This window comes from Notothenia rossii (genome assembly GCF_949606895.1).
Source record: "Notothenia rossii genome assembly, chromosome: 8".
NCBI lineage: Eukaryota > Metazoa > Chordata > Actinopteri > Perciformes > Nototheniidae > Notothenia > Notothenia rossii.
This window is the reverse complement of record NC_136906.1, coordinates 69049224-69300968: the sequence shown is the minus strand read 5'-3', so window position 1 is coordinate 69300968 and position 251745 is coordinate 69049224. Positions and strand designations below refer to the sequence as shown.

General features: G+C 41.3%; 20 protein-coding genes across 41 annotated transcripts; 7 read left to right on the top strand and 13 right to left on the bottom strand.

The window, feature by feature from the left end:
- Positions 1-206: 206 nt before the first annotated feature.
- cep57l1 (centrosomal protein 57, like 1) lies at positions 207-5284 on the top strand. The gene is made up of 11 exons (XM_079642814.1): positions 207-523; positions 928-1099; positions 1194-1376; positions 1469-1590; positions 1894-2007; positions 2098-2175; positions 2369-2458; positions 2560-2634; positions 2733-2995; positions 3072-3216; positions 4737-5284. The coding sequence occupies exons 1-11, from the start codon at positions 503-505 to the stop codon at positions 4935-4937; spliced, it is 1464 nt and encodes a 487-aa protein (XP_079498940.1). The 5' UTR covers positions 207-502; the 3' UTR covers positions 4938-5284.
- Positions 5285-8213: 2929 nt separating this feature from the next.
- cd164 (CD164 molecule, sialomucin) lies at positions 8214-20636 on the bottom strand. 2 transcript variants are annotated; one of them, XM_079642820.1, is made up of 6 exons: positions 20399-20636; positions 19397-19474; positions 13565-13633; positions 13098-13196; positions 12076-12150; positions 8214-11986 (listed from the first exon to the last, which is right to left on the bottom strand). In XM_079642820.1, the coding sequence occupies exons 1-6, from the start codon at positions 20457-20459 to the stop codon at positions 11814-11816; spliced, it is 555 nt and encodes a 184-aa protein (XP_079498946.1). In that variant the 5' UTR covers positions 20460-20636; the 3' UTR covers positions 8214-11813. The 2 variants fall into 2 exon arrangements, with proteins under 2 accessions (XP_079498946.1, XP_079498947.1); XM_079642821.1 differs by lacking the exon at positions 13098-13196.
- Positions 20637-21827: 1191 nt separating this feature from the next.
- ppil6 (peptidylprolyl isomerase (cyclophilin)-like 6) lies at positions 21828-24491 on the bottom strand. The gene is made up of 8 exons (XM_079642816.1): positions 24362-24491; positions 24182-24277; positions 23665-23853; positions 23366-23428; positions 23047-23194; positions 22327-22386; positions 22091-22226; positions 21828-22003 (listed from the first exon to the last, which is right to left on the bottom strand). The coding sequence occupies exons 1-8, from the start codon at positions 24437-24439 to the stop codon at positions 21892-21894; spliced, it is 882 nt and encodes a 293-aa protein (XP_079498942.1). The 5' UTR covers positions 24440-24491; the 3' UTR covers positions 21828-21891.
- Positions 24492-24748: 257 nt separating this feature from the next.
- gen1 (GEN1 Holliday junction 5' flap endonuclease) lies at positions 24749-32738 on the top strand. The gene is made up of 13 exons (XM_079642801.1): positions 24749-25046; positions 25650-25848; positions 25946-26122; positions 26463-26573; positions 26661-26734; positions 27038-27123; positions 27396-27546; positions 27972-28008; positions 28085-28165; positions 28242-28372; positions 28496-28557; positions 29494-29643; positions 30609-32738. Exons 1-13 carry the CDS (start codon positions 24886-24888, stop codon positions 31952-31954), a joined length of 2766 nt encoding a protein of 921 aa, XP_079498927.1. The 5' UTR covers positions 24749-24885; the 3' UTR covers positions 31955-32738.
- A 214-nt stretch (positions 32739-32952) lies between these two features.
- msgn1 (mesogenin 1) lies at positions 32953-34380 on the top strand. Its single transcript, XM_079642823.1, has one exon. It carries the CDS (start codon positions 33662-33664, stop codon positions 34091-34093), a length of 432 nt encoding a protein of 143 aa, XP_079498949.1. The 5' UTR covers positions 32953-33661; the 3' UTR covers positions 34094-34380.
- Positions 34381-35249: 869 nt separating this feature from the next.
- On the top strand, positions 35250-41796 carry LOC307014711 (uncharacterized protein). 2 transcript variants are annotated; one of them, XM_079642818.1, is made up of 5 exons: positions 35250-37167; positions 37366-37515; positions 37679-37807; positions 38079-38204; positions 40938-41796. In XM_079642818.1, exons 1-5 carry the CDS (start codon positions 37079-37081, stop codon positions 41035-41037), a joined length of 594 nt encoding a protein of 197 aa, XP_079498944.1. In that variant the 5' UTR covers positions 35250-37078; the 3' UTR covers positions 41038-41796. The 2 variants fall into 2 exon arrangements, with proteins under 2 accessions (XP_079498944.1, XP_079498945.1); XM_079642819.1 differs by lacking the exon at positions 40938-41796 and adding an exon at positions 38754-39823.
- On the bottom strand, positions 41613-43890 carry mrps10 (mitochondrial ribosomal protein S10). The gene is made up of 7 exons (XM_079642817.1): positions 43733-43890; positions 43503-43555; positions 42912-42981; positions 42655-42794; positions 42461-42569; positions 42044-42133; positions 41613-41957 (listed from the first exon to the last, which is right to left on the bottom strand). The coding sequence occupies exons 1-7, from the start codon at positions 43802-43804 to the stop codon at positions 41877-41879; spliced, it is 615 nt and encodes a 204-aa protein (XP_079498943.1). The 5' UTR covers positions 43805-43890; the 3' UTR covers positions 41613-41876.
- A 139-nt stretch (positions 43891-44029) lies between these two features.
- Positions 44030-74692, top strand: tulp4a (TUB like protein 4a). 3 transcript variants are annotated; one of them, XM_079642800.1, is made up of 14 exons: positions 44030-44638; positions 45896-46866; positions 57114-57242; positions 57950-58111; positions 58570-58750; positions 63710-63817; positions 63933-64096; positions 64328-64552; positions 64681-64915; positions 66803-66947; positions 67547-67691; positions 67867-67960; positions 68058-71548; positions 71665-74692. In XM_079642800.1, exons 2-14 carry the CDS (start codon positions 46615-46617, stop codon positions 71779-71781), a joined length of 5448 nt encoding a protein of 1815 aa, XP_079498926.1. In that variant the 5' UTR covers positions 44030-44638; positions 45896-46614; the 3' UTR covers positions 71782-74692. The 3 variants fall into 3 exon arrangements, with proteins under 3 accessions (XP_079498926.1, XP_079498924.1, XP_079498925.1); XM_079642798.1 differs by having other exon boundaries at positions 67520-67691; XM_079642799.1 differs by lacking the exon at positions 44030-44638 and adding an exon at positions 44655-45003 and having other exon boundaries at positions 67520-67691.
- A 2254-nt stretch (positions 74693-76946) lies between these two features.
- On the top strand, positions 76947-85493 carry tmem181 (transmembrane protein 181). 2 transcript variants are annotated; one of them, XM_079643736.1, is made up of 17 exons: positions 76947-77231; positions 78997-79100; positions 79335-79402; positions 79648-79738; positions 79874-79992; positions 80209-80325; positions 80487-80567; positions 80722-80821; positions 81046-81176; positions 81258-81349; positions 82616-82673; positions 83338-83440; positions 83528-83579; positions 83672-83754; positions 83858-83947; positions 84032-84098; positions 84209-85493. In XM_079643736.1, the coding sequence occupies exons 1-17, from the start codon at positions 77098-77100 to the stop codon at positions 84291-84293; spliced, it is 1575 nt and encodes a 524-aa protein (XP_079499862.1). In that variant the 5' UTR covers positions 76947-77097; the 3' UTR covers positions 84294-85493. The 2 variants fall into 2 exon arrangements, with proteins under 2 accessions (XP_079499862.1, XP_079499863.1); XM_079643737.1 differs by lacking the exon at positions 76947-77231 and adding an exon at positions 78613-78772.
- Positions 85489-86977, bottom strand: dynlt1b (dynein light chain Tctex-type 1b). The gene is made up of 5 exons (XM_079643738.1): positions 86882-86977; positions 86644-86685; positions 86012-86135; positions 85841-85918; positions 85489-85712 (listed from the first exon to the last, which is right to left on the bottom strand). Exons 1-5 carry the CDS (start codon positions 86906-86908, stop codon positions 85642-85644), a joined length of 342 nt encoding a protein of 113 aa, XP_079499864.1. The 5' UTR covers positions 86909-86977; the 3' UTR covers positions 85489-85641.
- A 668-nt stretch (positions 86978-87645) lies between these two features.
- LOC307014503 (uncharacterized protein) lies at positions 87646-235093 on the top strand. Of its 13 annotated transcripts, none has more exons than XM_079642457.1 (17): positions 195689-199023; positions 199139-199477; positions 200527-200819; positions 201137-201370; positions 202065-202134; positions 202214-202328; positions 202512-202607; positions 203122-203233; positions 203396-203563; positions 203700-203845; positions 223762-223860; positions 228719-229032; positions 229173-229542; positions 229689-229764; positions 229853-230279; positions 230392-230772; positions 230928-231343. In XM_079642457.1, exons 12-16 carry the CDS (start codon positions 228731-228733, stop codon positions 230399-230401), a joined length of 1185 nt encoding a protein of 394 aa, XP_079498583.1. In that variant the 5' UTR covers positions 195689-199023; positions 199139-199477; positions 200527-200819; positions 201137-201370; positions 202065-202134; positions 202214-202328; positions 202512-202607; positions 203122-203233; positions 203396-203563; positions 203700-203845; positions 223762-223860; positions 228719-228730; the 3' UTR covers positions 230402-230772; positions 230928-231343. The 13 variants fall into 13 exon arrangements, with proteins under 13 accessions (XP_079498586.1, XP_079498587.1, XP_079498588.1 ...); XM_079642455.1 differs by having other exon boundaries at positions 199123-199477; XM_079642458.1 differs by having other exon boundaries at positions 195689-199477; positions 200527-200811.
- Positions 107693-111814, bottom strand: LOC307017184 (zinc finger protein 862-like). 2 transcript variants are annotated; one of them, XM_079646732.1, is made up of 9 exons: positions 111485-111814; positions 111151-111230; positions 109586-109755; positions 109237-109475; positions 108894-109151; positions 108601-108810; positions 108294-108524; positions 108025-108177; positions 107693-107957 (listed from the first exon to the last, which is right to left on the bottom strand). In XM_079646732.1, exons 2-9 carry the CDS (start codon positions 111186-111188, stop codon positions 107781-107783), a joined length of 1476 nt encoding a protein of 491 aa, XP_079502858.1. In that variant the 5' UTR covers positions 111189-111230; positions 111485-111814; the 3' UTR covers positions 107693-107780. The 2 variants fall into 2 exon arrangements, with proteins under 2 accessions (XP_079502858.1, XP_079502859.1); XM_079646733.1 differs by lacking the exons at positions 111151-111230; positions 111485-111814 and adding exons at positions 109861-110036; positions 110114-110384 and having other exon boundaries at positions 107695-107957.
- Positions 117995-128110, bottom strand: LOC307014502 (zinc finger BED domain-containing protein 5-like). Its single transcript, XM_079642449.1, has 2 exons — positions 125104-128110; positions 117995-125010 (listed from the first exon to the last, which is right to left on the bottom strand). Exon 2 carries the CDS (start codon positions 122883-122885, stop codon positions 121014-121016), a length of 1872 nt encoding a protein of 623 aa, XP_079498575.1. The 5' UTR covers positions 122886-125010; positions 125104-128110; the 3' UTR covers positions 117995-121013.
- Positions 135668-141368, bottom strand: LOC307016967 (uncharacterized protein). Its single transcript, XM_079646357.1, has 5 exons — positions 139803-141368; positions 139633-139716; positions 138571-138708; positions 137840-137950; positions 135668-136615 (listed from the first exon to the last, which is right to left on the bottom strand). The coding sequence occupies exons 1-5, from the start codon at positions 141217-141219 to the stop codon at positions 136392-136394; spliced, it is 1974 nt and encodes a 657-aa protein (XP_079502483.1). The 5' UTR covers positions 141220-141368; the 3' UTR covers positions 135668-136391.
- LOC307016255 (uncharacterized protein) lies at positions 141448-146532 on the bottom strand (the record flags this gene model as incomplete). Its single annotated transcript, XM_079645294.1, has 5 exons — positions 146215-146532; positions 145082-145178; positions 144804-144887; positions 144152-144262; positions 141448-141759 (listed from the first exon to the last, which is right to left on the bottom strand). The coding sequence occupies exons 1-5, from the start codon at positions 146223-146225 to the stop codon at positions 141448-141450; spliced, it is 615 nt and encodes a 204-aa protein (XP_079501420.1). The 5' UTR covers positions 146226-146532.
- LOC307015595 (uncharacterized protein) lies at positions 157656-177422 on the bottom strand. Of its 3 annotated transcripts, XM_079644293.1 has the most exons (10): positions 176493-177422; positions 174708-175300; positions 174539-174607; positions 174276-174341; positions 173096-173158; positions 172936-172998; positions 170062-170127; positions 169025-169162; positions 168807-168878; positions 157656-168481 (listed from the first exon to the last, which is right to left on the bottom strand). In XM_079644293.1, the coding sequence occupies exons 2-10, from the start codon at positions 175219-175221 to the stop codon at positions 168267-168269; spliced, it is 1266 nt and encodes a 421-aa protein (XP_079500419.1). In that variant the 5' UTR covers positions 175222-175300; positions 176493-177422; the 3' UTR covers positions 157656-168266. The 3 variants fall into 3 exon arrangements, with proteins under 3 accessions (XP_079500419.1, XP_079500417.1, XP_079500418.1); XM_079644291.1 differs by lacking the exons at positions 172936-172998; positions 173096-173158; positions 174276-174341; ... (1 more) ...; positions 174708-175300; positions 176493-177422 and adding an exon at positions 170220-172561; XM_079644292.1 differs by lacking the exons at positions 172936-172998; positions 173096-173158; positions 174276-174341; ... (1 more) ...; positions 174708-175300; positions 176493-177422 and adding an exon at positions 170220-172561 and having other exon boundaries at positions 168339-168878.
- LOC307016922 (zinc finger protein 862-like) lies at positions 180379-191418 on the bottom strand. Its single transcript, XM_079646306.1, has 16 exons — positions 188684-191418; positions 187778-187853; positions 186786-186865; positions 183982-186250; positions 183667-183744; positions 183405-183492; positions 183152-183322; positions 182875-183050; positions 182520-182695; positions 182240-182409; positions 181914-182152; positions 181582-181839; positions 181266-181469; positions 180940-181173; positions 180711-180863; positions 180379-180620 (listed from the first exon to the last, which is right to left on the bottom strand). The coding sequence occupies exons 4-16, from the start codon at positions 184036-184038 to the stop codon at positions 180447-180449; spliced, it is 2178 nt and encodes a 725-aa protein (XP_079502432.1). The 5' UTR covers positions 184039-186250; positions 186786-186865; positions 187778-187853; positions 188684-191418; the 3' UTR covers positions 180379-180446.
- LOC307014506 (uncharacterized protein) lies at positions 207118-213422 on the bottom strand (the record flags this gene model as incomplete). 2 transcript variants are annotated; one of them, XR_013801239.1, is made up of 8 exons in its annotated part: positions 207118-207454; positions 207592-207856; positions 208192-208761; positions 210145-210273; positions 210384-210517; positions 211261-212411; positions 212548-212917; positions 213121-213422. XR_013801239.1 is itself a non-coding variant. In XM_079642468.1 (3 exons), the coding sequence occupies 3 exons, from the start codon at positions 213420-213422 to the stop codon at positions 212328-212330; spliced, it is 756 nt and encodes a 251-aa protein (XP_079498594.1). In that variant the 3' UTR covers positions 210983-212327. The 2 variants fall into 2 exon arrangements, 1 of the variants encoding a protein (XP_079498594.1); XM_079642468.1 differs by lacking the exons at positions 207118-207454; positions 207592-207856; positions 208192-208761; positions 210145-210273; positions 210384-210517 and having other exon boundaries at positions 210983-212411.
- Positions 235094-241686: 6593 nt separating the features above from the next.
- gtf2h5 (general transcription factor IIH, polypeptide 5) lies at positions 241687-242854 on the bottom strand. Its single transcript, XM_079643241.1, has 3 exons — positions 242717-242854; positions 242254-242340; positions 241687-242086 (listed from the first exon to the last, which is right to left on the bottom strand). Exons 2-3 carry the CDS (start codon positions 242286-242288, stop codon positions 241906-241908), a joined length of 216 nt encoding a protein of 71 aa, XP_079499367.1. The 5' UTR covers positions 242289-242340; positions 242717-242854; the 3' UTR covers positions 241687-241905.
- Positions 242855-243117: 263 nt separating this feature from the next.
- Positions 243118-251370, bottom strand: serac1 (serine active site containing 1). Its single transcript, XM_079643233.1, has 17 exons — positions 251282-251370; positions 250710-250810; positions 250503-250539; positions 250259-250401; positions 249736-249825; positions 249020-249151; positions 248815-248936; positions 248341-248469; positions 248068-248181; positions 246801-246963; positions 246427-246577; positions 246183-246318; positions 245862-245962; positions 245577-245674; positions 244920-245102; positions 244684-244827; positions 243118-243954 (listed from the first exon to the last, which is right to left on the bottom strand). Exons 2-17 carry the CDS (start codon positions 250801-250803, stop codon positions 243818-243820), a joined length of 1974 nt encoding a protein of 657 aa, XP_079499359.1. The 5' UTR covers positions 250804-250810; positions 251282-251370; the 3' UTR covers positions 243118-243817.
- Between the last annotated feature and the right edge of the window lie 375 nt (positions 251371-251745).

The window sequence follows — 251745 nt, the reverse complement described above, 5'->3', positions numbered from 1 at the left end:
GCAAGGTTTTCGATTTAGGTTTGGGTAAGGGTATTATTATAAACACAAAGGGATTTCACGACATTTAATCTCAAACATATATTTTCTGCAAGCATCTTTAGGAGAGTTGCCAGTTTGAATCAGTGCCAAATGCCTGAAGGCCAAGAATTGTTTGTTTATGGTGGAAGGTGACTACTTTCGGATGTATTATAATAACGTATCATGGTGTCTTTATCAGATATCTTTAAAATACAGTCTGTGGTAATCTTGTATAAAAAGAATGAGACACTGGAACGGTACGTCGTTAAGGAAGCAAACAGGGAAGGCGGAACCAATGTTATGAAGGCGGCAAAGAGGAGGGAAATTTAAAAAGTGCGGACTGCATGTCGGTGACAGCAGAACAACTGAGTGGCTTGAATAAATCAGTCAGCTTGCAACATAAAAACCAAGCAGTCGAAGAATATGATTACTATATATAGACATATTATTCTTCTGTAGGGACTAGACACCTCAATGTCACCAAATGGAGACTTATCACAACCAGGTAACGAATCGTCCGTTAGCTGCGGTTGTTGCTAACAAATTAGCTCTAACATTGTTTACTTTCGCCAAACCGGCGTTAGCTGCTAATTTTAGGTTATCGGAAAAAGCTTTTCTACTGATTTTGTTAGGTATGTTTATCGAGCTTCGCTTACAAGAGGGTGGTTGCAAAGGGCTTTACTGATTTTTGATAAGATAACTTATTATCGAAGTGTTATTTGTAAACAGAACGGTTGGTTTTAGCTTCCGTAATGTTAACGTTTGCAGAAAGCTTGGATTACGTTAGTTATACATGTTCTTAGACCTCATCTTGGGCTGTGGGAACTTTTAATAGGCACTCATTAATAGCTTGTTTTGTATTGACCTAACAGTTATTCGTTGATTAACCTTCTACCTTTTTGTCTGTAGATATTGGACTCACCCTCCAAAAACAGTTACATTGGGAGCTATTACCAGCCTCCAGACCGGATGCGACCACTAGCAAGACAGCTGGAGTTTCAGGTTCCCTCATCAATCTGCATGGAACCACAGATAACCAGCCCTCGAGGGTCTCATACCAAAGCTAATATTGACAGCACAGGTATGGGAAATACATTTTTCTGTAGCTACCTTGTACAATGAGTTATATTTATATCCACCTTCCACAATTTTAAGTCCACCTTTATTTCTTTCAGCTGTTTTTGATGCACTGAAGACCCTCCAGGAGAAAATCAGGCGATTGGAGCTGGAGAGGAAGCAAGCAGAAAAGAGCTATAGTCAATATTCCCATGATGTTCAGAAGCATCAACAGGTCACGGCATCAGTACCCAGTCAAACGGCAGCAAGCGTGCCTGAGACAGAAAACTCTGGCAGGAAAGGTAAGTGATGAAGGAGTCAGTGAGAATGGCCACGGCAAATGCAACGTTTTTTTCTGTGTTTGTAATAGTTGTATCTGTTTTCATGATAACAGAGTTGGACTCAAAGCTGCAGTCTGCAGAGGCTCGGTGTAAGGTTCTTGAGAAGCAGCTGGACTACATGAGGAAGATGGTTGAAAACGCTAAGAAGGAGAGGTATGCCCTAAAGGAGAATCAGGTAAGGTTTTTTTTTAAAATAGCTTTCATACAGGCATGAAGCGCAATTTGCAGAGCCAAGCTAAAACAGCACAGACCAAAATAACCACTAAGGCTCTTAAGTAAAAAAACAGGCTTAATATTATATAGAGAAATATAGTGTGGAAAACAGAGTCAATATCTTTCAAACAAGATTTGAATAACTCTTTTAGGTGAGGTAGAGGTACCAAACATTTGTAAAGTCATAATCTGTGTTTTATGAATTCCTATCATTTCTGGATGTATATTACTACGTCTATATAATCTCTGTTTACTCCCGCTCAAGGCTTCACTGCAGAAACAGCGGCCAAGCAGCTCAATCTCCCAATCTCAGCGTGAGAAGCTGGAGAAACTAGAATCAGAGTGTATCAAATTGAGTCGGACCCAAACTCTGGCAGAGGTAATTCACAGTTTTACCATTTTGTCTAAACACTGATCATTAGAAGCTGAATGATAAGATTATTATTTGAATGCAATTTCTCTCTTTCAGGCAAAGCTTGCCATTCTGGAGCAAAAACTCCTGCATGAAGAGCATGAGCGTAAACTTGTGCAAGTGAAAGCAGACGAGGTTAGTCCACACACTCTTCACTTTTTCAATCAGCTAAACAAATTTCTTTGCAAAAAAGGCAGAACAAGTTAGCAATAGTTTAAAAAAATGCAATCATAAAATACTGTATGTCTAGTGTCTATTAATGGTTAAATGCCAACACAAACTTAAAAAGACTGACTTTAATGTGTTGCCACTATTGCCACCTCCTCAGCTGCAGAAGGAATTGAACACCAACTTGCGATTATCTCTGCCAACAACTGAAGAAATAAAGCCAAAGAAGAAAACAAAAAAGACCATCAAGGTAGCTTTTTTACAGATAAACTCAATAACTGCCTGTATTCATCTTATGAGAAAAAAAGTTGTTTACACATAGTAATGATAACAGCTGTCTTATATCTCCAGAATATCTCCACAGAGAAAGAGCTGGCATCACCAAGCGGCCCAAGGCACAAAATAATGCCCTTTGTTGCAGGAACGGTAAGTCAGTTCTGATGCTCTGCAATAACAAACCACATATTATAATGTTCTTCCTTTTTTTGTATTGAATTGAATTTGATTTTCTATTCCTGTTGCAGTCGACCAGCCCGAGCCATTCAGTCCACGCCAACATACAGAGTATCCTTCACATGATGAAGCACCATCAGCCCCAGCTGTGTGAACGAGTGAGCGCTCTGCAAAGGTCTGGTTGTGCGGCCAAGAAAAGCCTCCAAAAGGACTTCTCTCCATCTTCCACCACCTGTAACAAGCCGGACAGGGACCCCCAACGAGCGCATGAGTCACTTGGCTCGCTGTCTGACCTGCTGCTCGCTCTGCAGGACGAGCTAGGACAAATGAGCTTGTAAGTAAGCTTTTTTTGTAATGCTGTTTAACATTTTCTTTTACACATTTGGTAATCTGTGTACTTTTGTTGTCAGTGAGCATCAGGAGCTGGTGCATGAGATAGATGCAATGCAACATGGCGAGCAGATGCAGGATCTGCAGAGAGAACTGGAGAGGCTGGTCGCCAGGATGGAGGAGAAGGGAACTCAGATCACTAAACTCCGCAAACACCAGCAGACGGTAAACCATAACTCACCACAACACAGAGGCAGGCTTGGTAGATATGTGAAAGTCTTGTATGCCAACAGAAATGTAAATATGTCCAGTATTGGTTTTAATGCCAATTTCTTTTAAAAGTCTGATCTGCCGATTCAGATTTTCTTTCTTTCCATGAAATTCAATTTGTGTTAAAAAAAAAATATTGACTAGAGACCATATCACTGTAAACATGAACAATGAGCAAATTCGCAAAAGAAAATGTCTTATTTCACGGACTGATTAGCTGTTCACGGTCATGACCAATTAGCTGTCAATCGACCTTGTAGTTCCAGTAATCCAAAATTCGATTCACAGGTATAGCAAATAAGTTTGACTCGGACAAGATAAGTCTCAGGATAGTTTGTTTGACTCTTTACTTAAACAAAACGGTATCAAATACAAACACATATTTTCTCAGGTCAAAAAACTATGTTGCTCTGTGTTCTTTCTCCTTCTCACACACGCCAATCACCAGCAGCTGCCGTCGGCTATAACGTCTCGTAATCACGAACAGCTAAATCTCTCCGGTCAAAGCGTCCGGTCAAAATATATTTCCCTTAGCGCAATACCGCATCAGTTGCGCAACTTGTGCCACTTATGTGACAGACAAAAGAGTATGTGACAGACAAGAATAGTCAATTCTAATGTGTAACACTTAATGTGGAGAAAGAGATGTCCTGTATGGGTTGATTGTGCGTTGATCTTTTGGTAATGCCTCGGGGTTCCGGTGGGCATGTAAACAAATGCATAATGCTGCGCTATACTTTATGGCCTCACCCGGTTGCATAGCGACGCTTATTGTTTAGGTGTCTTTTAATAAGCAGGTAGTCATATCAATAGCTAGATCTGATCGATATGGACATAAACGCGAGTAAAGTCTAATCTGACGGGAGAGAGAGATCAGCTGCTGCTGACGAGTCGACACGCAGCTCTGCATAATCACATGCAGCGGTGAGCGAACAAAACACACACTTCAGGTTAGAATATCACACGTAGCTATTTTAATTACCTCTCAAACTACCTAAACTAGTAATAGATATGTTTTAGTTTTACTGTCGAGTCACTCATTACTGATCCGCGAGCTGCATGATACTGACAGGCTGTCAGGAGAAGGAGAGAACGCTCCGTTTATTATTCCCGTGTTATTGTAAATTATTGTACACTTTTGAATAGTTCATCTAATATTATTAGTTTGTTTAATATCGAATCATATCAATTTGTTTTAAAGCTCAATAAATAACAAAGAAGACCTTTGACCGGCACTTTTCAAATTGTGTCCGGAAGATTTAAACTTTTAAAGGACATGTTGACCGGCGAAAAAATACGGGAACTCTGATAATAGCACTAACAACAAAGGATTATAATATTAAAATATATCAAACTATACATTTTAACATATGGCTCCTACAGACCTGTTGGTGCATATGTATTTGTAGTGTCAGCTGACCTCCATCCCTAACTCTGTAGGTATCTAATGTTTCGTGTCTTTGGCTCCTGCACAGGTCCACAAATTGACCCATCCTGGGGCTGAGGATCCTACAACCACTAAGCCAAGTAGCATCAGGCCTCCTGTTCCCTCTCCTGTGAAGGCTCAGAAGAAAAGAAAGAAAAGCAGGCCCACTAACAACAACCTGCAGCTTCTTAGAGAAACCCAGAAGTTCAGAAACAAACTAAAACAGGACGACCTCTGCTGGGAAACATGAGGCTCTCTGAGAGACCTTTCTGTGTGCAGGCTTTGATGCTGCAGCTGGTTGGACCACAACACTCCCATGGTTCCTTGTGGTCTGTTTTCCCTTCTCTTCAAATGGCCTCCTGGATATTTTTTTAGTAACCACTGAAACGAGGGAATAAAGTGTTTTTGTGTTTCCCACAGGACTTGATAATGTTTTTCTCCTTAAACCTGTTAATCAATGGGTGATGGACTTAAATGAAGTAATGCACATACATGGGTAGATAGTGTATCGTTTATAATTAATGAGCATGATATCTCCAATGAAGCTGGAGTAATCTATTTGAATTTAAATCATTTTAATAAAGCCTTTGCTGTCAATATAGTAAGTCAAATCTTTTCTCATGTTGCTTCTGCCAACACAAATGTTTTTCTATAACTGCTTCATTGCTTTAACCTCACACTAGGGGGCAGTGCTCAGCCATATGTCAATGTTACAAATGTGAGGGATTACACCACACTGTACAGTTTCATGCATAATAAAATAACTTAAGGATTTATGGGCGCAGCAGCAAGATCCTAGTGTCCTTAACAGTGTGTAATAGAGATGGAGCAACTTTGTTTACTCTGTTATAGCAACTGGTTGGACAGCTGAGTAAATATAGCCCTGGCCACTTGACAAACGGATGTGGTTTCTGATCGAGGTGCACGAGTGGAAGGAACAGCTTCTTGCCACAGGATTGTGCAAATTCACACTGCCAGAACAGTCACATTTCTGTTTATATTCAAATGATGGCTATTACTCTTTTTCTTCAGATTGGTCACAAGTTCCTGGTTGGCCTTGCTATTTTGCTTTTTTGAGTCAGCCATCTTTTTATGCAATGAATATGTGAAGCTGCATCATAACATTCTTGCATTATCTCCTTGTTATCAGGCCTGTCAACATTTTTATTAGGTCACAATTTTGAATTATGAACTTCAAAGCTTGTAAAGTCACTCCTAATCCAAACCACAGATTCCAGTGTTTTTTTGTTGAGAAATTGTTGTGATAAAAAAACTTTATTTAAAACAGTGCAACACCCATAACTTCCCTGTCCAAGGTTCTGGGTCATGGGAGTACAAAACAGCTGATTGTTTTTGCCCTCAGCATTTCAGTGCGTTATCTAGCTAAAATGGATTGGTCCTGGTATTCTTGGCATGACTGAGTTCATGGCATGGCCTAATGGACTGAGCTGAGAGAGACTAAACCTATTGCATTGTTTTCCTGTGCTCCAATATTAGATTGCAGAGCATGACTGGACACAGAAATCAGGTTAGCCGAGGCAAGTCCAGAGCCCTCATTGCCCACAAACAGCATTTCTCCTGACCCTGCAGCCATGATAACCGTGACTGGACGACCCTCTTTTTAATAGCAGTGTATGTAGGAGGGTTGGGTAGAGTCTGTGTAAGGCATTTTGTATGGGTATGTCAAAGAATTTCCTATAAATGACCAACATCTCATGAAGGTAAGTCTACATTGTACATTTTAATGCTGCAACTACTTGCTTTTATTATCAATAAACACTATTTACTTTCTTGAATAATTGTACATAAAGACAAATGTCTATGTTTCTAGCATGATGTCTAAATGTCCTGTTTTGACAGTCCAAAATCCAGTGATAATCAGTTTAATATGATTTAAAAGAGAAAAGCAGGAGTTATCCATATTTGCTGCCTGAAAAAAGCATTTGACATTTTTTTATGAAAAATGTAACAATTAATCCGTTGTGCACATAACATTGGGATTACTTTTTATGCTGATCAACTCATTGATAAATTGCAAGATTAAATTGATCACAGCGTGTTTTAGTGTTACTAGTTTCCGTGTGCGAAAAGCTCATAAAAGCAGTTCGAGATAGAGCTGCAGTAGCATTGCTGTCCATTACCAGCAGATACTGTGCAGGGTTGTTTTTTATGGACACACGAGAGAGGAGTTATGTGGTTGTCCGAACAATTTTTTTTCCTGAAACTCTGGTTCTGGGAAACAGTGGTGACTCGGTGCCACTGGAAGATCTGCTCAGCACAAGCACTAATTCTACACACACACACACACACACACACACACACACACACACACACACACACACACACACACACACACACACACACACACACACACACACACACACACACACACACACACACACACACACACACACACACACACACACACACACACACACACACACTTTGTTTAAGAATGTATACAGACTGTGAACACAGACATTTCCTTTAAAGCCACAGTTTTTGCTACATAAGCAGAAACGTGCTGTGACCTGGGAAACGGCCTGTGTCCTGTCTCTGTTTTTCCAATCGTGTTGTTCTGAACAAATTGGTGGGTTCCTCTGGGTTTGAATTGCTACATGGCAGCAAGTAAAGTTATTTGGCTGAAACGAATTATGTTTCTGTTTAGAGCTTAATGATATACAGTAGGCTACATTTGAAGCTAACACTGGCTAGCTTGGCAGAATGTCTGTAAACAACTACATATATTTTTCACACATAAAGCTGCAGTGACTGTTTTGTTAATCTTTAAGTCTTTTCTATGCATATAGCAGGCTGTTTTCAATTATTGATATATCCTGATTTTCTCTGTAGCCTATATCAAATCAATGCTTTACGTTTTTGGAAGACATTTAGATACTGCTATCATGGACATTCAATAGACCAGATATTTAATCTATAAAATATTAACCAGATGAATTGATACTGAAAACATGTATTATAGTTGTAGCCCTACACAAACATATCTATCTCCAAATACAGTTTTCAAAGTCAAACAATGCTGAATTTGTAATTGTTTAAAGACTGTAAATATTTGATGAGAGGGTTTGTTCAGGCCTGCTTTGCTATTATTCGCTCATGTAAGACGAGAGCTTGTTGACCTAGCATCACTCACACACACACACACACACACACACACACACACACACACACACACACACACACACACACACACACACACACACACACACACACACACACACACACACACACACACACACACACACACACACACACACACACACACACACACACACACACACACACACACACACACACACACACACACACACACACACACACACACACACACACACACACCCCCTAACTGATACTGGTTGTCTGGGCAACCAGCAGCTCAATTGTAACCATGGCGATGTATCCTGTGACCTGGCTCATCGTCCCACTTTTGCTTTGTCATTGAAATCACCAGCTCCAAGACAGTTGCCAGTGCCACTGCTGCAAAATGAGAAGGTGAACACAGGGATTTGTTTTAACAATATTCAAACTTTATTGGCTTTACATCGTGAAACTAAAGGCAACACTCGAAAACAAGGCACAAAATAAAAAACAAAAGGTTTGTGAGAGATGGGAAAAAGTAGCTAAAAATAAGCAAAACAACATTTCAAGAGGCTTTGTGGCACCTGGAAGTGTCTACATATGGCTGTCAAAGAGGGGTGGGAGGAACACAATATCGTACCTTCAAGACGGCCTCTAACACAAAAACGTATGGCACTACAGTGTGTGCAGAAAGAAATAAAGCAACAAAAGCAAATGAGGGAATCAAAAAGCTTTTAACTCGTTGCTCATTGACACTGCCAGGCTGAAAACTGAGGAGAGCCCTGCATGACCAAGCTAATTTAAAATCCTACTGAACAGAAAACAAGTAATTCAATAAAACAATTGAAAATTACAACCAAAGTGGACTTCAAGTCATCATGTTTGGATTATGGAGAACATGTTGCAGCTATTTAGTTACAATGGGCTGGTGAGAAGTTGTCCAGGCTAAAACCAGGCTTCTTTTATTTGAAAACTATATCATCCATTAGCTGTTTTTAGCCATTTTAGCTGCATTTAAACATTTATAATTCTATTGTGTGATTGGTTGATTTGTAGACACTTAAATGCCAGCCTTTAAAGTACAAAATACATCCAACAAACAGACTTTTCAAATATAAGCAGCCTGGTTTGTGCCTGCACATCTCATCAATAGTAAATGCTCTGTGGGTGTGATCTAGAAGTTAAGGCTGAGCATGAGAAAACAAATGTTTAGGCTGAATACATCACAGAAAACCACTTCACAGGGGTCTGAAAGTGCTGAGTCCCATTCATTTAATAGGTGTGGCATATAATATATATTTTTTTACAAACTACAACTTTATATGGGTATTAACTGAATAAGGCACTTTTCTTTAAGAGGTGCACGGACTGACTAAGTAGGAGAAGCTTCGGAGAGTCAACACAATGGACATCTATTGTGTTTTGAGGTCAACATGTGATGCTGTGTTCTTAAGGAATGCAGCTACCATGTCGAAAGCAGAGGCTGGATTCACACAGCAGGCAACAGCTGTGAATAAAACTCAAATATTCCTCTAAATTTAGGCGAAGGCTCTCCAAAAGCAGCAAATGGACAAATGGGTGCAGCTAAGGCAAAACTCCGGAACCTTCTCGCTGCAGTTGGGTCTTTGGGCTGCAGCCTAATGCCACCAGGTGACTGCGTTAAAAAGGCGTATTAATGGTGAGCAGCAGGAAACATGTGAACCTAAATTATAAAAGCCAAAAGAAAATAAACATGGATTTATTACAGTTTGTGATGACAAAACAATGTGATTATTCATCCATTATCTAGTTAATATTCAAGACCGAGTATTTATACAAGCATCAGATTTTTTTGTTATTGGCTGAACCATGAAAACATTTACAAAGAGAAACTTACAAAACAAAGCTCATCAGTGCAATGCTCAATTTCCATGCCAAAACTGAGGACTTTGGCTCAATGCACACGTTTTCAAGGCATTCTTTCAACTAGCATATGGACTAATCACAAATAATCAAGTGGTTTTTAAGTGTCTAAATCCCTAAGAGCATATCCAATGGGAGGAAAAATCACAACTCCTAGCATTCAGCATGCAATAAAGGGAAAAAAAAGAACATTCTTGACACCAACAAGCTGCTACGAGCAAAGATGTACTGATAAACACTCCATTTAGCCTTTCCTTAAGTTGAAGATGAACAAAAACAGGACATGGCTATGTACAGGAGGGACAAAAAGGGAACAAATTAAATCACACAGTTAGCAGCAAGCTAGTAAGAGAACATGAGCTCTAGCATGGAGCTCTGTTGCTGCAGTTCTGCACTTCATTCACAATCCTCTCATTTACACGGCACAGTCAGAAATCAGAGGTGCGATGCTCATTTGGCCAAACAAGCACTCAAACAGTCCAACATTTGTACCTCAATGCACTCTCCGCAATACTCAAGTTTATTAAACTAAGCCCAATATTCTTGCCTTTTGTTTAAAGAACATTCCCTGATTTATATCACCAAACAGCGGTCCCAGATCTCCTGCCAGGTCACTGTTCATGCTTCGAAATTCAACACAATTGAGGAATAAATAGTGAGAAGGGAGGACATTTGGGAGCAGTGTTGGGCACTACTAAAGGGAGAGAGCCTTTACATTATCCATTTACACAAAGTCACCAGTGAGAGGACGATATATTCTTGTACTGAATATAGTCTTCTACTTATAGGGAAAAAACTTCAAGCTGGACTGATCAAGGCCCTCAAATGGCAACTATCTATTGTATACTTCACAATAAAGGCTCTTCAGTCCAGCTGGGATACTACAGTTCTCACCAATATCAGCACAGCGATACCGTTTCTTTCTTTAAAGAAACTAATGATAACACTTGGGCCTCAAACAAGAAGAAAAGACTCACACTCTTCAACCGCTATCTTTAAGTCTCCCAGGACATTAAAGGCACTTCACTGCTATCACTGTCCACATCAAGAAGGTGCATGCCATTTTCCTTATCTCCCTGTTCTCTATATTACACATTATCTAAAACAAAATATTTATTTCTATTTCTGAAATATTCTACAATCTTTCATTAGGACCCACAGGCCCTCTTTGACTTCCCCAAAGAAGCAGGGGGCAAAATGCCAGCTGACGTTAAGAGTGGGTACGTTTTGATGTCGGTGAAGTTCAGAAATAACAGTTGGGAGATTAAAGGATGGGAAATTAACTTAATACAGGATTTATTGCATTGAGCTGCTCTAGTGGCAGTTGATTTTTGTAGTTTTTTACAACTATTATAGGGAACGTTTTCCCTTAGGGACCTCAACAGCAGAAGACGCACAGCACTCCTAAAAGCCAAGGGAGACACCCAGAATAAGACTTTTGACCAGAGGGATCACCATTCGTTTTTTTGGTCTGACATCAGATAATTTAGTATTGCTTTTATTCCCTCGTGCGTAACCCCCACCACTTTGACATCATCTACAAACACGTAATACAGCTTGGGGGAAGAGGGAACCTGCCTACGATTCAACAGGCTAAAAGCAATACTGAATCATCACAGTCGTCACGTTTAAAGAATAGCTGTGAACTCAAACAGTGTTTCCAAATCCAAAAAAAAGGATAATACTAGCAGTTTGCAGCGGTCTTACTCCCAACAGGAAAGCTACACTGTGTACATGACTAATTCTCTCTTGTTTACTTGAGAGAATAACATGAACCGCCTCACTCTGTTGGGAAATGGCGTGCACAGAATGACTAATGGCATGATGGAGGTGGGAGTAACCACCCGATGATTGAGGCTCCAAAAGCCATATTTCTTCAGCGTTGTATAGTTAAAATAATACATACAGGCCTTGGTGTGTGTGGCTTGATACATACTATAACAGCAGAGCTAATGCAGGCCTATATCAAAAGTGGCACAAACATCAAAGATCTAGAAAAAACCTGCTAGAAAACACTGTTTGAGTTCCCCGTGATGAGTGCGTGCCGAGTGGGGAGTCCTCTCTGGAAGGTTCTGGTTAGTGATGGGGTTTGGTCATGTGACGTGGATCAAAACGAGCGGCTGCTTCAAAGGGTGTGGTAGTTGCGGTCCTTGGACTTGCAGAACTTGTAGAGGAAGAAGATGACGGCCTGCAGACCCAGGACCAGCACTATTCCACCGATGAAGCTCGCAGCGTCGAAGGTGTTATGGTGAGGCGCAGGAGAAGGGGCGACCTTAGTGGTGGCTGGGGCGGTGCCAGCTGTTATAAAAGACGAGAAATGGAGAGTTAATGCATCTTTCAGGACCGATTTAGGAAATAGTCTCGCTCTGTCACAATGTCAGACTTACTTGTATTAGAGGGGGAAGCCGTGGTGATGTTTACACTATGAGTCGTGATGACAGGGGGAACACTGGTGGTATTGGCTGGTGTAAGGTTACAGTGAGAACACATCCATTAGTCTTTACACGATTTCCTTTAAAAGCTATATGATTTATTTGAAGTTGTAATCCCTAAGAATTTGGTCTGGGTTCATTTGCACTCACGGTATCAGTAAGTACGGTTCAATACCAACGATTTCTTGAGTCTTTGTCAGGAGTGCAAACGAGTAAAAGTGTGTCTAAAGTGCAGCCAAACAAACGTGGTTCGGATAAAGGGATAAGTCAATAATAAATTCAACCACTATTTGATTTCAAGCTGCACACAGCTGAGTGTTTCTTTCTCAGCAGGGCACAGTAAAGCTTGTTGCCTCGCTGAGTAGTTGGAGATGTAACGCTAAAATAACTCTTCATTTAACAGCTAACGGTGACTAGTTCTGGTTTTTTCCAAAATAAAAAATTATCCAACGATAAAAAGTGCTGATGATTACAAGTGCTTGTTTTGCAGGCAGATTTATGGAACTGACTTTGACAAAAACATTGTTTCTTTTGACTGCTGCACAATAAATGCCACACTGTGTTATACCAATTGAAGTCTTTAAATGTGACGCTGCAGTAGTAGGATACGTTGGGTTTGTTAATCTGAACAATAAACAGCCTGATATCGCTTAACTGAAGCTGAATTACACTCTGCATCACTTCCGGTCAATCCTTCGTCAATTGGCAATTTGAGTGGGGATGGTGGACTTCACCTCTAACAATGATATCTACTAACTAAACTATATAAAGACGCAATTACAGATACATTACAAACACATTGCATGGCTAACCAATGTAGACAGTATATAATGTCAAAAACAGGGTCTGATTTCATTTAATTCTTCAATATTACAACTTTGGTACATCTAAATAAAACTACTAAAAAGACCAAATCGTATATGCTGCACAACAGAGAGTAAAGCTGACAGTAGCAGAGGGTTTTTAGGACTGGTTACCTGTGATTGGCTCAGGGGTGCTGCCGTTAGAGGAGGCGGTGGTGACAACAGGGGGAGTGGGGGCTGAAGAGGAAGGAAGGGCTGGAGTGGGGGTAGGGGCTGGACAAGGAACCAACACCAAGACAGGGTGAAAGGGGGAAAGCAATAGACACCGCACAAAAAAACAATGGCCAGAAATACACAGTGCTGCCTCATCGTTTCTCCTGGACGGGTGAAATTATTTGTTTCACTTTGCCAAGTTTTGCCAACAAACATGACATAGACAAAGTGCTTAGACTGGCCATTAACACCTCAGAGCTAAACCCAAAGAGAATCTGCTGATTATTAGTATTGTTATTATTTAAATACAAATATGCCGTCTGCAGATTCTCTGAGGACCGAAAAGAAGATGTTAGTATAAAATGTCAATATAAAATGTTAATATCCCAATCTGATATTTGATAGAAACACTACCCTGTTGGACTTACCTGAGCATGTAGCATTAGAGCAGGTCTCGTTTTTTGTCAGAAGAGTCATGTTGCGACAGCCAACAATTGCTGAAAGACAAAAAGTATCATAAATGAAATGCTTTATGTGAATGAATGTGCCCAAAGTAGATGTCAGTTTCCTTTGTTGGCAAGAGTTATAGCACTTCAATCCTGAGCCTTTCATTTTCAGCTGATATAGAGTCATTATTGTTTTACAGCTCACAAAGAAGTGAAATGACAAGCATCAGTGCGTGTGTACAAAACACAAACACAGTCTCCATCTCAAGGTTTTTCCTCTCTAACCCTCTGTGTGTACACAGCATAGTCAAATACTCAAAGAAATTACATTTTAGATGTAAAAAGCTGTTTTTTCTATGGATTAGTTATTACTAAGTTGTTACCACACCAGCAGTGTATCTGGCAACACAACAGCATGACTCGGCAAAATAAAACGTGAAAATCTTTATACTTATATCTCATTGTCACTGGAGATAAAAAGAAAGTAACTTCAAACCAAAGGTGGGAAAGGGATTCAGATAATATACTTAAAAGTGGCAATGCTATAATGGAAAAAAAAAAGCTTCTTCAAAAGTACTGTACTGAAAATACATGTAGGTACAGAAGAAATATATAATATAATATAAGCATTCAACTACAAGGACTGGTTATGCAACAAGAAGAGGCCCTGTCAGAGTTTTACTATAGTATTAATGTATAAACATGTGAGAAGAGGCATTTTAATGTGACCTCATTTTAACACATTCATGTGCAGAACTTCATTAAATGTACTATTATTATTCCAGTACTATTAAAGAGTGAAAACATCATTTGTTTTATTTTTGTCTCAAAGTTTGAATATCTGGGTGTATTCTCTTTGTTCAAATCAGATTACTGATTAAGTATGAGAGAAGGGACTTTGACCCCGCTGGGAAGCCTTGCCTGTCCTCAATACTTTACAAAAACACAAGATCCAGACGAAACATCATAGTTACTTATTGTTTTACCTATGAAACACAATTGTACTTATTTACAGACATGATTAATGAATATTATAATCCATAATTGGAGAAAAAAACGACGAAAACATTCATTAGTTTTCATTTCTTTAACTTAATGGTTTAACTCAGCCCGTGTCACAGACAGGAAACCATGAGTCATGACGGACAGCACCTTGTGACTTTAGAGTCTTTTCCCACCCAGTGATGTTGTGAAACTTCCGTTGTGCTTAAGCGCAGGCAACAACACATAAGCTCTGATCAGAAATTGCGTTGTACAGAAAGTGAATGGATAAGTTGTTGTAAAAGTATTTTAAATATCCTTCTTGCCAAACTTCTCACAGGGTTTTTCAGACCATGTTTAAGAGAAAGCAGACATTTTTGAATTCTAATGAATATATTATGTATCAGAGCTTAAATTATTGTTTCAATTTATACATCAACAGAAGAAAAAATTGCCTTATGTATACAATTATGTTTCAAACAACAAGGCCAAAACTGTTAGTTCTTAAATGTAATGACTTGATGCTTTTATTTGTCAAACATGACGGTACATTGAATATCTTTGAGTTTGATTGAAATTGCTTATTTTTCTCACTTTGAGCTGTGTGAACTTGTAATGATTTGATTTTTAAATGTATACTAAACTATGCAATACCTCTGATGTGCAATAATGTGAATTCAACTGTCAGTCTGTCTACTTATCATATTTAGCTTTTTATGGTTTGCTTCTTTAATTTGCCAAATCACCATTTTGGTGAGACTAATCAATTATGATCTTATTTAGGATGATCTAGCTTACTGGAAATCGCTACAGTAATGAAAATACATTCACAGTATACAAACATCAAGCATGGCCACAATTTTCCATCACTTGTATCGGTCCTCTTTTTGGAACAAGGAACATAATAACTAAACGTTTCAAGTGATAGGGAAGTGGGAAACATATAAAGCTTTAATAACTGTTTATTACAGTGACAGGGGAGGCTGTTAAAGACCTTTGACCCCATCTTTGTGTAGATTGAAATGGGACTAATGGCTCTTGATTTGCTTATACGAGCACACAGGAACATCATAAAGGGAACTGTGTACTAAATGTGGGACACCTGCTGCTGTAAAACATGTTGCTCCACCTTCCTTGCTTGTAATACAACAATCCACAGCAACCATCCAACCCGACGACTCCCGCCAGATGGCTGACCATAAATTACAGTAAGGCTGCTGCCATTGTTCAAAGCATCTTTTGGCTTTGTCCAAATGGGGTGAAAAATAACTCGAAGCCTGCGTTACATTCTCCACAGCTCCCAGAGCTTCTTTCTGTATCAGGTTCATTACTGTGGGCACTAGCATTTGAAATAAGCTTCTATTAAAAGGCTTTCATGTCATAACTATTAGTTTGTCAATTTGTCTCTTGGTTCAATTATTGAGGATGGGTCTTTTTCGAGGCTATTCTTTCAGGTTCCTATCACTGTCACTGTGCCCTAACTTGCCTCCACTGTTTCTTTATGTACCTCCATCTTGTGTTTCCCGGAATGCTACCTAACATGATTAAGCACTTCTGTCCTGACTGACCAGGAAGTAAAGTAAGGTCAAAAAAAAGTCAGCTTCTTCATATATCTTAAACTCAAAACTAACCAAAGCTGGAAACGTAATGACTCACTTCCTTTCATAACTGTGATTAAAGTAACATCAAGATCAAGTCATTTCTAAAGTGTTGGCGGCATTATTTTATAGACACATCGATCTATGTAAGTCAGGACATGTGGGAGGAGGGTTTTCAACCTCCAGTGTGTTAGAGCGCTGTTATCTCGCAGGCAGCTGTGAAAGGTGAGACCGACTCTCACCCTTTTTCGATATAGTGACGTCTTCCTCACCACGAGGCCCAGTCACAACTAGACCAAGCTAGAGGTGTGAGTGAAAGCCTCAGAAAAAGCTTCCTTGTTAAGAACACCAGCTTTGTCACAAATGACAGCCTGTACTTAGAGACGCTACAGAGCATGTACACGTGTAACGCACTGGACTGCAGGGAAATGCACGTCCACAAATTCCCTAAAGCCAAAATAAATCTGGTAATGACAACGTGGAAGCTCGCTGCTGCAGTGTGGTCATGCTGCGCTTCAGCAGAGCCATCTTGACTGGACAAAGCTGACCTTTCCACATTTTGCTGAGTTCATATGAAAAAGGGCGATCCATTTTTGGGTTTGTGAAAGATTTGAGCTCTGGCTTACTTGTGTTGGGAGCAGTCAGTGTTGTTTAACAGTGTTGTTAAACAGTGTTGAGCCTGCTTTTGTAGTTGGCTGTTTGTTCTGGTGTGTGACAGAGCGCTGAAGAGAGAGACATTTTCTAACATGAACAAGAGAAAAGCAGCCAAACCTCTCTTTAAGTTTGAACAATGAGTCCTTTTCTGGTTTATATTACCATCAGATGATCAAGGGGGAAAAAACAATAATCAAATCTTCCGTACAAAATAAATTAAAACTTATGAAAATGACCTCAAATCTTACAAGACAAATATAGCTCTTGATACACTTGTTGTTTTGTTTTTATATCGGGGTATGATTGTTTGCTTTTTTTGCTTGTGTCCGTTGTGTGTCATTGTAAACTTGTACATGTTTCTCACTTGGGAAATACGACAGGCTTTACTACCCAGCCCCTGTTGGCTCTGAGAGGATATAAATAGTGCTGCCCTCACCTGTCCTGTTCAACCACATATTGCATTATTGGGTAAAGTGTCATTGAGGGACATATATACAACTCGAGACAAAACAAAAGAAGGGTGTGGGATCCTCTAACGCTCCTGGAAAGAATCAAAGCTACTCATTGGCAAAGTTGTCTAACAGGTCAACTCCCATGAGACGTAAAAAGACTTGTTCTTGCCTTACTAATGTCAACTGTTGCTGGAGAAAAGCTGGACCAACAAGTCATAAAGTTACAACAGACAGGGTATCTTATGGTTTGAGATTAATAACAACTGAAATGTGTGACAAGAACACAGCGCACTCCAGTCCTGAACTGCACCCGAGGCATAAATGATGAGAACAGCGAGGCACATGACACTAATCTCTATCCTATCTGCAAACTCTTTCCTCTAACTGAGGCCGTTATCCTCTCCTTCCTTCTGTCCCCCAGCGTGAGGATATTGCAGGCTTCCTGACACACATCCTCTCTCTTCCTCTCCTGTTCATCTTCTTCACAATAACCAGAGACCTGTGTGTGCCTGCTGACACACACTGAACTCAGGCCAATATTAGAGAACAGCCCTCAAGGCCGGTAAAGTCAATAACAAACAAAGAAAAAGTGTACGTGCAAGGTTCAGCTTTTGGTCAGAAGTCTACCCGTTTACTTATCGCAAAACTCAAGCAATAACCACAAAGGGTTTATCTCACAGTTTAATTAATATCTGCTGAATGAATCAGCGGGACAAACGTTCGATTTTAATATAGAAGATTGTTTGACTGATTTCTGCTTTACTTATAACACCCTTAACCTGATTTCCTAACACTGATAACAGAACGAATAAACAACCAGCTCATCTCCTCTCATAGTAAAAACTCAACCCATAAGAGAAGTACGCAGTTGCAGTGAGTGAAAAACCGTTGGTTGATTTAGGAAATGACTTGTCATGTGGTTTTGATATGGAAACTCTGTGTTAATGAATGATGCATATTACTAAATCACAAACAGCAGGCTTCCAAATGAGAAAAAATACCACTGCAGCATATTCCTCCACATCCTGAACTCTGCAGAAGTCAGAAAGATTTCTCATACTGTGGGCTCCCATGTTTAGACATTTTAATTAACATAATGACATTACTGCACCGGTGACACAGAGACGAAGGCGAAATAAGGTAAAAGCACAATCAAAGTGAGATGTAAAATGTCTAAAAGAAATATATCTAGCTTAGTAGTGTTGAAAGTCTCGAGGCACCACATGATTCAATGCTGATCCAAAGGGCTATGACGCGGTGAAAAAACGGTTATCCATACCTTTTGATCCATAAACATATTCTTTGCCCTATATCACAACTGGCTACTGAATTTACTTGCATTATCTGTATTTATTAAATGGTAGTAACAAGTGAAAGGTTACATATGCCAACATAATTCCTAGCGGTGCAATACACCAACAACAAGATAAACAAAAGTGTTCCTGTAGCAGAACCACTTTAGTAAATAAGGGAAGACTTCAGCATGATCTGAAGCACTTCATAGCATAAAAGCTTAAAGAAACTCAAGAAGCAGCCTTAGCTCAGAATGTAAATATGAGACACATGTTTATATCCTTTAAGTTTCACCATAGCATTAGTTCAGTTATAAGGAAAGTAGCAGTCTAGTCTCACATAATTGAAACATGAAGACGAGAATTGGGTTTCAAATTCCGATTATTGAACCTGCATCGAGACATAATCTTCCTAGAGAGTATTGTGATGCATGGATTCCTTTACCTATACATTTGTCTCCCCTTCCATTTAAATCATCTACTAGCTACTACCAACGTTATTGTTCTGATTAAAAGTGTGTCTATGCAAATCACTTACAGAATGTTGCCTTAACTAGATCCTCCCCCTTAAGAGCTGTCTGCCGGGAATCTACTTCTAAAACCAGCCCGTCCTGATCAGTGTGTTGTTGGTGTTCCCAGACGATTACGATACAGCCTGGGCTATAGGGAAATTGGCATCACATCATCTAAAAGTCAGCATCCACTGCTTATCATTCTCTCCATACCGTAGGAGTCATGTGTCGAATCAGTTCAGCTGTCTGGACCACTTAGGACACACAAAGACAAACCTGTGCCTCTTCCTCCACAAGCCCACACACATGTATGACAGATACTCACGTGTTGTTGTGCAGATGACCCACTGGCACTCACTGCTACTGCTTCCACACAGAGCACAGGACAGGGAGGGACAGTCATCTGAAAAGAAGAAGTCACAAATCAAACATAGTTGAGGTATAATTGAATAACTTCCTGCAGGTGATGAAAATGATACTGTTGCTATCCAGATGTCTCACTCACAATAACAACACACATTTTAGCACAGACACACAGCATGGTTTTACATTGTTATTAATCTGTCTGCATTGCACATATTTATTTATTATAACAATAAGAAGTATTTTATCCGTACAGTATTTCGACATTCTTAATCTTAGTCTATTTGACATATTTATATTTTACTTCCCACACATTTACCTGTATATTGGTCACTATTTGATTATATTTACATATATTTCTGTTCGGTTCTTTTTGCACTATTTTGTATTGTTTTATTGTTCATGGCTTATATATATATTTATGTTGCATTGGTGAAGGAGCCTGGGACTTGACATTTCCATTGCCATAACTACACCGTAGTTACTGTGCATATTAAAATAATACCTTTTAATCTTAAATGTAATTTTTGAATTCTAAAAAGTGACAGAATAGAGATTCAAAATGTTACATAACAAGCTGATCTGGCTCCTGATCAACCGGATCTGACAACAAGGGTTACACACGAATATCTGCTATGGCTCCTCTTGTCATGCACATCATGTGAGAAATATTACTGTAACATAATTTGACATTTAATTTCGGGTCTATAGCTTGCTAGCAGGCTAAAGCGTTAGCTGGACAACTTGAGCGTAGACATTATACTGTCAAGTTGCCAAAAGGATCATTTTGTACATTTCATTTTAGAAAGAAAATAAATAAAGGACGGGAGACAGCTGTCAAACTCAGAGCTGAAACATCTAATAGTGCACTGTAATAACCAGAAATGGAGGCATGAAGACAGATACAATCAGTTCTCTGGTGCATGTCTTCATCGAGCTGGTTAGCCTTTTAGCTCAAACTTACCTGCGGCTGCTGCGCCAATCAGAGCCACGACTACAGTGAAAAACACCACCTTCAGGTACATGACTGCGGCCGGTTTAATCCTCTTTATACTCCAAGAAGATACAAATGTGTGCTGAAAAACGTTGAGAATGAGACTCCAGCGATTTCACAGCTTCCTTGCCGTCTTCTTGCGTTTCTGGTCGCTACTGCTGTTGCTTGCTGCTCGCTGCCTCGCTACTTCCTACTTGACAGGTCATGTGGCACTTTTGGCTGGGAGGAGTGATAAAAAAAAAACGAGCGTATGTGAAGAAATACGTTAAAGGCAAGAAGGAGAGGAGTTTCTTGTCATTAAGCAAACAGCTGTCACTCTGTTTAGGCAGTGGTGGAAAAGTATTACGATTATTTACTTGAGTAAAAGTACTAAAACCACACTGTGTAGGCCTATATACCAATTTCAGGTAAAAGTACTGCATCAAGAATGGTACTTATGAACTATTTAAGTATGTTTAAGATAATATACTAAAAGTATTAGGAGTAAAAGTACTCATTGCAATATTTAAATATGTTTGAATATTTAAAAGCAGAAGTTATAATATAATAAACAAAGAAAAACCCCAATAAATCATACATCAGAAATCCCATCTCTGACATTCCTGGCTCCTACACATGCACACTACTGAGTTTTAGGTAGAAGCAAAACCTTTAATAGCAACACAATCTTTGACGCTAATACACATTTATATCTGACTCTTGAGGGCTCTGAAGTGAAGTGTACTTCTTGCGCCAAATCATCGATCAAAATCAATCAAAGTTTATTTACGCTTTACAGTTTCAACAGACAAAGAAATTAATAAATATATAAATGTAAGTAGAAATAAATGTATAAATACAATAAAGATATATAGTGTGTGTTTTTTTATTTATACATTTATTTATCAATATTTATTTATTTTTTCTTGTATTTTTTTATTCCTGTATTTATTTCTGTTTTTATTCCAGTATTTGTTCCTGTTTTTATTCCTGTATTTATTCCTGTTTTTGTTCCTGTTTTTATTCCAGTATTTATTCGTGTTTTTATTCCTGTATTTATTCTTGTTTTTATTCCTCAATTATGCTTTTTTTTATTTATTTTTTTACTTATGTCATGTTCTGTCCTCCATACCTGTGTGCTAGTTGTGTGCATAAAAGTACAAATCACACGACAGCAAGACCTATAGTTGGGGCATTTTAAAAACACATTGGTGGTCCAGGTCTATGCATTGGTTTTTCATGTAGGTGCTCGAGGTTCAACACCCAGGGGAGGGACATCTTTTGTCTTCTGCTATGCTGATGTTAAATCTGGAGAAATTGTCCCCACCACTTTTTCTGACAAAGTGACGCCTATGCCTGAATATAATGTTCGATAATTTCATCTATACTAAATAATCATATTTAAATCATAAGTCACATGTTACATGTATCTCAGGTTTATTTTATTCCATGAATAACATTGATAAAAAATGTAAGCACTTGACTTAAAACTTAAACACTCCACAGTCTGTAACTTTACATTCATATTTGGGTCTTTCATTGCAGGTCACAGCTTCTTCTAATCTCCTCAGGACGTCGACACCCTCAACCACGTGACTAGAATAGAAAACCAAGACATTAGGCTCCAACTAATCAGAATTGAGATTATGCAGGATTGAGAAATAAAATAGGTGTAATACAAACCCAAAGGCAACATAGGTCCTGTCCATCCAGGGCGTTGGCTGCAGGGTGATATAGAACTGGGATCCATTGCTGTGGGGACCCTTATTGGCCATTCCTAGAGTGCCACGTTTAGTATGGGACACAGCAAAGCTCTCATCTAAATGGAGAAGATGACACATGTTCAGCTGAGTTTTCATACAGTACAAGTAAATCCACTAACACACACACATTCATTGTAATACCGTAGGTGTTTTTACCTTCAAACGCTGGTCCATAGATTGACTCCCCTCCATCACCTTTTCTCACTGGATTAATATCTACGTGATATAAAGATACAGCTTGCTCTATTTGAATAGACCAAAGACATTTGTACAAAAGCCACTTCCTCAATTTCACATGATTTCCTAACAACTTCAGGTGCTGGTATTGTGTAATTAAGGGATGGGCTATGTAATGAGTATTGAAGGAAGTTACAGGAGTTCAAAGATAATTTCACTTCCCTTTAAATAGAGTCAGATAAGTTTAAAAATCATGTGAACCAAATATAATAAAGTCTTTTCAAGCAGAAAAAAATAATCATTATGAACATGAACACAATCCAGGAAGTTCAATTCCAGTTCAATTACTAATAATTTATTGATATATTTTCCATTTCAAGTGGCATGTATGTCAAATTAACTGCCCTGATATTGAAGTTGGATGGATTATTATGTATTTCTATTTTATTTGTTATTATACCCTCATATTTGTCTTGATATGTGAAAGGTGTAGCTTATAAATAGCTATTATAATGTTGTATTTTTAATTGTCTGGTTTTTAATATTTATTTAATTCAATATTTTTTAACTGCTTTTTTCCTTTGCTTTTTCACTCTAAAGCCACTGTAAGAACAGAATTTCCTGGTGTGACATCATACAGTCATTTCCAATCTTATCGTATCTTATTTAAAATTGTGACATTGATAATGTGGACCGTACCTCCACCTTGCACCCAGCCGTTTGGCACCACACGATGAAACAGGGAACCCTTGTAGCAAAGTGGGAGGCCACTTTCTGATCCGCCTCGCTCTCCTGTGCACAGAGCCTCGAAGTTCTTTGATGTCTTTGGACAAATATCTGAGAACAGCTGAGGAGAGGGAGGACAATGCACCTCGTAAAACATGCTGCCATTCTGTGATGTCATTTAGTTTTGTATACCAACCTTTTAAAGAATATTACAATATACAAAAGTCAGGGATTTAAGATGACACAGGCGTTTTGTATAAGCACTGTGAAACAACATACATCTTTGCCTCACCTCAAACAATAACCTCCCTACTGCCTCTCCTGCTATCTCAATTTCCATGAAGACAAACTGATGCTATAATCAAAGAAAGAGAGATTTATTATTTTCATTTAGATGATTTAAGGTTGAACAAATATAATGAATATGATTTGGACAGGGCACTCTTCTTTAATAAGAGCAGCTAATGACTAACTGAAGCCTAATAGTTTTCAAAGATGACTTAATGTACACATAACATCACTTTTCATAAATGTTCCTATAACCTATATAACATTTAAATATATGTTTTTGTGACTGTGTTTTTGACTTGCCCCAGTGTTTCGAAGGTGTTTGTTGTAGTAGTCCTCAGTGAGAGCCATATAGAAAGCCTGTGGCCGAGTGAAAGAAAAATTCCACTCATTCTTGGCCCAGCGCGTGAGGTCCTTCTCATTACCCAGGAGAAGGCCGTTCAGAAAGCACATCAGGCTGCTGGAGTACTGCCACACGTCACCACGCAGCTCCTTGAATCACAAGTGTTAAACAACAGATGTGTGGTTGTGAATCAGCTATTCAGAAAAGCCATGACGTCAAACTACAGCAGTTGTGTGTGTTTAGCTGTGGCATCACAACCCTCAGCAAGCTGCTGCAGCTCATCTACGACAATGGTGGAAGATAACATGTATATTTACCCAAGTGCTGTACAATAATCATGTACTTGTACTTTACCTAAGTATTTTTCCATTTCAATTTTAGGTTACATTACACTTTTACTATCATTGTAGAGCATTGTTCTACTTTTTCTGTTGATTTGATTAATTTGCATTTCAAACATATAATCAGAGGACTTACCCTTTTCTTTTGACACAGATATGTGTGCCAGTCTAATTCAAGGAGTGATTTAATTTTCGGATCCAGAAACTTCTCAGGAAACTTCTGTTTTAGTCCCTGTTGTTCATAGTCGAAGGATACAATTGTAAAATTGAGGGAAAATACATGTTACATAAAACTGTAAGAAATAAAAAGCTTTACCTCGACAATACTTTTGGCAACATGGAAACTGCGGTCTTTAATCAAGCCAACAATTTCTATGTGTAGTTTAGAGTCCATGGTTTAAAATAAAAACAGTCAAAAAAATCCTGAGCCTGGCCTGTAAACAAAAGCCCCGTATCCATAGCAACAAGCGCTTGAATATGACGTTCGTGTTGAACAAGTAAGGCGTTGTTCGACTTCGTGAGACTGTTCCTTTTCTTTCCACCTTGTTTTCTAAATAATCGAGTTTATTGAAACAATGAATGACATACGTATTACATAAAACGCTTGCCGATGACATGTATTTAATTTAACCGTTGAATGTACTTTTTTTCACGTAGTGACAATTCAAAAAGCAACAAGGCAGCGTGATATAAGGATGTTCAATGGTTTGGGACGCGGCCCAACGGCGCCACTGTTTGAAATCTCCGGGTCTTTGTGGTCGTGTGTTGTTTGGTTTAACATTTACGTTTTCTACCTTTACCCTGCTATTAAATTAGCTATAAACTAATGTGTTGGTAGTTATGGGTGTTCACGAATTATGGTCCATCGTCGAGCCGGTCCGTGAGTCTGTGCCTCTGTACAGTTTGAGCGGAAAAACGCTGGCTGTTGACCTGAGTTTATGGGTGTGCGAGGCCCAGCATGTCCAAGCGATGATGGGGAGAGTTACCAAACCCCACCTGAGGTAAGTGTCACATATGTGGATTACAGGGGCTCAAAGTGTCCCCACCCCCCCCTCTGGCTTTTGCCTACAAAATGTCACTCAACGTACCAACCAGGAAGAGACTCAAAATGACCACAAAAACTCAAAAAAACGACAACAAAGTGCAGGATATAGTGCCGCGCACATATATGATGGTTACTGATGTCGGTGCGGAGTGATATGCAGTTTGTGTTGATGCTGACCATGGATGTATAAGACGCCTTGAGGCATGCACTTATTATTACCATGGCTGGATGTGCATTAAGTCAATAGCAGTAGTTTCATCTGAAGTTAAAGCACAGAACGGATCCTTCATTACTCTCCAAGTCATCCGGTCAGTTACCTAACATATACGGCTATTACACAAAGAGGCACCAACAAAAACGCTACAAAGAGGTGCAAAACAGTGACATAAAACCACTGCAAGGAACACACAACAACATTAAAAACACAGCCAAGTATCTATCAAGGCTGTGTGACTGGCTAACACCAGCTAACCAGTTAGTTTTAGTTTAAATTCTTATAACGTTAGTTTTAATTCTTATATTTAAAAACATATTTTTTTGTCTCTTCTTCTGTGTCCAGGAATTTATTTTTCAGGGTGTCATCTCTCACGCTTATGGGGGTAAAGCTTGTCTTTGTGATGGAAGGAGAAGCCCCTAAAATCAAAGCAGAAACGATGAGCAAGAGGACAGAACAGAGATTTGGAGGATTGAAAAAGGCTTCTGCCCCTAAGACTAAATCTAACACCAGCAGAGGGCGCTTTAATGCTGTACTCAGAGAGGTTGGTTGTTCCTCCACTCACATGCATCTTAATGATAATCACTTTTGATAAATAAATGTAGTTTATATGTGATTTTATCATTCTCTAACACTTGCAGTGTGCAGCCATGTTGGACTATTTGGGTGTGCCCTGGGTGACGGCTGCAGGCGAGGCTGAGGCCATGTGTGCCTACCTGGACTCAGAGGGCCTGGTGGACGGCTGCATCACTAATGATGGAGACGCCTTCTTGTATGGAGCCCGGACTGTCTACAGGAACTTTAATTTGAACAGTAAAGTATGTTTGTTAAAGTTAATCTCCATCATCTGCAGTGTGTTACATCTGGAGGACCATAACCTCATACTTACTTACATTTTAATTGTACACAGCTACTTTGCAAAGGATATAGAAGCTGTTGTTCGAAGGTTAAATTGTTACATAATGTTGTGGTTACTTGTTGATTTCATTAAGCATTTCAATATTAATCAGTATTGAAAATGACTTTTGCTGCAGACCTACAACTTGTATTTTAACTAGCCAGTATTTTTGCGTTTTTGCTTCCCATGTATCAATACTGTATTTTACTCTAATGATGCAATTAAATATGCATAATACCGTTTCTCACTTTCCCTTCCAGGACCCTCAGGTGGACTGTTACAAGACCTCCAGAGTACACACAGACTTAAATATCTCCAGAGAGAATCTAGTTGGTCTGGCCGTCTTTCTTGGATGCGATTATATTCCTAAGGTAGGGAGAACATGTTACTGTACATTTCCACTATCAAAATCACTAATCTGAAGATATGTTCACTATACATTGTCATTATTCATAAAGGGCATACCAGGTGTTGGAAGAGAGCAATCACTGAAGCTTATCCAGATGCTGAAAGGACAAACTATTCTGCAGAGGTGGGAAACACAGATTATTAAAAGCTCATATTTTTATATCACAGTTATAGTGCCCAACTGTTCAAGATGCAGTCACAAATCTTACAGGTGTGATGTTGAGATCTAAATGAAAGCTTAGTTTAAAAATGAATGTGGACTGAGCAAGGGTGCAGGAAGAAGAGTGTAGGAAGTAAGAAATGGGCCCACCCTACTTTACTACCCTGGCTCAATTTGGCATGACAGCTGTTGTATCTAGTTTTCTGACTTTTGATTGCAGATAAGCATTCTTATCCTTACTGATAACCTTTCTCTGACCTCCCCCAGGTTCACCCAGTGGAAGGAGGACAATGCGGGTGTGTCTGAGGGAGTTTTAAAGAAGGTTCCCCACTGCCACCTCTGTCGACATCCTGGTGAGTGGTGCCCCGCTTTGAACTCTGACCCCAGTTTGCGATGCTGATAAGAGGCGGAAAGATCAGGGGGGGGTTGTCCCTGACAGGACATGTCTCACACATTAAAAGCCATTTAACCTGTCATGTTAAAACATACACGTATGTGAGAGATGGGTTGCTCTGAATATGCTTTTGACTTTACAGAAGTTGTAGTTAGATTTTCAAGTTGTTTTCGTCTTCTCATACTTTTGTATTTGATCAAGTTTTAATTCAGATGCGTCTCCCTTTTCCAGGCTCAGCGAAGGCACATGAACGTAAAGGCTGTGTGCTCTGTGATAGTAAACATTTCTGTCAGCCTCAGGACTTTGACTACCAGTGTCCCTGTGACTGGCACCGCTTCGAAGAGACCCGGCAGGCCGTGTCTCTTGAGGCAAACATCAGGAAGTATGTGACTTTTTTTTAAATAATTGCATGCAGGACAGTGCATCCCATTTACTAAAATGAAGGTCAAGACTAGCAGCTTTTTAGTCAATAGCCATCCTTAATCTTAGGATGTGGAATAGCTCTTAATGCTCCAAAAGCATTGATTAGTTATAATTTGTTTATCATCAGAAATATAATCGGCAAGCATTTAGCTATATTCCTATTCATCAAGAAGTCAAAATGGCAAAAGATATGGGTTTGCAGAAAATAAAAATAAAACAAATAATATTTTGTTATTATTTAATGAGAGTGAGCTTTATCTCTTGGGTTTTGGTTGGACAAAACAACACTCCGACTTTGGAAAGTTGTAATGGGTATTTTTTAAAGAATGATTTGCGTCCAAGTTATGTGTAATCTTTTCATTTTGTATTTTATTTCTTTTTTAGGAAAACACTGGCAAGCCAACTGTTCCCTTTTACAGAGGTACAGCCATTTTTCACAGTAGTATCATAATGAACAGTATATGTTTGGTTTTTAATACTTGAATAACATTTTGCAGATCATTAAAGAGTTCCTGATTTCCAAGGACAAGCCTGTGTCCCAGTTCAAGAGGAGACAGCCAAACCTGATGCTGATACAGGTTGGTTTTAATAACGCGTTAACATTTGTATCTCTTTTAAGTGAGTTGCATGTTTTAAGTGAGTTTTTTTCTCCAGAAATTTGCCTATGACAAGATGGAGTGGCCAAAGCACTACACCAGTGAAAAGGCGTTAGTCTTGATGACCTACTCAGAGTTGATGAACAGAAAGTATGGAAGAGAAATGTCTTCCCAAATCAAGCCCCTCAGGTAGACCTACATTCAATTTCAATTTTTGATTGAACAAAAACAAATATGTAGCTTAAGTGGCATTGTCATAATAAAAGGTTATTCAGCAGATGCATAATCCACAACTTCTTTTTTATACAACAGAATTTTGAAACCAAGGGTGAGGAATGCCGTCGCTTGCTTTGAGATCATCTGGAGAACACCAGGTGAGTTATATTCTTATTCCTTGCATGCTTTAATTTGTTGTATTACAAATGTGAGAAGAAAAGCGACATCTAGTTAAGAAAACATCCTCTGGGCTGAGTGACGGGACTGCTGCAGCGCGAGGTGGAGGTTGGGCAGCGAGGGGCTCGTCCCCGGGTCGTCTGTTAGTGCCTTGCTGTGAGGTTGGGTTCAGAGGTGGCAGATCACTCACAAGGCCACGAGGTGCTAAACGGGCTTCCTCCCCAGCTAGGAAATGTGTCATCAAAGTCCACTTCACTAACAAGACCAGCCTAAGACACTCGCAATAAATTCATTCCGAATGTGGTTTCCTCTGTCATTTAAAAGAAGTATTTCTCAGAAAACCGATAAGTACATCATGCGTATAAATACCATAAATCGCTGGATATTCTAAATTAGACCTATCTGAAATCATTGATTTTAAAAAGTGACTTACAGTTAAATGACTGTTGGTGTGAACTGCAGTCCGCTGGTTCAATATCCCCGCTTATCCTGTCATGTAGCTGAATTGGGGGGAAATGTTTATTTGTGATGCATGTACATTTAGAGAACACTTTATCTAAAAAGTAAAATAAATAATAATATCACTTCACTCATACACATAGTTCTAACACTTATATATTAAGTGTTTCTTATATGTTGCAAAATCCCTCAAGTAATATTGTTGCCATTTATATAAAAACATGTGGCTGTATTTGCTATACTGTATTATAAAACTCTTGTATACCAATTATCTTACCGTTACCTGAACTTTTATTAACCTTTTTCTCACATTCAAGTAAATGGAATATTAGTTAAAATGTTAGTTTTTGTTCTGCTGGTTTTGTTAGTTTTGTTGACATTTGAGGGTTTCACTTTTGACTAGCAAGACTAGTCTTATTGAAAGCTATTTGGACCGGACCTTGTTTTTTTTTCCGCAGAACATTACGTGTTTCCTGAGGATCGTCCTGCGGAGGATCAGCACGAGGTGAGGACGGTGGAGGAAGAGTCTCTCTTCCGTGTGGCCTTCCCAGAGGTGGTGGAGAGCTACCTGAGAGACAAAGCTCTGGCTGAAGAAAACAAGACCAAGAGTAAGGGAATCATTTCTAATATCCACCCACCATTTAAGAAAAATACGTTTTCCTGTGAATTCTTTCCTACAATAACCATACCTGACAGTTAGTGTAGTTAAACTTTTCATGAGAAAGTAGGAAGCCCCCCCACAGACTTGACAAGCTCCTGATCAAAGACACCTGGAGCTTCCACTTGTTTTGAAAGTCTATTGCAGCAGCTCTGACACCTGAAGAGTTTGGCAGCTCATCAGTTCACACCGGAGGCTTTGATGCAGCCAGAGGTGTCTGTCTCACAGGCTGCGCTGTCACTTTATGCTGGTTATACTGTTCCCCCCCCCCTCCTAGTCCTAACTGCTGCAGAGCTTCACTTCCTAATGTGTAGGAAAACTATCCGCTGATATTCAAAGAGCTTTCTGTCAATACATCCAGAGTGAATATGTTTACAGCAAGGTTATAAAAGTTCTGAATTTTCAACTAGTTTTATTTTATTTTGGAATAATTTGTGTTTTCAGAGTATGTTTGCTAGTTTTGTTTAACTTCTTGTATTTTGTTTTTGTAGGGCCTGGTATACTGTCTTATAAGTATAAAGCTTCATATACATACACAATAAATGGTTGAAGAACTGTGTAGACATAGCCATCATTTCTTTAATTTTTTTAATTTGGAAACCGAGTTATTTTACCACTAGTTATCACAGTTATTTTGACCACTGTCAGAAAAACTCACCCACAATTTCGTCCTGACATTGTTGGTTAACATCAGAACTGATTTTGAATAGCTTGGTTAAAAGTTACCTTATACATTACTTAAATCATGTTCTTGTTATTTCTACAAGTCTATAAACTTTTTTAGATTTATTTTCAGCTTACGTTTATAATAATAATAATAACCCTGGTTCACAGTAGACACTAACTAATTCTAAATGCAATTTAAAATCCTTCAGTCGTATAACACTGACATCTGGTCTCAATCTTCTTCTGCAGAGAAAAAAACAAGGAGTAAAAAGGAGAAGCCATCTGATGTTTCTGATGGTATTTCTGACCTCTTGGCTCAGATGACCATCCAGACTTCCTCCAACAACGAACCACAAAAGCTGCCCGCTTCAAACCCAGATGACCTAGAAGTGGTGGTTTTGGACACTCCAGTGAAGCATATACAGCGTCAGAAGTCAAAAGAGGAGCACAGCAGGTTGGGCCATTGCCCCAAAACTCCTCTGTCTCATGCAGGAAGTGAAGCTGCTGCTTCTCCATCCGTCTCTGATGCTATCGACGCGCTGCACCTGAGTGATATAGACTGGGAGGCTTTGTCTTTCACGTCTTCTCCAACTCCACAATCTACTATTAACCACACCACTGAGCCCCAACTGAGGGAAACCACAGACAGTGATGTTATTGATGAAAAAATTGAGCTGAAAATCTCTAATGACGTCGTAAGAGCAGACTCCAGATCTGAGGTGTGCTTCACAGACTGTCCTTTGAGGGACAGGCTGCTCATGAAGAACACAGTAAGAGCTATGACCCTGAAGGAGAAACACAATGATGAGATCTCAAAACAGCTTAACTATGAGTTGGCCTCTCTCAAAAAAATGTCTTCTCATAACTCACACTCAAAACCAAATGAACAGATCCCCGATAAAGGTAGCAGTGGCATTGCATTGTTAGGGAAAGAATCTGCTGTAAACAAAAAGGAACCACTCACTGAACAAAAGCAGAGTGCAACAAATAAGGCAGAAACTCACAGTTCACAACCGCGGTTGACGCCTATAGTACAAAGTAAGACAAAGGACAACGGCCCCCAAAAGCCTCCTCAGAAATATAAATTTGTCCGGAAAGCCATTTCATCATCCACACTCGCCCCACAGAGGTGCAACTCTGACCCCATTCAGAGTGACAGGAACGCATTGCACAGCACTAAGAAGAGTGTGTGCATGAGTGTGTGTTCATCCAGCGAGGAGAGTGATGCAGAGAACAAGCAGACAGGACCACAAAGAAAAGCTTACAGCAAGCACACGAACAAGATGAAGGGCAACTTCCTGTCTGCCATCCCACTGAAACCTAAAACAACCAAACCGACAGCTAAAGCAGCTCCTATCATTGTTCAGTCTTTACAGCCAAAAGCTCAGAGCTGCAATGCAGACATCGATTTCAAAAGCAGACCTGTAGCTACTCAAAGCAAATCTCAAGATGTCCCACCAGCTCACGTTGATGGTGGTGTGTTTCCTCAGACCCCGGGATCACCGGCCGTCGTGTTGGACAGTGATGACTCAATTATTTGTGTTGAGAGTCCACTGCCACTGGCAGAGAGACTGAGACTGAAATTCATGAAGTGAGCAGAACGAATACACGAGGATGGACATGTAAGATTTTAGGTTTCAAGTTTGAAAAATTAACCTTTGAATGGAGGTTGATTTACAACTCTTATGCCCACGTTCTAGCTTTTTACAGAAGAGATGCAAAAATCAGTCAATTGATGGAAAATAATTCAGCAACTCTTTTGATTATCGAAAAAATTGTTATTGATTTTTAAAGGCGAATAAATCAAACTTTTAGTGGATCCAAATTCTCAAACATGAGCTTTTCGTTGTCTTAAAATAATAATAAATTGAATATCTGTGTATTTCGGACTGTTGAACCGACAGGCCTTTTGATGAAAATTATGTAATTGTGAAGATTTTTTTATGTAATATATGTTGTGAGATTAAAAACGTTGACTGATTATGCCAATGAACAAAGACAATTGTTCACATAAATATTTGTTCCAATTAAGTTTTTGTTGCATCAAAGTTGTCCTTGCTCTTACCGGCCTGCTCCTCTGATCCTGAGAGTAACAGTAAATCAGAAGTAAAAAGGTTGTGGATTAGCACTGCTTTCAGAATGTAATGCCATGTAACGGCACCACATGTGCTTATTTTCTCCTGCTGCTGTTTGACAAGCTACATGTCACTACGCACAGCTAGAGAGGAGGCACAGAGGACGCTGAGCCATTGGTTTTACAACCTGCCAGTGTCGCTCCCCTTGATCATGAGTGAGGCCTTACACACCTTTTCAGACATGAAAGGTCTGGCAGGAGCTTGGTGACAGCTGCATCCTCTGCCCAAATAACAACTCAGAGCAAGTACCTGGTCTTAAATCCTGTTATTCCTGACAGTTTCTCAGGGAAATTCAGCTTGTGTTCCAATGCAGATCTCATTAGTAAAGTAAAAGTTTGTTCAGATGTGTAATTTGTTTGTGAATGATATTAACAATTGGCACTTTCTGACATTGAAACAATTGACCTTCTCCAGGTGGCAAGTAAATATATGTGCATTAAAAGAAGAAGACTTTATTAATCCCTCACACAGGGAACATTTCTTGAGAAAAAAGAAAACAGGATTGATCTCGAACAAAAAATAATAATAATGAAATGAAACATGAGAATTATGATACTGTATAAACTTAAGCTGTATTAAATTGATAAAGAAAAATATTATTGACTTACAAATTATATATATCAAATGATCTACCTAATCACATATCCGGGGTCTTGATTTATACAAATAACAAAGATGTATCTCCAAAAAAATTATCTGCAAGGCTGTCTTGGTAAGTTACAAAATAGTGTTGTTTTTTTTGTGACTGCTTCACTTCCAGACTGAAGACACACGCAGGCCTGACTTGCCGGAGATGTGTGAAGCTCTCAGGTGAAACAGCATCCTCTCAATCCTTCATTAAACAAATCACATCAAACTGATAATTGTCGTCGTGAAGACTTTAAAGAGTAATTTCACACACAAGGGAATCTAATTATTTTTCTTTCCATCACATTATCCGTCGATTTAGCCTTATTCACACCCCAGTGATAACGAACCTTCGGGAAGGTCGCATTTTGGCACTTGGGGTTTTCTTTGAACTTTTTTTCGCCTGAGCTGTGAACCCATAAAGCTCCGGAGATCTGCTTCTATATAAAAACAACTTGCAGAAAAATTTCCTTCACAGAACCTCTCATTCACCCCTGATGTCATCCTCGCTGCACGACTGTCGGGAAGGATATTTCTAACATGGACATGGATGTTGTCACAGCCAAAATCCTGTCTGAGTGGAAGAGCCATGAGGGTGCGTTTGGAGAAGATCATGACTCACTTCAGTCCACTTCCCCGGAGTCCTCCATAGACTCCATGTGCTCTTCCCCGGAGATGTGCTTCTCCAGCGGCAGTCAGGAGATGAAGGACTGCCCTTACGGTTTCCCGGAGCGCAGGGCCTCTTCCAAAGCGCAGAGGCAGGGCAAGCCCAAGATGTCCACCAAGAGACGCGTGAAGGCCAGCGAGAGGGAGAAGATGCGGATGAGGAGTCTTGCAGAGGCTCTGCACCACCTCCGAGACTACCTGCCGCCAGATTACAGTCAGACAGGCCAACCCCTGACCAAGATACAGACCCTCAAATACACTATTGAATACATCAACAAGCTTTCAGACATTCTGGGCCACGCGTAACGGACGCAAATTTACTTTTTACGCAAAAGGTTTACTCTGACCTGGACATTTAATGGAGTTAGTTTTATATATTCGATGAGTAACACAACATTTTTAAGTTAACTTTAACATTTGATTTCATTAAATTGCTCTCTTGTTCGCCCTTCTCGTGATGTAAATATTGTTTATTGGGCACTTGACCATTACTTTGTATATGAGGCTGCCTTTGTTGGAGTTGTGAATTAAATGTTTGGAAATATAGTTTGCTGATTGTTTCTATGTGTATATGTTTTCCCCTTGGTATGAAATGTAGCTTTACTGATGAAGGTGTTCTCCTATTAGGCCCACCTTGTTTGTGTATCGTGTGAGCAGAGAACTTAGTGAAACCTCATCATATTTGTTATGTTGTTGGTGTTTGTGTTAAAGTTTAAGTAGCTTCATAATAGCCTATATTAAAGTTGTGTCTGAAAGCTATATAATAACTAGTCCTGTTTTTTTTTAACTGACGAGTTAAAATGTCTATTATTTTCCTTACTATAGAATATATCAGGCCTGTTAATACACTGTTAAACACATCCATTAGATAAACAATGTGTCATTTCCAGGTTGCGTACCCAGACAGGTATTTACCCTTACCCATGTGCCAAGAGACTTAATGAAAAATGTGAAATAGCACAACATTGGTTCTGATTGATCTAAAATCTTGCATTTGTAATTAGGACCTGACCTTGGCATTTAAAATATTTAATTGATATTGATAATCAACTTGTTATTAGTTTATAGATACCACATACTTGATTGTTATCATGTAACCAACGACTTAACATAGTAGGACTATCTTAAGAAATACTAACTTTTCAGCAAAACGGTTTAACTTATTTAGAAAACGTTTTGAGATTTGTGAATTGGCAAATTATTTATTTATTTTTAAAAATAGTTTTCGGTCACAAATGGGTACAACTCGTACAACTACAATAAATAGCCTATGTTTTGAACTTGGCCCAGTTAATTCACTTCAGGATGAGTGGTACAATTAGAACATACGTCAGCCAATTCCTCCAATCAGAAGGCCGAAATATCCAAAACAAGCTGACTGAGAGCAACAAGTAGCCAATCAGACAACAGTATTCCTCCAAGTGGGCGTGACCATCCACATAATGTGTTCCTCACAAATATATCCAACCTGGGATGAAGTAAAGCCTGACGAAGTCGCCATTTCAAAACGCTAAGAGCAACAGAAGCTGCTGGAAATGTTGTAAATGTTTTTATTTTTCTAATATATATATATTTTTACTAGCTACTAGGGAAGGTGGTTTAGTTTTTTAATCTACCTCGCCTGCATCAGACACCAACTGAAGTAAGTCCCATCTCTGTGTGTTTCACCAAAGCGTTTGAAAACCACAGAAACGCCCCTTTTATTTAACGAATAACGTTTAGGTACAATCTTGTTATTCGGGCTTTTAGTTGTATTTTATATCTAAGAAAATAGCTGTTCAAATCTGAGATGCCTAGTCGAATATTATGTATAACAAATACACAGTTTTGGACACAGTATACTGTGTGCCAGCTGAGGTCGTCTCTGCGTTGTTTATTCCAGGAATTAGAAAGGGCCCTCCAAGCCCTTTGCGTTAAAATGTAACCACATGTGTTCGACATTAGCTCCTGTATGCTGCACAGTATTAAGGAGCATTATTAGAGACTTTAAGTGTATGTGTTGAACAGTGCCCCTCTGATTGTCCTAGCTTAAAATGAAACAGCTCTAACCGTCTCTAGGATCAGGATAACAATGTTTCCATGACGCTCGACGTGCCTGTAGCTCTGCACTTCAGGCTTATTTAATTACAAATAACACTGTGATAGAGTATGTGTGTGTGCCAGCCTGCATGACAGAGTTTAAGCCTCTAAAGTGTATATGAATTAAAGGCAGTTCATTTGAAGGAATAACTGCTCCACAAGTGTCTATAGATATATGTGTAAATAGATTTCCTCATAGATATAGTTGAGGATATAAGGGTATCAAGGGACTTCCAACCTCATTGAAATAAATGGGACGAACACAATTTAAGTACACCACAATTCAACAACACCATAAACAGCTTACAAAATGAAAAACTGAAAGATTGCATAAGCCAGAGTTTGTGAAAGAATAATAAATGATCAAAAATGTGAATGTTTTTAAACTTGCAAATACTTCTTTGCTCATGGTGACCTCCTCATACTTTTTTAGAGTTTATTTTAGAATAAGTGTATTTTTAGGGAGTATTGTGCACATATTAAGCTTTTGTTGTTTGCTGGATCTTCAACCAAAGTATCAAACACACAGGTAGAAAAACAAGTAACAGCTTTTCTGTTTTTTTTCTTCTGGGGCGGTTTCTCCTTCAGGGCATATTTTGAAAGTCACTCCTAAAATGTAAATTCCCCAGATATTGTAGAGGCAGTTTCCCTTCACAGCAACCTCACTTCTTACTGTACCTTTCCCCTATATTTTTCAAAAGTCTAACCCAACTGTCTAGCCTCACAGATTTTGTATTTTTTAGCGATCTGGGCTTTGTGACTATTAATACTTTTCCCGCTATCAGCTTTGACTATGTCCGTGTTTTACCTAAACACTTGTCACCTGCTTCAGTGTGAGGCATGCTGCGTGCACAGCGTGTCACACTCGATGATGGAGTAATGTAGGGAATGCAATACAGAGGTTTTATATTTCCAAGATCTGCTGAGTGAAGTTTTACAGCCTTGTGTCACAATGTAGAAACACATGCCTTAAAGTATTTTTCTTATCAAGAATTATCTCATACAACATTGCAAGAGAGCAAAAGGCAGTAAATGGCTATCGCTTTGTAACACAAGTGTAAAACGTGAATTTGCATTTTGAATGTAGAAATCATTTCCTTGTCTATGGAGGAGTTGGATATGTTTTTTTATATATAAGAACGTTTTTATTAAATAATAATCTTATAAGGGTGACAGTGTAATGTATATAAATATTGACTTGCATCATTTCAGATGAACGCAAACACAGAAGAAAATGTGACCGAAACTTCAAGGATTTCCAAGGATGAACCTCAGAAAACCTTAGTGGATAACACATTTAGGTAAGTCTCGCGTTTCCTCACAGCCTCATACTGTATTTATGGATACATAATGGTGAACTGTTGCATTACATGATTATGAGAAGCTTTCATTTACCTGAATACTTTCTGATTTTGCCCAATTTGCGGTGATCATAACAACACTTGCACACTTGTTGCAGAGTGGCAATTTTTTCCTCAAATTAGTTTTAATCTCCTCAGGGGTCGTGGGTTTAGAAGCCGTGGTCGAGCGGGTCGGATGAGTCGAGGCGGCATGCCTGGGGGGCGGGGCATGATAAAAGGGTTTGGTCCACCTGGATACGGGAGAGGTCGAGGGACAGAAGGAGCCATGAACGGATTTCCACCCATGAGGTACAAATATTGAAATATACTAGGTGGTATTCATTCAGAAAGTTGCTTTTTGAGTTGTGTGGTTATAAATGATATAAGGGAATCACCTTAATCACCCTAGAGATTTGTTGTATAAAAAATGCCATGTTATGGATAAGTTGCATTTCCTGTTCTTTCCTCTCAGAGGAATGAGGAGGATGCGTCCTTACCCAGACATGAGAGGTCATCGAGGTAGGGGTGGACCAATGGGCATGGGCCCTCCTCCTCCCCCCCCTCCCATGCACCTCAGAGGCCCTTTTCCACCCATGCACAGGTAACCGGCTCACGCACAATCACATTCACAGAGTTGCTTGTCTGAGATTAAAGAACGATCCTCCTGATTCTAAAAACTTGTGACCAAAATGTCTAGTTTTTATAGCTACCGTATATTAAGTTATATACATTTCAAACATACATTTTTTTGGAACAGTCTATCTTATCTTCTTTGGTTCCTATTGTTGTCACTCACTTTTGCTCGTGTGTATCCTTACATCAGGTTGCTTCTGATTGAAAACATACAACGTTTTTTGTTTTGCTGTCTGTAGGCACGGACCCCGTCCCCCCCCTCCTCCAGGTCACCCTGCTTTCAGAGGGCCTCCTCCACACCCTCGAGGCTGCGGCATGCCCCCCCCTGGACCTCCACGCCACTTTCACCCCCGAGGCCCAAGAGGGTAAGAGCTGTTTTAATTTTATAACCACGCTCAAGCTTTGTAAGTCCCAGTTCTCTGCACTTTCCTTGAACACTTTTAAGATTCCTCAAAATAACATCCGGTGAGATTTGAGACAAGCCTACACTAGTTATATTCCTTAATTTTGTGCTATGCACTAAACAGTGAGGGGTTGTATACAATGTACAGTCCTTTATGTCTCTTTCCTCTTATACCTCACTATAGCCTTCATTTTAGGGTTTACATTATTCTCTCATAATTACAATTCTGTTTGTTTATCAAAAAAATAGAATAGCCCACAAATCTGTCTTACTGCAACAATTTTTCAGACAACATTTTTTGCTTAGTTTGTTAATGATAATTACACCCACTGCAACTATTTGAAGCCTTAAATAGTGGACAAAGTACTGTAAATACATGACATTGAAAGGTACACAGTAACAGAGGGGATCACACCCCTGACTGGATTAGTTCAGATGGCTGCTCTTATCAGAGTGTGCCCTTATTGGCCAAAGCCAAGAATCCAATGTGTGATTTTATCCTTTTACACAGCTACCACAATGGACCAGTCTCTCCTCCTCCTCACCGCCCACCTGGCAGAGGCCAGAGGTGGCCAGGGCCCCCTGGTGGCCGACGCTTTTAACACAGCCTGCCCTAAAAACAATAACCAAACACTTGTTAATGCAGAAGGGGCCCACAGTGGTGCAGTAAACGCCCCATGATTATGTGTTACACTAAGTTTCTGAGTATCTTCATGACATACTCTGTGGCCAAATGTCTGCATAATGGTATTGTCTACTGGCAAATAATTTATGTGAAAATGACAACATAAAATGCCTCACAACTTTTACAATGTAAAGGCATTGTATTATATGTTACAGAAATACTGTGGGTACTGTAGGAAGTATTTGACATTGTCAAGAAAAAGCTAAACAAGTTTGAAACCCCTGTTCTGAAAGGGAAGAAAACATATTGTTCAAGTTCTTTAAATGTGCTGTGGTTCTTGCCTTAAGAAGCGTTCCTGATCCATAATAAAGAATAAAAAAACAGGGTGCAATGTATATTTGAATATGGGGAAAGTTGGGTGAAAAGTAATTAAAGAGTGCACAGCATCCCTCGAGCACCACTGTAAACTAGCTTAGTACAACTTGAACCTCTTAAACATTACCTATTGTTACATGGAAATAGTTAAGTATTATAACTTTACTAAGCAGTGGTGTGACTTTTGTTCAACACTTCCACAATTTTCAAGTGAACAGACACTTGTCAAGTATTCATGAGTATTTTATTTTATATTGTATATCATTAATGTGCAGCTGCTTTGAGTCACCAGTATTGCTTTTTAAACATTCATGTTTTTCTAGAGCAAACTATCTTGTAATGACAAAGTGGAAAAGACATTACAAATTAATAGTATATTGAAAATAGATTTCTAATAGATTTTATAAAGACAATACCGTTCATTTAAGGACAAGTTACTCTTGACTGTTTTTGAAGTGTTTATAAATACTCTCTTAACTGTAATTTACCTAACTTTTGTGAACCTGTGATTGTGTTTTAATGAAAACCGTCAAGACATGACGTAGTCGTGGAAAAACAAATAAAAATAAAAATAAACCCAACTTCTCTATTTTTTGTTTATTCACAAACAAGTCTGAGAGTTGTCATTATACTTTATCTGTATTATATGGAAATAATGAATTGCAATGTCAAATCTAGAACTGTACACAGTAATAGTATTTCATATTTGAAAGTGAACACTTTATCCATGTTAAGACCACTGCATAAATGCACACTATTATATACATTTAGGATAAGATTGGACGATCAAGAGCCTTTAACGGAACATTCAGCCTGCAGACAGCTGAAGCTTATTGCAGATATTAAAAGGCTAAAAAATGCATCTTTAAATTGCCCTTTTAGTAACTTGAAAGATGACCTTATGTTACCTTATGAATTTCACCAGAGGACTCAGAACCGCTCAACTTGAGTAATGCCACAGTTCCAATTCAGTGGTTGCATGTCTAAAAGGAGGACATCATCTGCAAAGGATAAACACTCTGATATGGACTCTAATATTTGTGTGCTGCTAGGATAATATCTTGACAATAATTGTAAATTGATTTAAAATGGATTTGTCTATTTCATTTAACACTCTTATAATGCATAATGTATCCTACACTCCTGTACATTTTAAATATTTTATTAATAAATATAGAAGTTATAGATGTTTATATTAGGTTATAGCAAAAAGAAGATGATCAAATTAATGATCTACTCTAGAATCAGTGATAAACAGACACCATGAATTGTTGACGACTAAACATTTGTTTTATTTTGTGAACGCATGTAGCTCCATATTGTACTGCTATTTTAGCTCTACTGAGTGTATACAGATAAAACAAACCCCAGCTGTGAAGCTGAAGCACAATCCTATGAAGACACATTTCTTATTAATACTGCATGTTGCATTTACTGCCAGTGCAACAAAGGACTTTCCATTTTTTCTGAATGAAAGTGTTTTATTTCCGAAGCACTCGGAATACCTCAAGAGGTATTCATCAAAGCCAGTCTCTTTCATAAATGTGTCAAAACAAGTGTTGCACTTTCCTCCTGCTCTTTCTTTCTTGTCTTCAGCACTTTTCCTACATGTTGCTGCCTCTCCAGTCTTTGCAGTCCACTCTTGTTTCTCCCTTTGGTTAATGATAGCAGCCTGACTGTTGTTGTCTCCTGAAGGGGGCACACAGTACAGTTTACCTCCCAGGCCACAGGATCCCAGACCCTCCCTCACATCCGTCCCCCCCGAGTCACCAGCGGCGAGAACTTGAAAAGGTGAGTCTCCTCTTGTATCTTTATCTCTAAACCCCTTGCTCTGATGCCTGGAGATTCTGTCTTTCAGGAGGGAAGTTGAAACCACTGTGCAACAGTAACAAACTTGGCGAGACCGTGAGGAATATTGAATAAAGGTTGTGGTATTTCGTTTTTTAATAAATGAATACAATAAATACATTTTGGATTTACCAACTTACATGTAAGTATATCTGTACTGTCAAATGTTAACAAGAACAGACAGTATACGCACACCTTCAGGTAATGTATGGAGACTACAAGTATAATAGCCATCTATCTCAGGATAAGTAAGCCATGTAGTATTTATTACTGTTAAGCAGAAGATACATATTAAATTGTCATTTACTTTTATTTGTGTTGCCCTGAAATATCTTTGTAAACCAATAATTCAATAAAAGCAAAAAAAGAAATGTATTGTGTGCTGGTCTTGTGTCCTACAGAATGTGTTCATCATACAGAATTAGAAACCACTGCATCATCTACAATTTGACAAAAACAATGTTATATTAAAGTAGAAGTTCTATTATAAACTATAATTCCTTTTAAATAACTGCACATAAGTCTGTTAAATAATGTATTTATTGAAAAAACACAGTAATTCCACACTGTTTTGCAACAGAACAGCAATGAAAACACAACTGACAGTAGATAATGACTTACATGTTGATGTAATGAATGCCAGTTCTGTTGTTGAACTCTATATTGAGGATATTGCTGAAAACATTACGCTGAGCAGTTTTAAGAATCCATGAAAACTACATGTTAATATTGCAGTTCTTAACATATTCAATTCTGAGAAAACATCCAGTAATTAGATCAACGTTTTCACTGGCTGGGCTTGTCATCAACGGGTTGTTCCTCCCACATGGGTTCTTTGATGTGATCTGGAACCTTCTCCATGGCTGTCTGATAACAACAGCAAAGGGAAAAAACACATTAATTCAGGCTGTTTGAATGCAGCATTAGATTGAGCAGGTGGGATAGTTGCTTACCTTAGTCACCTCCATGGCTACACCTTCAGGGAGGTTCCTCTGGATGTATTCAAGGTAAACCTGTGCTGTGCAGCCAGTTATGTGAGACAGCTAAAAAAACAAGAGAAGGGACTTAGATTCATAACCAAATCACCACTAACCGGTCAGGAATTTCATCATTTTAGGGGCAGGGGCACTTTGTGTTGTCAATTTTTTGAGTAGACACATGCCAAACTCCAGGGAGAAGAGCCTTTAGATAAAACACAAGTCCACAGAAATAATAAATTGAAGCAGTAATTGTTAAAAATAATTAACCCTAGTTAAGGCTTTGGCCATCACAACCCTCAGTGAAATGCCTTTTGAAACCATTTTGAAGTTTTAATAACCATCGACTAATTGAATAAAACAAACATAATTAGCCCTGTTCAGGATCATCACCTCGATGCACCGGTAGTGCGTCCTCATCTCATACTGGACTCTGTGATTTTTGAAGATGTGAATCGACTTCAGGAGCGTCAATCTGTCCATGTCCTTTGGAGGTTCGTAACTGTGGCAGAAGAACAAAAGTTCATCAAAAAAGGTCTTCAGTAAAGATTTTAGTAGCTTAAAAAAGGTATCAGGAGGCTACTCACACTTTGTTTTGGGTGATGCCCAGCTCATTGGCTGCCATGGTGGCAAATATCTCATAGCTGTCCAACACGGCTCTGTCATGACCTTTGACCAGCACCGACACCCTCTGAAACAGTGCGTCAGGCTCTTCTGTGACAGTGATCTGCAGGGAAACAAAGGAAAACACAATAAATGCATATGATCTGTCTTTTTTGTATTATTTCAACCTTGAGCAGTTAAAAAAACAGTCTAACATGATTGAATTTGACTGATAACTCACTGGTGAAGGTGTTGATCGAAGCACTGTTTCTGTGTGGAAGGAAGTGCTGGGTGCTAATGGTAGAAGAGACCTGCAACAACAAAACAGTAATTCACATGTAACACGTCTTACCACATTCAAGTAGATAATGCAGGTCTAGAACATAAGTAATAATGTTATTTAAAAAATTTGATAGTGATGTGGATCAAAACATTTGCACATATAAGGGAATTATTCAGTTATACAAAAGTGCTATCATCTATTCTAGATTATCATGGAAACAAATAATATTTTTAAGGTTTAAAGAGTAGACATAATTTGCTATGAAATTGTGAGACTCCAGTCCAGCACTAATGTATGGCCTATTTCACAATACAAAAAAATAGGTGGAAATCAATACTTATTTAAAACTTTTTTGTTGTTGAAAAAAGGTACAATAAATGTCACTGTCTGCAAACATAGCAATAAAACAGATAACAGGGCAGGGGGATCTTGTAATGCCTAGTTGATGTACTTTGCAGACAACAGCTCTAATGCAAGGTCCAGGTGTATTGCAGTTAATAATAAACTGCGTAGACAAAAAACGAGTGAAGAAGTGAACTTGCAGCTTACCTTATTTTATAGCATTTTATGTGAGGTGAACAGGCACCCAAAACTCTCGGTCCCTGTAAATACACTTACATTAGTAAACATGTAGAAATGACATTTACTGTACAACCGACCCACCATGCTACAACGGCTGTCAGGGACCAAACTGTGAGATGTAATAACTCCTTCTCAAACAGATACGTTAGTTCATTGTTCGTAGGTGTTGTACAAATACAAATCTATTCGTTTCTTACCAAATTTGAGACTCTGCTAAGAACCCTTCCAAGAGAAAATAATTCTCGTCTGAGAGCCATGGGAGCAGCCATGTTTTTGGAGAAGGTGGAAAAGAAGGGAAACTAGCTCTCCCCCGTGCTGCCCTCGTGTGTTCCGGAGTGGGATCTGTGACAATGTTCACATATAAATACCGTTTTTATAGTTTTACAAATTCCATTGCAGGGTGTTTAGAAAAATGTATATACTGATTTAAACATGTGCTAGCTTGGATATTGTACTTCCAAAAACCACAGCAGACTAATAAATTGAAATGTATCATATCACATTCCAAAAAAGAAGTCCAAAAGAAAAAAAGTCCATCATGTTCAATATTAAAACCTTAAATTATGTTTATGATTGAAAGTAAATTCTGTAAATAATGTGGCTATTAACTTGAAAGAAAATATGATGGAAATGTATAATGTACCATAAACAGGTAGCAAGGAAATGAAAACAATCAGATACACCAAAACATATCACCTTGCAATCACTTATTAAAACAAATGTTCTACATGAAATTACCCAACTTATTAAATGGGAAATTGCTTCATTTTAAGCATTATTGTCATTGTTTGCAACAATGCGTGATAATAAGCCATTGCTTCAGAAATAATACTTGTTAAACACATTTGTATACATGTTTTAACTGATCAATGCTACCTAAATTATTTATATAGCTTTACAACCATGTCCATTATTCTTTCATCCTGATATTTAAGATTACATTAATGTTAGACATTAATTAGACATTAGACAACTCCAGTTGTTGATGAGAACTGTGATGATCTAATTGGTCTTAATCACGTTCCTGTCACGTGACCCAGCTGTCGGGCCCTGCCAGTGTACAGTAGCGGCTGCAGGCAGAGGAAGAAGCAGCAGCAACAGAGGTAAGCACTCCACTGCTTATTGAGGTTCTCCGGCTTTGTTGACGGCAGCTCTGACATTACTTTTCCGTGGTGCCCACTGCGACACTGACATGCTTGTATCATTAACAACTACGTGCTAACATTGAAAACAACGTTGGCATAAACACTCGGCTAACGTGCTAGCCGTAGCCAGTTAGCGACGAGTTGCCAGCGGCGGATGGACAGAGCCAGTCTCCGCTGATGGTGGTTCAGGTTCAGCTAGCTAGCTGCTCGGTTAGCCTCTTAGCTATCACTGTCTGGCTGTTCTTTGTGGAGGAGACAACAACACAGGCTGCTGCATTCACGAGCATCTCGGCTGGCTAGATCAGCGTCACTGCACAAAGAAGGTACATTAAAACGGAGGAGATTAATTCTGCTGCTGACATGTTTTAATCCGTGAAAGCCCACACATCCCTCTGTTTGGATCCACCAACACCCAGGATCTAGCTATCTGTAGCTAGCAGGCAGCTCTCGGCGATGGGTGTTTGGCTTGTTTTGGCATCATTTAACGGGCTTCACCATTAACGTTGTTTTTAATGTCAGTTACTAACGATAGTATCTATGGATATGTCATCAACGCTAGGCTACACCTAACTGGCAACTGTATATATTTTGATGGAGGAAAATGTCTCTCTGTCACATCACCTGTCTATAATCCAGTGTTCGTCTTATATGTGTGTATGCTATTATTTCTAACTCTGAGAATTTACCTAATTCAAATATCGATTATAGTCTGGCTGGCACACCAGATGTCCATCGGGTTTCATTTGACTGTCAGATGACAGTCATGAGCATCGTGAATCTAGACGCCCATTCCTCTGTTGGATCTTGTTAGATTGCTATTAAAATCACTGTCTAATTTAGTTTTCTCCCCCTCTTTTATTACATTGTTTTCGTGTTTAATTGTGGCAGTCAGTAATCAGTGTAACTCGTCGAGTATAACAGCTAAAGCTAAAATTATACACGATTATCCTAAATTATTCACCAATCAGTTAAATATTCTTCCGCTACGGTGAATAGTCCTCTAACTAAATTGATAAGTAACGGTAAGTGAGAGGTAATTTTAGCCTAGCGCATTAATATTTAAATTAACGGCTGTGGGCGTCAGGTGAGTGCTTCCAGCGATTACACTGTTGCACCGTCGACTTGTACGCTTTATTTAAATAAAAAACAGCAATACAAAATATAACACCAATTTGGTAGCGACATTGTCTATGATAATAACATCCTTTTTTTTAGTTTCCAGCAGTCCTCCATGGGATCCCCGAGGCGGGTTGAAAAGGCAGATTGGCTGACGTGATGACGTTCCCGGGGGAAGCGGCTCTCCTGCGGGCTGACAGCTGATGGAGTCCCCGCTCCTCCTCTCGCACACGGCCGGGGTCGTATGAGGAGGACACGGAGCCCTGAAATGACACACTGAATTGGACAGAAACGTTAATAACATCAACTGGGTGAAGCGCTGGGACGTGTTGGAGGGTAATGGGTGCATCTCCTGCTGATGAGTTTACAAGACAACGATATTTTTTGGATGTTTGTTTTTGATTAGCTGACATTCAGTGGAATTTCAAATAAGTTTCCGGTACTGTCATCTTATGCCTTGTCATTGAAACATCATCAACAAGGTAGCTCACTGATCTGACACATCACAATGACTTGAATGAGTGCCTTTTGCAGCCCATGATATCTTTAACCCAGCATCGCTAAAGTCCACAGTTTTGTGACCTCATTTATACTTTTAGGGAAGTGTTCACTGGTCACCTCTTAATCAGTATTGCAAATCACCGAGATAGCCGAGAGAAAGCGCACGTATTATGCACCGTTGTCGCTGTCTCACATCCAACACCGAACCAGTAACCTCAGGGGAGGAGAGGCGCTCATAACGGTACCGACCCCACCCGAAAACCTCCCTCTGGGTATTCTTTTTTCAAATATCCACGGGGTAGAATACAGCTGCTAGCATGTTCGCCGCCGTAGAGCATGGCCCGGTCCTCTGCAGCGACTCCAACATCCTGTGCCTGTCCTGGAAGGGCCGGGTGCCGAAGAGCGAGAAGGAGAAGCCAGTGTGCAGGAAGCGTTACTACGAGGAGGGTTGGCTCGCTACCGGGAACGGTCGAGGAGTGGTCGGGGTCACGTTTACGTCCAGCCACTGCAGACGGGACCGGCCCACCCCGCAGAGAGTCAACTTCAACCTCAGAGGACACAACAGCGAGGTAAGAGATGACTCACCGTAAATGCATATTAGGTTATTCCTACTAAATTAAACTTACTGATATTTGCATTGAAAAGGTATAACAACAACGCATATTGTTTCAAGGATTGTAGAGTTACAAAGTGGCCCTCTGACAATAATTATTTCAATATATACCTCACCATCAAGTTCTTTCATCTCAATGATGCTCTTGAGTGTGATGATCTTATTGTGTTTACAGGAAAATATACACAGATCTAATAAAATATATTATAGCACATACTAAAAAATACCATTAAAAAATATCTTGTATACCATGATGGCGCACTTGAGTAATAAGTAACTTAACACATCCGCCCTTCTTCTAATTAAAAGTGTCCTCTACACTTTAAAGACAACTTCAGCATCTCCCTATTTATGCATTTGTGGTCACTGCTCCCTTTTCCCAGCTGCAGAGTCATGCGCAGAACAATGTCCTTAAAGTTACTGTTCTTTTGTGCTTATTGAGGCCATGTTTGGCAACAAGTGTACAGTATTATCTAGCACAAAGATGGTGCACTTTAGTTGAAGAGTGACTCACCCTGTCTGTGCCATGGCATGCTGAGAGTTTCAAGTCTTATCACAACAGATGATTTAACAGTTTACAACGATGGAGTAATCTGGGAAATTGTGTAGTGTTTGATTGGAAGTAAGACCTTCCTGCTCTCAGTGGCTCTTTGTTTGGCATCAGTTGATCTGCCCGCTGCTTTTAGTCATAACATTACCATGCTCAACCCTCTGGCATTGCTCTTATCTCTCATCATGGTAATACCCTTCCAAAGTTTCCTACCACTAGTGCACTCAGGCCATTTATTGTCATTGGAAAGATCAGTTGAGTAAAGTAGAGGTCTTTTGCCCGACATGTATTTGAATATTCCTGTCATTATATAGCAGTGCTGGCACAAGTAGAGACTGCACACAGGTTGCGTATTCTCGTTTAGTGGGTGGAGCAGTTGGTCAGATGGAGCAAGGTGCTGTGTCAGCATTCCATAAGGCAGCTGAAGGGAGAGTGGATGAATCCCCACAGAGAGTGACTGAAGCGCAGCAGAAATGTCATTTAACTCTGCCCACTTGAATGTGGTCCAAGTACTGACATTTTCCTTTTGTTATTTTGGTGCATGCAGTGTGGAGGACATGACACCTACATCATTCTAATTGACCCACTTTGTTGTTATGTGTATTTGACTTTATCCACCTATTGGGGCTGATTCAAATGAATGATGACACAATATGTTTTGTGTATTAAAGTTACAGATGACGCGTTGTTGACAAAATTATGGATATTGCTGTTTAAATGCAGCTATACTGCGATAATACTGAAAACAAGGACAAATTGGAGCTGCTTGTTCATTTAAAAAAAAAAAAAAAAAATTAAAAGTTATTTTAATAATTTCCTTCTTATTCATTTTACCAAGTCCTAGAAAAGCAAATATCAGAATGTTTTGTATTTTTTGCATCAATCAAGATGATTTTACAGTAGCATTAAACACAGATGCAACTGGGAGAGAAAAGCACATTCCAACACCTCCCTTTAACCTCATCCTCGCACCCGTACTGAAAGAAGTAATGCCCTTTCTACCTCCACTCTAGATTTGATGTAAAGCAATCAATAAATGCTTTAGCAATTGCGAAATCCATCACTTGTCCACCCTATGCATAATTTGGAGTTTCTGACAGTGGTGGAAATCACACTGCCTAATGAATTTTGTCGAGTTATGACAGATCGGTTCACTCACCCACATTATTTTCTATTCCAGTTCTGATGAGGAGAGGACAGATTGCTGTGTCCAATTAGCAGTCCAACAACAAGGACGTTAACCCCTAGAAATGAATACATTTATATTTTGTTCGTCCTGTCTAGGTATTAAAGATCAGTTTTTAGATTAAAGTGCTATGTCAATACATTTGAATAACCTTTCCCTGTATGTTGAAGTGGCCCACTCTTCAAACACGTCAAATGACATCCCTGTCCTTTTAAACGTCAGCCCTGTCATTGAACACTTGTTGTCGTTTTTGACGACGAGAGTCCTTTCACGTAAATTGGCTCAAACCATGTTATGAATGACTCCACCGACAAGAATGCAACATGAACTCATCCTTTAGGATTTTGGTCCTGCCAAGATCGATACTCACGCCAGCATCCTTAAGTTGGTCCATTATTCCTGTTGACGTATCAGACCTGTGATCATTCTAATGTAAGCGAGCTTCTGAACGGACGTGTCTTTTGGACATGGACCAAAACAGGCAGTGTGGTAAAGGACAGGGAAGATTTTGAGCTGTAACACATCTGTTAGGAGCCTTTGACTCTCACATGTCGTTTCACCATTGTTTGCCACACATCTGATTGGTTCTCTTGCTGGGGAAATGGCCTTTCCCAAGACCCACATAATACTTATTGGAATCACCCGATTAAGGTTAAGATGCAGGCTTTAGATTGATCAAACCAGTATGTTTCCATTCATTTAAAGTGGCCCCTTGTAGAGAGTTATTTGATTGGTCTTGTAGGTGTTTTGTTATTGGCCGATTGAAACATGCCCTCTGATTGATCCAACACCTTTCAAATACTAATTCATCTGCTCCAGTGTTAAGAAGAGGACAGACAGGGAGAGGACTGTAATACTGTAAGGTGTACTTCCTCTCCCTGGGGAAAAGGGTTTGATTTGCACTTCGGTCACCCTTTATCCTCAAGATAAACCACAGCTTGTGTTTTGGTCAATCTCAGCTGTTTTCCTGCTGTTTTACCTTTTCTGGAGGCTCTAATGATCTTCTTCAGATAATGAGAAGGCCTGTTGTAAATCTCTGATGTAGGTTTGTCCTCCTCTGTATTTAATACCCCTTCAGCCAGGTTGAGAGAGATAATTACAAGGTAACAGCTTCAAAGGGATGAAGGTGTGTGTGGTGCCAATGCTCCTTTTGTTGTGTCTCCCACGGCCATCTTTTCACAATGGGCGTCATGAGAAAGCTACTTTGTATCCAATGTTTTTTGTTTTTCATTGAGCTTGGTTGCTTAGCAGAAATCCTCAGGCACTCTTTACGCTTTCAACTCAGCATATTGTGTCATTCTATAATAAACGTACACACATTATTTTTTAGTGATGCCACAGTCAATAACATTTTCCACCGCTTAGTAAAAAATAATTGTTTAGACTTTTGAAATCTTCATCCCTATATCTTGGAGCCAAATGTAAGGTCTTCTAATAGCTATCGTTTTTGGACCAGCCATCCCAAACCCAGCAACATTCAGAGGACAATGATGTAAAACAGAGGAAATGTACGTTGGAATAACCAACATGTTAATATTTGTGATTTTGTTTGGAAATTTGACTGAAGCCATTTATCTAAAGCATCTTTGAGCTTTAGGAAAAGCGCTATAAAAATCCAATGTTTTATTATTATTATTGTTAATTTGAGTTATCAAACAAGTTGATTCGTTTTCTGTTGCTCAATAAATCAACTAATATGTTCCCTCTGTTTTTTCAACATTATGGCTGCTACCAAAGTATAACACTTAAAATAAACCAACAAGAGAAAGTATAAAAAGGTTATTAAAAGAGCATTTGGCCTTAAATGACCTGATGCTATTTTTATAAACCGATACTAACCTCAAGCAGCAGGCACATCAGTTGCATTACATTTAGAACAAAACATAAAAAATAGATGAAAGCAATACGTTTAGCATCTTTCTATGTGTCTATACTTCTGAAGCTGCACTGTAATCCCTCTGGGACACGCATCAGAATAGATCAACGCCTTTTGACAATCCAGCGCGTTTTATACGTTAGTATTGCACTCAGATGCTGAACAGACTGAGCAGATACTCACCGGGAGTCCAATCATTCCCCACGAGAGATAAACATCAGAGACAGGCTTGACAATGGCTGTCAGCATGTTGACAAGGAAATGTTGGGCGCAACTCAGAGTTTGGGAGAATTGTCCGTCAGAATCCTGTCAAGTGCTAGCTGTGCCGTTTGTCTAAAGTACAATCATACATGCTTTAAGTACTTTTATTTCCTGTGAAAATATCCACAATGCTGTCCATTGTAGATTCAGGTTGGTCTAGTCTGATGGTGTGTGTCTTATTTATTTAAAATCCTTCCCATTGCTGCAACATCATTGGCATTCAGGTGCATCTTTGTTAAAGTTGAAGTTCCTTTGCTGCATTAAACAGTAGGTGCTCCAAGTTAGAAAGTAAGTGCAATTTACATTTCTCGAGCATTTACGCTGAGAGAGAAAGTAGAACATTAAGGGAGAATCTCAAGGGAAGATGTTGTGACTTTCGTTGCTAAAAATATGCATCCTTTTAAAGTCCTCAGCACAATGTCATTCTGTTTATGATTTGTTGCGACTGAAACTGCTTTAAAAGTTATGTATGGAAAGATTTGTTTGACTACTGAAGTTCAAAACATGCATTCATACACACCTCGCTACCATTTCCATGAGTCCGATGGGTGGGTTGTTCCCCTGAGGCAGAAGTCCTTTGAGGCCTGATCCAGGCTCTTCGCTAAAGCAAGTGTCTAAGGACCTAATCCAAAAGAGAAGAGAGACCCAAGGGCACATACTCATGTTTACCACTTCACCATGTAGGTTCAACTCACACTGGGACTTATTTGATCTGTTGTGCAGTGTGACATTTTCACGCATTAAAATGGTCATAAATAAAAGAGTTTATATCTCTCGTACTGTAGATCGCGTGTGCAAAATTCCGCACTGATTTGGGAACTGTACTGTTCTTTTTAAATGGTGAAGATGATACCGGATGACTTATGTGGTGCAGAGCAACTAACTTGTCTGTTCAGACATAATGGGGACCATAATAATACATTGCTAGACAGGGACAATGCAGCATCCTTTTTCCTGCAATAAGGCCGAAAGTTTTGTAGCAGGACAGTTGTAAGAAAGTCATCACTTCTAATGGGGTTACTGCGGCCTCAGAGTTTTCCTCAGTGTCATTCACCTCTGCTTCCATCTCCGCCTGTTTCATTTTAGAATTAGTTCCACCGCAGCTCTCCGTCCTCCTATCATGTTCTTCTCTGCCTTTACACATCTACCTTAAAGCACTTCTCTTTCCTGACCTCTTGACTTTAGAAGCCCTGCTGTAATTGAAGAGCAGATGACCCATTCACTGCATTAAAATGATCTCACCAAAAGTACTTAGTGGAAATGGCATTAGTGTGCCGCTAATCCATTCTTGAAGAGGGCAGGTTTCACAACACTCAGGCTTCTCTGCTTCCTCTAATCCAGGTGTACTTGTCTGCTCGCCAGAAATGTTTCAAGAGAGAGACAGTGTGGTTTGTGCAGTGCAAGTTGTTTTTGCAATAAGTGATGTTTGTAGTCAGAAAAGACAAACTTATCTGCTCACTCGGGGTCACTTTGTTTTACTGTTGCTATTTGCAGAATAAAAGCTCCTCATTTCAGCCTAAGCAGCAAACATCTGTCAAAACAACAAATAGAAAATATAAGTACCAGATTGCCTTTCTTGTACATGTGTTTTCGTGTGCTACTTTATGTTTGCTGTTTATATTTTAGAGAGTTTCAGTATTTGCCTAACACGCTCCGACACAATTCTGTACTCGTCAGTTTGATTCAGCTCAAATGCATCGCTACATTACAGTCCAATATACACCCAAGGAAAACCTTAGAAATACATCATAGCAAACTGTAAAGCAGTTATGGTCTTGTGATGCTGCAGATTTATAACCATGTTATGATTCTTACACACATGTCCTGTTGCATTACAACTTGGGGGCAGTCTGGAATAATATATTGCAGCCTTTTATAGATTTGGAATAAAGAGCCAATTTAGTATCCATACAACCTTGCGGCATTATTGTAAGTGACCATGTGACATGTACAGGCACATCCAGTAAACAGCATGTATTTATCTAATTCATTTTTTTGACATATATGATGTAAAGTCAGTCTTAACAATATCAGCCCTGTACTCAATGTTCAAAGAACAGTACTGTCGGGGGGGGGGGGGGAATAGCCAAAGGATCTGCATACATCCTATGATAAACGATAAGATGTTTAAGCACTTAACTGCAAATCAGTGTGTCCACCTTGCCAACACCCACCGCTCACAGTCTTGCAGCTTTCTTCCTCGGCTTTGCATCATACCCAGTGATACCCAATGTAGAAGCTATTATCAGACATTGATTATAGTTTTAGCACATGCTTGCTCTACTCGTAAACATTTCAGATTCTACCTCCTGAAGGTCCCGTCCCGTTGCCCTTTCTGCACGCTGCAAATCTCTCTGACCCCACTTCCCCCATTCAGGCTTCCTTGCTTTTGTATCAGTGCAGCTTTTCTCTTTAATTGAGTTTTGCCTCTGATTTAATATCATGTCAGAGCCAGAATTACAGGAGAGGGCAGAGGGAGAAGGGAGAGGCTCCTTTTCGCTTGGTAGTTCTGTATCAGATTTTATTGTCGGTCAGGGGGTTTTGACTTTCCAATTATTCTTCATTAGACAAGAAGTTTCAGCAGCAGCTTCACATTCAAAAGAAAAGCATAGGAATGTATTTGAACATGGGTATTTTTAGAACTGCGATCATTTGTCCCTTTTCTAGATTTGTATCCAGATATAGATAATTGTTTCTTGGTGTCTCTCTCATTGCTGTGCTGCAGTCCATATTTCCCAAATTAGACATTAAAGACTTAACCTAAATGAATAAACTATTTTAATAGGTTTAACTATGACTTGTTTAGCAGAGTAACCTTGGCTTTAGTTAAAGAAAGTCCAATAAAGGATTTCAGTGTCATCTTGCAATTTGTGTAGTGTCATTTAGGTTTGTGCATGTTAAGATGTGAAAAAAAAACACAGCCTACTCCTCCATAAGTGTGTTTCAAAAGAAGCCCTAACCCTAAAAACAAAGCATTGCCATGGACGACTGCACCACTGTGACATTGCACCGTCTGTCACTGTGTCCTCTCACTTTTGCTGACTCCGATGCAACCCAAAGCTGTCCCTTGATTTGATTTGGTATTCTCAGTTAAGTTGCTAGGGTCAGCTCTGCTCCCAGTCTCCAAGTCTCAGCATGAGACCGGGCCGCAATGACAACAGCAAGACACTGCAGGAGCAACGACGGTGCCAACTTCCCAAGGAGAAGTTGTCAATGGCCGTGCCCGAGCCAAAGGGCAGAGTTAAAGGGATTGTAAACGTAGTAACCCACTTTCTAAATGTCAAATTGTGGTATCTAACATTCTAAGGTACTTTGATTGGGTCTTTGAGAGCATTGTCACCAATATGTCTGCATAGGTTTGCATTTGTGCAAGCATTCACCTTGTTCTTCTGCGATCCCTTTGACCCTTATTGTCCTGTGGCTTCTCACTCTGATCCTGCCTGTCTCCATGTGACGTCTGATCTCCCAGATCGCTGCGTCACAGCGAGGTGCTCAGCTGTCTCCCTCGCGGGATGCCTGACCAGCTCACACTAATCTCCACACTGAGCTATATTTACAGAGACACATAATACAGATTATTCTCACCTCTATGCGGCTGCAGTTAAGTGTGTGAACATGCAATACATACCATGTGTGAACCTTATACTTATTTATTGCTTTGTTATCTTTAGTTTTGTCCCTTTGCTAGTTTATAGTAGAGACATGATGTACGAATTAGACAACATAGACTCCTCCCTGATCTAAAGCCTCATGTCAACACCAGCTGGAGCTGTACTGGGTTCTGTAATACCATCCGGAAAATCCTTTTGGCTCACCAGGGGTTGCAGACAGTGCACAGGTGGAGTAACAAGAAGGATTTGTATTCCCCTAAGGAGATACTTGATCATAGAAATGTGTCTTTCCAACAAATCTTTGACAATACTAGTGCCCAAGCTTGTCAGCTTTGCGCCCGCTGAGCACTGCTGCCTCCAGTGACTGCTGTGGCTGTATGATACATGGTCGGCCCTTTTTAATGGTGCGTGAATTTGGTCAAGTCAGTCAGAATGACATACAGACCTTAGGTGCAGAGCTGCAACAGGCCAGCTCTCATTGTGTCCTCCTTCCTGCAGTTTGCCAGCTGAGGCACACCTATAGAGCAACATTAGGATTTATACCACTGGGAGTGGGAGGGAAAACACGGTAAATCTGGCTCACAGGACACCTTATTGCTGAGGGAGCAAGGCCAGCAGAGCGATGAATCCTTCTGGTCACTCATTGCACTAGAGGGCTGCACAGGGTGTATTCATATAAACATGTTTGTGTGAGTCAGAGCACTGAAAGTTCAGCCAGTAGAACTCAACGAAAATGTTACACTGCAGTGATTATTAGGGAATTATTGGAAAACCCTGCAGAATAAATGTGATTGGTTACTGTTACCTGAGCATTTATTGCATGGAAGCATCTACTGGATTTATATCATTTAGTTTCACACCCTATTATACTATATTTATCAACATTTCTCATCTACAGTTACTATATAATTTACCATCAAACCTAGATTAGATCTTTTTGCCGCCGCTTTTCCAAACATTGGGTCGTGCTGCTCAAGTTTTGACTATGAAGCACATCTTGCACTCACCTCTTTCGACTCCACTTCAAGAGATAGAATTACTAACAAAGAATTACTAACAAAGCACTTATATACTAACAAAGGGCTGGTTTATCTAAAGCCAGTTGAGTAGCACTTGGAATGTTTTGGCTCTATGAAACCTGATGTACTTATATGATTCTGTTTTCTTCAAGTTTGTATCTTCCTGGTCGAATGCACTTATTGTAAGTCGCTTTGGATAAAAGCGTCAGCTAAATGCAATGTAATGTAATGAAGCGAATGTATAATGATTTGATGAATCAATCACTTGCTAATCTGGGCGGATTATCAATGTAGTAGCAGAAGATGGTTTAAAACAATCACACGTAGCCATGATTTTGTGATTTCCCAATGTTTACTTTCCCTAAAGGTTAAGCAGCTCAATATGGACCTTGAAGATGTTTTGATGAAGGGAGAATTGTTTATTCAGGTTTTCCATGTCTTTTCAGTATCTTCAGAGGAATATAAAATAGTGTTTGCTGCTCGGAGCTGATGGTGTTGTTGGGAGAAAAAGAACAAGACTGGCTGGCTTATCCAACTCTCAGCCACTGATCTGTTGGTCTTTCATTCGGAGAGCGTAAGCCCCACTAAAACCTGCCCTGTTTTGTGTGTTTGAGCGTGTACAGCCCACGTGCTTCACTTAGGGCGAGCAGAGCTGCTCCCTGTTCAGGATTATTCCTCTGGGAACAGGCTGAGTCACGCCACATAAGAACAGAAAGAGAAACATACAGGGAGTAGAGGGGGCTGGATGGAGATTGTGCTTTTGAGATGGGTGATGCTGACAAAGAAAAACATTATAATCACTTTGATCGTTGATTTCTCCCAGTTATACATTTGCATCTCAGTTAATGGATGATCCATAGCTATATCTACTAAATACAGAAACCCATGCATCTGTGAGTCTCTTGTGTCAGAGGCGGTCTGATCTTTAATCCACAATACAGTATTTCTTGTAGGGATGTTCATGCATGCAGTGAACTGTTTTGTGTCTCTCACTTCTTTTGGATTAGATTCCCCTCTAATTCCAAAATTGACAATTAGACAAATACAATGCTTTTCATAGAATAAAAATTGAAACATAACCGGTGCCTTGAAACAAACACGAGATCAGCTATTCATTATTCACATTATGAAGTAACCAAACAAGGACGGACACTCAGAAATATCCATGTTTAAAGTGTGGTTTTGATTATATAGACAATAGTCTGCAGAGAGATTCAATAATTGAATCTCATAGTCTGTAATATTCGGGATATTTTCAGCTCCTTTGAGACTCTTTCAAAATGAGGTTAACCCACTTTGTGGTATATTTTCGTCTGGTTTGATGCTACATTTAGCTCATTGAAATGTTGGAGCATGGATTTAACTTTCTGGATTTTTGGCGTTTCAGCTGACGCCCCACTTTAGAGCGCCCTACAGCGAGTGTTCAGGCAAGAGTTCAGAGTTTAGATCAAGGGCACTCTGGCGAGGCATTGTGCTGTCTGCATTTCACATTATCTGTTGTAGTTAGAGAGGCAAAGCTCTGTGACAGGAAGGCCACTGCTGTGTATACATATTTGCATATCTCTCTGAAAATATTTATCTCACTAGATAACACTGACAGGGTCACAGACAATGGCAGTCAGAAGGACAGGGGATGTTCTCTTTAATCATTGTTTTTGTCCCTTTTCTCCCCTCTCATTGTATTTTCTGCATTTGTTTAGGTGGTCTTGGTGCGGTGGAATGAACCCTTCCAGAAACTGGCTACCTGTGACACAGATGGAGGAATCTTTGTCTGGATCCAGTATGAGGGCCGCTGGTCCGTGGAGCTGGTCAATGACCGTGGAGCCCAGGTAAAATACATTACACAGAAATGGGTCGTGAACAAAATGTGTCATTTAAAGTGCATTTTTCCTTTGCATTTACACAGAATATGGAATGCATGTTGAGAAATACAAATTGTATTCATCAACATGAGTGCATATATAAAGCAAGTAGATGCACAATAGAGAACAGTAATATGGGTAAAATACATATCAACAACAGCAAATTAACAGAAAAAGTTTAGATTTACAGATAACACTTTATTTGACACTTTCACTATACTGTCACTCAGTTCATGGGTATTATTTATACTGACATTAACAGGCAGTCAATATTAAAAAAAAAAAGATTCTGACAGTGCTGGTCACAAAACTGGAATGAAACTAGTTGTAAATGTCTTGCGAGCAGCACCTAGAGGCCGTTCTTCTCTTAACATCTGTTTGGAGATTTTCATGTTGCCACCATTAGAGCCCTGCTACTAAGCACACAAAAATGTGAGTGTTGTTAAATACGACCAGTTCCTAATTCTTGCTATTCATATATTGCATTTTTACAGTAAACATACGTGAGGGCTGTTTAACATTCAAAGAGGAACTGTTTCAGTGCTAAATAACAGAATGACACTTAAAATGGCATCAAAGGCTCTGTTTGATTTACACAACTGTTTTTTTAATCATAAAGCTAGCATCTCATTATCATCATTCCTTACTCAACTCCTGTGTCCGGGCCCCTATAGGTGAGTGACTTCACCTGGTCCCATGATGGCACCCAGGCTCTCATCTCCTACCGCGATGGCTTTGTCCTGGTGGGGTCAGTCAGCGGGCAGAGACACTGGTCCTCCGAGATCAACCTGGAAAGCCAGATTACCTGTGGGATCTGGACCCCCGATGACCAGCAGGTAACCTACCACTTTACAAGCCTTTGATTTGAATAGCTTTAGAAGTTTTAGGTTGTCATTTGCCACTTTAAGTATGTGGACTTGTCATTCAGAAGGCTGCGACCGGGCCAGAGGGAGATCGTCTCTGAGTGACAGCAACCCTGCTCTGTCTTGAAAGTGTTATTTTTTCGTTAGCCTATGTTTATGCTTCCATGCTGTTAAATTGTCAGCTCAGGTTGGACATCATCAAACTTCAGTCTGGATATGTGTCTCTGTCTTTTTTCACCCCTTCATCCCATTTATGTCTTTCCCCAAGTTGTTGTCCTTGTGATATGCACTTCTCTTAACTCTATCACTCATCTCTTGTCTATTTCTAAGTGTAGCTTCCTTTCCATCTTCTGCCTTTAAGTCCAAGTTAGAGTGTGTCATGTTTTCCTGTTCATTCCTCTCCCTTAAAACCCTTTACTATTCCTCTCTAGGTGTTGTTCGGTACTGCAGATGGACAGGTGATAGTGATGGACTGCCATGGGCGCATGCTGGCCCACATTCTGCTGCATGAGTCGGATGGCATCGTCAGCATGTCCTGGAACTATCCCAGTTTCCTGGTGGAGGACAGCAGTGAGAGCGACACAGATTCTGACGACTACTCTCCACTGCAAAGTAAGCTGCTCGGGGTTTGATTTCAATTGACTGCTCTTTGTGGCTTGCTCAGACACACACACAGCGAAAAATGCAATTTACATCATGTCTACAGTAGACAACTGAATAATATGATGTAGGATTAGTGACTAATAAAGGTTTACATAGTAAGGATGTACCAATACCAAACATCTAGTAGTCAATACCAATATTAGTTAATTCCACAATTATTGATAACCAATTTGTAACCACGTTAAATAAATGTATCGGCCTGAATAATTTAAAAGAGTCTTGCTGTTTAATACGGAAGTACTTCTGTGCAAAATACATAGGACCATAAGTTACTCTACCTGCCTCTTACCGCCATCTTTTACGACTCCATCAATTCTTCCTCAGGCTCTTAGTCCAAAGGGAAGGGGGAAAGATTTCCAATTGGGGGCACAAGGTTAGGACACAAGTTATGGCTGGTAGGGTTTCACTATACTGTGATTAGTAGCCTCCCCTCCCTAGTGTTCTCATGAATATTTAGGTCGCAGAAACAGGTGTACACGTGGACATAAACTGTGCCTTGTTTCTGTATCGATATTAGATAATATACCATATGAATGTGAAAATGATCATGAAAGTAGTGGATCGGATCAGCTACATGTTCAGAGTGCTTCTGAACACTTTTGATGGTCTTTGGCACAATTACATTTCCATCTTGAGATGCCTGCTTTACCCTGTTAGTATTACGCAGAGTAGTAAAATGTGTTCTTAAATAAGCTAAACACATTTTATAGTTTGGAGTATACTCTTGGGTTGTCGATGTATAGGGGGTAATAATTGAAGCTTATCGTTAGAAGGGTAGGTCATTTGTGATGCTGATCTCACCGGCGATCCGCATCATTTATTAAACTTCATAAGTGAGAAGATGACTCTTCCAATATTTCCCACTTCTCTGCCAGTTGTGAAGACGGTGAGGGAGAGACGCATTAAAACAGGAGAGTGTGACCAAATGGAAGACGGGTGGGGGGCTGCGGTTAAAGATGGAGGGCAGGAGGTGGAGGAGGAGCTCTCCTGACAATGGGCTGACGCTGCCACTGGACCTCCTGTTTGCTTTTAATGCTGCAGTAGCTGTTGTCATAACAGCAGCAGATGTCACAGTGTAAGGGGGTGCGTCACCAGGCTCTGTGTGCGACACACTTACATTATGGACAATCAATGGTTCTACCTGGAAAAGGAAGTGTGTTATCTACAAATAAAATATGAATTCTTTGTAGTGTCTAAACAACAAACGAATACATTTATGACTTTATTTTCAATTGTTTCTTCTTTAAACATAATCCACTCCATTGGAATATGTTCACCTTTTAATGTCCCGATCGAACCCTAGTACAAAATACTAAATGTTCTGTCTTAATCTATATGTGTTGGCGTAAGCCTCTAAAAAACAAAACAACAAGGGGCGTTGTAGCAACAATCTAACAACACCATAAACTACATTTATAGTGTATAACGACATTATAAAAAAGGCTGTTTTTTTGGTAAATATGAACGGCTTTCTTGGCTTCAGTCTAAAAAACGGAAGTGGAAGTTTTAGGTGTAAAAAAAAAAACATTCTGCACAGCCCTGGCTACAGTTGACTTTATGCTACTGTTGATATTAGAGGAGAAAAAAAAAGGTTTGAATAGTTGCCAAATAAACATTTACACCCCACCTGTAGATTCTCCTCCAACCAACCTCCTTTTCAGATTTTCATGAAGCATATAGTTAATTTAATCCTAAAATAACTCACCTTTTGTAGTGCCCTTTGCTGGCGACCCACAGACGTGTTCGATGGCAGTATTTAAAACAGTCAACGGTGAGCCTGAGCAAATCTGGTGGCCAACACCAATACTGTAGGTCAGTGGTCACCAACCTTTTTAAGCCCAAGATCACCGACCTCGGCCTAGGTGAAAGGGGAGACCTACCTATTGCAGAATTGAGTGAAAGTGACGGCCCAGACAATGCTTCCAATTTGAGGCCTTTTTATATCGGCTAATTGCATCTGAATTACTGTTATAATGAAGCCTCCATAATCAGCTCACGGCATATAGGCAGGGGTAAAGTCCTATTGGGTGGCGGACCTCACCTCCTATAGGGGGGTCCGGGTGGCTGCTCCCCTGGCAAGATTTTTTTTTAAATATTGAAGTTGAAAGCATCAATCTGGTGCACTTTGAGAGCAACATGAAGAGATCTATGGATACCTCTCTCAGCACCCATATGAAACAGATCTGTAAACAGATTTTCTTTTTCTTTATGGATATTTTACAAATCACTCCGCTTTTAAACTGTATTCTTGTTTTACTGCCATATAGTAGGCTATTTCCTACCTGTTTTTCATTTATTCTCTTATTGTTTGTATAACTATAATGATCATATGAAGGTGTGCCGCGGAAATAATCTTTTGAATAATTTGTGACAAAACCGTTCTAAACACTCGGAGTCCTTTAGCTCACCTGAGCCCCTCAGTCTGACAGGAGAGGACTCTCCTCCAGCTTGTTGTGGAGACAGCTCCGTATGTCCGTTAGTGCAGCTAGCTAACCAGATGCTAACATCACGGTCCCCGCTAGCACCGGTCCCTCTCTCTCCCTCACTCCCTCACTCCCTCTCTCCTTCTCTCTCTCTCTCTCTCCCTCTCACACTAAATGCGCTATTGCCACATACACACAGAGCCGAGCTTGAATGACACAACCACACGTGTATTTCCATGCAACTCTCTGATTGGTCTGGTGTCTTGCTTCTGTTGCGTTCACTGAACACGGGAAATTAAAGTCCTGCCGTCGTCCATTGTGTCATGATGAGGGTCACGTAAAGCACGGTAAATGTATTATATTATTGAGGTGTCTCAAATATACGTCAATCAAGTGGCACCTGCTAACGGGGTGGTGGATGATAGATTTACATCTAAAAACGTATTTTTCAAACATTATTATTTTAATTTTATTTTCCTTTCTGTTACTTTTTTTTTTAACGGTCCGCGATCTACTCGCAACACACTCGCGATCGACCACTGCTGTAGGTCGATTACTGCTACTTTACTGGGACGTGAGCAGTCACACAATAGTAGAGTTGCATGTGGTTAGCCCTCCCAACCTCCTGGCTGCTTCCACCGTGTACACCATCCCACTTAACAGCCTCATTTTTATTGGTTCCTATTTTCCTTTTTTGCCTCCTTTTTTCTCTTGAGCTTAATTAGTCCCAGTTGCTAAGGCTGTATTGGTGAGGGTCTGTCCTCCTCTTGCTGTGCTATTTTTTCCCTTCCTTTCACCGTGGGTTATGTGGTAAAGCTGAAAAGCGCTTGCCTGATTATGCTCTATCTCACTAATTAAACTAATTGAACCAGCCAATAGTAATTGATTGGCCTCGATAGAAATGATCTCTCAAGTCGAAAACATGACTAAGACACCAGGCCGCCTGTTCCTCTGCCTTTCCAAATCTCTGTATCATGATATATAATGATGACCCATTATCACTACACAACACCACACTCTGCCTTTACAAAAGAAGCATATGTCTCATTTAATGTTAAAACCATTCTGAATGGATTATTATTATTAAGAAGGAGTAACTAAGCCTTGGCTGAAATCAAAAGCAGCAGTGGATAATTCATTTGTGTTGGTATTTGGGTCATTGCAGGACTAGGAGAAAGGACAGACTCAAGGCTGTTTTAATGGAAAACGTATGGGTGGTTGTCTGAAGGTGTTCTATTTATAGCAGGTTACGGAAAATGCCACTTGTTTGCAGCTATAGGTGCAGCAGGGAGATGTGCTGGGCCTGTGTTTGTGAAATTGTGTATTCTCATTCTCATGTACATAGTGAAAACTCACTGACAAATATTTACAACTGCCAATTAACTGTCCTCGTCTGTCTCTTAATAGCCTCCAGCTACCTCTAGAGTAAATAAGAACACACAAACACACGGGCGGTATTTTTTAGCCAACTCTGGAAATGCAAGTAAATAACTTGTGGAAAATGCCCAATGTGATGCCATTATTTTTGCTTGTTTATTCTGGCCAACACTCCATAACCTAAATATGGTCAGTCTACTATCACAGTGTTTCCCATACATTGATTTATTTGTGGCGGGCCGCCACAATTAAATATCGTCCGCCACAAATGGATCTCAGAAAAAAAAATATATATGTTGTTCTTTTTTTTGGTGGTCTAATGGATAGTGAGGTGGGCTGATGATCGGAAGGTTGCAAGTTCAAATCCTGCCTGGAACACCTCTACTAGTGTGCCCTTGAGCAAGGCACTTAGCCCTCGGTTACTCCAGGGAGAATGTCCCTGTAATTGGTGATTGTAAGTCGCTTTGGAATAAGGCGTCTGCTAAAGGCCTAAATTGTAAATTATATTTTTGGGAGAATAAACCCCACAGATCCTCAACTCCGGTGTGTTTCACTCATTAACAACGAAACACAGAGCAACAAGAACGTTGGGGGGAGTGCCCCCACAAATAGAATCAAATTCTGTGGGAAACACTGTTTTCAAGACAATGAATATGAGCACATCCTCATATTTGAGAAGCTGCAACTGGGCAATGTTTTGCAGTTTCCCTTGAAAGAAGAATCAATGATTTAAAAAGGGTTCACACCATTGATTTTTTTCTTTCTTGACAAATCGATGTATTGACAAATCAATGAAGACCCTCCCTTGTTACATGTCAGGTTACATTGGGGTTGTAATACGTTATGTTCCTTACTCTATGTTCTGCCATATAAGGTTAAACCGCCAGATAAAGTTGACATAAAATAAATTGTTGCATTTTATTAAGTGCACAGATGTGTAATTGTAACCCTTCCCTTGATTTAGTTTATTTATCCACTATACTTAAATGTGGAAACTTGTTTTATTCCTTTGCTGTTGAAACCGTGTACTTTAAATTGTTACCAATTTGTTATGTTGTTTTCTCAGTTCCTGTTCAATATGTTTAAGTTGTCTTTTATCTCTTCATAGTGCACAGTCATAAACCACTGCTGACCGTCAGCTTCACATCTGGAGACATCAGCCTGATGAACAACTACGACGACCTCTCTCCCACCCTCATCCGCACCGGGCTGAAAGGTGTGCAATAATGTTTCATTCAATGATATCTCAAGGATTTTATTTATTTGGTAAAGGTTGTTTGCATGTGTTACTCTACATTACATGAATTGTTCTCCTGTGCCTCGTGTTACAGATGTGGTGGTGCAGTGGTGCTCGCAGGGTGACCTCCTTGCGGTGGCCGGGATGGAGAGGGCCCTCCTCCCCTCCGACCCCTCCTGTCCCCCCACCAGGAGCGCCCTTGTTAAGTTCTACAACGTTCAGGGTGAACACATCTACACACTGGACACACCAGCACAGGTGAACTTTACCAGGGCCAAACCTGAGTCACATTACTCAGAATTGTATGTGTTTGTTATTTCCCTTTGTCAACATTGGACTCTGTACTTATATGTCACAGCCATACCAATTAGACCCCTTAATATTTACATCTTTCCTGCTTTATTTTAATGATGTATTGCAGTATGTAGTGTTGTAAATGTGACAAAACAATCTTAGCCTTTCTCCCATGTGTCTCCTGTCACCCTGCAGCGCCCCATCACTACGCTGTGTTGGGGGCACCGGGACTCCCGTCTGTTCTTGGCATGCGGCCCGGCGCTCTACGTAGTGCGAGTGGAGCACCGCGTTGCCAATCTGCAGCTACTCTGCCAGCAGGGCATCGCCACAGCAGTGAAGGAGGAAAAAGATATTGCCAAGCTCACCATGCCTTCCCGCCTCTGTTTTTACGTCACTACTGCTTTTGTACCCACCATTAAGGTAACACCGAACAGGGGGTTGCTGGATCAATTGAAACCATAACATACATACTTAATGAATTGCATTCCGTCAGAGATCTCACTTTCTGAGATAAGCCTTCATAACAAATACACCCCTTTCCTTTTCAGCCCCCCATCCCTGATCCGAACAACATGCGTGATTTTGTGAGCTACCCGACAGCTGGAAATGAGCGTCTGCACTGTACAATGAAGCGAACAGAGGATAACCCTGAGGTGGGGGGGCCCTGCTACACTCTGTACCTGGAGTACCTCGGGGGTCTGGTGCCCATCCTAAAAGGCCGGCGAATAAGTAAACTGCGTCCAGAGTTTGTCATCATGGACCCTAAGACAGATGGGAAAACAGGTAAAATGGAGCTTTCTTCATATTTGCAACTTCACAGAGCAAAACCAACAACAGGTTCCTGATTAGAGTGGTTGGTCTAATCAGTCAGACACAAAAACAACATTTATTTGAGTATTAAAATATCTTTCAAATGTTTTCTGTCGATCGACTTATTGATTTGTTGGTAAATCTGTACCTGTTAGCATAAAACCTAGTGCTGTAGCCGACGCGTCGACTTCAAAATATCGTCGACGACATATTTCCTCGTCGACGCATCGCCACACACACGTGGGTCACCCAAAACAACAACAACAACAAGCAGTTCGCAATCGCACTTTAAACACTATGGAGATTGAAACGGCTACCACCTCCTCCTCACAGGATTGTGCACGAAGCCCTGCAAAAAGCCCCCAAACAAAAACATCTCGCCCTAGGTCTTTCAAATTGAATTGATTGAAATCTCCAATATCAACGTAAGAGCTTGTTCCGGGGGTGCTAACACTTAACCATAAACTTTATCGTTTACTTTCTCCGTCTTTATATGTAGATATTACTTTTCTCCATTAATCTCCGTCACGTTGTTTCCATAGCAACAACAACTTCCTGTCAACAGCGCTACCTCTCCTTCAAAATAAAAGCATATTCATAAATAGGGACAGCCCTAGTGTGTTGTCCAGCTTGAGTTCTGTGCACTTCGGTAGTGCTAACTATCTTATAGCTCTCCGTGCGGTTTGTTCGTGCTTGGTTGGTTAGTAGTTAATGTTAGCTACCTAGCTAGCGGCGCCAGCTGTGTGTTAGTTAACGTTTGTCAGCATTTCATGTTGGATGGAATGGTAGCTAGTTTACGTCTGCAGAACACCGCTATCTAGCCGCTACTAACCCGGAACGAACAAACTGCACAGAGAGCTAACTCATGTTGTGGTCGTTTACGAGTCAAACATAACATTAGACTAACGTTAGTCAGCTTATAGTATCAATGTATGTCAACTAACGGAGCCAAGCAATGTCCAGGCCAGGGCTGCACGTAAGCTGGTGCGCAGTTGTCATGATTTAAGTAATGTTTTTTGGTATTTATTTGAGATACATTATGTTTTTTATAAATCGAACAACAGAAAAATAATCGTTAGATTAGTCGACTAATCGATGAAATAATCGCCCGATTAATCGTTTTCAAAATCATCGTTTCCCCCCAGCACTAACTAAGAGTAAAACAAAACTGCTAAATGTTTTCTTCAGACACATCGGCCTGCTCCAGTACTTTTCCAGTTATTTGAGTTCCTTGACTTGGAACTCAGAGAGTGGCTATGTTTTAGTCACATAGGGCAGACTGCGCCCATGTTAATTAAAAGCTGCTTAATGGGGGCTCTGATGGCCCCTGGGTTCCTCATAAATCAACCCGCACCCTCTCAACGCAGTGATAAATGAAGCCAGCCATGAAATGGTTCCAGCCCATTCACACTTTAATGTCCATCAAATAAATTAACTTGACCTAAACTGGGACAGCAGTGGTTCACTGACTCCATAAGAATGAGGCAAAAGAGAAGAATTGGAACTACTGAAACAAAGATTTGGACCAAATGGGATTAAATATTTATCTTTAGAAATGTTGAACAATGCCGCGCCATATAGTTAGTTTTATACAAATCCATGAGGAACATGCCTTTATCCAGGTTGTTGGAGAGTAGTAGATGTCCTGCAATGTCATCTGTATTTTTAGAAAAGCCAAAGTAGTTAGATCATCTTTATTTGTATATTTGTTTTTCCTTCTTCTCTTCCGGATTTAGTTCTCAAGTTAACACACATTATAGCATCTCATTAAATATTTTTTGTTGAAATTAACACTTCTACAATCCATTTACTCAAAATCGACACCTCTTATTCGTCCCCCATCTTGTCTTTTCTCCTCAGACGAGATATACGGCAACAGTCTGATATCTGCCATGATTGACAGCTGTAACTGCTCTGACTCCAGTGACATTGAGCTGAGTGACGACTGGGTTGGCAAGAAATCTCCAAAGATATCCAGAGGGAGCAAATCCCCCAAACTGCCCAGGTAACCAGAAACCTGAGTGTACTGTAGCATGTCATCTTTATTTGATGTTTATTTTTTTTCGTATACAAAATTCATATTTGCTGTACAAGGGGCCATCTGCTCATCAGTATATATTAACATGAACACAAACACTGACTCAGTATTTTGCCCAGGGACACTTTGACATTTTGACCGAAGATACAGATTGGTGGAAGGTTGTTTAGTTCTCTCTACACAAAATGAAATGTATTAAGGGGGCTTGGCTTACATGTTACACAATTCTTTTTAAATAAACATTTAATTTCCCACATATTAGGCATTTATTCAGCGTCAGCTTAAATGCTTCTTCGACAGCAGAGAGCTTTCAGATATCTTGGCTTCCTCCAACAGCTTAAAAACACAAGAATGAACGTTTGGCTTTTAATAAATGTCTATATAAAATATATGTAATATCAGAAGTGATATTATTTGAGTTTCATCCCAGCAATTATTGATAACTTCCTTGATATATCATTATGTTTAACAAATCTGCACTGTTTTTGGTTCAATGCATGCCTAAACCTTTTATTTTTTATTTACTACCTTCTCTGTAGAGACTTAGTTTGTCCCTTTTCCAACAGGATCAACATTGATCCCAGAAAATCCCCCAAACTTTCCCGTGCTACACAAGAGATCTCCAGGTCACCACGGTTACCCATACGGAAACCCTCAATTGGGTCACCCAGTCTAACACGGAGGGAATTTCCTTTAGATGACATCACTCAGGTAACAGTAAAATCATTTGAGCTTAATTTGTTATTTTCCTCTGGATCAGTGCTGTGTATGAAGTCTATGCACAGGATGAGTGTGCATACACTTTTCAAGCACAACAAATACAATACAGGTTTAAGGAATGACATACATAATACATAAAATCATTCTCTTTGTGCCCATCTTGCAGCAAAATTACCTTGCTCAGGTCACATCCAATATTTGGGGAACAAAATTCAAGATTGTGGGGCTTGCCGCTTTCTTGCCAACTAATCTTGGTGCAGGTAACCAATCAAAAACGTTTCAACTAGCATTTAGCGATAAATTAATAAATACATTTAAATAAGTCAGATGTCTTTTTGTCTGGTCCTCTCCCCTTAGTCATCTATAAGACAAGCCTCCTCCATCTGCAGCCCCGACAGATGACCATCTACCTGCCAGAGGTGCGTAAGATCTCCATGGACTACATCAATCTACCCGTCTTCAGCCCCAACGTCTTCAGTGAGGATGAAGATGACCTGCCTGTGTCCGGCCCCGCTGGGAGCACCGATGACAACCCGCCCTGCACCGTCAACATCCCTATTGCCCCCATCCATAGTCCAGCCCAGGCCATGTCCCCTGCCCAAAGCATTGGTCTGGTCCAATCACTCCTAGCCAATCAAAATGTTCAGCTGGATGTCCTAACGAATCCCACAGCAACCCCTGCTGGGGCCACAGCTGGTGGGTCAGACCAAAGCCAGGACACCCTCCTGACAGCCCAGTACACCGTGCCCACCAGGTACTCCAGCCCCGGGCAGGTCATCTTTGGGGGACTAGAAATCGGACGCCTGATGGTGGGACCTCCACCTTCTCATCATCCTTCACAACCACAACAACAATCAAGCCACCATCCACAGCAGCAGCAGCAGCAGCAGCAGCACCAACAACAACAACAACAACAACAACAACAACAACACCAACAACAACACCAACAACAACACATTCAGCCCCACCACCAACAGCAGCAGCAGCACTCACTCCAACAGCAGCAGCAGCATCAGCTCCAACAACAGCAGCAACTCCAACAGCAGCAGCAGCAGATGCTTCAGCACCAACACTTACAGCAGCAGCAGCAGCTTCAGCAGCAGCACATTCAGCAGCAGCTCCAACACATTCAGCAGCAGCATCAACATCAGCTCCAGCAGCAAATACAACAACAGCAACACATTCAACAGCAGCATCAACACATTCAGCAGCAACTGCAGCAACAAATGCACCACCAACATCAAACGCAGCATCAGATGCAACAACATCAGCAGCAGCAGCAGCAGCAGCAGCAGCAGCAGCAGCAGCAGCATCATCCACTTCAGCAGCCTCTCCAAATTCAGATCCCTGTTACCTCCATGTCATCCGGACAGACTTCAGGTGCAGCAATGCTCCAGCAGGGGGCGCTGCAGATACAGATCCCTCATCCACCTGCTGATTTAGTGGTTGAGAGAGCATTGGGGGTTGAACACGAGCACCTCCTAAAAATCAAAAGCATGCGGCAAACTCAACAGCTGGCTGAAGGCGATACATTGGTGTTTAGTGCCCCTCTGGAGCTCAGTAAGATGAACCCCCCGCCCCCCTACCCCGGGACAGTGGCTGCCGCTGTAGCAGCTGCAGCAGCTGCTGCCGCCTCAGCATCCGCTGCAGCCTCCAGTCTTGCATCTGGATCAGGAGGGGGCCCCAGTGGGACTCCTCCCCCTGGAGAACTGTCACTAAAGAAGGGCGAGTTCTCACTTTATCCTTCAGGTCAGCAACAAGCTCAGTACCCCACACCCCTGGGATATGAGAGGATAACAACATTTGACAGCAGTGGCAATGTGGAGGAAGTATGTCGTCCTCGAACACGCCTTGTCTGCAATCAGAATGTGTACACACTCCAGGGACCTGGCAGCTCCGCCACTCTCAGGGTCACCTCCTCCTCCTCCTCAGCTGACAAGAAGAACCAGCTTCCCTACACCTCTGCCACACTCAACAGACTCACCGCACCTCGCTATTCCATACCCAGCGGAGACCCGCCCCCGTACCCTGACCCGGCTAATCAGAACAGTGCTGTTGGCAGGAACCCTGGACAGAGGCTTGACAGCAGTTTGATCCACGCCACTCTCAGGAGGAACAGCCGAGAGGCCGCTCTCAAAGTCTCTCAGATGCTGGAGGCGCCCAGGCCACTGCCTCCGAAGGCTAAGAACAGTAGTAGTAGTGCACTAGCAGCCTCCTTCCAGCAGAGGGTGCCAACAGCCTTATACACGTGCAGTCAGTGTAGTAGTGGATCTAGTGTCGGAAGCACTGCCCCAGGGAGCACTAATGGAATAGCTGGAGGAACTATAATCAGGCAGGATTTCCCTCCGGGCAATGGGGCACCACACAGCACAGTCATTGTTCACTCCAACAGCACCACTTCTCTGGCCTCGCAGTCCTCTTACAGCCTGCTGAGCGCTCTTGAAGGATCTGGGATCACAGGAGGAGGAAGTAACAGAGACAGGGCAGATTATGTGAATTCAGCATTTACTGAGGATGAAACACTGAACCAGTCATTGAGGAGTCTGGCGCTAGGAGGAAATGATGCATCAGGACTAGTTGTGAAACGCCCACCTCCCTATCAGTGGGACCCAGCAGCCACAGAGGAGGTGTGGGTTCCTCAGGAACGGACAGCCACCCTGAGTACTGCTGGACCCCCCGGACCCCACAAACCACCTCCACTTATTCTTAGCCCTGCTCAGCACTTAGATGTGTCCAGGCTGCCTTTTGTCCTCTCTCCAAAGTCCCCCACCAGTCCAAGTGCTGCTTCATTTCAAGCTGCTGCGGCAGCCGCAGGATACCAAATCTCTCTCCAGTACCCTCCATCCTCTGCCTATCCTGGGGCCCAGCTACAGCCCATCCAAGGGTCCTCACGCCCCTGCTCCTCCCCAAAGGAGCTTGTTGCACCAGTACCCTTCTCACAGCAGGATGCAACCCTTGTCTTACCGCCTGGTTACCATGCAAACCTGGCAAACCTCACCTGCTGCCCTCTTCCACCCCTGTATCCAGGAGGAAGTTCTTGTGCCGGCCTCCCTATTCCCTCCATTGCCCTCCACACTCCTTGGGGTACATATAACTCTTGCCCTCCTATGTCCAGTCCTGCAGTGCCACTACCACCCAAAGCCTCCCACATGGCAGTAGACAAAAATGTCCTTTCGCCTCCTCCTCCACCCCCACCCCCTCCACCTCCACCTCCACCTGTAGAGCTGCAGGAGGCCATGGCAGACGCCGGGGAAGGCTTCCAGGAGGTGCTCTCCTTGACCGAGAGCCCTGTCCCACAGCGGTCTGATAAGTTTGTAAAGAAAAACCGCAAGCGAGTGGATGGGCGGGCCGAGGAGGTTAACGTGCCGCCTTTGCCTGAAGGGAGCAAGTCGAAAAAGGAGAGCAGAGCTTTGGGTGATTTCAACTCCCTTATCTCTAGTCCAAGGCTGGGAGGGAGGGACAAGAAGAAGCTGAAGGGACAGAAAGAGCAGCAGCTGAAGGCCAAGAAGCTGAGTAAGGGCACTGCCAACAGTGAGTTCCAAGACAGTTCAGAGAGTGAGCCAGAGCTCTTCATCAGCGGAGATGAGCTGCTCAATCAGTGCCAGAGTGGTAAGAAGGGCTGGAAGAGTAAGAGGAACCTGAGGGCTGCCAATGAGCTGGACGAGATAAAGTGTCGGAAGGCCAACGAGAAGGAGGACCGAGGGCTGGGCAGCCAGGGCTTCGTGTACGTCATGGCGAACAAGCAGCCACTGTGGAATGAAGCCACACAGGTGTACCAGCTGGACTTTGGTGGGCGCGTCACACAGGAGTCTGCCAAGAACTTTCAAATTGAACTGGAGGGCAGACAGGTAAGAGAGCTCTTAGTTAAAAAAACATCCCTCTGTCCACGATATTCATATGTATAGTTATTTGAAACACTGGGATATCTGTATTCATTGTTTTCTTTGTTTGTTTCTCTACTCAGGTGATGCAGTTCGGCAGGATAGATGGCAATGCCTATATCCTGGACTTTCAGTATCCCTTCTCTGCTGTGCAGGCCTTTGCAGTGGCTTTAGCCAATGTTACTCAACGCCTCAAATGAGATGTCCCCTCCCTACTTACCCTGAGTTATATCTGGGATTTAAATGCAATCTGTTGGAGGGGCACAGTTGTTTCATTTGAGATTAATAATCTTTGATTTAGAGAGGAGACTTAAATCAGCCCGGGTTCATAGAAAGAGATACAATCATTCTGCACTACACAATGCTGCCACTAGAGTTGGTGCAATAAGCATTGCTTGCATTTGCCAAGGTCGCCCTCAGTCAGTGGCTCCTTGCAATGCATGTAGGGCCAAAGAGCTGAGCTTTGGTAATCATCATGCAAATAAATGCTGCTTTAGCTAGTAGAAGCTTATAGACATGATAACCTGTAAACAGAGAGGAATTGTCGAGGTGCAGTTTTCAAAAGAAGCAGCAGTAATACTTGAAAACCACACTCTGGAGATCACAGTTGTTTATTTCCCAGAGCGCACAGGTACTACTGGGCACTGAAATCCATTGCTGTACAAACTTCAGTGAAACAGTTACCACTTTATTATACTGCTTTTGCTTTTAGGATTTTATTAAATGGCAGAGAGTAGGAGGGTCTTTTTGTTTTTACTCTCTGACATTCCTTTTGTTACTATCTCAATACTATCTTGGCTGGAATTGAGGCTTAGATATATGCATCATTTAGGAGCACTACTAAGAGGTCACACTTTTCACTGTAGTAAAAGGTGTGTCACTGTTAAACACTTGGGAAGGTCGAGGAGTAAATATAGATGAGTTGAACTGCAGTCGTTTCCACATAGTTTCCTGGGACTTTGAAGGAAGAAGAAATGTTACTCCGCTACATGGATTAATTTAAATGTAATGTACATTTTGTTCTTTATCTATTCAGATATGAATTTTAACGTTATTGTCATTGTTTGTGATATCCAATCTTCATACCCTGTCAACATTGTTTTCAACTTACCTGTTTTATTTGGGAGAACTAGGGGCTGAATTTGAATATTACTCTGTAGTCCAGAGTAATTCAGGAGGGAGGGGTGTACTGAATAGCTTTGACTGACATTTCCTGTACTTAGGGAAATACCTACATACGCTGACATTGTTGTAAAAGAAGTCGCCAGGCCTGGATTGAACAACTTAACCTCTGGCATGATGTGATTTGTCACCTGCTGCCACTTCTGTGAAGTGAGTGTGTAGTTTGCTCCTGCTCTTCAAATAACACACTAAACATACAAGCAAGGTACAGGAATTATTTTTGTATATTTCACCTATGCCATTTCATACTCTTTTCAGAAGTCATGTAAATACATATCAGTCATGATGTAAATGTTGTAAAGAGACTTGGGTGACTTTGACAGATGTCTGTTTACGCCTGTCTCCACTGTGTTTTAAGTGTCATTTCAGGTGTGGAGCGTCGCTGTAGTACTGTTCAGCTCAACAGCTACAACCACAAACAAAAACAAGTTTGGACTTAAGCTGAAATCATTGTCACTGAATCTTTGAAGTCAGAACTCCAATGAAGGATGAAGCTATTGAAATCTGTTCATTTAGAAAGCTGACACTAATATCTGAAAAGCTGTTTTTTTCTTTCTTCTTTAAAGCAGTCACGCTTGTCTTTGTGTTGAACTAAGAACACAGAGCAGGATAGGAGCATGGGCAGTCAATTATTAGCCACATTGCCAAAATAAATAAATAGATTTTTATCAATTTAAAGGAATACTTCATCATGTTGACCTTGAAACCTTGAAGAAACAACAACAAATTGTAAATCGTAATGAGTAATTGATGTACAAATGATCATTACGGGGTTGAAATATTCCTTAAAGCTGGTAGCCAAACAAAAAAGGGCAGTAATATTGGGTAGGTGAGATTATATTCACTTTTAACCTTTGTGCCAAAATATCCATTTGCTAAGATTTATAGTAAAAAAATGGGCCTAGAAGAAAGTGTAACTTGATATAAAGAAATGTATAACTTTGGACCAGCTATGTTTTGGTCTTTGAATTGATGAGATTATTAAATTCTTTAGTGTGAGCTTTATTTATCACAACCAGATGCATGTCTGTCAGAGGGGGTGGGGGCTGTAGGGATGGGGGATACAATACATAATTAAAAAAGTCTCTTCTGATCCAAAAAAAAGAACATGAGCATGTCATGAAGAAAATATCCATTTTCTGTGTTAGTTGTGCAATATTTTCTTGGGAGGGGAGGTTCCTTTGTTATCACTTTTGACCACAGTTTGATACCATTCTTTTAGTTCAGCATCTCAGTTGCATTTTATTTATGAGATTATTTCCTGAAGGAGATATAGTATCTATACATACTGTATATTGTGGAGTTTTCTGAACATTTCTTTGTGTTGATAAAACAGGTGGTTACAAGTGTAGCTCAGACGATGAGATGGGGTTTGGTCGGGGGCGGGGTTTGGGTTCGGGCAAGTTTTCTGTGTTTTGTGAAGTTTGCTTTGGATGGAAAGATGTGAATGAGTAAGTGCCCAGTTTAGTGTAGTTGGTAGACTAGTTATGTAGAGTGTAACTGTTAAGTCAAGGTGTGTCTGTATTCAACTGTGCAGTCTACCAATCCCATCAGTGTTAAATCTATTATCTTTAAACGTGTGTGTTCATGGCTTCTTACACATACACACACATCATTCACTCACAAGTGTAAACCACTGAGTTCATGTTCAGAATTGCCTCTATGGACTTAGGTTAAGGATTCACTTTAAACGGATTTTACGAGATGACCTGTTGTAGATATTGTAGGATTTGGCTTTTCTTTAGAAAAGGTATGTGCTTTGTATTTGTAGTTGTAGACTTAAATGACAAAAACACTTGAAAAGAATCTGAGTCTGATTTGGTGACTGAACGTTTATAGTGAATGGATAGTAAGGCATGCCATGTAAATTATTTTATAATTGTATATGTCACGCATCTTTTGAATAAAACGTCATTGTTTCCGAAATAAGATGTGTCCTGTCTCTTAAATATATTCAGTATTATGTTGAATTTATAGATGGGATTATTATTACCCTGCCAGCTGGACTAGAGTTTACACAAGGTGGCTCTATTGTGTCAAACAGCAAACATGATATTTCATAACAGGAGAAGCACAGGTGGAGGACAAAGTCAACTAAGCTCAATTTCCCAAATATATTCTGGCCATGTCAGACAAACCTGACAACGTGGACTCGGGTAAATTTACTTTTTCACAATTATGTTTTATAGTTTTAAGTCATAGTCATACTTGTGAAAAGGTGTCTAATGTCTCACAATTTAGCTTTCTATAGCTACTATTTATAAAAGAAACTCATTATTACAAAAAAATGTGTAAGAATTGTATGTTTTTGCTATGATTAACCATAATTTACTGGGTTTCTACTTCTGCCCATGTACTGCTATGTTCTGCATACGTTTCTGTGTTTTACTTTGACTGTAATTGATATGCATTACATCATTATTATTTTTTTTTAAAACAGCTACCTTGCTTAATCTGGCCTATTTATGCACTGTCTTCAAGAATGAACCTGAATAAATACACACAAAAAAACTAAATGAGGGATCTCCACATCCCGACTAGACACTACTTTGGGTTTAGATATATAAAAATATACTCTATATGCTTTTATATTCGGAGTATGTAAAGGTAGTAACTAATGGTTGGTTATAGACAGGGGCAGTCTGGGACTACAAATCAGCCCGGGACTCTCGACCGGCCAACTTCGGTACCTCAAGTAAATACCGCTCGTCAATTGTCGACGGACGGACGGACGGACGGTCGGACGGGGGGGGTGCTAGTGACTTAACGCAGAGGTAGACATTAAGGGTAAAATGCATGCATTGTATTATCACTGGCCAAAAAAATCGACTACTAATGAAGAAAATTAACACATTTGTTGCAATAGTAATTTATGCACTACTACTTGTACTACAACATTTAAATCATCAGTTCTTCCTCATTTTCCTCAATTGTTCATATTTGGTTTATTAAAATAATGATAGTGTGGTCATTGTTAAAAAATGTCTGCTATTAATATGAGTGTTATTATTTGTATAAAGCACTTTCTGCCTTCCTGTCATTAGGAGTTAGAAATGTAATGGCTATGTAATAGATTAGATTAGAACCTTCATTATCCTAAACTGCTGGGACATTTCGCCAATACCTTTATATTGTCTACTCTTCACTTACTTGTCAGCATAGGTCAGCATTGATGTACAGAGCCGACAGAAGACCTTGTTTATATTGGCATCATATTGAGGGGTGCAGTGACGCGTCCTAAAACCAGGAAGTAAGCTGCTGGTTCCCTCGACAGAAAGCAATGGGATTTCTCCACAGGGTTTTGGAAAATAGCTGGAAATAAGGTCAGTGGAAAACAAACCTGTTTGATAAATGCACGTTTTGTTCAGCCGGATAATCTCCACATGTCTACCCTACTTTTATCATTTTCAAATCCTAAATCTAATCGATAGATTATAAAAGGTTTTTAGGACGCGTCACTGCACCACTAGAAGCCAACTCCATCGATCAAGCTGGCTGAAACTTTATCTCCCTCTTCTTTTCATGCTCCCTATCACTGTCCTTAACTCCTCCGGTGACTTTCTTTTATTTGAGGATTGTTTTTTGCCCGGCGCTTGGCCGGTTACCGCTGGTATTAAGAACACTTTGGCAAATGGTTAGGTGACGCGATAGTCTGTAGTGAAGGAGCGCGCTCACGGGAGCCTGCTCGCGCTGCGCTCCGCTGTTTGCTTTTCACCCAACAACGACAACCGACTCACGGGACGCTATGTTGTAGCGTTCATAAACGAAACAATTTAACTAAATTGCTAGTCAAAATAACAATACCACAGGACAATTCTTTTTTTTAGAGCAATATTTTTAGTGGCCTGAGCGGGCAAGTGGAAAGTACGTTATGCTGGCCCGGGGTGTCTAAATAGTACTTCGGGGCCAGCGGGCCATTTATAATGTCGAGCCCTGCCGGTTACGGGCCGGCCCACATCGTCCGACCGGCCCACTTCAGTACCGGCCCATCGGGATTCGTCCCGAACGTCCCGATGGCCAGTCCGCCCCTGGTTATAGACAAAAGGCAGCTTGTGAGTGGAGGACTAATATATTTGGATAAACCCATGATAAAGATGTGTGTGTGGTGTCTCTGTCCGCGGTGCTGAACTCTGATCACGTGATCCTCCTCCCGTGTGTTCCGCCCCCTCTTATCCTTTTTTTTCTTCCTTTGAACCGACACAAACAAAAAAGCTTCGGCTGCATTTTCAATTAAACGGCGTTAACAAAACAGCCATCATTGTGCTGCTGTCCACAGGCCTCGGTTTGTTTTCCCCTACGCCATTTTCATCCGCTAGACGGCTCGGTGTCTCATAATGGACGCAGACTACTCGTCCAGCCTGGAGAACCCCCTGTACAGCGAGCTGAAGTACTTCTGCAGGAAGATCCAGGAGGCCTACCACGAGCTGAAGGAGGACCTGACACCTTTCCGGGATGATCGCTTTTACAGGTGGCTCTCCTGTTTATCTACTCACACAATGGAGGATCAATTTCCCCCTGCATTACAGAAGCAAATATTTTTGGCTTTGTATGCTGTGACATAGGATTTAACAACCTGCACCTTCCAACAATAAGCGGAGCCTATATATTGTCAGCCTCTCTGGTGATTATGGTTGATGCTAACGAGATGTGTTCATTACTTATTATGTGGATTTATATACATTTCATAATCTCGTTAGTTTATATTTTAGATGGTGCAGACTAAAGGGAAATAGCAGTCCTCAAATGTATTCATTAAAAAAAGGTAAATAGGTGAATACTTTGCATTTGACACATTCTCAGTATCAGTATTAATATTTGACAATCTCACATTTATAAGGGGTAAAGAGGCCTTTGGATTCCTATCAATGGCAACAAGTGAAGGGATTGTATCTGCATTAGCTGGTGGTGAATAATAATAGGCCTTTTAAAAAAATGTCATGTTGTCGTTAAAATGTAAAGATTAATTAAAATAATTAAAGTAACTAGCTCATTAATTCTTTTTTGTTTTTTGCTTGACGTTAACGTATGACGTGGTCGTATATTACGTATGCTGCCCGTGACTCTCTCACGTAGGGGACGTTCATCTCATGTTGTCAAAAGATATTTAAAAATAAATGTTCCTGTGCCTCAACTTTTCTGACATTATCAGCAGTAGGGAAAAATTAAAGGACATTTCCAAATGTAAAATTAACCTTTGATATGGTTGGATGATTTAAGCCATGACAGAACATTTGAGCAACATACATCATACATCTGTATATGTTTACAAGCCAAATACCCCTTACTGATTTGTCACATAGACTTTGTAAACATACGTTTTCAAAAATAATATACCAATAAAAAAAGCTATAGCATGTGTAAGGGTAATGTATTGCCTGTAAAGTATAATAATAATAATAATAATACATTGGATTTTTATAGCGCTTTTCCTATTGCTCAAACGCTTTACATAAAATCAGAACCGAAACAGTAGAGAAGAGTTTGAAAACTAGAGTGAACAAGTGAGTTGTGTATGCAAATCTAGATAACAAACTGTACCTCAAATATTCCTTTTATATTTTAGCAATTTTTTTGTTTTTTATGGCTTTTTATGTTTTCACTTCCTGCATGTCATATCATGTTAAATATAGAATATTTTTTGTTTTACCAATCTTTTTGAGGGACATGAACAATATGTTCAATGAAAATACGACCATCGACATACTACAAAGACTTAAAACATATTTTTGCAGAATAAAACTAGTCTCAGCCACAAATACAAATATCACCTTTATATCTAATCTTAGAGCAGCAGCTTTAAATCGCGACCGCTTCTTAGCAAGTCCCTCTGAAAAGGAAAGCCCCTGTCACGTGATGCAGGCCCCTCCCCTTTGATGACGTTGCATTCCAGTAGTCTACACCGGTCGTCGCAGAGTGATGTTGATACACGGACTACACGGATGTGGATTCACTACCACATTTTAACGTTTTTCCTCGGTATTGAGACTACGAACCGACAGAAATGGAGCTGTAAGTGTACGCTTTGTTCAGCGGATACTCCCGGGATTTTCCCCCGGTGTTTTATATGTGTGGGAGACCCTGTAAGACACCAGTATGTAGCTGTTTTCTGACATCTGTTACTGCTAGCGTAAACTAGCATGGACGCTAGCAGTGTTGACACATCCGATCCTTAATTAACCACAAAATAAACGTTATCTTTTGTGTGTTCTCTAACCAATGTCTTCCTATGACAGATTGGCCCCCATGCGGCTCTACACCCTGTCCAAAAGACATTTTGTCTTGGTCTTCGTTTGCTTTCTGATCTGCTTTGGCCTCACAGTCTTTATTGGGATTACAGGTATATCTAATATAAACATGTCTGCAATACTGTGGCCCAAATTGGGTGTTAGTCATAAGTCATTTTAATTAACACAGGTTTTTAGATACAAGAAAGAAAGTCCTTCTGCAATAAAGCATGATGGCACAATCAAAATTGTATTGTATTTGTATCACTACAATGCTTATTTCTGGATAGTCCAGTAATTCATATTGTAAAGAATGTGTCATTTATATGTGTTGCTTTTTTGTTTAGGTCCTAGGACTATTGCTGAGCAAGAGCACAATGGTGATCAGTTGGTTCTCAAAAACTTCTCAGTTAAGGTAAGGTAAAAGTCAATCTGATTTATTGGGATGTTTTGTTATCATTACATACATTGTTGTTTACCCTGGGATTTATTCCGCTTTAAATTCATTTGAAGCCTTTACGTTTTGTGTTAAAAGAAAACCTTTACGTTTGGTGTTATGTTATAAGCAAACACGTCTAACTACTGGGATAACATGTGTAACATCCTGTGTGTTTAATTTGAGTATCCTTTTTAATGATGTCATTCATTGTATGTTTACAGACCGGGCCCTTCAATCTAGTTTCTTCTCCGCTCACCACCTACAACCAGCAACTATGGCTCACCTGTTTGATACAGGCTGAACACAGCAATAGTAAGAATGAGCTACAGATGTTTAACATGAGCGTAAAATGTGGAGCACATATGACACACATCAAAAAGCTTCCTTATTATTTTGCAAGCACGACTGGCTTTTGTTAACAACAACATGTTCTGTCGTCTGTGTCAGTGGGAGATTTCCAGCAGCCTTTCGAAATCAATGTGGAGCTGAAGGGAGTGATGCAGGACGCCAGCGTGATTCACATCAACACCGCGCACCAGAAATCACGAACGCTACACTGCGGGGCTGTAAGTGACAATCAGGAAACCCAGCCTCCTTCCTCTCTCACAGTATGCTCGTTTATCATTAATCATTTAGTCAAGCAGTAGCAGAGCGAGTTTATGAAATGTCATCTATGATATGAGGTTGCAATATAGTGGTGAGTGCTGTTGGATATACAGTGAACATACAGTTAGATTGTTAATTGAAAGGGAAGTGACGCAGCATTCCCTGTCTCCTTACAGAAATGTGATGAGATCATTGTGCTCCATCTTGGCTATCTGAACTACACCCAGTACCAGGTTATGGTCAGCTTCAAAGGCCTTGAAAATATCACGTATGAAATCAAGGTCAAGTTTTCGGTAAGTGAAAGACACTGACACGATTCTTCTTCCAGCTCATGAAAACAAATTCTGTGATATTGTTTTTTTGTTTCTGCATAATATTTGATCTCCTTTATTTTCATTAAGGCTTGAGCTCACATTTCAGCACAGCCTCTTTTACTCTTCTGTTTCTTTCTCAGTGGAAAACGTACAACCCAACCTTCTCGCAAGTGGAGATCTGGTTCCGGTTTGTCTTTGTGGTGTTAACCTTCATGGTGACGGTAAGAGCAAATGTGAATTTTTATTTATATCACATAACCAATAATCCAGGTCACCAAAGCGTGGCAATGAAAGATAGCCAACTAGTGTAAATCAGTAACTTAAATCAATGTTTGCCTAATACAGGACTAACATTTCTTTCCCTGAATGTTGCAGTGTATGTTTGCACACTCACTGAGGAAGTTTTCTATGAGGGATTGGGGCATAGAGCAGAAGTGGATGTCTGTCTTGCTTCCTTTGCTGCTACTCTACAACGGTGAGCTTCAGCATTCACATTTGACCCTTAAAACACAACCTCTACAATCTGGCTTCTCCATTATATCACCTTTTTTGCAATCATTACAGCTGCAACTTTTAATCTGCACAACCAAAGAGCTGTGTTTTTAATGTGTCAACTGCAAATGTTTATCAGTCTTATTCATTGTAAAATAAGTCCTACTTAAAGGTGGGGTGCGTTGCTAATTGTGTTTTGTTGTTCAGATCCATTTTTCCCGCTGTCATTCCTGGTGAACAGCTGGTTTCCAGGAACGTTAGACGCTTTCTTCCAGGCTCTGTTCCTGTGCTCCCTGCTGCTCTTCTGGCTCTGTGTTTATCATGGCATCAGGGTTCAGGTGGGTCCAGTACTACACTTTTAGTTTTAAAAGGTTTTTAAGGTTACATCTATATTTCATGTGTTTATGTTGTTTCCACAGGGTGAGAGGAAATGTCTGACCTTCTACCTGCCTAAGCTGGTCATTGTAGGTCTCCTGTGGCTCTCAGCTGTCACACTGGGCATATGGCAAACGTAAGTCTGACCCAACTGTCCACTAACCGCCTGATTAATAATGTTAATCACAACAGGACTGAATACATCTCAGTGATGCAAATTAGTCGCTTTTCGGCGCCTCCCGCCTTTTTAACGCTGCTTTGGGTGACTTGTGTAATTCGTGGAGAACCAAAGAGTTTTCGTTTTGGGGGGGGGGTGGGGGTCCGTCCGTTAGTCCGTTCGACTGACGGAGAACTTCTCACTTCAAAAAAGAAGAAGAAATCTAGATCGCAAAATAATTAAACAAGCGAGTGCCTGTTTTTCCTGGCCAAGGACAGGTTTCTTGAACACAACATGAGCGTAACGTGTCTTCACGTGGTTATGTCTCGTCTGAAAGGAGTGTAGACGATAGTGCTGACGGAGAGCACCGGAACGCCGCTCCAGCTCTTCAAATATTGCAGTACCCATAAGGAGCCGTACACATGCCGCAGTGTTTGCGTGGCTGTGTCTTTAGTTGTAAGCCCAATGGCGATCTGTTGTTATTAGCATCTGGTTAGCTAGCTATGCAAACGAATTTAAAGAGCTTTTCTACAACCAGGTGGAAGAGAGCTCTCGCCTGACAGGCTCAAATAACCTCAGCTCATTGAGGTTAAGGAACACCTTGATATGATCATTATAGTTATTAATGAGATATTAGAGACTAAATGAAAAACAGGTATAACATACTATATGACAGTAACAAAAAAGTTGTTAAAAATAACAAGAATAGAGTTTAAAAGGGGAGTGATTTGTAAAATATCCAAAAAGAAAGATCTGCTTACAGTTCTTTTCCAAATGGGCGTTGAGAGATGTATCCATAGATCTCCTCATGTTGCTCTCAAAGTGCACCAGATTGATGCATGCATGCGCGCGTCATGGTGAGATATCTGGATTAAGAGGTTGCTTTTTCTTTGCACAGCATGAAAGAAAGGCCAAATGAATTGGCTGTGATTTTAGTTTTTTTAAGCAGAGGCTGAGTTCAATAATTTGTACGGACCTCGGAGGATGTTGTAAAAATTGAAAGGAAAAAGGTTCCCCACCCCTGCTGTAAATAATAATAAAAACCCTTGATTTATAACTCAACATCTCCGTCTCCTATTGATCTGAGTATATTATAAAGAATAGCCAGTTAATTGAAGCATTATAAGCACAGGCCTGTCAGATGGTATATTACGCAGTTTTTTTCCTGCTTCGAATAGTTCTCTCTTTTTTCACCATACCTGGGTTTGCATCACTGACATCTACTCCCTTCTTCTGTATTTGCAGGGTCAATGAACTCCAAGACCCAACCTATCAGTATAAAGTGGACATAGTGAACTTTCAGGTGAGACTCTTTTTTTAAATGGTTAAGGTTGTGGTACAGGTTTTTGGACAGGGCTTTTATATTTGATACAGCCAGGGGAAAATTCACAAAGAATGGACTGCGACTGCTGATAGCACCCGCATCAGTACCCACTATCTGCTCCATATAAAGCTCTGTTTTCAATATTCTCATGTGTTTTCATAAAAGACATGTAGGGAATCTTTATACATTTATTTCTCTCTTTCCCAAAATGTATTAATTTGAAAACAAGTATTACGATGTCATTGTCTGGCCTCAATCGGCTTCCATAATCACTGGAGAGTGTGGATGGGACTAACCTAATAAACGCACAATGAAGACCCTATTAATTTCACTGTAACTGTGTGGCTGTTAGCGCTGATCTTTGTGGATTGGACTGTTGGGCTAATTTGCCAGAAATGGGACAATTTAACACTGAATGTAAATCGGTTCAAATAGCACAGGAGCATCGATACACTATCTGCTAGGCATTGCAGTTCGGGGTGTATTTCCCTCTTAGCGGCTACTTTTCAGATAATTGTTTTTCTTATGTGTGGTTAGGTTTAGCGCCTGCAAAAGCCTTGCATTGCTTTTTGTGAATTCACCCCTCAATGTTTATGTCTTATTTTTCCCATCAGTTTAATAAAGACCCAATATATTTCTGCAGGGTATGAAGGTCTTCTTCCTGATTGTAGTTGCCTTCTACATTCTTTACCTGATCTTCCTGGTCGTCAGAGCTTGTTCTGAACTGAAGAACATGCCTTACTCAGGTATCACAGCACAACACACATCTGACTTAATCACAGTTATTGCTTTACCATGGTAACATTAACGTGCTGTGTGTTTTCTATCACTAGATCTCCGGCTCCGGTTTTTGACAGTGCTGACCTTTGTGGTCCTTGTTATAAGGTACGTTTTTAAGTAAATCCTGAGAGGCCTGTTTAAAGGCCTATTTGTGGTTGATTTGGTTTTAAATGACGCTGTTTCTCTTTGTCCTCCAGCATGGTCATTCTCTACCTGAGGTTTGGTGCCAAGGCTCTCCAAAACAATTTTGTCGCTGCACTGTCTACTCATTACCAGAACTATATCCTTTCCAAAAATATTTTATTTTTAGACAATGATTTCACTTCAATATTCCATCTTGATTATTTTAAAAGTGATAAATGTTTCCTTAACTCCAGACATACCAGCTGAATTTTTATCATTCTATGGTCTACTCAACTTTTACTTGTACACATTGGCTTTTGTGTATTCCCCCTCCAAAAATGCACTTTATGGTTGGTAACACAGCACAATTTAAAACACACTGGATACGATAATGAATTAAAGTATGAACCGAACTGATTTTGTTTATTTTCCAGACTCCCAGTTGAAGGATAACCCTGCTTTCTCAATGCTAAATGACTCTGATGATGAAGTTATATATGGGTAAGCATTTTCTTGATTGCTTATTAAATTCTCACCCCCTATAGTTTGGGGGGAAGCATTTGTTGGGAACGTGTATAAACCAGCAGATGTTTTATTTTTCTTCTGTAAAGAAGCGATTATGAAGACATGCCTTTACAAAACGGACGTGCCATCAAAGCAACCGCCAAGTACCAGGATGAGACTGACAGCGACTGATGGGACCCCTGACTGCCATGCTGCTCCTCTTTTGTGTCCCCGTTGGAAACTATAGGAATAGAAAACAACAAAATATCATGTGTAGGTGTAAATAAGGAGTACTTGCATTGGTGATACAGAATAGTATATTGTAAGTGTACATAACTATATTTTTAAAAGAAGTTCCATGTCTACTGAATGTACTGTACTTTTACTTTAAGTTAGGGCAGGTAGCCACTTTTTCCAGTTTGTAAACTCTTTTCCTCCTACCTAGCGGCATTTCCTCACAAGCCGATAGTCGGATATAATCGGGAAAAGTGCTAATATCGATTGGGGATCTTTTTTTTGAGAAATCAATGTTATTTTAACGCTTTGAGTTGAACCACTGTTGTCTCCTTATTGCACTGTGTGGTTTTTGCCATTCCTTTCAGCTCTCTGATAATAATGATAATGCATTTTTATGGCCAAAGTGGCGTAAACTTATACTGCTGGTAGAAAGCAAAATAAACGTGTTCCACAGCAGCAGACTCAAACACAACATCAGTGATTTGACGGGGAATAAAAAAGTGCCAAAGCAGTGTTGGCTGTTAACAATCTTTTTTTGAATTCCAACATATTGGAAGAGAGAGCCTTATCGCTGGAGTACGCACTACTTCATTTTTAACACTCTTCTGACTAATTCATGAAAAGCAGCTTTGTAATTGCACTTGGGTAAGAATTTAATTTATTTGCTGAAAAGTTAGGACATTTGATACTGTATTATCTGACTCCCTGGATGAATGGTGTTTGATGAATTGTGTGGATTTTACACCACTTTATGTAAATGGACTACTGATTTATCATGAACATTTCTTATCCCAGCATGTACAGTAGTTACAGTATTGGCCAAATATGTTTTGCGTCATGTGGAACATATTCATTTTAGTAATGTTTTTGTTCCGTAGCTTTCCTAATATTGCTTAGTTTTATATACTTTAAAACTAATATCTCAATATGTATTCTAATCAAGATGGTGCCTTGTCTTTACATTTCTTCAAAAATGTTCTGCAGTCTTGAATTTGTAAATGCTTTGACATAAATGTACATTTTGATTCAAGGTGATTAAGTGATACTGTGGGACCTGATATTTTTGATGTTTTTGCAATTTGTGTTGCTTCATGAGATACAAGCTGTACATGTAGCAATTTCATGTCACATGTAAATAAAGCGAAGTATATACAGCACAGTATTCTTTTAATTAATTGCACTTATATAAAAACACAAGATGTCATTCAAATATTGCCAGCATGTCTGAACATAACAGGCTGGTTCTGAAAAATATACAAAAGCCCAAACATTTCAAACACACAGGTACAGCATTGTAGTTGGTTCAGATGGCCAGCCCAAAAACACTGATGATGCAGTACATGGACTTGTTCTCCCATCTCACCGCACAGCTTCCTGTTGGGTGTAATGCACAACAAACTTAGTATGACCTTTACAGTTACTGAAAAAATACAGCTTTTGAAAGTTGATCATTTGCAGAAAAGGAAACAAACATTTAAAGCAACATCACTATTGTATTTTACCATCAGTAGAGTTGTCCCAGAAGCATGTGCTCGCTGTTTGCAGACCTGCTCCGTTTTTCTGCATGATGATACAGGTAACTGTAGGAAAACAATACATTATTTTTCATAACCAACCCCATACAGCCAAGGAACCATCATAATATATTTGTTTTACTGCTGCAGCGTATGTACCAATATATTTGAAAGGCTTCCCCAGCTTGCTGAGTTGACTGAGGCACTGCTCCACTACGCTGGTGGTCCACTGGTTTACTCGGCTGTGCTGGTAGGCATTTGCTCCTATGGTGGCTTCCACTGACTACAGAGACAATTTAAACATCATAGTATTAATTAGGAACTGACCAACCCAGTGGTGGGAAATTATTAGGTTCATTTCCTCCTATTTGACTGTACAGCACTTTGGTCTGGAGGTTTTAAAGTGCTTTATAAATAAAGCTGTATTGTATTGTATTTATTTACTGCTACTTTACCCTTTTAATCTACTACAAATCAGAGGGGAAATATTGTATTTTTTACTACATTTATTTGATAACTTGCGGTATATATAAATGGTCTATATAGGTCATACCATTGCAATAATACTGAAATACGACACAGTTTTATGAACAAAATGCATAAATACAACTTATTCAGAATATTGAAATACATTAAACTGCAAATTATACTAGATAATGACGTTGCATAGCAACCGTTACTGTGTCCTTGGCAACCAACAGTTTGCTTAACACAAGGTAGAAATGTTAACGTTAACCGAAACAATCTATATTTTGTGGATGAATCAAAAGCCAGTGTGTCTTTTTGCTTACCTCTTTTATTATTTTGCTCACTTCATCAACGACGAACGCAGTCTGTCGGGTTAAAAACAAAACAGTTCAGTTTAAGCTAGCCTGTCAACATGGTTGTCTTCTACTTTCTGGACAAACAATTAACAATATAAGTTACAACGTAGGACACCCTTCAAAGAATGTTATGGTAGATGAAATAGTGTTTTCTATTTGATTAATATATATGTAATTATTAGTAATGAAGTTATTACGAACCCACCTCCTCTTCGGTCTGATCCTCGTCCATTGCTACTGCCTCCGAAATGAACCAAGTTTTCTTTAGTAATATGACTTCCGGTCGTGTTTTTTTCAGAATAAGAGCATCGACTGAAGCCCATAAGTGATTTTTGTTAATGGGAAACAGTGATGGAAGAAGTATTCAGCATCTTTACATGAGTAAAAAAGTAGCAATACATTTATCTAAAGAAATCTCCATTACAAGTTAAAGTCCTGCAAATACCAAGTAAATGTACAGAAGTATTATCAGCAAAGTGTACTGAAACTAAGTACAACAAGTAAATGTAATTCTGCAGAAAGTTGAACACGAAGGATGTGTGACAACATTACATTTCAACATTTTCGAGGATAAAACTTATCAAATGACTAAATGGCCGTAAAACTATGTATAGTCTAGCACTGATCGTTGGATAAATGGTCAGTCTACTTAATGTCCAAAACATTGCCCTCTTCAAGTGACCAGAGTTTCTTCAATCAATGAGAATTCATGAAACAACAGTCTTTTGTAAAACTGAGAGAAACACACAATTTGCTTTTAAATGTTTGGTATTTGCCCAAAACACGTCTCATTAAAAAAAAATAGGTGATTTTAAGTTTTATTTGAATCACCAGTAAATATTAAAAGCGTGCCGTTGATAAACAAAACCTTTGTACGTGCATTCAAAAATATCCTTAAACAGGTAAACACCGCCCCTTCTGGTCAGTTTTAGAAATAGTTGTCACATGACATTGACATGACGCAGTTTATAACTTTCCACTTTTTAGCCGTCGTTCGACGGTCTGTCGCTGTCGAGAGGACCAGTTCAGGTAGGAAAATGCTAAAACTAACCAGGTTTTTTTTGCATAGCGTATATAAACATCAATCCTCGCAATCCCTCTGTACTATATTTAATCTTGAAGATAATCTTAAAGTGTTTTCTGTTGAGTTATGCTGTATTGCTAAAGCGAGCTAAGTGCTAGCTTCAGGAGGCCACCTGATGTGCTAGCTGAAGCAGCAACTGGCTAAATGGGCCGGTGATGTGATAGTGTGAGAAATATATGCATTTGTATGCTACTTTTGCGTCAATTTATCTTGTTCTGTTTTTTTAAGATGTAATGCCATTAATTAGCGAACACACCTTGCTATTTAAATCTGAAAGGATTGCTAAACTATACAGTTAAGGCTGTCTCCGTGACCTTGGCCCAAAGAAGCTAATGTCACGGTAACTAGCTTATATTTATACCATAATTACCACGATATTGCAGCGAAATAATGAGTCGATGTTAATATTAATTGCAACGTAATTTATTTCAGAAACACTTTTTGTTATATTCCATGGAATGCTCTTAACATCCCGATAGCAATGAATATATTAAATGCTTTGACAATAAATGCAAAAAACAATTTCATCTGTGGAAGCCGTAGTACTGTGCACCAATATCACCTAGAGAAGCCCTGACCAATCATTTTAGCCGGCCAGGCTAAAATAACTGGATGGCCTTCCATCTGTGCACATATTTATCTCGTGCCCTCATTGGTCATGTGCGCGTTCGTGTCTGTTGGAGGAGGGGCTGTGTAAGGAAGTGGCAGATTTTTTCGGTTGTGTATTTTCAAATTCTAGCGCACTCGAGCTGGTTTCTCCAAATTACCTACCCCACCTTTAAGTGTTGCTTAAACGGGTTGGTATTAAATGTCTAATCAACTTTCTCAGTTTGAAATACAGTTTTCAAAAAAAGGTGAACTAATTTACAGTTTTTCCTTCTGCTTTGAAATTGACTCTTATTTTGACGTTTATTTTGAACCGACCAACCGGATGTTGTGCACGTGTTGTGTTATGTTTGCTGAGCGCTTGTTTCACGGTGTCCGTGTCATGAGTTTTACAATATCCATGGTGTAATTGCACTGTTTCTGTGATATTTAAACGGGTTTAGCTTTAGCACATTTTCTCAGATAATTATTGTGGCACATTTGCCGGTATTGGAATATGTTCTGACTACAATGCAAAGTGCACGGCGAATTTATGAGCTGCTGAAGTTACCTACAGTTTTGTCGTTCAGTCTCAAGAGGGAGACAGACCTCTATGTATCTTTGTGGCACTACATCTCAAAGGTTTTAATTCTGCTCCTTGTCATACCACGCACACGACCCCGTCTTTATAATTAGTTATTCTTTGTTTTAAACGTATATTTTTGACAGAATAAAGAAACGCTTGTACATATATTAAAGATATAGAAAGCATTTTAAGGTACTCTTTGTTAGGGATGCCTTATTGGTCAAAAGGGCATCACGTGACCAGAAATAGCATAAACTAGCTTAACGTAACGTTCTTCAACAAAAGTATGCAATCGTATGCATGTATTGGTGGTGAATCTTACTATGACTTAGAAACGCGCGTTTTTCTTTAGTTGCTGTGTTTTTGTAATTATAAAAAAACAAGTTGAACCGTTTCTGAAAGTAACAGTGCATAGAATCACACCTTTCCTGCTGGCCCATTTGCAGTATCGCTTCTCGGCCTTTTGGCTAAGATCAAGTGTAGTATCTGTTCTTATCAGTTTAATATCTGATACGTCCCCTACCCGGGGACCATATATTAAATTGATTTTTGGAATAGGGAGATGGAATAGGGGCTTGCTCCGTCCACTCCACGCATCGACCTGGTATTGCAGTACCTCCAGGAACGGTGCACCCCCTCTAAATGTTAAACATAAAAACACTTCTGATAAGTCTCCTTTCCAACTGACATGACTCGCTAAATGTTATGTCGGAATTGAAGCTAATGTTCTATATGATCACAAGTATCACATACATGCTTTTGTGACACAAGGGCATTGTAAAACTTACTTACTTCATTTCTCTCTCATTGGTTGAAAACATAATATATAGCAATTTCTGAATAATGACACATTTGGTTAAATCTGTTGGTTTTTCTTTTCTTAGTTTTTTTCATTCCCTAAAAGTCAAAACATGTTGCTAATGTGGTTTCCCAACTTGAGAAACACTGTATTTGACCCACTTTCAATGTGACTGTATTTGAGATATTTATGTATTCATTCTGTAGTGTTAGCCGAATAGCCGTAGAAGCCAATCTTATTAAATAATTCATATAAGGTACAAAAAATGTAATTCAGTCAAATACAATTGTCCTGTATCAGCTACGTGTTTTAAGTTAATTTGGGAGTAATGGCTAATTGGCTAGAAGGACATAATGGGACTAGAAATAACATAAACTGGCCTCACTTTCCAACAAAAATGTCTAGTTGATGCATTTGTTGGTGCTGAATGTTAATATACATGAAAAAGTGTGTTTCCATTTGTTGCTATGTTTAAAAAAAAAAGAAAAAAAGTTATACTTGTCCCCTGACATCATGTGACCAAAAATAATTTAAACTGGCTTCACCATCATAATGCCCTGTTGATGCATGTATTGGTGGTGAATCTTCCTATAACATAAAAAACATTTTCCTTTTGTTGCTTTATTTTTGTAATTAAAATCAACACATTGAACCGTCACTTAAAGTAACAGTGCAGAAAATCAGATCTTTCTTGCTGGCCCATTTGCAGTATCGCTTCTCGGCCTTTTGGCTAAGATCAAGTGTAGTATCTGTTCTTATCAGTTTAATATCTGATACGTCCCCTACCCGGGGACCATATATTAAATTGATTTTTGGAATAGGGAGATGGAATAGGGGCTTGCTCCGTCCACTCCACGCATCGACCTGGTATTGCAGTACCTCCAGGAACGGTGCACCCCCTCTAAATGTCTAATATAAAAACTCTTATATTAACTCTTCTGTCCAACCGACATGACTCACTAAATGTTATGTCGGTACATAACATTTTCTGAATAATAACACTATTTGTTTGAATCTGTTCGTTTTTATTTTCTTTTGTTCTGCTTATTCTGAAAAAAAGAAAATGTTGCTAAAATGGTTTCAAAGCCTGAGAAACACTGTATTTGACTGTATTTAAGACATTTATTTATGTATTAATTCTGTAGTGTTAGCCGTAGAAACCAATCTTTTTACATTGATTAATTTAAGGTCAAAAAATCTAATGCAGTCAAATACATTTGTCCTGTAGTAGCTACGTATTTTAAGGTACTTTGGTAGTGATGGCTAATTGTCCAGAAGTACATCATGTGACTAAAAATAATTTAAACTGGCTTCACCATCATAATGCCCTGTTGATGCATGTATTGGTGGTGAATCTTCCTATTAGGGCTGTGCAATTTAATCGATCCTGCGATATATATCGATATTTTGTTTCCCGAGAAAGTATCGATATTTCAGCCGCGGGTATCGATACATTAACTCCCATTCAAATCCCCCGTGTTCCGCCTGGCACTCTGCTCACTGCCCATTCCCCCCGTTCGCTTTGCATGAAGAGCGGTTACATCAGCCAGCCGAGCCGCTAGTGTCGCTGTAGAGCATTTCTAGATACACAGACGCCGGTGTCTTCTTCTCGCAGTGAGTGCGAAGCGGTTCAGGAGAATGGCGGCAAACATTAACCACACTGGAGAGGGTCTTCTCTACCGCCGGAGATATCGGCCCAATCCCAAACCACTCCCTCGACGGAGTGAACTCCGTCTGTAGCCACACTCGCAGCTCAACGAGGCTCCCTCCTGTCAGATGGAGGGAGTAAATACAGCAGCAAGCTTTGGGACGGCCTCCCCTCTCTCCGGCAGAAACAGAAAATGCCGTAACTGTATGTAACAACGGTTTCAAATCAACATCTCTTAGACAAAAAGTTTAAATTAATAACTCAAATAAAACTCCTAACATCTTTCATTGTGTTTCAAAGCTCTTTTAGTTTTAAACCTGATGTTTATAAGCTTCTTAGTTTTTCCAACGGTCTGTAAATATACACAACTTTATAATAAAATGCACACATTTACCTTTTTCTAGACTAAACACAGGTATGATCCTAAGTTAAAACATATGAGGTTATCATGAGGTTGTTAACATCGCAGTTTATCAGTGGATGTTTGCTGGAACTACTTGTTAACAGCTTGACAGCAGCGGACATACACAGCGCGACTCCGGTCAGGTAGAGACCGGTCTCAAGTCAACACCGCTGCAGACTTGCTGTTTGAGGGCTTGATAGCCCACTCCCCCTCCACACCGCTCCACACTCGTAGGCGGACCCTCGGAGGGGTAGGGTGTAGGGGGCAGTTTGGGAATGGGCCATCGTCACTGCTCAGAGAAGTGCACTTCTCCCAGACCACGTTGATCAGATTACATTCCTGAACAAAAATCTGAAGAGAATGTAGATGCAGTTATGTAGAGAGGAGCCTTTCTGTTTAGTGTTTTTGGCTTATATGTTAATCCTTTGGACTTGAATTATTGGCAGGTACATTTTACATTAAATGTTGTTCTTAGTGACTTGAATTATTGGCTACCTCATATTCTGTGTTAAGCTAAAAATGCTGTAAAAGAATCTGTTCAGAACAGGCCACCTGTTGTACCTTTTAATTCTCCATTGTCCATTGTGATACTGCACTTTATGTACTTACGTTTCAAAGGCTTGTAAACTACAGTTGGCACTGTTTCAATAAATGAAACAAATTTTCTCACCACATCTTTTGAGTCATTTTGTCCAGCATTTGCAAGCTGTAGACTCTCTGTCTAGTCAGAGCCATATATTGTATAATTGATGCTTTCAGTTTTCAGTTGAATTAATTCAATCCAAGTCAATGGAACACTCACAAGATGTCACCAAAATCACACTGTCCCTTTAAAATCTTTTAGAAAATGATGTCAGTGTATCGAATCGTATCGAATCGTATCGTTGGCTGAATATCGTGATATATATCGTATCGCGAGCTCAATATCGTGTATCGTATCGTGAGATTAGTGTATCGTTACAGCCCTACTTCCTATAACATAAAAAACATTTTCCTTTTGTTGCTTTGTTTTTGTAATTAAAATCAACACATTGAACCGTCACTTAAAGTAACAGTGCAGAGAATCAGACCTTTCCTGCTGGCCCATTTTCAGTATCGCTTCTCGGCCTTTTGGCTAAGATCAAGTGTAGTATCTGTTCTTATCAGTTTAATATCTGATACGTCCCCTACCCGGGGACCATATATTAAATTGATTTTTGGAATAGGGAGATGGAATAGGGGCTTGCTCCGTCCACTCCACGCATCGACCTGGTATTGCAGTACCTCCAGGAACGGTGCACCCCCTCTAAATGTCTAATATAAAAACTCTTATATTAACTCTTCTGTCCAACCGACATGACTCACTAAATGTTATGTCGGTACATAACATTTTCTGAATAATAACACTATTTGATTGAATCTGTTAGTTTTTATTTTCTTTTGTTCTGCTTATTCTGAAAAAAAGCAAATGTTGCTAAAATGGTTTCAAAGCCTGAGAAACACTGTGTATTGACTGTATTTAAGACATTTAATTATGTATTAATTCTGTAGTGTTAGCCGTAGAAACCAATCTTTTTACATTGATTAATTTAAGGTCAAAAAATCTAATGCAGTCAAATACATTCGTCCTGTATTAGCTACGTGTTTTAAGGTACTTTGGTAGTGATGGCTAATTGTCCAGAAGGACATCATGCGACTAAAAATAATTTAAACTGGCTTCACCATCAGAACATTTTCTAACAAAAGTGCCCTGTTGATGCATGTATTGGTGGTGAATCTTCATATAACATAAAAATGTGCATTTTCCTTTTGTTGCTTTGTTTTTTGTAATTAAAATCAAGATGTTGAACCGTCACTTAAAGTAACAGTGCAGAGAATCAGACCTTTCCTGCTGGCCCATTTGCAGTATCGCTTCTCGGCCTTTTGGCTAAGATCAAGTGTAGTATCTGTTCTTATCAGTTTAATATCTGATACGTCCCCTACCCGGGGACCATATATTAAATTGATTTTTGGAATAGGGAGATGGAATAGGGGCTTGCTCCGTCCACTCCACGCATCGACCTGGTATTGCAGTACCTCCAGGAACGGTGCACCCCCTCTAAATGTTAAACATAAAAACACTTCTGATAAGTCTCCTTTCCAACTGACATGACTCGCTAAATGTTATGTCGGAATTGAAGCTAATGTTCTATATGATCACAAGTATCACATACATGCTTTTGTGACACAAGGGCATTGTAAAACTTACTTACTTCATTTCTCTCTCATTGGTTGAAAACATAATATATAGCAATTTCTGAATAATGACACATTTGGTTAAATCTGTTGGTTTTTCTTTTCTTAGTTTTTTTCATTCCCTAAAAGTCAAAACATGTTGCTAATGTGGTTTCCCAACTTGAGAAACACTGTATTTTACCCACTTTCAATGTGACTGTATTTGAGATATTTATGTATTCATTCTGTAGTGTTAGCCGAATAGCCGTAGAAGCCAATCTTATTAAATAATTCATATAAGGTACAAAAAATGTAATTCAGTCAAATACAATTGTCCTGTATCAGCTACGTGTTTTAAGTTAATTTGGGAGTAATGGCTAATTGGCTAGAAGGACATAATGGGACTAGAAATAACATAAACTGGCCTCACTTTCCAACAAAAATGTCCAGTTGATGCATTTGTTGGTGCTGAATGTTAATATACATGAAAAAGTGTGTTTCCATTTGTTGCTATGTTTAAAAAAAAAAGAAAAAAAGTTATACTTGTCCCCTGACATCATGTGACCAAAAATAATTTAAACTGGCTTCACCATCATAATGCCCTGTTGATGCATGTATTGGTGGTGAATCTTCCTATAACATAAAAAACATTTTCCTTTTGTTGCTTTATTTTTGTAATTAAAATCAACACATTGAACCGTCACTTAAAGTAACAGTGCAGAAAATCAGATCTTTCCTGCTGGCCCATTTGCAGTATCGCTTCTCGGCCTTTTGGCTAAGATCAAGTGTAGTATCTGTTCTTATCAGTTTAATATCTGATACGTCCCCTACCCGGGGACCATATATTAAATTGATTTTTGGAATAGGGAGATGGAATAGGGGCTTGCTCCGTCCACTCCACGCATCGACCTGGTATTGCAGTACCTCCAGGAACGGTGCACCCCCTCTAAATGTCTAATATAAAAAAGCTGAGAAGAGTCTGCTATCCAACCCTCATGACTCTGTAAGTGTAACGACTGAATTGGGGATAGAAGCTCTATTGTGTACACAATTTTACCACATGTGACACGAGGATATAATGTAACTTGCTGACTTCAATGTGTCAAAACATACTATTATATTTTCCAAATCAGAACACTGTTTTAATGAGTCTGTTATTAGTTTATTTTCTCTTTGCGTGTGGCACATGCATGTGTGGAGCAAGAGAGTGTGTTTGTGGAAGTGATTAGGAGTAGCAGCAGTATAAAGTCACACATAAACAATGGCCTCCCAAGAACGTTGAATGTTGGATTACATTTACCGATCCTGAAATACCCCCCTCCCCCCCACGTATTTAACTAAATATTTAATGTATTTTAACAACTCAGGCTTAATTATTGTTTAAACTGTTAGAAACATGTGTTTATTCTTGAGGCTGCTGTTTGTGATGCTGCTTTTCCTTTATATTTGCAGAACCAGCATTGTTACCACTCCAGACCACTAGATGGCAGTACCAGGAATGTCAGTTGCCCACCACCAGCAGCAAACAAAGAAAGAGGAAGTGTTTGAAATGTGAGTTGAGGGGGTGGGGGTTGTAAATGTGGGGAATGTGTTTTTTGCATTTTCTCTAAATTATAAACGTGAATAGAAAAACTTTTCAAAACAGTATTATATATTCTCAATTTATCTAAACTTACTGGTTGATTGTTGCTCAAATGTTGGAGTAAACTGTATAAAACTAGTGCTTTTTTTGTTGTCTTTTCATATGGAAACACAGAATTGCATCATGGGATATATATCCCTGTTATATCAACGTTAAATGTAAAGATCTTTGTCATCTTACGTACAAAAGACAGTATTTTGTGTTAAATTACCCGTAGATAATCCTTCCCTTTTTATATGTCTTAGTTTTTGGTAGTCTCTATATTTGCAGCACCTTTATTCAGTGTATCATGTGTGTGAATGAGCTGCCTGTTTCCGATGTGTACAACTCATACTTACCTGGCAAGGGAGATACCATGATCAAGAAGGTGGTTCACCCAGGGCGAGGCTTGGCCATTGCACACCGGTCGAGCTGACCTCTGCGAATTCCTCAAATGTGGGAATCTCGATTGCATAATTTGTGGTAGTGGGGGACTGCGTTCGCGCTCTCCCCTGATAACTTGTAAAATGACAAAAATATTCTTAAAAGTCTGCAACACATTTTGAGAATCAATTAAACTGTAAGAGGTTTGAAGTTGACGTGTCAGTGGGGCGGGGTTAATAGGTTTATCTGCAAAATATACCTTTTTATAATTCAATCCAATTTAGCCCTGTTTTGACTAATGATTTATGTGTACACTAGAGATGTTAAGATTCACCGATTCGCATCGGTGCACCGGCATAAACGTTCAAGATGCGAGTGCACCGGTTGAAACAGTGCACATCGGCTACACTTTGGGTTGAACCGGGTTGAACTCGCGATGCATCGATTGCGTAGCGTCTTTGCATCGGAAAAAAACCGATTCATTCATATAAAATCCCCTCATCTTGTCAACGCTCAGCAGAGACGATCTTTGATATTTGCTTCGCCACTACGGAGGCCGAGAGACTCAGTTATCAACACACACGGAAGTTGAGGAGAAAGAGAAACACAGCGCACCGAAAAATACCTACAAATCAAACGTTTGGCAACACTTCGGATTGTTCAAGAAAGACGGTGTAATAGTCATTTATGCTATATAGTTGACCGCAGGTCATGGAGAGTAATAAGGTATCCATAGACCTTTGTATGAGGTATCTTTATTACTTAACAGGTCTACAGCCATGATACATAGATCCGTCCTAGATGCGGACTTGCATACACACAGTATCACTCCGCAGCTGCACCCCATCAGTAACGTCCTGATGGTATATGTGCGCGGCACTATTTACTACAGACGGTCAACTTGAAAAATCAATCGCAAATTGTTAACGATGCCGAGCCGCTTTAAAGTACACAAGTAGTTCGAGGAACTTAGCGACGCACATAAAGAGGCGACGTGGGGTCTGCGGCTGAAAAGAGAAACCTGAAAGTTAGACATATGAGTTAAATCACTCAGTGAGGTGTTCTGTCAGAGAGAGGTGTTTAGCTTACAGCAGCCTGTGGCCAAGAATAATTTAAATGTCTTCCTTACTGTAAGCAGTTATGAAATACCTGTTTGTGAAAGGTTATTTGTATTCTTTATTGTTCATATAGAAACCACTGCTTTCTGCTCACTGGTGAGTTAGCCTATGAATGAGTGTTAAGCACATCAGGCTGGCAGCTGTATGGGCATTGCTCTATGGTAGCTGTTATTTGCACATTGTTAGTCATGAGCAATGCATCCTTACATTGTTTAACTGTGAGGTGTTATACAATTGTACTGTACTCTGGAGAGCTTTTAAAGGTAAAAAAATAAACGGCATGATGGGATGTGCAGTACCAAATATGTAAAGCACTTTTTTGTTAATGTATGATTTGCTGCATATCAGGAATAAAACAAAAATCCTCTTTCGTACCATATTGAAGTATCATTATTTTTGCATCGTGTTGAATCGTATCGTATCGCCCCGAATCGCATAATGTTGAATCAAATCGTATCGAACTGTATCGCAACAGGGGTGAATCGTATCGTATCGTATCGCATCGCCTGGTGTTTCAAAGGTATCGTTAATGTAACGTATCGTGGCAACGTATCGAGATGCGCATCGCATCGGCCTCAGTGATGGAGATGAAAGTCTCTAGTGTACACCAGTGTTTCCGCCAGACCAGGGCTGAGAGGTCGTCCACCCCGAGAGCCGGGGGGGGGGGTTGTTTTGAATTTTGACTTGAGCCGTCCCTTTATAGATAGGCCTACTGTCTTTTTACGTTGGTGAGCCGGATCATTTGGTTCGGCTCTCTTATAGCGCCGGCTGTTTCGGCTCCCAAACGGCTCTTCAAGTTACCACAGTTTACCACGGAGCCTCAGTTTCGCCGCTGCGAGGCTCTGGTGCTCGCAGCTCACGAGCGTGCTCCACTAAAACCCCCCCCGCTCATCGCGTCCAAATCGCGCACGTTCCGTGTTGTCCTGCAGCAGGCATCTTCGATGTCTGGGAAACGATCTTCAATTCTCCGAAAAATAATCCCATCAGACTCCTTTGCCCCTCCAACAGAGGGGTGTCCTTGTCCTTTTTCCTTTTCGTAATTTAAAGCGATAAAAACTCTCGATCTTCTCTCAAATTATTAATATTTTTTGGACGTCCTCGGCTCGCGTTCAGGGCGTCCCGAGCTGAATAAGGGCGTCAAATGACGTCAAGACGGCCCCCTGGCGGAAACGCTGGTGTACACATATCACTTAAATAATTGCATTTACATACCCTTGTAACTCTGATTGTAGAACCACGCAAAAAAAGAAAAGGAGATAGCAACACCTATACAAACTGACAAAAAATCTTTGCTTAGCCTAAAAATAATCATAAATAGCATAATGAAAATAAATATATTGCAATGCTCAAAACAGCAGCATTCAACAGTCTCTAATCCTTGGATATTACATGTCTCTGCATGCATGCACGGAGCACCCGTAGCGCGGAGATCATCATATCGTTCTGTCTTGTATTACTTAACAAAAGAAAAAAGAAAGGGCTCGTTCGGGGGCCGAGCCGGCTCCCGTCGTTCTTCGCGACCGACACATCACTAGTTTGAATTCGTACATTAACAGTTTTATGATATCACTGCCCCATCTTAGACACGAGTGGATCTGACTTTAATTACATTTGACTCGAGTGTTTCGTCAACTTAATGTGGTGTTTTAAATAATACTTCTGCTTACAGTATGTGACAATCTTAGTGTTGCACATACAGATACAGCTTGAGAAGCTGACTCAGACCGGACACCCGGTAGGAAGTAAAACGGCATCGTAGGACAGAAAACTCAGAGCTAACCCTGAAGTTACCTCGCTAACCGGCGCCGCTAATCCTGCTTCGGCCTGGTAGGTGGAAGCTAAGCCCCGCCTCCCACAAGACCAAAGTAGGCAGGGGGATTTACAACATCCTTCTTCAGACTTCTTTAGCCATTATTAAGATGGTAGTAAGCAAACTTTGTTGTTACCTGAAAGATCTCCCATCATGCTATTTTTAGACATATATTATGGGTCTCAGATATCTAAAAGTATATAAAACACAGGATGATGTTTTTTGCTCAAAATACCAAAAAACATCCCTCATATCCCTCTATTTCAGCCCTTTTAGAGAAGTGCTGATTCTGGGTCCTTAGCTTGAAAAAATATATAAGGGGGGGAGCTTGTGCCTGCTCAGAATTCTACGAGATGCAGCTAAATGCTGCCGTGATTAAATGCCATATCATGTTCCAAACCACATCAAGGATTATTTCTGAAACAGTATGGAGCTCAAATGCTTTTTCTCTTGTGGGTTTACCACAAGGTGAGTTCCTTTTTTTAAATGTCCTGCTTTTTTACACATACTTCAACCTGTACTCTCCAGTACAGGGTTAGCTCTGAGTGTTAGCAATGCTTGCTAATGTAAACAAAGACCATATTACGTCCAAAACACGTCATGCATTGTTTCTGATGGCAACACTTCTGATACGGCCGTGTGTCAACATTTCCGATATTACGTCATATCGGATAAAATCTGGATCAGCTCCGTTGCACCCCCGTTTTCGAGATTTCGGTACGGAGGAAATGAGAGGATTTTGTTTTCTGACACTTTGTGAGTTCCCTGACACACATATTTATGTTTAAAGGACATTAAAAATTGCATTTTCCATGATAACAGACCTTAAATGTGACTTGGACCTTAAAATTCATGTCCAACTCCATGACTACATCTTAGTGTCTGGTTTTTATTCTATATTTATAATATTACTGATTTAAAATCAAGCGCTTTATTTTATGAATTACTTCTTGGTCTCAAACAACGATTTTGTTTTTATCATGTGTTAATTGAAGAAAGTTCTTACGCATGGAATTATTTATTTGGTGAATGCATTCACTCAATGCTTGTAATTTAATCATTATTTCATATATCAGTGATGCAAATTAGTCGCTTTTTGGTGCCTCCCGCTTTTTTAACGCTGATTTGGGTGACTTGTGTAATTCGTGGAGAACCGAAAAGTCTTCGTTTTGGTGTTGGGGGGGGGGGTGTCCGTCAGTGGACAACTTCTCACTTCAAAAAAGAAGAAGAAATCTAGATCGCAAAATAATTAAACAAGCGAGTGCCTGTTTTTCCTGGCCAAGGACAGGTTCCTTGAACACAACATGAGCGTAACGTGTCTTCACGTGGTTATGTCTCGTCTGAAAGGAGTGTAGACGATAGTGCTGACGGAGAGCACCGGAACGCCGCTCCAGCTCTTCAAATATTGCAGTACCCATAAGGAGCCGTACACATGCCGCAGTGTTTGCTTGGCTGTTTCTTTAGTTGTAAGCACAGTGGCGATCTGTTGTTATTAGCATCTGGTTAGCTAGCTATGCTGACAAATCTGTTGTTATTAGCATCTGGTTAGCTAGCTATGCTAACGAATTTAAAGAGCTTTTCTACAACCAGGTGGAAGAGAGCTCTCTCCTGACAGGCTCAAATAACTTCAGCTCAGTGAGGTTAAAGCACACCTTGATATGATCATTATAGTTATTAATGAGACATTAGAGACTAAATGAAAAACGGGTATAACATACTATATGACAGTAACAAAAAAGTTGTTAAAAATAACAAGAATAGAGTTTAAAAGGGGAGTGATTTGTAAAATATCCAAAAAGAAAGATCTGCTTACAGTTCTGTTTCATACGGGTGTTGAGAGATGTATCCATAGATCTCCTCATGTAGCTCTCAAAGTGCACCAGATTGATGCTTTTAACTTCAATATTTAAAAAAAATAATAATATTCCCGGGGGAGCAAGCCACCGGACGCCCCCCCCCCAGGTTAGGTCCCCCCCCCACTTAAACCATGTTCACATGGATACTAAATACATTTGCACATATCTTGTGTCCATATCTTTCTGTTTTTGGTGGTCATGCCACAACCGTGCACGTGAATGCATGCGTGAGTCATGTTAAGATATCTGGATTAAGAGGTTGCTTTTCTTTGCACAGCATGAAAGAAAGGCCAAATGAATGGGCTGTGATTTTAGTTTTTTTAAGCAGAGGATGAGTTCAATAATTTGTACGGCCCTCGGAGGATGTTGTAAAAATGTAAAGGAAAAAGGTTCCCCACCCCTGCTGTAAATAATAATAAAAACCCTTGATTTATAACTCAACATCTCCGTCTCCTATTGATCTGAGTATATTATAAAGAATAGCCAGTTAATTGAAGCATTATAAGCACAGGCCTGTCAGATGGTATATTACGCTGTTTTTTTCCTGCTTTGAATAGTTCTCTCTTTTTTTACCATACCTGTGTTTGCATCACTGATATATATTAACAAATCATGTTTAGTTATTGTTCTTCGAAAGATGTGTTTATTTTGGAGGCTGCTGATTGTGATGCTGCTTTTCCTTTATATTTGCAGAGCCAGCATTGTTACCAATCCAGACCACTAGATGGCAGTACCAGGAATGTCAGTTGCCCACCACCAGCAGCAAACAAAGAAATAGGAAGTGTTTGAAATGTGAGTTAAGGGGGTGGGGGTTGTAAATGTGGGACATGTGTTTTTTGCATTTTCTCTAAATTATAAATGTGAATATAGCAACTTTTCAATACAGTATTATCTATTCTCAATTTATCTAAACTTACTGGTTGATTGTTTCTCAATTGTTGGAGTAAAATTGATACAACTAGTGATTTTGTAGTTGTCTTTCGATGTTGAAATGCAGCAATGCATCATGGGATATACCCCTGTTATATCCAAGTTAAATGTAAAGATCTTTGTCATCTTACGTACAAAAGACAGTATTTTGTGTTAAATTCCCTGTAGATAATCCTCCCCTTTTTATATGTCTTAGTTTTTGGTAGTCTCTATATTTGCAGCACCTTTATTCAGTGTATCATGTGTGTGAATGAGGTGCCTGTTTCCGATGTGTACAACTCATACTTACCTGGCAAGGGAGATACCATGATCAAGAAGGTGGTTCACCCAGGGCGAGGCTTGGCCATTGCACACCGGTCGAGCTGACCTCTGCGAATTCCTCAAATGTGGGAATCTCGATTGCATAATTTGTGGTAGTGGGGGACTGCGTTCGCGCTCTCCCCTGATAACTTGTAAAATGACAAAAACATTCTTAAAAGTCTGCAACACATTTTGAGAATCAATTCAACTGTAAGAGGTTTGAAGTTGACGTGTCAGTGGGGCGGTGGTTAATAGGTTTATCTGCAAAATATACCTTTTTATAATTCAATCCAATTTAGCCCTGTTTTGACTAATGATGTATGTGTACACCAGTGTTTCCGCCAGACCAGGGCTGAGAGGTCGTCCACCCCGATGCAAGCGAGTGCCTGTTTTTCCTGGCCAAGGACATGTTCCTTGAACTAGGGGTGCAACAACTAATCGACTTAATCGATTAAAATCGATTACCAAATTAGTTGGCAACTAATTCAGTCGTCGATTCGTTGGTGACGTCATCACATGTGTTCTACACCCCGTTAAGCTCCAACGTTATCGCTCTTTTGTATGGGTACAGGAGACATTTAAAAACATATGTTATGTATTATTGCTACATAAACATTATATCGCAGTCTTAGTGTCGCCAACTCAGTTTCTAATATGCAATATGACTACAAAATGCGTCTATAATGTATTTTCGATCTTCCGAATTCAGACGAGCGATCTCTCCCCCGCCTGCTTGCGAGGGGGCGGGGCAGTTTACACACACACGCAGGAGATGGCGGAGAGAACGCGCTCCGAGGTGTGGTTAAACTTTATCCGTCTCGATGTGGACAATGCTCGTTACCAAAATTGCAATAACAGTCTATCATATAAAGGCGGTAAAACGAGCAATTTGTCTAAACATTTAGCAAAAGTGCACCACATTCAGACGGAGAAATGCACCGGGTTCGGCTGTCTTTCTAGTAGCTCTGTAGCCCCGTCCAAGAGTAACCTTTCCACGTAAGGTGTTATGTATGCTAGCAGCAACACAGAGTTAACTCAGTTATAAAAACATAGGTTAATGATTAGAGGTAACTGAATTAGCTATTTTGTTAAAGTTTCAGCTATTCTGTTTACAGTTCTTTCATCACATTATTTAATATGATTTGTTAAAACGTTGTTGTTTCTTTTGATGTGAAATATTATGCATTTAATTAAAATAAAAAGCAATGTTAGTTTTGTTCACAATTTGTTGAGTTAGTTTACCTTATTTCTTGTCAAAAGAACCGTTAATACTATCGTTGAAAGGACCGGATCGATAAGCAGTATTGATATAAGTAGTAGTACAGTTAAAACCTTAACGATCCGAATAATCGATTAATCGTTTCATTAATCGATAGATTAATCGATTATCAAATTAGTCGTTTGTTGCAGCCCTACCTTGAACACAACATGAGCGTAACGTGTCTTCACGTGGTTATGTCTCGTCTGAAAGGAGTGTAGACGATAGTGCTGACGGAGAGCACCGGAACGCCGCTCCAGCTCTTCAAATATTGCAGTACCCATAAGGAGCCGTACACATGCCGCAGTGTTTGCGTAGCTGTGTCTTTAGTTGTAAGCACAGTGGCAATCTGTTGTTATTAGCATCTGGTTAGCTAGCTATGCTGACGAATCTGTTGTTATTAGATTCTGGTTAGCTAGCTATGCTAATGAATTTAAAGAGCTTTTCTACAACCAGGTGGAAGAGAGCTCTCTCCTGACAGGCTCAAATACCCTCAGCTCAGTGAGGATAAGGCACACCTTGATATGATCATTATAGTTATAAATGAGACATTAGAGACTACATGAAAAACAGGTATAACATACTATATGACAGTAACAAAAAAGTTGTTAAAAATAACAAGAATAGAGTTTAAAAGGAGAGTGATTTGTAAAATATCCAAAAAGAAAGATCTGCTTACAGTTCTGTTTCATATGGGTGTTGAGAGATATATCCATAGATCTCCTCATGTTGCTCTCAAAGTGCACCAGATTGATGCTTTTAACTTCAATATTTAAAAAAAAAAAAATCGTCCCGGGGGAGCAAGCCACCGGACGCCCCCCCCCCCCAGGTTAGGCCCCCCCCCCCACTTAAACCATGTTCACATGGATACTAAATACATTTGCACATATCTTGTGTCCATATCTTTCTGTTTTGGTGGTCATGCCTAGGCCTGTCACGATAATTAATTTTGTTGGACGATACATTTTTCTGGAAATTATTGCGATAAACGATAATATTGTCGGCACTGTTTTAAGACATAATGATAATATATACCGTAATTTTCGGACTATAAGCCGCGCCTTTTCCCCCATTTTTCGACGCTGCGGCTTATATAACGGTGCGGCTAATCTATGGATTTTTACAGCTAACGGCCACCACCTTTAACTCTATGGGCTCTATGGCCGGTCCGCGGACCCCCAACTTTAAGCGGCGGGTTCCAGCAGGAAAAGCTGGAGGCCGGAAAAGAGTGAGACAGGTAGCGCGCAAAAGTAAAAGTGGAACCGAGAGTGGTATGAGAGACAGAACGAGAGCAAGACAGACCGACATTACGAGAGCGAGACAGTTTGTCCCCGTACCACTGGTTGAAAACCACTGCTGTAGATCACTGCCGGTACGTGCGCTGGGAGCGCACCGTTTAAGTTTGAAAGTTGAAAAGTTTGTGTGTCTGAAACGCTATGTGATACAGTACAGTTTACACAGCACAGCACATGTTCTGTAACTACTATTGCACTAAATGTTAACACTTGAATACGTTATGCAAATATGCAACTTGTTTGTTGAAATGTTAATAAATGGGAGCTTCCTCAAACAGCCCTCTCTTTCCCGACAATCCCCTCTGTGCACGAACCCTTACATATGGTAATTAAACATTAAAACACCTGCGGCTTATAGTCCAGTGCGGCTTATATATGTACACATCATTCAATTTAGCTGCTGCGGCTTATATTCAGGTGCGCCTTATAGTCCGAAAATTACGGTAATAATAATTCAAGTACATCCTTTCAAACATAACTTTTTATTGAACATTCAACATTGCAAATGAAATGTGAAATAATATTAAAATATATAAATTATATAAAATAAATTTAATTAATTAAATTATAATAAATTAATTAAATCCCACAACCAAAACAATAAATTAAATAGTAAGGCTGGAAAACAGAGCTCTCTCTCTCATATATATATATATATATATATATATATATATATATAAATAAATAAATAAATAAATAAATAAATAAATAAATAAATAAATAAATATGAGCACACATTATCTCACAAGCAAAAAAAACCTCCTTAAAACAACAGTCAAGTGTACAGTCCACTGTCAAAGACCCAGATGCCTCAACAGGCCATATCCAAATCTGTTTTTCTAAGTTTTCGAGCAAGGAACACCAACATGTTTGCATTGTCGGGCGGGGCCTCTCCATCTCCAGCTGCCGTGTTTGCTCCCAGCTGGAAAAACGGAATGGGGTGGTTGTGTTTTAGGTGGTTTAAAATGCGTGGTATTGCCTATTTTTTTCGCTACCTTTTTTAAACCAATGCGACACACCGCCCGGCTCATTCAAGTCCGTAGGTTCGCCTCGTTGATTTGGTTTGAATCCAAAATACTGCCACACCGGAGAATCGAGATGTGTAGTTAGGTTTTGTAACCAATTCCATTTCACTTTAAATTCCCCGCGAGTAAGTCACACGTTGTCTCCCGCTTGTTGCTATATTATTAATTTGGCTGCTACGCTGCTGCACGTGCACGCGGAGTGTCCTGACCTGGCTGTGTGTCGGCCCCGCCCCTCACAGCGCGCCTGGCAGCCACAGCGCTCCAGGCTAAAATGCTGGTCACATCTTTATGTAAACGGCAATTTATCGAGCTCAGAAAAGTTATCGAGTCCATTTTTATTTATCGTAAGATAAGTCAATTTATCGATTATCGCGACAGACCTAGTCATGCCACAACCGTGCACGTGAATGCATGCGCGAGTCATGTTAATATATCTGGATTAAGAGGTTGCTTTTCTTTGCACAGCATGAAAGAAAGGCCAAATGAATGGGCTGTGATTTTAGTTTTTTTAAGCAGAGGATGAGTTCAATAATTTGTACGGCCCTCGGAGGATGTTGTAAAAATTGAAAGGAAAAAGGTTCCCCACCCCTGCTGTAAATAATAATAAAACCCCTTGATTTATAACTTAACATCTCCGTCTCCTATTGATCTGAGTATATTATAAAGAATAGCCAGTTAATTGAAGCATTATAAGCACAGGCCTGTCAGATGGTATATTACGCTGTTTTTTTTCTGCTTTGAATAGTTCTCTCTTTTTTTTACCATACCTGTGTTTGCATCACTGATATATATTAACAGCTCATGTTTAGTTATTGTTCTTCGAAAGATGTTTATTTTGGAGGCTGCTGATTGTGAAGCTGCTTTTCCTTTATATTTGCAGAGCCAGCATTGTTACCAATCCAGACCACTAGATGGCAGTACCAGGAATGTCAGTTGCCCACCACCAGCAGCAAACAAAGAAAGAGGAAGTGTTTGAAATGTGAGTTGAGGGGGTGGGGGTTGTAAATGTGGGGCATGTGTTTTTTGCATTTTCTCTAAATTATAAACGTGAATAGAGCAACTTTTCAATACAGTATTATAAATTCTCAATTTATCTAAACTTACCGGTTGATTGTTTCTCAATTGTTGGAGTAAAATTGATACAACTAGTGATTTTTAGTTGTCTTTCGATGTTGAAATGCAGCAATGCATCATGGGATATACCCCTGTTATATCCAAGTTAAATGTAAAGATCTTTGTCATCTTACGTACAAAAGACAGTATTTTGTGTTAAATTCCCTGTAGATAATCCTCCCCTTTTTATATGTCTTAGTTTTTGGTAGTCTTTATCTCTGCAGCACCTTTATTCAGTGTATCATGTGTGTGAATGAGCTGCCTGTTTCCGATGTGTACAACTCATACTTACCTGGCAAGGGAGATACCATGATCAAGAAGGTGGTTCACCCAGGGCGAGGCTTGGCCATTGCACACCGGTCGAGCTGACCTCTGCGAATTCCTCAAATGTGGGAATCTCGATTGCATAATTTGTGGTAGTGGGGGACTGCGTTCGCGCTCTCCCCTGATAACTTGTAAAATGACAAAAATATTCTTAAAAGTCTGCAACACATTTTGAGAATCAATTCAACTGTAAGAGGTTTGAAGTTGACGTGTCAGTGGGGCGGTGGTTAATAGGTTTATCTGCAAAATATACCTTTTTATAATTCAATCCAATTTAGCCCTGTTTTGACTAATGATGTATGTGTACACCAGTGTTTCCGCCAGACCAGGGCTGAGAGGTCGTCTGCCCCGAGAGCCGGTGGGGGGTGCCTTGTTTTGAATTTTGACTTGAGTCTTCCCTTATAGATAGGCCTACTGTCTTTTTACGTTAGTGAGCCGGATCATTTGTTTCGGCTCCCAAACGGCTCTTCAAGTTACCACAGTTTACCACTGAGCCTCAGTTTCGCCGCTGCGAGGCTCTGGTGCTCGCAGCTCAAGCGCGTGCTCCACTATAACCCCCCCGCTCATCGCGTCCAAATCGCGCACGTTCCGTGTTGTCCTGTCAGTGTTTCCCACAGATCTGAAATATACTTGGGGGGGAAGGTGCCAGGGGGGGGGGGGGGGGGTTGCGAGCGGACCGCGGGGCGGGCTTTGTGACGTGCAACACATGTGACAAACAACAAGTTTTAACAACATGTTTATTCATTAACTTTACATTACTGTATGGCAATATTCATTTTGTACAAAGATGGCACTGTTTGTCAGAGCACTTAATCCGTCTGGGTTTGTTGAAGAACAGCTCCAATGCCTGTGTGTATGGGAATGCCTCTGGTGCTGGTCCACTGACTGCTATCCGCATACATGCAGCCAGGTGCTCCCCTTTCAGTCGGTTTCTCATGTCAGTTTTCACCTGTAAAACAGACAGTTTGTTTTAAATGAACTATACAGAATGACATGCAACAGGGAATGACACTCACCCTGTTCATCGTAGAAAAATCCCTCTCGCAGTTTACACTGGAGACAGGGATGACCAACCCCGCTGAAGAGAGAAGGCTGAGGTTTGGGTATATTTCTGCCCATTCGTCCTTCTCACTGGCCAGGAGCTGCATGATCTCAGCTTGCGTCTTGTCCTTCAGAGATTAGCCAAGGCAGGGCAAATGAGTGCACAGTATAATTGAAACATTTACAGATGTCAAAACAAGCAATTCTAACCGTCAAGTTCATATTAATTTAGGTATTTACCAACCTTAAATGTTCCTTCAAGAACATGCTGCTTATAGGAGGTCCACTCTTGGATAACTGTGGCGTCCTGCCCTGGGATGAATTTGTTGGCAAGGGTCTGCAACATTGAAACGTTGGTTACATCATTTGAGGTAACTGCCTTTGGACCCAGGACACTGAAGGCCCCCAGCACTTCAATATGCTGGAACCTGCTCTCAATGTTGCTCTCCAGGCTGCAGATGTAAGGTTTGAGGACCTGGAATGATATTATACATTTTTTAGTTCAAGGAAAATAAATATTGGAATGTAAAAGTAAGAAGGGATGTATTTACATCTCTGACAAATCTGGCCCACATATCTTCCCGGGGGCGCTCCAGAATTCCGTGTCCCCTCCTGATCCTCTCCTCCTCTCCGGCAATGCTAAACGCCCCAAGTCCGCCTGGGTTATCCAAGTCTTGGTGTAGGCGAGCAAGGAACGTTCCGGGGAGTGGGGTCTCGCCTGCCTCCAGAATTCTCCTCAGAGTAACAAGTGTGACTGGCACCTAAATGTGGAAAAAGACAACAATATAATAGGATGGATAATGCAAATAACTGGGAGCATCAAATGCATTTCTTTGTAATCTACCTGCTCCTTTATGTGGAGAAAGTTCACATCAGCTCTCTGAAACACCTTGGACAGCATTGCAATGTGGGGCAGCACATCTGCCTGAAGGTAGAGGGCAGCCACAAAGCGGTATGTGGCACAGAAGGTGTATAGACCTTTGGCCACTGGGCACTTCCTTGTGCTCGCTTCTTCCGCCAGAGCAGCCAGCACAGCTGGAAGGTTCCTCTGGAGGTTTTGAACAGCTAGGTGCTGCGATAGCCACCTTGTATCTTTCACCTCCTAACAACAAGTAGAAACACTGGTAAGTAAAATATATGTAAATAATGACACCACAATAGTATTATGAAAATAGGTGAAAACACACCTTGACTTTCAAGTCGTTCAGACCAAGAGTGGTAGCGGCAGCACTCAGTGTGGCTGACCTATTTGCACTATTTCGGAAGAATAGGTGCAGTTCCTGCAGGTGGTTCCTGAAGTTTGCCATATACCTGACAGCATTTGAGGCATCTTTGCATGCCAGTGCTAGTCTGTGAGCAGCACACGCTACAGAAACCAGCTTTGGAAAACTGTCTGTGAGCTGCTTTGCCACTCCATTCAGACGGCCTAAGTTTAAGAATTAAATGCAGTGTTGAGGGCGTCATTTTGTTTCCTTTAATAACAGCTGACAATACACATTTCACACAATCCATTAGATTTAACAATAAACTCCATACCCGTCATCACTGCTGCACCGTCTGTCCCGAGTCCGTAGAGCCTGTCTACCGGGAGATCCTTCTTCTGTAGTACACTCTTGATGGCAGCAACAACGCTGTCAGCTTTCCCATCTTCCAGAGTTACCAGGTCAAGGAAGTGGTTGAAAACATAACCCTCTTTATCCAGGTGTCTAAAATAAAAATGTATAGGTTTTCACACATATTAATAAATATTAAGTTTAACTAGGCCTACATCTTTATTTAAATGCACATCATTCCTTTAAAAAATACTCCACCTAACATGTAAATCCAGCTAGCGGTTTACAGATACATCTGTGGTTTCATCAACCTCTAGGCTGATTGCTTGAGATGACCTTATCTCTTCCAAAATAGGCGACTCTGCTATCTCTGCAAGGATCTCCAGCATTTCATCCACTATTCTGTGTGATTGATAATTGTTTCTTTGATCCACCTGAGAAAAAGAGATCATTTAACATTTAGCTGGTTAAAGTTCTTAGTTTCACAAGCATCATTTTGTACTAGGTTTACCTTCAGCTTTTCAAAGTAATCACAACCCAAAAGCTGAGCTAAACTTAAGAGCTTAGGGTAGTTGGTGTGGTGAGCAATCTCGTTCTTTACTAGCCAGTAAAGACATTTGAATCCACCTATTACGGCCTCATGCTCCATAATAACTGTGGGCTCAAAAGCCTGCATCACTGAGTAGCCTAGACCAAGGGCAAAGACATAATTCATTATATGAGCCAAACATGGTTGATAGGTTGCAGAAATTAGCTTTACATAAAAAAATGATATACCTGATGCAAGTGAGACCTGATGCTTTACACTATATTGATGAGGCTCTGAGGAGATGTGGCGCTCGATATAATCCTTGCGGAAAACAAGAATCCCAACTTCTATGAAAGCCCGTTTTAAGGGGCCTTTCTTTATTGGAGGCTTGTGTTGCCTGCAGATTCGGCAAAACATTCCTTTTTAAAAAGAAAAACGTGTTAATTCTTACAAAAAATAAGTTTTATTACAAATATGAACTTGCAAATGCCATTCATACCATGCTGGGTGAGGTAGAGCTAATTCTTGAACTGTGGCATTTTGAGCCAATCAGGGTTCCTTCCTGAGTGGCGATGCTTGGAATCTGAAAATAATGTATTGTTATTACTGCATTTAAATGGTAGAGTTCTCCTTGCTATTATACTATGTCTGTGTATGTGTCTGTGATGCTTGGAACTGTGCTGCTTGTTCAACTGCACCTGCTTGTACCACACTGGGACCTGCTGCTGCTTGTATCACACTGGGACCTGCACCTGCTTCTACACTGAGACCTGCTGCTGCTTCTACCACACTGGGACCTGCTGCCTCTCCCTCAGTACTCTGACTAGTTGTGCCAGCATCTTCACTGACCACCGGCTAGAATTGAAAACAAGCTTGAATCTAGTTTGGTCTCTGCATTGCAACTCACTGTTGACTGCACTTGTATAATTTCAGGTCAAATGAACCGACATATATCATTATTAAGACTTATGCATTTATTATTGCCATTGCAAGCAAAATGCTAACATTGGCTAAGTTACCTGTGGTCTCTCCTCCTCTCCTCGTCTCTCCTCCTCATCCTCACGCCGTATTCTCTTAAAATATTTTTGAATACTCATATCTGAGGAGTAATGCAGGGGAAATTAACAGTCTAACCTTAGCTACAGTTAATCTGTGTCCTTCTAACTGGCATAGCCCGAAGAGAAAACAAATTATAATCTTTTTTATATTTAATTTAGCACACGTAACTTGCACGCAGCAAAGTTGGCCTGATTACGTTAAATACACTCTTAGTTGCCACTAACTTAAAATAATTCGAATCTCCTACCAAAGTCAGAAAACAACAACACAATAAGGAGAAAATAGTTACTTTACCTTAGTGTCCGCGTCTTCTAAATTAACGTCGTCTTCTCCGTTTCTCGTTTCCCTCCACGCGATGGCAGCACGAACAGGAGGTGTCGAGCGAGGGATCATACACTAGTTAATCGATCGCAGAGCGAACAGGGGGGGATTATTGTCCCCTAGTTAATCAACCGCAGAGCGAACAGGCACAGGAGACGTAGAGCGAGGGCTCATTGTCCATTAGTTAATCACTCGCAGATGGCGTCGCTCGCGGACGGATAAAAAAAATAAAAAAAGGTCCGAAATATACTTGGGCGGGCCTTAATATACCTGGGCGGCCCGCCCAAGTATTAACATTGTGTGGGAAACACTGCCTGTAGTAGGCATCTTTGATGTCTGGGAAACGATCTTCAATACTCCGAAAATATTCCCACCAGACTCCTTTGCCCCTCAAACAGAGGGATGTACTTGTCCTTTTTTCCTTTTCGTCATTTAATTAGTCGCTTTTCGGCGCCTCCCGCTTTTTTAATGCTGATTTGGGTGACTTTTGTAATTCGTGGAGAACCGAAGAGTCTTCGTTTTGGTGTGGGGGGGGTGTCCGTCAGTGGACAACTTCTCACTTCAAAAAAGAAGAAGAAATCTAGATCACAAAATAATTAAACAAGCGAGTGCCTGTTTTTCCTGGCCAAGGACAGGTTCCTTGAACACAACATGAGCGTAACGTGTCTTCACGTGGTTATGTCTCGTCTGAAAGGAGTGTAGACGATAGTGCAGACGGAGAGCACCGAAACGCCGCTCCAGCTCTTCAAATATTGCAGTACCCATAAGGAGCCGTACACATGCCGCAGTGTTTGCGTGGCTGTGTCTTTAGTTGTAAGCACAGTGGCAATCTGTTGTTATTAGATTCTGGTTAGCTAGCTATGCTGACGAATCTGTTGTTATTAGCATCTGGTTAGCTAGCTATGCTGACGAATCTGTTGTTATAGATTCTGGTTAGCTAGCTATGCTAATGAATTTAAAGAGCTTTTCTACAACCAGGTGGAAGAGAGCTCTCTCCTGACAGGCTCAAATAACCTCAGCTCAGTGAGGTTAAGGCACACCTTGATATGATCATTATAGTTATTAATGAGACATTAGAGACTAAATGAAAAAAAGGTATAACATACTATGTGACAGTAACAAAAAAGTTGTTAAAAATAACAAGAATAGAGTTTAAAAGGGGAGTGATTTGTAAAATATCCAAAAAGAAAAATCTGCTTACAGTTCTGTTTCATATGGGTGTTGAGAGATGTATCCATAGATCTCCTCATGTTGCTCTCAAAGTGCACCAGATTGATGCTTTTAACTTCAATATTTAAAAAAAAAAAAAATCTTCACGAGGGAGCTAGCTCCCGGACCCCCCTAGAGGAGGTTAGGTCCCCGCCCCCACTTAAACCATGTTCACATGGATACTAAATATATTTGCACATATCTTGTGTCTATATCTTTCTGTTTTGGTAGTCATGCCACAACCGTGCACGTGAATGCATGCGCGAGTCATGTTAAGATATCTGGATTAAGAGGTTGCTTTTCTTTGCACAGCATGAAAGAAAGGCCAAATGAATGGGCTGTGATTTTAGTTTTTTTAAGCAGAGGCTGAGTTCAATAATTTGTACGTCCCTCGGAGGATGTTGTAAAAATTGAAAGGAAAAAGGTTCCCCACCCCTGCTGTAAATAATAATAAAACCCCTTGATTTATAACTTAACATCTCCGTCTCCTATTGATCTGAGTATATTATAAAGAATAGCCAGTTAATTGAAGCATTATAAGCACAGGCCTGTCAGATGGTATATTACGCTGTTTTTTTTCTGCTTTGAATAGTTCTCTCTTTTTTCACCATACCTGTGTTTGCATCACTGATACATATTAACAGCTCATGTTTAATTATTGTTCTTAGAAAGATGTGTTTATTTTGGAGGCTGCTGTTTGTGATGCTGCTTTTCCTTTATATTTGCAGAGCCAGCATTGTTACCAATCCAGACCACTAGATGGCAGTACCAGGAATGTCAGTTGCCCACCACCAGCAGCAAACAAAGAAAGAGGAAGTGTTTGAAATGTGAGTTGAGGGGGTGGGGGTTGTAAATGTGGGACATGTGTTTTTTGCATTTTCTCTAAATTATAACCGTGAATAGAGCAACTTTTCAATACAGTATTATCTATTCTCAATTTATCTAAACTTACCGGTTGATTGTTTCTCAATTGTTGGAGTAAAATTGATACAACTAGTGATTTTTAGTTGTCTTTCGATGTTGAAATGCAGCATTGCATCATGGGATATATATCCCTGTTGTATCCAAGTTAAATGTAAAGATCTTTGTCATCTTACGTACAAAAGACAGTATTTTGTGTTAAATTCCCTGTAGATAATCCTCCCCTTTTTATATGTCTTAGTTTTTGGTAGTCTTTATCTCTGCAGCACCTTTATTCAGTGTATCATGTGTGTGAATCAGATGCCTGTCTCCGATGTGTACAACTCATACTTACCTGGCAAGGGAGATACCATGATCAAGAAGGTGGTTCACCCAGGGCGAGGCTTGGCCATTGCACACCGGTCGAGCTGACCTCTGCGAATTCCTCAAATGTGGGAATCTCGATTGCATAATTTGTGGTAGTGGGGGACTGCGTTCGCGCTCTCCCCTGATAACTTGTAAAATGACAAAAATATTCTTAAAAGTCTGCAACACATTTTGAGAATCAATTAAACTGTAAGAGGTTTGAAGTTGACGTGTCAGTGAAAGGAATTTGGGAATCCAAATTTGAAAAAGTCTGCGCTACTATTTAAAAGACTTAAGAGTTCATTTATAGTGTTATTAATATTCACTCACACATAGTCACGATAATTAATTTTCTTGGACAATAAATGTTCTCGGAAATTATTGCGATAAACGATAATATTGTCGGCACCGTTGTAAGACCATTTTAGACCACTGACATAATGATAATATATAATAATAATGGAAGTACGTCCTTTCAAACAAAAGTTTTTTATTGAACATTCAACATTTCAAAGGAAATTTGAAATAATATTCAAATATATAAATGATATATAATAAATAAAACAGATAAATTAAATGTATAAAAAATTAATTAAATCTCACACAACCAAATCAATTTAATAGACTCGGGCTGGAAAACAGAGCTCTCTCTCTCTCATATATATATATATACACGAACCACCTGAGAGAGAGTCTTGCCGGCAGACACAACGCGAGAGCGCGTGCCCGGCGGACACAGCATGTAAACGGCAATTTATCGAGCTCAGAAAAGTAATCGAGTCAATTTATTGATTATCGCGACAGGCCTACTGACACATATCATTTAAATAAAATGTGATTTTTAATTCTGAGGCGAGATCATGCTCTTGTACAAGTCATTTACAAAAATATTGTTTAATATTTGCAGAAAAATACCCGGGACACTTTGGCTCCTACTCCTGAGGGCTCGTCCATCACGTTGCGCTTGTACAGCGTAGATCTTGCCCAGGATGGAGGACTGGACTCAAGAGTAGCCGGTATTTCAGGCATTGTTGGGCGGACAGACACATCCAGACCGCCAACAGACGGGGTTGCCTGAATGGTTGGCAGTAAGGGCATTGAGGAGGGGCCAGCAATGGGGTTGGCTGACTGGCAGGTAGGATGGGTCCCGGGAAAAGGGAGGGCACAGGTCTGGTGATGGTACTGGTGGCAGGCAGTATGGGACATCCAGCAATCCCTGGGATTGGCAGGCATGATGGGCCTTTTGGAGGGGCCAGCAATCACCCGCTTTGCTGAGGATGGAGAGGGGAAGGGCAAAAGTCTGTGGGCTGGGGTCGGTCTTACTGACCGTGGCTGTGGCAGTGACACAGGTGGCAGTGATGTCTTGAGGGTGTGAGAGGCATGATCATGTCCCTCCTTCTTTTCTTCTTTTCTTTTTAAACTTTATTTTAAATTATTTGGGCAATACATAATATACAAAAGTTACATTAATAATACACACAATGCATAAATATATAAATAACAGAGCGCACATCTATATTCCAGTGAGATATTTGGTCACATACTCAAAATGCCCCATGGTTGAGTCTGGGATTTGTCCAGGGTTTTTCTTCTTAGTTCGGTAATAACCTGTTTCATGATGGTGTGGCTACTTATTGTTGTCTGATTTAATATCATTTTGCATTCTGTTTTCCAGATCTTCATACGCATAATGCAAATTACAAGGCGAAAAAGTTCCCTGTGTTTTATGTCCATCTTTTCATCAAGGATACAATACATGATTGAATTATATTTGACATTGAATTCTAAACCGATGCCTCATAGAAGTGACCACACCTTCCTGGGATTATGTCCCTTCTTCTAATAATAGTCATATCCCTTTCTTTGAAGAAAATGCCAACTCCGTCAGCTCTACTATCTCTGATGGATATAATAAATGTTCCTTTATGCCACATTGTACACATCGTCCACATCGCTGGTGGTATTCAGTCTAAGTTTCTGCGTAAAACGGAAGTCATTAGTGTCCAATAAATATTTAATTTTCCTTTCTTGAAAGTCTTTAGACTGAACACCACATGCATTCCTTGTAGCTACGCTTAGGAAGCTCATAATCGTTTTGAACATTTAGCTATGGTGATGTGTTTACATTTGCCCGTTTTTCATTTAAGTTCAAGTTTCTGCTTACAGGTCTCTTTTTTGAGACCTCAAACGGGGCCAGGCAAAAGGACCCAGAGTTATTTTCAGAGGGTGAGTGGAGGGGGGTGCTGATTTGCTGACCAGCTGTAAGGCTGACAGGGCTGGAATCAGAGCTTGGGCTTTCGCTCACACTCATAAAATTGCTCATTTTCATTCTCACTGTCAGAACTGTACTCACTCTCTACACTCAAAAAAATAATTTCTTGGACTTACTTAATAAAGTGTTAATGTCAACAAATTCCACGAAACTGAGTTGAGTAGGTTATAATTAAATAACACTAGTAAGAAGAATATAACTGACTTATGTTCAGCCAACACGACCGTGTTAATTAACTTCAACAATACCCGGTCACCCTGGATTTAATGAATAGCTCTGTGTCCAGCTAACTTAACTGAGCAATATTAAGTCAACACAGTGCAGTTTCTTTAGACATACTTGATTGTTTGATTAATGCCAACATAAAGATATTATATAATACTAACTTAACTCACCTATATTAATTTGACTTAAAAGTAAGATCTGCTATACTTTACTGTATTTAGTAAGATCAACTTAACTTTAATTTGTAGTTCCAACTTAACAAACTTAAATCATTTTGGAAACTACTGCATTCCGTGTTACTTAACTGGTATTCATTGCTATAATGGAAGTCATTTTAAGTTCACTTACTAAACCAGACTACGTCAACAAATTCCACAAAGTGTAGTTAAGTAAATTCAAATTAACTGACTTTGGTTCAGTGAAAAAAAAATACATTTATTTCACATGAAACGCGATATAACCACATAGGCATCCAGGATTACCAAGTTCAAAATCATGGAAACCCATAGACCCAAGACTTCTTTGTATTACACCTTATCAACAAACATACAAGGTTGAAGTTGCACAACATTTAGCTAGCAACACAAATGTTCAAAAGAGCACCATGTTTTAACCATAGCCCAAACTGCAACTTGTACGTACAAACTGTGAACATGAATCATTTGTAACATTCCTATTCAGTAACATTCAGTTCCATAGATAAAATTCCCTCCGAAATATTTGGATAAAACCCCTGTTCCAAGATTTCCAATGCGCCATTTCAAGGCGTTCCACTTGTAGTGTTCAAATAGTTCATTCAAACAGTTTGTTTTTCAGCACTTGAGCCTTTGTTGACAGGTGGCGAACATCCATTTCCATCAGGATATTTTGAAGATCCTCAAACGTGCATCTCAGGTTTTTTGGATAGCTCAAGTCCAATGCATATGTGAGTCCAAATAAAATTGCCAGTGCATTCGCAATGTTTTGAAGATCGTTCAGCACTTCCACACCTTCAATTACAATCCCCACATCTGCGAGGGAATCTGTTGGCTCTGCACCTTCCTTCTTTATGGCGAAGATTCCCAAGACCATCTGATCTACACTCTTTCAACACCCATATGAAACAGAACTGTAAACATATTTACTATTTCTTTATGGATATTTTACAAATCATCCTTTTAAACTGTATTCCTTTTTTAAAGGTCATAGTATTTCATACCTGTTTTTCATTTATTCTCTTATTTTTTTATAACTATAATGATCATATACACGTGTGCCTCGGAAATAATTGTTTACATTAATGGTGACCAAAACGTTTGAGAGCCACTGAGATAACACTGAGAGAGTCCTTTAGCTCAGGGGTTCCGAAAGTGGGGGTGGTCGCAAGATGATTACAAAATAAAAATGGAAAAAAAACAAAAAACGTTTGCATAGACATTTTTAGGGGCGGACTAGTCATCTGTATAATTTCCCCACAACGAGGCGAGTGCAGCGAGTGCGGAAAACTGAACACTTTTTTTTCTGAACCCCCGTCGACAGGGGGTCGCCAGTCTCTCGCACTGTTATTTTGGGGGTCGGGGCTGAAAGGTTTGGGAACCCCTGCTTTAGCTCACTGAGCCTCTCAGTCTGACAGGAGAGGACTCTCCTCCACTTTGTTGTTGAAAAAACTCCTTATATCCGTTAGCGTAGCTCGCTAGCACCAGAAGCTAACAACAACGATCTCCGGTACCGGTGCGCTCTCTCTCTCTCGCTCGCGCACACACACACACACACACACACACACACACACACACACACACACACACACACACACACACACACACACACACACACACACACACACACACACACACACACACACACACACACACACACACACACACACACACACACACACACACACAATGGCTCATTCCACACACACACACAGAGCCGAGCTTTAATGAAACAGAGAGACCCAGACGTAATAGTACTGTATCATATTTCAAATCAATAATCTTTCAAAATATGATAATAAATATTAATAAACATTTTTCCTCCTGGTCCCCAACTTTGAGAACCACTGGGGTAGAGTAACGGAAAGCTTTAATTGTGGTGTAAATGTTAGTGTTTTATTGTTTACACCAAATCCATCATTAGATGCAAAAAAAAAGAAAAGAGATGGGCAGGCAACCTGTGACATCAACAGATCAGTCGGTTTTCCAAATTGTTTAAAAAAAAAGAAGGATCTTCTCGCGCTTTACATTTCTTTGCTGCTCTCTTGTAATGAGGACCCTTTTTTAAAAAGCTTGGATATTTTTGTTATTACTGAGCTTGGGAAATGCTTATCTGCAACCTGGAATAAAATGTAGAACAATTTTGAAGCGTACCATATTTGAATGCATAGGCCAATTGAAATGATTAATTGTCTCCTATTTTACATGTTCTATTTCAAGAGGATTCATTTGCTTTTAATTCTAACTGCTTTCCTGTTCATACGCTTTTGGAATTTTACTTTTATTGATTTTTATTATTAGATTTATATTATTGTTATTAATTAAAGCGACTACACTTGTGTACCTGGGATCATGTGAGGCAGAGATTTGTGGAATCCCTCCAGGCTATTGCTTCCACGCAGACTTTTGTAATAGGGCAGGTCCACACTGTTGATGGTTGTGCGTATGGCTGCGTCAAACCGGTGGATCCAGTGGAAGATGTCCAGACGCACAACCATACCACCGTCAAACCAAGCCTGGAACATTGGCTGTTTCTCAATCTCGAGTACGCTTGCTTGGTAGCACATGTCTTCCGAGCGTCTTGCTTCAGAAGCTAGGCAAGAATACTTCCTGGCATTCGGAAAACAAAGAGTGGAACAGGCTAGCAAGTTTGCAGGTGTGCGTCATATGAGAGGCCCCAGCTTACAGTTTCCGCCACAGATTTGGGGAAATTGGTCAGTGCACAAAGCATTGTGGGGATTTTAAGACCGGAGTCTACACATGGGCAGGCTCGAAATTTCTCCAAAGGAAGTACGCCGGGCTCGGTAGATTTCCAAGTATGCTGGACATTGGAACAGTACTTCGGCGGCACTCGATGACGTAGTATGCTTGAAATAGTGGCTCTGGAGCAGCTTTACTCGCGATTGAGAAACACCCTCTGTCTCCACAGATGTAGGGCCCTGAGCAAGACAACACCCACGGTCAATGTAGAGCAGTGGTTCCCAACCTTTTCCAACTCAGGGCCCACTTTTAAGTCTTACATTTTTTCGAGGCCCACCTTCCCATAAATACAGAGGCCATATAATGCGTTCTCAAAGCACTTTTTTTTATTAAAATTTGAACATAAATGGAGCACTGAATACAAGAGAAACATGTTGGAAGCTCTACAGTCGCTAACACAGCAGTGAGGAGCTGTACACACACACACACACACACACACACACACACACACACACACACACACACACACACACACACTTTCTCTCTCTTTCGCTTTCTCTCTCTCACACACACACACTTTCTCTCTCTCTCACTCACTCACTCACTCTCTCACACACACACATTTATTAAAGCAGCTGTCCATCAACACCACACAGATATCAGAAATGACAAGCAATGGGCTGTCTGTAACCGGCTAATTATCAAAGGATTAATAAATTACTATATCCATCAACAATGGAGAAATGCATTCTCATATATAACAATTTGACATCCAAATTATTAAAATTTGAACCTAAATGGAGCACTGAATACAGGAGAAACATGTTGGAAACACACACACACACACACACACACACACACACACACACACACACACACACACACACACACACACACACACACACACACACACACACACACACACACACACACACACACACACACACACACACACACACACACACACACTTTCTCTCTCTCTCACACACACACACACCTCTCTCTCACACACACACACACACACACACTTTCTCTCTCTTTCGCTTTTTCTCTCTCACACACACACACACACACACACACACACACACACACACACACACACACACACACACACACACACACACACACACACACACACACACACACACAATTATTAAAGGAGCTGTCCATCAACACCACACAGATATCAGAAATGACAAGCAATGGGCTGTCTGTAACCGGCTAATTATCAAATGATTAATAAATAACTATATCCATCAACAATGGAGAAATGCATTCTCATATATAACAATTTGACATCCCAAATCAAATCAAAACAAAATCCAAATATCAAAAGTAAGCCCATTAAATCGATAGGCCTACAAATAAACACAAATCCGTTGTAAAGATGATGTAAATTCTGCTTGGGCTCATTAATGAAAAATTACACTTTGTATTTTAACATTAAATCATCTGCCTACAAACAAACAAACCAGTGCACAGATAAAGTTCAAAACTATGCATGTAATGTTAAGCCTCGACAGCAGAAAAATATTTACATACAAGTAAAAGCAATACTTGCAACGAAATAAAATTAAAGCTTCTATAAAGCTGCAGTGGATCAGTCCAACAACAGGCCCACAATATGTTGACTCACCTAATGAGACGGCTGGTGTTGCATGGCGGCAACCAGATGTTTGATGTCTGGCACAATGGATGAAAGTTTCAGTCGAAGATCTGGCTCAACATTCAGTTGGTTTCTGTACTTAGTTTTTAATCCCACGAGTGCAGAAAATCCAGTCTCACAGAGGTACGTCGTTTGGAAAGGCATCAGGAATCTCACAGCTCTGTTAGCCAGATCAGGGTACTCAGAAGCAACATGAAGCCAGAAGTTTGTCAGGTGCTTCTGTGAGAAGATCAGCTTCAGCGCGGTGTCACAAGAGAGATCCAGGAGACTGTCTTGCTCTTTTGCACTCAAAGCAGCGAGAGCCTCATCACTGTGGCTGGCGAATGGGTTTTCTATCCAGTTGTACTGCACATCTGGGATGGGGAAGTATGCGCGCAGCTGGGTCCTCAAACCTTGCAGGTGCTCTCTGACAGCGTTGCTCACGGTGATGGGAAGTGGACTCTGTTCCGTTGTCAGAAAATCAGCCATATTTTCAAACGAGTCATAGTTTGACTGCTCGACACGCTTAGCCCACAGCGCCAGCTTTCTTATGGTTGCTTCAACTTTATTCTGGACATTGAATATGTTCACTGTTATCCCTTGAAGACCGAGGTTGAGTCCATTTAAGTGGCTGAAAATATCAGCCAGGTAACCCAACTTAGCCAACCACTCAAAATCCCTGAAGCGGTGTGCGAGTTCAAACGTTGTGTCGAGAAAAAACACATGCACTTCATCACGCAACTCAAACAGTCGCGTCAGGACTTTGCCTCGGGAGAGCCACCGCACTTCAGTGTGTAACAGTAGCTGGTGATGATCACTGCCCATCTCTCCACATAACACCGCAAATAAACGTGTTTGCAGTGGACGGCTCTTGATGAAGTTGACAGCTTTGACCGCCTCATCTAAAACCGTCTTCAGATCCGGGGGCATTTTCTTTGTAGCAAGTGCTTCACGGTGTATGCTGCAGTGGACAGATGTTGCCCGCGGAGCCACCGCTTTCACACGTCGGACAACCCCGCTGTGCTGTCCCAGCATTGCACGGGCTCCGTCAGTGCTCAATCCAACACATTTGGACCAGTCAATCCCATTGGAAACAATAAAAGTGTTCACAGTGTGAAAAATGGCCTCAGCAGTTGAACGGGTAGGCAGAGGTTTACAAAATAAAAACTCCTCTTTTATCTCGCCACCATTTTCGTATCGCACATAAGCAAGCAGGTTTGCCAGACTTGCGACGTCGGTTGACTCATCCAGTTGGAGCACGTAAAAGCGGCTCTCTTTTACGCTTTGGATCAGCTGCTCCAACACATTATCTGCCATTTCATCAATCCTTCGTTTGACCGTATTATCCGACAATGAAACGAGGTTGATAGGCTGCACTGCCTTCTCTCCCAACATCACCTGAACGATCTGTTTTGCAGCGGGAAGAATTAAATCCTCGCCGATGGTGTGTGGTTTTCCAGCTTTGGCAATGAGTTGGGAGACCCGAAAAGACGCTTCCACAGCATTTGTGTTCTCACAGCCCATATGCTCAATTACCTTCTTTTTGCTCTGATACTCCCTGAGCTTGTTCTGAAAAACATCCCGCGGCTTGGTCGCATATTGTCCATGTTTTGTCTCGAGGTGACGTCGCAGTTTACATGGCTTCAAGGCTTCGTTTGACAAAGTCTCAAAGCACATGACACACAGCGGTAACGGCTCAGCTTCTGTGCCTGTCCAAAAAAATCCCAGCGCTAAGTACTCAGCACTGTACTTTCTTCGAACTCTTCTTTTTTGTTTGACGGCCAGGAGATCACCGGTCGATTCACTGACAGCCTCTGGTCTCTCTTTCCTTTTAATACTCCCTGTTGCTAGCCAGCTATCCATTTTAATACTCTGCTCTACTCTAACTTAATTACAGTTTACACAATCAGCATCAATCAAGTGCAGAGCTGTCCCGCCGGTCCCGCAGCAAAGTAGTCCGGCCGATTACAACAAATGTTCCTATCTCTCTGCTCGTCACATATCTAATATTTTAAGGAAAAATGCAATGATGAAAAGAATAATTACATTTTTTATATCATTTTAAATATTATTCTGTATATTTTTATCTGATTTCCCCCCCACAAAAATCATACTATTTTGGAAAAGATTTGGCGGCCCACTTGCAATACCTTCGCGGCCCACCAGGGGGCCGCGGCCCACAGGTTGGGAACCACTGATGTAGAGGGTTTTAGGAACCGGTTGATTGGCCAGCTGGAACCTTTCCATGACTCCACGGCACATGGGTTGCAGCTTCTGTGTGGACTCCTCGCAAGTCAGCACAAAATAAACTATTTGGAGTACTCATTTCCGATGCTGGTAAAAACACTCTGTGGGGCCTGAGTGGTCGTAAAAGACAAACTTGGTCGTGAGCGCGTCTGTCAACTCAAAGTTGATTGTTGTGATAGTGATTATTATTATTATTTTTAAAACAAAAACAAACTCATGGTGGGGGTGCACCTGGTCTGCCCCTGGCTCCGCCTCTGCCCAGGTGTTCCAAATTCCACTCAGTCGTGGAGATATAAAGAGAAGCTGGAGGAGAAAGATGTCATCTATCCTAACGCCGAGAGACACTCTACTTAGAATATCTCATGTCTATTTTGAGCAGTAGGCCATATTTTTGCTGATGTGTTTATGTTTAGCCTGGAGGACCTGGTAGTCCAGTTTTCGCGGCTTTATTTTGTTTCCCATAGGGTTTATATTTTATATCTGGTTAGGGGGGGGAGCTCTGGGTCCTACGGCCCGTGGTGTGGCTGGCTCGGGTTCCCTCCTTCTGTTTGTTCCTTTTGGCCAGTCCTCCAGACCTCTTTTTGTTTCCCGTTTCCAGACCCCCCTGAGCCTCACTCAGGGGGTCTGGATATTCCGGAGTTGATGAGAAGGACCCCGAGTTATTCTCAGAGGGTGAGTGGAGGGGGGTGCTGATTCGCTGACCAGCTGTAAGGCTGACAGGGCTGGAATCAGAGCTTGGGCTTTCGCTCACACTCATAAAATTGCTCATTTTCATTCTCACTGTCAGAACTTTACTCACTCTCTACTAGGGTTGGGTATCGTTTGAATTTCCACGATTCCGATTCTTAACGGTTCTCAATTCCGGTTCTTTGAGGGGCAAGGTACACATTTTTTTACATGCTTCTTCCACCAAAAAAACAACATTTATTTGAGAAACTTTTGCACAGGTTAGTTTACAGTAATATTCACATGAATCAGTCTGTTTATATTCACTGCTATGTAACTGTAACCTGAGAACCACTGAAGCTACAACACAGCAACAGTTCAGCACAGATTGTGTCACCAGCAGTCGAGAAAACACGTTCACTGGGTGAAGAGGAAGCCTGGACACATAAATATGAGAAGGCCATGTCTGACAGGCAAGGATAGGTTGTTCTCATGTTCCACCACCAGGTCGCAGCGTCATCAGAAGTAACTATGCGTGGCATAGCCTTGTACATGTGCAGCTCCTTCTCTACATGGTCCTGGATGGACATGGAATTCTGCTGTGGTGTTACCTTTTGGGCATCCTCATCAGCAAACAGCTCCTCCAATGGGGTCATGTTGGGGTTTTTGCAGGGATGCATTTGCTAAATGAATAAAGAACAGCATATCACACAAAAGGAAACTTCCATTCAAAGCATAGATCATGATTAAGAAACCTAGCATATATATATTTTTTGCAAACATACACTTACATTCTCCTCTGCCTCACTCCATTCCTTCCATGTTCTCGTCATCATCTCCTCCACAGTCTAGATCTGTTGACTACAGATAACAATTGGCATTAAGATCAAAGATTTTAATGATTGAGGAGACATTATTTGTTCATGAATAACATTTCACCTTCTCAGTCGGTCAGATTTTTGGCCAAGAACTTCCCCTTGATCCGGTCCCAGACAGCAGCATTATCGTCCATCTTTTGTTTGAAGTGTGGGTCCAAAGCATTAGCCTCTTCCAGAGAGCTCCTAATTTCATCACTCTGAACACAATTATTGAAAATGTAGGATTAAGTCATAAATATAATTATTTAATGTATTCTTCAATAACTTCTTTATAGCCTCAGTTATTTTACCTGGTAACGCTTTGACAGATTTCCTCAAACTTGCTTTTTAAGGTTTGACACAAATACCGTGTCCCCATCAGTAACAGTAAAATGCATCTCAAGCTTTTTGAGAATGGGCAGAATCTGGTCAGATGCGGGGTTCTTTTCCGAAGAAACGCAGAGGGTGGACGTGTACATAACACTCATCAGTCTGATGAAGTCCTCTGCCCGCCTGAGGTCTTCGTCAGTGAACCGGGCAAGTCTGAGTGATAAAGAATATTTGTATTATTTTTAACTATAAGTTGAAAATATTACATTTTAAACAAAAACAATGCTGTTTGACAAGGGAACTGCTCCTCTTTAAATCCATCACTTATCCACACTAATCAGTATAGTTTACATTGCTAGCTACTTTTTAAGTCATCTACATTTGCATTACCACATGCTTATAGTGACAGCTCTCTGCACTAGTTCTGGTGGCTAGACAATCACTTCCCTGATAATGAAGTATTAGTGTTTTTTATGAGTCATATAACTATAAGCTACTGGATGCCTACATTTTCTTTTGGATCCATAAAGTACCTATCAGTCTGACTACCTGTACCTCTCCATAGGCTTTCTCAACCGTTGATCCAAGCTGGCTGCCTGAATTGCTGGGTATTGATCGAGAAATCTCTCCAGCATTAGGTGGAGAGAATTCCAGCGAGTTCTCACATCAAGTATGAGCGAGTGTGTTGAGGCAGCTCTGACAAACAAGAAAATCACAAATACTTTAACATATGGGATTTCAATTTAACATGGAGCAGTTATCATTTTACATAGTTTTTGAAATGTTAATACCTGAAAAACGCATACAGTGCTTTGTATTAAAAAAAAATACAAGCATTATTTTATTAAATACAATTCACAACGATCAAATGAATGTAACTCAGTGATTCTTACTTAGGATAGCCTGCTTCTCCTGGAGCACGGTCTTAGCCATTGATGACCTCTTAATTCACACAAGTGCACAGATCTTTGCTATCCATTGAGACATGATAGCCAATGACTAGAGACTCTGTGCTGCCAGATTCAAAGTGTGAGCAAAGCAGCCCAGCTTCACAAATTGGATTCTGTGTATTAGGGCTGTGCGATTATGGCAAAAATCATAATTTGGAGATCTTTCAGGTCAAATTGCCCAAAAGCCCATCGGCAGCCTCCAGGAATGCTTCTTTCACAACTTCGCCGTCTTTGAAAGACTTCATGTGTTTGAGCAAAACACATCGTCCTGTGTTTTATATACTTTTAGATATCTGAGACCCATAATATATGTCTAAAAATAGCATGATGGGAGATCTTTCAGGTAACAACAAAGTTTGCTTACTACCATCTTAATAATGGCTAAAGAAGTCTGAAGAAGGATGTTGTAAATCCCCCTGCCTACTTTGGTCTTGTGGGAGGCGGGGCTTAGCTTCCACCTACCAGGCCGAAGCAGGATTAGCGGCGCCGGTTAGCGAGGTAACTTCAGGGTTAGCTCTGAGTTTTCTGTCCTACGATGCCGTTTCACTTCCTACCGGGTGTCCGGTCTGAGTCAGTTTCTCAAGCTGTATCTGTATGTGCAACACTTACATTGTCACATACTGTAAGCAGAAGTATTATTTAAAACACCACATTAAGTTGACGAAACACTCGAGTCAAATGTAATTAAAGTCAGATCCACTCGTGTCTTAGATGGGGCAGTGATATCATAAAACTGTTGTACGAATTCAAACTAGTGATGTGTCGGTCGCGAAGAACGACGGGAGCCGGCTCGGCCCCCAAACGAGCCCTTTCTTTTTTCTTTTGTTAAAGGCCATGTAATGCATCTAACACAGGTGTTTTTTAAAATGTAGTTTAGATATCACCAGAATAAAAATAAATAAAAATGTTTAAAGTTTGGTCATAATTAAATGACATATACGTTAAAAACCGATGTTGGTTCCGAAGTTTGCCGAGTACGCCCCCGATCACTCCCGAACGAGCGGTGACGTCACACGTGGCAAACATTGCCATTTGATCAAATCAGTCCAAATGGCAAGCAACGCGACAACTTCAGACAGCGACAGCGATCATTCAAGCTCAGATTCGGTGGGTTATCTGGATTCAGTTAAAGAAGTAGAGAGTGAACCAGCTAGCCTTTCACTTCAAGGCATCTTGCCTTATCAGTAGCCTACGAGCCTCCTGCCCGGCAATCGAACAACGAGGCAGAAACTTGTGAAAGAGAAGCGGATTCCGCAGCCAGCGAGACTCGAGTCGGCAATACTGAATGGTAAATTCTGTTTTATTTAATTTGACCTGCACTAAATGTCGATCTTAATTTGTCATCTGTTCCTCACACGTCCGGCAGATATTGTTTTTTTTTAATGTTATGTACAATATTCAGGTGTACATGTCAATGCTGTGAAAGCATGCCCACTGCAGATGAATGTGTATGCTGCAGAGAGATCTGGCAGGTGATGGAACAAATAGACAGTTTGCAACCTACTGACCAGATAGCAGAGTCCTGCATCGGGTCGGGTATCCGCGGGTAACCGACGGGTGACCCGCACAAAAGGTGATTTGCGGGTGGTATTTTTTCAAACGCTTTTTTCCGGGTTCGCTTCTGGGTAAAACAAAGATGATGCGGGTCCGGTTGCGGGTGTTGCATAATAAATATATTTAAACAATAATAATTTAGTTTAATGTTTAAATCCTCAGACCTCTCCTCCGCGGGACCGAGCATAATCATAACCTCTGCAGTGAATCTATCTGCTGCTGAGCGCACCACATTCTGAATGGCTGAGGTGAAGCTCTCTAGCGGAGAATACAGCATTTTCAATAACTCTTCCTCAAGAGCGAAATCCAACGTCTGGGAGGCTTTTGGTGTCATCCTAGATGGAGAAGATAAACAACATCCCAGGCTTTTTGAGCCAAATATGCAACTGCGTGTGTTAATAATTGCACCTTGTCACTGCTTATATATATGCGGGTTCGGGTCGGGTTGCGGATCTTGTGCCGACGGGTCGGGTCGGGTTGGGGAAATAATTGGCAATATGTGCGGGTAGCCGGGCGGGTTCGGTATTGCACGTCACGGGTGCGGGGCGGGAGCGGGTCTTGAAAATCAGACCCGTGCAGGACTCTGCCAGATAGAAGACACCGACGAGAAACCAAGGTGCATTATTAGCCACCCAGGCTTTAGAGAAGGCTGTCTCAGTGTTTGGACACTGAAAATAGCGTATCTTCAATACAAACAACAACACAGAGCAGTTGATGGCCCACTACACCAGTAAGTAAATATTGATTGACCCAACTGCCTATTGCAGCTTTGCTTTCATATAATACTTTTAGTCGCTACAGATATGGTACACTTTTAAAGATACCATTAAACTCTTTCAAGCAGTCAAAAACAGCTTGGCTTTTATTTTTTCTGTGTATGCAAGTTCAATGTATGCTTGGGAAAAGAAACAACTACACATGTGAGGAATTATATAAGAGGTCTATGATTCTGTGAAGCAGTCATGTACAACCTCATATTTATTTTGTACAAGTAAAATACAAATATCATGTTATAAGCCAATTTGTAACCATTGCTACTTAATAGTACTACATAACATTTTATTTTTCTCCAAATATATTTATAATCTGTATACTTTTTTTTCATTCGGAAGTATCGATATAAAGCTTATCGACAGTTTGTACGTTGGTGCTGGGGTGTACTCGGCCCAAAAATCAGAGTCCCGCTGCCTGCATGTGCTGTAACCGAGATACGGAAGACTTACCCTGAACCGGGAGGCCGCTATCAGGGATTTCAATGGCCAAATCTGTAATTTGACATAAGTCATGCAGCTGAACTGGTTAAAATGGTTTCGCGTGATGTAAATAATTTACAAAGTACATCATTTACAATATTATTTTTCCAAAGAAACATGTAAATATAACAACATTTTCCAAATCACAAGTTTGTAAGATTGTATTAATTTACTTTTTGATAAATAAAAAAGGGTTCTTTTGTTAATTTTTCACTTGTAACATTTGATCTTTATTGCAGTGTACATTAGTCTATTTTGGTATATGTGCGAGCCCACAAATAATTAAAAGTGGTAAAAATAATAAAGATATTCAGACGTAATTCATTTTTGGCCTTACTTATTTCACTTCAACTTTTATATATTTCAGTCACTAGGCAAGTTCACTGTACTCTGGTGACATTTAGCTCAAGCTGGCATAACACCTGTAGTAACTTAATTCTGACCCGAGTTTTGTGCACAATCTTCCAGCACCCATGATCAATGTTTATAGCAATCAGGAAACATTCACAGCTCACAACTACACATCGCTTCCCCATCATGAATTGTTAGATAAAAAAAGTTTAGCGAGGTCTGGTTACACATATGTTGAGCGAAAATAGCGGAAGGATACAAAACAAACAATCCAGACGAGGCTGGTGTTTGCCACGTGTGACGTCACACAGCTGGGTTAATGGCTGGCAAGCTTTTCGCTACCGGAGCGGAATAACACAGGAAAGTGGCACACATTTCATGTTATTTGGGGGGTATTTATGGAAAGAATCATTGATGTTGATATGTCAAATGAAACAGTGGAAAGTGATGAAGCGATTTATTAACACAGAATAACGTTTATTTTGGACATTTCATGGACTTTAAGTAATACAAGACAGAATGATATGATGATCTCCGCGCTACGGGTGCTCCGTGCATACATGCAGACATGTAATATCCAAGGATTAGAGACTGTTGGATGCTGCTGTTTTGAGCATTGCAATATATTTATTTTCATTATGCTATTTACGATTACTTTTAGGCTAAGCAACGATTTGTTGTCAGTTTGTATAGGTGTTGCTATCTCCTTTTCTTTTCAAAATATTTTTATTAATTTTCTTGTTCAACACAGAAATCCCACAGATGGGCCAAAACAGTATCACAATGCAGTGAGTTGTGCAAACATGTAGTATTACATACAAAAAGTGAAGACATTTTATAGAAAAAAAACAAAACAAAAAACAGCACAAAAGAAAACGCCATCAGCAAAGTATTGTGAGCAAATAATTATGCCGGAGGTGGCCCCTCACTCCCTCCCCATCCCTCCCCGTTTCAGTGGATGATCAAACTAATTATATAGCACATTGTCCAGAGTAGAGAATATAATTACTATATGTTATTGTATATTAGAATAGTCACACTGTTTTCATGTCAAGGGCCAAGTAACCACATGAAGTTGCTTTGGTCTTATTAAAGTAAGCTAAAAAGGGACCCCAGGTCTTACAGAATTTCTCATCAGAGCCTCTGATTGAGAAGCGCAGCTTTTCTAAGTTAAGGCAGGACATTATGTCCCGAAGCCATTGGTTGCACATGGGCGGGGCAGCGTCCTTCCATTTAAGTAGAACTGCACATCTGGCCAGAAGCAAGGAAAAGGAAACCATGCGGCGTTCTGAGGGTGTCAAGTGCAGAACACCTACAGTGATTGTACCAAACATAGCTACCAGGGGGTCCGGGTCTAGTTTTTGATTTAGGATGTTGGACAAGGTAAGGAAAACGTCTCCCCAGAATTCCTGTAGGCGGGGGCATAGCCAGTACATATGAAAGAGGGTAGCAACATTGATTTTACATTTATCGCAAGTAGGGTTCACATCTGGGAAGAAGCTGGACAATTTAGCCTTTGAGAAATGCGCCCTATGTACTATCTTAAACTGTATAAGGCAGTGTCTTGCACAGAGTGAAGATTTATGGATTGATGTGAGGATTTTGTCCCATAAGTCATCCTCCAGGGACTGCCCCAGGTCATGTTCCCAAGCCAGCTTAATACTGACCAAGGGTGCCTGAATCAACGTGGAGATGTTTCTGTATAGGGTTGACATAGCCTTTGGAGACATTGGGTTAAAGGAGAGGAACATATCAACAGGGTTACTATCCGGTTCCTTAGGAAAACAGGGCAAGATAGACCGCACATAGTGCCTAGCCTGTAGATATCGAAAGAAATGTGTCTTAGGTAGATTGTATTTCTCTGAAAGTTGGTCGAAAGACATGAAATTACCATTTGTAAACATATCCTTAAATTGACTGATACCCTTCCCGTGCCAGCCCTGAAAGGTGGAGTCATGTCTCGATGGAACGAAAAAATGGTTGGAAGCCACAGGGCTCAGAAGTGAGAAATCCTTGTGACCAAAAGACCTCCTAAACTGGACCCACACTTTCAGGGTATGCCGAACAACTGGATTAGCTATCGACTTAGACGAGAATTGACTGAGTGGTGACCCAAGGAGTGCTGGGAGTGAGACATCACCACAAGACTCCAGTTCCAAGGATGTCCACGCTGGCCTGTTGGGTTGAAGGTAGAAGTGGCGCCAGAAGGTGAGGCAGCGAATATTAGCAGCCCAGTAATAATGGCGAGTGTTCGGGAGGCCCATGCCCCCATCCCTCCTGAGTCGTTGCAGTAGTAGTTTATTAGCTCGCGGTTTCTTGTTTTGCCATATATACGAGGAGAAAACGGAATCTAAGGAAACAAAGAAGGATTTGGGGATGAACACTGGCACCATCTGGAATAGATATGTGAATTTCGGGAGTATACTCATTTTGATGGAGTTTATACGTCCGGCAAGGGACATTGTGAGAGGAGACCACTGCTGTAGCAACGTTTTCACCTGGCCGAATAGGGTCATGAAATTTTCCTTAAACAGATCTTTAAATTTTCGTGTAACTGTCACTCCAAGATAAGTAAACTGCTCACGTTCAAGTTTAAATGGCGAGTCTTTGTAGTCTAAGTGGAGTGCTTCACTATTGATTGGAAACAGAATACTTTTGTTTAAATTTAGCTTGTAACCAGATATGGAACCGAACTGCTCTAGCAGAGATACTGCTGCTGGCAGAGAGGTTGTTGGGTTTGAAATATATAGCAAAAGGTCATCTGCATACAAAGACACCTCATGCACCGAGCCCCCCCTTGAGATACCGGCAACGTCTGCACTTTTGCGGAGAGCAATCGCTAGCGGTTCAATAGCCAAATTAAAAAGGATTGGACTCAATGGGCAACCTTGGTGTGTTCCGCGGCCCAGGGCAAAAGGTTGCGAGCGTTTACCGTTTGTTTGGACTGCGGCGGTGGGAGAAGCATATAATAGATTAACCAAATATAAGTGATGACCCAAAGCCAAACTTCTCTAAAACTGTAAATAAATACCTCCATTCGACCCTATCAAACGCCTTTTCCGCATCCAAAGCCACAACACATTCTGGGACGTTTCCAGTTGGTGAATATATTATATTAAAGAGACGCCTGACATTGAAGAAGGAGTAGCGGTTTTTCATAAAGCCAGTCTGATCGGATGATATTATTAGTGGAATGACACCTTCCAATCTGCGAGCCAGAACCTTGGCTAAGATTTTAGCATCTGTGTTCAGCAATGAGATAGGCCTGTAAGAGGCATATTCAGTAGGGTCTTTCCCTTTTTTTAGATATAAGAGTAATTATTGCCTCGTTGAGAGACGGGGGGAGCGAGCCTAGCTGAGAGGATTCGGCCAGAACGGTTGTCAAGTATGGCGAGAGAAGCGTGGAAAACTTTTTAAAAAATTCGGAGGGAAACCCATCTGGTCCGGGGGACTTTCCAGATTGCATTGAGGATATAGCTATGGTTATTTCTGCTTGTGTTATAGGTACCTCCAGGGCCTTTGACTAATCCGGGGGAATAGTTGGAATGGGCAGAGAGTCGAGAAAACTCTTGATTCTTGGATCGTCCCCATCAAATTGGGAGCAGTACAGATTAGAATAGAAGTCCTTGAATGCAGTATTTATCTCTGTAGGTTCTTGTGTGACATTGCCACTTTGTGTATTAATACTTGTGATTAGTTGTTTTGACCTCCGTCCTTTCAGCTGGTTAGCTAACAGTTTTCCTGCCTTCTCGCCATGCTCATAAAATGTACTTTTGTTTTTTAGCAGAATGTTTTGAGTCTGGTAGGTAGTAAGTAGGTCAAATTTAGTTTTGAGTTCCAGTTTAGTGTTGTATAGCTCAGGGGTCGGGGTTAGAGCGTATTGTGCATCAGTTCCTGAAATGTTGGATAACAGGTCTGAACGTTCCCTTTGGGCTTTTCGCCTTTTGTGAGCGGTGAATGAAATTATTTGTCCTCTTAGGTAAGCTTTAAGTGCATCCCAGACCATGAGAGCAGAGGTATCGGATGTGGTATTCATTTCTAGAAAGAAGGTGATGTGGTCCTTCAAGTATTTTACAAACTCATCATCAGACAGTAAAGATGAGTTAAAACGCCAGTGCCTTGTGGGCATCGGTACACCTGAGAGTGGCAGTGACATCACAACAGGTGCATGGTCAGATATAACAACACTCTGGTAAGAACAAGAACGGACTTGGGAAAGTAGTCTATCAATGAGAAAATAATCTATTCGAGAATATGTATGATGAACATGGGAGAAAAAAGAATACTGTTTCTCTTTTGGGTGGAGGAACCTCCATACATCTGAGATACCACACTCTGAGAGAAAGGATTGAATTTGTAGTGCTGATCTACTCACTGCACCTGGCTTGGTGGAGGAGCGATCCAGCGCCTGGTCCAGCCAGCAGTTCAAGTCCCCTCCAAGTATCAAGTAGTGCTGGCCCAGGTCGGGAAGATTAGAGAAAAGGCGTGCAAAGAAGGCAGCGTCATCTATATTTGGGGCATATACGTTAGCCAGGACAACGTTCATGTTAAATAATTTCCCAGTGACGATTACAAATCTACCGTTCTTGTCAGCCGTAATATCGAGTGGTTCAAAGACTACGCCCCTTGCCACAAGGATAGAAACCCCTCTTGCTTTTGCCTGGAAGGTAGAATGAAAGTGCTGCCCCGCCCAAGATGCCAGAAATCTGTCATTGTCTGCAGAACGCAAATGTGTTTCTTGAAGGAAGATAATGTCAGCGTTGAACTGCTTCAGATGATTGAGTACTTTCCTTCTTTTAATTGGGTGGTTCAGACCCTTGACATTCCAACTCACAGTGTTAAGAGAGCGACTCATAATATGTTCGGAGAGAAAAGTACTGTTTGTATAAGGTTGGTTTGGTGTGGACCATTTTATGTTTACTATCCAAACCAGACCATTGTAAAGAGAAAAAAAACAATGTGCAATTATTATAACCTCCCCACCCTGTCCCAAAACCCAAAGAAGCTTCCAAAGAACTCAGAAGCAAAATAAAATTAACCATACCCCAGAAAGCAACTGTGTTAATCAGTTGCTAGCTCTCCCCAAAACTTACCATCTGCAAATCAACTTCCCTGCACTTGCTATCTCAGCCCCAGATTGATACAGGTACCTCAGAATCAAAGCGTTTTCAACTTTAAATGTATTTTAACAACCTTACACACGAAGAGGTTAAACAAAAAGCAGTGCTCGGGGATGTGAAAAAAAAAAAAAAAAAGCATACATATACACACACACACACATACAGGTTTATACTACCCCGTGGGGGCCCCTGACTGTATACAGCCTGATGGGATCCAGCCTTTCTGAAGGGTCTAGAGACATGATTTTAACTGCTAAAATCGTTAGAATTTTTTGTTAACACAAAAATCACTTGACATTTTGCAAACTCTCAAAAAAATAAAGAAACCTGAAATCCCTCCCCCCATGGGGACTGGTCCCCATGGGGGGAGGGATTTCAGGTTATGTTCATTGGCATACCATCAACACTACTGTTAGGCACTGCACCGAACCAAAAGAAAGCAATACTTGCTTGCCTTTTCAAAATTAAACATTAAAGATGTTCTCTCAGCAGAATGGTGACCTTTATACCAATCAATTAAAAACTATACACTACCTTCCACTGTTTAGATTTCAATAGTTAAAGGTTGAGGAGGATCATTCGACTTTTACATTTGTTTCAATTTGTTTGCACTGTTTATTTGACACGTTGCAAATAAAACAATAAACAAATTAAATACCCACCAGACCTGCTTTATGACTTTTTACTGTCGCTGATGATCCTAATGACCAGAAACTATGTTAAAGAATGGTATACCTATACTTCCTGTACAAAAAAGGAGACACAAATTGAGTTCATTCATTTTCACAAAGCTTTCATTTCAAACAGACAGCTGTTGCATTTTATTTTAAATATTTGTCCCCTAACATCCTACATGCCTCTCACATGTATTCTAAATTATAAAAACAAAGTAACGTTTTAGCTTGGCGACACAAAAAACAGGGTACTGTTACCCTCTGTTTATTTCAATCTTGAATTGTCACAGTCTGTCGGTTTCCTGTTTTACTTTGAAAGGTGTTCACCCTGTCTGTCATGTCTGTATTAGTTTCCTGTCTGTGTTTTCCCTCCTGTCTGATGATCTGATTCTGTTCACCTGGTCTCTTTGTGTTCTCCCTCCCTCCCCAACTCTGTCTTATCGTTTTGATTGGTCATGTATGTATTTAAGATCTGGTTTCCTGGGTTCTTTTTGCGAATTAAGAGGGAAAGAGAGTTATTGTCTGTTTTGCACATCCAGTCGTCTTGAATAAAGGTTACTTTCAGTTTAAACATGTCTGTCAGCACTTGGGTCCATCCTGCGCTGCTCAATCCTGACAGAAAGAACCCACCTTCTGTCAGGATTGAGCAGCACAGGATGGACCCAGGTGCTGTGTTAAACCAAGAATAACCTTTATTCAAAGTGACTGGATGTCCAAAACAGACAATAACTCTCCTCCTTAATTAGCACAACAACAAAAACAGGAAACCAGAACTTAAGTACATACATGACCAATCAACACGATAAGACACAATTGGGGAGGGAGAACACAAAGAGACCAGGTGAACAGAATCAGATGACAGGAGGGAAAACACAGACAGGAAATGAATACAGACATGACAGACAGGGTGAACACCTTTCAAAGTAAAACAGGAAACCGACAGACTGTGACAATTCAAGATTAAAACTGAAAACAGATCGTAACGGGTACTCAATAACTCTACCCGTTACCCTCTATGCCTATAGAAGGCTAAAATCAGCAATGATTTAGAACCATTATTTAAAATGTGGCCAAACGGCACAGACTTTACATTTGTCCTCGCCAAATGCATTAATGTAACATTGTACTAAACAAGCCTACTCACCAACTGGTGTAGGACGGTACCTAGGAGCTCTGAGGCTCAGAAGAGCAGGAGAAACAACACATTTTTAAAAACACGCAGTGTAACAGTTACAACAAAACAGGGTACTGTTACGATCCGTTTATTTTCAGTTTTAATTGTCACAGTCTGTTCAGTCTGTTCAATTCAAGATTAAAACTGAAATAAACAGTTACAACAAATGCAAGGAGCACATATTAGTATTTGTTCAGTAAATTCTCCTGGCACTTTCACGTTGAAGGGCAGTGATCCTATTTTTCACGTAAAACTTCACCGCTGTCCAGCTTCTTTCAATCAGTGCTTCTGGAGAAGCTGTAATGCAAGCAATGCAGTCAAACTTTCCTGGTACTTTACCAGATTTTATGAAGGTCATTAGTGTGTTTTCAACAGCTTCGACCTCCGCACGAGTCCAACTCCTCTTCTTTGTGGATTCTAGTGAAAGAAAGAAAAGACAATCAGGCATACAGACAAGTGACATAAAACATTATTGAGGGACCAATGAGCTTATTATTTTGATCAAAGGTGTAATTTCTTAAAGAAATATCTTGAATGCCTATATTCTGACACCAGGTCAAACATACATTTTTAAAACAGCATCAGTTGTATGACTGATTTGGTAGCCAACCTGATATGTATTCATCATTAACTGGAGATTTAAAGAATTAAAAGCTAAAGTACCCATCCCAAGAAGACAGCTCTAATGCGTCTGTTTACATCTGCCATTAGAACACGCCTCCACGTGCCTCTTGAGTGATCACTTTTGGATCAGAACTAGGGTTGCAAAATTCCGGGAATTTTCAAAGATGGAAACTTTTCATGGGAATAAACATGAATAAACTGGGAATTTTCTAAATTGAAGGTTGGCTCTTCATAGGGAACTTAAATATAGTTGGGGAAAGTATATTTTAGCATAATCTTGACTAAAACAAACAGATGCCATTCAAGTACACTTGAATATCCATGCCATAGCACACTGCTTACTGCATGGCTATTGAGACCACACAAAGGTTCGCAACAGGCTCACAAATGTGAGAGTGGAAAAACTGGTTGGCCTTCGGGCAAACCTTTGAGCCTGACACAGAGCCATCCTCAACAAGGCTGGACAGTGACACTGAAGAGGAAGACTCAGAGTTGGATGTTGATGAGGCCCAGGAAGAGCCCATTGACTGAAAGGGTTTAGCCAAAATGCAGAGGATTGCTTGAAGGAAGATTTGCATGTTTAATGGGACTTTTTGGAGGGAGAAGGGCTCTTTTCAATTAGAATTTTGAATGGGACTTTGTGGGGATTTTTGGATGGGGGGTGCATTTTTTAATGAGTGGGGTTGGGGGGGATGAGTAACATTTAACTCAACATTCCTGTTTTCGTTCTTCAATGAAACAAATGATTGTTCAATAAAATAATTAAAATTTGTTAAAATTTTTTAAATCTGTTGAATGTCATGTTTTTTGTTTAATTTTGCATCGAATATTTCTAAAATTCCCCAGCTTAACTTCCCATGGAAACTTTCCGCCCCTTTGCAACCGTACTCAAAACCCATTCTAAATGCAAATAAACTCGTAATCAACGTAATATTAGAAGAATATCCGTTGTAATATTCTACATATTCTTTGATTTGGGTACATTATATTACATAAAAACAAGAGGTTATTGTTTACCGGCAGTGTTTGGTAACCTCTGTGCTGGCGACACCGCAACCTTTCCTGCAGTAGCAGGCTTATCAAAATCCTTGGTGGTCCGCTGTCCTCGACTGGATCTTATCGATTTTCCTATCAAAATAAAAAATAAAAATAAATGTATGAACAAAATATAGATAGGTGACAACTATGGAATACCAGGAGAAGCAAATGTGGAAAAAAAGGATTACATTTTCCAACAATCGTGACAGTTTTGCCAAAAAGAAAATCTACTTTTGTAGCACGTTAAGGCACTCCAATGCAGTTAATTTTGTTTAAAAATAATTATAATAATCTTTGAGATTTCAATACCAACTCTGTTGGTGCGCAGCCCTAATAATCTGAACAATTATGATTGCAATACAGAGCATGCTAAGTGTATTTTAACAAATTGTACTCAACGTGTAACACATAACTAAACCTGGTCAAAGAACCAGAAACAAGTAATCAATAATAATCTCATATACATGTCAATACTGGAAAATGCTGGACAAGCGTTAATCTGAATTGCTGCTTCTGCAGCAGCTCTCGCATTTGGCTGAGACTCCAGCCGGCAGAGGTAGAGCCCGGCTGGGGCTGTTCCATCATAGTATCAATTTAAATTAAAGCAGTTGGTGTATATTTGGTAGAATATAAGGACTCGAGCATAATTATTGTAAAATTCCACAGGTTTTGTTAAAGCAGGTCATTTTCAAATAGCAGGAGTGCATTACCTGTTTTGGGGTCATCACTGTCAGACTCTGTTTCTCTTCTTCTCTTCTTCTTGTGGGTTGAAGAAGTTGTGCCTATAGACGTAATGTCGCCATCAAGCTCCTCAGGAGTCAGCAGTCTTCTGCGAGACCTTGAAGATCCTTTGACAAAATAAATAATACAAAAATTGGCATATGGTTGATCTCAACGCTCATTCAGCCGCACAGTAAGCAATGCCTATTGTGTTGGAGGGTAAAAACTGTGAAACATGTAACCAGAGGTGGGAGAAGTAATCAGATCTTGTACTTGAGTAGAAGTATTCAGATATTGTACTTGAGTAGAAGTACTCAGATCTAATACTTGAGTTGAAGTAAAAGTATTCAGATATTGTACTCGAGTAGAAGTACTCAGATCTTGTACTTGAGTAAAAGTAGAAGTACTCAGATCTTGTACTTGAGTAAAAGTAGAAGTACTCAGATCTTGTACTTGAGTTAAAGTAGAAGTACTCAGATCTTGTACTTGAGTAAAAGTAGAAGTACTCAGATCTTGTACTTGAGTAAAAGTAGAAGTACCAGAGTGTAGGAATACTCTGTTTCAGTGAAAGTCCTGCATTCAAAATGTTCCTCAAGTGAAAGTAGAAAAGTATTCTCATCAAAATATAGTGAAAGTAGCGACAGTAAAAGTAGTCATTGTGCAGATTGGTCCATTTCAGAATAATATATATGATATGTTTTATAATGATTGATCATGAAAGTGTTCTCAAAGCTGGTAAAGGTGCAGCTAGTTTGAATGACTTTGTATACTGCAGGGTAGCTTGAGGATTTACTCCAGGTGGAACTAAAGTCTGATTTAAGACTTGATTATATTTCACATCATTCATCCACATCTGTGAAGTAACTAAAGGTATTAATACATGTAGTGGAGGAGAAGTACACCATTTACCTCTGAACTGTAGTGGAGTAGAAGTACACAGAAGCATAACATGGAAATACTCAAATAAAGTACAAGGACCTCAACATATTAATTAAGTACAGTACTTTAGTAAATGTACTTAGTTATACCTTACACCTCTGCATGTAACGCACCTGATGATGATGGAGTACCGAAAGACAAATCTTCCTCTGCCCCCGTGTCTGAAAGATCACTTTCCACAGCTTCTGGCAGTTCCTCTGAAAAGCAGGGATAACAAAACCAAATATGATAATAGAAAATACATTAATACTGAAAACACATAAATATATATATATATATTTACCATTTGGATCGATTTGGATTTGGTCCAGGCTCATTCCCTTGAAGTCTGCAAGTCGTCCTTGTTCAAGTGCTAGCAGCACTTTGCTAACTTTAGCTAACTGCAGGGTTCCCTCTGGTAGTCTGTAGTACTGTCGATGGACGCGGATGTCATGGCCAAGAAAATTTGCGAGTATGTCCATTTCATTGTCTTTCAAGTTGAGAACAGTTGAAAGTGTGGATATGTGCTTTCTCAACTTCGTTGACGACAGGGTTTCAGGATGCTTCGCCCCACATTCCTTCGCAATCCGTCTGATTGCATCAGATCCTCTCAAATGATTCTCTGTCTCGGGTCTGGAGAAGAAATAGGGATTTTCATCAGGAACACCAGCGGCACGGCGATGTGCAACCAGGGCTTCCATCGATGACATCATGTCCGGCGTTAAGAGGATGGGTACTTTATTGTTTCTTTTCCCCCTTATTTCGATGCGTTGGAAATGCTTGCAGAGCTTTTGCTCTAACTCTGAAAGTCCTCCTGCCAGATCAGAATGTACACTAGACGTGTCTCTAAGGGTGAATGCACTCAGATGCATTTTGGAAACCTCACCCTCTCTTCTGCGATTAAACAGAATGATTTGACAAAGGGTCAAATTGGCCAACTTGACCCAGTTACTTTTATTTGGAACTTTGTCAAGGTGCAGTTTGTACTCTTCACTGCACTTGTCAAGGTATATGTGCATATTCTTAACGTCTTCCGTAAAAGGAAGGAGCTGAGGAGCATTCCATTGTGCCTCTTTAAGTGTCTGTAGGGCACGTGACGATACACACACATTCCACTTCTTTTCATAAAGACTACGACTCCTCTCCAGGTTCCGGAGAAACGCCTCATTGTCCTCATTGTCCGATTCTGCCATCTTGGCTTCACACTCCAGAATGTCTGCAATCTCCTTGAGACTATGACCAAGCTTTAGAGCTAAGGATGGAGTTTTGTAGGTGTTTTTGTCTCGATCAAAGCCAGCAACATCATTTACTGCTTCGACCACAAAGTTAAAGTTGGAAGGTACAAAGAAGTCCTCAACTCTTCTCAGCCGGCCATTTTTGCGTGATTGCCGAATCAATCTTCCGATTTCTCGCATTTTTTGTCTTATGTACTCATGTTTGGTCTTGTCATGTCCATGCTTGGCGTACAAATGTTCTCCAAGTCTCAAGATACTTTTCTCCTGTCTGATGATGCCTGTGATTTCATCTTGATGCATAGCATTTACCAGCTCCCAAACCTTTCTGCTCACACCATCAGGGACAGCCTGTGCAAAGGCACAGATAGATTGTATTCGACTTCTTCCTGGTTTGGTTGAGCTGCATTTTTGTGAAAGTCTGCACCTTGACATGTGCCTCCATAATGATTTTCTTTTAAGCAAAGCCTCACAATTTATACAGTGCATGTAATCACTTGCTTTGCCTGGTTTCCCAGTTTGCTGACTTGGGATTAGTGTTCCACTACCCGTCTTTAGGACTTCATTATTATGGGCTCGGTTTCCTTTGTTTCTAATGAGGTCTAAATGCAATTTTCGTTCCTTTGAGTTCAAAGGAAGAGTGATAGCTTGTGCTTACGCATTAAGTGCCTTGCCATTTTATGGCATTGCATGGGACAGTACAGGCAATAATGTTTTTTACTGTAAACTCTGGCACCATCCTTCTTTTTTTGCAGCTTCATTACTGACACTTTTCCCAGGTTTGTCAGAGTTTTCACTTTCTTCTCTTCTATCTTTATCCAAAGAACTTGTCTTTCTTCTGTAAGTCCTCTGTGACTTCTTCAGGTTTTTGCTTTCCGTTAATGTAACCTGGCTTTGAAGATGGGACGATTCCTCGGAACTGCTTCCATGTAGGGACCTTTTAGACGGAATATATTCATCACCACTGCTCATCGAGGTTTCTGGTTCATCTGAGACCTTGGAGATTGATTCCAGGTATTTTTTGGTGAGCTGGAAATTAAATAAACAAGACCATTTAATCTAAATGATCTGCAAGAAGCATAAACCAGGTATACATTTTTACATTGTCTTTGACTCCCCTTTAAACCTAGACAATTTAACCCGACAATCAATCCACTATACAGTGCTAGGGTAAGGCTATGAAATGCTCTGTCAGAGTTCAAGTTTAGGGTTGATGTTCTTTAAAAACATTTTGTATGATATGTATTGAAATTCTTATTAAATCCTCCCAGTAATTTAATATTTGATAAAAATAAAAAACGTATTGTGTGGCTGTGGAAGATCAACAACTGTTCGGCTTTGGTTACACATTAGGGCAGCCACTAATACCATTTTTTTTTAAATATCCCAAACTAAGCTGATGTACATTACAAACTTATGTAATCAGGGATGCAAACTCATAAGGTATGAAAAAGGTGACAAGGATCGAGCCCCCGACCCCCCAACCCCACGGAACATCGCCCTTAAAATTAGCTATAACAGAGGATTTTAGCAGCCAGAACAACTAAAGCAGCAGTGGTAATAATAACAGAAACCCCAAAGAGTTAAATCTAATAGAAATATATAAAAGCATTTATTTTAATTGTGTAGCAGTCAGTTTATATGAATGATTTATATGAATGATGGTAAATATAATCAAGTGTTAAATCAGACTTTAGTTCCAACTGGAGTAAATTCACAAGCTACCCTGCAGTATACAAATGGCGCATTTCTACTACAGCGTGGAGCTCGCTTTAAGCGTGGCGAGCCGTGCGGGGCCCGTTTTTGGTTGCTTTTCCACTTAGTGTAGTACCGGCTTGCGGGTACTTTTTCACCTTTTTTCTGCCCCAACAAAATCGTGGTTCTATCGGGCCAACAAGCGAGGCCAACAACCGGGCTGCTGAATATGCTAAACTGACGACTGAAAACAGAGAAGCTTGTGTGAACATATTTGACCGTGATTTAATTGTAATACACGTTTCTAAATGATGCCGAAGTAACAACATACTGATAACGGTTAGTAAAAACCATGAATTAATGCTTTGACAAGTCTGCAGACAGACGGCAGGAGAGAAACCTATTAGAATGCGTGTTGTCTAAATGGGGTTCGGCTAAGCTAACGCACTATATGCTCCGACTGTCCACACTCACACCAACGGCCTACAGACAGAAATAAAGCAGCGACTGTATTCACCATGACACAGACAGGCTGTGGTTTGTACTTGTTTAACTTTTGTCTAGTTTCTGAACAGATATGAGGAGCTGTGAGCTCTGAGTGCTAACAGCTAACGGCTGATGTTGTTTTTCTGGGGTTCGCATTGAAGATGACGCCACGGCTCCGCCTACACAGCGTTACTATAGTTACTGCCCCAGCTACTAAACTGTAATGGAAGCGCAGCATAAAGTGAGCCTGGCCTAACCAAGTCGAGTTAAGTCGAGATAAGTCGAGCGAGGCCTGCGGTGGAAATGAGCCAAAAGTCATTCAAACTAAATGCACCTTTACCAGCTTTGAGAACACTTTCATGATCAATCATTATAAAACATATCATATATATTATTCTGAAATGGACCAATCTGCACAATGACTACTTTTACTGTCGCTACTTTCACTATATTTTGATGAGAATACTTTTCTACTTTTACTTGAGGAACATTTTGAATGCAGGACTTTTACTGAAACAGAGTATTCCTACACTCTGGTACTTCTACTTTCACTCAAGTACAAGATCTGAGTACTTCTACTTTTACTCAAGTACAAGATCTGAGTACTTCTACTTTTACTCAAGTACAAGATCTGAGTACTTCTACTTTTACTCAAGTACAAGATCTATACTTATACCACCTGTTTATAGCCTATGAAAAAAACAATTACAAAATGAAGGCTAAAGCTAACGTTAGCAGATAGTGACAATGTATGCTAGTTAGCTAGCTCAACGATTCCTTAAATAATATTGCGACAGAAAAACTTTTCAGTTCACATCACGCACTGCCGCTCCGACAGGGAGCTCTGCTCTGAATACCTGAACGGCCCGTTCTAACAGCTGTCCAGTCTGTGCCACAGTGACTCCGGACCGCACAGTTACTGTTAACGAAAGGTAATGTAGCTGCTGTAGTTAGACACTCATCGCGGAGCAGCAGAGTTCAGCTGACAGACAGGAAAACTCGAGCTCATAGCTCGCGCTTCATTATAATATAAAACAAAATAACACCATGCGCGATGGCACAACACAGCTCGCGGCCGCAGATTACTCCGGGTCCCAGACCCCCCCCCCCCCCCCCCCCCCCCCCCCCCGGCCGAAAGGTGCCAAGCTGGCATCCCTGGTAATTGTATAATGCAGCATTAAAGAAAACAAAGTACGCTATGCTCCCCATTATTTGTCCCACTTTCATTATGCAAACTTACGAATATGCTGTCAGTCCTTCTCAGGGGGGGTACATCTGGGTCATCAGCTTCACCAGGATGTGATCCATCAGCACTTATGTCTGTGTCGCTTTCAAAATCAAGGCTTCTTTCCTAAGGGTGAAAAACAATACACATAACTGGCACTGCCGACTGAAGTGAATTGAAGTTGGAATGAAGCTTTGCATGTCTGTAGTCATATTACGGAGTCATGACCCTAGAAAGAAACTTAGCGAGTTAGTGTTTTTTTATTACATATTTTTCAAGTCGACTTCCTCATTGAATTGTCCCAATGTATACATATACAGTATTATTAAGTATCGGACTGATGACTCTGTATGTGCCTGTTTGATGGAGAAAAAGAGGGAAAGAGATCGGGGAATGGGGATTTTGAACCTAATGTTCCTGCTGGTTGTTGATAACTTATTGGGAACACTGGAATATGTGTGTGAAGAAACCAATTGTCAATATATGTAAATATTTAGTAGGTGGTCTCATTTAATTATGTAGGTCATATGCAGACATCAGAAGTGAGACAGCTTTATGACAAGTTGAACGTTTCTCATATTAACCTTAAACAAATACACCATTTTATTTGTTCAATGAAATACTGACATATTGTATTGTTATGTTGTAATACTTGATTGACACTTACTAATCTCTTGGAAGCTGCAGGTAGCTCAGATGGTAGTTCTGGTGTTGAGGATGTCTCCCCCTCTTGGTTTGGACTTCCTGAAGACTAAACATCACAGACGGAAGCATTCATCACCATTTCTCCAGAACATGAGGTTTACAAAGAGCCTGAGAGCATTAACACTACACTCCTAAACACATTTTCTTTATTTTACGTTTGAGTTATTAACTCAAACATATGATGTAAGAAGCCCACTTGTGATATTGATCACATTTGAAAATTAGACCCACCATCCTTACCTGTTTTAAGTGTTCCATGTGCCCGGATAAGCATTTCTTGTGATGCTCCCTCAGGCGTGTTCTGCGTGCTTTCCACCTGGTGGATTGTGTTCTCCGACTGTAGGCGTTAAATAAAAAACAGTTGATGTAACATCTGTGTCCTGCGCCTACCGAGCTTAATCCTGAGCAAAGCTAGACTGACAGCAACACAAGGCTAAACTTTTTTAAGACATAACTGTAGTTCTTTTTGCTGTTTTCTATGTAAAACTATAATACATTAATAAAAACATAAATCAAAATACAAAAATGTCTACATGCATATAGAGAGTAGATAAACATAAATAAACTCCTATTAAAAGTATCAAGCAGTACTTCAAGTCGAACTAGGCTAGAAATAAACACATGTGCTAGCACCAGAGCCACAGAGCTAGCTACTGCTAATAGCTAAAAGAGCACATTACATACACAAAAAGGACGGGGCACCCCTTGTAAATGCAAAACAAGCTAATTGTGTACATAAAACACTTACAGACAACTGTCTCCGGAGCAAAGGATGATATTTTTTAGTTCCCCGACATTTTGTCTCCTCTCTATGTGAAACGTGCGCTGAGATATTACAAAACACAGAGCGCTCAAAACTCAAACAAAACTCAAAACTCAGAACACTCTGGCGCTTTTTCATAGAACGAAAAACGATATTCCGATTACATTAAGCTTATAAAAACGGACAAACTAAATAAAAAATGTTTTAACCCCTGAACATTTGACCGTTTGTTACATTCTGACAACTTTTCGCCCTTCTAGAATGCTAAGTTACCAACATTGGAACCTCATGTCTAGCTAACTGATAGCTGCAGCATGTCAAAATGTATTCCTCTTTCCTCTCCTTAGCTCACCATTACTCCTGAATATTACAATAATACATCATCTGAGTTCAGTCAAGTAAAAGTAAGCGGCAAAAAAGGAAGTCCATAACTTAAAAAAAATATTAATGCTGTCAAACAATCGCTGGTGACAAGCTACGTCTTGCTAGCATTAGCAGGACACTTGCTAGCATTAGCACTATAGGCTGCAAACACGTTAGCCTCAGTTCTTGGTCTAATTCATAAATAGTAAAACAGTTCAAAATTTGATTTTCTTTTGTATTTTCTTACCTTGTTTCCATGTATTCTCCTTTCCTCTGCCCTTAGCAATCATTTATCTTCATATATCGGTCTCTGTGTGTAGGTGCTGCTGCCCTCTGTGCCACGCCAGTCTATAATGAAGAGCACGTGCTGGTCGAGGTGAAGGTTAGCTCCGGGTGGGGGATGGGCATGGGTCCATTGGGGACCGTAAAAGTCAGGAAGTGTGTATTTTTTACTCAGGTCTTTGACTCAGTGCTGAAATGTGAGCATTGCATTAGGGCTGCTCAATTAATCGTATTTTAATCGCAATTACGATTATGGCTTGCAACGATTACGAAAACAACATAATCGAAATAAAACTATAGGTTACTTACGTAACCCCAGTTCTCAGAGTAACATGAAGTGAGATGTCTCACTATGGGATGCGCCTCAACGCATATGCACCAGAAGCATCAATCTCATTACGCCAATCCTGATTGGCTGGTGATCTTGACGCCAACGTCAGGGAATCCACCAACCCTATAAGTAGCTTGCGCCACGACGCAGGCGTCATTCAAAATAAGCACCTCTTCTCGCTTCGCCTCAGCAAGAAGGGCCGTCAGGTGAGACATCTCACTTCATGTTACTCTGAGAACTGGGGTTACGTAAGTAACCTATAGTTCTCATTCATAACACTCCGTTCGATGTCTCACTATGGGATATTGAGACTCCCGCATTGCCAGACATGCTTATCTCGAAAATCACCAACACAAAAACAGAACTTAACAGGTAGAACCCTGTCCCAATACGGGGCCCAGCACTGCGCGGGCCACACTTGGAGCAGAAACATCTAGCCTGTAAAAGCGGACAAAAGTGAGCGGCGAGGACCAGCTCGCTGCTGCACAAATGTCTTGAATGGAAACACCCTTGAACAAAGCCCAGGATGTAGCCAATCCACGAGTAGAATGAGCGCGCAGGCCCGTTGGTGCCTGCAAACCCTGACTCGTATAAGCCAGAGCAATCGTCTCCACAATCCAGTGGGAGAGCCGTTGCCTGGTAACGGGCTTGCCCTTATGAGGGTTAGCCCAAGATACAAAGAGTTGATCATTGCACCGAAACTCTTTCGACCTGTCCATATAAGTGCGCAAAGCACGAACCGGGCAAAGCAAATTCGGCCGCTGTTCCCCAGAGGAACCTAGCGGTGAAGGAAATGCCTCAAGGTCAATGGGAGTGCATGAGCCAACCACCTTAGGCACAAAGGCCGGGTTGGGCTTCAGCAATACTCTCGTTTGCCCCGGGGCAAACTGAGTACACGAAGGATGCACAGAGAGCGCGTGAATATCACTGACTCGTTTGGCAGATGCCAGAGCCAGTAACAACACTGTCTTCAGTGACAAGTGCTTCATGTCAGCGTCTTCCAGGGGTTCAAATGGAGCTCGAGCGAGCCCATCTAAAACCACCGTCAAGTCCCACAGGGGCACCAATGACCTGGAAACGGGGAGGAGCCGGCGAGCCCCTTTCATAAAACGGCAGACCAAGGGATGTTGACTAGCCGTCTTTCCCCCAAAGCCCACATGGCATGCGGCAATAGCAGCCAGGTACACTTTGATCGTGGAGAAAGCTCTGTGTTTATCAATCAGATCCTGTAGAAATGATAGAATCACACCGACAGGGCATTGAAAAGAGATGTGTTTCTTTTGAAGACACCACTCCTCAAACACCCTCCACTTACAGTCATAGAGAGACCTGGTGGAGGAAGCCCTTGCACTCTGAATAGTGTTTATCACTTTCTGAGGGAGCCCCACTGTACTCAGGTTATACCACTCACGGGCCAGGCCCATAGCGCCAGGTGCTCTGGGTGTGGGTGAAAAATCATTCCCCCCGCCTGAGATAGTATGTCCCTGTGTAGCGGGAGCTGCCACGGCTGTCCGCACAGCAGCTGATATATCTCCGCCAGCCAGTACATTGCAGGCCAGTGTGGAGCTATCAGGATCAGTGTGTGGCGTTGTTCTCTCACTCTGGCCAGAGTTGGAGGAATTAGAGCCAGGGGTGGGAACGCGTATAGAAGGACCGGGGGCCAAACGTGCGCGAGCGCGTCCACGCCTAACGGTGCATTTAGATCGCGCATTGAAAAGAACAGCTGACATTGAGCATTTTCTTTTGATGCGAACAGATCTACCGCGGCCCGGCCGTAACGCACCCACAGCTGACTCACAATCGTTGGATGTAGAGTCCAGTCTGCGTACAGTGGTGCACCTCTGGACAGCAGATCTGCCCCGAGGTTCATCACTCCCGGTACGTGTGTCGCTCTCAGAGAGGAGACGTCCGCAGCTCCATAAGATCAGTTTGCGTGCCAGCCTGTGTAACTGTAGAGAACGCAAACCCCCTTGGCGGTTTATATACGATATCGTGGTCGTGTTGTCTGTCCTCACGAGGACATGATGTCCCCTGAGAGAAGGCAGAAAGCGTCTTAGGGTGAGAAACACCGCTAAGAGCTCCAGATAATTTATGTGTGACCGTTGGAGGTCTCTGCTCCAGAGACCCCTCACAGGTCGACCTTCGTATATGCCCCCCCAGCCCGTCAGACATGCGTCCGTGGTGACCACCTTCCGCGATAAGACAGCACCCATAGGCACGCCTCGCACCAGGAAAGTCGGGTGCAGCCAGTGGCGTAGCGCCGTTACGCAGTGCACAGTGACCATCACTCTCCGCGCGCCATGACGCGTGGGGTTTAGTCTGAGGGCAGCTACCCAGCGCTGAAATTCCCTCATGTGTAAGCGGCCCAGACGTACTACTAGGATGGCTGACGCCATGAGCCCCAGTAACCGCAGACACGATCTGAAGAGAACATATTTGCGTGGCTGGAAACGAGCGAGGCAAGCCCTGAAGGCTCTCACTCTCTCCGCTGACAGGCGGGCTGTGAAGGGCACCGAGCTCAGGCGTAAGCCCAGGAAGAGCACCGACTGGGCTGGGGACAACATGCTCTTTTCTGTGTTTATTACAAAACCCAGGTCGAGCAGGTGTTTCATGAGGACATTCGTCTGCATAATAGCCTCCTGCTCCGACTGTGCCAGAAGGAGCCAGTCGTCTAAATAGGTTGCCAGGCGAATCCCCTGTTGTCTTAACGGGGCTATCGCTGCCTCCGTACATCGCACAAACACCCGTGGGCTGAGAGACAGACCGAAGGGAAGCACTCTGTACTCGTAACAGACACCCTGAAAAGCGAACCTCAGATATTTCCTGTGTGGATAATAACTGGGATGTGAAAATACGCGTCTTTCAGGTCGATTGATGTGAACCAATCGTCCTGACGCACGAGACGCAGTAGGGATGTGTGAGTGAGCATCCGGAATTTGTATTTTCTGAGATACCCGTTCAGAGCCCTTAAATCTAGGATGGGGCGAATTCCATTCCCTCCCCGTTTGGGAACGAGGAAATATTTGGAATAGAAGCCGCTCCGACTCCGTTTGGAGGGTACGATGGATATGGCTTTCTTTTCTAGTAGCGAGAGAATCTCCTGCTCTAGAATGTGAGCCGACGCTCCCCGGGCATGTGATTGCACAATGCCCGAGAAGCGAGGGGGGGTGACAGCGAATTGGAGTCTGTAGCCCCGTGATATCGTTTTGAAAACCCAAGCAGAGCATGTGAGCATTTTCCACCTTTCGCTCCTCAGAGCGAGCGGGGATGTCACCATATCTCTGTTGTCTGCACCCTGTGACCGCATTGGTTGTGTTATGGCGCCCTCTAGTGTCTGAACACGGTGGCGCTCTAGGGTGACAACCTCGGTTGACACTGCGCATGCGCGCGGTGATGGTGCGTTCACAGACCCGGCCACCGTCCGCATTCCGAGAGAGGCGTTCATAGCCACTCTCAGAAGCGGGGCAGTCGCCTGACTGTTTATTGACATTATTATTTGTCTTTTTAATATTTTCGACTGTGCCCTTGGCTTTAAGCCTGGAAGCAACAGTGGCAAACATTTTATTTTTAGACCCTTGTGTGTGTTTGTGTGACTTGAACGACTGGCAGGAACTGTTGCCAGTGCTGTGAAGTCTGCTTCCCTCATGGCGCGAACTGGAGGATGACGTGCAGTCATCACCCGAGGCGGCGGGAAGGCGGGAGCGTGGTTGTCTCCCGGAAACACATGGGTGCTGGATACGTGTGGAACACGATCCAGGGCTGAAAGAGAACAGGAAACCTCCAGCCCTTTCCCCGAGGGGGGGAGGGAAGGCTGTCAGGCTGCCCTCTTCTTCTTCCTCGCCTGGTGACTGAAAGTCTGGGTCGGCGGCGCCTGTGTGGCTGCTGCCGGGACCGGGGACTTTCTTGGCCAATTCGTCCGCGCCTCGCGTCTCGGTGGGAGACCGGGGGCGGGCTGTGGCTTCTGCCATCTCGGGACCTTGAACAGGGCCGAGTGCGGGGTAGCCTGGGAGAAGGTCCGTCGCAGGACCGTTGGGGGCGGCGGCTGGGCTTTCCGAGGGAGGCAAAGCTGGAGAGCTTCATCCTCCTTCTTCTTGGCCTCACACCGTTGTTGCATGGAGGCAAGAGCTGAGCCGAATATGCCCTCAGGGACGATTGGCATGTCCAACACGTCCTCCTTTTCCCGGTCGGGGAGGTTTGTCAGGTTCAGCCATCTGGCTCTCTCCTGCACCACCATCATCCCTAGCGATTTTCCTGTGGCCTGTACTGCACAGCGCTGCACACGGAGGCAAATATCCGTGATCGCCATGATCTCCTCCCACACGGCCGGTTCAGGCTTCACCGTCATGTCCGCGCACAGCTCCGCTTGGTACGCGGTAAGCATGGAGGAGACATTTAGCGCCCTGGCGGACAAAGCAGCCGCTTTGTAGGCCCGTTCAGTCATTGCGGACTGGAACCGGTCCGCCTTTGTCGGCAGTGTGGGGTTCCTGCTCGGGGCCGCCGACACCCGCGGTTGGAGGTGGGCTGCCACAAGCGGCTCCATAGGAGGCATGCGGAGTAACCCGAGCTTCTCCATGCCCTCACAGTCCAGAGAGGAGGCTCCCTGGATTGGGGCCTTGCTGCTGAAGGGGCGGTCTCTCCAGGAGACCGACACCTCGTCCAGCAGCTCCGGAAATACGGGGAGAAGTTGCCTGGTCAGCCTTGCGGCTTGGGGCAAGTTCTTTCCCTCGTATCTAGACCTGGAGGGCTCTCTGGCCGCTTCAGGCCAGGGGATGTCCAGCTTAGATGCAGCGCGTTGACACACGGCCTGCAGGTCCATGCTGAGGCGGGGGAGCGGTGGCTCGTCCTCGCCCGGGGAGGCAGACATGGCCCCAGGCTTGGCAGCCTGGGCAGACGAGACGAAGATGTCATCTTCGCCTTCGTCTGAGTCGGAAAGAAGAAACTCCGGGGCGTATTCTTCTTCCTCCTCCTCATAGTCCAGCTCCAGGACATCCTCCGCGGGTGAGGCCATGGTGAGGTCCAGTTGGGAGCCCCAGCTTGACACAGCACGGGGCCCCCTTCCCGCGGCTGTCGCCGCCACCGAGTCCCAGCTTGACACAGCGCGGGACCCGGCACCCGTGGCGGTCGCCACCATGCCCTGCTCGCCGGCCGGCGAGTTTACAGGCATGGGGAGGTCTCGGACCGGCATGCTAGCTTGGCGCGCTAGCCGCCGGCGGCGGCTTTTGGCGGTAAAACGGGAACAATGCCCGCACGCGCCGGGGGTGTCGATAGCCTCCTGGGCATGTTGCAGCCCGAGGCAAGACGAGCAGACCTGGTGTGAGTCAGTACTCGATATCTTTAGCCCGCAGCCGCAGAGCCGAGCCTCCGACACTCCGTCTCCTCTGGTGTGAGGGAGGGAAGAGTCCATCTTAGCTAGCCTTGGTGCGGCGTAGAAAGGACAAACGAGCAACAGGCGTGTTACCGTTTGCGGGAAAAAATCCAAAAACCTTACCGTTATCCGTTGGAAAAAAACGGCAGGGTAGATTCTGATATTAACTGGAGTGTTAATAAAGTAAATTCCCGTGCGAAGCAAAAGTAGCTGGCGAGCGCCCGTCGACCGAAGGTTAGCTTCGTATATCAGTCTGTGGACCGTTAAGCTAGCTAGCTACTGATCTTTCTCGAGATGTGCTCCGAAGCGAGAAGAGGTGTTTGAATGACGCCTGCGTCGTGGCGCAAGCTACTTATAGGGTTGGTGGATTCCCTGACGTTGGCGTCAAGATCACCAGCCAATCAGGATTGGCGTAATGAGATTGATGCTTCTGGTGCATATGCGTTGAGGCGCATCCCATAGTGAGACATCGAACGGAGTGTTATGAATGAGAACGATTATTTTTTAATTATTATTATTACTTTTTTTTTTTTATTACTTTTGTTTTTTTCTTTCTGTTGAATTATACTTAAAAGGGACCTATCATGCTATATTTAAATAATATATAAGGTATATATATATATATATATAAGGTATATTAATACGTTTTAATTTTCAAAATACGAAACAGATCATGCATTTTAGCCATGCCTCATTTTGCCTCACTCCAGCAACTCATAGCTTCAGTTTGTGGGAATAACAGAACACTGCTAACTCATAGCTTCAGTTCAGTCAGACAACTCACGTGTTCCTTAATATGTTTATTATAAGCAGCATATAGTTTGAGTTTGGCGTCTAGGATGAGGCCTCATCACTCCACAGATTTACAAAGAACATTGAGTGATGATTAGATAACTATCCCCCGAGCCTACAGGTGGAAGCTGGAGTGGTGGTGGGTCAGGCGAGCAGCAGCAACATGAAACAGGACCGTGGACAAAAGTGCCCCAGATCAGCCTCTTAATTTACCCAGGGCCTAGTTCTCGGCTTTGGGCATAACAATTCAGGAAACTCCCCTGAGTATTTTATAAAATATCTCAACTTTGGAGAGGAGTTGGGGGACAAACGACACATCAAATCACATCTCCACATCAAGCCGAAGCTAATTCGAATACTCTTGACTGCCTAGCCTGCGGGGAAATTGGTGTGCCGTATCACCATAAGAGTGAGAGTGAAAACAGCCTAACGGAAGGCTTTGTTCCGTTTAAAGCCGTAACGTTACACATTATGAGTAGCAGAGGGATGAATCTGCATGTACTCTTCGAGGCGATTCCAACGAGACCAAGCTCAAAGCTATCGGACCTTCCTTTGTGCCGTGTATAGAGTACTGAGAGCCATGACAATGTGACTTTTAATCTTAGTTTGCGACCTGGTTGAAGGTCACAGCATTCCCAAATTTAGCAAGCAGCTTCCACTAAAGTTAAGCAACACACTCTCAAATGCGCAGAGCACTAAGCACATTTTTTAAAATGTCTTCCCCTCTCTCACCAATGCCACACAAGGGTGTCTGATCCTTAGCTTATGAGAAGATTTTGTGATAAAGTTTGACATTTAATTGAATAAAAAGTTCTGGGTTGGTTGCGGTTTCCCATATTTCAGATTCCTGATCTGGTTCCCCCTGAAGAAAAATTATCCCTTTAGCCCTTTCCAAAGTCAGGCATCAGGCCCTCGTCCCCCCGCAAAGTGGGAACCGGTTCTCGCGACATGTTCTGTTCATGTTTCAGTAAAAACAAGGCCCCTCTGACCACCTACTCTCTGAGACGATTCCAGGGATACCTGACTTGAGTTTCTAGCACCAGGGAAAGTGGACAAAAGTTCCCCAGATCAGCCTCTTAATTTACCCAGGGCCTAGTGCTTGGCTTTGGGCATAACAATTCAGGAAACTCCCCTGAGTATTTTATAAAATATCTCAACTTTGGAGAGGAGTTGGGGGACAAACGACACATCAAATCACATCTCCACATCGAGCCGAAGCTAATTCGAATACTCTTGACTGCCTAGCCTGCGGGGAAATTGGTGTGCCGTATCACCATAAGAGTGAGAGTGAAAACAGCCTAACGGAAGGCTTTGTTCCGTTTAAAGCCGTAACGTTACACATTATGAGTAGCAGAGGGATGAATCTGCATATACTCTTCGAGAAGATTCCAACGAGACTAAGCTCAAAGCTATCGGACCTTCCTTTGTGCCGTGTATAGAGTACTGAGAGCCATGACAATGTGACTTTTAATCTTAGTTTGCGACCTGGTTGAAGGTCACAGCATTCCCAAATTTAGCAAGCAGCTTCCACTAAAGTTAAGCAACACACTCTCAAATGCGCAGAGCACTAAGCACATTTTTTAAAATGTCTTCCCCTCTCTCACCAATGCCACACAAGGGTGTCTGATCCTTAGCTTATGAGAAGAATTTGTGATAAAGTTTGACATTTAATTGAATAAAAAGTTCTGGGTTGGTTGCGGTTTCCCATATTTCAGATTCCTGATCTGGTTCCCCCTGAAGAAAAATTATCCCTTTAGCCCTTTCCAAAGTCAGGCATCAGGCCCTCGTCCCCCCGCAAAGTGGGAACCGGTTCTCGCGACATGTTCTGTTCATGTTTCAGTAAAAACAAGGCCCCTCTGACCACCTACTCTCTGAGACGATTCCAGGGATACCTGACTTGAGTTTCTAGCACCAGGGAAAGTGGACAAAAGTTCCCCAGATCAGCCTCTTAATTTACCCAGGGCCTAGTGCTTGGCTTTGGGCATAACAATTCAGGAAACTCCCCTGAGTATTTTATAAAATATCTCAACTTTGGAGAGGAGTTGGGGGACAAACGACACATCAAATCACATCTCCACATCGAGCCGAAGCTAATTCGAATACTCTTGACTGCCTAGCCTGCGGGGAAATTGGTGTGCCGTATCACCATAAGAGTGAGAGTGAAAACAGCCTAACGGAAGGCTTTGTTCCGTTTAAAGCCGTAACGTTACACATTATGAGTAGCAGAGGGATGAATCTGCATATACTCTTCGAGAAGATTCCAACGAGACTAAGCTCAAAGCTATCGGACCTTCCTTTGTGCCGTGTATAGAGTACTGAGAGCCATGACAATGTGACTTTTAATCTTAGTTTGCGACCTGGTTGAAGGTCACAGCATTCCCAAATTTAGCAAGCAGCTTCCACTAAAGTTAAGCAACACACTCTCAAATGCGCAGAGCACTAAGCACATTTTTTAAAATGTCTTCCCCTCTCTCACCAATGCCACACAAGGGTGTCTGATCCTTAGCTTATGAGAAGAATTTGTGATAAAGTTTGACATTTAATTGAATAAAAAGTTCTGGGTTGGTTGCGGTTTCCCATATTTCAGATTCCTGATCTGGTTCCCCCTGAAGAAAAATTATCCCTTTAGCCCTTTCCAAAGTCAGGCATCAGGCCCTCGTCCCCCCGCAAAGTGGGAACCGGTTCTCGCGACATGTTCTGTTCATGTTTCAGTAAAAACAAGGCCCCTCTGACCACCTACTCTCTGAGACGATTCCAGGGATACCTGACTTGAGTTTCTAGCACCAGGGAAAGTGGACAAAAGTTCCCCAGATCAGCCTCTTAATTTACCCAGGGCCTAGTGCTTGGCTTTGGGCATAACAATTCAGGAAACTCCCCTGAGTATTTTATAAAATATCTCAACTTTGGAGAGGAGTTGGGGGACAAACGACACATCAAATCACATCTCCACATCGAGCCGAAGCTAATTCGAATACTCTTGACTGCCTAGCCTGCGGGGAAATTGGTGTGCCGTATCACCATAAGAGTGAGAGTGAAAACAGCCTAACGGAAGGCTTTGTTCCGTTTAAAGCCGTAACGTTACACATTATGAGTAGCAGAGGGATGAATCTGCATGTACTCTTCGAGGCGATTCCAACGAGACCAAGCTAAAAGCGGTCGGACCTTCCTTTGTGCCGTAAAGGGCGCCGTACGGCATTAAAACCTGACCTCTGACCTCAGTTTTGACCTTGTTGAAGGTCGCAGGGGCCCCACATTTTGCAAGCGGGTTCCACACAAGTTAAGCAACACACTCTCAAAGGCTCGGACGTCCTAGAGCAGGGGCGGGGAACCTCCGGCCCCTGGGCCATATACGGCCCGCGAGACCATTTGATATGGCCCTTGAGGTAATTTATAAACACACGCAACAAAAAAATTGAAAGAAATCTAGACCGCAAAATAATAACAAAAAGCTAGTGCCTGTTTTTCCTGGCCAAGGTCAGGGTCCTTGAACACAACACGAGCCTAATGTGTCATCACGTAGTATATGTCTCGTCTGACGGGGGTGCAGTTCTGACGGAGAGCACCAGAACACCGTTCCGGCAAAAATTGCAGTACCCATAAGGAGCCGTACACATGCCGCAGTTTTTGCGTGGCTGTGTCTTTAGTTGTAAGCCCAGTGGCGATCTGTTCATCTGACATACTGATCATGAGTTAATAACTTCTTTGTTATTAGCATCTGGTTAGCTAGCTATGCTAACGAATATAAGAAGCTTTTTCTACAACCAGTGAGGTAAAGGCACATCTTTATATGATCATTATAAGTTATAAACTTATTAATAAACAAGACTACAGTTTGAAAGGGGAGTGATTTGTAAAATATCCATAAAGAAAAATAAATCTGTTTACAGTTCTGTTTCATATGGGTGTTGAGAGATGTATACATAGATCTCTTCATGTTGCTCTCAAAGTGCACCAGATTGATGCTTTTAACTTCAACATTTAAAAAACAAATCTTCCCGGGGGAGCATGCCCCCCCCCCCCCCCCACTTAAATCATGTCCACTAGGAAACTAAATACATTTGCACACATCTTGTGTCCATATCTTTCTGTTTTGGTGGTCATGCCACAGCCGTGCACGTGCATGCATGCGCGAGTCATGGTGAGATATCTGGATTAAGAGGTTGCTTTTTCTTTGCACAGCATGAAAGAAAGGCGAAATGAATGGGCTGTGATTTTAGTATTTTGGATGTTGTAAAAATTGAAATGGCCCTTGAGAGGAAAAGGGTTCCCCACCCCTGTCCTAGAGACTCGGGGAGGGGACCGTTGTGTTTCCATTACAGTTTAGTAGCTGGGGCAGTAACTATATTAACGCAGTGTAGCGGAGCCGTGATGTCATCTTCAATGCGAACCACAGAAAACCAACATCAGCCGTTAGCTGTTAGCTGTTAGCACTCAGAGCTCACAGCTCCTCATATCTGTTCAGAAACTAGACACAAGTGAAACAAGTACAAACCACAGACTGTCTGTGTCATGGAGAATACAGTCGCTGGTTTATTTATGTCTGTAGGCCGTTGTTGTGAGTGTGGACGGTCGGAGCATATACTGCGTTAGCTTAGCCAAGCTCCATTCAGAAAACACGCATTTTAAAAAGGTGTTTCTCCTGCCGTCTGTCTGCAGACTTGTCAAAGCATTAATTCATGGTTTGTACTAACCGGTATCAGTATGTTGTTACTTTGGCATCATTTAGAAACGTGTATTACAATTAAATCACGGTCAAATATGTTCATCTTGTTGTAGTTGTAGTCCCCTTGCCAGCGATTCTCTCTCTAGTTTAGCATACTCAGCCCGACTCAGCCTGGTTGTTGGCCCGGAAAGAACCTCGATTTTGTGTTACGACTGACTATACGGGTAAGAACTCAGATGCACAACTCTCACAGGATTTAACAAAAAAAGGTTTTATTCAAACCAAAGTTCATCGATCAAGGTACAAAAAACAAAGTCACTCTTAGAGAAGAAAAAAGCACAGGGAGCAAGGCTCAACTGTGCTGGTATAACATAAACAAAGTCACTCTTAAAGAGGAAAAAACACGATTCAGAGTCTCCCAGAAAGTTTGTTGGATGGCTACACCATGTACCAATCATTGTTTCTTAGTATCTGGGAGCGAGATTGATACTCTGATGGTTTTTAGTTGTTGTAGTACTGGTGCATTCTTCACAATTATTTTCTTCATTAGCATTTTGACTTAATAGTTACATTTGAACCGTTTTTTGGTACAAAATAGACTTTTTATTTATTTAATTATTGTATTTATTGACAAATTATTGTAAAAACGTAATTAATAGATCAATATATATTTTTGTCTAAGTCATGTCAACCTAAATGTTATCAACTGTTTCTTCCAAAATGGCTCTGAAAGGAAGTGTAATCATTAACCGGGTTCCCTTTTTGTTTTTAGAAACAACAAATACAATAAAATAAAAGCCCGGTCATATTAAAGTTCTTAGACTAAATAAATATTCATTAAATATAAAGATTATATGATTACACACATTTACGCACTTACACACTTTGTCAGGTTAAGGACCCCACCAGTGCAAATTCACACACCGCAATACCGTGTGTGACCACAAGAGTACACACAAAAGTCTTGAAAGTCGACCTCCAGGGGACAATTTTTTTCTCTCCAAAAAAACACCACCAGGCATATCAGGAAGCTGTTTTCTATTGAATGCAATGCTCGTGCCCGTGGGGACCAGGATTCGGTCCCCACGGCGTGAGTGATATGTCAGGTCATGGACCCCAGCGGGATGGCAAAACAAACACACACACACACACACCCACACACCCACACACACACACACACACACACACACACACACACACACACACACACACAACAAAAACAAAAAACATACATAACAAAATGGTAACTAGATAATAACAATAACGAAATAAGTGATTCAAATAAACAATGGTAAACAGCAATATTAATTATAATACGAAATAGTAATAACGAATAACTAAGCATTTGGAGGGTCAAAATGTGACGTTCTTTTCAGGACACACACACAGCCGAGGGATTCGCGACTATATGGAGCATAGGTGGCATATCTCAATGCAAATCACTCCGAATAGAGTAACAGTGACTGGGGGTTTATTCATAACAGAAATGAATAAATAAATAATCACAGTAGTGTGATGGGAAAGCATAAGACTGTACCTCGACATGTATAGTATGAAAAAAACAAAAAAAACAGCAAAGAGTGTCAAAAAGTCCTTCTCCACAGCTTTATAAGACTTATTAGCTTGTTATGGAGTGGTGTATGAAGTGCAACGGCGCTCATAAAACATAGATCAAACCTGCTATTAAAGTTGGCCATCACTGCTCCTCTCTAGTCAAAGACTCCGCCGCGTTACCCTGCAGTGTTTTCAGGAAAGATGTAGCGTCCTCCACCGATGCGAAATGCTTTTTCCCCCCGTCCTTGGTTGTGATCCGTAACCTCGCTGGATACAGGAGTGATGGTCTCAAGCCGCGTTGATAAAGTGCCGACATCACCTCCCGGTACGCCGCGCGTTGCTCCACGATCTCTGGGCAGTAGTCTTCAAAGATAGCCACGGGCTTCCCCTGGAAAAACAGCTTTCCCCGCCGCTTCCGGGCCTCCTGAACGATCAGCTCTTTCGTCCTGAAATGATGGATGCGGGCTATTACCGCTCTTGATCTTGACCCGGGACCTTGCTTGGCCGTCAGGGCTCTGTGTGCTCGGTCCAGCTCCGGAGCTGTAGTGAGGACTTGGTCACCCAGAAGCTCCACCAGCAGTCTCAAAAAAAAGTCTGTGGGACGTGCACCCTCAATCGACTCCGGTAAGCCAGTTATCCTTATGTTATTGCGACGGCTGCGTGACTCAAGGTCTATAGCTTTAGCCTTTAGCTTGTTGTAGCTTCCTTCCATTGCTGCACACTTAGCCTCCAACTCTTCCATTTTGTCGCTGAGCTGATTCGCGTTAGCCTCGAGGGAGGTCAGGCGGTTACCGTGGTCTGTGACTGTCTCCTGGACAAAGTCTAATTTCGCTTCCAGAGAAGTCATAGCCGACTTAAATTCCTTGGAAAGTGCGTCTCGGTGCTCCTCCAGTAGCTTAACCAAGGACGCCATGCTAGCTACGGCAGTAGCCGGTGCCTCGTCTTTCTTCTCCTTTTTGCTTGCTTTCGAAGCCATTTAGCCGTTTCAACGGAAAGTTGATCGTTATGCGTAAAATAAATAAAACAATTAAACAAAAATCCCCGCGTTGTTTACAGGTAAGAGGTTTAAAAGTTAGTTGTGTGTTAAAAGTAGTGGGAGCTGGAGAAACACGCGTCTACTCCATTCCTCGTTGCCGGAAGTTCCCAAAATAGCGTATCTTCAATACAAACAACAACACAGAGCAGTTGATGGCCCACTACACCAGTAAGTAAATATTGATTGACCCAACTGCCTATTGCAGCTTTGCTTTCATATAATACTTTTAGTCGCTACAGATATGGTACACTTTTAAAGATACCATTAAACTCTTTCAAGCAGTCAAAAACAGCTTGGCTTTTATTTTTTCTGTGTATGCAAGTTCAATGTATGCTTGGGAAAAGAAACAACTACACATGTGAGGAAATATATAAGAGGTCTATGATTCTGTCAAGCAGTCATGTACAACCTCATATTTATTTTGTACAAGTAAAATACAAATATCATGTTATAAGCCAATTTGTAACCATTGCTACATAATAGTACTACATAACATTTTATTTTTCTCCAAATATATTTATAATCTGTATACTTTTTTTTCATTCGGAAGTATCGATATAAAGCTTATCGACAGTTTGTACGTTGGTGCTGGGGTGTACTCGGCCCAAAAATCAGAGTCCCGCTGCCTGCATATGCTGTAACCGAGATACGGAAGACTTACCCTGAACCGGGAGGCCGCTATCAGGGATTTCAATGGCCAAATCTGTAATTTGACATAAGTCATGCAGCTGAACTGGTTAAAATGGTTTCGCGTGATGTAAATAATTTACAAAGTACATCATTTACAATATTATTTTTCCAAAGAAACATGTAAATATAACAACATTTTCCAAATTACAAGTTTGTAAGATTGTATTAATTTACTGTTTGATAAATAAAAAAGGGTTCTTTTGTTAATTTTTCACTTGTAACATTTGATCTTTATTGCAGTGTACATTAGTCTATTTTGGTATATGTGCGAGCCCACAAATAATTAAAAGTGGTAAAAATAATAAAGATATTCAGACGTAATTCATTTTTGGCCTTACTTATTTCACTTCAACTTTTATATATTTCAGTCACTAGGCAAGTTCACTGTACTCTGGTGACATTTAGCTCAAGCTGGCATAACACCTGTAGTAACTTAATTCTGACCCGAGTTTTGTGCACAATCTTCCAGAACCCATGATCAATGTTTATAGCAATCAGGAAACATTCACAGCTCACAACTACACATCGCTTCCCCATCATGAATTGTTAGATAAAAAAAGTTTAGCGAGGTCCGGTTACACATATGTTGAGCGAAAATAGCGGAAGGATACAAAACAAACAATCCAGACGAGGCTGGTGTTTGCCACGTGTGACGTCACACAGCTGGGTTAATGGCTGGCAAGCTTTTCGCTACCGGAGCGGAATAACACGGGAAAGTGGCACACATTTCATGTTATTTGGGGGGTATTTATGGAAAGAATCATTGATGTTGATATGTCAAATGAAACAGTGGAAAGTGATGAAGCGATTTATTAACACAGAATAACGTTTATTTTGGACATTTCATGGACTTTAAGTAATACAAGACAGAATGATATGATGATCTCCGCGCTACGGGTGCTCCGTGCATGCATGCAGACATGTAATATCCAAGGATTAGAGACTGTTGGATGCTGCTGTTTTGAGCATTGCAATATATTTATTTTCATTATGCTATTTACGATTATTTTTAGGCTAAGCAAAGATTTTTTGTCAGTTTGTATAGGTGTTGCTATCTCCTTTTCTTTTTTTGCGTGGTTCTACAATCAGAGTTACAAGGGTATGTAAATGCAATTATTTAATTGATATGTGGACACCAGCGTTTCCGCCAGGGGGCCGTCTTGACGTCATTTGACGTCCTTATTCAGCTTGGGACGCCCTGAACGCGAGCCGAGGGCGTCCAAAAAATATTAATAATTTGAGAGAAGATCGAGAGTTTTTATCGCTTGAAATGACGAAAAGGAAAAAGGACAAGGACATCCCTCTGTTGGAGGGGCAAAGGAGTCTGGTGGGATTATTTTCGGAGTATTGAAGATCGTTTCCCAGACATCGAAGATGCCTGCTGCAGGACAACACGGAACGTGCGCGATTTGGACGCGATGAGCGGGGGGGGTTTTAGTGGAGCACGCTCGTGAGCTGCGAGCACCAGAGCCTCGCAGCGGCGAAACTGAGGCTCCGTGGTAAACTGTGGTAACTTGAAGAGCCGTTTGGGAGTCGAAACAGCCGGCGCTTTAAGAGAGCCGAACCAAATGATCCGGCTCACCAACGTAAGAAGACAGTAGGCCTATCTATAAAGGGACGGCTCAAGTCAAAATTCAAAACAACCCCCCCCCCCGGCTCTCGGGGTGGACGACCTCTCAGCCCTGGTCTGGCGGAAACACTGGTGTACACATTCTGTGCTGCCAGATTCAAAGTGTGAGCAAAGCAGCCCAGCTTCACAAATCGGAGTCTGTGTATTAGGGCTGTGCGATTATGGCAAAAATCATAATCACGATTATTGGGGTCAATAATTGATATCACGATTATTTTGACGATTATTCATTGAGCATTTATTGAACTTTAAAACAAATAATATTTTACCAATAAACAAGATCAACAAATATGTTGGAGCGCACTTCCAAAACCATACTAAACATATATTAATATGATAAATAAAAATAAATTAGTCCAAAAATAAATTAAATCAAATATGTTGCAGTGCACTGTCACAACCTACTGAAAACTCCTTAACATACAGCCAACTTTTTGGTAAAACATATTCAACATATTCCACTCAGTTAAATGTTGAAGGCTGGCCAACCGTCATGTTCCAGAAGTAACAGGAAATAAATGTTGAACTACAATTTAAGACTAAATAAAAAAATGTTGGCCACCATGGCAAATGCTGGTAGGGCTGCTCATGTCATCTCTTAAAGACTTTTTGCAAGAAACACCAGCCGTTTACATGGTCTGGTTTCAGAGATGAGCGCAGGCAGGTGACAATATTGCCACCTGTACTGAAGACACTCTCTGAAGAGGAACTTGTGGCAGTGCCACATATGACTCAGGAAAAAAAGAAAAGACTCTGAACCCTTTCTTTGCCATTATTTATGAATAGTGTTGCTACAAGAGTAGAAAATGAGGCTTACTAATAAGACAAGTCAGATCTGAAGCTATACAGGAATCTGCTGCCAAAGTGCAATAAAAAAAAAAGACAAAATTAATCGAATCAAACTCTTTTTTTGTTGCATTGTATTAGAGTGTAAAAAGAAATGCCTTTTTAAAATAGGATGCAAGCAACACTAGTTTCTTAACCTGAATTGATAATAGACTAATCAATTTAAACAGGTCTTAATGTTTGCATTCTTATACGCCACATCTCTCTCAACTTCCCCACGGCATTTGTCATATAGCGCAGGCAGCGCAGACCTGCTGAAATAATACCGAGACGGCATCGCGTAACGCTTGTCCAACGTGTTGACAAGTTGCTTAAAGCCCTGGTTGCTAACAGTGCTAACTGGGCACATATCTTTAGCGATGTGAAATGTAATGGAACCTGTAATATCTCTGCGAGCTCGTCGCGTAGGCCGTTGCTCTGTACGATGCGTCCTGACTGTGCTGATGTGGTGGATGAAGTCGAGCGGGCATCTGCTTTTTGGTCGAGGCGAAAGCGCACCAAGCAAAATAATCGTATTTTGTCAATTATGCTGTTTTCCTAATCGTCGCAAGCCGTAATCGCGATTAAAATACGATTAATTGCACAGCCCTACTGTCTATGGCTACATCCATATTTGCAGCATTGTCAACTGTGACTGCCACTATTTTGTCAAAAATGCCAAAATCTGTCAAGACATCTGCAATCTCCTCTGCTATGACAATTCCTGTCTGGGCTTTGTAGACAGCCTTGGTTTGGAGCACTTTTTGCCTCATTTTGCCCTCCACTAAATAGCGTGCTGTGAAAGTAAGGTAGTGGTCTTTTGAAATACTATTCAAGCCGTCAAATGTGAGGGCAACATAGCTAACTTCACTAAGCTCAGTAATTATATTTGACTTTTCAATCTCATACCAAGATGGTATTGACTGATTTGTCAGATAATCTCTGGTAGGGGGGTGTAGTTGGGGTTAAGAGTAAAAAGCATGTCCCTGTAAACACAACAACAAAAATGACATTGTTATTGTGGGTGAGGTCTGGGCAGCTAGAACATTTGTATATAATTGTCTTTGCGTACCGAAATGTAGGTGCTTCTACTTCTGAGAAGGGATGCAGCCTTTTCACCACAAAAGCGGTGACTTTTCTGTGGCACTCCTCACGTTTCTCTACTGTCATCTTTCCCTTTGCTGCTAAGGTGAATGGGTTTACACGGGCTGGGACGGGCTGGTTAGCTTGAGCCGTTGTAGCCGCGCAACTACGCGACCGTAAACTTTCATCTACAAAAATATAGAATATCCACACATTTTACACACAGCCTCTCAAACAAAACAACCATCCTTTAGTTTTGAGTGATGTTAACTTAGTTAACATACCTGATTGCGAGGGCTCCGCTGAGGGAGCGCTCGGTGTTGGTTGAGCCGGGACGACAGCGGAAGACGACGGTGGTTGTGAGGCGGACGGAGACTGGCGAAACAGGTTGAAAACGGTACACTCCTTGATCTGTATACCGTGAAGGCGAAGGCGTTTCTTCATATTGGTCGTGGTCCCTCCTTTGCAGGAAATAAGTTTGGAACAGGTGTTGCACTCTGCCAACCCATTGTCTTTCCTAACAAAGTGAATCCACACTTTAGAGCGTGTACCGCCATTCATGATCGGTGGTCCCAGGTTACGCTGTAGAAGTGTAGGTACAACGCTACATTTCGCGCCCCGCCCCAGTCATACAGTAGCTCCAAATCGGAACCGGTTCTCGGTACCCAACCCTACTCTCTACATCAGGGGTCTGGACCCCCGAGTGGGGGTCGCGAGATGATTACAAAATAAAAATGGAAAATTAAAAAAAATAAAATTTACAAAATAAAATTAAAATTAAAAATATATATATTATTAATAATAACGTTTGCATAGACATTTTCAGGGGGGGACTAGTCATCTGTATAATTTCCCCGCAACGAGGCGAGCACCCGTCTCCCCCCCCGTCGACAGGGGGGTCGCCAGTCTCTGGCACTGTTATTTTGGGGGTCGCGGGCTGAAAAGTTTGGGAACCCCAGCTCTACATCACTGTCAATGGTTAATCTACCCTCACCTGACCGGGATGGAGAGTCCCTCATTCCCTTCAACAACTTAGTCCCTGCCGTGCTGGGTGTTGTTGCATACTGCATCAGGGGGTAGTCTGGTGGAGGGAGGACTGCGGGCTGGTGTGGGGCTGGAGGCAAGTCGGCAGAGGAAACCGAAGTGGTTTTTGATAGCATCGCCGGCTGATTTGTCGCACGCAGGTTGAGGAGGTGCTCTTGAGCCCGGATAAAGTCCCGCACTTGATGTTTATTTTTGGCAGAGGAAAGCCAGCTTTGCACAGGATCGGGTCGTCCACCAAAAGCCGGTGCTGGATCCTCTCGTACGCCTTTAAGATGGTGGTCTTCTCGGGGTTCGTGCGCGAACCCTGCGGCGACTTCAGCCACAGCAGTTTGACCAGCGTGTACATTAGCCTATTGTTCTGCGCGTCACTTACAAAAGCGGGCGGGTTGACACTGGAGGTTTCGTCTGTGACGAGTGTGATGTGGGGCAGGATGGCATCCAGCACATTGTCTCCCTCGCAATGCGACTCCCCGTCGCTCTGGTACGCCTCGTCTGCCTCTGGATCTGGAGTTGGCTGCCCAGGCTGAACAACCTCCTCGTCTGGACCGGGGCCATCGTGGATGATGTCCTCCAGTTTAAAGGGGCCAGATTCTGATTCACCAGTGCTCTGGCTGAAGAGGTACTCCAACCCCAGCAGCTCGTGGGAATCCACCTCAGCGGGGGCCCGGAAATTCTCCTCTACATTCTCTCCAAACAGATGCTGACAGCGGGTGTTGAGGCGGTGGAAGAGAGGCGCCGAGTATGTCCTGTGACGCCGTCCCTTGCCACCAAACACTGCGTCGGAGCTCCTGTCGAAGTTCCAGTGTTAGTTTACAAGAGGTAATAGAGACCCTAACATTGCTTTATATCAGATAGATACTTTAACTATCCCAAATTGGGAAATTCTTATTTTAGCACTGTGTTCAGGCATTGCAACGGTGGAATAAAGTATTGACACAATTACATTTGAATAAAAGAAACGGCAAGTAATATAGGCCATAAACGTGCAGTATAAAACACATCAACAGTAGAGAAGACATATGTCACAAATAATACACGTTTATACTTGTACTTTTTTTTTACAGAAGAAGACAAGTACAAAACGTACCTGTTAACCCAAGTCTTCGCTAGCTACGATCATGGGCCACACACACACACACACACACACACACACACACACACACACACACACACACACACACACACAGACGTGTTTATAGGAGATATCAGGACTTGTGAAAAAAACGTGACAAATTGGGACATGCCTTTCCAAAGATCCTAGGGACCTGGGAATAAAAGCATTTCATATCCATGCTTCTTAGAAGACATCCATCTGTTGAGATTTTGTCTAATGCTATATTTTGCGGAGACCTGATTTTAATACTACTTCTGAGGACATTTAGAGGTTTATGTGACTTGTGAGCCCCTTAGCAACAAACACTGATATTTCATGTTTATATGAATTGTGACCCCATAGATACACACTACATTTTCCAGTTTAAGGGACTTATGAAGACCCAGTAATACACAAAATAGAGTCTGTATTTGTAACTTTGCCTTTATTACTTATGTTTGAAATATCTGCATAAGAAGCATCGGTGTACATTAAAAAACTAAAATGTCAACATTAAATAATTACTCATGTTCGCCAGTCAGGTAACCTCTGACACGAAAAGTCTATTAATATGAACTTGTTGATACAACATATTAAAACTGGGCAGTCCAGAAACATAAAAAAGTTAAGTTAAAATGGTATATAGCATTTAATTGTGGTCAGTTTACTCTTAAAGTCTTAATATTTTTCTAGCTACAAATTCTCTAATAAATGTTTATGTGAAAAAAAGGATGAAACACTTTATTTTTTTCTACATTTAATGAATTGCTGGCAAAATATATAAATTGAAGTATAAACCAGAATAGGAGAAAATATGAAAATAACAGAGGGTGCCCTCATGACTATTCCTTTACCGGACAATAAGGATATTATACTTGATTCATGTTGCATAGAGATGGAACCATGGTGACAGGCGCTGCCTTTGATTAAAGAATTCTTAGTCAACTAAAACTCACAGGATTATGTCAACTATCCAAAATGTAGTGCTTTTTAAGTACAAAAGATGTCTGTGAGAATTATTGTTGCCAGAGTTGGGTTCACAATTTCCGTGCTATGATAAAGACTTGTGGCAACAATTTAAAAACATTGTTTGTTGACTTTGAACCTAACAACCAATTATTTGGTCATATAAATTGTAAAACAACCTTTTTTTACACCCAGAATAGACCACCCACAACCCAGACACTTTACCCCCTATCCTCCATTGTGTGATGCAGTGAAGTAGATATGGTTTGAAAGGAATGAGCAACTTTCTCTTTAGTGTCTTTCTTGTAAAAAGAACAGAATTCACTTTTTATTCAAACTTCCAGCTTACATGAATCATGACAAGTGTACACTATGTTTAGTAAACCAGTTTAAATAAAGTATTATATTTAACATAGTTCACCAAAGTTACCATAAATGAGGCATGTTACATGTAGCCCCAACTCCAATTTATTTTTTAATAGTTGAAAGACCACATTAAACAACTTGTGGGCAAGAACAAAGCAATGGTGTAAACTTGGGAAATAATTATGGATGTAACAATCTCTTGAAGTACTAGTTATATTGCTTGTTGAGACAGAACATAGTATTAACATATAATCTCAAACCTTCTAGTGGTTGAAAGTGACGACGAGAGGGAGGTTATAAAACACATTAAAATCCCTCATGGATACATGTCAACAGATTAACATTTGGCAGCTACAGTCAATTTATGTGACATGCTTGTACAAGAACAAAACAAATTAAATCATTCAAGGAAACAAGATAATATCAAAACCAAGCCAAGTTCACACATTAACACAAGAGGTCTGAGGTTAGGCTGATTATAAAATCCCTACCAATAAAACTGCAGGGAAGGAAGAAACAAATCTTATTTAAAAAAAAAAAAAAAAATTGTACCTCAGAGCAAGTTGGCATGTTATAGTCCTATGCATTCATCTTCCTTTTTAATGCGATGATTCTGTTGTGAATGTAATATTTTATGGCCACCCAGTCCCTGTCTTTCAAAACTACTGGCTCTGCCTTGAGACAGGAGTCACAGTCCTTTTTACCTGGTACTCTGCAGCTTGTTATGAAAGAAAACAAATGCCGCTCAACAGCCTGCACTTCGTCACCTGTCCACTTGCTTCTCATCTTCCCAGCTGTCATAAATGGAAACAAAACACAATGTATTTGAAAAATTGCTCTGTTAAAGTGAAAAATGGGAGATATGATAGAAAAGATTATAGTTTGTAGTTAAATGATAGCATCATCAAATGTGTGTGAATGATGGCCTCTGCCATCAGTGTATGAATTTGCATGTGAATGGTAAAAATGTTGGCATGAATTTGCGTGTGAATGGGTAAATGTTGGCATGTACTGTAAAGCGCATTAGTTGTACAAAAAACTAGAAATGTCCTTTTTGAAATCCATTTAAGATCAATACATTTTTGTAGTAGAGTAATGTAAATACAACGTGCTTATTACCTTGCTTTCCATTGGAGCACTTTGAGGAAGCTTTGTTTGAAGCCAAGTGAAGTGTTGTGTTCTTCTGGGAATCTAAAAGGATACATTAGAATATAATGCATGATAAAAGCACAGAGTCACATACTGCCATTCCTTCGAAAACAAGACTTAATAATTGTTTTCACCATAAGTATATTTACTTCAAATATTGTGTTGTTTGGGTTCCTTTTATATTTTACCATGTCTTGGTTGATTGTTGCTGATGTTTATGTTGTCTAAGAAGGTTGAGGCAGAAGTGCCCTCCATGTTGTCCAGGGTGGTTGCGTCAGGTGTGTTCCTTCCAAGTCTATGATCCCCATAAGTCTCAGATCTTGAGCCTTTGAAATGAAAATAAAATAGAAGCGTTATGACGTGTTTGCTTGTATTATCTATTGCAAACATCTCAATGTCATGCAATTCTACATTAGAAATTAATCAGATTTTTGGATGTAAACATTATCTGACTGATTAATTAATGTAGAATAACTCTTCACAATGTGATTGTTTGAAATGAGATGGATCACTTCCAGTATCCCCAAATAAATCAGCATCTGATATTTATAATTAAACACAACATACCAGTGCCCTACGGAAGGATAAGTGCTCAAGGAAAAAAATCCATCCCATTGCCCTTTCACTCCTTCTGCCATATTAATAAACTACACAACCCTTGACATGGCCCCTACAATCAATGTAAAGGTAGGTAGGACATCTACCGATAGCATATCACTAGGGTTATCAATTGGGCACCTTTCTTCACTGGTGTTTCATCATCAGGCCCATGACACCTCGGGAAGGCTCAACAGTTAGCTCCGGTTCACAGAACCACAACCCTCCATATTAGCCTTCCACACACACATAGAACTTCCTTGTGCTAGAGTTTCCTTATCTTGTCCTAATATCAGGAGGAAGGTGTATCCCTCTATTATTTTCTCTATATGAGTGAATGTGCTAAATATTATTTGCTATATTACATATTGCTTTAAAACTTTAAGGTTACCTCCTTTACTTGGCTGAACATTCCTTTAACAAAGTGAAATGGATCCCTATACAAGGCTGCTATCAATGATTCAAAATCATTCAGCACTGTACTCATGGATATTGTCTTCCATCTTCTGTAATTTATTTACCGCTGTAACGCCTTACAGCGCATCTAACAATTTTATCGGGTTTCCTATTAACTGTGTCCTTTTTCATTACTTAATTATATTACAACATACTGTTTGAGTCAGGATACCTATTTTTTGATGTATGTCAGCAATGGATTCTTCACCAGTTTCATCATCACTCGTGCTTACTTCATCTGGTAGGGTAAAACAAAAAGGGTTTTAGTATGGGACTGAGAACATTAGAGATTATTTAAGATCCAGCAAGAACTTTGGTTGTTGATGTTACCTTCAGGATTGATCTCTATGTCATCCAGCCCTTTCCCCTGCAGGTCAGACAGTCTTCCTTTTTCCATTGCTATCAGTAACTTGCTGACTTTTGCAAGTTGCAGGGTACTTTCTGGAAGACGGTAGAATTCTCTGTGGACACGAATGTCATGTCCTAGAAAGGTAGCAAGTTGATCCATTTCGTTTTCCTTGAGGTTAAGTACTGTGGACAAAGTGGCGACTTGTTTCCGCAATCTTGTTGAGGTGAGTGCCTCTGGGTTTTTCGCACCAGATTGGTTTGCATACTTGCGAAAGCAGTCAGAGCCTCTGTAATGGGAAAGACCACCTGGGCGTGCAAACAAGTATACATTGTCTGTGTAGATTTGACACTCATTTCTCTTTTCCACAAGTAAGTTCATTGCAGCAATCATTTCAGGTGTGAGAAGCACAGGCACCATCCTTGACCTTTTACCCCGAATCTCAACCCTGTCAAAGTACTTTGTAAGAGTCTTTTCAAACTCGGTTAGGCCCATCATAATGTCAGGATTCAACTCCGTACGATTCCTGGATGTGAATGTCTGGAGCTCCATTTTTGATACTTCCCCCTGTCTTTTTCTGTTAAAGAGCACTATCTGTGTCAAAGTAACTTGAGCAAGATTTCCAAAGCTTTGGCTATTCGGTTCTTCCGCAAGGTCCTTCATGCACTTAGCACGCTCAGTAGATAGTAACTTGTGCAGCAGACACACATCGCTTGTAAAGGGCAACACTTGTGGTTTATTCCATTTGGCCTGTTGAAGTGTACCTAATGCAGCACCTGAAATGGACTCTGTCCATCTTTTCTCGTAAAGAATGGCAAATTGCTTGGCAGACTCCGCAACAGCATGGCGATTTGCAATGATAGCATTGCATTGCACAATGCCTGCAAGTCTGGCCAAACTGTGCCCCAATTTAAGAGCCAAGGATGGAATTTGATATGAGTTGCTTACCAACTCATAACCAGCAACCTCTCTAACAGCTCGTATCATGTGGGGAAAGTTACTGGGCATAACAAGATCTTCGGCTCTTTTCAAAGGACTTATTGCTCTTGCTGTTATTAAAAGTCTTGCCATCTCTCTAATTTGTTGGCGAATGTAATCATTTCTTTTCTCGTGTGGTTTCCTTGCATTGTAAAGGGACTCACCGAGACTAAGGATGTCCCTTTCGCTCCTTACAACCGAGGAAATGTCATCCTGGTTCATTTCACAGGCAATCTTCCAAACTGCTTCCTGAACTGAATCAGGTTTTGGTAGATCAAGGTGGATCCGTTTTTGCCCACCTTGAGGCTCTCCCTCATAAGGCTTCTGAGGGCAGTTTTTAACATGTCTCCATATGCAATCTCTTGCATAGAGTCCCTGACAAAACTTGCAGTGACGGTAGTCATCAGATCTTTTCTCTTTAGAAGGTCTTCGACAAGCAACCATTTCTCCAGCACCACAGCTTGCAACGGTAGCATTATGGTCAAAGTTTCCCCTCTTCTTAAGGGAGCGCAACATCTGTCTTCTTTCACGGGATCTTTTATTAAAACCGAAAGCCTTTGAAACATCAGGCTGTTCACTGTGGGCGGATTCGAGGTGTCTTGCCAATTTAGAAATGGCCTTTTTACAATACAGACAATATTGTTTCTTGTTGTACTTTTGTTTTGTAGTGTTTGGTAATGCTGTGACATTTATGGAGCTCTTCTTGGGAGATGTATTTTCCGAAAAATGTGAACTACTACTTGTCACTGTGCTAGAATAACCGCCACTCATCCTTGAAGAACTTGGTTTCACTGAACATGTGGTACTATCCCCACTTTGTCCTGTACTGATCCCCAATGACTTTTTCACTTTGTGGGTAGGATGATTTTCTTTGATTTTGAGTCCCTTAATAGAAGAAATTGAGTCTGAGGAATTCCAACTTGACTCTGGAACAAAGTCGGCATCATCGTAGTCTGTAGCATCTGAAGATTCATCCATAAATTCATCAATGTCATTAGACATCTAGAGGAAAAAAAAACAAATATTCTGATTCAGTCAATAAATAAAACATTTATTTATAGCTAGGTTATAATTCTCCTTTGGCTATCTTTAAATTGTGCATAACAAAGGTTTTGCAAATGTGAAAAAATGTGAATTTGAAAATAAATGACGAGCAAGATTTTAATTCCTTAATAGAATTTTTGTTTTTTAATTGTATTTATAGATGTCTATTTGTATGTATTACCTGGTCACTTAAACTATCAGGATTTCCATCATGAAATCGACCCTCATCAACATTCATTCTGCATCTCAGACTCAAAGTCCGTTGTCTCTCTCTCTCAGTTACCTTTTTTTCAGCCTCATCATATCGATCATCACACTGACCATGAAATCACAAATGTAAAAGAGGTCGTCCTCACTGTTGGAACAATTATTCAGTCCAGCAAATTAATTTATATTGTTTATGGATGAATTGTGGTTTTGAGTGTATGTGCTTGGTGGCAGCTTGGTAGTATAAAAATCTCTAACAACCGTTATCTCTGTAAGCATCAAAACACAAATTTAAAAAAAGTAAATATAGATTTATGACAAAATAAAGCTTAAATAGAAGTTAGTGCCTTGCTAAAGGGCAGGTCAAGCAGAAATAGACATCTTGACTTCTTAAATGTGTTTCTCTATAGATTGTGTCTATTCATATTATGGATATTGGATATAATCCTGTTGTGAGTACATGAAATGTACCTGCTGTCTCAGCCCTCTTTGGCTGCTGCGAGCGTCTCTTGGTGGAGGTCAGGTCGGCTTCTTCTACAAGGAGAGAAGAAATCACCTTAGCATTAGCTTTGAATCATCATGCTAACAGATATCAAAGTGTCCCAGCAATAAACTGAAGTGATGTTCATACCTTCTGAATCCTCCATTAGTTCAGCCGTAGCCGTAGTGTTGGACCGCTTTGCTTTAGAGGGCCCTTTAAGAAAAGAACAGGAGGAGAAATATAACATATAATTATACTGTATATTATATTATAACATTATATTTTATATTATCTATGTGACAGTGTGGAGGAAGCACTTCATACACCACATTATGGCCCAATCCCAAATCACCCCCTCGACCCTACCCCTCCGTGACGGAGTGACACTGTAGCCACACTAGCAGCTCAACGAGGCTCCCTCCATTAAGGGTTAAGGGTATAAATACAGCAGCAAGCTTTGGGACGGCCTCCCCTCTCTCCGGCAGAAACAGGAAATGCCGTAACTGTATGTAACAACGGTTTCAAATCAGAATCTCTTTGACAAAAAGTTTAAATTAATAACTCAAATAAAACTCCAAACATCTTTCATTGTGTTACTTTTTTGTAAAGTTATTTTAGTTTTAAACCTGATGTTTATAAGCTTCTTAGTTTTTGCAACAGTCTGTTAATATACACAACTTTATAATAAAATGCACACATTTACCTTTTTCTAGACTAAACACAGGTATGATCCTAAGTTAAAACATATGAGGTTATCATGAGGTTGTTAACATCGCAGTTTATCAGTGGATGTTTGCTGGAACTACTTGTTAACAGCGTGTTTCCTGACGGACACACACAGCGTGACTCCGGTTAGGTAGAGACCGGTCTCAAGTCAGCACCGCTGCAGACTCGCTGTTTGAGGGCTTGATAGCCCACTCCCCCTCCACACCACTCCACACTCGTTTCTTTGGAACAGCCCTCAATATGGCGGACCCTCCGCGTGAACGCGCAAACGGAGGGGGAGTGTGTAGGGGGTGATTTGCGATTGGGCCTAAATCTCCCGTCTTTTATTTTAGTCTTTATAATGTAAAGGAAATGTGCTTGTTCATTTTCAAAACAGTAGATTGTTTTCCTTGAAAAGAAAATGTGTTGTTCTGCTTTTGTTCAAAATATAAATGTATATATGTACAGATGCTTGTTATATTTTTTAAATGTTTTGGCATTACTATACTGGCCCTGCCAATTGAGCTATTTGAAATATAATCGCAATACAATTATTTAGTTTAATGTAACTGATGTGCACAGTTGCTAAACAAAAGCAGAAGGAAACAAAAATGAGAGAATGTACCTGGTGTCTTAGGGCTTTTCGGCTCATCTGAGCGTTTCTGCAGTGATGTCAGAACATCAGATTCTTCTGCAAGGAAAGAACAAATCAGCAGGAACTATGATTCATTATCTGACAGTTCCACTGTCAACAAAACAGGTAGAGGCTTAATCAGGATTCTTTTCAGGTATTTGGAGACAGTATGTCAGATGAATTTAGAAAGTACTCCGCAGATTAAACAATAATGTTAAAAATTCAGTCTTGAGGTGGTAAAAAAGTTCTCTTACCAGAGACCTGGACATCACTTTCACTATGTTGTGCCACCTGTTGAGCTCCTTCTTTTGAAGGAATGGCCACTGTTGAGAAAACAAATTATAATAACATTGTTAAGTTAATCACTTCACGCTGCCACAAACATCACTTTAGTTTGAATAGGAATCTCATTCTTTCACTTACTTTCTAAGTCTAAATCTATTTCATCGAGTGATTTTCCTCTGTAGACATCAGTTCCAAGTTCAACTGCCATGAGGAGTTTGCTCATCTTGGCGAGCTGAAGGGTGTTCTCCGTTAGCCGGTAATATTCGCGATGAACACGAATGTCATGTCCCATAAAGGTTGCCAATTGGTCCAACTCATTATTTTTTAAATTCATTATCTGACTCATTGTAGCCACGTGCTTCCTCAGGTGAGTTGATGTGAGTGTATCTGGGTTCCTTGCTCCACTGATAGCAGCATACTTTCTTAAACAGTCTGAACCTCGGATATAAGATTCAGAGTTCTGTCTTGCAAATAAATATCCATTGCTATCTAAAATGTCATTGTCTTCACTCCTTTGCTCAATGAGAAAGTCGAGTGATTTGGTCATGTCCTGAGTGAGAAGCACGGGTACTTTCCGCCCCCTTTTTCCTCTAATCACCAACCTGGTAAAGTCCTTACTCAAGTCTTGTTCCAATTTTGATAGGCACTTCATTACATCCTCATTTGGTTCCTCGTTTGTTCTGTTGTTGTAGATTTGCAAGGGTATTTTTGCTGCCTCACCTTGCCGCCGTCTATTAAAAAGAATTATTTGGGAAAGAAGGCACTCACTAAGAGTTTTGAATGCTTTAGGGTTCGGTCCTTCCAAAAGTTTGTCTTTTGCCTCTTTCTCTGTTGACTTCAAAGCTATGTTAAGCTTCATCACATCCTCTGTTAATGGGATCATGTCTTTTTTGTTCCATCTGGACTCTTCCAGGTTTGTTCGTGCGCTGCGTGAAACAAAATGGTCCCACTCAGAATCTATCAAGCCCAAGAAGCTTTTTACTCTGGCTGCAGCGGCCTCATCCTCAGCTTTCACATGCTGCCCAACCACAATGCAACATACTGCCTTTAATGAGTGTCCTAACTTCAAAGCAAGCGATGGTGTGACATACCTATATTTCGCCCGAGTGAAACCAGATGCTTTTTTTGCTGCCTGTACAGCCAAATTAAAGTTGGGTGGCACCAAGACATCTTGTAATATGTTGATATTGTTGTTAATGGACTTGGCAGCAAGCACAAATCGACCTAACTCCCTCATCTTCTGACTTACATGTCCATCTTTTGATGGATCACTTCCGTGTTTTTCAAGAAGTCTATCACCATACTCACAAATGAGTGCGTCATTTCTTACCTCAAGGGACACATTATCTATCATCATTTTGTTGACAATGTTTGAGCATCTTCCTGACATCTTTCCTCTGCATGGTAGAAGAGATGAAGCAGCAGATTGAACTCTATGTTTGGTATTGGTCTTAACCTCCAACTTTCCCATTGTTTCACGACAACGTTTCTCATGTTTCCATAGTTCTTTTTTTTATAGAATGCAAAACACAAATTGCATGGCAAATATTCATCTGCATGTGCAGGTTCTGATGGTCTTCTGTAAGTTACAATTTCCCCCTGTCCAGTTTCCAAAACATTAATGTTGTGGTGAAAATTGCCCTTCCTTCGAAGTCCCTCTAAAATTAGGCGACGTTTTTTGGATGATGGAGAATGACACTTGGCTATGGCAACTTCTTGTTCAGAGCTATGTTTCCGCAGTAGATGCCGGGCCATTTTACTCTGTGGCTTCTTGCAGTACACACAGAAATGTCTTTTGTCCCACTTTCTTTTTCCCTTAAGGCAGGTTTTAACTTTAACCTCCAACCTACATCCAACATCTTTATAACTTGCGCTTTCCTCTGTGTCAAGGTCTGTGTTACAAGTTTCATCCTCATTACTTACGTTTTTTGGTAATATTGTTGTGCAATCCTTTTGGAATGTATCACCCTTTTTTGGAAGAATTGATGACTTCAGACTACAGTCCTTATTGTCTGAGGAGTCATCATCAGAGGTCGACGGCACATCATCCCTCTCCTTCCTTCTTCCCTCGCTCTATTTCGCTCTTCCCTCCCTCTCTTTCGCTCTTCCCTCCCTCACCTTCCTTCTTCCCTCCCTCTCCTTCCTTCTTCTTCCCTCGCTCTCTTTTGCTCTTTCCTCGCTCTCTTTCGCTCTTTCCTCGCTCTCCTTTCTTCTTCTTCCCTCGCTCTCTTTCGCTCTTTCCTCGCTCTCCTTCCTTCCTCTTCCCTCGCTCTCTTTCGCTCTTTCCTCGCTCTCTTTCGCTCTTTCCTCGCTCTCTTTCGCTCTTCCCTCGCTCTCTTTCGCTCTTTCCTCGCTCTCCTTCCTTCCTCTTCCCTCGCTCTCTTTTGCTCTTTCCTCGCTCTCTTTCCTTATTCTTCCCTCGCTCTCTTTCGCTCTTTCCTCGCTCTCCTTCCTTCTTCTTCCCTCGCTCTCTTTCGTTCTTTCCTCACGTTTTCTTTTCCTTCCCTGGCGCTCCTTCATATTTACTTGCTCTGGAAAACCAAAGACAAACACAAATAAAACATGCACATTAGGTTCCATTTAAAAAAGGTATACTTATTCAAATGTAAAATGTGCTAAAACAATGCAAATGTAATCTACAGGCCATAGTGCCTGGCCCCTAATGATTTTGATTTGTGAGAATAGATCAATAATACTTGCGTAATAGTGTATTTGTTAATGTAATACATTTTTCTCAAATACAAATAAAGATTTGACCACTAACAAACGCATCTGCAATAGTGTTGCACGGTGTACCGATACTAGAAAGGTACCGCGATACCCTGCCGTTAAAAACGTTACGATTCCTCCGTTTCATTAGTATGGTACTTTAAGAATGACGGGGGGAAGTACTAAGAGCCGTGTGTGTTCAGCGCTCTGCTTCCACTCCCTGCACTGCAGCCATGCCTGGAGTCCCTCCCCTCTCAAGCACGCTCTAAGCCCCTCCCCTTTCTCGTGCACGCGGCCACGCACTAGCTGCCAGATCATGTGAGAGAACCAGAAGCATGGCTGCAAGTGGGAGCGCAACTGCCGCTGCGCCTCGGCTTGTTGACAAAAAAGACGCCAGAAGCGAAATTTGGAAGTATTTGAGCAATATCTCTGACAGTGAGGGCAAGCCTACGGACACCACGAGGCCTGTCTGTGAGACATGTTTTAGATCCCTGCAAACCAAGGGAGCACATCAAACTTGGCTAAGGGCCCACCGACCGGCATCCAGAGCTGTTTAAAGAATTTAAAGACAGACCGGTTAGCGAATGTGAGAGATAACATAATTACATCATGCTCAGCCCCTGCCCTCAAATCGAAGTCAAACAAGTGTAATTTATTTTGTGACAAACAAACGTTTTCGTAGTTTGACGAGGCAATTAATGGCACTGATAACTGTCTAATATGGCTATCTTTTTAGCTAACTTACCAATGTGGCTAACATCTGCAATGTACAATTTGTCAATCATTATTGATATTACTGTAGCCTACTATTACATGTTAATAAAATATTTTAAAAATGTTATTTTATAAAACGGTTTATAAAACAAAAAAGTTGTTTGAGATGATGCTTAATTTGATTTAATACGAATTCTTGTCATTTATTTAGTTTATTGTTCTCTTTGTTTAAAAGTTTGTGTTATGGTTATGGTGTGAAATAAAGCACAATAATTACATTTAAGACTCTCTTTTTTAAAGAAAAGTATCGAAAAATAATCGGAATCGCAATTCTTGACTTGGTATCGGTATTGAAACCAAAATGTTGGTATCGTGACAACACTAATCTGCAATAACGCACACACATTTCATTTCCAGTTTGAAATAAGGTGACGTGAAGGGGCCCTGACCGGTCGTTAATATGTGACGAGTGAGAATGTGTTGGTTTGGCCCGTTACCAGCACTTTTATAAACATCAGGGTTCATACATTTTTTCACCAATGATTTTCAATGACTTTTCTATGACTTCTCCTACTTCTTACTTAAGTATTTCAATGTTTTGATACTTTGTTCTTCTACCCCACTACAGTTCAGAGGTACATGGTGTACTTTTACTCCACTACATGTATTTAATCCCTTTAGTTACTTCTCAGATGTGGATGAATGATGTGAAATATAATCAAGTGTTAAATCAGACTTTAGTTCCACCTGGAGTAAATCCACAAGCTACCCTGCAGTATACAAAGTCATTCAAACTAGCTGCACCTTTACCAGCTTTGAGAACAATTTCATGATCAATCATTATAAAACATATCATATCTATTATTCTGAAATGGACCAATCTGCACAATGACTACTTTTACTGTCGCTACTTTCACTATATTTTGATGATAATACTTTTACTTGAGGAACATTTTGAATGCAGGACTTTTACTGTAACAGAGTATTCCTACACTCTGGTACTTCTACTTTTACTCAAGTACAAGATCTGAGTACTTCTACTTTTACTCAAGTACAAGATCTGAGTACTTCTACTTTTACTCAAGTAAAAGACCTGAGTACTTCTACTTTTACTCAAGTGCAATATCTGAATACTTCTACTTTTACTCAAGTACAATATCTGTGTACTTCTACTTTTACTAAAGTACAATATCTATACGTATACAACCTCTGATTAGCCTATGAAAAAAACTATTAGAAAACGAAGGATAAAGCTAACGTTAGCAGATAGTGATAATGTATGCTTGTTAGCTAGCTCAACGATTCCTTAAATAATATTGCGACAGAAACACTTTTCAGTTCACATCACGCTCTGCCACTCCGACCGGGAGCTCTGCTCTAACAGCTGTTCACCAGCGGTCCAGTCTACATAGTAGGTAATGTAGCTGCTGAAGCTAGACCGTCATCGGAGCAGCAGAGTTCAGCCGACAGGCAGGAAGACTCGAGCATACAGCTCACGCTTCATATATTAAAAAATGGCAACATGCGCGTCATGATGTCGCATAACAGCTCGCGACCGCAGATTATTTCGACGATTAGATTAAATGTAAATTATATTTGACGCAATTTTAGTTACATTTCCATGACTTTTCCAAAACTTTGGGAAGAATATTGTTTTCCATAACTTTTCCAGGGCCTGGAATTTCCATTTTGAATTTCCATGACATTTCCAGGTTTTCGATGACCGTACAAACCCTGAAACATGTTATCGAAATGTGCCGGCCGAGAAAGTCTGTATTTTGCTAGTGCGGGAGCCTGTCTGCAGTTTGCTTTGCTCCGGAACAGACAGACAGCTGACTGCATTCACCCCCCACCCCTCAAAAATAATAACTAATCTGATATACACGATTAAGGTGAATTACATATTTTGAAATCAAAATGGCAAAATTCGCAGAAAGCGACCATTTTTTGGGTGTTTTATAATTGCAAAATAGTTTTGAGAGTTGCATTTCTTACATTTACATTAAACATTTACACACGGATTATTTATCTGGTCACAGAAATACTTTTAAGGCAAATCTCCATCCATATCAGTGTAACTTGAAACCTACACACGTCTGGTTTAACTTATTGAGAGATGGACAAACACTTTACCTTTACTCACTTCCTAGGTCCAAGTCAAGGTCATCTAGAGACTTCCCCTTGTACACGTTGGTGTCCATTTCTATGGCCATAAGGAGTTTACTCATCTTCGCCAGTTGCATAGTGTTTTCAGTTAAGCGGTAGTACTCCCTACAATGTTTCCCCTAGGTTTACTGCCTTGGCAGGGTGCTGGCCCCAACGGGGGGATACCCACATTTTTTTTGGGAAACATCTATTAATGTAATTTACGCACATGAAGCCGTCGTAATATCGTATTATTTTTATTAACACAACATCAGTACAAACTCTTTGCAACATCCTGGCACACTGTGTTTATCCACACAGTGAGCACTTATTTTTGCTACAGTGGATCTTCCTGGGTTTTCTGAAGAAGGTTTCCAGTGCCTCCTGGTATGGGAAGTCCGACACCTCTGGCCCATTTATTGAGATCCGCATGCAGGCTGCAAGATGGTCCCCCTGCAGCCTGTTGCGGATGTTTGTCTTGACCTGCAAATAAATTCAATGTTAAGCTTTAAAAGTGATAAAAAATACTGATAACTTAAAACGCCAAATGCCATTGTGAGAGGTATTTCTTACCCTATTCAGGGTGGAGAAGTCCCTTTTGCAATTTACACTGCTGACAGGGACAGTGAGGGCAATGGCAGCCAGCTGACTAATGGTTGGGTACAGGACCCCAAACTCCTCATATTTTGAGGACAGGTCTGACAATATGTCCAGCTGTGTCTTGTTCTGAAAAGGTTCATTTGATTAACACACTGCATTGCTCATGATAATGTCATGTGAGAATGTTACATTTTAAAGTTACCTTCAGAGGACCAGAGACGACTTGTTCCTTGAAAGAAGCCCATTCCTCAAGGACTGTGTCGAAATCGACATCGGAAAAAAACTTCCCCACCAGTGTCCTCAGGTGTGTGTGTTTAATGTCATTGGGGAGTGTAGTTGATTGTGGACCCAGTATTCCAAAAGCAGCCAAGACTCCAACCTCACTGAACCGCCTCTCAAGATGGGCAATCAGGCCATCCAAATACGGATCCATCACCTCATCAAACAGTGGGGGAAAAATGTCAGTAAACTCTTCAGTCTAAATTTAAGTTACATCAATGATGTCAGCCAAAAGCTACATAATCATACCTGTGATTGAAATCTTTGCCAATACTGCTGTCTGCCCCCTGTATTATCCTGGCCTCTTCTTCCTCTCTCCTGTTCGGCAGAGATGCTGAATGCACCCAGTCCCAAAGGGTCATCAAGACTTTGATGTAGTCTGGCCAAGTGTGAACCCGGTTGATGACCCCCAGAATCTTTTATGCCCTTTATCAATGCCAGTGTGACAGGGACCTAGGAAATTAACCAAATTGACTCAGATGAAAAGATAAATTGGGGTAACCTATGTTTTGCAAAATCAAAATGAATTTAAAATATAGCAGATGATTTGGGTTAGTAAAAACACCTGCTCTTTGATTGCCAGGAACATGACGTCCTCCCTTTGAAAAAGCTTAGAGAGACGTGCCAGGTGCGGAAGCACATCAGCTTGCAGGTGAAGGGCGGCAATGAAGCGATAGGTGGCAAGGAATGAGTAGAGTCCCTTAGCAGTAGGACATTTACGGATCTCCACTTCCTCTGCCAAGGCTCCCAGTACAGCAGAGATATTCTTACTGAGGTTTTTTACAGCCTCATGTTGAGAGAGCCACCGTGTGTCCTTTACTTGCTAATAATGACAGATAAAACAGTTGTTAGTATAAATATTAAAATCTCAATTTATTTGAGGTTTAAAATATTTACCTTCACTTTCAGCTCACACACACCGAGAACCTCTGCAGCTGCCTTCAGAGAAGCAGAGCGGTTTGCACTATTCCTGAAGTACAGGTGGAGCTGTTCTAAATGGTCTCTGAATGTTGCCATGTAAGGCACATCTTCTGATGCGTCCTTACAGGCTAAAGCCAGCCTATGTGCAGCACAATGTACACTGAGGAGCCATGGCCATTCGTTGGACAGCTGTTTTGCAACCCCATTGTGTTTTCCTATTGAATACATTTGTTAATGAATTTAACAAGAAAGAAATATTCAAAATCCAGTTTAATTGAATACAAAAAACCTGTTTGACCTACCTGTCATAACTGCAGCGCCGTCAGTTCCTAGTCCAAAGATTAGATGTACAGGGATGCCCTTCATCTGAATAATGTTTTTTAAAGCCAACACTATAGAATCTGCTTTACCGTCAGTCAGGCAGATCAGATCCAGGAATTGGCTCCAGAGCTTCCCCTCTTGGTCCAAGTATCTATGTCCATATGACAACATTTCATATATACATTTAAATTATCCCCTATTAATTAACTATGTATTGAAATGTTATTAGTCGATGAAATGTTACACTTTGATTACGCTTACCTGACATGGATGTCCATTTGTCTGCACACAGAAACATCTGTGGTCTTATCTATTTCCAGTCCAATCGCTTTTGACTGAGCAATGGCCCTTAATATGGGCTGCTCAACCACTGTTGCAAGAATTTCTAGCATCTCATCGATTATTCGATGAGATCTGTAGTTGTTTTTTTGGCCAATCTGAAAAATAGTTGGAAAATGTTACATTTAAAGATGCTGGACATTTAAATGCATATTAATTATTAAACTAATGTACTATTATGCCATAAAAACATACAAATAATTGTCAATATAACGATCTGTTAAAACTAACAAAAAAATACAAAACATATTTTTAACTTAATAAAAAATAAGCATACATGAAGCTTGTCGAAATAGGTGCAGCCCAAAAGATTAGCCAGTTCCAGCAAGGCTGGATAGTTTGTGTGGTGGGCTATTTCATGCTTGATGAGCCAATATAAGCACTTGAATGCCCCCACCACAGCCTCGTGCTCCAGGATAACTGTTGGCTCAAATGACGCAAGGACGGTGTTGCCTGAAATGAAATGTATCATCATTATCAAGGAGCACAATTCTGTCTGTCTGTTATTGAGACAATTATAATCTAAATAGCATATATATATATATCATTTGTACCTGATGTCAAACCCGACTGGCGCTGACAGGCTATTTTGTGATGCTCAGATGCCATATGAACATCAAGTTTGTCCTTTCTGTAGGACTGGCAGGGTGACTCTATAAAGACCCGGGTCTGGCTCCCTCTCACAACCCCCTGTTTGTGTTGCCTACATATCCGGCAGAACATTCCTAAAACCAAAACAGAAATTTGTTATAATTCCGATTCATTCTTTATGTACTCTGCGTTTCATTTATTGGTATATTTGTTTACCTAATTCTGTCTTGTAGAGCCAGGAGGAGTATTTACTCTTTGACAGCCAAGTTTGGTCGAATCCTGTCATCCTGTGACCGGACTTGTGCTGCTTGTCACGATATTTGAAAATTATACTTAAGTACAGTAACAAAGTATTCTTACATTAAAAAGTAAAAAAGTACAGTGTTTTATTCAAACTGTTTTCCCTTCTTATCATGTAGCCTACACTTCTTCCTTTCATTGATACATTTAAATCAGCTGACTACAGCATATAACATACCTGCTGCAACCCTGTGCTGCTGCTGCTTCTCTCTGCCTCATCCTCTATTGCTGGAGGCAGCTCCACCTCATCTGATCTCTGATATGAAAGCAATCGTGTTATGATCATATTGAGCTATTGGTGTGAGTCTAACATTAAACAAGCAGTCTGCTTGTCATACATTGCTGACGATACATTTTAAGAGGAAATTTGTTGAGTCACTGCCGCTAAATTCCGGTAGCATCAAGCTAGCAAATCCTGCATTAGCCTCACATCAACAGGTGTAGACAGAACATCCAATTATCCTGAGCTAATTTACTGAATAAACCAACTCACATCTCCTGTCTTTTTTTTCACCCAACTCATTAAACTATTCTTCTGCTGGCGTTTCATTGTTGTTTTCTGTCAAATTCAATACTGTTCAAAACCGCGGTACCTGCTATTTTTAGAATGCGCACGCTACGTTCGTTGTTGCGTTCCTGTGTGTGTGTGGGGGGGGGGGGGGGGGGGGAGCGGAGCGGAGCCCCGCCCTTCAGAAACAGCGGAGGGAGAATGTGAATACGCAAAGCAGTGGACACTGAAACATGCACATACATTGGATAAATAACATAGGCGTTTAGTTTATTTAATAAAAGAGCACATGTTCAATGTGAAAAGTGACCGTAGATAGATTACTTCAGTTGCAATTTGGTGCTTTTTTTTTTTTTTTTTTCTAAAAAAAAAAAACACCTTGAATTTCAGGCAGGGCGCGGGGCTCCGTTGGCAGGGCGCAGCGCCCGGCCAAGACAATGGTAGGGGAAACACTGCCCTATGTACTCGTATGTCGTGTCCCATGAATCTAGCGACCTGATCCATCTCATGATCCTGTAAGTTCATTATCTGAATGAGTGTCGCTATTTGTTTTCTCAGCTGAGTGGAGGTCAGGGTCTCAGGATGTTTGGCGTCACACAACTGAGCAAATTTTCGGAGACAGTCCGAACCTCGGATGTTGGAGTCTGAGTTTGCTGTAGCAAAGACATAGATGTTTGTTTCTAGAATCTCATTTTCTTGCGTTCTCTTTTCAAGAAGGAAATCCAGTGAGTTGGTCATCCGCTTTGTCAGAAGCACAGGTACCTTTCGACCCCTTTTCCCTCTAATCACAACTCTTGTGAACTCCTTACTCAGGTCTCTTTCCAATTTGGAAAGGCACTGCATCACATCCTCATTCAAATCCTCTGTGTTTTTGCTGTGATAAGTATCAAGCAGCATTTTAGCTGCCTCGCCTTGGCGCCGGCGATTGAACAGTATGATTTGTGACAGGATGGTTTCACTCAGCATTCTGTAGGCTTTGGGATCAGGACCTTTGGCGAGTTTCTCGCTTGCATCTTCCTCCACGGACTTCAAATATTTCTGAAGCTTGAGTACATCCTCAGTGAGAGGAATCATTTCTTTTCTGTTCCATTTCTTTTCTTCTAAATTAGTCCTTGCCCTATGTGAAACATAATGGTTCCACTCTGAGCTGACTAGACCCAGGAAGCTCCTCACCCTGTTGGCAGCTGCCTCATCTTCTTCTTTGACGTATTGCCCTATTAATATGTCCCCAACTGTCTTCAGAGTGTGTCCAAGCTTTAGAGCAAGAGATGGCCGATCATAACGGTACTTTGCTTTTGTGTTGCCAGAAGCCTTTTTAGCTGCATCAACAGCCAACTTGAACATCGGAGGAACCAAGATATCCTGAAGTGTTTTCACCGATGTGTTAAGTGTCTTTGCAGCTATGACAAACCTTCCCATTTCCCTCATTTTTTGACTGACATATCCATCTTTAGAAGCATCGCTACCATGCTTCTCCAACAATCTGTCCCCATACTCACAGATAAGTGGATCAGATTTTACCTCCAGAGACACGTCATCATGCAGCATTCTGGAAAGTATTTTCGAACATCTCTCTGTTGCATTTCCTTTGACAGGAATGAGACACGAAGCTGCAGCTTGGACTCTGTTCCTTTTCCGTGATTTTTCCTGAGGTAGGCCCCATTTTTTTTTACAGTTAACCTCATGCTTCCACAGCTCACTTTTTACGAAAAAGCCATAGCAATAGTTGCAGGGCAAGTAGCCATGTGGATCCGCTTCTTCTGATGGTTGCCTAGAAGTCACCAACTCCCCTTGTCCTGACTGCAAAACAGCTATGTTGTGGTTGTAGTCACCCTTAAAACGAAGTTGATCCAACATCAGACATTTTTTTGGAGGATTTAGGTAAGCATGTTGCTTTTGAAACTAGTTCTTCGCTGTGGTGCTTTCTTTCCAAATGACGTGCAATTTTACTTTGTGGGAGTTTGCAAAAGATGCAGTAATGCTTTTTGTCCCATTTTCTTTTGTCTCCCTTGGTGCAGCTCTTCACTGTTATTTTAGACCCCTTCTCGACATCTTCCTCACCTTTCTGTACACCATTATCATTTTGAGGGTGGCTGGTGCCAATCTTTTTTACGAGATTTTTAGCAACTATATGGACTGGCGGCTGAATTGGACCCTCACCGTTACTGCAGCCTTCGCTGTCCGAGGAGCTCTGCAAAGGGACATATTCGCTGCATTCACCACCTGAGTCAGAGTCCTCATCGGTACCAACATTCTGTAAAAAGAAAAAGTTCTACAGATACTATCAAAATCAGTTGGAAACATCATAGTACTAATCTCTTCTTTAAAAGCAATACTTTAGTTTTTAAACCCATGATAAAAAACGATATCTATTTTCATGATTCAAAGACAAAACATTTTTTATTTCACACTAAGTTGCCCCAATGCAAGTGTATATTTAAGCTATCAAACATTTGCAAGGTTGGACTGTCTTTGTCAACTGAACTGTCACAAATTGATAGCCTACTTTAAGCTTCAAATAAATATCAGTGGCCATTATTAACAATCCAGCTAGACCCTCTTGCACGATACAGGTGACGATTAATAGTGCCTTTACGGTAATAGCCTAGTACAAGGGTACAATAATGCATGTTTTTCTGATATCTTTGAGTAATATTTAACATAAGTCCTTAATAAGGCTGACACTGTTGGACTCAGTACTAGTTTGACTGCTACCAGAAATAAAATGAAGTACTTATACTGTACTTTTTTTTGTTGGTACATTTCTCTACTAACTCTACTTCTCTTACTCTTTTAACTCTATTTCTCCCTCTCTCGTCTGTATCAGCAGGTTCTGGATGAAGCCTCTTGTGCTCGGGTCGTGAGAGCTCTGTTAAGAGAGAAACGAACATCAGACATTAAGAGTTACTTTAACATTAGAATGATCTTTCATGCCATTTGCAAAGGCAATCAATAATGACAGCAATCAGTATTTATTTCCTGTACAAACTTATAACACTTCACAAAAACAACAAATGAACTACATAGTAATACAAAAGCAACCACCTGATAAACATATTGTCATGTCCTTTTAATTGGTTGGCAAACTTTAATAATATAAGCCCTATACATTAAGGGCTTTTTGGAAGGGATTTCCCGGGGTATAAAGAGTAGAGATATGAACACAAGACAGTAATATGCTTGTGAGAAAGAACAACCGTTCATTGAGACAGTGATGGACAATGAGGTTAACGTGTTTGTCACTGTCAAATATTAGTGAGCTAAAATCTGCTTTCTTTGATTCTGTTTACCTAAATTAACTCAATGGGCCGCCCACCTTATTACATGGCTGGTACCATGAGAAAAGGACCACAACCACCCAGTGGAGTGATCAATGGTGCAGGGAACTAGTAACAGGGATGCAAACTCATCAGGTATGAAAAAGGTGACAAGGATCCGAGCCCCCTCCCGACCCCACGGAATATCGGCTTTAAAATTAGGATTAACAGAGGATTTTAGCAGTCAGAACAACTAAAGCAGCAGTGTTAATAATAACAGAAACGCCACATCTAAAAGAAATATATAAAGGCATTTATTTTAATCTTTAATCGCCTCTGGAATCTCTGACCCCTCTCCTTTAGACGAACATAGAGGGGAATAAAAAAAGCAACAGAACAATGTAATTGAGTGCCACATGACATAGATTTAAGTAACTTTCATCAACGTGTTTAAATGCCATGACATTTTTATTTGTCATTTTGTTTCCATTTTTAGTCAGCATTTCAATACAACTGTGACCTACCCTCATCCAAAATGTCAGTGTCATCCATGTCTGTATCTCTTGTGTCTTTGGGCCCATCAGCAGCGGCACAGGCACCCTGACAGAAACAACAGATCTGTTTATATTTCTAATATGTAGCCAAACCTATAGCCACTCAATCAAAAGCTAGCTAACAGTCCATATGTTAAGAAAAAATTCAAGATGCTGGAACAGGAGATCATAGTCTAACATTCAGCCATTTAAGATATATTACATTTGCTCATGCTAAACATTAAGAAAGGTTAGACACATCATAATAGTTAGGCTGACATATTAGTAGATGGATTTGTGCTAAAGTAAATGTCCTGGCTAAACAACCAACAGAAAATCTCTGGCGCCGCCCATGTTTGTAGGGCTGTACGAGTATGGCCAAAAGTATGCTGTACATTTCACTGTAAACGATTGAATCATCACCAAATTCGGTGTTATTATGACCGATCATAACTCAGCTTTATGCACACACACATATATTTAGCATGGTTTAGGAAACGGGCTCCGTGTTACAGAACGGGTCGGGGGTTTGGCTGCTCCTTGCAGACTCTCTGCACTGAGGAGTCCGTGCGGCGGGGGAGAGGGGCTGTGACTCCTGATCGGCGCAGACACACGTTGCCGATAGATAAAACATTTTAGATGTTAGAGTCTTGCCTTAATAATTTTAGATGTCAGGTTAAAAAACGCATGCATTTTTGCATTCATATTCTATATATTTTACATGAAACACCATACATTAAAATAAGACTTAAAAAGACTTATGCTTTTGTTCTGCTCTTACATGCTAACGTTAGCTTAATTTAGAGTTTAGCCTAGCCCCAGCAGTTCCACTCATGCCGGAGAATGCTAAAACATTAAACAACCTAACATAGTTAAAATATATAAAATATCACTTACCTGGAGCAGTTGTGTGGGTTTTTCCTGCTGTAATTTCGTACTAATTGCTGTATTGCTTCTTTCACACACCATGTGGAGCTGCTTCCGTCTCAGTAATCTTCTTCTGTGCCGATCGATGTTTGTAATGATGCGTTCAGATGCAGATGTAAAGTACAATGCATCTTCATGTTGGAGTTTGCAAAATGTTTCAAAACCAAAATGCTTCTTATGAAGTGAATTTCTCTCACTTGAAATAACTAACCCTAATAAGATTTTTTAAGGAGAGATTAATTAACATAGTTTAGAAACTGTAATAGGGACTTCTTACTGAGTCGGGGACAGTAAAACTGTAATTTTTGTATTACATGAATGCAGCATTAGCTGCTCTGAAGTTTTAGCGCCAAATATAGTACTCAATTGCTCTGCAGGTTCATCATGCGCCTGAATGTCTGGATTAACCACTCCCCTCCCCCCACCCTGATCTGGACTTCACCCCTGAAACACAGGCACAGAGGAACATGCAGTATGATTTAAATGCATTCTGAGCAATATCTCAACAGAACTTAAAATCTATTTTACTCTCTATCTTTTGTTTGATAAAAATTAGTGCACAGTTGTATACACATACACACATATATCTATATATATATTTCCATTTACCATTTATACAATTTTCGTGACATTTTAAATTATAATATTATTTAATAACTATATATATATTAAGAATGAACAGGGTCAGTAAAACAGTATCATCTATCTATCCATCTATCTATCCATCTATCTATCCATCTATCCATCTATCCATCAATCAATCTATCCATCTATCCATCTATCTATCTATCTATCTATCTATCCATCCATCCATCCATCTATCTATCCATCTATCAATCTATCTATCTATCTATCTATCTATCTATCTATCTATATATTGACAATGCATTTAATGATTAATATCTTGTTATTATTCTATTAACCTTGCAGGACAATTTGATGTTATTTGAATTTTCACAATTTCTATGATTTTACCTTCAGAGGATTGCCTCATTCGATTATTGAAAATATTAGAGCTATCTCTGAAAACAAACCCCTTTTACTAATGTATAAAAAGTAATACCTAACTATCTAATATGCTTCCTTAATACGATGCCATTATATACAGGTCCAAATGTTCAATGGCTCATTGATACCCTTGATAAATGAAAAAAGTGTGTTTAACCCTTGTAGTGAGAACTGCTGCTGGTCTAATATGAAACTACTTTGATATAGTTCAAATCAGACCAGCAGTAATTTCCTTGAGAATTGATCCAGACCAATCTCAAGTACAGACATCATTTTATGATGGTTATCAGAGATAAGAGGTCCAACTTGAGCCTTTGGAATCTGAGGCTAGTTGATGGTCAAATGCAAAGAGAAAGAGAAAGAGGGAGAGAGTGTTATGAAAGTGTGAGAGAGGGAGAATCGGAGCAAAAAGTTACAATAGCAACGATTCAGAAGCCGTGAATTAAGCAAGCAAATATTTTAGCCGACACAACCAAGTACAGAAAATCGAGTAACAGAGCCATTAGTGTATATTTAATAGTTCGACACAACTGTAAGCACAACAACATGTAGGTTATTTAAAGTAGAGTATGAAGCGAATGGGGCCTTTTTGAGTGCCACTTGGAGACGTGGACGTGCAGGGAAAGCGCGCAGAGAAATGTGCACGTGAATCATTTTGTTGAATTTCTGAATGGAGATCTGATCGATTAGACTAAGCTGTTCCGTCAACACTCACAACACCGTCCAGCATAAATAAAGCAGTGACTGTATCCGCCATACCTCAGACAGTCTTTGGTTTTGTACATTTATAACTTTTCTCCAGTTTCTGAACAGATATGAGGAGCTGTGATCTCTGTGTGCTAACAGCTAACAGTTCATGGCTAACAGCTAACGGCTAACAGTTAATGGCTGCTGTTTTAGTTTTGTGGTGTCAAGTTCCTTGTCTGGATGGAATATCTGTGAACGACTCAGGTGTGAATGCCATGTCAGACTTGGACAAGACCTTCCTGAATTGTGTTGATTGAGGAAATCTGCTTGCCTAAAAAACGGCTTGGATCATCTCCACCATCCTGTAAACATAGATGATATGTATTCATAAAGTAACCTAGTTGTCTTTCCATTTTCTTTAGCAAGTTTGCAAGGAACTGGGAATTGAAACCAAGTCTTTAAGAAGTAATTCAAAGGTTTGGATATGTTGTACATATATACATATATATTGTACTTGAGTAAAAGTAGAAGTATTCAGATCTTGTACTAGAGTAAAAGTAGAAGTACTCAGATCTTGTACTTGAGTACAAGTAGAAGTACTCAGATCTTGTACTTGAGTAAATGTAGAAGTACTCAGATCTTGTACTTGAGTAAATGTAGAAGTACTCAGATATTGAACTTGAGTAAAAGTAGAAGTAATCAGATCTTGGACTTGAGTAAAAGTAGAAGTACTCAGATCTTGTACAGACTAAAAGTAGAAGTACTCAGATCTTGTACTTGAGTACATTTAAAGATAGCATCAGGATTCAGGGAGTTAACAACGGGAGAAATGGCAATATTCCTGTGGCTTGTTTCACCGTGCATCTGCAAAGGTAGCATTTCGACACAACTGTAAGCACAGTCCCTCTTACAGTTGTAAGAGGCCCTCCCCTCCCCCACTCTGACCAAGCTGTGAGCTCTGCAACAGACAGACAGACAGAGCAGTATGAGGCTTATTCAGCTTGACTCTATGATATACAGTAATATATATATATATATATATATATATATATATATATATATATATATATATACAGATCTTGTACTTGAGTAAATGTAGAAGTACTCATATATTGTAGTAAAAGTAGAAGTACTCAGATCTTGTACTTGAGTAAAAGTAGAAGTACTTCTGGAAGGCTGGCCAACCGTCATGTTCCAGAAGTAACAGGAAATAAATGTTGAACTACAATTTAAGACTAAATAAAAAAATGTTGGCCACCATGGCAAATGCTGGTAGGGCTGCTCATGTCATCTCTTAAAGACTTTTTGCAAGAAACACCAGCCGTTTACATGGTCTGGTTTCAGAGATGAGCGCAGGCAGGTGACAATATTGCCACCTGTACTGAAGACACTCTCTGAAGAGGAACTTGTGGCAGTGCCACATATGACTCAGGAAAAAAAGAAAAGACTCTGAACCCTTTCTTTGCCATTATTTATGAATAGTGTTGCTACAAGAGTAGAAAATGAGGCTTACTAATAAGACAAGTCAGATCTGAAGCTACACAGGAATCTGCTGCCAAATTGCAATAAAAAAAAAAGACAAAATTAATAGAATCAAACTCTTTTTTTGTTGCATTGTATTAGAGTGTAAAAAGAAATGCCTTTTTAAAATAGGATGCAAGCAACACTAGTTTCTTAACCTGAATTGATAATAGACTAATCAATTTAAACAGGTCTTAATGTTTGCATTCTTATACCATTGTGTACAATAATTATAATGAATAAGTTCAAACAAACTAAAACTTACAGCTGATTAATAACGGTATCTAACTTGAGTTTTTATTATCTCAAAAACCTGTTGAAATGCTACTGTTATTTTTACTGTCCCCCAAAAGCCCGTCGGCAGCCTCCAGGAATGCTTCTTTCACAACTTCGCCGTCTTTGAAAGACTTCATGTGTTTCGTAAGAACGTGACTGACACGATAAGATGCTATGGTAGCAGCCTTGCTCTTGTTGTTGGGCCTGGTGAAAATGGGCTGCTGTGCATTTAGCTGTCCTTTCAGGTCCCTCACCTTTTGGGAGCGTAGGGCAGAATTAGGAGGGAATTCCGTTTCGTAGCGTTTGTGCACTGTTTTGAAATGCCGCTCCTAAATTACCCTTCTTCGATAAAGCCACGCTCGCATTGCAGATGAGACAGATGGACTTTGAATTGGAATAGATACCAAAATAATCATCCTCCCACTCGGAGTGAAAATTATATATTTTCGGCTTTTTTGCTTCTGCCATAATTGCGGTCTTGTGTCTGTGCGGACTGTCACTCCTGTTGACACGGACAACGTCAGCGAAATAGCCCACTGCCCACCAGCCACGCCCCGACACATGGGGTGGCGCCGGCCAATCATAAAGCTTTGAGGCGTTAAAGTGCATTATTCTGGCAAAGGAAGATTATGTTACAGGACATTAACGATAACACAGAATATTGTTGTTCTATTTTTAGACACATCTCGCGATCGACTGGGAATCTCCCTGCGATCGACTGGTTGGGCACCCCTGGGCTAGACCATAGGTCCGTTGTGGTGGCAAAGTAGTCAGCTAAAGCCACATCTCTCTCAACTTCCCCACGGCATTTGTCATATAGCGCAGGCAGCGCAGACCTGCTGAAATAATACCGAGACGGCATCGCGTAACGCTTGTCCAACGTGTTGACAAGTTGCTTAAAGCCCTGGTTGCTAACAGTGCTAACTGGGCACATATCTTTAGCGATGTGAAATGTAATGGAACCTGTAATATCTCTGCGAGCTCGTCGCGTAGGCCGTTGCTCTGTACGATGCGTCCTGACTGTGCTGATGTGGTGGATGAAGTCGAGCGGGCATCTGCTTTTTGGTCGAGGCGAAAGCGCACCAAGCAAAATAATCGTATTTTGTCAATTATGCTGTTTTCCTAATCGTCACAAGCCGTAATCGCGATTAAAATACGATTAATTGCACAGCCCTACTGTCTATGGCTACATCCATATTTGCAGCATTGTCAACTGTGACTGCCACTATTTTGTCAAAAATGCCAAAATCTGTCAAGACATCTGCAATCTCCTCTGCTATGACGATTCCTGTCTGGGCTTTGTAGACAGCCTTGGTTTGGAGCACTTTTTGCCTCATTTTGCCCTCCACTAAATAGCGTGCTGTGAAAGTAAGGTAGTGGTCTTTTGAAATACTATTCAAGCCGTCAAATGTGAGGGCAACATAGCTAACTTCACTAAGCTCAGTAATTATATTTGACTTTTCAATCTCATACCAAGATGGTATTGACTGATTTGTCAGATAATCTCTGGTAGGGGGGTGTAGTTGGGGTTAAGAGTAAAAAGCATGTCCCTGTAAACACAACAACAAAAATGACATTGTTATTGTGGGTGAGGTCTGGGCAGCTAGAACATTTGTATATAATTGTCTTTGCGTACCGAAATGTAGGTGCTTCTACTTCTGAGAAGGGATGCAGCCTTTTCACCACAAAAGCGGTGACTTTTCTGTGGCACTCCTCACGTTTCTCTACTGTCATCTTTCCCTTAGCTGCTAAGGTGAATGGGTTTACACGGGCTGGGACGGGCTGGTTAGCTTGAGCCGTTGTAGCCGCGCAACTACGCGACCGTAAACTTTCATCTACAAAAATATAGAATATCCACACATTTTACACACAGCCTCTCAAACAAAACAACCATCCTTTAGTTTTGAGTGATGTTAACTTAGTTAACATACCTGATTGCAAGGGCTCCGCTGAGGGAGCGCTCGGTGTTGGTTGAGCCGGGACGACAGCGGAAGACGACGGTGGTTGTGAGGCGGACGGAGACTGGCGAAACAGGTTGAAAACGGTACACTCCTTGATCTGTATACCGTGAAGGCGAAGGCGTTTCTTCATATTGGTCGTGGTCCCTCCTTTGCAGGAAATAAGTTTGGAACAGGTGTTGCACTCTGCCAACCCATTGTCTTTCCTAACAAAGTGAATCCACACTTCAGAGCGTCTACCGCCATTCATGATCGGTTGTCCCAGGTTACGCTGTAGAAGTGTAGGTACAACGCTACATTTCGCGCCCCGCCCCAGTCATACAGTAGCTCCGAATCGGAACCGGTTCTCGGTACCCAACCCTACTCTCTACATCAGGGGTCTGGACCCCCGAGTGGGGGTCGCGAGATGATTACAAAATAAAAATGGAAAATTAAAAAAAATAAAATTTACAAAATTAAAATAAAAAATATATATATTATTAATAATAACGTTTGCATAGACATTTTCAGGGGGGGACTAGTCATCTGTATAATTTCCCCGCAACGAGGCGAGCACCCGTCTCCCCCCCGTCGACAGGGGGGTCGCCAGTCTCTGGCACTGTTATTTTGGGGGTCGCGGGCTGAAAAGTTTGGGAACCCCAGCTCTACATCACTGTCAATGGTTAATCTACCCTCACCTGACCGGGATGGAGAGTCCCTCATTCCCTTCAACAACTTAGTCCCTGCCGTGCTGGGTGTTGTTGCATACTGCATCAGGGGGTAGTCTGGTGGAGGGAGGACTGCGGGCTGGTATGGGGCTGGAGGCAAGTCGGCAGAGGAAACCGAAGTGGTTTTTGATAGCATCGCCGGCTGATTTGTCGCACGCAGGTTGAGGAGGTGCTCTTGAGCCCGGATAAAGTCCCGCACTTGATGTTTATTTTTGGCAGAGGAAAGCCAGCTTTGCACAGGATCGGGTCGTCCACCAAAAGCCGGTGCTGGATCCTCTCGTACGCCTTTAAGACGGTGGTCTTCTCGGGGTTCGTGCGCGAACCCTGCGGCGACTTCAGCCACAGCAGTTTGACCAGCGTGTACATTAGCCTATTGTTCTGCGCGTCACTTACAAAAGCGGGCGGGTTGACACTGGAGGTTTCGTCTGTGACGAGTGTGATGTGGGGCAGGATGGCATCCAGCACATTGTCTCCCTCGCAATGCGACTCCCCGTCGCTCTGGTACGCCTCGTCTGCCTCTGGATCTGGAGCTGGCTGCCCAGGCTGAACAACCTCCTCGTCTGGACCGGGGCCATCGTGGATGATGTCCTCCAGTGTAAAGGGGCCAGATTCTGATTCACCAGTGCTCTGGCTGAAGAGGTACTCCAACCCCAGCAGCTCGTGGGAATCCACCTCAGCGGGGGCCCGGAAATTCTCCTCTACATTATCTCCAAACAGATGCTGACAGCGGGTGTTGAGGCGGTGGAAGAGAGGCGCCGAGTATGTCCTGTGACGCCGTCCCTTGCCACCAAACACTGCGTCGGAGCTCCTGTCGAAGTTCCAGTGTTAGTTTACAAGAGGTAATAGAGACCCTAACATTGCTTTATATCAGATAGATACTTTAACTATCCCAAATTGGGAAATTCTTATTTTAGCACTGTGTTCAGGCATTGCAACGGTGGAATAAAGTATTGACACAATTACATTTGAATAAAAGAAACGGCAAGTAATATAGGCCATAAACGTGCAGTATAAAACACATCAACAGTAGAGAAGACATATGTCACAAATAATACACGTTTATACTTGTACTTTTTTTTTACAGAAGAAGACAAGTACAAAACGTACCTGTTAACCCAAGTCTTCGCTAGCAGCGATGACCGCAGCAAACGAGCGAAGTGGTTGGGTGGGGTGAAAACGTTGTCGTCGACAACACAAGAATAAATAATACACAATATATATACACACACTTTTTACAGAAAGTATCAAGTATACTGTAAAGCAGGTTTCACCAACCTTTTTGTCACCGAGGGCTACTTCAAGGGTACTGAGTAATACGAAGGGCTACTTGTTTGATACAAACTTCCTGAATAACATAATTGCACGGTTCACCTTTAATGATAATATTATTATTAATAATAATCAGAATACATATTAATTTACTGTATGTAAAGGACTGTCTGATCACATGTTAATGTTAATGATTCCTCACAATAATTATTAACAATGATTTACTCTAATCGCTCGAGTTTCACCGCTGCTGCCAGCTGTGTTTACTCGCATCATTCAAACAATACGCGCTGGCTCGGGAGCTACAACTACAACAAAATGAACATATTTTACCGTGATTAAATTGTAATACATGTTTCTAAATGATGCCGACGTAACAACATACTGATACCGGTTAGTAAAAACCATGAATTAATGCTTGACAAGTCTGCAGACAAGACGGCAGGCGAAAAACCTTTTAAAATGCTTGTTTTCTGAATGGAGATTGGGTCGACCAGGCTAAGCTAACGTTGTATATGCTCATTCCACACTCATAATAACGGCCTACAGACATAAATAAACCAGCGACTGTATTCGCCATGACACAGACTGTCTGTGGTTTGTAACTTTTGTCCAGTTTCTGAAAAGATATGAGGAGCTGTGATCTCTGTTTGCTAACTGCTAACAGCTAACTGCTGATGTTTTCTGGTTGAACGTCAGTGGCAGGCTGAGATCCTCACTGCTGTGTGTGTGTGTGTGTGTGTGTGTGTGTGTGTGTGTGTGTGTGTGTGTGTGTGTGTGTGTGTGTGTGTGTGTGTGTGTGTGTGTGTGTGTGTGTGTGTGTGTGTGTGTGTGTGTGTGTGTGTGTGTGTGTGTGTGTGTGTGTGTGTGTGTGTGTGTGTGTGTGTGTGTGTGTGTGTGTGTGTGTGTGTGTGTGTGTGTGTGTGTGTGTGTGTGTGTGTGTGTGTGTGTGGCCCATGATCGTAGCTGCTCATGCTAGCTTGTCTCAGCTAGAGGTGGAACGGAGATTTGGTGCGTGGAGTTCAACTCTGAACCTATCTGGGGTCAGAGTTCAATTTCACGCACCAAATCTCCATTTCACTTACATATGTACATACAAAATGTGTGCTTTTAAAATGTTATATTCAATATTGTCATTTTAAAAATAAAAATGTATTCAATAATTTTTTTAGACGGAGCTCCATGGTGACTTGTGCTATTTTTAGAACATGCACGCGGGCGACCAATTTCCCCCCTGCGGGCGACTTAGTGCCCGCGGGCACCGCGTTGGCTACCCCTGCTGTAAAGTATCTTCAATGTTTGATCGCTCTCAGTTTTCTCGATGATGATGGTGATTTGAATATCATCATATGATGCCCGCCCACTCCAAACACTTTATCGACTGTAGACTTCCAATCACCATCCAATTGTCTGCCCCTGGCTCCGCCTCTGCCCAGGTGTTCCAAATTCTACTCAGTCGTGGAGATATAAAGAGAAGCTGGAGGAGAAGGATGTCTCTCCTATCCTAACGCCGAGAGACACTCTCCTTAGAATATCTATTTGCTATTTTGAGCAGTAGGCCATATTTTTGCTGATGTGTTTATGTTTAGCCTGGAGGACCTGGTAGTCCAGTTTTCGCGGCTTTATTTTGTTTCCCATAGGGCTTATATTTTTATTTATGGTTAGGGGGGGGAGCTCTGGGTCCTACGGCCCATGGTGTGGCTGGCTCGGGTTCCCTCCTTCTGTTTGTTCCTTTTGGCCAGTCCTCCAGACCTCTTTTTGTTTCCCGTTTCCAGACCCCCCTGAGCCTCACTCGGGGGCGCGGGGCGGTCTGGATATTCCGGAGTTGGTGAGAAGGACCCCGAGTTATTCTCAGAGCTTGGGCTTTCGCTCAGACTCATAAAATTGCTAATTTTCATTCTCACGTTCAGAACTGCACTCACTCTCTACATCACTATCAATGGTTAATCTGCCTGACCGGGATGGAGAGTCCCTCCTTCCCTTCAACAACTTAGTCCCTGCCGTGCTGGGTGTTGTTACATACTGCATCAGGGGGTAGTCTGGTGGAGGGAGGACTGCTGGCTGGTGTGGGGCTGAAGGCAAGTCAGCAGAGGAAACGGAAGTGGTCTTGGAGAGCATCACTGGCTTATTGGTTGCACGCCGATTGAGGAGGCGTTCTTGAGCGCGGATAAAGTCACGCACCGTCTTAATGTTTATCTTTGGCAGAGGAAAGCCTGCTTTAGACAAGACTGGATCGTCCACCAAAACCCAGTGCTAAATAATGTCCTGTTGTGCTGTTGCGTAGCGAATGCCCATCTTTACACGCTGTATCACGGCAGCATCAACGAGGTTGTGCTGTTTGTGCGGCAGTACAGGGTGTGGCTGGTGTGGCGCTGGAGGCAAGTTGGCAGAGGAAACGGAAGTGGTCTTTAAGAGCATCGCTGGCTGGTTGGTCGCACGCAGGTTGAGTCGGCGTTCTTGAGCCTTGACCAGCAGCTCCAGATCGGCGCGGTTGTAGGCCAACACTGCCCCGGCCAGAGCGGACTTGAACATGGCGTACTTGCTGTGCGCGTCTGTTCGGATGGCTGCGTCAAAGCGGTGGATCCAGTGAAAGATGTCCAGGCGCACGACCATACCACCGTCGAACCACTCCTGGAACATTGTCTCCACGACGGTAGGGCCCTTAGCACGACAACACCCACGGTCAATGTAAAGGATCTTAGGGACCGGTTGATTGGCCAGCCGGAACCTTTCCATGACCCCACGGCACATGGGTAGCAGCTTCTGTGCGGACTCCTCACAATACAGCACAAAAGAAACAATCTGGGAGTACTCGTTGCCGATGCTTGTAAACCACTCGGCCGAGCCACGTCCCTGCCCAGACAGCTTCTTCACCACCTGAAATGTATTTAAAATAATTGAATTATTATTATTATTTAAAGGAAGCACAATATGATAGATTGTAATTATATGTAACATCATCATTTGTGTGATAATTATATAGGATTTGCATCATACAGTTCTCGGTGGAATCCATCTTCATCACCGTGCCAAAAGTGGAGAGGATCTGGCTCCGGTAATCCTGCACATTGTTCGCCTCTGCCAGCAGGAAGGCATGGCAGCAAGAGCCGCGCTGTGGGGAGCTGTTTTTGGGCAGGTGGAGCCTGGAATGTCTGCCTCATTGCAGAGACGATCCCTCCGGGTGCAGCTACGGTCATGAGGAGGGTGGTGTACAGGTCCTTGCGATGGAGGTACTCCTCAACATGGTTCTCCTGTACCTGCCGCCACACCTTCTCCATAGTGTTCCCTTCGGTCCTGTCCCTCAGAAGGCGCACGACATTCCTGTCTACGCCACGCCTGTAAGTAGAGTCACAATTGATATGGTAAGGTTGATTTGAGTGACATTTTTTTCAAATGCACACATTATAGCGTGTTATAGTATAGTTTGGTATAGAATGTGAAATACACACATGGTGGTAAGGACGGCAGGAAAGATGGCTTGGTGAGCCTCGCTGAGCTGGGATAGGATGGCGTTATCCCACGCAAGCCACCGGCCCACTGACACACCCTCTTTGCTCCTGGCTGCCTTGGTACAGGGTCCACAGGACAGGACCTCTGTGATCACTGTGTACCAGCCGGACACATCGCAGACGAGACGTGCCTATAAAATACACATGGAAATCAGAATGAAGGCCAGCATAAAACTTTCAGTGCCCATTTCATACATATAAACACATTTTCAACTGTATAGTAATGTCAGAGAATTTAGACCTTGGAGGGGTAGCCAGACTTGGCGAGGTGCACATTTCTCCCACTGCCGACACAGTTTTCTCCCCGCGGACACTTCAGCGAGTACCTCCACACGCCGACAGGGCGCCACACAAAGACCCGGCTCCTAAAGAACAGTTGTGGAGTAGGAAGACCACCCCCGACAAAGCCAGGAGGTTCCGGGGGATAAAACCACATACGGTCAGATTTCATCACCCGTCGCCTCTTGATCTGACCTTTGATGTCCTTGTAGGTCTGTACGGGGGTATACAGCCCTCTCTCTGCGTCCTCTTTGAGCCAGGATATGTCGGCAGATGGGATGCCACCAGGGTTCTCCCACAAACGCACCCAGCCCTCTAGATCCACCTGTAACACGCATAACATAGAATACATTAGAGACTTACAGGGTAAGAAGTTATGGTATAACATTATTTAATTAAGCAATTTTCCACTAGTACAACTATCTTTACTTCTGCGTCACTCGGGTGAGATGCCATCGGAAGGTCACAAGCCGTGGATGTCGAAGGGGACATATCTGGGTCAGCAGGGGCTGCAGGCTGCACAGGAGTGACTTCCGGGGTTTTTGGATGATGGCTAGCAGAGGTTTTGTGCCTTGATGTTTGCTTCTTTGCCTTCACAGCAGCAGGAGCAGGCTGGACAGCAGCAGCAGCAGGCTGGACAGCAGCAGCAGTAGCAACATCTTCAGGCCGCACAGGAGTGACCTTTGTTTTTCGGGGATGGCCAGCAGAGGTTTTATAACCAGATGTAAGTTTTTTTGCAGCAGGCCGGGCGGCAGCGGCAGCAGCAGCAGCAGTAGGCCGGGCGGCGGCAGCAGCAGGCCGGGCGGCGGCAGTAGTAACAACAGGCCGGGCGGCAGAAGCAGGCCGGGCGGCAGCAGCTTCTGGCCCGACAGCAGTGCCTCCAGGTCGATAAGTATGGAATGCCATTTAAGCCAAAATTAAATAAATAAATAAATACATCAATAATTATATAAATACATATATATATAAATATGCCTATGAAATAAATTATGAAATAAATAAATGAGGCAATAAATATGTATACATGTACATTTAAATACACATTTATTTATTTCATGGGACTTTTATTTCATAATGAGACATTTATTTCAAGAGACTTTTATTTCATAATGACACATTTATTTATTTCAAGAGACTTGTATATCATAATGACACATTTATTTATTTCAAGAGAATCGTATTTCATAATGACGCATTTATTTATTTCAGGTGACTTGTATTTCATGATGAGACATTTCATGATGAGACATTTCCATTCCTTATATGCAAATGAACGGGGCGTGGTTAGCTCACAGATCCAGAGACCCAGACCAAAGCAACAGCACCACAACATTGACACTAACTGGTTCTTATCTGGTCCGCCCAATGCTGCTCTTCTGAGAGCAACCGCTCTGACAGCTCTCTCTAGTCTCTACTGGGAAACAGCTAAAAGTCCTTCTGGAGGTAAGCAACGCTACACAATTACACCCAGTCTGAGAGTAAAATATTTCTCGAAGGTTCGTTTTGCTTTCTTACAACGTTAAGTTAATGTTAACGTAACCTTAAGTTTGCTAGGAGGCTATTGTTACGAGCTAGCTGTCTTAGCTAACAACAGTTAGCAGCTAACGTTTTCTGCAGTTTGTGTTGTTCTGAAAAACGTGATGTAGTTATTTAAGGGTATGTTAAATTAACGTTATTTTACAAGTTGAAAGAGTTAAGTTGTGTTTAAAATCGTCAATGTAATGCACGTTAGAGGTTTTTAGTTGGACATTAAGTTAGCTAACGTTAGCTAACTCTACCAGGTTAGCATATTAAGCTGTACTTTCTGTGGCAGCTAGCGTAATACAAAGAGGGGTTTTGTGCTTCATTGCAAACTTTTCTTTGTTAATCTACCTGAAACTCTAGGGACAGTTTGTTTCTACTCAACTATACAGACCATTGTTGAGGAGATGCAAAACATACTGTACATGAGTTGGGTCCAACATATACCTTGAGTAATGTTACTTTGCTGCTAAAAATGAAACATCATTATCAGATGAGGACATCACCAAAGTGTGTGAGTCTGTCAGGGGATTTGATCTGTTCTCTGCATGTCGTACACACTGCTCTGGTATTGCTTATCTTGTAAAATGTAAGTCTCGCTCTTGTCATCGTTCAGGCTTTGCATTTGAACTCCTATGACTGGTCGCGGACTTGAAGGGAACGCCTTCCTGACATCCAGGAAAAACGTGAGATTATAATACATTTGAATGCCAAAAGCAAGTTATTGTTTTAACTTTTAAATATGATTGTTTTCGGGCATTTCAGTTTTATTGGACCGAGGCAGTAGATATCTACTGGAAACAGTGGAGAGGGGGAAGATGATATGCAGCAAAAGGCCCAGCCGGATGGTTGCTGCTCCGTGTGGAACGTGTTCTATCAGGTAAAGCACTTTGGTAGGCCTACCCAGTTATTTATGGTATTGAGTTTGAATTTAGCCTTTGGAATGTAATTTCCAACAGTGCATTATAAAGACTGAAAGATGTAAAGCTTGACATGATTTCGTCTTTTACTTAAGAGGATGTTTGTCCTCCTGTGTTGTCTTATTTCCTTATCTTTCTTTCAGGTGTAACATCTACCAATGGTACATGACAGAGACCTCCTCCACCTCTTTGCTGTCTTACTAGTCAATCCTTCTGATCAGGTCCTTTCCTAAATAGTGGTAAGTTTTACAGTTCAGTGTACGTTCATTTAGCAACTTAATGCTTTACCGCAGTTGAATAAACCCTATATTGCTAGTCATTTTTTTAAAACTACGATTTTAAACTTTTTGATTCCAATTACAATAATCTTTTTGTTATAATTGTAAAACATATCTTAACATCCATCAGCAATCAATACAACAAATCATCCAACACTAAATAGAAGAAATCTGGACCTATTTATTTTTATACAGCAGCATGTTTTGGCACTGCTCATTGATGTCATCAAGAGCCATTGAGTCTACCTTTTTGTAGTCGGCCTCTCAGAATGTTTATCATTTCTTTGTCTCTTAACATTCCTATAATTTTTTTTTTTTTTATTGTTGACATTGATTTGTTCCTTATTTTTGTTGTGAGAATCACTTTGCAATTATTGTGTAAGTGCTATATAAATAGTTATACTAATATTATTGTTGTTACCATCATTACTATTATTAATAAGGTCTTCTTTGTTTTCTTTATTTATCGCTGCAGAAAGGATCATGCCAGCCCACATCAAACACCTGATCAAGAGCTTGTGAACCTCACTGCTGCGGACACCTGTGTGATATTTGACTCTGACTGGAACCCTCAAAATGACCTGCAGGTACGATATATATATCTGCTCTGTCTGTCCTAAAGATAGTTCAATAGGGCTACAACAACAACAGTCTTTCCGTTTATTCCCTCGGTTCTTTAAGTGTATATTTTCCCATTTAATGCTTAAAAACTTTGCTCTTTTGACCCCTCTTTTAATTTTTTATTTCAGGCTCAAGCTCGGTGTCATCGTTTTGGCCAGTCTAAGGCGGTGAAGGTGTACCGTCTGATCACTAGAAACTATGAGAGGGAAAAGCTGGATAAAGCTAGTCTGAAGCTCGGGCTGGACCGTGCTGTCCTGCAGAGCACGAGTGGGAACAAAGAAGGCAACAACAACGGGGTGAGAAAAAAAAATCTGTCATATTTCTAGATGCCAAGTCATTTTTGGGTCAGTCGCTGTTGCAGTACGCTTAGTTTAATTTCAAAAAGAGTTTTCTAAATCCACTTGTGTAAATGTCTCTCTGCGTCGCCTTTAGCCGGTCCAGCAGTTCTCCAAGAAGGAGATCGAGGACCTCCTGAGGAAAGGAGCCTACGCCGCCATCATGGACGAGAACGACGAAGGCAATCGCTTCTGTTAGGAGGACAACGACCAGATCCTGCAGCGAAGAGCCACCATCACCAGGTATGTTCTTAGCAACACTAGCCACTTGCGCTTTGCGAGATACCAAGTACTTGTTTATTTGAAATTTAATATTGATGATGTAATAATTAAAACTAGGGATGGGTACCGAGCCCCAGTATTAACGGGGCCCGGGGCTGAATTATTAAAGACCGTGGTACCGTTAACATCCAACGTTATCGATCTTTTTATCGGTACTGGAGACATTTAAAAAATAGATGTCATATGTATTATATCTACACAAACATTATATTGCAGTCTTACTGTCACCAACTCCGTTTCTAATATGCAAAAAGACTACGAAGTGCGTCTATGATTTATTTTCGATCTTTCCAATCCAGACGAGAGATCTCTCTCCCCTGTCGGTGTGCGAGGGGGTGGGGCAGTTTACACACAGAACCTGCTACATGCATGCAACACACACGCACGCACGCGTGCGCGGCACACACACACACACACACACACACACACACACACACACACACACAGAGACACACACACACACACACACACGTGTGCGCACTCAAACACATGGCGGAGAGAACTAAGCGCCCCGAGGGTAGTTATGTTACCCGTCTTGAGCATGGATGTATAATAAGAACTGGATACAGCGTGGGAGGCGGGGTCTCGCTCTTTCCTATGAGAGCTGCTCATTGGCGCATGAAGTCAAAATGGCCCAACTTTTGAGATGGCGAAACGTCACAGATTACCCAGCATGCCTGGCTGTCAGAGCAGAAGAACCCGTTTGTGCGCTCACAGAGCATGCGCCCCTTAAGCCCCGCCCCCCCGAGCACAAACTCTCGGCTCACTAGAATGAATGGAGAGAGAGAATAAATCTAGATTCGGCTTTTAGTGCATTTTACAACTTTAAGGACTTAATGATTTTAAGGCTATACAATAGTTCATACTGGGTAGTTTATTTTGTTTCAAAAAAATTATCCACCGATTTACAGACGTCTCTTTCCCAATGTTAGTCAAGGGGAAAAAGTATTTCTGGGCCGGTGGACGTCACAGACTGATAAGGAAATTGTAGTACCGCCGTTTGGACACAACGAATATTTTCCTCAGAGTCCGGCGCACTTCCTGGGGGCTTGGTCTTGAGGTGGAAAATGCTCGTGCAATAAGAGTTTAGCATGTATGTATGTATGTATGTTAACTAGGGCTGCAACGATTAGTCGACATAATCGACGACGTCGATCATAAAAATTTGTCGACGCGGAATTTTAGTGTCGACGCGTCGTATAAAAAGAATCAGAGAGCCGGTAACGTTAATTCAAAACTGCGCAAATGTTCATTTGTAACTGCAATGCACTACAGGAAGTGCTGGGGGCAGTATACTCTCCATTGTCTGCCATGACTGCATTCTGTACTAACAACAAAGAAGAAAGAATACGAACGATGGCGGAAAGGAGAGAGAATGAGGGTGATGAAGAGCTCAAAAAAGCGAGACCGAGAGTTTCGAAAGTGTGGGAGTATTTCACAGACGACAAGCCAAAGAAGTCAGTGAAATGCAGAATTTGTAAAGGGGAATTGGCATTCCACGGCAGCACTACAGTGATGCACGAGCATTTAAAACGCAAGCACCCTGGAACCGTGAGGACTGCTACTTTGGATCATGGGTAAGTTTGAGCAAGTTAGCCATAGTCATGTTTACGTTAGCTTACATGTTGGAAAACAGAACGTCTCATGGTTAATGCTTGCTAAGCAAACGCTATTTCAGTTATGTTGAGGCTGCGTGTCCACCAACGAGCTGCTAAACAGCGCCAAGCTTACAGCGTAGTAGAGCACACTAGAGCTTTATGGACGCTGTAATTAATTCCAAACTTAAAATAATAATTAACAAGGGTCTGCGAAATGACAAGAATAAAATGCGATTGAATTTGTATTATTTATTTTGTTTTCATTAGGATTTTTTTGTATTTATGTTATTCAAATACATTTGATTAAACAAGTTCAAAGTTCAAATGTTTCATGAGTCATTATTTTAATTTTCTATGGGATCATGTTATGTTAAGGCAGAGGGACTGGACAACAGGGTGACATTCACAGGTGTGCAGACTTGAGGTAAAACATGCACTGGAGCCCGGAAAAGGAGCCGTGCCCACAGGAAGCAGAGATGGAGGGTGTGACAGAAATAATCGTTAGATTAGTCGACTACCAAAATAATCGTTAGTTGCAGCCCTAATGTTAACTCAATGATACAAACATGGGTTAATGATTAGAGGTAACTGAGTTATTTATTTAGTTAAAGTTACAGCTATTCTGTTTGCAGTTCTATCATCACATAATTTAATACGATTTGTTAAAACATTGTTGTTTCTTATTTTCAGTTTGCTTCAAGCAGTGGCTGTACGAGAAAGACGTGGAGGACCAAGAAATGCTGTCCAGATTGGCAAAGACCGGAAGATACATAACAGAGAAGATAATGGATATTAACAAGAAAAATAATGTTTATAATTTCTTTGTTGCTGTTTACATTTTGAATTATATTTGTTATTTTTAAATCAAACGCATCTATTTTAGATGATATATTTATTTAGATGTAAGTTTTTTTTGTAATATTATTGTATTAGGTATCATTTATTAAATAAAAATACTGTTATGAACACTATACAATGTCTTTATTTTGATAGTTACCAGAGTACATTGTATATTTAATACTAACATAAGCTGGTGATAGATAAATGCTGGTCTGCTGGTCTGCCAGCAGACACATATTTATAAAGAAAGAAACAGAAGGGAGGAAATGATGATAGCTAGACTCAGAATAAATCACACAGCATTGAATGGTACGCTGCATGTCATGGGGGAAAGTAACAGTGACAAGTGTAGGAACTGTGGAGTTAAAGAAAATGTGGAACATCTATAAAGCTGAAAGAGAAAAACTAAAGGATAACGTTTTAGAGGCAGAGAGGGAATGGAGTGTGGTTGGTATTTTGGGAACAAAAGGTTTGCTGCTAAAGATCTGTACAACAAAAGATCTGTAGGACTGAAGGATTAATGGTCATCCACCTTTATGATTTCCCTTCAACGTCACCACACAACCATCTCTCTGTTCCCTGCTCTCGGCTTCCTTCCATTGTGTCGCTCTTCAATCCTTCATTTTCATATCCTTCAGTATGTGCATGCAAGTGTGCTTTTGCATGTAAAAGAAGGAGTAGAGAGGAATACACAGCTAAAGGAATGAGAACAGCTCCAACAGTAACATGCTGCATCAGAATTTATTATTATTTACATTTTATTGCACATGTACTTTTACTGCTGATACTTAAATTACATTTTTGTTGATAGTATGTCTGTACTTTGACTTGTAATTTACATTGTTGTATTGATACTTTTGCGTAAGTAATGGTTTTAAGTACTTCTTCCACCACTGCTGAAATCGTGCGAAGAAAATGTTGCCTGACCTAAGGTTCTGGGTTCAACATAACTGAGGGTTTGAACAGTTTCAAGATAAACTGCCAATGCCTGACTGAAAGGAACATGGGGGTTTGGTAGGGCCACAAGATCTTGTTCACTCAATGGGCGCAGGAGCTGGATCTCAGGAACAAAGACATTAGATGCACAGGGGGTATGTGGTCCTTCCCAGTCCACACCATAATCCTCACCAACCTGACATACGAAAGGAATAAAGCCGTTCAGAATGTGTAATCAATTACAATGTGGGTCATTTTGCATGTACTTTAAATAAATAATTGAGCCAGGGAATAAGATGGCATACATTACATCATCTAAAAAACGTTGTTTACCTGTGAGAAATCTTGTCCCTCTCTGTTGTTTAGTAACCACAACTGTAAAGGTGAACGGTGGCTTGCAGTCCTCAGCCCATGGTGATTCCATGCCTCCTTGAAACACTGAAGATGATGCTGAATATGTGGCATTAAGCACCTGTGTAGTGCATACAGGTCAATCTCTTGGTCAGGATTGAGTAATCCTTGGGCCTCCAGCTGGATGAATATTGTGTAGAACAGATCAAGAACATTTTCATACACATCTCTCCAAAGGCGCTCAATTCTGTAAAAGAAAGAATGAAATACAGCCTTTATATTGTATTTTTGGCAGGTCACATTATTCAACAGTTAGCAGGATGGACAAGTTGTACAAGGTTCTACTAGTAATGGCTGATTAACACTTATGTTCAGACTGGAGTGTGAACACAATGATGAGCGAAGTGAGAGCTGGATTTTAGGTAGTGACCAATGAACTTGTTATGAACTGCCAGTAAAACGCCCCGCTATCACCCCCTGCCCCGCCTGAATGTAAGTATTGTTTTGTGAGGGTGGACAGACATGCTTTTTCTCTCGGTTTCATTGTACTTTAATAATTTATATTTTTTAAATCCTCCATACCTTTGGTTATGAACACTCCGTCCAGTAATATGAGAGCTCCTGTTCTCCCCTTGTGTTTGGACCATGAAATGAGCAACCCTAACATTCTCACCCCCCTTGTCAGATCTGTAAGGGGAAAAAAGTACATTTATCTGAAGATGACTATCCAACATAATTGTACCTTCAAAAGAAAGGTCTTCTCTCGGAAAGCCTTCTTCAGGGTCTAAGCATACCCTGAAGAAGGCTGTTTGTGCCGTTCTGCGTAGGTTGTAACCCAGCTCTGTTTTAAGATTACCGAAGAGCACCTTCATTACACTTGTTTGAAATTCCGAACACTCATTTTCTTTTTGATAATTGTACCTGTGTTACAAATGCTATTAAAATACATTTTAGTCAAATAAGTCTCATTGTACTTCATTTATTAGACATTTGTAGGACATTACATACCGAATCCGAGATGGCACGCCATATTGGCCAACAGCAGACAAGAAGCCTTCAAGAACAGTTGTAGCTCTGTTGTTGGTGGCACTACTTAAGTACACAATTAGCCTGGAGAATCCATCAATGCCACCATGAACAACAATCCTCCATCTGTGTGAAATATAACAGGATTAATTGGTTATTGAATTGGGGCCTCATGTCCAAATCACAGTTGATAAAGGCACATCTTGTTCATTAAGCTATGTTAGGAATAGGGTTGGAGGGGTATGGTTGTGGTAGGTTGGGTGATAACGTTGGATATTGCAATAGCAACATGTCCTGCAATATCACAAAACATTATTGCCATTGCAATATCCAACATTATCGTACATTGCATGTTAACCTTCTTTAAGTTAAAAAAAGTTGTACATAAATAAGCAAATTCAATGGCTTAATTTACTTTACCAAGGCAAGCAGATTTGTCAGCTGGGTGAACAACATTTATATTTTAAAGTACCTTTTTCCAACATCTAACCTCTCATCTCTATTAAAGATGGAATCACACAAGGTGCTAAAATGTTGGTTTCCGGTAGGCTAATCTCCGTAAAAGGACTTTGCCAATGGGTCCTGAGATTGTTAGTAGGCTAAAACTGATTTGACCACCTCAGGTGCTAATACAGTGCCCTAACAGAGTAAATATGAAGAGGAAACATGTGATTTCATGTGAACATGTGAACATATGATTTCATGGTACTATTTGGAATTGAGACATATTCTGGATCATGTTCATACCTTTGAAAATGCTTATAAATAATTCTGTATGTCAAAGCTTACACACATTTGTTAAAATACATCATGGATGTCCCAACTAAGGGTCAGTGTGGGTGCATTTCAACCAAGCAGAGAAACACCCGATTCCAGTGCACCAACTAGTTGTGAGTTCATGTGTCACTGCTTTGTTGGAACACATTCACACCAACCCTTTGCGGATAAAATTGGACACCACTGACATTATGGTACTATCAGAAGAGCTCATATTTAGCTAGGATGTATGTGGTAGAGGGCTTGCCCCCATGCAAGGACTGTACCTTTAGTAGCATCTAATTGTGTTTTTGTTTGAAATTCAAACTCAATTATTATCTAATGAGTAGACAAGGAGTTAAATTCATATCCTCAACTAACTAACATACAGAACCCTCATTGTTATATTTTGTATTAAAAAAGGATAAAGGCATCTTTAAGTATTAATGACCTGGCCGTATATCTTTTAATGTTACTTTTTCCTCAGCCGTCAAATTGGTCTCACACTCAATACTTCCAAGGGTGCAATGTCTGTAGATAGGCCTACTTATTTCAGCAATCACACCTTCACCTCTGTTTTCTCACATGATGTTACTATTTAGTGATTTCAGGTGGTGTGGTACAGGCTTGGAACAAAGAACGGCAGGACTGCAGCACTTGAGGACAGGAGTTCAAGAGCAGTGGCCTACTAGATTATGATGGACACAGCTCAAAAAGCAGCAGGAAAAACTGACCTGATCAGCTAGTGATTACCGTCTATATGCCATAGACTATTTGGTGCAGGAACATTGTACTGACGACGCCTTGTAGTCTGGAGGGTTAACCTTCGCATCAAGATTGCTCCTGGATCCACTCTCTGCATTGACGCCCTTACTCGATGCCCTGATTGAAAAAGGAGATTTATTTGTTTATTCAAATTGGCGACTGGCTAAACCCACGTCATTTGGAATTGGGTTGAACATTGAGGTTAAACAAAAACTGTTAATTTTTACTTTGAATGTGTATGCCTCTGGACCGTAGATGTCCCAGCATCATTTTATATCCAGCATTCGGATTAGTGCGCTGAATCTCCATCACCAAGGCATCTACATCGTCATCGTTAATTGAAGAGTATAGGTCTGATTTTCTACAGTAGGAAAACATAAAACATATATGTGTAATGTCACTTCAATTATATATTTATTACATAAGCAACAGCAACGTTAGTTAGGTGTAACAGTTAGCATGAACACAACTCCAGTTATCTTAACATTAATTTATACAGTGGCTGCAACTTCACGTGTATCAAGAAACATCTCTGACTTTAGTCATTTTTGATGAATAAACAAAAACCGCAATTTCACGATACAAACAGATTTCGGTGTAAAAATAGTCATATCTGACAGAGCAGCTGTTAATAATAACTGACCTAACTTGTGTGCAACGTCAACATAAACGTTTTGGCTAACGTTGACGAACATCCACCAGTCTAACATATATACTCCATTTCAACCATCTCTTCGTATCATATTGCTACACAATACTAAATAATTGTTTGTCAATCATGTTTTAATTTTGTTAACTGTATTATACACATTTTTGCCCACCAGTGTCGTCCATAGAAATAAAACAGGAGTAGAACGGACATTCCCATTCAAATCAACGTAGCAGGATAATGGATGTATTATATGTTAAGATAATGCAGGATGGTCAGAGCGGCGGCCATTTGTATGTGTACCGTTGCCATAGTGACAGTTGTAGCGGGCTGACCATATAAATAGAATATGAGTATAGTAGTATACTCGTATTCTATTTCTATGGGCTCGTTATTTGTATGACGTTAGCTCGATAGAGCAATAATTTGATTTTACGTTAGCTCAAGTAATTCACCTTAGGCCTTCTTCGACCGATCTCCTCTGAATTGTGCGGGATGACACACCAAACAGATCCGCGATTTCTCGGGTTGATAGACCGGACAGCACATAGGTAGCGAGCATATTGCATGGAATATCCAGAGGCGGGCGTCCTGCACCTGTGCTTGAACCAACTTCTTGGACATCTTCCACACGAACACGGTGCTCAATCAGTGTCAAAGTATTTACAACTTCGTCATCCGTGTCGATATCTCGAAGAGCGCTTATCCGCCCGAGTACTTCGATAAAGTCTTCAATATGGGCCAACACAGTATCTCTTGGTAAACCGTGTTGATCAATTTGATCTGCTAAGGATAGCATAGCATCTTGGAGCCCACCGACGTCTTCAGTGTTGTCTGCGCCGCCTTATTTTCATTTAGTAGTTATTATATAGTTTATAATTTTTTTAAGTCCTTCTCCTCCATTTTCTTCCTCTTCTCGAGTAGTCAGTGTTGTGGTGCTGTTGCTTTGGTCTGGGTCTCTGGATCTGTGAGCTAACCACGCCCCGTTCATTTGCATATAAGGAATGGAAATGTCTCATCATGAAATGTCTCATCATGAAATACAAGTCACCTGAAATAAATAAATGCGTCATTATGAAATACAAGTCATCTGAAATAAATAAATGCGTCATTATGAAATACAAGTCATCTGAAATAAATAAATATGTCATTATGAAATACGATTCTCTTGAAATAAATAAATGTGTCATTATGAAATAAAAGTCTCTTGAAATAAATGTCTCATTATGAAATAAAAGTCCCATGAAATAAATAAATGTGTATTTAAATGTACATGTATACATATTTATTGCCTCATTTATTTATTTCATAATTTATTTCATAGGCATATTTATATATATATGTATTTATTTAATTATTGATGTATTTATTTATTTATTTAATTTTGGCTTAAATGGCATTCCATAGATAAGCAGTTTCTCTGGGCCTTCTCTTCAGTATATCTAAAAATGTACCAAACAAAGCACATTTGAATTAGGATTATTGTTTTTTTACATGTTTTCTTTCATATATTAACTGTGTCTCACTTGCCTTCTTCCACAGCCTGGCTCGCAGCTGCCAGGTCAGCATCATCCCCTGGCCACGAGGATGAGTCCTGCATTCTCGTCTGAGAAACAAAATAAAACAACGCATTTAGCAGAGGAGTGCTTCAAATATCAGCAGTTTGAACAGTTGTTATCAATATGACAGTGTGATGTGACCATGATTTTCAACTCTTCCTATATAATCAATTAAACACTTACTTGTTCCTTGTCCATTATGTATTTCCGGAACCTCTTTAACTGCACGCTGGTAATGTGGGTCACTGGGGTGTTCAACCACCTCTTTACAGAACTATATGCCTTCTGTATCCTTTCCCTCTGGACATCACTGAATTTCTCAGGGCTGTCCTTTTGGGATTGGTACTGGGCATAAACTTCCCACACCTCCAGAAAGGTGCTGCTCTCAAATCCCTTTTGGCCATAGATGCACCTGTCCACATTGGCCTCGAGGAGACAGGAGACTTGTGGGAAGCTTTCTGCATAATCTGTGAGGAAGTCTTTTACCCACCGGTTTCCCACATCTCCCTTCCGGTGTGGGTCTTCCACTTCTGCTTTGTGCTTATCAAGCAGACTGCAATAATAAACATCCATTTAGTGTCATCATCATAATAGCACTGCAATTGTGATGAGGAGAAAAGGAACTTTGTAAAGATGAGTACTAAACTTTTATAATAGCCATGGTTTAACACAATACATATATATTCATTATAATCGTAACAACAAAATGGTATTCAAACGCTTAGCAAACAATTGCATTAAATATAATATACTTACAACTTTATGTAGCCCACGTCATTTGCCACTAGCCAGTGAAACGGTGCGTTCAAATACTTGCCAAATGGCAAGACCAGCATTCCCAAGCACTGCTGGCGTGAGGGCTTATGGGTCCCTTTGGCTCGAAGGAGCTTCTCTGCTTTGGCCATGGCAGTGGCCTCACTGAGCAGCTCCACCGGAGGTGTGGGAAAAGCCTTTCCCTTATACCTATAGCAACGGGCCTCTTTCGATGGCACCGCAACAGCCTGCTGTCGATCACCTGGAGCTTGGGGATTGAGGATGCGGAGAAGTGGTGTCGCCATCTCTGGTTCTCACTGTAATGCGAGACCAAAACAACATACAGAACTTGTATACCAAAACATGTTAGTTTACAAGAGGTAATTGATACCCTAACATTGGTTATACCAGATAGATAGATACTTTATTACTATCCCAAATTGGGACATTCTTATGTTAGCACTGTGTTCAGGCATTAAAATGCTGGAATAAAGTATTGACACAATTACATTTGAATAAAAAGAAAGAGCAAATAATATAGGCTATAATAGTATAAACGTGTAATATATCAACAGTAGAGAAGACATATGTCACAAATAATACATCATTTGTACTGTTGGTATGTTTATACTACACGTTTATACTTTATATTCTTATGTAAAGTATATCAACGTGTAGTGTATGTATTTATACATGAGTAATAGTCTGTTTTTGAATGCAAAATAGAAGGTTGAGGAACTTATCATTAAAATGATCAATGAATGAATGAATAGCGTAAGAATACATCAATAAAGATGTCAATGACAGAAGCTACAAATGTACTATCACAAACAGTAACCGGACACTGTTCAAAATGGCAGCGTCAAGTTTTCAACTACAACTATCGTTGACAAACGATAACGACTGTACTGTCAATTTCTACAGTAATGTAACGGTAAACACAAGCAGTAATGGGCTGGTTAACCCGCGATTAGATAGATAATGACAAAGTGAGCCTTAAAATGTAGTGGGTTACATATGTTATTGCGTAATTATAAAACTAGTACGTTTCATTGAGCGATGCTAACCTTTAACTAGCGTCCGCGGTGACGCGACACGAAGCCTTTCACTTTTACAGTACACAAGATAACACGGATCATGACAAAGTGTGCCTTAAATTGTAGTGGGGAACGTTATAGCTTTTAAAACTAGAGTTAATGGAGGTTTCATTGAGCGACGCTAACCTTTAACTGGCGTCCACGGTGACGGGGCGCAGTGCCTGTCAATTTTAACAGTAATGACATGATATACTGTACACAAGATAACACGGATAATAACAAAGTGTGCCTTGAACTGTAGTGGGTAATGTTATAGCATATAAAACTAGAGTTTGATAGATATTTGAATAAAAGACGCTTTCCCCAAACTAGCGGCCGTTAGCCGTAACACGGCCGTGGCCCGTCGGGTCATTGCCAAGGTATACACAGTAATGAAAAACACAAAATAACAGAAATGTTTCCGAAGTATGTGGTGGTGTAAAGTATACTTTCAATACGTTTTCAAAAAGAAAAAGACGAGAAAACGCAGCCTACCTGTCGACCCAAGTCTTCGCTAGCGATATTCGCAGCAAACGAGCAGAAACGAAGTGGTGGGCTAAAAACTCAGTTGTTGACAGCACAGCAGCGAAAAACACAACAATAGACGATATGAATAATATACACAGTGCACAGGAAGGATATATTCTCTATTCTCATGCTAATTGTTAATACTGTATTGTACAGTAATACCGCTGTTTCTCTCGATGGAGATTTGCATAGCAGACAGCCCGCCCACTCCAAACACTCCATTGGACAGTACGACTGTAGACTTCCAATCACATGTGAGTACAGTGAATGTAGACAGTTAAGCCTTCTGATTTGCCAAAAGTCTACAGTCGGAGTCCCGCCTCCAAGCTCCATTGGACAGTACGACCGTGGACTTCCAATCGGATGGAAATGACTGTAGACTTTTGTCGAATCAGAAGGCGTAACTGTCTACAGTGACTGTAGACATTGCACTACCGTAGACTCGAGCTGTGCGAATTCCTCAAATGTGGGAATCTCGATTGCATAATTTGTGGTAGTGGGGGACTGCGTTCGCGCTCTCCCCTGATAACTTGTAAAATGACAAAAATATTCCTAAAAGTCTGCAACACATTTGGAGAATCAATGTAACTGTAAGAGGTTTGTGAGTTTTACTAAATGTAATCGTCAATAAAAGTGGGAATAAAAATTGTAAAAAGTCTGAGCTGCCAGTAGTAGCTTCAGTTATAATGTTATTAATATTCACTCACACATATATCATTTAAACACAAATATATTTTAAATTCTGAGGAAAGTTCCTGCTCTCGTAAAAATAATTATCCAAAATATTTTTAAATATAAACCTTTTCAGAAAAATACTCACTTGGCATTTACGCATCCTCTGACCGTTTAATATGTAGATTTTCTGAACCTAGAGTTGTATGGGGACTTGTTCTGTCCAATCGCATCTAACTGTTATTGCAGTATGTCAAGGGGAGAACACTGAGGCATGAACTCAATTGCACGACTCAAAACTCAGACTCAGATAGCGTTTCAAAATAAAGACTTTACTGGAATTTGCACAGTAATAAAACAAGGAAAACAAAACCACTCTTTCGAGGAAAACTATAATGCGATCTATAGCATAGGTCCGTGAAAGGTCCGTGAAAAGATCCGTGAGGTAAGCCGATACGTGGTCTTCGAGAGACAACGAACTGACAATTAACAGGAGGGAGCTAACACAATATATACACAGGTAAAGGGGACACAGTTGGAAACAATCAGGGCGGGGAAAATAATCAAGGACGCAGGAGACAGAAAAGGGGCGGGGAGCGTGGAGGCCTGAAATGAGAGGAAGAAATAATTAAGGGTATAGACATAAAGCACAAGACAAAAGGACATGACAACTCTAACATAAAGAATAAACTTTCACAATAAGTTTCTTGGACATGACAGTACCCCCCCTTCTAGGGACGGCTCCTGACGGCCCAGGCTCCTCTGAGTTGAGGCGGTCAAAATCCTCAATGAGGCTTTTGTCCACGATGAAGCGGGAAGGAATCCATTGCCGCTCCTCAGGACCATAACCCTTCCAGTCAACCAGTAACTGCCGCCCTCTACCCCTTTTCCGACTAGCCAATAGTGACTTGACCGTGTAAACCGGACCTCCATCGATCATCCGGGGGGGCGGGGGGGGTTTGACGGTGGGAACCATAGCGCTCTCCTTCAATGGTTTTAATTTCCCTACATGGAAGGTGGGATGTACCTTCATGGCCCTGGGAAGCCGTAGTCTCACTGAGACTGGGTTTATGACCTTGGTGATGGGAAAAGGACCCACAAACCGGGGAGCCAGTTTTCGGGAGAGTACGTGGAGGGGAAGGTCTCGTGTAGAGAGCCAGACTTTTTGGCCTGGCTGGTATACAGGGGCTGGTCGGCGTTTTCGGTCTGCTGCTCTTTTAACCAGTTGTGAATTCCTGCAGAGTATCTTCCTAGCCGCAGCCCACACGCGCCGACAACGCCTGACCAGAGCGTGGGCAGACGGGACCGTGACCTCCCTCTCCGTGGCTGGGAACAGTGGCGGCTGGTAGCCATAAACACAGTGAAACGGGGACAGGCCCGTGGCAGAAGTAGGGAGGATGTTGTGTGCATACTCAACCCAGGTGAGGTGCTCGCTCCAGGAGGATGGATTCTGGGACACCAGGCAGCGCAGGCAGGTCTCTAGTTCTTGATTTAGGCGCTCTGTCTGGCCGTTAGACTCCGGATGATATCCAGACGAGAGACTGACCGTGGCACCGATGAGGCTGCAGAACTCCTTCCAGAAGCGTGACACAAACTGGGGGCCCCGGTCGGAGACAATATCCTTAGGGAAACCATGAAGCCGAAACACATTCTGCATCATGACCTCCGCCGTTTCCTTAGCTGAGGGCATCTTTGGCAGAGCAATGAAATGTGTCATTTTGGAAAATCTGTCCACTACCGTGAGAACTGTGGTTTTACCTCTAGAGAGGGGCAGGCCAGTGACGAAGTCCATGGAGATCTCTGACCAGGGCCTGTTGGGAATAGGGAGTGGTTGTAATAACCCTATTCGCGACCTGGAAGAGGTCTTGTTTCGAGCGCAGATAGGGCACGCCTCCACATACTCCTTCACCTCCTTCTCCATGGATGTCCACCAGAAACGTTGTTTAACAATGAACATAGTTCTCTTGACTCCGGGGTGACAGGTGAGCAGCGAAGTGTGAGCCCAGTGGATCACCTGTGGTCGCTCGGCCTCCTGAACAAAAATCCGGTTAGGCGGGCAACCCCTTGGTGCAGGAGCTCCAGCATTGGCACGTATTACCTCCTTCTCTACTGGCCAAGTCAGCGCTCCTACCACCCGGTTCAATGGGATGATGGGTTCCGGCTCCTTGGCTGCAGGCACAGGGTCAAACAGACGGGACAGAGCGTCAGGCTTGACATTCTGAGACCCCGGCCTGTAGGAAAGAACAAAGTCAAAACGGTTGAAAAACAAGGTCCACCTAGCCTGGCGGGAGTTCAGTCTTTTGGCCTTTTTGATGTACTCCAGGTTCTTGTGATCGGTCCAGACCACAAAAGGATGCTCGGCTCCCTCCAACCAATGCCTCCACTCTTCCAACGCTAACTTCACGGCCAGCAACTCACGGTTTCCCACGTCATAATTTCTCTCTGCCGGGGAGAGCTTCCTGGACAGGAAGGCGCAGGGGTGAAGTTTGTTGTCCTTCTGTTGTTGCTGGGAGAGGACCGCTCCCACCCCCTCGTTGGAGGCATCCACTTCCACCACGAACTGGCGAGTGGGATCCGGCATGGTAAGTATGGGGGCAGTGGTGAACATCTTTTTCAGCCGAGAAAAAGCCTCCTCAGCCTGAGGAGACCACACAAAAGGCACCTGAGGGGACGTGAGGACATGAAGAGGGGCTGCAATAGCGCTGAAGCTCCGCACAAAACGTCTGTAAAAATTAGCAAAGCCTAAAAACTGCTGCACTTTTTTGCGAGAGTCAGGGGTAGGCCAACAGGCTACTGCGCTAACCTTCTCTGGGTCCATCATAACCTGACCTGGGGAAATGATGAAGCCCAAAAAAGTGACTGTTTCCACATGAAATTCACACTTTTCAGCTTTGACAAACAACTTATTTTGGAGCAGTTTCTGTAGAACCAGGCGGACATGTTGTTTGTGGGTGTGAAGGTCAGGGGAGTAGATCAGAATGTCGTCCAGATAAACAAAAACGAAACGGTTCAGAAACTCCCTCAACACGTCGTTGATCATAGCCTGGAAGACTGCAGGAGCGTTTGACAATCCAAACGGCATGACCAGGTATTCATAATGTCCTGAAGGGGTGTTAAAACCCGTCTTCCATTCATCGCCCTCCCTGATCCTGACCAAATGATAGGCGTTCCGCAGGTCTAATTTGGTGAAAACCTTGGCTTCCTGAAGCTGCTCGAAAGCGGACGAGATGAGAGGGAGGGGGTACCGGTTTTTAACCGTAATGTCATTGAGAGGTGAGTAGTCGATACAGGGCCTAAGAGACCCATCCTTTTTGCCCACGAAAAAAAAACCTGCCCCTGCTGGGGATGAGGAATGACGAATAAGCCCTGTCTTGAGGGAGGCATCAATATAGTCCTTCATGGCCTCTTTCTCAGGTCCTGAAATTGCATAAAGTCGACCCTTAGGAATGGGAGACCCGGCAATCAAGTCAATAGCACAGTCATAGGAGCGGTGAGGAGGAAGAGCCAGAGCTTTGGACTTACTAAAAACTTCACTAAGGTCGTGGTAGCAGGAAGGAACTGAAAGTACATCCGGAAGATATATTTTTGGGACTGTATCCTGCCTAACACTCCCAGTGTTACATCCCCTGTCAATCTCTGCTACCTGCTTAAAACAGAGATCAATGCAATTCTTTCCCCACCCCTCCACCCTCCCAGATTGCCAATCTATGTGAGGGTTATGAAGTTTCAACCAGGGAAAACCCAAAATGAGTGGATGTTGGGCTGAGTTAAATAAGTGAAAAGACATTGTCTCATGGTGGTTATCATTACATCTTACTTCTAAAGGCTCCGTTTGGTGAGTCACTTTAAACAACAGCCGCCCATCGAGAGCACTCGCTTCAAGAGGCTGGGGTAGAGGTTTAGTTTTTATGTCCCATTTCTTAACTAAACCCCAATCCATAAGACTTTCGTCCGCCCCTGAGTCAATGAGAGCACCATGAGTAACTACATTGTCTCTGATTTTTACCTGGATCCGGGTCAGGGTGCGAGGAGGAAAGTCAGAGGAAGAGATCCGGCTCACCAACGTACTCCTCTTCATTGGTGAGCCTCCTCTTTTACCGGACAAGCCGCTTGTGGGTGTCCGCGCTGCCCGCAGTAGAAACACAGACCTTCCTTGAATCGACGCTGACGTTCTGCCAGCGACAGCTTGGCGCGGCCCAACTGCATTGGCTCCTCCACGGAGCCAGGGGGCGCTGTTGTCCGGAACGCAGGTGGTGAGGGGTGACGGGGCCTCCAAGAAGAAGTAATATCCAGCGGCGAGCGTCTCCTCTGGAGAGGTGGATCAACCGCATCCTTGGATTTATTCCTTCTCCTCTCCGTCAAACGATTGTCTATACGTAAGGCCATGGATATGACAGAGTCCAAATCAGCGGGCAGATCGAGAGGCGCCAGCTGGTCTTGTAAAGAATCCGAGAGACCGCTGACGAAAGCGTCAAACAATGCAGCGGAGTTCCAGCCGCTGTCGGCTGCCTTAGTCCGGAACTCGATGGCGTAGTCAGCCACACTCCGCTGATGTTGTCGCAGCTTGATCAGAGCCCGAGCTGCTTCCCTGCCCGGCGTGGTTTGATCGAAGGTCTTCCTCATAGTGTCTATGAAGTTTTCCAGAGACCCGCAGATAGGCGAGCCTCGGGACCATTCTGCCGTGGCCCACGCTGCTGCTCGGCCGGAGAGATGAGAGATCATAAAAGCCACTTTGGAAATGTCCGTGGGAAAAGCAGCCGGTTGGTGGTGATAGTGTAACTCACACTGCACGATGAACGGCCGGCAGCCTTCTGAGTCCCCGGAGTACCTTTCGGGTGGAGCCAGACGCATGGAAGCACTGTGCGGCTCAGTAACCCGGTTGGGATCGAATCCGGTCACCGCTGGAACCGGAGGAGTCGTAGGAGGAGAAACAGCCTGCAGGTGAGTGAGCACACGCTGAACCTCTGCTGCCAGTAGATTAACTTGGGTCGTCAACGATGTTTGTAGTTCCCCCTGGCTGCTGGTTAGATCCTGCACTCCCTGCTGCATGGTGGCCATACGCTCCTCTTGTTGCCCAAGACGTTGGCCCTGAGAACGGATAGCGTTCTTAATCTGATCTGAGTCGGCTGAGTTCATTTTGAAGGTCAGTTCGTACTGTCAAGGGGAGAACACTGAGGCATGAACTCAATTGCACGACTCAAAACTCAGACTCAGATAGCGTTTCAAAATAAAGACTTTACTGGAATTTGCACAGTAATAAAACAAGGAAAACAAAACCACTCTTTCGAGGAAAACTATAATGCGATCTATAGCATAGGTCCGTGAAAGGTCCGTGAAAAGATCCGTGAGGTAAGCCGATACGTGGTCTTCGAGAGACAACGAACTGACAATTAACAGGAGGGAGCTAACACAATATATACACAGGTAAAGGGGACACAGTTGGAAACAATCAGGGCGGGGAAAATAATCAAGGACGCAGGAGACAGAAAAGGGGCGGGGAGCGTGGAGGCCTGAAATGAGAGGAAGAAATAATTAAGGGTATAGACATAAAGCACAAGACAAAAGGACATGACAACTCTAACATAAAGAATAAACTTTCACAATAAGTTTCTTGGACATGACACAGTACTTCCAGGAAATATCCCTACATCTTTATTGTGGGTAAATAGTCATATTCTTTCCACGAGTGTATCAACATGTTTTTTTACTTATTACAATGTGTATAAATCTTGTTTTCGGAGCTGGAAAGTATTGTCCCAGAAAAACCTGCAAGAAATTGTTTATTTTATGGCAGGAAGTGTATTTAAGAGCACATTTCAACAGAATGCAGCTCAAAGAGCTTGACACAAACACTTTAAAAGCATTGGGACGTAGTGCAAAAGGAACCATATATATTACACTTAATTTAAATACATTTTGGGAAATTAATTAAAAAGCCAGGAGAACACTCACTAAATCAATCCAAAATAGGACAAGACGGGTTAGAAATACAAGGATAAGATATAAATAGTTTTGTTAAAAAGCAATGGCAATTAAACAAGTCCTCCCCCTGGGTTTAAAAGAAAAGAGACTTCCAGCTAACCTGCAGTGTTCTGGTAGTGTGCTCCAGATATATGGAGCATAATACCTGAACGCTGCTTCTCCATGTTTAATTGTGACTGACTGACCAAAGTAAGGCCAGTGTAAAGATTACAAACGGCAGTGATGTGATCCACTCTCTTTTTAGTGAGGACTCGAGCAGCAGCGTCCTGAATCAGCTGCAGCTTTTGAGCAATTTTCTTTCTAAGACCTGCGATAAACAATTATTAGTAATCAAGTCTACTTCAGTTAAATGCATCGACCAGTATTTCCAAATCCTCATTTTGACTTTATACATTATTAAGATGGTAGGAGGCTGACTTTGTTTTTACCTTAATGTGGCTGTTAAAATGCAGGTCCAAGTCCATGACTACATCCAGGTGTCTGGCTTTTATTCATTATTTATAATATTACTGATTAAAACTGAGCGCTGTCTTTAGTTCATTACTTCTTGGCCTCAATAACTAATTATCTCGTTTTTATCTTTGTTAAATTGAAGAAAGCTCGTACGCATCAAATTATTGATTTGTGAATGCATTTACTCAGTGCTTGTAATTTAATCATCAGTTCATGTACAGTGGGAGAAAAAAAGTATTTAGTCAGCCACCAATTGTGCAAGTTCTCCCACTTAAAAAGATGAGGGGCCTGTAATTTTCATCCTAGGTATACCTCAACTATGAGAGATAAAATGAGAAAAAAAAATCCAGAAAATCACATTGTCTGATTTTTAAAGAATTTATTTGCAAATTACGGTGGAATATAAGTATTTGGTCAAAAACAAAAGTTCATCTCAATACTTTGTTATATACCCTTTGTTGGCAATGACAGAGGTCAAACGTTTTCTGTAAGTCTTCACAAGGTTTTCACACACTGTTGCTGGTATTTTGGCCCATTCCTCCATGCAGATCTCCTCTAGAGCAGTGATGTTTTGGGGCTGTCGCTGGGCAACACGGACTTTCAACTCCCTCCAAAGATTTTCTATGGGGTTGAGATCGGGAGACTGGCTAGGCCACTCCAGGACCTTGAAATGCTTCTTACGAAGCCACTCCTTCGTTGCCCGGGTGGTGTGTTTGGGATCATTGTCATGCTGAAAGACCCAGCCACGTTTCATCTTCAATGCCCTTGCTGATGGAAGGAGGTTGTCACTCAAAATCTCACGATACATGGCCCCATTCATTCTTTCCTTTACACGGATCAGTCGTCCTGGTCCCTTTGCATAAAAACAGCCCCAAAGCATGATGTTTCCACCCCCATGTTTCACAGTAGGTATGGTTTTCTTTGGATGCAACACAGCATTCTTTCTCCTCCAAACACGTCTAGTTGAGTTTTTACCAAAAATGTATAGTTGGTTTCATCTGACCATATAACATTCTCCCAATCCTCTTCTGGATCATCTAAAGGCTCTCTAGCAAACTTCAGATGGGCCTGGTCATGTACTGGCTTAAGCAGGGGGACACGTCTGGCACTGCAGGATTTGAGTCCCTGGCGGCGTATTGTGTTACTGATCGTAGCCTTTGTTACTTTGGTCCCAGCTCTCTGCAGGTCATTGACTAGGTCCCCCCGTGTGGTTCTGGGATTTTTGCTCACCGTTCTTGTGAATATTTTGACCCCACGGGGTGAGATCTTGCGTGGAGCCCCAGATCGAGGGAGATTATCAGTGGTCTTGTATGTCTTCCATTTTCTAATAATTGCTCCCACAGTTGATTTATTCACACCAAGCCTATTACCTTTTTTTTTTTACCTTTTGCAGATTCAGTCTTCCCAGCCTGGTGCAGGTCTACAATTTTGTTTCTGGTGTCCTTTGACAGCTCTTTGGTCTTGGCCATAGTGGAGTTTGGAGTGTGACTGTTTGAGGTTGTGGACAGGTGTCTTTTATACTGATACCGAGTTCAAACAGGTGCCATTAATACAGTTAACAAGTGGAGGACAGAGGAGGCTCTTAAAGAAGAAGTTACAGGTCTGTGAGAGCCAGAAATCTTGTTTGTTTGTAGGTTACCAAATACTTATTTTACCGAGGAATTTACTAATTAATTAATAAAAAATCCTACAATGTGATTTCCTGGATTCTTTCCCCCCATTCTGTCTCTCATAGCTGAAGTGTACCTAGGATGAAAATGACAGGCCTCTCATCTTTTTAAGTGGGAGAACTTGCACAATTGGTGGATGACTAAATACTTTTTTCCCCACTGTATATTAACACATCATGTTTAGTTATTGTTTAAACTGTTTGAAAGATGGGTTTATTTTGGAGGCTGCTGTTTGTGTTAATGAATTTCCTTTATATTTACAGAACCAGCATTGTTACCACTCCAGACCACTAGATGGCAGTACCAGGAATGTCAGTTGCCTGCCACCAGCAGCAAACAAAGAAAGAGGAAGTGTTTGAAATGTGAGTTGTGGAGGGGGGGGAGGGTCAGGGGAGGGGAGGAGGGAGACACATGTGTTTTTTGCATTTTCTCTAAATTATAACCGTGAATAGAACAACTTTTCAATACATTATTATATATTCTCGATTTATCTAAACTTACTGGTTGATGTTTTCTCAATTGTTGGAGTAAAATTGATACAACTAGTGATTTTTAGTTGTCTTTCGATGTTGAAATGCAGCAATGCATCATGGGATATATATCCCTGATGTAGCCAAGTTAAATGTAAAGATCTTTGTCATCTTACGTACAAAAGACAGTATTATGTGTTAAATTCCCTGTAGATAATCCTCCCCTTTTTATATGTCTTAGTTTTTGGTAGTCTTTATCTCTGCAGCACCTTCATTCAGTGTATCATGTGTGTGAATGAGCTGCCTGTCTCCGATGTGTACAACTCATACTTACCTGGCAAGGGAGATACCATGATCAAGAAGGTGGTTCACCCAGGGCGAGGCTTGGCCATTGCACACCGGTTGAGCTGACCTCTGCGAATTCCTCAAATGTGGGAATCTCGATTGCATAATTTGTGGTAGTGGGGGACTGCGTTCGCGCTCTCCCCTGATAACTTGTAAAATGACAAAAATATTCTTAAAAGTCTGCAACACATTTGGAGAATCAATGTAACTGTAAGAGGGTTGTGAGTTTTACTAAATCGAAGTTGACGTGTCACTGAAAGTGGGAATCCAAATTTGAAAAAAATCTGCTACTATTTAAAAGACTTGGGAAGTTCAGTTATAATGTTATTAATATTCACTCACACATATATCATTTAAATAAAATGTGATTTTAAATTCTAGGGGCGAGATCATGCTCTTGTACAAAACATTTTCAAAAATATTTTTAAATATAAAGCTGCAGAAAAATACCCGGGACATTTTGGCTCCTACTCCTGAGGGCTTGTCTATGAAGGTAGATATGGTACAAAATGCGAGAGCGTGTAAAACCTGATGTGAGCACGTCTGAGCTTGTGTGCATACATTTACTCTTGTATAAAATATCCACGTATCTCTGAACCAAATTTGAAGTCACAGAAGAAAAACAAAACAAATTGTAGCTTGTAGAAAAAAATGAACTTGGTGATGAAATGTTCACTTGCAGAAAAATATATATTTTTAAAATATATTTTCCATTACAACTGCAACTTGGTTATTACAACCTCTCAAATCAGTCATTAAAACTTCACGAATCTGCTCTGTGGCAGTATAAATCGACGAATCTGCGGCCTTGACTTTTGCTACACTTCTTGCGATGAATGTGTCGCTAAAGTTATTTTCACCTGTAGATGTGGGGGGAGGGAGGGGGGTTGGAGCAAAGGGGCGGAGCTATCAGAACGACGAGGCGCAAGCTCGGGTCAGTCACACAAGTGACTACTGTTGCCCCTTTCACACGCAGCTCCCGTTCTAGCTCTGTGCTTCGCTCACAGCCAACCAATAAGCCACCCTGCATGTACCAAGAACCTTTCAAACAACCTTGAGAAGATACATTTTTCTATTTATCTGGGGTTCGCATCAGGAGTATTTAAAAAGAGAGATAATGTATAAACCATTAGAAAAGGATGGAGAGCAGTTCCAGAGCTGGCGGTTAAACTGGAAGCCCTGTTTTTAACACCGATTCCAAATGCTGTGTTATCTGAAAAGAAAAATAGCCTCTGGACACACTTTGCTAAAAAAGTTTATTTCTGGTATAGGAAAAAGAGCCCCTCTGAACATCCCCCATGCAGAGACTAGGCCAGCATTGTATGGCAGAGCTGTGACCCTCTTTAAGAGAGCCGTCTTAAGGCCCTGACACACCAAGCAGGCACCAGAGAACTCGCCGACGCCGACTGTTGCGTCGCCATGTTCTCCTGCGTCTTGGCCATGTGTCGCACTGGAACACACCAAACAGACTGCGTGATTTAAACAAACAACAAATGGCGTGTGCGTTCCATTTTCACTCTCGTCCATCAAAAACATGTTTTGTGCGGTACTGGAGTGTTGCTTGTGGAAGACATTCTCAAGCAACCATTTCGCTTCTCATGCACTGATTCGCTAGCTGAACAGCCAATCAGTGATTTCGTTGTCCGACTGTCTGTGGCCGACGCACGGCCGATTCAACATGTTGAATCGGCCATGCGTCGGCCATGAAAGGCCAAATAAGGCGTGTCACGGCCGACGGTGCGGGAAACACCAAATTGAGTTTGGGCGACAGGGCACGCTTCGTCGTCCGACTAATGAAAACGGCCGATTTCATGCACTGATTCGCTAGCTGAACAGCCAATCAGTGATTTCTTTGTCCGACTCCGACGCATGGCCAATTCAACAAGTTGAATCGGCCGTGCTTCGGCCATGAAAGGCCAAATAAGGCGTGTCACGGCCGACGGTGCGGGACACACCAAATTCAGTTTAGGCGACAGGGCACGCTTCGTCGTCCAACTAACAAAAACGGCCGATTTCGGCCTGGTGTGTCAGGGCCTTTAGACAAATCTTCTGTAGGCTTTTTGAACAGAAGTTGTGTTGAAAAAAGCCTCTCACCTCTGACTACAAGCCTAACACCAATAGGCACATTACCAGAAAAAAAAATGCCTGCAGGTATGGAAAAATGTAAACTCGCCATTCCTTTTTAACGCCCATAAGGATTTGGCATTGAAAACAAGACAAAGTTGTCTCCCTACGAAAGCTTTCCTGTACGAGGTCGAGTCTACGGTAGTGCAAAGTCTACAGTCACTGTAGACAGTTAAGCCTTCTGATTCGACAAATGTCTACAGTCATTTCCATCCGATTGGAAGTCTACAGTCGTGCTGTCCAATGGAGACTGTAGACATTTGGCAAATCGGAAAGCTTAAATGCCTACAGTCACTGTACTCTCATGTGATTGGAAGTCTACAGTCGTACTGTCCAATGGAGTGTTTGGAGTGGGCGGGCTGTCCGATATTAAAATCTAATCTCCATCGAGTTTAGAGAAACAGCAATCGATTAACAATTAGCCATTTTTCTTAGAGAATGTGTCTATTATTACTGCCGGACAGTATTTATTCTTGTGTTTTTCACTGTCAACAACTGAGTTTTCACCCCACCGCTTCATCGCTCGTTTGCTGCGAATATTACTAGCCGGGGGCGGCGGGTACTGTAGGCTAGGGAAGGCTAAGCCTTCCCAGATATTTGTGTCACTGCATCCTGGTCAAATAAAAAATAGAATGTTTGTGTCTTTGACATTAGCGCTGCTATGCAGCCACCTGTGCCAGCCCTGTACTACGAAGCCAGTTCAACAGACCCTGGATATGTTATCTTAACTAACACTAACAAACGAAATCTCGCTATGGGGTCCTACGACGCTGGTTATCAACTCTGTAAATCAAGCCAGGGTTTCTCTCTCCAGCTGAGAGCGCGTTCACGTGAAAGGGGCGGGGATAGCTACATTTGACCAATCACAAACGGGGACAAGTGTACTGACAGCGCAGCGTCATACTTCATTAATGAAGTATGACGTAATGTTAGACAAATAATATTAGACAAATATGAACTTTAAACATCCATGACTTAAACATATAATCCAAGATAAAAGCCACATACCTGCAAGGTGAATACAGAACAACTGGTTAAAAGATAAATAAACTACAGAGTGTTTGAATGCATACAACAATTTTAGGATATCACACGAGTGGATCTGACTTTAATTACATTTGAGTCAACTTAATGTGTTGCTTAAAATAATACTTCTGCATACAGTATATGTGACAATGTAAGTGTTGCACGGCCAGATACGGCTCGAGAAGCTGACTCAGATAAGGAAGTATTGTGATATTATATGATCGATGATGTGATTGATGATGTGATATTAATGATAAGTGCGACACGTCGGCGTCTTCTCTGCATTGGCTACGGCAGTTTAAACTGTATTTCCTTTATCCTGTAATATGACTTGATAGATTTAAACTCCGCACACTGAGTTCTGATTGGTCAGCAGGCGGTGCTTTCACTGAGTTGATGTCTTTTCTATAGACGCCAGAGGCAATTTTTTTTTATTTAGCCTTCCCAAACCTGAGCCTCACGCGAAGACTTGGGTTGACAGATAGGTTATGTTTTGTACTTGTCTTTTTCTGTTTGAAAACATATTTAAAGTATACTTTACACCAGTGGTTCTCAACTGGTGGGTCGCAGACCCGTAGATGTGTGAGTGAAAAAAATATATTTCCTTTTTTTGGTGGGGGGAAGTCAAACTTTTATTTTGAAGGCCCGATTTTCTAACGCTGTGCATTCAGTAGGCGTTGGACCGGAAGACCATAAACGTTTTTGAAAACTCCTGTCACGTAGTGATCATCTTCTCAATAAAACATCTTTGCTGATATTTTTTCGAGTCTTCAGGCCAATCAGAATCAAAATTGTTGCCGGAAGTCCCCACGGAGAATAACTTTGCGGTATAACTATTCTTTAAACATCCATGGGTACAACTTCAGATAAAAATGAACACAATGAAATATGACCCCGAGTTTGATGATTGACAGGTCAAAGAACAATGGGAGCTATCTACCCTTACCCACAATTTAAAGTAATTCACACAGACTATCTCCTCTTTGCTCTTGTCTTTGTGTGGAGCAGCAAGTTCAGCTGTCAGAACAAAGTGAAAAACAAACAATGGCATAAAATAATATTAATATGTCGGGTAGTAGTAGTGTCAATACTTTATTCCACCGTTTTAATGCCTGACACAGTGCTAACATAAGCATTTCCCAATTTGGGATAGTTAAAGTATCTATCTGGTATAAAGCAATGTTAGGGTATCTATTACCTCTTGCAAACTAACATTTTTTGGTATACAAGATATGTATGTTGATTTTGATTACAGTGCGAAGCAGAGATGGCGACACCTGTTGTCCTCCGCATTGTGAATCCCAAAGCTGGGGATCGCCAACAGGCTGTTGTGGTGCCTACCAAAGAGGCCCGTTTGTACAGGGAGAAGAAAAAGGCTTTTCCACCAACTCCGGTGGAGCTGCTCAGCAAGGCCACTGCCATGGCCAAAGTGGAGAATCTCCTTCGAGCCAAAGGGACACATAAGCCCTCACGCCAGCAGTGCCTGGGAAAGCTGGGCTTGCCTTTTGGCCAATATATCCACACAACCTTTCACTGGCTAGTGGAGAATGACGTGGGCTACATAATATTGTAAGTTTAATACAATTGTTTGCTAAGCGTTTATGGCTATTATAAAAGTGTAGTATTCATCTTTACAAAGTTCCTTTTCTCCTCATCACAATTGCAGTGCTTTTATGACGATGACACAACATTTCTGTTTATTATTGCAGTCTCCTCGATAGGCACAAGGCAGAAGTGGAAGACCCACACCGGAAGGGAGAAGTGGGGAACCGGTGGGTCAAAGGCCTTCTGGCCGAATATGCCGAGAGCTTCCCTCAAGTCTCCTCTATCCTCAAGGCCAATGTGGACAGGTGGATATACGGCCAAAAGGGCTTTGAGAACAGCACCTTTGCAGAGATGTGGGAACTCTATCGGCAATTCAAAACCCAAAAGGACAGCAGCGGTGTCCAGAGGGAAAGGGTAGCCGCCGCACATAGGTCTGTGAGGAAGTGGTTGTGCCTACCAGTGACAGACATTACCAGCGTGCAGTTAAAGAGGTTCCGCACGTACATAATGGACAAGTACAGTAGTGCTGAACAAGTAAGTGTTTTTACTTGATTATTCCTGTGTTATCACACAGGAAGAGTTGAAAATCATGGTCACATCATACTGTCATATCAATATTTTGGTCATTAAAAACTGGCATCAAATTAGGATAACATTACATTTGTGTTCACTAACCTCAGACGAGCACGCTGGACTCATCCTCGTGGCCTGGGGATGATGCCGAGCTGGTAGCTGCGAGCCAGGCTGTGGAAGAAGGCAAGTGAGACACAGTTAATATATGAAGGAAAACATTTTCAAAAATAATAATCCTAATTCAAATTTGCTTTGTTTGGTACATTTTTAGATATGATCAAGAAAAGGCCCAAAGCAACTGCTCACCAACCTGTAGGCACTGCTGTCAATGCTCTCCTTCCTGGTATAACTGCCCGGCCTGCTTCTGCTGCCGCCCGGCCTGCTGTTGCCGCCGCTGCAGCTGCCGCCGCCGCCCCCGCTGCTGCTACCGCCGCCCGGCCTGCTCCAAAAAAGCATATTTCTGGGCATAATACCTCTGCTGGCCATCACAAAAAAACAGAGGTCACTCGGCCTGATTTTGCGACTGCTGCTGTCCGGCCTGCTCCTGCTGCTGTGAAGGCAAAAAAGCAAAATCAAGGCACAAAATGCCGGAAGTCACTCCTGTGCAGCCTACAGTCCCTGCGGAGCCAGATATGTCCCCTTGGACATCCACGGCTGATGGTGACCTTCCGATGGCATCTCACCCGAGTGACGCAATTGTAAAGATAGTTTTATTAGTGGAAAATTGCTTAATTACTGCATTGAATAATGTTATACCGTAACTTCTTACCCTATAAGTCTCTAATGTATTCCACGTTATGCGTGTTACAGGTGGATCTAGAGGGCTGGGTGCGTTTGTGGGAGAACGGCGGTGGCATCCCATCTGCCGACATATCCTGGCTTAAAGAGGACCCAGAGAGAGGGCTGTTTACCCCCATTTAGTCGTACACGAACAACAGAGGTCAGATAACGAGGAGACGGGTTCTATCCCCCGGAACCTCCTGGCTTTGTCGGGGGCGGTCTGCCTACTCCGCAACTCTTTTTTAGGAGCCGGGTGTTTGTGTGGCGCCCCGTTGGAGTGTGGAGGTACTCACTCAAGTGTCCGCGGGGACATTCGAGGCTCCACCTGCAGAGGCGGACAATGTGCAGGATTACCGGAGCCAGATCCTCTCCACTTTTGGCACCGTGATGAAAATGGATTCCACCAAGAAAGTATGTAAATCAAAACATCGTTCTTTACCGTATGATACAAATCACATCAAATTATCACACAAATGATGATGTTACATATAATTACAATCTACCACATTGTGCTTCCTTTAAATAATAATAATAATAATAATTCATTTATTTTAAATACATTTCAGGTGGTGAAGAAGCTGTCTGGGCAGTGACGTGGCTCGGCCGAGTGGTTTACCAGCATCAGGAACGAGTGCTCCCAGATTTATTTTGTGCTGACTTGTGAGGAGTCTGCACAGAAGCTGCACCCCATGTGCCCTGGGGTCATGGAAAGGTTCCGGCTGGCCAATCAACCGGTCCCTAAGATCCTGTACATTGACCGCGGGTGTTGTCGTGCTCAGGGCCCTACATCTGCCGAGATAATGTTCCAGGAGTGGTTCGACGGTGGTATGGTTGTGCGTCTGGACATCTTTCACTGGATCCACCGGTTTGACGCAGCCGTACACTCGGAGCTCAGGAAACGTTCCGGCTCATCCACCTGGCCATCGAGGAGCTGAAGGGCTGGGCTGGACTAGAGTGGAGTGAGCCTCTTTAAAACATCTGGTATGATCTCATACAAAAACATTATTTCAGCTTCAATACAGATGATGTAGCATATAAAGTGAGAATAACAAACTATTTGTATATGTGCCTTTACAGGAAAAATTGATGAGATGTGGGTAGGGCAGCAGAGACACCTGGAGCGCATCCAGGATCCACCAGGGACGAATATGTATAGGGTGGCCTGCACCACAACCATCAACAGTGTGGAACTGCCCTACTACAAAACTCTGCGTGGAAGCAAAAGCCTGGCAGGATTCCACAAGTCTCTGCCTGACATGATCCCAGGTACACAAGTGTAGCCGCTTTCATTAATAATAACAATAATATACACGTCTAATAATAAAAAGCAATTTCAAAAAGCGTAGGAACAGGAAAGCAGTTGGAATTAAAAGCAAATTAATCCTCTTGAAATAGAACATGTCAAATAGGAGAACATTAATAATTTCAATTGGCCTATGCATACAAATATGGTACGCTTCAAAATTGGTCTACGTGTTATTCCAGGTTGCAGATAAGCATTTCCCAAGCTCAGTAATAACCAAAATATCTAAGCTGATCTGTAGATGTCACATGTTGCCTGCCCATCTCTTTTCTTTTTGGTTGCATCTAATGATGGATTTGGTGTAAACAATAAAACACTAACATTTACACAACAATGAAAGCTTTCCGTTACTCTGCCGCCCTCCTCTTCTCAGGTCCCCATTGTGCAGCACGGCCATATCAGGTTTACCTGATAAGTGCCATCGCAAGGTGGAACTGCGACAGGAGCTCCGACGCAGTGTTTGGTGGCAAGGGACGGCGTCACAGGACCTACTCGGCGCCTCTCATCCACCGCCTCAACACCCGCTGTCAGCATCTGTTTGGAGAGACTGTAGAGGAGAATTTCCGGGCCCCCGATGAGGTGGATTCCAAAGAGCTGCTGGGGTTGGAGTACCTCTTCAGCCAGAGCACTGGTGAATCAGAATCTGGACCCTTCTCACTGGAGGACATCATCCACGATGGCCCCGGTCCAGACGAGGAGGTGGTTCAGCCTGGGCAGCCAACTCCAGATCCAGAGGCAGACGAGGCGTACCAGAGCGACGGGGAGTCGCATTGCGAGGGAGACAATGTGCTGGATGCCATCCTGCCCCACATCACACTCTTCAGGCGAAACCTCCACTGTCGACCTGCTCGCTTTTGTAAGTTACTTGGTGTCTTCTAGAATGAAATTTAAAATGCACTGTATCAGTGGTCAATGTATCCATTTCAACTTACCACATTTTCTATGTCATTTCTTTAACAGGAGGATGCATGCAGTCAAAACCCTCTTCCCGGCTTCCAGCAGTTGGAGAGGTTCGGCTCACTGCTGGTGGAGATAGGTCTCGTAGATGACAAGTTGTCCCTTGTCACCAAGCAGAGGAACGCGATCCTGGCTGCCTGGAATAAAGTGGAGGACCGGGACAAACAGCAACAGAAGTTCAACCAGCTGTACAGAACACACTGGGGCAACACCCTGTACTGCTGCACAAACAGCACAACCTCGTTGATGCTGCTGTGATACAGCGCGTGAAGATGGGCATTCGTTCTGCACCAGCATAACAGGACATTAGTGCAATGAACAACAGGCTCATGTACACGCTGATGAAACTGCTGTGGTTGAAGTCACCACAGGGTTCTCGCACAAGCCCAGAGAAGACCACCATCTTGAAGGCGTACGAGAGGATCCAGCACCGGGTTTTAGTGGACGTCTTATCTAAAGCAAAGATCAACATTAAGACGGTGCGTGACTTCATCCACGCTCAACGCCTCCTCAACCTGCGTGCAACCAACCAGCCAGCGATGCTCTCCAAGACCACTTCCGTTTCCTCTGCCCACTTGCCTCCAGCGCCACACCAGTCAGCAGTCCTCCCTCCACCAGACAGGGAACAAGTCGTTGAAGGGAAGGAGGGACATGATCGCGCCTCTCTCACACCCTCAGACATCACCGCCACCTGTGTCACTGCCAGGGCCACCAGCCCCCAGACCTCCCCCTCTCCATCCACAGCAACCCGGGCAATTGCTGGCCCCTCCATGAGGCCCATCGTGCCTGCCATTGCTGGACGTCCCATACTGCCTGCCACCAGTACCATCACCAGAGCTGTGCCCTCCCTTTTCCCTGGCCCCATCCTGCCTGCCAGTCAGCCAACCCCAGCCATTGCTGGCCCCTCCTCAATACCCTTACTGCCTGCCATTCAGGCAACCCCGTCTGCTGATGTGTCTGACCTGGGCAAGGTCTACGCTATACAAGCGCAAGGGGATGGACGAGCCCTCGGGAGTAGGAGCCAAAGTGTCCCGGGTTCAAAAGCTGCCGACGTGCACGTGCTGTGGCCAACCCACCCAGGGGCACAACAAGTACAGGCGCTAAGTCTTCTGCCCTGTGAAGAGGATGTCTCCATCAAAGGGTCTGGAGAACACAGTCTACAACAGTTACCAACATTTTACAGCTGTTGTTGACGAGTTGGAGCTGTTGCTATGTAAATATTGTAAATAGTCATTTAAATGTTTTTCAACTTGCTGTGTTATCATTTTTATTTTTCATGTTGAGTTTTATATTTATTATGTATATTGTAAATGTATGTCATTCATGTAAATAGTTTTATGTACATTACACGCTTTTATCCAAAGCGACTTACATACTCAATCCTGTGGGCAATCCCCACAGGAGCAATTTGGGGTGAAGTTTATTTTTCATGTCGACTTTTATATTTGATGTATATTGTAAATAGTTTTCATTCATATGTACGTCATTAATGTAAAAAGTGTAAATACTTTTTATTTACATTGCATGTTACTACTTGTTAGACGCTTTTATCCAAAGCGACGTACATACTCAATACCGTGGGGGTTGCCCAGGGGCACAACGACATGCTGACTGCAGTGGGGTTTGAACCTGTGCTCCCCTGATCCAAACACCAACGCACTGCGCCACAGCCTCCCTGTGCATAATTGTACATCTGATTTGTATCCACTTCAGCTTTTTGACCTGTGTTTACCTTAGTTTATGTTGCTGCTGTTGCCATCCTTTATACTGAATCAATGAAGGTGAATGGTTGCTCAGAAAAACTCCTAAAGAATCCAACTGGGTTCAATAGCTGGATCATTCCTGGTCTTCTTCTGCAGTGGAGTGACATCTCGTTGTCGTTGACTTGCATAACAACGAATGTTAGTTTACAAGAAGTCATTGTTACGACCCTGGGTCGTAAGGTCATTTGTGTTTGCATTTTTCCCTCCGTGTGTGTGTGTGTGTGTGTGTGTGTGTGTGTGTGTGTGTGTGAGCAGGTGGTGCCCGTTAGCTGATTAGCTACCTTCAACCTGCTGATTGGTCCACCTGAAGAAGAAGGGAGCATTTAAGCTGCAGCCATGCAGATCCTCGGTCGCTCTCTCCGACTAGACTTCTCCTACTCCCAACACAACTTTGCGATGTCTGTCCTTTTATGCTGAGTGCTTAGTTATACTGTATGCCGGTCATTCTCTTGTGTTGTGAGACTGTGTTAGAAAAGCGACTAAACCTGTCTGTGTAGACAGACTTCATGTTTTTCTTAGGAGTGCAAAACCCTTTTCTTTTGGAATATTCGTTTTCTCCTGTTTTTGCATTAGAGTAGGTAAGATTTTTGTACATTTATTTTTCTAATTTGTTAGGTAAGATTTTTGTGTTAAAAGGTTTTCTTTGTTTTGTGGTTTTGCTACTCCTGTGTGTAATTTAATTTTGGGTAATTAAATTTACCAAACGCTTTCTCTGTTTTGGCGTCCATGTTCTTGGGAGTGGGAAAAGTGGGCAGAGTGCATTTTATGCTGCGCCTAGGTTCCCCTAGGTCTGGGCGTAACAGTCATTGATACCCTAACATTCAATTCATATTAGCTGATAACAAATAAATCCTGGGATCTACAAAAGTGAATGTGTTCCATGCATCTGATTTGTATCCACTTGAGCTTTTTTACCTGTGAATGTATGGTAATGATAAACGTTATGTATATAAGAAATTCCAAAGCAAGGCTGATAAAGACAGCCATTGTGTGTGTGTGTGTGTGTGTGTGTGTGTGTGTGTGTGTGTGTGTGTGTGTGTGTGTGTGTGTGTGTGTGTAAAAAGTAAACTGTTGATTATCTATTCCAACTGCCATCAGATAATTAATATAAGTTCAAAAAATAAATATTAAAATGCTTCAAATTGTTAAATTGAACACTAAGCTATTGTGATTACAATGAGCAGTTGATAATTTGGACTCAGACATTCCATTTGTTAATTATAATTCTCTGCTTTAACTAGAATACTTACAATCTGAAACCAAGCTTATGAACAAAAGAAGTACAAAGGAACACAAACGACCTTTTAGCCTGTACCTAACTCAATTTTTCGGAGAAACATGAGTGGTCAGTAGACACAGACGACTTCCTCCCCCGTACAACCCTCCTGTGTCTCTGTGTGGAATCTGAGTTGGCGATTGGCCTACAACAAACACAAACCTGCCCTACACTCCACTCTCCCACGGTGCCAACCTCTACCCACAATCTACCTCTGCCTTTCCTCTCCTCCCTCCGCTTTGCTGCAAATGCCCAAAGCCCCAGCGCTCACCAACCCCCAAAGGCAAACAGAAGACCACCTGGGGAACCATGCCAGCAGTACGTCATCGGTTAGGCAATTCAGATCTGTTAATAATCATATTAAAAAGAGATAATGTCAAATCATTTCTGCTAAGAATGACACTAATGTTCCTTATGCAAAAAGTCACAGAATGTACACAGAGATTAGGTGAAACTGTGGTGCAATATGTTTGCTCGTTTAAGGGTTGTGTTTTGATGCAAACAGTGATAATACCCAAAACAAGGACAAGGCATCACCATATTCTCAACAGCAACAAATGCCTTTTTGAACGGCCCACATGGCCCAACTTCAGAGTTTGTCCAGAAGCATCAAGTAAGATGGCAGACAGCTAGACTTTGACATCCTATGCTGTGCATGCAGCAAAAACTATACAGGACAAGAACATTTGAGATAAGAAGAAAGCAGGGTAATAAATAATAATGGAAATGTTATGATCACCCCACGTCTAACACATTTTCTAGTCATCTGTTCTTTTCTGAAGTGAACAGAGAGAGACTGGGGCGAGCGGAGCCGTGGAGGATGAGAAAGAGGAGGAGGTGGAAAAAGGGGAGGAGGCGAACTGGAGGGAGCAGGCTTCATATGTGGCAAAAAATGACATTAAAACAAGTGACAGCAGGCTGAAGAGAGACACAGAGGAGCGGGGAGGAGGACAGTCAAGCAACTAGAAGCTGCCACTTAATCAGATCATATACACCCCCACACACACACACACACACACACACACACACACACACACACACACACACACACACGGAGGGAGTAAATTAAATGACCGTTTCAGACTCTGACGACAAAGATGCCGACCTTAATGATAACACCGGAACATTAGACAAAGAATTTGAGATTGTGGAACTAAACACAGTAGATAGGATACTATCACAATCAGAAACAACATTTGTAATTTAGGAAGTACATGGAGAAGAGATTATTTCCTTATGTGATTCAGGCGCATGTCAAACTGACATTTTAAACACATTGATCAAGAGAGGGATATGCAAGCAAATGCACCTGAGGGAGAGAGATCTTAATGGAAACACATCTATGCACACACATGTAAGCCTATGGGAAAGACCATTTTGATATCTAGCTATATTCAGCCATATATGTCTCAACAGGAGGGAGATGTTGAATGTTATTCAAAAGCTGTTTGTAGCATTAGCTTTACAAACTACAGAAGAAAACACTTTATTATAATTATTATACAAATCCTCAGGGAAAGTTTAGACCAAAAAGAGTCAAAACACCTGAACCGAAATATCCGTATTATCTGCCAGAGCCAAAATAATCTGTAAGAGAGGATAAAAACATTGGAGAAAACACAGCAGAAAATATGGCTAAAATGTTGAGAAGAAAAGAGATCACAAGTGTTGTTGTTCCCCCTACACAGGAAACAACTGACCCCACACAGCCAGTGAGACCAGCACAGTGGGTCTTCATCTGAGTGATGAAGAGGAAAACCTGGCACCCGCCCAAGTGGGAGGGTCCCTACCAGGTGCTCCTGTCTACACCGACTGCAGTTGGAGGAGCAGAGACACTATCCTGGATACACCTGACTGGAGCTGTTCAGGCCTAAAGACAGAAACTCGACTCTGCTGTGGGGAATTCTGGCTACAAAGGGAGGTGTCACCAATAGGGCCACTTGTCTCAAACCAGTGAAGAAATCAACAGAACCCAGCAGAACTAGAGAGTGACTGTTAGCAGGAGAACAGTGACAAGTCTGAGCGACAGAAACTGGCACACCATGTACCAGCCAGCACATGATAGACCATGGCACCCCTTCAGGAGACCGGGGCTGTGGTTTAAGGGGAACTTCATGCATCTTTTGAACTATAGCCCTCTAGATAGTAAAACCATTATTATTGGGGGAGACTGAGAACCTAAGACAGCGAAAACTTACATTTGAAACCAATGCTACCGAGACCCCATACATTGTAACAAACAAATCAGATTCACAAATCAGAGTCAAGAGAAGAATGGTTAAATTGCCCAGACAAGATCACAACATGATGGACATCAAACTTTAAGGCTAGAAGACCCGAGGAAAAGGACCCCAGGGGTCCCTAACATAACATGCACCCTCGGCACCACCTGCTTATCCTTAACAATACAGCCCCAGATTGCACAGTTACAAGGCCTTACATCCCTTTCAGAAGAATTAACTGACGAAGCAGAAAACATTGGACTATAACGACATGAGGACTCACATGAAAAAGTTAACAATCCGATTGAAATTAAAACATTTAAATTGTTATGCCTTACATTTATGCCTAGCTAATTGAACTTTATTTTTGGCTTTTATCTTAAATTTGAACATTTTGTATTTTCAATTAAGTTTTATACTGAGTATAAACAGGAGGGTTATGTTGGGAAAATACTGAATGTACTCTTCTAATATTAGAGTAGCACGTGATAACAAAGGCCCTACGTAGCTGTGTACGTAACCAGATGTATGATTACCTAGAAGATGATCAGGACACACTGTTTTAGGCATAGATAGCTATGTTACCACGATTAACATGATGAATTAGCCTCTGGAGATAGACATATGACTGTCATGTTTATTGTTTACGCAGGCCCTAGCTAATCTGAACTAAACATTGAATACTGCTTTGAACCGGTATTCTGCATCTTGTGAAGTTGTGACTGTAACACTCTCTTGTATATAAGCATGACAAGGACACTGTTCCGGGAACTATTTTTCCCACGCAGCCCTGTGTGTGATGACAACTTCCATTCTTGCAAGGATAATAAATACATGTATCCTGATTTTGAAGACCAAGCCGGTGACGAGTGATATTTTTCTAACAATACGTTACATAAACAGTGTAGTTTTGTGTATGTTATGACAATACACTTTTCATCGTGAATTCCATGGGAAAGTCACAAGTCGTGGATGGGGAGGGGGACATATCCGGCAGCAGGGGCTGCATGCTGCACAGGAGAGACCTCAGGGGGTTTGGGACAGCCAGCAGTGGTTTTCTGCCGGGTAGAAGAGGCTGAATGCTTTTTTTGGCCGGACATCAGCAGCAGCTTCGGGCCGAACAAACGTAGCAGCAGCCGCCACAGGCTGGAAAGACACATGGGCAGGATGGACAGCAGTGGGTACAGGTTGATAAGCAGTTGCTTTGAGATGTTTCTTGAACATATCTAAAAATGTAGCATTTAAGACATTATTTTTTTTAACATGTTTTCATTGATTAACTCTGTCTTACTTGTCTACCAGTTCAGCATCATCACCTGGCCATGATGAAGGGTCCAACGTGCTCCTAATGATATATTATAAAATAATGTATGATGTGCCTGTTTTTAATAACCACAAGCAAACAAACACATTTAGCAATGGTGAGAACTGCCACAGGTAAGATCACAGAGTATGCAGCTTAACAGGTGGTGTTGAAGGTGAATGGTTGCTCAGAAAAAGTCCCAAAGAATCCAACTGGGTTCAATAGCTGGATCATTCCTGTTCTTCTGTTGAGTGAGATCTTGTTGACTTGAATAACAATAAATGTTAGTTTACAAGAAGTCATTGATCCACTAACATTTGATTCATACCTGCTGATAACAAATAAATCCTGGGATATACAAAAGTGAATGTGTTCCATGCATCTGATTTGTATCCACTTTAGCTTTTGTAACTGTGTTTACCTTAGTTTATGTTGTTTCTGTGCCTGTTGCTATCATTTATACTGAATCAATTAAATATTTTGCCAGAAAGGTCAAACTTTAGGAATACAGAGCAGTTCTTATCATGCCATAACCATAGCCGTGGAGGCAGTGCTAACTAAAATATAATATTGGTGAAAAAAAACAGAGCAATCATTGCAATTGTTATATTCTAATTCCTCTGATATTATAGGTGTTAATTACCTATTTATTCATGAGTAATGGGTTGTTTTTGGATGCAAAATAGAAGATCAAGGGGCATAAGTAGGACTACTGTATCTCTATAATTTTAGGTTAATATAATTAACATGCCAATGTTAAGGCCGGGTCAAAAGAGACACAGGCAATACAGTGAAGAATTTGAAAGGTATGTATTGATTAAATAAATAACAATGGATCTTGACAGAAGTTTTACCGCAATGGGTATAACAAATATAATCCAAATATTAATTGGGTAATAATATATAATAGAGATTTCACTGAGCTTCAAGTTTTCAACTATCGCTAGCGTTAACTACTGGTTACCTGACAACGTTGTACTGTCTAATTTACCGGCAATTAAATGGTGAACACAAGCAGAAATTAAATGGTTAACACTAGATTAAACAGATAATGACAAAGTGTAACTTAAAGTACTGTAGTGGGTAACATCAAAGCATATAAAACATTGTTTATGGAGGTTTCATTGAGCGATGCTGACAATTAACTAGCGGCAACCAGCAGTAATATGGCCTGGTCCGTACGGTTATTGCCAAGGTTTAAAAAGTTATAAATAACATAAGATAACATGTTTAATAAAATAATTGTTGCCGAAGTATGTAGCGGTTAAAGTAAGAACATATACAAAAATATACTTTAATGAAGACAGATAAAAACAAGAAACCTCATGTCAACCCAAGTTTGTGCTAGCAATAAACCAGCAAGTCAACGATGAAGTCAGTGTAAAAAAAGTCACTTGACAACAAGGGATACTGTTATGCCGTAGTAAAAGACAAAGCGCACAGTATAAACACAAAGTGTGAATATAAAGTGCTTATTTACTGCACGCTAACAGTCTTTGGCTGCTGTTTGTCTACGCTCGATGGGAATTTGCATACTGACATGTGATTGGAAGTCTACAGTCGTACTGTCCAATAGAGTTTGGAGTAACGTGTCCGACTGTAGATGTTTGTCAAATCAGAAAGCTTAACTTTCCAGTCACTGTAGACTCCAGATGTCCTTGTGATTGGAAGTCTACAATATCTGACCGTAGACATTTGTCAAATCAGAATGCTTAACTTTCTTAAGTCCCCGTAGACAATGCACTATCAAGGTCTGATGAAACTCCCCAAATCTGGCAGCGAGGTAAGAAGTAGGCTACTTCGGCTAGCGGAGCTGCATCTTGCCACCAATTGATGCAACTCACAGGTAATAGCTAAATGTTTGGATTATATTCATGTGAATGGTTATTTTGAATAGTTTAATGCTACGATCCATGTTTGAGTTACAGTTTATGGGACTGTTAGATGAATCAAGATGTATTGTTTTCTACAAGGCATGTTGCATACAGCATACTTGTGACTGTTTATTTTTTATAATACGTTTTTTGTTTATGCCTCTTTACTTGACTTAAGTTCATGTTCTATTATATATGAATATCTTCATGATAAAGTCTGCATTTAAAAAACTAAAAAGTCTAACTATCTGATGTTTTCAATAGCTTCCATATGATGTGACCAAAATAATCCAAATTAAAGCAGATTCATTTGATGTAACAGTACATGGAAGGAATGGGAACAAATTGAAACTTCCCACTACTGAATTTGAATAAGTCATATGAAATGGAAGGTGGGCTAAAAATCCGGGGTAGTAATACAATGCTGTATTGATGTGGTCACATGCTATGGTCACATGACATGAGAGCTATTGAAACTGAAATTATCTTTAATTAAAATGTTTGAAAAACGTTCTTATTATTTTTTCACTGATATGGACAAGTGAGCTCAGAAATATTGAAAATAAGATGGTTAAGTCCCGCTTATATTCTTCAGGGTCATCAAAAAAACATGTATGATGTTTGACATTTCAGAATGCTAACAAATGTGTTTTTTTAATCAGAAAAGAAATGCATTCTTTACAAAGCCAACACTGTAAAGCATTTTTACTTCACATTATTGTAACAAAAAAGAGCAATTGCTCCATTTCCGTCTGCAGTTAAAACATTGCAAACCATGTTCATTTGGAGACAAACTGTCTTACAGCCTCAAGTCCAAGAAGCTAGACTGCTTTGAAAAGTTGAGTGTTATTGCTGCTTGAAAGGGAATGAATTTTGGTCCATTAACTCGCCGACTCTCTCCTGCAGGGTCTTCACCACCTCTTCTAGGATGAACAAGTGTGTGTCGTCAAGGTCCTTGAGGATGAACTTCTTTCCCAGGGCCATTTTTTCATCCAGGAACAGGAGGAATTGTTTCATGGCAGGATCACTGGTCCGGCGAGCAGGATGGGAGCAAGTGGAAGATTTTGTAAGTCAATATACCCTTTAAAAATGTCAAAAAAGAACATGCAGATTGCAGACATGGTTTTCTGTTTGTGTAGATCAGAATTACTTTGTCAAGATGCAAATGAAATGTCTCTGGACAGATTTACTTACCATTCAACAAGGACACCTTTGTGTACGTTGACCATGTTGACAGGTGCAGAGGAATAAGCAGTCGATGCTAAATAAAACGCTCGAAACCTGTAACACAAAAATATTTTAATTTGCGACCGTAAACAAGAGAGGCTAACGAGAGTAATGGGTAAACTCAAGACAGTTTGTCAGTCGATAAATATGAACGAACAATATAAAAAAAGGTGTCATGTCCAGGTCTGACTTGTCAAATGAAAATAGTAACTTTAACATAAGATGCCGTTAACTTAGAGGGGGAAAAGATTAGGTAACGTTGGTGCCTCAAGCACAAATGCTAACGTTAGCTTTAGGCTTTAACCTGGTTAGTTTGTTAACTTTTCTAGTCCCGCAACAAATATTAAGCAGAACAAACTATCGTTAAACCTTAAGATACATAGTAATATTTAGGCAAAGGAGTTGAAAAGGACGAGGGACTCAAACCAACCTGAGACCTGTGTCTGTTGTCTATGCTAATGTCTCATAGCATTGTAGATGTACGGTCTGCACCGAGGGACAATATTCTGCGATGCAAAAAACGCGAAGGCGGAAGAAATGGCAATAGTATCGCAAGTTAATTCAAGTGATGAAAGGAATATTGCGATTTTATTTTAGGTTCTAAAACTACAATATACAAATATTCCACTTAAAGTAAAAGTACTGCATTCAAATGTGTAAGTGACCTTACATTAGTATTGTCTGTAAGATCTAATAACAGTAAAAGTTCTACTGAAAACTAAAATGAATTTGATTTAATAATAAATCAAAGCCCATATTACCATAAAGCAGTCGTGCCTAGAGACTCACAACTTTTCCCTTAGTAGTTGAAAGATAGAAGAATAGACAAAGTCCAACTTGATACATTTATTCATAGTCAGCATTGCTTGTGGCAATTTGGACAACAAACAACATGGAGATTGAAAACCAATTGCCTGATTAGCCCTGTACAAATGAATAAAGCAACCTGAAATTATAACAACAGGTACATTTGAGGTAAAGTTCAGGAAGGAACATGTTTTGGCCAACAATATGACACGCATACTTGAATAAGAGTTAAATAAAACAATTTAAAAAATAGAATCTAATACCACTCGTCAAAAATACTGAGTGGCATGAGTGGTAAAGACAAGTCAGTGCATCTTAATGTACATTTTGAATGACCATAATGTCCCATATGTCAAACTGGTAAGTAAAAGTGCCATACAAATAAAATATATTATACATTTGAATGATTTGAAACTCGTAAATAGGATCTTTCAAACAATGTCAATGATTTAAAAAATACTCTATTTGAGAGAGACCAATCTAAAAGGATGACTAGAAAACTAAATAGCACCCAATATTTCACAACTGACTACTCTTTACAATTTGATGTGTAAGTTATAATGAATTTCACTATTTATACTATGATCACATTAGTGGTTGTTTATGTAAATGTACAACAAGGAAAGGCAGTTATGTTTCCACTTGGTTTAGAGGGGATTGGTGTCTGGCTCTACCCCATTTCAAGTAAAAAGTGTATCGGTGTGTTTATGTTCATATATTTTAGTCAGTGGCTGATGTAGCTCTGCAGAGCTTCCAGAATGAACTGGAGGCTGCGCTTGTACAGAAATGAGTCCTTCTTCTCTGGCTTGCAGATGTTGAGATGATCTACGTCCACCTCGATGAGCTCCCCGATGCCGAGATCTGAAACCAAACCAGAGCCTGATCAAGGTATGTGCTAAAATAACAAGATTACATCCTTATTGTTTTCAAGATCTATGCATTCATATTTAGGCAGTGGTGTAGTGGGCGTTGGACGTGGGGAAGCATGAGTTCTTTTTTTAATAGTCTAATACATCTAAAATCATTGCCAGTGTTATCAGTTGCAAGTGTGTGTTTGTTGTAATAATAGGCAGATTTCACAGTAATTATAATAAAAACGTAGCTCAAGCATTTATGCAACTTGATTTGAAGTGTGTGTGTGTGAGGGGCAGAACCGTGTGTGTAGGGTGACCAGGTGTCCCGCACTGTGCGGGACTGCAAACACAGCATTTTTATTATTTGTCCCGAGTACCACACATTGACACTATGTCCCGCATTTGAGTGATAGTCGCGCAGAAAAGCCGGATCGGTTCGCTGACAGCCGGCACCGCCCTTTATTATTATATTGTCTAAACGGCATCATTTAAGTTGCGCTGACAGGCGACACAGAGGTCCCCCCCCCCCCCCGTTGACAGTTCACGAGTGCGTCCATAGTGTCTCCCGTCCACCCAGTAAGAAAATCCCCACTACACCACTGTATTTAGGCTATATCGTTTGTGACAGGATTGCACTACAAAATCTCATTGTATATTTTGTGTATAATGACAATAAAGGCCTTCCATTCTATTCTACATCAAAACTACATTTCCCATGTTCATTAATGTTACATACTTGCTGACTGTGTTGGCACCACTAGGATCTTGATCATTGGACCGATGTTGGTTGGCAGCGTCTCTGCAAAGCTCAGCACCTTAAATTCCTTTTCTTTTGCCATATCCAGGAAGTTCTCATTCAGATTGCGCAGTGCTGGTGAGTCTTGAAAACACATCGAAAATGAAAATAATTATTTAAACATTTCTATGAAACATTTACAGTCTTGTACCTCAGAATGTATTTGTTTAACTTACCTTTACAAAGTTCTCTGACTTCTACAGAGGGAAAGAGGAGATATCTGACATTGACCGAATACTCTGCCATAAAGGTGCCGTGGTGAGGAACACTATAGAACATAATGCCCTTGGTGTTGTTTAACAGTGCCTGCATTTCTGGGTCCTCAGAGGCATCCAGCAGCATTTTCTTCACAAGCAATCCTATTGGATGAGAGGATACAGACAGACAGTAAGCACAACCTTTAAATCAGCCAATTGCAAGCTGTGTGAAATATTAAAATCCACTTACTATTTCATACATTTATAATGTTTTTTTAAAACTTATAAGTAAACACTTATACATTTGTTGTCATGTGTATTTTGAAAATGATTACTTTTCTTTTAAATAAATAGACTGAGACAATGTTTGGATAACACAAGGCAAATCTAATTCTCCAAATAGTATAATACTCAATATTAATGTAGCCTAATCTTGATCTGCTACTGTGCAGAGATTTGATTTACACAGACTGACTAGGCCTGCAATACACAGAAACTGCACAGCATTCGAATGTTCTTCTGGAATTCAAATTCCAATGTTTATAATAAAGCTTCAAACTATTCAGTACAGCCCTAGTTTGAGCTATTTGTGCCAAATTCTGACATGTTTGTGGAAGGAAAGTTCTGACAGACTACCTCCCATACTGTGGGCTACCCAGACCACAGGTCTCTCTCCGACTCCAGCCAGCTTTAACTTCTTTAGCAGCTCTCGACTTCTGTAGGCCAAGGACTTTCTGGAAAAGTTAATGAATCGCACAATGAATACTGGAGAATTCAGGATAATAAAACATTTAATTTCAATAAAAAAAATCTTAAATATACGTGTGACTTTTGCAAAATATGAAAGTCATTATTATTGAGAAGTAAGTTTCAGAGCCCCTAATATGTTATGGAAACATGAAGAAACTACATATTCCTCACCTCTGATTCTCAACAGGACACTTGGCCATCCAGTCACTGAGGTGACTGTCATACTCCACTGATAGCACTCTCAGATTGGGACAGTCAGCAGCCAACCATGACTGTCAATAAAAAAGGACAAAACAAAGATTTGGGTGATGATTAATTTTCTCAAGATGAAGTCAAATCTTCGTTAGACCTCACATTGAATTGAGCAAACACGACTAAGTCTCCCCAATTGCAACATAGGCCAATCCACAGTTTTAACAAAGATGTATTTTTTATCGTAGGAGGGAGAACCTGGAAAGAGACTTAATGTTGATCCATATGTGGATTTTTCACCTTCGGCCAGCACTCAGTGTAGTCATCCTTGCTTTCTGTCTCTTCCTCTAACCCATTACGGTCCTTTTGCCTCCAAGTCTTAAAAGCTGCCCCGAGAATCCCATGGATGAAGAGCACGTCAGCTTTGATTGGCTGGCTGGAAATGAACACATTGTTAGAGACAACTGTTGGTTTAAATAGTAAATCAAATGAAACGTATACTTTATAAACAATTATGTGGCAATAGAAATAAGTGTTTACCTACTTGTCACGTGTTTGTGGGTGGAGGATATAGATGCCGTCTTGGTATTTCTCTTTCACCGTCTCCCTATCCAGGTTGGCGAGAGCGCGAGCTGCATGAGACGCCTGCATGACATGAGGAGACTGCATCATCTCAGCCAGCACAGATATCCAGCCTGAGGTAGTGATACAGGTAAGGAATAAAAAAAGAAAATATTGGATTTATTTCTATACAGAAGACAAACATACATACAAGTCTTAACAATACCTATATTGTAAAGCAATTTGATACATGTTGAATGATGATCCTAGTGATAACATATTATGTAATCCATAGATGAAATAGGAACATTTCCTCCAAAGATCATCCTATAATAATCAGATGAGTGTCCGACTTACCAGACTGGGAAATGGCCTGGTAAGCACTTTCATTGAGCGCCAAATTTCCTATGATTCGAACAATGTTCCTCTGGATCTTCAGGGAGTCTTTACGAAGCTGATAAACCCTCTGGAGGAGCTGCAGACCCCCGTTGGAAACTATGTGTTCACAGTGGCTCTCTACCTGCAGGCAGGATGTGTTTCAGTAAGTTCCGGACATTTTGTTATGATTAGCGTAATTTCCGGACTATAAGGCGCACCTGAATATAAGCCGCAGCAGCTAAATTGAATGATGTGTACATATATAAGCCGCACTGGACTATAAGCCGCAGGTGTTTTAATGTTTAATTACCATATGTAAGGGTTCGTGCACAGAGGGGATTGTCGGGAAAGAGAGGGCTGTTTGAGGAAGCTCCCATTTATTAACATTTCAACAAACAAGTTGCATATTTGCATAACGTATTCAAGTGTTACCATTTAGTGCAATAGTAGCTACAGAACATGTACTGTGCTGTGTAAACTGTACTGTATCACATAGTGTTTCAGACACACAAACTTTTCAACTTTCAAACTTAAACGGTGCGCTCCCAGCGCACGTACCGGCAGTGATCTACAGCAGTGGTTTTCAACCAGTGGTACGGGGACAAACTGTCTCGCTCTCGTAATGTCTGTCTGTCTTGCTCTCGTTCTGTCTCTCGTACCACTCTCGGTTCCACTTTTACTTTTGCGCGCTACCTGTCTCACTCTTTTCCGGCCTCCAGCTTTTCCTGCTGGAACCCGCCGCTTAAAGGTGGGGGGCGCGGACCGGCCATAGAGCCCATAGAGTTAAAGGTTGTGGACTGTAACCTGTAAAATCCATAGATTTAGGAGGTCCCCTAGTGGCCGTTAGCTGTAAAAATCCATAGATTAGTCGCACCGTTATATAAGCCGCAGCGTCGAAAAATGGGAAAAAAGGCACGGCTTATAGTCCGAAAATTACGGTAGTATGTAATTATAACAAATGTATTGGCTTTAAAAACCACAAGCTGCCATCTAATTCTATTACATTTAAAAGAAGAAACATATCTCTATTGTCAATATATCTAAACCCTCTGCACCTGAAAATAAACCAATGTCAGTATATAAATATATGATTCAGTTCAACCCACCTGGCCAACAAGATGTGCTATTGAATGCACTTCTGTGTTGCGTTTAACTGATTGTTACTATGATCAGTTCCATTAAAGGAACCAGAAAACTTCCACCAAGACTAGATCAAATGGTTTAAATGTGTAATGGCCATCATTACCTTTGAGTGCTGTACCAGTGCCTGTAGGCAAAAGGATTCCACCTTCTCAGAGGGAACGGAGGTGAGGCTCTGTGCGTAAGGCAGTCCATTCCCTCCAAAACACCACAGACCGCCCTGCAACGTAGGAGAGCAAGTGTTAGAAAGAGGCTGGGAAAATAATATGAAGCCTTTTTGGACAAACAATTTATTTTCCTGCCAGTTTGAGTTCTAGATAAGTCTGAAAAAAGCAGTATATAGAGTGCATGTGAGAGTTAACATTTCCGTCACAATTACCCGTTGTGCTGCCAGGGACTGGGTGCTCTCTCTGAGGGCCAGGGATGTGAAGTACTGAACACATTTATCCACCTCAGACTGAGGCAGGGACGCCAGCAGCTGTCTCAGTCCGTCCTCTGCCGACAAATTCTGTGAAGAATTCAACACACCATAGCTTTCCTCTTATATTACTCTGTGATTTGAAGCTCAGGTAACCGAACTGCATTGAAAGAAAAACACTTTAATGAAAAAAAAGAGATTTTGTAAAGTTTCTATTTTTTCTAACTACATCTTACTTTAGTCTTTTCTTAAACAATATTGCAGTCAGTCAGTTAATGTCCATTCAAGTCAGTGTCATTGTTGTGTCTTAGTCATGAAAAAAAAAGGTAATTGACAAGCATATTGTGTCATAGTTTTAATTAATGAAATGAACAATGTCTGTATTACAGATATTGAAGGATTCTAAACTTTAGATTATTTATCAGAGCTACTTACGTTCTCCAGTTCAGGCAGTGCAGGTGAACGCAGGAAGAATCGAAGGTCCACCTTAGGGGTCCGGGCCAGACCCACTGCTGTCCGCTGGTCTATAATCTGGGCTGCTGTCTGGTACTGGTAGTCTGCGTTTTGAATGACAGTTCACTTCACTTGTTGTATACACGGTAAACCTGGAGTGATATGCAACAGTTTTAGAGTATTTTACCCTGCCAGTGGTGATTCTCTGCCAGCTCCTGAACAGCCTGCACTCTGATGGCTTTATTGGGTGACATTGTCCTCTTCAGTAAGACCCATAATGCCACCTCATGGGGGTCTGCATCTACATGGCTGAAGTGCTCTAAGATATACAGATAGAGAGCACAGTGACAGGCTCAACATTTACACAACAAAATGATCACACCAAGGCACTACTCATATTTCTAAAGGGACGGTGAAATCTACTATGACCAACTACCAGTATCTACTGTACCACTGCTAGGATGTTACAAACCTTGTGGAGTCAAAACTTGTGTCATCAACGTGGCCGCTTTTTATTTTTAAAAAGTCAAATGTTAATTTATGATATGTCTTACTGGAAAAGAAGGTCACATGTTTCAAAAATCTAAAAATGTATCATTTAAAGTAATAAGTGAGAGGAAATATAAAGTCAGTAAAACAACCATTCATGTATGGCCTGTGAGACATTCAAAACAGGATGTTCATGTACAAGGCAGGTGTTTCCTTTAGTCTTAACGTCAACACTCCACATAAAAATTAGAGTACAACTGTAGTTTCATGAGAATAAATATTTGGTTTCCACTTGCAGCTACATCTGCTTTACAATCTTAGAAATGTTTTGGGAAATACTTTGGTCTTAACATTTTGCACTTTAAATAAAAGGTCAGGTGATCTGGATCAGTATAACAACTTTTTATTTCTTACCGTCTAGTGATTGCAGCAAAACCCTCGAGGATAATTCCAGAAACCGCCTTGCTGCTTTGTGAAGTTCCCTCCTTGCTTTGTGTGTGAGCCCTGAACACAGTGTAAAACATGACTACAATGACCTAGAAAATCTAAATTGTATTTCTATCAAAACAGAAAGGAATAAAGATTGCTAGTTGGTATTTGAGTATTGGTTTTTAGGTGATTGTTTTCACCAAATGAGAGAACCTTGACCTGTGGGAGTGAGATCAGTTAACACCCGAATATTTAGGAAGGAAAGATTATATGGAGGGGAAGGAAGGAATCACAGGAAGTAATGATAACAGACGTCACTGGACACCTGGACATGGCAAACTCAGTGGGACTTTGTGCTGAGGCAAGACATAAATAAAGCCTAAAAAAAATCTAATCCAAACCAAAATGTTAAATGGTCAAATTATTATTTGCAGGTTTATAAGGCGTTTATAAAAAGGGACATCATTTCCAGCTTAGCCATAAAGTCTGGGTGGATGATTTTCAGTACCTGCAGTAAGGTTGTCCTTCTCATCTGAAGGAGTGGCTCTCAGATAGATGTAAGACTTGTACTTTTCCTGAAGAATTGCACTAGTATCAATGGTCACAGCCTTGTCCAAGGCCACCACTTCATAAGTGATAAAAAGACAGCCCCTATAGAAAGTTAATGGATAAGCTGTGGTTGAAAGTTTTTTTCACACAAGTTTGCAATTGATTAAAAAGATTGAAAGATGTTTGCAAATATTGTAACTTACCCAGAGACAACTGCAGCAGTTACTTTAGCAAACTTTCCTATAGGTCAGCAAAAAATGAAGAAGATTAACCTTTATTGATATACATTAGATACATGTTTCAAACTGTACTCACAAACGCATACAGGTTAAATCCATGTAGTTAGATATGTGAGTTTGCTAACAATAATCGGTATACACGTATGAGAATTGTGTGCCATCATAACGTACTTAAATCTTTCCACAGAGGCACTTTCCTTACTCCAGGCGACCCAGCTGTGCTCAGTCTCCGACAGCGGATCAAACGGAGAGCAGCTGCAGACATCCTCCGCCTGCATGTCACCAAGTGTGTTGGGGATAAATGAATAAAACCGTATGAATCTCAGGCAAGAAACGAATACAGCTGTGCATAGCACGGTCATGCCTGACACCTGATAATGCCAAGTGGTAAATGTAACGCCAATCAAATCCGTCACAAGTTCTCTAGCTAACGTTAGCTAACTTAGCTGCAGTTTAGAAGCACCTCCGCAGCTGTCTGTCAGTCTCAGCTCATTTTCCAGCTGTATGTTACCCTAAAGTTAAACTAAGATATGAGACACTCGTTGGCATAAAAAAACGTAACTGTTACAACGGCTCAAGCTAAATTAACAGTTAGCTAACACTAACCTGCACTAAGAACTAGCTTAAAAGCTAACGTTTCGCTTTAATAGCTTCCGCGCCAGCTAACTGTGAGCTACCCAGCTGGGGGGGTTGGTAAACCGGTTCGTGCAGGGTTTATTTTCCTTGTTGAAATGTGACATTACCTTATTTATCGACTGCTGTCAATGCACTATCGTGATGTTCTCTGCAGCGCACCACGGAAAGTTGTCTCACAAATAATACGTCATCCACATTAACTAACCCTAACGCGACTCAGGTACAACGAAAATAAGTGTTTATTGTAACATTTAACACTAAACGTTTGCAGTGCAGTGAGGGTTCATTTGTGTTTTTGTTATGATATTTGTTCAAAATACAATAAAATATCTGACAATATGTTTTGCTGTCGACAGGAGAGGAACAGGTCAGGTGTATGAAACGTTTTGCTAAAAGTCGCCAGGTAACAATAACTATTTAGATAACACTGGTCTTCCTTTTAAGGACAAAACAACAATCATTTACTGGTTTGTGCATCGACATGCAGTAACTGCCATTTAAGTGCAAGAAAAACAAAGGCGAACTTTGTTGTTGTGGAGTGTGGATGATGAGTTTCAAGTATCAGTCTGAG

What these genes read in the sequence shown, in the direction of transcription:
- cep57l1 (XM_079642814.1), top strand. Translation starts at nt 503, where the DNA reads ATGGAGACTTATCACAACCAG. An exon ending in TGGAGACTTATCACAACCAG is followed by an intron (nt 524 to 927) that starts GTAACGAATCGT and finishes TTTTGTCTGTAG; the next exon opens with ATATTGGACTCACCCTCCAA. An exon ending in GAGCTAGGACAAATGAGCTT is followed by an intron (nt 2,996 to 3,071) that starts GTAAGTAAGCTT and finishes TTTTGTTGTCAG; the next exon opens with TGAGCATCAGGAGCTGGTGC.
- cd164 (XM_079642820.1), bottom strand. Translation starts at nt 20,459, where the DNA reads ATGTACCTGAAGGTGGTGTTTTTCACTGTAGTCGTGGCTCTGATTGGC. An exon ending in GATTGGCGCAGCAGCCGCAG is followed by an intron (nt 19,475 to 20,398) that starts GTAAGTTTGAGC and finishes TCTTCTTTTCAG; the next exon opens with ATGACTGTCCCTCCCTGTCC. An exon ending in GGTCATCTGCACAACAACAC is followed by an intron (nt 13,634 to 19,396) that starts GTGAGTATCTGT and finishes TTTGTCTTTCAG; the next exon opens with CAATTGTTGGCTGTCGCAAC.
- ppil6 (XM_079642816.1), bottom strand. Translation starts at nt 24,439, where the DNA reads ATGGACTCTAAACTACACATAGAAATTGTTGGCTTGATTAAAGACCGC. An exon ending in ATCTGTGTCAAAAGAAAAGG is followed by an intron (nt 23,854 to 24,181) that starts GTAAGTCCTCTG and finishes TTGTGATTCAAG; the next exon opens with GAGCTGCGTGGTGACGTGTG. An exon ending in TAGGGAGGTTATTGTTTGAG is followed by an intron (nt 23,195 to 23,365) that starts GTGAGGCAAAGA and finishes CCCTCTCCTCAG; the next exon opens with CTGTTCTCAGATATTTGTCC.
- gen1 (XM_079642801.1), top strand. Translation starts at nt 24,886, where the DNA reads ATGGGTGTTCACGAATTATGGTCCATCGTCGAGCCGGTCCGTGAGTCT. An exon ending in TCCCAAATCAAGCCCCTCAG is followed by an intron (nt 28,373 to 28,495) that starts GTAGACCTACAT and finishes TTTATACAACAG; the next exon opens with AATTTTGAAACCAAGGGTGA. An exon ending in TGAAGAAAACAAGACCAAGA is followed by an intron (nt 29,644 to 30,608) that starts GTAAGGGAATCA and finishes CTTCTTCTGCAG; the next exon opens with AGAAAAAAACAAGGAGTAAA.
- msgn1 (XM_079642823.1), top strand. Translation starts at nt 33,662, where the DNA reads ATGGACATGGATGTTGTCACAGCCAAAATCCTGTCTGAGTGGAAGAGC.
- LOC307014711 (XM_079642818.1), top strand. Translation starts at nt 37,079, where the DNA reads ATGAACGCAAACACAGAAGAAAATGTGACCGAAACTTCAAGGATTTCC. An exon ending in AACGGATTTCCACCCATGAG is followed by an intron (nt 37,516 to 37,678) that starts GTACAAATATTG and finishes CTTTCCTCTCAG; the next exon opens with AGGAATGAGGAGGATGCGTC. An exon ending in CACCCCCGAGGCCCAAGAGG is followed by an intron (nt 38,205 to 40,937) that starts GTAAGAGCTGTT and finishes TGTCTCCTGAAG; the next exon opens with GGGGCACACAGTACAGTTTA.
- mrps10 (XM_079642817.1), bottom strand. Translation starts at nt 43,804, where the DNA reads ATGGCTGCTCCCATGGCTCTCAGACGAGAATTATTTTCTCTTGGAAGG. An exon ending in CGCACTACCGGTGCATCGAG is followed by an intron (nt 42,134 to 42,460) that starts GTGATGATCCTG and finishes TTGTTTTTTTAG; the next exon opens with CTGTCTCACATAACTGGCTG. An exon ending in TAGCCATGGAGGTGACTAAG is followed by an intron (nt 41,958 to 42,043) that starts GTAAGCAACTAT and finishes TGTTGTTATCAG; the next exon opens with ACAGCCATGGAGAAGGTTCC.
- tulp4a (XM_079642798.1), top strand. Translation starts at nt 46,615, where the DNA reads ATGTTCGCCGCCGTAGAGCATGGCCCGGTCCTCTGCAGCGACTCCAAC. An exon ending in AAATCCCCCAAACTGCCCAG is followed by an intron (nt 66,948 to 67,519) that starts GTAACCAGAAAC and finishes CCTTCTCTGTAG; the next exon opens with AGACTTAGTTTGTCCCTTTT. An exon ending in TTGAACTGGAGGGCAGACAG is followed by an intron (nt 71,549 to 71,664) that starts GTAAGAGAGCTC and finishes TTCTCTACTCAG; the next exon opens with GTGATGCAGTTCGGCAGGAT.
- tmem181 (XM_079643736.1), top strand. Translation starts at nt 77,098, where the DNA reads ATGGACGCAGACTACTCGTCCAGCCTGGAGAACCCCCTGTACAGCGAG. An exon ending in ACAGGCTGAACACAGCAATA is followed by an intron (nt 79,739 to 79,873) that starts GTAAGAATGAGC and finishes CGTCTGTGTCAG; the next exon opens with TGGGAGATTTCCAGCAGCCT. An exon ending in TGTTAACCTTCATGGTGACG is followed by an intron (nt 80,568 to 80,721) that starts GTAAGAGCAAAT and finishes TGAATGTTGCAG; the next exon opens with TGTATGTTTGCACACTCACT.
- dynlt1b (XM_079643738.1), bottom strand. Translation starts at nt 86,908, where the DNA reads ATGGACGAGGATCAGACCGAAGAGGAG. An exon ending in TGAGCAAAATAATAAAAGAG is followed by an intron (nt 86,136 to 86,643) that starts GTAAGCAAAAAG and finishes TTGTCTCTGTAG; the next exon opens with TCAGTGGAAGCCACCATAGG. An exon ending in CTGGGACAACTCTACTGATG is followed by an intron (nt 85,713 to 85,840) that starts GTAAAATACAAT and finishes TACACCCAACAG; the next exon opens with GAAGCTGTGCGGTGAGATGG.
- LOC307017184 (XM_079646732.1), bottom strand. Translation starts at nt 111,188, where the DNA reads ATGAGGAGGAGAGACGAGGAGAGGAGGAGAGACCACAG. An exon ending in TTCTCCACATAAAGGAGCAG is followed by an intron (nt 108,811 to 108,893) that starts GTAGATTACAAA and finishes TTCCACATTTAG; the next exon opens with GTGCCAGTCACACTTGTTAC. An exon ending in GGGCCAGATTTGTCAGAGAT is followed by an intron (nt 108,525 to 108,600) that starts GTAAATACATCC and finishes ATATCATTCCAG; the next exon opens with GTCCTCAAACCTTACATCTG.
- LOC307014502 (XM_079642449.1), bottom strand. Translation starts at nt 122,885, where the DNA reads ATGGATAGCTGGCTAGCAACAGGGAGTATTAAAAGGAAAGAGAGACCA.
- LOC307016967 (XM_079646357.1), bottom strand. Translation starts at nt 141,219, where the DNA reads ATGCACTGTATAAATTGTGAGGCTTTGCTTAAAAGAAAATCATTATGG. An exon ending in AATCCAAATCGATCCAAATG is followed by an intron (nt 139,717 to 139,802) that starts GTAAATATATAT and finishes CCTGCTTTTCAG; the next exon opens with AGGAACTGCCAGAAGCTGTG. An exon ending in CGGTACTCCATCATCATCAG is followed by an intron (nt 138,709 to 139,632) that starts GTGCGTTACATG and finishes ATTTTGTCAAAG; the next exon opens with GATCTTCAAGGTCTCGCAGA.
- LOC307015595 (XM_079644291.1), bottom strand. Translation starts at nt 172,215, where the DNA reads ATGTCTAATGACATTGATGAATTTATGGATGAATCTTCAGATGCTACA. An exon ending in TGACATACATCAAAAAATAG is followed by an intron (nt 169,163 to 170,061) that starts GTATCCTGACTC and finishes TTCATTTCAAAG; the next exon opens with GCTCAAGATCTGAGACTTAT. An exon ending in GTGCTCCAATGGAAAGCAAG is followed by an intron (nt 168,482 to 168,806) that starts GTAATAAGCACG and finishes CATTTATGACAG; the next exon opens with CTGGGAAGATGAGAAGCAAG.
- LOC307016922 (XM_079646306.1), bottom strand. Translation starts at nt 184,038, where the DNA reads ATGAAACGCCAGCAGAAGAATAGTTTAATGAGTTGGGTGAAAAAAAAG. An exon ending in CAAATGGACATCCATGTCAG is followed by an intron (nt 182,410 to 182,519) that starts GTAAGCGTAATC and finishes ATATGGACATAG; the next exon opens with ATACTTGGACCAAGAGGGGA. An exon ending in TCGTCTCTGGTCCTCTGAAG is followed by an intron (nt 180,864 to 180,939) that starts GTAACTTTAAAA and finishes GAACCTTTTCAG; the next exon opens with AACAAGACACAGCTGGACAT.
- LOC307014503 (XM_079642460.1), top strand. Translation starts at nt 228,731, where the DNA reads ATGGCGACACCTGTTGTCCTCCGCATTGTGAATCCCAAAGCTGGGGAT. An exon ending in GACGTGGGCTACATAATATT is followed by an intron (nt 229,033 to 229,172) that starts GTAAGTTTAATA and finishes TTATTATTGCAG; the next exon opens with TCTCCTCGATAGGCACAAGG. An exon ending in GAGCCAGGCTGTGGAAGAAG is followed by an intron (nt 229,765 to 229,852) that starts GCAAGTGAGACA and finishes GTACATTTTTAG; the next exon opens with ATATGATCAAGAAAAGGCCC.
- gtf2h5 (XM_079643241.1), bottom strand. Translation starts at nt 242,288, where the DNA reads ATGGTCAACGTACACAAAGGTGTCCTTGTTGAATG. An exon ending in AAAGGTGTCCTTGTTGAATG is followed by an intron (nt 242,087 to 242,253) that starts GTAAGTAAATCT and finishes TCGCCGGACCAG; the next exon opens with TGATCCTGCCATGAAACAAT.
- serac1 (XM_079643233.1), bottom strand. Translation starts at nt 250,803, where the DNA reads ATGTCTGCAGCTGCTCTCCGTTTGATCCGCTGTCGGAGACTGAGCACA. An exon ending in CACTGGTACAGCACTCAAAG is followed by an intron (nt 246,964 to 248,067) that starts GTAATGATGGCC and finishes TCCTGCCTGCAG; the next exon opens with GTAGAGAGCCACTGTGAACA. An exon ending in GGTAGCCCACAGTATGGGAG is followed by an intron (nt 245,103 to 245,576) that starts GTAGTCTGTCAG and finishes CTCATCCAATAG; the next exon opens with GATTGCTTGTGAAGAAAATG.